The following is a 274,179-nucleotide window of genomic DNA, read 5'->3' as shown; positions in this document are numbered from 1 at the left end:
AGTGTTTATGCCAATACATTAAAATATTGTTAATTTTAATGTTAAAATCTATACTTAATATTATAAAGCTGAAGAGTTTTTTTTGTTAGTTTGATTGAACGCGCTAATCTCAGAAACTACTGGTCCGATTTGAAAAATTCTTTCAGTGTTAGATAGCCCATTAATCGAGGAAGGCTATAGGCTTTTTATCTCCGTGTTCCTACGGGAACGGGAACCACGCGGGTGATACCGCGCGGCGTCTACTAGTATTGCATAAAATAAACGATTTTGGTAAGATTAGTATTTGATACATAAATACGTGTTATCATTGAGTTTGTTATGTGGGCGATGTGAATTGCGAACCGGACCACGCCTTTTCGGGAAGTCGGTGACCTTTTAAATAATTACAACTTTAGTCACATTTTATTACTACTTATTTATTATTTACGTTATAAATCGTTTTTAACACGTATAATATAATTGGCAAAAACGCTATTTGGCTTCTATTTTTTACAGCCATAAATTTGTTCAAGATACAATGTTTAAATACAATTATTACTATTAGGTAGGTTATTGTTTTGCCATTATCAGCCTATTAAAACGACCCACTTTACGGCTATCCTCCCTCCTTGTAGGACAGTGGATATGCAGCTTAGACCCACCACGCTCCACTGCGGGTTAGGATTATGGTGATTATACCACTACCACCATATGCAATAATTTAATTTAATTACTCCACCCACTACAGAGCTATAAGCCGTGATAGCCCAGCAGATATGACCTCTGTCTCCGATTCTGGAGGGTGTGAGTTCGAATTCGGTCCGGGGCATGCACCTCCAGCTTTTCAGTTGTGTGCATTTTAAGAAATTAAATATCACGTGTCTCAAACGGTGACGGAAAACATCGTGAGGAAACCTGCAGACCTACCTGAGAATTTACTTATTCACTGCGTGTTTGAAGTCTGCCAATCCGCTTTAGGCCAGCGTGGTGGTCTATTGGCCTAACCCCTCACATTCTGAGAGGAGAGTGAAGCTCAGCAGTAAGCCGAAAATGGGTTGATAACTACACAGTTAATAATAGTAAACTTCTTTGGGATCACCGTGTTTTTGTTTATGTATCCTGTTTTTATACTGTCCCAAATAAAGCTTTAAAATCTTTTTAGGCGCCGTAAATGATTTTTTGTTTCTCAAGGAAAGTCCAAAAAATTGGTTTAATTACATTGTTTTTTCGTTACGTTTTCGTTTACATTATTTTGTCGTATGCAGTTGTGTTATTGTAAAGTTCAATGAAGCGATCACAGAGCATGTTTCTCGATGTTCAATTAGGCTTACCTGATGACCGTCATTACTGTCATAATTGGTATATTATATTCGAGCATTACGTGTTTAGAACAAGAAAGCAATGATTATGCATGGTAGTTACAATCTATTACGTATATTAACAGAAAAAAAGGTAAATACTTGATGATTGTTCAGGTTTTATAGCCTATGCGTGAATTGTTCATTACGATTATGTGATTGAACCAGTGTGATGTGGAAAATTTGTACACAAATCAATTATTGCTTATTACGGTTAATGAACTTTCAGCCCGGAGAAGAAGAAGAAGAAGAAGATATACTTTATTGCACACAAAAATACAATAATAATTCAATATATTCAAAATTAATAATTTACACTTAGCATGCAAAGGCGGCCTTATTGCTATAAGTAATCTCTAGCCCGGACCCCGGTGACATGGAGTTGAAGGCGTTTCTTCCCTGTGCCTGTAAGAGCATGCTACGATCCCATTCATTATCTGGAAGTGATCATTACACATAAACACACACAGTTAAATATACCTTTTTACACTAAGCCTGCCAGCATTAGAGCAGTATAATAAAAACAGGCTGGATAATAAGCCAAGCTTGGCAACTTCATTCGTAACACTACCGATGGTCCGCGCGGGCTGGCGGCCTGTAGCGATGAATGAAATACCCACGACTGATGTTCCCCGCACGCAAGATTTCACACCCGCGCAGTCTTTCCCCCCGTCGCCCGCATATCATGGGAGTGTCATCAACGAACTTGCCAGACTAAAGTTACAAACATTATTAGACAATTTTAACCGACTTCAGAAAAGGTTTCTTCCATTTCAATGAGATCTAACATCCTTAAAAATTGAGGCTGAATTTTTCTTCAGTTTGAATACGTAGGTATGTAAAGTAATTTGAATATATTTGATTAATGATTATGTATTATTCTTCCATCCAGGTGTTATAATATTTGCATAATGTGATTGTATATTTAATTTGAAATAAAATCTTTATCTGACTATCACTTTTATTCTACTAGCCGACGCTCCGCGGTTTCACCCGCGTAACTCTCGTTCCCGTGAGAATACGAGGATAAAATATAGCTTATGAATCTCACAAATAACGTGGCTTTCTTGAGGTAACAGAAATCATTTTCAAAATCGGTTCAGTAGATCCATCTCTACAATACCATAAACTTTACCTCTTTTGTGTATTTCGACATGACGCTAAATGTAGTCCATAGTTAGATCAAGTAACTGAGATATTTTTCCAAAGCCATAAAATATAAACCGCTTTTGCTAATCGACAATTTACAAGTAGGGTGACCATTTAAACGAATTTAGTTTGGTTCCTAATATGTTTATTTTCTAGTCTCTTAGGCTGCCAGTCCACCTAAGCGGAGCGATGCAGCGGAGTCGAGAAACGGAGAAATATTAAACGATAGGATTGCACAAATTTTCCGATCCTCTTAAGTAGACAGGGACTAGCGAGCTAGTTTAAAAATTCACATAAAACCGGTAAGCGGAGCGAGGTAACGGAGCGGGGAATCACGTCTGCAACTCGGCTCCGCATAACTTTATCACTTCCTTCCGCAGCCTCGCTCCTCTCCGGTGTACAAACACAGTACGCAACTTCGCTCCGCATTATTCCGCTTCTCACTCGCTCCGCTGACAGTAGACAGGCAGCCTTAGTCTTAGACACAGAGTGCAATACGTAACCTCTTTGGTCTTAGCTCATGGGATAACCCCTGCAGTACAGTATCTGGCCCGTTCCTGAATAAGCTAATATTATTTAGACACCTTGTTTGTATAGTCCACAGATGTGCAAGTATTTTAACATATCTATCAATTTGTAAGGGTGTCCTGTTTTAGTTTTGTTTCTAGATACCGAACCTTGTAGACGTAGGTACTCGTAATTGAAGTAAGTGTTATGAAATCTGCGATAATATTCATGTAGAGCGGCGCCTACGCCTTATTTGTATGCAACTGGGCTGCGGAGTGCCGAGTGCGGAGTGCGGAGTGCGGAGTCAACCGCCAGGAAGCTTGTCCTCCCACCGGTTGTATTTTGCGAATCTTAACATCCTAATTATAGGGTAGGTACTTATACTAAGTGTATATATGCAGTACCTAGTTGCATTGATTGAGTTGTTCCTCTTTGTTTTACAGACCTTGTTTACCTACTAGATGTCGCTCTTCCAATCATAGTGTTAGATTTTTAATTAAGTAATAATAATTATAAGTACATTAAATAACATAAAAAAACACATTTATTTATCTATACTATGCACAAAAATTAAGGGAGCAGAAAAAAAATCCAAATTTTTGGGGGATTTTCAACAGGCTGTAACTTATACAAAAATGGTCGTACAGCAAAAAAATAAAAAGCAAATTGTAGTTCTAAGTGTTTAATTTTTAGATCTGAGTTTAAAATTTTTTTTTTGAAAATATTTTTCGAGTAATCATAAGAAAACCACCGAAAAAAAAATTTTCGAAATTTTTTTTCAATCATTACATGAATTTGAAAAAGCATCCAAAAAAGGGCTTTTTGTCGTTTTTTGGAAAATCAAGCGCCCAATCAAAAATATTGCGGAAACCACTGACGTTAAGTGTGCCTTTTACTGTTCAATATACCCACAAAAACCCTACAAAGTTTCAATTCAATCCAGCCAACCGTTTTTTTTTCCCACTTGATCGAATTTTTAAAAAATTAAAGGAGCAAGAATTTCGCTCTGAAAATGTCATAATTTTTTTTTTTTTTCTTTAATTTTTCAAGTCACTAAGAATTGAGAGAAAAATTAAAAAAAAAAAAAAATTTTTTCATTTTTGATAAAATTATGACATTTTCAGAGCGAAATTCTTAATTTTCGTAATCAAAGACAAAATGATCTTTTTCCATTCAAACATCGATATCTCAGCGAGAAATGCTCGTATCGAGATTTAAAAAAAACGAAATTAAATCTGAATAAACAAGCTATCCGGTCCATATGGAGGTTGAGTCGAAAAAATTTTTTCCACGTCCGTAAATTAAAAAAAAAAAACCCAAAAAAATTTCGAAAATTTTTTTTCGGTGGTTTTCTTAAGATTACACGAAAAATATTTTTTAAAAAAAATTTTCAAACTCAGATCCAAAAACTAAACACTTAGAGCTACAATTTGCTTTTTATTTTTTTGCTGTACGACCATTTTTGTATAAGTTACAGCCTGTTGAAAATCCCCCAAAAATTTGGATTTTTTTTCTGCTCCCTTAATTTTTGTGCATAGTATATGATGCTCAATAATGATTATATGTTTTGGTTCTGAGGTAATTTTTGGAGTTTGTTGTCTGTGAAAAAGAAAAATGACATGATGAAATAATTTATTAACTAATTGTATAACCTTATATTAAGTAGAGATATGTATTTGGGAGAGAGCAATAAGACATTTGGAAAACAGTTTAATTAATTGAAGTTGTTATTTTATACTGTTTACAATAGTTGATAACTTTTGGAGATATCTCAGGTATAACACAAAGCTATTTTCCTGCTTCATTGAAGCAATAAATATACATATATAAACAAAATTTAAGTTTCTGTGAATTCATAATAACCGTGTTCTCTCATGTGGCTAGTAGGCTGATATTTAGATACGTTTTGGAGAAAAAAGTTGGAATGTGCACACTTTAAAAATGTTTTCTTGTATTGAAAATTCATCACCTCATCTACACTTTTACCAGCAACTTTGTAACTACAAAAATTAGACACAAGTATTATACCAATTTATAAACCTCGATAAATATACAAGTTTTTAAAATAATAGTACACTTCTGCTTCATACATAATTTTTACAGGTATTTTTTATTTATTTTAATGCAAGAAAACTAATTATTGCATTCAAAGCTTCTTCTATAAAACAAATAAAACATTATTTATAAAAGTGTTATAGTACATTTGTAATTTAATCCGCAATGTATAACAAAAATCAGATCTTCAAAATTTTAATTACAACAGCTACAGCACTGAAAAAACTGATTCAAGAAAGAAAAATTTGATAAATCCCAAAAAAAAAATATAACTTGGTCACCCTAGTGATTTTTGGAAAACTATTCAAATTAGTTTTAGATACGTAGGTGGTAGTAGGTATCTACCATTTGCGTATTGTCCATTAATTGCGGGACACCCTGTATAAATATTTTATAGTACCTAGAAAACGGATTTCTTCTTTGCTGAGCTCGAGTCTCCTCTCAGAATGAGAGGGGTTTGGCCAATAGTCCACCACGCTGGCCCAATGCGACTTGGCAGACTTCACACATGCAGAGAATCAAGAAAATTCTCTGGTATGCAGGTTTCCTCACGATGTTTTCCTTCACCGATTAAGACACGTGATATTTAATTTCTTAAAATGCACACAACTGAAAAGTTGGAGGTGCATGCCCCGGATCGGATTCGAACCCACACCCTCCGGAATCGGATGCAGAGGTTATATCCACTAGGCTATCACGGCTCCATTAGCTCTGCGAAATGCAAACGAATTTCACATTAAAATTGGAAGCTGAGAATACAATATATAAACACAAAATTTGCAAGGCATGTTTAGAATATTAATGAATAAAAACGACATAAAGTACGAAACCTGTATTAGAAACCAGCAGAACAAGTTTGGGAGTTCGGTTGAAAAGGGAATTTTAGGCGATGATCATATCATTATACCACCACGGTTTAACGTCTCCTCGAGTTTAGCTGAGATTTTTATTATAGTTGCAGTTTTGCTTAATACGTTTTAAGTGGCGTTATGAGATTTTTTTTTATTGTTTAACTAGCGGACGCCCGTGTATTCGTCTGCGTGGAATTTAGTTTTTCACAAATTAAATTAAAATATCACGTGTCTCAATCGGTGAAGCAAAACATCGTCAGGAAACCTGCATACGAATTATCTTAATTCTCTGCGTGTGTGAAGTCTGCCAATCCGCATTGGGCCAGCGTGGTGGACTATTGGCCTAACCCCTCTCATTCTGAGAGGAGACTCGAGCTCAGCAGTGAGCCGAATATGGGTTGATGACGACGACGACGTACTTATCTTAGAAATGCTTTTTTTTAAAACTAAATAGTACTCTTTGAATTTCTGGAATACGACAATGAAAATAAACACTGTGTGTTAAATACGAGTAGCATAGATGAATGCAATGCAAGGCTGAAATATTAATTATTTATAGAGCCTGTTAATGGTATCGTTGCGTCCACGCGCGTTGATCCTCGAGCCCCCCCTCCCCGCTCTAGCGCGCGCAGGTTTCTGCGCTTGTCATGTCGTATCGCTCTGTCGAACGCGCGTCTACGATCGATCACTCGCCGTCATTTTCCGAATCGATTTATCGACTTTTCTGAATGAAAAGTCGTTGTGAAGTGTTCGAATAACATCCCCGAGTGTTTGTGTGCCGTGTTGAAATAAATGTAAACAGTTACATTGTTTTTTTTACTTAGTTTTGTAAAACTGCTCCACGTTTCAGTGGCTGTTTTGTAAACAAGTGTAAATTATCTCATTCATTCAGCTTGCACGTGTTTGTGTTTTATTATCAATAGGTATGTGTTTTAATGCTTGTTTTATATCAATAGTTTTAACGATTTCGATCTATTATATTATTCCTCTCATATTTATTCATTATACATTTCGGTAAGCATTGATTATTAATTTTGTCATTAATATAAATATCAACAGGCGTTATGTTGCTAAATGTATGAATAAATTAGAAATGTTTTATTATAATTTGATAATATCTAGCAGTTTTCTTGCGCAAATTCTAAAGCGGCGAATTTTGATTATCGGTTGATAAATTAATTAAGCCGTCCTCAATATGTGAGTGATATATTAATTAGTCTACACTAATTATGTTACCACAAAAATGTAGGTGAGTATGTCGAAATACCACGCCACTTAATTACTATACCTATAGAATATGATCTCTCTGATGATGATGAGAAAATCCATCATGCATTAATCAAGAGACACACCTGAAATAGGATTAAAGTCAATAATAAGACTTATATCTGATTACTGAATCTGAATATTCGTATTTTTTATGCATTATAGGTTTGCACTTGACTACAATTAAGCCTGACGGAAAGGATTAATGCGGTCTAAGTTGGAGCGCGTACCAGAAGATGCCTATTCACTCTTGCTTTGAAGGTGGTGCATTATTTACACCACTTTGTATATTAAAACAAAGTGGTGTAAATGACGTTACTGCTCCGTAGTTGCACGATTTATTACATTCCCACCCTAGAATAGTCCAGTGCCCACCCTAGGATACTGGGCTACCGATTTAAAATTCTATGATGAACGCCGAAATACTAATAATTTTACAGAAAATATCATTTTAAATATCAGATAATAACAATTACAACTTATAATAAAGAAAAACCTATATGTAATCGATATTTTGAAAAAATATATTAATGATCCTTTTCTGATACCCACCTTTCTGATAGATACAAAGAACAAATACTAAATAAGTCGAGCTGTTTCAGTGTTCTGTGTCTACAAATATTGATGCTAACGAAATTTTTATATTGAGTGTCGAATCAATATAAAAATTTCGACTGTTTAGTGATATGTAGGCCCACCTCAGGCCCAAGAAATAATCCTAGATACGCCAATGGCCTCAATCGCTCAACGGTAATGGAGACGGACTCATCACCGATAGGTCGTGTTTCGATCCCCACCTCTTGGACTATTATCGTACTCGTACCCACTTCTACTACAGTATTTTCCGAGTAGTTGGTCGTATTCAAAAGAATGGCAAATAAATAAAAATTAAAAGGAAGAAACATCTATAGATTAAATTCGGAGGAATAATTTGAAATAGATAAGGCTAATCCTACTAATATATTTAATCCCGATATTGCCATGGAAATAGAATCCACGTGGATACGTGTAGCTAAGCGGGTATTTTGCCTCGTAAAAACCAGGTAACCTAACCTTTCCCCTTAAAATAAAAAATGCCATCTTACACAGAATCGTCTTATGAGTCAAGCTCAGAATTATCTATATTTATAATAAAACTGTAACAGGTCAATCTCTGTACATTGAAGATTTTTTGAAACTTTTGTTGGAGGGCATTATGCAATCGATACTGGAGCCAAAAATATTTTTTTTCGATTTTTTGTCTATCTGTCTGTCCGTATTTTTTGTTAGCCAGGCATTACGCTGAAACTACTGAATGAATTCAAATGAAAATTGGTCACAGTCTGAGACCACAATATGAAGAAGGTTATAAGGATACTTTTTATTGCGAAAATAAAATAAAAGGGGTTAAAAATTTTGTATGGAAAGTTATTTTAAGAGTTACAGTATTAAAATTTTGTATCATCAATAAAACCATTCAAGAATTTTTAAAATACAACCCCTAAAATGGTAAAATAGGGGTTGTAAATTTTCATTGATTTCCACGCAGTAACGGGATCCGGTAGTTGTAAAATAAAAATGTACCTTTAAGAGATACATGTCCTTTTAAGGCCTTTTCCGTTACATTAGTCAAGATTAGAAATGACATAATATGCGAAGTACGGACGCGATACCAACTGTGAAGTATGCAAATACGCTGTGTGGTTGTTTATTCATTGACGTAAGACTTAGTTCGAATTTAAACTAACAACAGTACTTTATGTAGTAACTAAATATATCCCGCGGCTTCACCCGCGTGTTATTCTGCAATTTTCGAGACTAAAAGTAGCGGAAAAGTTTACAAACCAAGTCATGAATAAATATTTTGTTCGTGGGCCCAGGAACTATGACGTTTAAAGCTTCTGCTAGTAATAAACACTATAGACTAGTTGACACTTTTTTAAAGGGTCTTTTAATATTTATTAGCGTTCTACTAAATTGAAAAAAAAAAATTTTTTTTGGGACATAAATACATAAAAATTTTAATTTTTAAATATTTTTTTGACAATACTAATAAATAAATAATTAGTTTGTCGTTTATTCCTTGAGGTAACATCGTGATGTTACAAAATTGAGGTTTTTGACGTTTGGAAAAAAAATATTTAATACATAATTTTTTAACAGACCCTTATTCAGTACATGGAATTAATATTGGTTATTTTAATTTTAATATGAGTCAGCTACGAACTTCAACATTCATTCAAAAATTAATTTATTTTCTTGTTAAGTAGTGGTAGAGCAGAAAAGCTGTAGAAAATAAACGTAGCAAGTTATAACTTTTTTTTACAGTTAGTGACGTCTATAATAACTTTTTTGTACTCATGTCGCTCATAATTTTTAGGGCAATTATAATTATAATGTCGCTCATAATTTTTAGGGCAATTATAATCCGTACCGTTTATATTGCGGTTAACCATAATAGTTGTTTGGACTAATTTAAAAAAACACTTACAGAAAAAATCACAGAAAACAATTAACATTTTTTATGAGGCTATTGAAGCTACCCTGAGGTCATTCGTGAATTAGGAAATTAAGACTCAGACGCCTACAGTTTGGGTGCGTGGAATTCTTCTATCATTTTTCTCTCATAAGATCGTAACGGAAAAAAAACATATTTTGCTCCAAACTAGTACTAAACTGCAAAAAAACCGTTCAGCATTTTCGAAGTTTTCCAGGCAATTGAGTTGCGCCAGAGTAGAGTTTTTAAACTGTGAAGATGTCAAAATATTCAAAATTTTGTACGCGATTGTAATGGCGTCAAAGTGTTGCTATGGTTACACGTGTGGCACCTCTTATCGTACGTCACTAACACTCGATTTTGAAAATTAATTTACCACTAGAACTAGTTAAATGTAAGTGTCATAGGCTATATTTTATCCCGGTATTCTAATGGCAACGGGACTACGTGAGTAAAACCGCGGGACTTCGGCTATTATTAAATACATTAAAAGGCTTTCCATATTTCAGAGAGATTATAACATAAAAGATCCACCGATCTCCTTTTAAAAAGAGGGTGCACAATCAGCGAATAAAAAACGTCCACACTCAATGATGTGAATGCCAAACACAACTTCTTGGCACTCATTTCATGTAGTCGCATTTGCAATTTCAACCTTAAAATCAATTCACAATGTTGAATTTGCTCTGAATATTTGGGATTTTATTGATTATTGGACTATATTTAAAGGCCTTGAAGCATAATTTCCATTACCAATAATTCTAAAACTGTCAAAGCAAAATTGACCAGTTTTTAAGTGAAATTTTCTACATGATTGTGCGTCCTTTTATTATAAGAGGTCAATGAAAAGATCCTATAAAATAATGCATTTATATGGTGCATGTGAGTTCCACAAAAAATCTATCAATTTCGAGTTGCTACAGCAATCAACAAGAATAATACACCATGAATTGTTTACTCACTAAATTATAGAGTTAAAAAAATCTATAAATGACAGTTTGTCAGACTCAGTCCTTACCGCTCCGATGGCCGGCACAAAAAACCCGACAAGAACTATGATGCAGAGGCGTTATTATATTAGATTGTAAAATAATGACAGCTGTTGTTTGTCATTGTTGCGCCCACGCATCGGGGTGATTGGTTTCAAGTTTAATGTTATTGTTTGTTGCGCATATTCATCTGGATCATTGATCTCTATATATTAGTCCCTTCCACCATCTTTAATGTTTCAGTTTGTCTATACTAATATTATAAAGCGGAAGATTTTGTTTGATTGAACGCGCTAATCTCAGGAACTACTGGTCCGATTTGAAAAATTCTTGCAGTATTAGATAGCCCATTTATTATTATAGAGGAAGGCTATAGGCTATATATTATCCCAGTTCCTGCGGGAACGCGAACTACGCGGGTGAAACCACGCGGCGACAGCTAGTTTAATAATAAAATGAAATTATTATTAATAAAATTACAGCTTCATTGTTTTGTAGAATAAAAATATTGTAATTTTTAGTTTAGTTTTATATCACATTTATAATTACTAAAAACTTTTCCATCTTCTTCCCCAGAGAAAAAAATATTCAAGTTAAAATATGTCTTTCTACATTTATTTTTATTTATTTATTTTTATTATTTATAATAACTTTATTGCACAAAAAATAAAATGACAAAAGAACACATAAATTTTTAGGCAAAAGGCGACCTTATCACTAATAGGGATGATGACAGTTTTTTAAATTGTATATAAATTAAGAGTATACTAATAGCAAAGCAATTTAATAAAAGTAACAGGGTATCTGCGATCATTACTTTCGGAGCTACAGGGATTTAAAAGGTCAGATTTCCGGCGCTGCCACGGATCCCTGAAAAACGCTCCATACAAAATGGTACGCTTTAATGACGTCGTAGGTCATAATGATCGTTACATTTGTATGGGCGTTCAAACAAAATTACTAATATCTTTGTTATTTGTGCGTTTATGTTTATAGTTAATTTTATTGTAAAATGTCACATTTAATGTAAGGAAGCTAAAACTGTATAAATTTTCATCTAATTACGATAAAAAAAATTTAATACATTTTGAAATTTTATAATCTTGTTTATTTTGCAAATATCCAGACAATCTTTGCTTTTTATGTATAAATTAGTTAGCATTGCCCTTATTTACCCGAATGTATCATAAGAAACAATATATTCAAACCTAGTCATCATCCCCATTGTGATCTCTTCCAGGCAACCTAAACATAAATAATCTAAATATCCTGTGAGACGGGACATTGCGATACAATAAATAATAAGTACTATTCACTAAATTATATAACTAATATAATAAATAAATAAAAACACTATAAATAAATATTTCAATATTAGAATATATACTAATGGTTTATCTACTTATTAAATAAGTGCGATCCGTGTTTAGTATTTTTTATGTCTCTAAATAGTGATCAATCTTTTTCTTTGTCTTGTAGGACGTATGTACTTAAATGATATAATAAATCATGTTCCAACATTGTTTAATTTTTTGCCGTTTTGTAGGCAATTAAAGTAGGCTGTAATGAAAAACCTTATATTGTTTCCATAAGTAGATACAAATTGGACGACATAGATACTATTCGTAGTTATTTTTTTTTTTGAACATTGAACAAGTAATACATGTTTTTGATTAAAAGAAATATACATATTTAAATTTTTCGTGTCGTGGTGTTTGCTACCAAACTCCGAAATGGCTTGACCGATTTTTATGAAATTTTGAGAATCGGCCAAAATCTATTTTTTCATACCCATGCACATGAACATCCACGCACACACAAAATTTTGTACGTAATTATGTGATTTTTTAACTAATAATTTGTGTCTTGGCGGATGAGCGGGGCACCCAGTAACACAGGTTTCCACCTAGTACAGCCCTTTCAACTTGTATGTAATACTTTGGTCAATGAATGAATGAATAAACGATTTTTCTTTTTTTTTATTTATTTATTTCTCTTTACTTGAATTACTCGTATGTTATTTGTAACTAGTAAGGAGTTTTATTATAAAATGTTTTAATACTTAAGGTCATACTGGTTGACCGTCGAGAACCTTGTCTCGTTTTTGTTACCTCACTAGTCAAGCGAGAATCACAACCATTTTTTGGTAAATGAAGTAGTTTAATGTTTATTGTAACTTTTTATATATATATTTCTTTTAGTTCCTTCTCGATTCGTAGTATTTAAATGTGACCGAACAGTATAGTGAAACAAGTAAGATTTGCGAGGGCTTAATCCGATTTTATTAGATTTGAATGTGTAAACAAACGAATATCATCTATTTTATTCCCCCAAATATCTATACTAATATTATAACGCTGAAGAGTTTTTTTGTTTATTTGTTTGATTGAACGCGCTTATCTCAGGAACTTATGGTTTGATAAAAAAAATTCTTTCAGTGTTAGATAGCTCATTTCCCAGGAAAGTTATAGGCTATATTTTATCCCCGTATTCCTACGGGAACGGGAACCACGCGGGTGAAACCGCGCGACGTCATTGATTATAAAATGGCTCCGATTCCGGAGGGTGTGAGTTCGAATCCGGTCCGGTCCACCTTTAACTTTTCAGTTGTGTGCATTAACAAATTAAATATCACGTATCTCAAACGGTGAACATCGTGAGGAAACCTGCTTTAGAGAATTTTCTTAGTTCTGCGTGTGTGAAGTCTGCCAATCCGCATTGGGCCGGCCTAACCCCTCTCATTCTGAGAGGAGGCTCGAGCTCAGCAGTGAGCCGAAAATGGGTTGATAACGAACATAATTGAAAACAAATTCAATTCATAACGCGTTGACGTCAAAACTTCTTAAACAATCTTATTCAGGTAGCCCATTAATATTTATGTCACGAGGGCTTTACACGAATCCAACACGTACAATGTACCTACATACGTATACGAGGTCACATGTTGACCCTACGAATGGTCTCGTATTTTGCGAAAACGGCCTCAGTCCTCACGTCGCATGGAATTCGGAAGCAATGCTGTCATTGAAGACTTACATGGAGTTGGTTATTTATGGTATTAACAACATAGTCGTCTCATTTATCTTAATTATTTCTTTAGTTTCATTGAAACTGCAACCTTTGTAAAAACCTTAATTAGTTATTTTAGAATTCTAACTACTACTACTACTACTTTGAGTGTTTCGTATAGTATTGAAATAGATAAACGGTAAAATAAAAAGTGCGAGTCGGACGCCAACCGAGGGTTCCGTACGTAGGATACGTATACGCATTAGAAACAGTTTAGGAATCAAATTGCTCATTTTTTGCAGAGCTATTTCCGAACACACACACACACACACACTTTAGACCCCTGTTCTTTTGAAATGTAATTAAATTTACGAGAGAGAGATTTTTGTTGTACGAGTAGATACTAGTAGTCTTTATCGATGTTACTTACCAACAAATTTCATATTTCTAGGTCAATAGGAAATAACCTTTGATTCCCTTGAAACTGTCAAAATATACGTTTTTGCTAAATTAACGGTCGTATCTTTTTTTACATAATCTTTTAAGGTAAGGTTTATTTTTTCACAACTTTGTGAGAAATTTTAATTCGATACTTCAACCCATTCTGACAGGGAGACGGACAACAATATCTTATAAGGGTTCCGTCTTTTGGACTTTGGATTTGGATCTTGGACCCACAATTTCTTGATGCTCAGTTGTACAAGTATACCTACCTATAGTTCATGTTTTTTAATCTCATCGTCAATATCAGCCCAGCCCAGTTGTAACGGCCCAATACATACAGGCTTTCCTACTTATAAGGAGAGAGGGTTCTGAGATTACTTATAGATTACTAGCGGACGCCCGCGTGGAAATTTAGTTTTTTACAAATCCCTCGGGAACCATGGATTTTTCCGGAATAAAAAATAGCCAGGCTATAATAAATCTTAATACCAAATTTCAGCTAATTGGATTCAGTAGTCGAGGCGTGAAAGAGTAACAAACATTCATATCATTAAAATCATCAGTTTTCGCAAATCTCGGGAAACCATGGATTTTTTCGGGATAAAAAGTAAATCCAGAGTAAAATCTATTTCCATTCCAAATTTACGCCAAATCGCTTCAGTAGTAGCGGCGTTAAAGAGTAACAAACAACCAAACAAACATACATCAAAACATCCATACAAACATTCGCGTTTATGATATTAGTAGGATAGACCCACCACGTTGCAATGCGGGTTGGCCGTCTTAGGGTGATAATATTAAATTCATTAACGATCTCTATTACATCTTAATGATAGTGACTAGGACCGACAGGGCAGAGGGTTTTTTTTATTCTTTACAAGTTAGCCCTTGACTACAATCTCACCTGTTGGTAAGTGATGATGTAATCTAAGATAGAAGCGGGCTAACTTGTTAGGAGGAGTATGAAAATCCACACCCCTTTAGGTTTCTACACAGCAGTGTACCTGAACTCTAAATCGCTTTGCGGTACGTCTTTGTCGGTAGGGTGGTAACTAGCCACGGCAGAAGCCTCCCACCAGCCAGACCTGGACCTATTAAGAAAACCTCAATCGGCCCAACCGGGGATCGAACCGAGGATCTCCGTCTTGTAAATCCATCGCGCATACCACTGTGCTATGGAGGCCGACAAGCACACCATGGGTGACACCACCAACTTACCAACTCAAGGTTGATTTCAACAAAAAAAAATCTTAGAAGATAGAAAAACTCAGTATCTCATATAGCCTGATCCTGGATTCGAATGGAGGAATGAGGGATGTTGAAGGGATGTCCAATGAAGGAGTTCGTTTTTTAGTCTGATAGTTGTCAAATGTAAATGAGATCTAGACAGACTCATGTGTCCAGTAGGCGGACTTGTTCGCAATGACTCAGTAGCAGGCGTATCTTTAACTTACGCCAACACATAAATCATATTTCTGTAAGGCAATGATGTTAAATACTGTTAGATGTGTTACTAGGCCATGAAAAATGAGGCGCTCAAAAGAGGAAATTTCCACATCTCAACGTTAGTTGTGGTCAACAACGAACGTTATTTAAACAAATAATACCTAAATATCGTCTACAATGTCGAGTTGTGTGTTTAGGAAGTGTAAAAACTATTTATACGTAAATAAATAATGGAATTAATGACAAAATTGTCCATGTGTGCGCTCAGTTTTGTATCCTATTATATTCGGATCACTTTATGCAGTGATTTTGTAGGGACGTAACCGATCTATAGTATAAAATTATCATTGATGTTAGGTACATTTTTTGCAGACTTTATTTTGAGCCCAGATATGAGACGTTCAAAGATTGACATGACAATAATAAATTTATTATTGGTACCTGAAACAAAAAAATATATTTACATGTTAAGTTTATAAAGAGTATGATTTAGAAAGGACTCTAGCACGAGCACGAGCCTCTTCGCAGGATGAAAGGAGTTAGGCTTATAGTCCACACACTTAGAGAATGAAGAAAATTCTCAGGCACCAAAGGTTACGAAGGTAATTTACGAAGAGGAAAATTTGGCCTGTCAAATGTCTTCTTCTATCATAATATGTCTTACAAGTAACGTACTTTCGTTATTTATTGAGTAAGTTCAGTTAAAAAAATTAATTTTGAATGAACTTTAACCCGGAAATAATGAAAATAGTCTGAGCAATACAAGTCACCTTAACCTAAGCCGTGAATTGGGCATGACGAATCCGTATGACGAATATTTGATTAACTGTAGTCATAAACTCCACTGTTCATTATTTAGCTGGCTTTTGAGGTTCTGAGTTCGAATCGGGATGTAAAAAAAAAAATTGGTCTAGGTTTGGCTGGAGACTTCGGCCGTGGCTAGTTACCACCCTACCGGCAATTTAGCGTTCCGGTACGATGTCGTGTAGAATGTCGTTAGTCAAGGGCTAGCTTCTAAAGAATTAAAAAATATATATTTAATTTTTATTTCTTTCAAAAAATTCTTAGTAGTAATTAAACCCGGAGTTAATTAAGTTAATTGAGATGGTGTTGTTACACCCCTTTGCATGAAAGAGCAAACCTTGTGCCCCATTTGGGATAACTTTCTATTCATCATTATCAACCCATATTCGGCTCATTGCCGAGCTCGAGTCTCCTCTCAGAATGAGAGGGTTTAGGCCAATAGTCCACCACGCTGGCCCAATGCGGATTGGCAGATTTCACACACGCAGAGAATTATGAAAATTCTTTGGTATGCAGGTTTCCTCACGATGTTTTTCCATCACCGTTTGAGACACGTGATATTTAATTTCATAAAATGCACACAACTGAAAAGTTGGAGGTGCATGCCCCGGACCGGATTCGAACCACACCCTCCGTAATCGTAAGCAGAGGTCATATCCACTAGGCTATCACGGCTCAACTCTCTATTATAAGCCTTTAATAGAGTAAATAACACTATATGCTTATGATTACCTCATGGTATAGTTATCGGTATCGTCATCAACCCATATTCGGCTCACTGCTGAGCTCGAGTCTCCTCTCAGAATGAGAGGTGTTAGGCCAATAGTCCACCACGCTGGCCCAGTGCGGATTGGCAGACTTCACACACGCAGAGAATTAAGATAATTCTTTGGTATGCAGGTTTCCTCACGATGTTTTCCATCACCGTTTGAGACACGTGATATTTAATTTCTTAAAATGCACACAACTGAAAAGTTGGAGGTACATGCCCCGGACCGGATTCGAACCACACCCTCCAAAATCACGGCTCAACTCTCTATTAAAAGCCTATAGAATCAATAACACTCTATGCTTATGAATTATGATTACCTCATGGTAGGTATAGTTATCGGTATATCAAGGCACATTTAGTTCTTAGTGATGAACTTCTTAAGAAACAGTACATCATGGGTGTTTCAAAGGTCATTGTTGAATTGGTGACGTCACTATACAAATGAGGAAAATAAGTCACCCGTGCGAAACATGGCTCTTGACCGACTTGTAAGGACATAGGTTAGTGGCATCAAGCGCATAAATAAATGACAGTTAAGGACGTGTGAATTAGATAAGCCGTCAGTGTTCTTGGGACGTTTCCTGCATCATTTGTCTCCTTGGTTGTGTACATTGCAGCGGCGAAGAGTACATATAAGCCGATTCCCGCTGGGTGACCATTTACAATTCCATGCTTATTCATTATTGTAAGGCCAATAGTCCACCACGCTGGCCCATTGCGGATTGGCAGACTTCACACACGCGGAGAATTAAAAAATTCTCTGGTATGCAGGTTTCCTCACGATGTTTTTCTTCACCGATTGAAACACGTGATATTTAATATCTTAAAATGCACACAACTGAAAAGTTGGAAGTGCATGCTCCGGATCGGATTCGAACTCACACCCTCCGGAATCGCAGGCAGAGGTCATATCCACTGGGCTATCACGGCTCGTATAAGGCCCTAACTAAGTATTTACGTAATAAGATTCTACATACGTATACTAATTGTATTACTAAAGAAGTAAAGTTTTTCTCACGAAGAATAAGACCACATTAACTTGACCTCCGTGTAAATATCGACCTTCCAACTTGTTATTAAAAGCAAGACCATAGAGTAATGTTTAGAGATCTTTTGTACCTGGTTGAGTGATAAAAATAGACGCATGAATAGATACGACACGACTAACAACTTGTCAAAATGTTTACGTAATATTATGTTGTAATTGATGTGGGATGTTGAGCTTGGTTTTGAGTTTTTTTTTTAATTTGTAGTGACGTTTTGCACTAGCGTCTCCGTAAGCGACCGTAGGTTGTAAATGCAGTGTAGAAAGACCATGTATTGCGTATGCACTTTGTTAACTTAGCCAAAGAATACATAATTATATGTACAAGTTACCGATTGTTTTGTTATTTACCCGCCATAAACAAATAGTCGCGTAGTGGTTAGTATAACCAGGACCTAAATATGAACGTTTAAACTTATAATATAAATACTATATGTAATAAGTATTATATTTTAGTAAGATGACATAAAATTTGTCTTCAACGATCAGTCAAGATAACATTAGGGGTACTGTATTTACTGCATATTGCAATAACATAAACTGATCGTATTATTAGGTATAGTATTTCCTTATTTGATTTGATCAATCCATAATCGACTCACTGCAGAGCTCGAGTCTCCTCTCAGAATGAGAGGGGCTAGGCCACCACGCTGGCCCAATGCGGATCGGCAGACCTCACATACGCAGAGAATTACGAAAATTCTTTAGTATGCAGGTTTCCTCACGATGTTTTTCCTTCATCGTTAGAGACACGTGATATTTAATTTCTTAAAATGCACACAACTGAAAAGTTGGAGGTGCATGCCCCGGACCTTATTCGAACCCACACCCTCCGGAATCGAAGGCAGAGGTCGTATCCACTGGGCTATCACGGCAACATTTCATTATAGGTACATGAAAAACACATTTTATGTTTTCATAATATGGCTTAAAACCTGTATGTTATGTGCCGAACTACTGCTAAGTGCTAGATACGTATGTACTAGCTACTAGAATCAGTAGATACGTAATCAAATAAATTCATAATGCTTGGTTAAGTAAATAATTATGATTTCACATGTAGGCTACTTATATTTATTCTCTAAGAATAAGAGGTCAATAGCATAATCTAATGTATGTTATATCATAACTATTTACTTATAATATTACCAATGGAATTTTGGCTGAGGTAAACATTTTCAGATTTTACGCAATATATTTGATATACTCTGTTTTGCTATTTTAGATAAAAAGGAGGCCTGCACGGCTATTCTCTCACGTTGATTTGTATAACTCACAAGTGCAAGTTTCGAATTCACCGCTATCTTTCTCATTCTATAGTATTGTGTTAAACAGAGAGAGAGAGAGATGAATTCGAAATTCGCACTTGCGAGTTATAAAAATATCATTACAGAATAGACTAGCTGTAATGGAATATTATGATGTTTCCATATTTCGGAAAGTGCAATGTTGGATGACGCATTTACACGTTACCTGAGGTACATCGTTGACCGACGATTCGTTTTGATGCCTGAACTTGTACCCTGTACTATTCGTGAGATATTTTTGTATATACAAATATGAATATACAAAAATATCTCACGAATATGCAACGTTATTCGGTGTCGAGCTCGAAGAACACCGAATATATTTGTAGCTATTCTCATTGTTTTCCAATTTTTATTGAATTTATTTACCGTGGAATAAGATCATTGGCCTGTACAAAATACAAACTTTTTTTGCTAACGGATTAGCTAATAGTTACAGATTTCATTTATAAAAATCTATATTTCCAGTACCACGCACTCTGACCGCTCTAAATGTTGTCGGATTTTTCTCACTGTGACATTTTTGCAGATAATTGGGCCAAATTGTGCAGGGATATCTTGCAATTTTGCGATAGGATGTAATTTAAATATATATTTTTTCATTTTATAATTATTGTAATTGTTATTTTAGTTAAGATAGTCAATAAGCTATTTCTGTACATGTCATTCGTTTTTTGTTTAATTTTTCTTATTTTTGTCTATTTTTACTGTGGTGTTTTGTTCTTTTTAATTTTTATGTACATTTTTAATTAGTGTAATTGGATTTGTCCCTACTAATTAATAATAAATAAATAAATAAAATAAATATTTATTAGCTAATCCGTCAAACGTTGTTGCCATTCACCCCTTGTCATTTAGGACCAGGGGTATGAAAAATAGATATTGGCCGATACTCAGACCTACCCGATATCAACAAATGATCATTGCCCGATATGCACACAAAATTTCATAACAATCGATCCAGCCCTTTCGGAGTATTATGGTAACAAACACCACGAGAATTTTATATATTAGACTAGCGGGACTTCGTCCGCGTGGAATTCAGTTTTTCACAAATCTCGCGGGAACCAAAGATTTTTCAGGGATGAAAAGTAGCCAATGTATTTATTCAAAGTAAAATCTATTTTCATTCCAAATTTCGGTAAAATTGATCAAATTCTTATCTTAGCGGATGCCTACGTCATAACGATTACCAGCATGCCAAATTTGAGCCCGATCCGTCTAGTGGTTTGGGCTGTGCTATGATAGATCACTAGGTCAGTCTTTTGAGTTTTATATATTTAAATATATTTATTTATATATCTTACTTCTGCAATCTTTTTACGGTTTTCTTTGTCTGTACAAGACAAGCTGTTTGAAAGGGAAATCAATCGGATAGAAAATTTATATTTGAGCTAGTTGTTAACCCTACATTTTATTAGCTTTATTAGCAAGTAACTACTTGTATGTAATGATAAAAACAGTAATAAAGGCTTATTTTATTTATTTATTTATTTTATTTATACAGGGTGATTCGGTCTTTAGTGCGGATATTTTTTTTCGTGGTTCTGTATCATTAATAGAATATAAATCTACAAACAGTTCGATACATTTTATGTAATTTTTTTTTTAAATTTATGTCTCTAAAATAACAAAATAATGTACATATTATTACTAAACAAGATATATTCAGCTTAAAAGTGATCTGGTGACGTTCTTTAGGTATCAAACGAAAATAAAATAAACGCACAATAGGGTGACCCTAAAATTCTGTTCAAAAGTAAATAACTTTAGCTAACGATAATTTTGTTATTTTTGAGTTAAAAAAAAAAAGAAAAAATACGTGATCATTAAATTTTGTTTATGTACAAAATATAAAAATATCCGCACTAAAAAAAATTTCTTCCTGTATATCACATATTTGTAAATATTCTTCTTTAAAAAAGGTAAAAGTAGATTTTAAATGTTAATTGTTGGAACCTGTAAACTTTTTGTTTAAAACACTCTTACGATGGAAACAAAATTTTTGTTTTTGAATTTTAAAAGCTAATTTTATGTTTTCATTAGAAAAGTCGTTGAACGATTAAAAATATTATACTTATAGGTATTAGGTATATACACTATCATATATTATAAACAATTTTACTCCATTTCAAATATCATTTTGTTCTTACACGCTCATATGAAAATTATCTTGTCCTCATGTTATTATCGTCATCACTCTTGTACTGTGGACATTGTCATGTCAGTCACAATGTCTCCTTTATGTATATTAAGATATATTTGCCTTAATAAAGTCTATAAATATTGATTCCGCCACCCCCATTGTGCGGTCGAAGCCTCATGAATTATTAATGCAACCAAAATCTGATATGGACGAGTTTGGCAAGATTTCGTAAACAGATTGAGCACTTACAAGTTGGGATAGCATACGTAATTATGGGCGTGTATTACGATTTATCGTCAAATGGACGATTGCACTTTGCACGACACATTCTCAGAAGTATTAAGTGCCTTGGGATGGCGTGGACACTTCTTCTTCTTCGGCCTCGCCTTTTCCCGTTTATACGGGGTCGGCTTTCCCAATCATGTGGCGCCATTTTGTACGCTCCTTTGCGTCATCGTCTGTCATGCCCTTATCTTTTGTTGGTGGTCTTCCCTTCCCCCGCTTCTTAGTATCCATGGAAAGGCACTTTTTTACGACATGGTCATCTGGTCTTCGCATCACATGACCGTACCATCTCAGCCTAGACTCTTTTGCTTTTTATTAAAAAGTGTCCTATGTTAATTTTTAGGATGCCATAGATAGATAGATTGGATAAGTGCTCTGTGTCAATAATGCCCACCTGCCAACACAACGTTTTAGCTGGTGGGAGGCTTCGGCCGTGGCTAGTTATCACCCTACCGACAAAGATGTACCGCCAAGCGATTTAGCGTTCCGGTACGATGTCGTGTGGAAACCGAAAGTAGTGTGAATTTTCATCCTTCTCCTAACAAGTTAGCTCGCTACCATCTTAGATTACATCATCACTTACCATCAGGTGAGATTGTACTTTTTTAACTTCCGTTAAAAAACTCTCGTGCGAATGACGAATTACTTTACCACTTGTTTCGCACAGTGATTTAGAAAGCTTTTACCTTTGCTTTAAAATTTAAGGAAATAAAATAAGTAGGTCAGCATAACAAGGTTCTATTGGATGCAAGAAAGTGTGCGTATGGCAAGTTTCCTTTCTAGTAAGCGTGGAGGCCGCCTTGACTCATCGCTTCCGAGCGTTTTTCTTATATGGCAACACACAACACCTGTTATATTTTGTGGCAGTGGCAGTTGCTTGAGTTGAATTCGTTTAATTATTTATTGACAACAGACTCATGACGGTTTTTGTACTGAAATTCACAGCTATATGTCCATCGGCAAATTGCAGCTGGGATATTTCCCAACTCAGTGGCAGAAGTGATAGCCTAAACCTGCTGCCGTATGCGTGACAGAAAAGGAAGACAGAGTGGTGTCAAACGCGTTACGCGTTACGTTACGAAGCAGTTTACCCTTCCATAGGAAGTTATCACTTTAATAAATAATCAGTATTGAGCTTTAAGTGACAATTCATTACAGTGGCTTAAAAAAATATTGCTACATAGTAATGTTTTTATGGCAGCGTTATGTACTTAGTATTTCCACGGACGAATTTTATTCAAGGCTCATACTCATAAATATGTAGCTACCAAGTACAATATAATGTCGTGGGTAAATGGTAAAGAGTACTTTTGGCACGTTGTTTAAATTTTTTTGTTTAAAACGATCAAGCCACAATATGATTTGACAAAACTCACGATAACACAAATCAGAGAGATCTTGTTTTTGGTTGGAAATTGGAGTTGGTCCCATGGACTGTTGTAGACTAACAAAGGAACAATTTAGAGGCAATATTGACAACGTTAAAACAAATATCTACTAACTAATATTCTATTTTTAACAAAAATCACTCACCACAAAAATATTTCAACGATGCCAAGTTCAAATTTGTCCATAATACAAAACACTGTTCATACCTCACAAAGAGTAGAGTAACGTAAACAAGTAATTTGTCTTTAGTCATAAATTATAATTATTAGCTATTACTGCTAAAGCCAACTCGCTTTATTACTTAGAAGAACATGCATCATACTAGTGGGACGAGGAAGCGGCGACATAGCGTTGATGTCAAAGTTCAGCTTTTACCTGTAGTTCTTATGACGACACGGTAACAGTTTGTTGTGTACAAGCAAGAAAGATTTTACCGACCTTTCTGGTATAGTTGGTAGTGCTGTAGATCTCCAAGAGGTTCTCGGTTTGATTCCCGATTGGGGTCAGCTTAGGATTTTGAAATTTCTAAATTGGCTAAAGTCTGTCGGTGAGCTTAGGCCACGGCTTGTTACCATGCCGTCCGGCATGGTAACTGATAATTCAGTAAAAGAAAGAAACATGTTTTCTAGATATTAAGCTACTTACTTAAGCTACTTAAGGTAAAGATTTGTCTATGTTATGAATCACTCATTTGAATTCCTATTTCAAAAAAACACTAACCATAGCACACAAATAAAGCGATTAAGCCTAGCGCTTTCGAAAAAAAAATAACTATTCTTATTCGATGTTAGTCTTTCCTCTTACATAATCGCTAACAATGATCTTAAATAATGTTAGATGTGTTATTATTACTAGGTCATGAAAAATTAAGCGCTCAAAAGAGGAAATTTCCACTTTCAAAGTTAGTTGTGGCACAAAAAACATATGGTTCTGGTCAACAACGAACGTTATTTAAACAAATAATACCTAAATATCGTCTACAAAGTCGAGTTGTGTGTGTGTGCATTCGCGAACTCAGTTTTGTAGCCTTAATTGGATCACTTTTTGCGGTGATTTTGTAGGGACGTAACCTTTCATAAAATTAACATTGACCGCTAAGAGATCTAAGCATATTTAGATAGATTCGTGCTAGTTACACTATAGGTATCTTTAAACTTATTTTTGATACTAACTTGTCGTTTGTTCCTTCTTGAATGAAATTTAGTTAAGATTCAAAGAAAAACTTTTATTTATTGTTAATGGTGTTGCGACAAAGAACGTTGTTATAACACAATTTTATTTACCGCAATAAAAACTCAAAGAGACAGAGAGAGCTGCACAGAAAAGGAATCACCTGAATTTGGTGATACACACCCAATAACAAAACCATCAAAACGTATATAAAGGTGGCATTTATATATCTTCGATCGATTGTTACCAAAAATGTTTATACATCCACCTACGCGTCGCTACTTGGTAGGTACTATAAAGATGTTAGCTTACGGTTGCTTAATATTCTAATCATTATATTTTGACGCATTCACTGCCAATGATGTGTTGGCGTGTTAAGAATTTATTAAAATCTTCTTTCTGACGCATCATTTTAATTGGCAGCTTTGTTTGCTATCTTGTGATATACGTAAGTAGAATTACAAATATAAATCTGATTTTACTTTATTTATATAGAATTTAGAACTAGCGGACGCCCGCCACTTCATTCGCCCTTAGACCTCTTTAATCCTTAGACATCTTTAATACAGTAGTATCGCTGTAAAAATGGAGTAACTTTTCCCGTTTTCCCAATATTTCCTTGCTCTGCTCCTATTGATCGTAGCATGATTAAAAGTAGGTATACTATAACCTGTCCAGCAGTATGAAGAATAATCGTACCAAGTTTCGTTACTTCGTACTAATCATATACAAGTACAGGGTTATTAAAAAACGAAAAGGTTTTTGTGCAACACATTACTTTTTATCCCGGGTAGAATCCACGGTTCCCGAGCGATTTGTGAAAAATTGAATTGTGGCAGACGAAGTCGCGGCCATCTGCAAGTCTACGCTTCTATACTAATATTATAAAGAAGAACGATTTGATTGATAGTTTGTATATTTAAATAGGCTCTGAACCTACTGAACCGATTAAAAAAATACTGTTGGAATGCTACACTATTCCCGAGTGCTATTTATATCCTACAGCATTTCCTAGTGTAACTAAGCTTACAAAAACGATTTTTACGAAAAAGATTAAACTTTAATAGATTAAAGATTTTTTTTCACAATATCTTTATTATAGGCGCAACTACGAGTACTGTAATGTAAAATTTAAAAAGTTTATTTCAAGTAGGCTACATATTTTGTTTTGTATTGTCTTAATACGTATCCCCAACTTTGTCGTAAGAATATTATCGCCATAGCTCTGTTGTGTCACAGCGTGTTATTCGTAAGGCTTTGAGTAAATACGCGTATGTACATGTTTACACAGTAGTTACAGCCACGACTGAGGACAAGGTCGCCGGATTGTACATCACACGACGCGAAATCTGTTTACATTTCACCGTTTAAGTAGGTTTGTTCAACTTACGTACTTTTGTTTTAGATGTTAGGATGGTTATGCTAGTACAGGGCCGGCTCCTCCATACGGCGAACGGAGCAGTCGCTCCAGGCGCCAAATCCTAGAGAGCGCCTAAATGATAATCCTATATCAGACGTACTACCTATAACAACCGTAGACGGTACTGCGCCTGATTTTCAATTGGTCACCCCAGAGTATGGCCGAGATCTTTGCTTTGCATTCTTACTTTATACTCATAATGGGGATGATGACTAGGTTTGAATTTATTGATTTTTATGATACATTCGGATAAATAGGGTCAATGTTAACTAATTTATACATAAAAAGCAAAGATTGTCTGGATATTTGCAAAATAAATGAGATTATAAAATTTCAAAATCTATTAAAAATATTTTATCGTAATTAGATGAAAATTCATACAGTTTTAGCTTCCTTACATTAAATGTGACATTTTTTAATATTTGAACTATAAGCATAAACGCACAAATAACAAAGATATTAGTAATTTTGTTTGAACGCGCATACAAATCTAACGATCATTACATTGCCTATGACGTCATTAGTTCAAGCCATTTTGTATGGGGCGTTTTTCAGGGATCCGCGGCAGCGCCGCAAATCTGACTCTTTAAATCCCTGTAGCTCCGAAAGTAATGATCGCAGATACCCTGTTCCTTTTACAAAATTGCTTTACTATTAGTATACTCTTAATTTATATACAATTTAAAAAACTGTCATCATCCCTATTTGGTATAGGTATCTACATATTATTAGGATCAAACAGGAGAGGCGCCATAATTGGATCTCGCTCCATTTTAAAATTTACTTCGGGCCGGCGCTGTGCTAGTAGAATGGTTATATTGATGTAATCATTCTACTAGCTTAATCAACCTAACATCTAAAATAGACTAACTATAAAAAATATCAGCTGTTTAAATCCTGTGGGGGGTGAAAGTCGGAAAGAATAACCGAATGTCTGCAAAAATACTTATGTGGGGTACGTTTACAGTCTCAAATGAAATTGCACTGACAGAGAATATTGATGGCTTGATCGAGAGTGTTTTTTTCTTTACAAGTTAGCCCTTGACTACAATCTCACCTGATGGTAAGTGATGATGCAATCTAAGATAGAAGCGGGCTAACTTGTTAGGAGGAGGATGAAAATCCATACCCCTTTCGGTTTCTACACGACATCGTAATTAATAATTTTATGATATTCGGAGGTTTTTCAAAATTTTCAATTTTATGTTATTAATTCTTAATATTATCTTTTGCAGGTAGCCAGTGATGCGCTGAAATGCCTAGCACAGCAGTCTTTCAGGACACGAAGTCCTTGACCCCAACTGGTCCTAACTCATATGAAGAGGCATTGGCTACGGTATGTTTAGTTTTTTACTATTTTTTTACTTTTTGTTTAAGATCAATAAATCTAAAATGTATATTGTTAATTTATTCATAATATACTCCGAGTTTTGAAGTGTTTCCGCGAAGTTTAATTTGTTTGATAGAAAAATCGTAGACGGTTTAAAACATCAATATTTTATCTTGATAGTTTTTATAGTACGTATATTAGAAGGGTACTTTATAAATGCGGATATCGTTAAAATATAATACAAAAAATTTATTAGACTAAAGTCAAAATACAATTTTCGGACTTTCAAGACTAAAGCCTCGGGTACACCAATACGTTATCCTTTGCGTTTACCAATTGCGTTTGCTTTTGCGTTAATAGTGCGTTGCATTTAACAAATTCTGGGAAAAATAAAAGTATTTTCAGAAGTGACAAATAAATGTCCTGGATTTATTGACACATAATTTATAAAGAGAAAATGTGTTATAAATAACCTACTTTATTATAGTGGTGGGTACATACGTAGATAAAAAAAAATACCCACTGAATCAGTAGTATTAAGTATTTATACTAGGAACAAGAATTACGAAGAAGTACTAGAAGCACGAAGAAGAAGTACTGTCTCAAACGGTGAAGGAAAACATCGTGAGGAAATCTGCATACCAGAGAATTATCTTTATTCTCGCGTGTGTGAAGTCTGCCAATTGGGCCAGCGTGGTGGATTATTGGCCTAACCCCTCTCATTCTGAGAGGAGACTCGAGCTCAGCAGTGAGCCGAATATGGGTTGATTACGACGACTAGAAGTACTTATTGGTTATGTATTATGTAACCACAAAGTAGCAAGGTCACATTGCCAATATACGACCTCAATGGTCAGTGTCGATTAAGAACTACAGGATGCGCCGCACAGAAGCCCACTGAACCATAAAATGATCTCGTGCCAAATATAATGTCTATGGGCGGTGAGCAGATTAATCCAATTTAAGTGGAGCGAATTTGCACAAAACCATTTATTGTGTTATTAAAAAACAACTCAATCTACAAATCAAGTAGGTGAATTATATATACGAGTACGAGTGAATCAAATGAAATTTTTATTCACTCGTATAACAGTGTGTTTCAGTCTCAGACCAATTATAGAAGGACCTGTATCGCACTCGTAGTCATGAACAAAATTGTCTGTCATTTTCTGAGGAAAACGAGCTTAGATTTTGAATATATCTTACACTAAACTAGTAGTTTTTGCCCGTTTTTTACACAATTAAATTACACAAAAAGGTATTTTTACGGAGCTCTTTAACCGACGAACAAGATTACAACTATATAATGATTTATTTATTTTGCTATCATCCGCGAAAATTCGGCGAACCCATGCGACAACGTCACCCAGGTCCGACAAAATACTCTCTACGTACGTTTCACCCCGAAACCGGAGCATCCTCAGGAGATGTTGACTCTACAACGTGCAATTGCAAAGTTCTTTGCAATTGCACATTCTTTCTTTTCGGGGTGAAACGTACGTAGAGAGTATTTTGTCGGACCTGGGTGACGTTGTCGCATGGGTTCGCCGAATTTTCGCGGATGATAGCAAAATAAATAAATCATTATATAATCATGATGAACTTCCGCAAAGTAACGCCTGCTTCTATCCAATATTTAAAAGATTACAACTATTTAACATCGATTCTATAGAGACAGTTTTCATAATCGCATTAGATCGTTGATCATATACTTTGACAGAAAAGTAACGAGGCAGGTCCTATACAGTAATTGGTCTGAGGTTTCAGTAGGTACACTGTTTATTTCAGCATACTGAAACACACTGATATACAGTTAATTTTCTTGGCTGAGTTTGTTGTGGGCTCTTCTCGGACCAAAGTGCGTATGGAACCCACGTTACTTTAATTTTAGTTTTCGACTATTATTACCACCATTAGATTAAATAAATTATGACTTGACCTGACTTTTCAAAAGTGCTTGTAAACTAAGTCTAGATGAATTAAATTAATTTTGAATTTGAATTTTTCAGTAGGCTTAAGTTTACAAGCAAGTGTCACAATTTGTTTAGAAAATGTACCAGGGGTTTAGAAGACAGGTTCTAATATGAAGAAGTAATACGAATTTTGTTTTACACGTAAACCAATTGAATCACCTAAGAAGGCTTTTTAAAAACATCAGTAATTTTTTTTAAGGATATATTTTAAACTAGCAGATGCCCGCGATGTCCGCCTAGAATTGAGTTTTTTACAAATCCCTCGGGCACCATGGATTTTTCCGGGATGAAAAGTCTATGTGTTAATCCAGAGTTGAATCTACTTCTATTCCAAATTTAAGCCAAATCGCTGCAGTAGCCGCAAACGAAGACACACACAAACAGAAACACACACACACAAACTTTCGCCTTTATAATATTAGTGTGAAGTGTGATAATTAGGCGAAAACTTCATCTCAGAGGTACCTATAGTACAGTCATAAAGACTGTATTTCCATGCATTCGTTCATTGAATTTTACTGCCCATATTTTTTTCATATCGGGTGAAAAAATTATTCTTGTGTAGTAAACTCCAAAAAGTGAATTCTTTAAACATATAAAAAAAACAATTTCTAATTTAGCACTATTTAGCACGCGAACACAGACGATACTCGCAAGTAATAAATTTTATAATTTACGAAAGATTTCCGTTATTAGCAATAGTCGTGGGATTTTTATTAAAAATTGCGTAACACAAAATAATAGCCACTCGCACAAGTGTGTAAACAACTTTTACGTCCGTTTACAGTAAACTTTGTAATAGAGCACCAAAGATTATAAAATTATGACACTCTGTTCACTATAATATGATTTGACACAATTACCTCTTTCCCTCAATAGACTATGAAAGAGTTATTTAATTTGAACGTCGACTGTTTGTTTTAACATTATTATGTTAGTCATGACATTATCATGATTGTTATTGATTTGTAAAAAATTGTAAAGATCAACACCATAAAGTTGCACTTAAAAGTAGCTGACACTTTAAATTTAATTTAGATGTTGTTCGATTTCTTTTTCATTTCTTTTCTTTCCTCCTCTTTGCATCGTATTCCCACGGGAACGGGAACCACGCGGCTTCAGCTAGTTATATAAGAAAGAAGTCGCGACAACTGCTTGATTAGAATGCATTCGATGATCTCTATGGTGCAGTTGGTAGTACTGTGTTTCACACCTGGGTTTGATTCCCAGCACACACGTCTCTTTAGGATTTAATATTTTTTAAATTGGCTCAGGCATGGTTTGGTGGTAGTCTTCGGTCGGTAGTTACCAACCTACCGGCAAATACGTACCTTCAGAGGCAAGGATAGAATAAATTTAGACCTCTTCCAAATTAACCTACGTCCATCTTAGACTTATCACTTAATATCAGGTGAGTTCGCAGTCAAGGGTTAACTTGTTATAGAATGAAAAAAATATATATTAGCCAAACCGGCCAAAACTTACGGCCTCTTACGTAATGAGAAAATTCTATAAAATGAAAATTTTAAATCGTCTTAATAACGTTAAAAATGTCGAGGAAAGTAGTACAATGGTCAAATTTTTCAACAGTTCCCGAGGCTGCCTTCCGCGGATCAAAAGTAAGCGAACAGATTGCCCCATTGTGTGAATGGAAAATGTCCATAACAAGGCAAACGGACGTGTACGAGTACTACAATCCAACTGCATACAATAGCTAGTAGTTTGGTGCAGTTCTCAGCTTCTAGCGCCCGGCCTCGCGGTTTATTATAAAATAAACAGTTTACATAAAACCTTATTTGCGTTTACGTGTGACATACGTGCTAGTGTGATCCTCTCTATAAGTGTTTGTGTGGAAATCAAAAGTGATAAAGTATTTGTTCATGCCAATAAAATTAGCTTTACATACACTAACGATCATAATATTTGCTTTACGGTTATTTATTAATAGAGAAACAAGTGTTTGCGTGTTTGAAATAAATCTAGTATAAACGGCCTTGATAACTATGTACTGTTATCGTTATGAAGTACATATTCAGGTTTTATGTTACAGTATTCTCACGATACGTCTACGTTTCTAATCGTTATCAGTCACGAAATTAGTCAACCGCGCATAATACATTTGTTAAATTCAATTGAACGACAATAATTATGAATGGGTTGTGCATTGTTTGCTTACATTATAATACATATACATATTTTTACATGAACTTTACATATATATACGTTAAATAAAATATTTAAATAATAATAGTTCATAATAGTTAGGTAAATAGAAGTATTTATTCGCATTCTATTACCTTCTTAGTTTATATTTGTTATATCATAGTAACGCTTAAATATCAGTTGGTACACCAAGAACGATGATATACCTATATATCCAATGATGTTAAGTACTGTTAGATGTGTTACTAGGTCATGAAAAATGAGGCGCCCAAAGGAGGAAATTTCCACATCTCAATGTTAGTTGTGGTCAACAACGAACGTTATTTAAACAAATAATACCGTAATATCGTCTACAATGTCGAGTTTGTGTGTTCAGGGAGTGTAAAAACTATATATCACACTAATATTATGAAAGCGAAAGGTGTGTAAGTGTGTAAGTATGTTTGTTCCTCTTTTACGCTGCGACTACTGAAGCGATTTGGCTGAAATTTGGAATGGAAATAGATTTTACTCTGGATTAACACATAGGTTACTTTTCATCCCGGAAAATCCATGGTTCCCGCGGGATTTGTAAAAAACGGAATTTCACGCGGACGAAGTCGCGGGCGTCCGCTAGTATATAAATAAATAATGGAATTAAAGACAAAAATGTGCATGTCTGCACTCAGTTTTGTAGCCTATTATTCGGATCACTTTTTGCGGTGATTTTGTAGGGATGTAACCGATCTATAGTATATAATTATCATTGTATCTACCCGTATTTCGACAACTATTGATTAGGTATGCCTTTTCTCCATATAGCTGAGTAACCTACATTCTCGTTTAGTTGTGGTACCTACTTTTAAACAATAACAACTGATAACAATTCCTTAGCACACATTTCTAATATTTATGTCACAAAAGGAATCTTTTGTAAATAGGTATCTACAGAAGCTTCGTCTAGCAGCTTAAAGTTTATTTAATTTAGCATTTAGAGGATTTATGGTCTCCTTCTCTTATTACTTTAATTATTACTTAATCATTATAAATAATATGAGATTTTTAGCTTAGCTGAGGTATGATTTTTTAAGTCATAAGTTTAGGATGTCCGTTGAAATTAAAAAAAAATACTATTTCCTACAGTGTATGGAATGTAACAAGCTTCTATTGAAACGTCATAATAAGCAAAAATTGCTCAACAATATTGCAGTGTAAAGTCAATAAAAACATATTAATTGATTGTCTCTGATGAAATCCCTATCAATACAATTCGTTAAGGTGTAACTTCGCATTGATCTCACGTAAGTATCTGCATTAGGCAATTCCATTCACAATAACAACCAGTCAACTGCCTACACGCACAGGGTTACCAAATACAAAAACACAAAATAGTCATAATAAATAACAAATAGTTATTTATTAATAACAAACAAGAAGTTGTTATCACACATTTAATTATTGTAAAAAAATGCAAAGTGCAAAGATCGTAGGATTAAATTTAGTCATTACGTAACTGTCTTCAATAATTATTTTCTCAATAATTAGCGGACGCCCGTACTTCGTCCGCGTGGCATTAAGTTTTTCACAAATCCCGCGGGAACCATGGATTTTTCCATTCCAAACTTCATCCAAATCACTTCAGTAGCCGCAGAGCAAAGGAGGACTAAACATACACACAAACTTTCACCTCTATAATATTAGTATGATGTGATTAGTCGACGCCTTGTGGATTTACCCGCGTAGTTCCCGTTCCCGTGATAATACGGGGAAAAAATATAGCCTATGACACTCACAAATAACGTGAAACTTTCAAAATCGGTTTAGTAGATTACTCCCTTAAAATACCACAAGCTGTACTTCTTTGTAATATTAATATTAATTATCACTCAAATAAACTATTACACTTAGAACCCATTGTAATATATAATATAATTATAATATGTCGCGGCTTCCAGTATCGCATTCTATCTCTTTTAACATTAATAATTTATCTATACTAATATTAAAAAGCTGAAGAGTTTGTTTGTTTGTTTATTTGATCGCGCTAATCTAAGGAACTACTGGTTCGATATGAAAAATTCTTTCAGTGTTAGATAGCCTACTTATCGAGGAAGGCTATATGCTCGTATTCCTATCCCTAGCTATCCCGGTATTCCTACGGGAACGGGAACCATATGGGTGAAACCGGGCGACGTCAGTTAGTTTACTTAATAGTTTTAATTTTCATGTAGTTACAATTTACAATATACTAAACGTCAAGTCAATTTAAAGTTAAGTATACAAAACGCAATATTATAAATTAGCGATATTGCAAATAGTACGTTTATTTGTCATATTTTATTTTTATTACTTTGTTACATCTATACATCTATAAAACGTGTATTATATGACGCTGGTCGACACTTGACATTTAAGTTTACATCAAGGCAAAACTTCCACACGCTTTGAATTACCCTGCAATTAGGGTAAATCGCTATAGCACAATGACTATTTAAGAATTAACTTCATGTCCACAATCTATGGTAGAAAACAGTACCTACATACCGTGTTTCCATTGTTTTTCACTGGCAATGTTTTTATTTTATTCTTTACAAGTTAGCCCTTGACTACAATCTCACCTGATGGTAAGTTATGATGCAATTTATGATGGAAGCGGGCGAATTTGTTAAGAGGAGGATGAAAATACAGCGTTTCTGGGGTTACAAATAGTAGTTTTTTTTTTATTGTACCTGAAGGTATAAAGAAGTAGATTTTAAAATGCTGTAGGTACCTTCTTACTATTTACTATCATATGCTTTTCTTTCAAATATTTTGTTTTTGTAAAAAAAAAAATATTTAATTCGCAAATTTTGGTTCAATCGGCTTACTGAGCACTTAAGTACGAGTCTTCTCTCAGACTAATCACTCAGAAAGACATAGGGTTAGACTAATAGTCGACGACGGTGGCCTGACACAAGGTTAGATTAATAGTTCACCACGCTGGCCCAATGTGGATTGGCAGACTTATGAATTTAAAAAATTCTTAGGTATGCCGGTTTCTTCACGATGTTTTCCATCACCGTTTGAGACATGAGATAGTTAATTTCTTTAAATGCACACAACTGAAAAGTTGGAGGTACATCCCCCTGACTGGATTGGAACCTACGCTCTCAGAATCGAAGGCAGAGTTCGTATCCACTGGGCTATCACGGCCGATTATAACCATTTACTGGGTAAGATAGCTCTAATAAAAAAAAAAACTTCCGGACCAACGGATTATCCATAATAGGTTGCGGAAGTTAGATGGTAATCGTAATCGCTCAGTCCTAAATCTGATAACCTGTCAAATGTGGCTTAGAATAATAAGGAGACCCTGCTTTTTAACATTGTACAAGGAAGTCGCTACTCTTGATAAAGGCTATGTACCAAAAATGGAACGTTACTAAATAGGTATCATGATTTAAGCTAATAAGGTTAATACAACTCATTTATTTCAAGGTAAGCTGTTAATTTCGTTTTCGACATGATATATACAAATAAATAAAAAAAAAATATATATCATAAACTAATATAATAAAAAATAAATTATATAAGTACTTTAATCTTAATATATAAATGCGAAAGATCACATCACGAAATCCCGAAAAACCACTTGACGTACAAAGATAAAATTTGGCAGGGAGGTAGTTTATAGTTAGCAAGTATCCGCTAAAAACGGATTTTGCGATAGGTCCGGATTTAAGAGGTTTAAATGCCCTCGCAAGTTTGTGTGAAATACCTTCATTTTTTATGCTACAAACTTGAGATTTGTCATTGAGGTGGTTTATAGCTGGTAAACTTTAGACAAATATATTTATGGGAATAAGGGTCCAAAATTGAAATAATATACCAATTGTAAGTACAGGTACTGCACGAAATTAATATTGTGTAATGTGTGATATTATATTACTTTTAATATATTTGATATGAGTCATCTAGCCTCTTCAATTATTAAAATTAAAATATTTATTAATGATCAGAAACTGGTATTTTACACATCTGACCAAAAATGTTTTGTAGGAATGTTTTGCGTAGGCACTATACGCGTTTCGATATTACGTTAGATTAAAAAATATCGCGCTTTACGAGTTACAATGCAAACGAACTCTAACAATATTTTAAGAATAGCCCGTTCACCTTGTTACTCCGTGGGAGCGCCGTTTTATGTAAATTCCACAATCTGCGTTAACTACCGCATTTCTAAATTGTGCTCATACGTTTAGCGCGTTACTTGCTTCTTTTAAAAGCTTTCTTTAATGGCCCTTATCAAAAATACCTAGACACTTCCACGTAATGTCTATGTATGTATGTCTGTTATTTATTACATAACAAACAATAAAAAACATATCAATATTATATACGCGTTCGAATGTATGGATGTTTGTTACTCTTTAACGTCGCGACTACTGAACCGATTTAGATGAAATTTGGAATGGAGATAGACTTTAACACACAGACTTTTTCAACCGAAAGAATTACGAGCTGCGAAGTCGCGGGCTTTCGTTTTATTAACATTTTATTAGATATTAAGTTAATTTATATTAATGGGATTACGCTACACTAAAAAGGGTGTTTTAGTCATTTACTTCCAGAAAAAGATCGACCTTTTTTAGCGAAAAACAATACTTCTTGTAATTATGGAAACACACAAGATTCTGTTGGTAAGGTTTGACTGTGGTGGCTACTTAGTATCCTACTGGAAAATACTAATTAGTTGTCAATCGTATAATAAGATTCCGCATAGAAACCAAACAGTGTGCATGGTATTTAACTAAAGTAAGTAAGTACCTACCTATAGTTTAAGGACTATGCACATTATGCTGCATTATCACTAAACATCACATGAAATCGCCGCCACCGTCTGGCTATAACTTTTTACCTAGCTACAATCGATAAAAAATTGAAGTTTTAATGGGCAGTTTGTCAATGCATAAAGCTTGACTAAAATCTAGAAGGTCCTAGCCCGTTTTACAATTGTGATGCGTAGGTACGCACATGGATCTCTCCTAAAAATAGAAAGGGCAATATTAGCCATGCTATAAAATTAGTTAGGTACATATTAAGTTAATATCACCTTTTAAATACTTTGACATAACAAAATGTATTAAAATTTGAATTAGATATGAAAGTTGAGAAGCATTTTCATTCGAGTCAATGTCTTTGTTTTGTCCAAGGTCGTTATTCGATACTGACATGCATCTCAATTATTTATTTTCAAAATATTTTCGATAACATGTAACACGAGCTCGTAATGTAATCGATCCGATTTAACTTTATAAAAACTGCCACTCAATCAAATATTAAATAATTTAAGTTTTTTAAACATAATACATCGTATCGAAATTCGCGTCTGCAGTATCTGAAAATTTTAAAATATAAAGTTTCACTTCTAAGGGTAGGTACTATTTACCTACTTATCAATTTTTCTATTGTAGATACTACTACATACATTACTACTAGTGTGTTAAGAGGAGAAACTCAATGTGGGTAGACGAAAGAAGATCTAGGGAATTTAGTTCTAAACAATATGTAAATTGGCGCGAGGAAAAGAGAAACCCTTGATGTTATTTGTGAGCTGTTCTCAGACCAAAGTGCGTATGAAATGCGGCTTTAATTTCAAGTTTGAGACTTTATTTATCACCATGAAGGTAGCATTCCTATCTTGGCAATCGCGACCTTTTTTTTTTTTTTTTTTTTCTCGCGGGGGAAATCTCTTTCTGAGATAAGAGGCAATCGCGACCTACGACCGCTACAGGGTCGCACGACCCACTGCCACCCAATTGATATGGAGCAGTAAACAAAAGTGGTCGCGCGATGCGGTCTCGTGCTTTGTCTAGTGCTCCGTATAAATTTATACTAAGCAGCTGTGGGTCGCGCGGTCGCAGGACGCGAGGCTACCTTAACTTATTTGTTTGAAATATTCTTAGTTAGTCAACCAACACTGCGCTTTCCGGTGCGGGGTCGCCATTCCAGCACCTTGGGACCCAAACCGTCCATCAGCCTTTCGAACTATGTGGCCTGCCCATTGCCACTTGACTCGCTGAGCTATGTCAGTGACTTGGTTCGTCTGCGGATATCCTCATTTCTGATTCGATCACGCAGAGAAACTCCAAGCATAGCTCTCTCCATCGCCCGCTGAGTGTCTTTTAAGCTTTCTAATAAGGCCCATAGCCTTAGCAGACTTGGTCGCTAACTATAACATTTTCGGTTATTATAGTGGTTGTTAATGAATTTAGTCTAACATTAACACCTTAACGTAGTCTATAGCCTTCCTCAATAAATTGGCTGTCTAACACTGAAAGAATTTTTCAAATCGGACCAGTAGTTCCTGAGATTACCGCGTTCAAGAAAATAAATAAACAAACTCTTTAGAATATTAGAATAGATTTTTATTTGATTGTTTGTTTGTCTGCATTGAATAGCCTTCGAAACTACTGAACTGATTTAAAAAATTCTTTCACTGTTGGGAAGCTAGACTATCCTCGGGTTTTATAGGCTATATTTTATCTCCGTTTTCCTACGGGAAGGGGAACTACGAGGTTTAACCCGCGTAGCTATAGAAAGGGAGATCTGCCACTGCAGTGCACCGTTCTGCTAAGCACATAATGATAATGACATCACTGTAACTTATAACTGTGGTTCACTGTAAGTGAACGCAGTCAGGCGATGATCCTGATTGCAGTTATTTTTATTATGATCATTCATCGCATAAATTCCGCAGCCACGCGTTGCCTTGAAGGTGAGATCGCTTTTCAAGTGATTCACAGATAACATGGAGTTGAAATCAATCATGCGCGGCTATCAAAATATAAATATTTTCATTATCAGCCCAGTCCGCTAGTACGCTCATAAAGGTGATTAGACATTTAAGAAGGTTTCCGTTTTTGTCGTAAGTAAATTGTATAGGTTTTTAGAAACCTACAATTTTCTTGTTCAACGTAAAAGCTCTTTCTTTATTGTGCCAATGAAAATAGTAATAAATTATGAGTCATAGATATAAATAAAATAGAATATAAATTGAAGGCTAACTGGCTGAACACGCCAGGGCTGACGGTGTCATCAAAACAATCGAAATGAATAACAAATAAGCATAATATTAGCATCGCTTTACATAAAATATGGTAACCAATACACAGTTTATCTGAATACAAGTAAATAATTTATGTATGAGAAAATCTATGAAGTATTTTAGGTATCAACCAGTAATGCGACTGCAAAACCGGGTGTAAGTTATACGTCGATAGTAGATAGATAGTAAACATTTATTTAAAATAAAAAAAAGCTCTAAATTAACCGTTTCCAAAACCGGATCAATCATGATTTTACCCACTGATTTATACTCGCTCTAGGTGATGCTTGGTTATTCAATAGAAGTTTTTTTAAATTGGAAAAAATCCATTAAGAAACTTATGCTAAAATTATCCTAATAGAGACGACCATGAGAGAGAGAGGAGAGCTATTCAGAGATACCTCGTCAACATCATTACCATTTTCTTTACTTGTAATCTGTAGGACTCTTTTTATAGAAGAGGTAATTTTACCACCACGCTTTTCCAATACTGTACTGTAATAGGTAATTTTTGTGACAGTCAAGTACCCCTCCCCCTCTAACAGCTATACATTTGTTTATGGATAATTAAAAAAATTCATAAATGTGGGATAGTTACCTACCTATACATATAATGAAATTACAAGGAAAACTATAACAGTTAAGTAGCTATTACCATTTAAAAAGTATAAATTAAAAATCGTAAGGCACAGGTCACGCCTCATATTTTAGTCTAAGAGCCCATGAACAACTCATGATCCTACCATAGGTAAGTAAGGTAACCAATTATAGAGTTTGGACCGTGGTGACTTTGGACGTTAGAAGGTTTCAAGAATCCAGATCCTCAACCGTCTAAGTATATGTTTTATACTTATATGAGAAATTATTCGTAGACCCCCATTCGTCTGACACCTAGCTTCATGGCCACCCTTCGCTAGAAATCCTTCCAAAGTTTTATCTTAAATGGTGTTTTTCGAAGGGTTGACTCGAAGCTAATTCACTGGCGACTGGGGATGTAATTTCTAATATGAAAATACACAAAGACTACACTTTAAACTTAGACGGTTGAGGATCTGCATCCTTGGAACCTGCTAACTTCTAAAGCCACCACGGTCCAAAGTCCATAGAAGGCATATCCATACTTACCTATGGTGTGAGCATGAGCTGACAAACTTTCAGCTTCTATAAAGTTACAAAGGTCTGTCTGTCGCCTTCACCGATGTATGGCCAATACGTCTTCTCTGGATGAGCTTTGTCAGAAAGCGCTAAGCTAATTATAGTTATCAGTTAATACCGGCTATATCATTCGATAACAGAGAGATAAGGAACACTGTTAAACCGCGTAGTGACTTTGCGGTCATTCTCATTTGATGTGCTCTTCCTGAATAATGTCCGCTCTCAGGGTGAGTTGATATAATTAATTTAACCTCGACATTGACAATCACGTAATGTAAGTAAGCCTGTTTCATTACTCACAGGCTTCCTTCTATTCCATTTTTCACTGATTGTGGTAATTAGCCGTGGTGAAATAATTTTTTGCACTGGCAGAGATCGCATATTAAATAATGCTTCCATTTGTATATTTTTACTATCTGATTGATGTTTTTTTGTATATTGCGTGTTCTTACATATACATTACTTACTAATTTAATATATTATAATTAAGTATATATTGCTTACTTTGCGGCTAGATAGTGATGTGTGTATTATTTAAGAGCGCGTCCCGCCGCGCAGTAATGTCACGCACATATTTCTGGGACGTCTTCACTAGTCCCGCAGCAGGACTGTTTGGACACGCCTTAAATATTTGTTAATTTATCATGGTCTGGTTATCAAGCAATATTCACAAGTATTTGACATATTCCTTAGTGGTCACTGTAGCAAACTAACTATCAGCTGCAGTCTTTGCCTTTAACTGAAAAACGCCTCCGTTTTTTCAACTACCAATGCTATGGGCTGTTTCTTCTGCAGCCAAAGCAGTGTATTCAAGAGTATACCTACTCTACTTACGATTCTACGGCCCATTGAAGGGTCGCTCTTCTAGAGGCGATTATTTTCTGTTTAATATTAGTTGGTATATATAATCTTGCATTTTATACACTGACGTACAGTGTATAAAATGCAAGATATTCAAATCTAGAGGAGGTAGAGCAATAAATACATTTGACGGCTAAACATTCTAGACTTAGGTACTGATACTTCTAACCAATAAATGTATACTGCCATATTGCGTATAAACGTATGCTATGTTTGAACGCAGGTCCACATAAAATATGTTAGCTATGCATAATAATCAATTAAATAAACGATAACATAGTACATAATAAATTAAAAATTCAAATTCCGTATGGATATTTCCTCGATTAATATCTACCTACATAAATACCTCCACGCGTCTCGTACGTATAGTTTGCAGTATGTAGGTGGAATCCATACAAAAACTGGTAGGTGTTTAAAGTGTCCTAACTTACTAATAAATGCGTATATGTTTACTATCGGACGCCCGCGAATTCGTCCGCATTTTGACCCCCTTAGTCCGGCCCTGTCGCAAAATCTGTTTTTAGCGGACGTTTACTATCTATAAACTCCCTGCCAAATTTCATCTTTGTAGGTCAAGCGGTTTTCGTGATATGACCTTTCGAATTTATATATTAAGAAAGATGAAGATATGTTGTTTTTGACGGCCTCCGTGGCGCAGTGGTATGCGCGGTGGATTTACAAAACGGAGGTCCTGGCTTCGATCCCCGGCTGGGCAGATTGAGATTTTCTTAATTTGTTCAGGTCTGGCTGGTTTGAGGCTTCGGCCGTGGCTAGTTACCACACTACCGGCAAAGACGTACCGCCAAGCGATTTAGCGTTCCGGTACGATGCAGTGTAGAAACCGAAAGGGGTGTGGATTTTCATCTTCCTCCTAACAAGTTAGTCCGCTGCCATCTTAGACTGCATCATCACTTACCATCAGGTGAGATTGTAGTCAAGGGCTAACTTGTAAAGAATAAAATATATATATATATATATATATATGTATCTTACTTTTCACGCTATAATTATTTAACTTATCACCAATTATATCGTCAATACGTTAAGATTACCTTTTTTTCATAAATAAGTGTTAAGGAATAACTTTTGTGACAGTCTATGAGTACAAAATTGATTGATAAAATCTACACTAATGTGGAAAAAACTTAATGTTTGAAATATCCATACTATAAGTAGGAAATAAAATCAGTCTGTCTGTTATCTTTTTACGTTCACGGCTAATCCGCTGGATCAATTGTAATGAACTGTAGTATAGAGATAAATAGAGCTTTGGAGAAAATGTTTAGTTATATTTTTTGTTGCAAAAATATAAATATAGTTAAGGGTATTAAAGTAGGGGTTCAAAGATTGTTTAAAAATCTATCTAATCTCGAGAAAACATCACAACGTATATTGTACGAAATAATGGCGTAAGTTACGTTGTTCAAAAATATTTTCAAAGACTTTCTGCTCCAGAATCTCAATAATATGTACGTTTTAATGAGTGCAAAATATTTGTGCCGCTTGCCGGATTCCGGCATTTCCGTTGCGGTTCCTAAGGAGAGTACACATTTACCGTGAAGACAACTGCGGAATATGAGCATAAAATACAATATTAAAACCAAAATTAAGCGCTTAAGTATAGTCTTAATATGGAAATAAAAACATCTGAATAATTATGTTTTTTAATTCTCAGAGTTAAGTTTTATCTTCCCAAAATATTACATAAAAAACCCTTTAGTGTAGAGACAGCTTAGTATAAACAAAAAAAATCTGTGTACATTGTCTGTTTGGTTAAAATATTTTTGAGCGTATTTTGCTATATGTTAAGCACAAGCCGTTTGTCGGATTTCAAAATATTTATTTGAAATTAGATTTGTCTCACTTGTGCAAGTGTCATATACATTATTATTTTCCAATAACTTTTACGCTTTCTTTGTAAATTGCGTGCAAATAAACAAGTGAATAACCTAATGTTGATGTAAATGTCTTTGAACATTTAACACACCAGATAAATGCGCTGTCGACTTTTAAGGAACGATTCTTTGTTTCTTTGAATGACATCAAATCAAGACAGACTTTACATTAGGTGTAAACGCTCCTTTATAGTCCGTACCACATTCCTTAGATTTGTCATGTATATTTTGTTATAGCTATTACGTAAATAAAGTCGTTAACTAATCTATTATATCACTTCGTCATCCGTGCGGCGTCCTTGCGGTAAGGGTCAGGTGGCGAATGGCCGGTCGATGGACCACTTTACAATACTCTCGCTTTTGTATATGTGTTTAGTACAGGTGGGTCAAATAGTCTTATGCAACGAAGTAAGTAAGTTTGTTTTGTTCAGGTTTATATTGATTAATTTAAATGATCTTTTTATCCGATGGGATGGGTAGGTTCCGTTACCGAAACCTAAATACGAGTAGGATGAACTTGGTTTTTTCATAATTTTTTCTGTAGTTCATTTTAGAGATGCCGGTTTTATTAAAATTGCTTCATCAAAAATTTTAAAACAATAAAAAGGTTTTTGTATTTGATGCGTCTTTATTTTTAAGCTCACTATCAACCCCTATTCGGCTCACTGCTCGAATCTCCTCTCAGAATGAGAGGGGTTAGGCCAATAGTTCACCACGCTGGCCCAATGCGGATTGGCAGTTCACATTCACACACACAGAGAATTAAGAAATTCTCTGGTATGCAAGTTTCCTCACGATGTTTTCCTTCACCGTTTGAGACACGTGACATTTATTTTCTTAAAATTCACACAACTGAAAAGTTGGAGGTGCATGCCCTTCCGGAATCGGAAAACTAGGTAAACTTGTGACTATAGATAGATTGTGATAGATTTTTTCCCATGTTTGATCTCAACGAAACCCTAAGTTACTAGTACTATTATCTATTCTGTGTACATGTATTCTGTAGCCTAGGTATTATTAAATGGCTTCAAGCATTTTTCTAAAAACCGCACGAAAATCCATACCTATTTAATAGACGAAATTTTTTTTATATTTAGTTTTTGTTGAAGCCATCTATAAGATAAATATTATTTTTTTTATCCATAGGTAACACATAGTACACTTTTCGTTTTGGTTTTAATATTTCGGTAACCTTTATTGCCAAAGTCAAGGTTCACACATAAATTAGTTTCTTGTGTCTATAATTTTTGCAATCTTGCCCCTTATTTGGCTTGACCTTTCTAAACAAGTGCTTATAAATGAGTTTATTGCAACACGAATCTTTGCATTTGAAAATATTGTACCTACTGATTTACAAATTTATTTGTATTGTTTGTTTAATGAATGATTTGCAATCCACATCATTAATTATAAACTTTTTTTTTTATTCTTCTATAATAGTAGCCAATTTCCCCTTCTACCTTCCCAAAATCCCCCCCCCCCCCACCAATTTTCCCCCATATACCTTCAAAATAGGCGAAAGGAGTGAAGTCAGAAGCCAGGCCTGAAGTCGAAATGTATCCTTCCGACCCTTACCTTTTGACCCTAGACTTAATTCATGAGGTATGTAACTATCGAGATTTTTCACCTTCCCAATTTGTTTCTTCCGTTTCTTCCCGTAGCCTGTAGCTAACTCGGACGTGGTTTGCATTGGATCCGCTTCCACAATAGTCTTCAATCCTTCGTCTCCAGACAAACCCGAGACCAGCCTCTTAAGCTGAGCGCTTAATACTTTAAAAAGGGTAATTTAAAAGTTCATCATGAAGGTCCCTTTTTAAGCTTGTAAATTAATAAGTTAAGTATTATTATTTAGAGGCAATATTGGATTATTTATTTGTTTATTTGCAGTGAATAGGCTCCGAAACTACTGAACCGATTTGAAAAATTCTTTTGCTGTTGTGTAGCTGCGCTATCTCCGTATCTACAGGCTAAATTTCATCCCCCTATTCCTACGGGAACGGGAACTACACGGGTGAAACCGCGTGGTGTCTGCTAGTAAATTATAAAAAAAATAATGAATAAAGTAGATATAAACCTTTGAATATTGTTTTTGTAATACATAATAATATTTTTTTAGCCTATAGCGCCTCAATTCATGCGTTATTTTATTCTAATTGAGAATGCCTTGATTTTTTTCTCAAGGCCTAATTCTCGCACACGCTTACTCATAAAACTAACTTGTCGATATGTAGGTGTTTTCTGTTGTGAAAGATAAAGCTCATATTACCATACATTTTTTTAGGGAATTATGGTAGAATATAATTACTGATGTCAAGCGAGGAAATAAAGAATGGGTTACTTTTTGTAGATTAAGGTTTAAATTGAAGCAAAAAGGTTGAGAAACCCTGGTCAATAACATGATAACTTTGATAAACTTGCATTGTATTCAACAGGACGATTAAAACTAGTGACCATTCGTATTACTACCATCGGAGCCTTAAGATACGCTTAAATAGTATGTCAAAAATAACCTTTAAGCTATACATCATAAATGCCGTTATATTCTGAAATACACTGCTAACTTAAGGCGAGTGACCATCAAAGGTGTGCGGTTTTGCTAAGCGATGAGGAACGAAACTATATCGTGTTTAATTCCTCAAAATGTAACTATTGTATCGAAGGTGGCAGGGGGAATAAATAACACAAGTACCACTGTAAGCTAAGTTAACTAACCGTTACGTTTATTTAACTATCAGCATTAAATTATTTATTTACTTTCCTTTTCTTTTGAACAATAGATTATGACAGTGTTAGACCAAACAGACTGGCGCCATCAGTTTTCTATTTCCTAGTCAAGAAATCGATGCAAAAGTTAAATTGAATAAAAATTGTTAAAAACTCGTTGAACAATTTAAATGACGGCAAAAGTTATGGTTTCAACCAAAATTAGGTATTTTCATTACTTCGTAGTATAGTACTCGATGTTACTACATACATACTCGTTAGATTCTTGATGATCTAAACTTTAAAAAATAAATAACTCTTAAAAATATCTTTCTCTAAAAATAAGCTAAAATGGAGCAAGGATTATCTACTGATATTCGCAGCATAGCAACGCAGTGCAAGTATAATGGAAACTATCTTTATGCGTGTGAGGTGAACTGTATCTATTACCTTTTACAACCATCGTACCCTTAAGGTATACACAAAATAGTCCATGCTAAATTATACCGTATTCCGTATGAATAAGTTACATAATCGTTTCAAAATTAACACCGTTTATGCGCGTGCGGTGGACCTAATTTAATCTCTTGGCTAAAACTCATTGTTTCAAAGTCATGCCTCCGATATTGATTCCAATATTGGCCGTAAGCGATGCGGGGTTGAAGGCTCTTTGTTACTATAAAGTACAGGTTAATTATTCACATTTATTATTGCACATGGAATGGCGACCCTGCACTAGTAAGCGTAGTGTTGGTCGACCCCCCACCAGGTGGACTGACGACAGCAAGCGAGTCGCAGGGATACGCTGGATGCAGGTGGCTCAGTATCGTAATCTTTTGAAGTTCCTACAAAGGCTTAAGTCCTGCAGTGGACGTCTATCGGCTGATATGATGATGATGATGATTATTGCACAATGTACAAGCCTCAATAGCTTCATGTTTAAGGGACTCAAGGCCGTAAGGTCCTGGATTTAATGCCCACCTGTTGGAAAATTGTTGCTTATATAGCGTATAGCGAACGTACTGAGAATTTTTGGGTTTTAGTTCCAGGTGTACCAACTATGAATTTTGTATTTCGATTTATGATTTCGTTTGTATGGTGACAAACTATCTGTCACATCAAAGACATATTATATTAACTCGTTGAAATCTAAAGCAGGCAGAAATTGTTGGCTAAAATCAAATCAGCAAAGCCAAAAAATGAGCGTAGTATATGCAATTATTCGATTAAAACGGTTTGAAGAATGCATATTCTAACAAAAAACCGGATGCAATGATTGTGCAGCGAGGATGAGGTTAATTTGATCCAGTAACGAATCTAATACGTATTAAACTTAGCTTTTTCCTGCAACTTCATCCATGTGGATTTATTTATATTAAGATAGAAACCCATCTATTATCTATCTTTCTTATTAATATGCAACACATCATAATATACGGCTAACTTATTTTCTTGCACCATTTTATTTCAAAGCCCTCACATAAAGCCTAGATGGCCAAATTTTCCTGGAAAGATAATTTCCACGAAAATTTCATTCATTACTTATGAGTAATATTTGAACAAATAAACGGTCAATTTTAAAAAAGGAATATTTTGAAATTGGTTGGTTTTGTAGGTAGCTAAATGTACCTATTACATACGTTCTTTTTTAAAACTTATACTATAGCTATTTCTGAACATCTTCGGCGTTCCTAAGATTTCGCTACACGCATTTCTCAGAGAGCCGTGATAGCCCAGTAGATACGACCTCTGCCTCCGATTCCGAAGGGTGTGGGTTCGAATCCGGTTTGGGGCATGCACCTCCAACTTTTGAGTTGTGTGCCTTTTAAGAAATTAAATATCACGTGTCTCAAACCAGAGAAATTTCATAATTCTTTGCGTGTGTGAAGTCTGCCAATCCGCATTGGGCCACCGTGGTGGACTATTGGCCTAACCTCTCTCATTCTGAGTGGAGACTCGTGCTTAGCAGTGAGCCGAATATGGGTTGATAATGATGATGATGATGGTGATTTCTCAGATAAGCAATTGTAGGTAAGATCAGCTTTGTATAGTTCTTTATGTATTTTAAGTGTTTTATTTAGTATGAATTTTAGAGCCTGAATTAATGAAGTGACTCACAATGTTCTCAATTTCATGCGTTACATTGTTTACGAGTACTTTTAGTAGCACAAGGGCGCTTCAGTTTTAGGACAACAACGTATGCAATACTTTGGTCTTTTAGTTTCGAAGAATATTGCTTACTTACCTCCTTCACTACATCCCTTTGTTGGTCTTGGCCTCGTGTTTCTCCATTCAGTTTTGTTCTTCAATTCTTTGTCCCATATTGATAACTAGCCGCGTGGTTCCCGTTCCCGTCGAAGTACGGCGATAATATATAGCCTATAGCCTTCCTCGATAAATGGGCTATCTAACACTGAAAGAATTTTTTAAATCGGACCAGTAGTCACTGAGATTAGCGCGTTTAAACAAACAAACTCTTCAGCTTTATAATATTAAGTATAGATTTCCGTTGTAAGCCTTCTACCACACATCTAAGATACTAATATTACAAAGTTTGTGGTGTTGTAGGGTTGTCGTAGGGGGTAATATCTTGATCTACTAAACTGATTTTGAAAATTCATTTTCCACCAGATCGCTATATTTTATCATGACCATGAGTCTAGCCCTGTTTCACCTTTTTCTCGTCATTCGCGATAAAATATAATTTTGCAGCGAGGTTAATTTGATCCAGTAATGAATCTAATACGTATTAAACTTTAGCTTTTGTTTGCCATTTTAGAATTTAGAATTTAAACTATCGTGAGTGTTATTCATATTAATTGATTATGAAACACGGCTAAAACTCACGTGATATTACGTCGGAGTATGCCCGACTAGTTTCGAACTCATACGGGGCCCTTAGTCATGAGCTGGTTCTTGCATCGCGGCACGATCCAAACTGCGAAGCGGCTGCGCGACGCGCTGCTGCACGCATTGCGCGCGCGGAGAGGGGTTGAGTGGTGGGGAGTGAAGGTTCCGTTACACTCTCCGACGGTTCATTAGTGTCATCTTCATTAGACTCGTCTTCTTGTAAGCAAACCGAACTAATGCTATCTTGTTCCAAGTTTGTTGTATGTGACAATGAAAGAAATAGCGGTTTCCACGCTGTGGGCAGCAACCATCCATGATCTCGATTAAAATTCGGGTGACGACTAATTTCTATCGCTTCACGTATCTTACGAGGTACTAGAAACTTTTCCCTTGACAATACAGAAGCCTTATCAAAACGGATATAATGAGTCGTACCCGAAGCTAGAACATGCTCGGCTATTGCTGAACCGTCCGTGTCCACATTCTTCATGCTCCGTATGTGTTCTTTTACTCTTGTGGTGATGTTACGGCGAGTCTCACCGATGTATGATCTACCACAGTCACACGGAATCTTGTACACCCCGGGCACGTTCACGTTCACGTTTTGTTTGCCACTTCGTAAATGTAAGTTTCTTTTATATTAAGTAGAAGTTTTTTATTTTTTATTTTTTACAACTTAGCCCTTGACTACAATCTCACCTTTTGGAAAGTGATGATGCAATCTAAGATGGAAACGGGCTTGTTAGGAGGAGAATGAAAATCCACACTCCTTCCGGTTTCTACACGGCATCGTACCGGACGCTAAATCGCTTTTAAAAGACGTCTTTGCCGGTAGGGTGGTAACTAGCCACGGCCGAAACCTCCCACCAGCCAGGCCTGTCACCAATTAAGAAAACAATCGGACCAGCCGGGGATGGAACCCAGGACCTTTGTCTTGAAAATTGCGCCACGGAGGCCGTCAAAAGTCATGGCGGACTTACATGGATACTTCTCTGGAAGATATCTATGATCTGTCACAAAATTACCTATTTACTACTACTAAAAGGATTGTAACGGTGAAGGAAAACATCGTGAGGAAACCTGCATACCAGAGAATTTCTTAATTCTCTGCGTGTATGAAGTCTGCCAATCCGCATTGGGCCAGCGTGGTGGACTATTGGCCTAACCCCTCTCATTCTGAGAGGAGACTCGAGCTCAGCAGTGAGCCGTATATGGATTGATAACGAGAAAAGGATTGTATAGTTGCTCGTAATATTTGTATCTTTGATATGAACCGTGACCCAATTGGTGGTAACAATGCGTATTGACACGGTGCATCGCTATTAACAATCGCGATGCGTCGGCCTCGGCGTTTCACTGCAAGGGCGGGGCGTAGGCACATACGTGGCTCCAAGTTTTGGAGGAGAAAATCAAAATCACAACGGCCTCCGTGGCGCAGTGGCTTGCGTGGTGGATTTGCAAGACAGAGGTCCTGGGTGCGATCCCCAGCTGGGAATTGGACTTGGTCCAAGTCTGGCTGGTGACTAGTTACCACCCTACCGGCAAAGACGTACCGCCAAACGATTTATCTATCCAGTATGATCTCATGTCATAAATGAGATCTGCAGAAGAACCGAAGTCACCGACATAATTCAACGAATTGCGAAGCTGAAGTGGCAATGGGCGGGGCATAGTTCGAAGAGCTGATGGACGTTGGGGTTCCAAAGTGTTGGAATGGCGACCCCGCACTAGTAAGCGCAGTGTCGTCGACCCCCCACCAGGTGGACTGATGACATCAAGCGAGTCGCAGGGATTCGCTGGATGCAGGCTCAGTATCGTAATGTTTGGAAGTCCCTCCAAAAACCTATGTCCTGCAGTGGATGTCCATCGGCTGATATGATGATGATGATGATGATGATGATGGTGATGATGATGATGTTGATGATGTCGTGTAGAAACCGAAACGGGGTTTGGATTTTCAATCTCCTCCGAACAAGTTAGCCTGCTTCCATCTTAGATTGCATCATCATTTACCATCAGTTGGGATTACAGTCAAGGGCTAACTTGTAGATAATAAAAAACAAATCTCTTCTAGTAGGTTTAGTTTACAAGCTCTACAGAAACGTTACCTTTAACTATTTGTAAAGACAACACCGGTTTCAGTACACTGCTGTGCTGCCATTGTGTGCCCCTCTATCCTTATATGAACTACAAACTACGAAGAAATAATTAAAAAAAAGTAAATTTTCTGTGATTTAACCGTTAATCGGTCAGCTCTGGTGCCCTCTTAGACGGGATGCCCTAAGCAGCTTCTTAATGGACTGATTCGGATGTTTGATCTGAATGACACTATGAATATATTCAAAATAACTTTCCTACTGTGAAAAACTCAACAATATGTTCATAATCTTCCGTTAGTGTATTTAGGACATAGAAATACACAAACTAAAAATAAAATTTCTATATTTTTTCATTTTAAAATACTTTTTTCTTTGCAATACACTTCAAGAAGGAACTTACGAAAACTATTTTCTTTGCAATACACTTCAAGAAGGAACTTCGGAAAACTTTGATCCTAAAATAAGGCTGAACTCCTGGCTAGCGTTTTTCTGTTCTGTAGGCGAACCAACCTACATACCTAAAAGGATAATCAATACACAGTTGTAAAGTAAGAGTAACTAAACAAATATTTCTTAAGAAACAGACCGATAGTCAAACGGATATATAAGTCTGGCTTTCGACCAGCTTAAATCCTTATTAATCATTGAACTGTCAAAATGACGGCGCTTTGTTTAATATGAGGCGAGGTGTCCGTCCAATACGGTCGTGCGCTCCCACCGGAAGCAGGCACTACGTGGCATACTCATCACGAACTGTGGTCAGGGCTGGCAGGTGTAGAAAATAATCTTCTTTTCTATTTCTTTCTCTCTCTCTCTCTCTCTCTCTAATTCTCGAGATAGAAAATAATTAATTTCTTCTCGTTACGTTTGGCCCGCACACATTACACTTTCTTTGAGGCTAGATCGCTTTGTGTGTATTGTACAAATATGTATATGTATAGAAATCAGCACCCTGTTACTTCCTATTCGGAATATTTCAAAACGAACCGATAATCAGATTATCATATTTAATTTGCAGTATCTTTGTGTATATGTGTACCTAGTTAATACGTAATTGTTTTTCGAGAATCATAGAATATTGCTAATGGTTTTTATTACCAATTGGTTCTATACGCTCAGAATAACTTTTAAAAGTGGATTTAAAAGCTTTAGAGTAGCTTTCAGTAGACCCATTAGGTGTTGCATCTTTTATTTTTATTAGATACAGTGCAAATCAGTGCAATTACAACAAAAAATACATAGATCTACGTGCGGTTACGCGTATATTCTAAAAGCGTTTTTCGACAGCAAAGTTATTTGAGGCGAACTCTATCTAAATCAGCGCGTCGGATTCTAATCACATTCATTAATTATTATTATTAAAGCGATAAAAGAAATAAAACACGAATCTGAACAAATCTAGTACCTACCGTAGAAAGTACTACTATAAATATTAAATGGAAAAGTCACATTTGACAACCCTGCGTACGTTACATTGCCAAAAGAAAATTATAATCCACGTGCCCAGTTTAATTGTATTGCAGTTTACCTTTAGTTCGCTCAGTCAATAATAATCGGTTATACGAGAACACGCGCGAACCATTATTGTTAGTTAGCGTGCTAATTTGCTAAGAAACAAGAGTTTAATTTTATGTTAGTTATGTATTTACATACCTTTAAGTAAGTCATAACGAGTAAGAACTTAATAGGTTACTGTATAAGGAATATTTTTTATTTTTATAGCGTTTTAGTTATTTATGTTATTTTGTGATAAAATGTGCTTAAATAGACATTACCGGACAGTGATCAGTGCATTAATTAATTAACTTGCATCTAAGTTTTTATGTATTTAAATGGTGACAGTTTTTACGTTAAGCGAGCATGGCGCCATCAAGCGACGGCCGCGTATACTTTTACAGTACACGTCCAAATCGCCGGAGCGTGCCGACTCCAGCTTTAATAGCTTCGGCTATTCGGTAAGAGATGGCGCTGATTAAATTTACAGTCCAGGATATTTTGTTAATTACTATTTATTTTGTTAATACAAAACATTACTTTTTTATTATTTAAAAGCCCGCATGGTTTAGTAGTTAATTTATCTATTTTTTAATAATTAAAAGTCTACTTTCCAAGTATCTTAAATTATTTTTTTTGTCCACAGGCTGAACCGGGGGAAACGATAGCTACAACCAAAGAAGGTAAATGTGTATCCTTTAATTAAAATTAAAGTCCTTGTGGAACAACGTAATTTTTTATTAATGACAATTCAGCAGAGTAATTCACTATCTTTGACTTATTTGACATACCTATACGAAATTGAGATTATATGTAACAATAAATGTCATCCGGTGCCTAATGACGACCCTTTGTGGATAGCATACTTATGACATTTCTTAGTTGATTTGATCTTCATTTTACTGGGTTGTTATTAAAAACTAAATTAGTGAATAGGCCAGCTGGTCAAAGTGTAATATGTGATATTCATGTTGGACCTTTTTCTTCCAAGCCATCTCCCAGATTTCGGTGCGTAACAAAATATCATGTCCCTGAAAAATGAATGACAGTGTTACCACTTAGTTTTAAATATTATATAGATTAAGAAAGACTTTATCTATTCTATATAAAACTATACCTTACCTTAATATTATAAAAAAGGTAATGTGTGAGAGGTTGTAGAGGGTAATTTCTGGATCTACTAAACCGATTTGGAAAATTCTTTTTCCACTTTAAAGCCACTTTATTTGTGACTGTCATATGCTATATTTTATACCCATATTCTCATGGGAACGGGGACTACGCGAGTGATATTATAAAATAAAAAAAGTATTTTTAAAGTAAACTTAACGTATTTTTTATAAGAATAGTCTTACATAGACGGTAGTTTTAAAATAATTTTTGATTGTTACTATTTGCAGAGGAATGGGTGACGCGCAAGACGAGCGAAGTGACCACCACACGTCAGATCGCCACACACGTCAAGCGCGAGTTGGTGCTGGAAGACGGACGTATCCTCACAGACTCCGGCCCAAAGATATCTACATCCGTCAATGAGGATACACACACCACAAACTTTCAACAAACGGAGGTGTGTTTTATTACTTTATTAAAGCCATACTCGATGTGCACTGTTTATCAACAAACACTAAGAGACAGAACAGAGAACATTTTAAAACACAATTAAGAGACGAATATCTTAGCATTCCATGGATTCACCGTGCGGGTGCCGGGTCCATCGCGTGGTAGAGAGAAAAACTCCGAACAGAGTCCTGAACTTGTGACTACAGGATGTAGGGTTAAGGATTTCCTTGACGAATCAACACTCCCTTTCTCTGCTCGTATTGTTCTCCCTGTCTAGCCAAATTTGGTAAGATCCTATTAGAGCATTGGATACTCGTTCTAATATAGAACTAGCTGCACTTCTAGAGAGGCCAAGGTTAAGCAAGTTATAGAGAGATTTTGCTGGTAACCCTCTCGCACCTACTTCTATGGCGTACAGACTAACTACATAGCCATTTTTAGTTAGAATTACAATTTAAATAAATTCGCGAAGTTATAACCTCCCCCATATTTAGAGGTCCTTTTAGAATTTTGGATTAATTGTTTATGTTATGATAAAATTTAATGCAAGTTATAGATAAAAAATAATAGGCTACTTAATTGTTAAAAAGCTGTAATTTTTCTATTCTTATTTTGATCATTTTGAATTTAGTTAACAAAAGTTTAATAACTTTATGACATTTTTATTTTATAGCACAGAGTACCTGAAGATCAGAAAGGGGAGATTGAGGCAGGAAAGGGCGCAGTTTACATAGAAGGTAAGCAAAACCTTCAAACAATATACAAAAAGGGTGCAAGAAACTGTAGCTTTGTGCAAAATAATTATGCAGGATTAATATTCGTTAAAATTTAAAAATAATATTTTATAGGGATAACTCTATCAATAACTGTAGATCACGTAATTATCTACTGTAATTGCCCTTTTACTTATCAAAACATAGTATCTTCACTCCTAAACTTTGGAACGTTGATAGATTTCTACGATATGACATATTAGAATCCTCTGATTTTCAGTTGCGCGTAAAGGCGGATTTATATTTGGCTGACGTGGCTGACTTTCGAATTTTGTAACATATGTCATAGCATTTTCTCGTAGTACTTAACATTTTGAAATTTAATTGTGACTTGTTATAGAATTGCAAGATGCTCCAGATGGCACGGTCGCTCCAGCAGGCGCCAAGGTCCTCGTGTCATCGTGTGTGGTCGCGAACCCTGACGGGAAGGTCCGAGAGAGTCACGAGCGACGCGTCCTGACCAGGAATGTGACAGACAGAGTCCGGGAGACAGAGGAGAGGATACATCGAGGCGATACGACGCATGATGTGAGTACATTTTACACTAACGTTGTAAGCGTAAGGCTAATAGTCGATTTGTGTTTAGATTTTAGAATGATCTCATGCACTTCAGGTATCTCTGACATGTGGAGTGAAGCAATTAAATATAAATTACTATAACATACAAAAATATCGAATAAAGGAACGAATATTGTATTTTGTTCTATATGCGTTAATCTATACTTGGCCATGGCCAGCTTGCCGGACTGTATAGGTAGAGTAATGCTTTTCATACTGAGAAGGAATTCGCACTACCCCTGTAAAAAAGACGTAACTACACTTGCGTCAAAAATGTTTTATTACGTAAATAAAGCGAGCATAATGGTTTACACCTTCTGTCAAAATATCGTGAAGCTATCGACAAAAATGAAGGAGTAAATGCAAAAATACTAAAATTTTACGACTTTAGAAAACATAAAATTCCAGCTTAAAATAGAGGTATGTATATTTACATTTATTCGCTTTACAATTATACCGTTCTTAAAGTCATAATTATGTTTACGTAAATTTTAAAAGAAGATTTACAAGAAAATGTTTAACGCAAATAAACTTAAATACTTGTTCCTATAATTTACAATCTTCGACTATTGTGTAATTCTAATTACTTATTTCTTCTACGAAAAATTTAGCTGATAGTTTATGTGTGATTATTGTTACATACTTTCCACCCGGCAAAACTTCACAATGCGTAAAGTGTAGTTTCAGTTATTTCTTTATTACACGAAACATTTCATATCTTATTTTGGGTAATTTTGAATATATGCTTTTTGTAAGAAAAAAATTAAGAATGTTTTCGTGTAATTAAAATTAAGTAAAAAATAAACTATTTTTAGTGTCGTATGTAGAAAAAAATACTTATTCGATGTATTGCATCTAACAATACAAGGCACGCAACGTACCTACACCACTTGCGGCTCGCTCTCGCTCGTCGGTTAGTTTAGTCGTGCGCTAGCGCTGCTTTGGGTTGCACGTAATCAGAGTGCTTCGATCGCAAATATTATTATTACGACGACCTACGTAATAAATTATAACGTATATACTGTACTAGCAAAGATGGAGGAAGATAATCCTACAAACAAACGACGTCGACTCTGCGCGTTGATAAAAAATCCACGAGTTAGGCGTATGCTTAACATGGAATTGAATGATGTTCAAGACCCCAGTAAGTTATTATTATTGTTTTGTATATTATTGTAAAATTATTACCTTTTTATTATACGTTTTTAATATTAGTTTGATTGTTTTGTTTATAAGGTTAACTACACAAGCAGAGACTTAAAAGTAAGTTAGCTTGGCTGCTGTGTGATACATCTGCTATGTTTGCAATACTTGTTTTACTAAGTCATTAACATTTTAACATGATGTGCACTTACTAATATTGTTTCTCAAACTACTTATTCCTCTTTTTTTAATCTCTTGCGCTTACCTATTTCTTAACACAGAAGAATAAGGGTTAATACTTGCCTACGTAAAGTTTTTTTTTTAATTATGTGCATTGCCGTTAGCTTATCGTATTTACCACGAGACCTGTCACACTGCTGCGGCGCAGCTCCAGTGCGGCTTTTATCGGCGGTTATCCATTCAAAAAACCGCGACACACCGGAGCTGCACCGCAGCAGTGTGACATCTCAGCTAAGGTAATATAATTATTAACTTAAAATATATTTAAATACTTGTTAAAAGGTGGTTAAGGTGGTTGACTGTTAAAGTGGATTTGTCTTTAAATGTGTTATATAATGCAACTACTAAAAGCATGAAATCGATTACTTTGCTATGTAAATCGTGTAAATTAATGAATGTTCTAACTTTCTTTATCCATTTTTTGCTCATTTGCAATAATTTGGGTGTATTGCCTTTAAAGTAATAATAAGTCTAGTCTAATGTTTCACTGTCTTAAAGTAAGTGTCCATTATTATTGGTGTCAACTGTTAGTAAGTAAGTCATAAGTTTGGTCTTTGTAACTTGACGTTAAATGAGATTAGATTACTTGATGCTTACTTGGAGATTGGGAAAAAAGGCTTTATGTTTATGCTGGCTTATAAATTGTTAATAAAATATTGCAATTACAAGGTCCTACTCGTAAAACAACAAGCAGAGAAAAAGATGAAAGGGGAATGCCATCTTGCTCACGTAAAAACGAGGCTGTTTCGTCAAAAGGTTCGTGTTAATGGATATTTATTTTGTATATAAAAATGTATTTGAAATAAAAGGTAAAATTTAAATTATTTTACTTTGTAAATAAAATTATTTCGTATTATTACAGCTCCTAAGGATGATGGAAAACGTATAAAAATTTTAAGCGATCTTTATTTGCCAGCCGCCTACAGTCAACAGGCGTCATTTGCAGATACAGGTGACGATTACTCAGTTATATATTTTCAAGATAAACGTTTATTGGATACAGATATTTTAGGGTCACAGTTGACTATCCTGAATTAATTACTTTATTTTTTCACAGATTTTACAGCATCACGTACATACAATAACATTAATTATACGCAGTCTACAAATAAAAATACTTCCCATAAATGTGACGTTGATATAATAATTTCTGAATGGAATGTAGAGGATGGTGTTAATCAAGATGTCTCAAAAAACTTAAATAACAGTTACGAAGAATTAGAGGAGCCATTTTCACCAAATGTTTCAGAGTATATTCCTGAAACTGATTCATTCGATTCTGATGAAAATATATCTGCTGAAAATGCACATAAAAGACGCAGGAAACGTAAGAAGCCAAATTTTCAATATACTCAAAATATTGAAAGTAATATGTGGTCAAATATTTGCACTAAAAGCGATGTTGACGTGATATTAAAGCCTCCAATAGGTGAAGATCCTGAAGCAAGTAGTCCAAAATCATCTGTTGATGTCATTATGTCTACACCACACTCATCACGTCTTGCTATTACAAAGATAACTACCCCTGATTCATTCAAAGAGATTTTAAGAACTGTACAATGTCAACCTAAAGAAAATAAACTGAATGAGTATACAGCTGTTGTAGATGAATCGAAAGAAAATCAGATTATTTGTTTGACCTCCAAGCAAAATAGATATTACTTTCGGAAAAAAGACACCACATATTATGAGAAATTTCATTTTGTAGCGTCAACTTCTACAATATACAATAGTTGCCACATGAATGTTGATCATATTGAAAATGATAATAGTATGTTTGATGTCACTGAAAGGAGCCTTTACTGCGAAAACATTAAACCTTTGAATCAAAATCTTCCAATACCGTCGTCATCGAATTCCAATGAGGATTCAGCACAATCGACACATATTAACTTTATCGCATCACAGTTCACGGTGTATCTTAATGATGAAAATATTTTTGAAAACAATGAAACAGCATTAACAAAAAGTCACAGTCGTAAAAGAGTTAGAGATGAAAGTTCGTGGCAAGTAAACAAAAATAAACTATTGAAAAATTCTGGAAAACGTTACCATTCTAAATCTGCTAAAAAAGAAATAGAACGAAAGATAATGGGTGATCCATGTACATGTAAAAAAAAGTGCACTGAAAAAATTGATCAATCAGAAAGAAAACTTGTATTTGAAAGCTACTGGCAGTTAGCTAATCATGAGCGTCAGTGGGATTATATTTTAAAATACGTTAAAGGGAAACCAACACGTGTTGCTCTAGTAGGCTCGAACAGACCTCGATCGCAGACAGTGGTCTATACGTTGCCAAAAAGTAATGGACATGATACAGTTACTGTTTGCAAAAAGATGTTTTTACAAACACTAAATATCAGCGACAAGACTGTATACACAGCTCTTGATAAGCAAGAAATCCAGAAAGTTGTCGATCTGCGAGGTCAACATACTAATAGACCAATCAAAACAAGCGAAAGTACAACCAAAAGTGTTATTGATCATATTAATATGTTTCCACGTAAAGAATCGCATTATCTCCGTAAACAAACGCAAAGAGAATTTCTAGATGAAAAGCTCAATTGCGCTAAAATGCATCGTTTATACTTAGAGTGGATTAAGAATAACCCAGATTATGAAAATGTTACTCCAGCATCCGAGAGATGGTACTATAATATATTTACTACAAAATTTAATATTGGCTTCTTCCAGCCAAAAAAAGATTTGTGCGAAACTTGCAGCTTATACGACCAGGCTGATTCTGAACAAACTGAACAGTTGAAAGAAGAATATGAAAAGCACATCAAAAATAAGGAGCTTATAAGAAAAATTAAAAACCAAGAAAAAGAAGAATTAGATCCTAAAGAAAACACTGTGGCTTGTTTTGATTTGGAAAAAGTATTATACTTACCGCAATCAGAGGTTGGAGTTTTCCATTATAAACGCAAATACCCAGTGTATAATTTCACAGTATATAACATATTGACAAAAAGTGGTCATTGTTATGTTTGGCATGCCCAAATAGCAAAAAGAGGTGCCAATGAAATAGCCAGCTGTCTATGGTGTTATCTACAAAGTGAAGCTGCGAAAGGAATCAAAGTAATTTCTTTTTATTCGGATAACTGCACTGGACAAAATCGTAATCGGTTTGTTTTTGCACTGTATATTCACGCATCTAAAGAATTGGGTATAAAAATTACGCACAGATTTTTACAGAAAGGTCATACTCAAAATGAGGGTGACTCGATGCACTCCTGCATAGAAAAAAGCAAAAAAAATCACGTACTCTATATTCCAGAAGAAATATATGCAATCATTCGAAATGCAAAAGTACAAGGGGAAAAATACAATGTCAAAGAAATGACTCAAGACATTTTTTTCGATTTCAAAAAGCTTGTAGCCAACAATAAAAACTGGGAAAAAGATAACTTCGGAAATAAAGTGAGTTGGAGTAAAGTTAAAGAGATTTCGGCAGATCCTCAATGTCCGGGGAAATTGCAAATAAAATATGCATTCGATGATGAGACACCAATAATTGTAGACACAAATAGAAGCGGAAGAGTCATGAGAAAAAAAAGAGCTGCATGCAGCGAGCCTTTTGAAACACATCAGGCATTAGTGCAATTATACGATGCGCCGCTACCGATACCTGAAAAATTATACAAAGACTTGATGAGTCTATGTAAATATAATTATATACCTCCACACTACCAGACGTTTTATAAGAGTTTAAGTACTCAATCTGCTGCCACCGAGTCCGATTCCGAAATTGAGGATAATGAAGGTTAATAAAAATATCACTATTCATACTAATAATATGAACATTTCTTGATTAAGCTGATTATGGATGCTATAAACATTTCTTTAAAAATAATAAAAACTTAATAATAACCCTGTCTGTTTTCATTTCCTCTAAATAAATTTTGTCCCTATATTTATAGTTTTGACTTAAATACACGCACATAATAGACTATTTACTGTAAGAAGTTGGTATTACATGATACAAATTGAATATTCAGTTACTTTCCGTATTATAAAAGCTATTTTTTTAAATACACTAACTATTCTAAAATAAATAGCTCCCTGGAAATACGTAACTCAATGTACAAAAAAGGATTTTCCGTTAAATAACAACGTGATTTTACTTACAACTCTAGATTATAATTAAAAATAGGAGAGTATAAAGCCGTAAGTAGAGATAAATTAGTTCATATATTTCAAAACACATAACAAAAAAGCAGTAATTGTAGTTACTCCTGCAAATATTATTTATGTTTTGTGGAGTACCGATGTAACCGTATTTTTTTAGAATATCTCGAAGTACATCAAGCCGTTCCTAAATTAAATAACACGCGTAGTTGAAGCCAACTGTGACTTACGATTTTCTCTTTGAAACTTTTTTCTAGAACTCATAAAAAAAATATAGGACAGTTTTTTTAAGCTCCTGAAAAGTTGGTGAAAATCACTTACTTCCTTTTTCCAGGAATAGTGCGAATTCGTGTTGTGATGAGTTAATGCGGAAAAGAATAACGTGACTCCCTAGAACATTTTTGCCAGTTTGATGACTGGCCAAATTTTTCATTTTAGCCAGCCACATAAAATAAATAAACGACTAAATCTTACGTAAATTTTGGCGTTATATTTTCCATTAATTTAGACCACATCAGTCCCACTAAAACAGTTAAATATAAAATAAAAAAATAATCTAAAAGACAACACTTATCGCGTATTGAATCTATTATACATCACACTCTTTACTTCACACCTGTATGTATTTTAGTTCGGTAAAGTTTAAAGTGTTCATAGGTGCCAGTACTTAAAATGTTTTATGGTAATAGAAACGCTGAGAAATAAAAAAAGTATGAAGGTAAGTACTTCGTCTCGTTAGAACAAGTTATTCCATTAAAATCGCTACTATATCACATAAAAATATTTGCCGTCAAAGTTGATGCAATTTACGAAGGTCCTGCATCCGATGACGAGAGTTGTTTGGCGCAGACATAATACTGTCTTAAATATATGTATAGCTGATACTCTATTGTCGGAAGAAAGTTTGTCTTTGATTGTATAGACAGGCGCGTTTGTCTATGTCTAGACGTTTGTGCTGTGAAAAGAAATATTACTAGTTTTATTTTCGTCCTTCAGTCGTGTTCCTCAACCATGATTTTCATTCTTATTGTGTCACGCCATTCCGTTCTATCTTCGGCCACCCGGAGAGCGTTGTAGACTGTGGAGTCGAGTGTGGTGCGGATCTGATCAGACCAACGTATCGGGCTGCGGTTCTGCAGCCTTTTTCTTTCCACTTTGCCAGTGACCATCAGTTTCTCGAGATTATCTTTATTTCTCTATTATTAGATTAGTTTTATTTTAGGCGATTTTAAACTTGCATTATCTCACTTTTAATGGAGTATATATGAACTAGGCACAATGAATCACAATCCCAAGGTTTAACTTTCTTAACTTTGCCACTTATAAAGGTCTATATGATATATGACAAGTGTCCCCTACGATCCTGACGACACAATTTCAAATTAAAAAATTTTGAATCTGGTCTGGCGTGACTTGAATTACGTTCAAGTTATTCCTGTAATTAGTAATTGGGTTCTTTAACTTTTAAATTGTTACTTATTGCATGGTAAGTATTAAATAAAATAGGTGTTTTAAAAGTATGGGACAGTGCATAACTTGGAACTAAACTGCCACAATTCTATTACAAAGCTCACTTTTTTAGTTTAGGACTCGAGCTTTAATAGCTCCTGTTATGCAAATATTTTTTATCTTGGATAGGTAGGCTTGCGCTTAACTACTATCATGCCTGAATAATTTGAATATAATCTACAATACATTTATAATATAATCTACCATCCATGCATCACAACGCTTACAGAGTACTTAAAGTATTGTCTATTGTCTGCGCAGTCCGTTATCTCGCGAGAAGACATGTTGATAGGGTGTCAGGGATCGATTCCATTCAGAGCACGCAGTATCTTGTACCACTAATGGAGCCCTGGGAACTGAATTGTGGACTTGACACAACTTGTCCAGGATCCTGGCTATTTAGCGATAAGGCGTTTTGCCTATTGACAGATTTAATGTGTGACGGAAAACCATTAGGAATCACCGTCGTAAATTGCGAGCAATGAACGTTATTTTTAGGATCCCGTACCTTAAAAAAGAAAAAACGGAACCTTATAATGGTTCCGTTCCTCATAATGGTTCGAGAGCCTGCGGTATATGTATTCGGAAGCTTCGGTCGTGGCTAGTTACCACCCTACTGGCAAACACGTATATAAAGTAGCAGGTTTCAAGGGGTCTAATATATGACGACGCATCTCGTAAAGAGAAATAGACAAATGCCAACCAATAGCAGCGCAACCAGAAATATTGTATCTCTTTCGTTGAGTTAGAACAAAAATATGGGACTTGGACCACTCTGCCGCCATTGTTTGATATTTTGACTATTTATTCACGAAATATGTCGTGGAACGCATGATGGGCATACAGATCCTTAAATAAAAGTATAAAACGTATTTTTTTATGTTTTCTGTGGGATATCATGAATTATGTCTCCATTCTTAGACCCTTATAATATTCGATTCTACCAAGTTGTCCAAGTCATCGAGCTGGTCCCAGAACCTTTGATTTAAGGGATCCCCTCAGAACGTATTAACACTCATCTCCCCTGCCCGAAATGTTCTCCACACTAAACAATTTATAATCAATAATAATTACTCGTGCAACACTTCACCACACACAGTCAATTATAGGTCTTACCGGTAATAAAAACTATACCTATAACCATATTTCGATGTTTTATTCACTGCCTACATCCGTAACCGACCTGCAGACTTAACGTTATATTTGATCGTCTGTGGCAGGTATTAGGTATTTGTGGGTATGTAGTAACTAGTTAAGATCCTTATGATATTTAGCAGGTCGTGCAACAAAGTTCCTAACACATATCGGAGGTCATCTGAAGTTTTGAAGGCAAACTTGTTGTTATCATAAAGGCGACTGCATACCGGACCCCCTGTACCTGTTAGTACAAACAATGAACGATTTTATCTCAGTAATATGAATTTAGTGGTACTCGTATCATGATTTAAATGTAGCTCATTTAAATAATATAAAGCTATACTTATATTCTAAAGCAGAGAGTTTTCTTTGTTGGTTTAAATGCGTTAATGGCTGGAACTTCCAGTAGGATTGTAAAAAATATTTTTGTGGGGAAGGGATGAAGGGGAAGGAAAGGAGACATCTGAGTATATGTTATTCAAAATCTAAAACACATGTGAATTTTATGGTGAATTATTCTAGGTAAAATCTTTACAGTAGGGATTTCAGAATCTATTGATAAAGACCAAAATAACCGTTACCATAATACATTTTTTTTACAAGGAACCTTACCTTACTTTATTCGCCGATAGACGTCCACTGCTGGACATAGGCCTCTTGCATGGACCTCCAAGCACAACGTTTTCGAGTCCTCCAGCGGCTCCCTTCAACGCGCTTGATATCCTCGGTCCACCTAGTGGGCGGTCGACCAACACTGCGCTTTCCGTTGCGGGGTCGTCATTCCAGCACCTTGGGACCCAACGTCCATCGGCTCTTCGAGCTATGTGGCCTGCCCATTGCCACTACAGCTTCGCGACTCGCTGAGCTAAGTCAGTGACTTTGGTTTGTCTACGGATCTTCTAATTCTTGATTCAATTGATACAAGGAACATGACTAAAAAAATATGAATGTACGAGTGTAAAGTAAAAATAATTGGTGTAACTATTACAGAAAAATAAAATGAATCAAGAAAATAACACCATTTCATTTTTGTAGAATAATAAATAAATAAACAATACGCTGGTATCTTTAAATTCGCTTGTTATATATTCATTGTATATAGCTAAGAACAATTTAAATCACGTCACCATTAAAAAAAGCTCATCATAATCCATTACTTGTTAGCTACGAGGCTTACACGTTAAAATATCGGAGGCGAAAATATACACGTACAAAGAAAGTAAGTCTTCGTTTTAAGAACCTTTTTTAATTGAATTTACTATACAAACGGATTTGCGCCAAGTAATTGATCTAGTATCGAATGAACATGAAGATTTATTTGCAAAATAACGAATCTGATTAAACGTCGAACACGGAGTTATTTTTTTAAGTTACAGCTTTAATATACATAAATATCTCCGGTTTAAATCTAAAAAGGCGTTTTAATTTGTAAGTGCCTGGCGCCGCTTTGACCGGGATTTTTATTTAAAAAGATCACATATTACTACTGTTTCGTATGAGTATAGAATACAGTTGGTATATTCTGTATATAATAAAAATCCAATTTTTTTTGGTTATGATTTTCAATATCATATACTGATTTATTTTTTGTGTAATAAATAAAAAACAGATCAGACTTTATGACTAAATGTTTTTGCGGCAAATAAACTAACCTAACCTAACAAAAAAAAAAATACCTAATAGTTTTAGGAATAGGAGTCGAAGTCCGAGCGAAAGCTTGGTTATTTATGATTATTATTTTAATTTTAAAAATGATTACAGAAAAGTTTGGTTTAGAGGTGTACCTACCCAATGTTGATGTTTTACTCATATTCAGAAGTGATCTAAAAATATTAAAAGAAAAATTTTATGAAATTTAGAAATAAAAATCCTTGAATTTGATTAAAACGCTACTATCTACTGGATTGTGAATCAAAATTTTGTAGAGACTCAAAAGAACATACAATGTTTCATTTAAACCGTCCTGCATTTCTAAAGCAATAGGTACGGTATATATTCGATTTTTTTTTTAAATTTTATTCTTACTGTTAAATATAAGAAAAGAAGATTAAGCAGAACGATCGAGTTGCAGTACATGGGACATTAAACATAAATGATATGATCGAGTTGCAATGGTAAGGGACACGTATAAAATGGAGCAGCGTTTATTCAGATGAGCGTCCACATAAATCGATGGGATTTTGAAATTATAATTTGCACGGAGATAGATCGCCGCGGGCGCCGCACCCACGCCAACTTATGCACTTCACTGCTGCATTTCACTTTGCAGTGCTGCTTTCGACCTTATGACCAGAACCTTTTTTTTTATTATTGACAAGTTAGCAATTGACCACAATCTCACCTGATGGTAAGTGATGATGCAGTCTAAGATGAAAGCGGGCTAACTTGTTAGGAGGAGGATGAAAACCCACACTCCTTTCGGTTTCTACACGACATCGTACCGGAACGCTAAATCGCTTGGCGGTACGTCAAAACTAACCTTTATCAAAACCTTTATAATAAACTACTAGCTGACACTCTCGACTTAAACCGCGTAAAGGAGACAGACCATTTTGTAACGGGTGTTATAAGTTTGACGTGTCTGTGTCTGTCAGTTTGTCTGTGGCATCATAACTCTTGAACGGATGAAACGATTTAATTTTTTTATTTAATAAAGGTGACTTATGCGCGAGTGTTGACATGTTTGATGAAAATCGGTTCAGTCGTTTAAAAGTGGGGAAGATAAACCGAATGTCTGCAAATATACTCGAATGGGGTTTCAAATGAAAACGCACTGAAAGAGACTTGTTCGAGAGTGTGATTAGTAATTTAATGACATTCGGAGGTTTTACAAAATTTTCGATTTTATATAATATGATCTGATATAGTAGGTAACAGCCTTCTAAGCGTTATTCACGTTGGTTCATTTTACACGTATTTTTTTTCACGGACTTGTAGTCTATACATTACTCGTATAAAATGCACAATTTCAATTTTATAAAAATATCTATACTGATATTATATAGAGCAAACATTTGATTTTTTGTTTATTTGCAACTTAGTTTTGCGGCGTCTGCTACTTAGTAATAATATACATATATTACTATTACTTACAATTTATTTAGATACACATTTACCACAACAAAGCATACAAAATTAATAATTTTCGAATAACAGTATCAAATATTAGAGTAGGAACGCTAAAAGCTATTCTGTTTGCCTTTACATTACAATCGCGCAATCACCGTTGTTCTATGTGTGGATTATTACTTATTGTCAGAGCTAAAGACCTGCTTTTGTTTACAGAACATTTTGATTATCATCTAAGAGATAAAACGAAATCAACTTCTCAGAACTTATTTTCGATTCCGTAACAATAATGCAATAACTGATTAATTTTATCGTGAAAAAAAGCTAAAAAGTTTGTTTGTATAAAAATTAATCTTTTTACAGAACAGTCTATGTATCAAGGAAGGCTAGATATAACAAATAGTCGTTATGTACCACTAATAGGAGCGGAGCAACAGTAAAAAATGTGACAAAAAAGAGCAAACTGCGTGCGCTGCGTAAACGGTTGAAGTTGCGCAAAATCCTTGTCAGATATACCTCTTTGTCCCGCATATTCATAAACATAGATTAAGATTTAAACGTAGTAACTAAATTATTTAGACACGCGCACGAGGAGGGTTTCGTCATTGGCATATCTAGGATTGTTTCTAGGGTAAGCCTGGCCCCCGACATCAAATCTATTATTTTTTTTTTATTCTTTACAAGTTAGCCCTTGACTACAATCTCACCTGATGGTAAGTGATGATGTCACTTACCATTTACTCCTTTCAGTTTCTACACGACATCGTGTAGAAACCGAAAGGAGTGTGGATTTTCATCCTTCTCCTAACAAGTTAGCCCGTTTCCATCTAAGACTACATCTTCACTTACCATCAGGTGAAATGTAGACAAGGGCTACCTGTAAAGAATAAAAAAAAAATAGTACGAAGCGTTTTGGCTCTTCGATCATGATTCGCTACGAAGTCATGGAGTGCCCTTCTAGCTTCCGTTTTCCCACATGGAAGGTTTGATCGTGTATGTTTTGAATAGTCTCTGGAACTAGGTACTAAATCGATTTGAATAATTCTTTCACTGTTGGCAAGCTACACTATCCCCAAGTGATGTATTTTATCCTGTATTACGGGAACTGGAACCACGCGGGCGCCGTGCGGCGTGTGCTAGTATTTAATAATTTGACTCCGGTCATCCGCCATTTAAAGATTATGCAAATAATCTGGCGCAGTGGTATGCGCGGTGGATTTAATGACGGAGGTCCTGGGTTCGATCCCCGGTTGGGCCGATTGAGGTTTTCTTAATTGGTCCAGGTCTAGCTGTTGAAAGGCTTCGGCCGTGGCTAGTTACCATCCTACCGACAAAGACGTACCGCCAAGCGATTTAGTGTTCCGGTACGATGTCGTGTAGAAACCGAAAGGAGTGTGGATTTTCATCCTCCTCCTAACAAATTAGCCCGTTTCCATCTTAGACTGCATGATCACTTACCATCAAGTGAGATTGTAGTCAAGGGCTAACTTGTAAAGAATAAAAAAAAAAAAAATCAAATCATTGAACACCAATAACAATATCATTTTTGATTCTTAAACAGCTATTTATAGTTAAGTAGGTTCTTATTAAATGTAACCGCAGTAAGTAGAACTTTACATGAATTGAATGGGGTTACGTAACAGTCGTGTCTTGTCGGTATTTAGTTATTACGTATGCAACGTAACTTTGTTACGGGTCAATTGGATTTCAATATGTTAACTGTATGTTGCGAAAATTATGTTGCTGTTTTCAATATTACAAACTGATTAGAACATTGTTTTAAAAAATTAACCCTCCCGCTGCGGGACATTTGAGTGCCCAAGCAATTGGTGGTCAGGACTCCAGAGTGAGGGACCTCCTCACAATACGCGCTGTCTCAAGAATAACTGCCTTCTGTATCTGATTCTTGATCTCACAGTTAAGCGAAAGCTTCTTAAGGTGTTGGTCGAAGCTTTTCCATAGTACAATTATTATTGTATTAGTTTAATGCGTCGTCACTTGTAATCAAGCAAGATAATTATTCGTGAAATAAAGAAAAAATGATGTCTAAAAAAAGGTTTCTAATGGAAAATGCGATCCTTTTAGCAAAAAAAATCAATTGTGAATGAGTTTACAATAATTTCGCTATCGACATCAGATCACAGAACGAATACGTTTATCTATATGCGCGAAAGTAAAAAAAACATTGAATAGTAATAAGCACCGATTTGCTAGGCAATTGGAAATAGCATTAAGCTAAATCGTTTTATAGTCTATACAGGCGTGAATTCACGAGTAAAAAAACGGCTTAAAATATAATTTACTCGACAGGCAGAGGTAAACGTTCTGCCCCCCTAGCCAAGTGGCATGTCGATTCTCTTTCTACGATCGCTAACGCTTCGAAAACTAGAAAAATGTGTGGGAATAACAGATCTTGATCACGTGACCTGTCGATAACAAAATATGTCATTCCCATACTTTCCCTTGACATATTTAAAAAATCCGTTAAGACATATTATCTTAGTCACTAGTGACATTTTTTATTTTATTAGAATATTTATCATACGACATAATGATATATTATATATATATTAGTTTATTTTATGATATTTATAATTATTATATAATTTGTGTATTATGGTTTATGTCTTAGTGTGTAGTTATTTGTATGTATGTATAATATACATTATTATTACGTACACATCACCTACAGTTGTCTTAATAAGTTCCTAAGCCTAAGGTTGCCTGGAAGAGATCACTACTAAGCGATAAGGCCGCCTTTTGTATTCTACTTTTTCTTATGTCTCTGTTTTGTTTATTTTCTTTTATTTATTGTGGTGTACAAATTAACAGTATTAAAAAAATAAATAAAATAAATATTTTTAGTTTTCGATGCGTTAGCGATCGTAGAAAGAGAATCGACGTGCCACTTGGCTAGGCGTGCTGGACTCTCATTTATTTCACTTTATGTTAACGATATGCTTAGCACCATCCGTTCTCAAATTATCTTTATAACATAAAATTGGAACTGACTTCAAAGGCGTATTTCAGTTATTTTGATTTTAACACAAATTCACCGAAAAATTCTTATAAAAATGTAATGGGACCAATCTGGAAATAATCTCTTTCAAACAACAAAATTAGTTAGTAAATGACGAAGTTATGAGGTAACGAGGTAACACACATTAAAAAAAACACACGCCGAATTAAGAACCTCCTCCTTTTTTTGAAGTCGGTTGAAAGTTAAAAAATATGTTTCTTGAAATAATAGAAAGAAAATATTTTTGAAATAATAAGATGAGTTGAGATACTTGTGTATTATATCGGCAAATATGGATTAATGTAATGACAATAATAACGAACATTCTTTTTTGAAGTCGGACAAAGAAATGGTTTTCATGTAGTGACGGATAAGCTAAGAGCAGACATTATTTAATAGACGTAAGAACTAAAATACAATAATAAAAGAATTTATACTAGGACAGAGTCGTTGTTTGTTATTAAATAAAATTATTGTAAATCACCCACAGAAAACAGATGGTTTTCATAACATGCTTTTACCTAAACAGACTGTTAAAAATTATGCAAAGAGACTATGTAAAAAAACTAGTCAGAATTTTGTCCATATATACGAGTGCCTATAAGAGGGTAATGTCATTTCCAACGATTATAATGCTGGATGAGCATGAGCATCGTCCGGTACAATAATTTAAGAGTTCTAGATAAAATCTACAAGGCACGCTGTACAAGAATCCCTGTGATCAAGCCAGATTCAATTCAAGATACGTGGAACAAGGTGATGTTAGGAAAAATTATCCGCTCGTCCATGTTCTTTGGCAAACTGTTTAAATAGATAACGTTGGGTACATTGATGTAATAAAAAGTCCAGATACCGTCTCCTGAATTAAAAAGTGACGTACTCCAATCCAGATCGCCTAAACGTACACGCCGACACGCACACAGATGCATGAATAATTTCCTATATTTGGAAATACACTTCACACTCACACCTGAAAACCTCCGTGGCGCAGTAGTATGCGCGGAGGATTTACAAGATGGTGGAGGGTTCGATCCCCAGTTGGGCCGGTTGAGGTTTTCTTAATTTGTCCAGATCTGGTGTGTGAAAGGTTTCGGCCGTGGCAAGTTACCAACTGGCAAAGTACGAGTAGTGCTGCCAAGCGATTTAGCGTTCCGGTATGATGTCGTGTAAAAACCGACTCCCTTCCCACTCTTAACAAGTTAGCCCCCTTTCATCTTATATTGCATCAACACTTACCATCAGGTGAGATTGTAGTCAAGGGCTAACTTGTAAAGATTAAAAAAACATCAGATACTCGGCGCCATAATGGTGCTTCAGTTGTTTGACAGCGAGATACCGTCTGACTATTTTATGTCTATGGTTGCGTATAAATATTCATAACATATGAAATACTGAGTACGTGCAGCTTTATGGGAGTTAAGATTGATTTTATTGTAACCTATTAGCATAAATGCAGTCGGAGGTGTTTCGCGGACATTTACAAAGATTTGTGGACATAATAAAGTTTGCACACTTTCTACAATGCTGCATATTTAGTAGATAACTAGCCGACGCTTCGCGGTTTCACCTGCGTAGTTCCTGTGAGAATATGGGTACAAAATATAGCCTATGACACTCACAAATAACGTGGCTTTCGATTGGTATAGGAATTTTTAAAAGATCTAGAATTTTTTGATCTATTGTAACTTTACGTGTTTATAATATTTGTATGATTAGATGATAATAATAATATGTTAAGATCCGAGCAGCTGATACCAATTTTTTCAAATAGAACTTGATACAACTGATAATAAAATACTAAACCAGAACAAAGGCAATGTGTTGACACTATGTCATAACTACTCAGAGGCACAATTATCCGCCTACTTCAATATACTCGCGTCATATTAAAGAGCGCGGATAATTGTGCCTCTCAGTATATAACTTTTGACTTTATATAAGATTGATTTTGTTGCAACATAAAATAGGTTGAATGAGGTGTTTTGCTGACAGCTACAATGATTAAAGATAGCAATTAATATTATGAAATTTATGCTCTCGTTAGAGGTGTGTATGTTTTATAACAATAACTTAAGATTTAAACGATTCACATAGCATTTATCTTTCTTAGTGTAACGATCTTAACGATTACTACAGGACCAGCTGGTCCTGTAGTGTAGCTTTATAGGCCTGACCAATTCACTAATTTGGTCGTTACTAACGACTTATTAAAATAAATATTAAATTAACTGAGAAATGTCAATACCTACTGTATGATATCCACGAAGGGTTGTCAGTGGGCACCGTATGACATTTGTTACATAGAATCTCATTTTCGTATATGTCAACTAACATACGTTAAAGCTAGTGAATGCAGGCCTTTCTCCATATAGGAGTAAACCGAGATACTTAATATTCCTACAGTACTTCAAAGTCCGACCCATGACTCGAACGCAGGACCTCCTGATACGAAGTCATGGGCTAATCATTTCATCAAAGCGGCATTTGTCATGATATTGTTAAAAGGAAAATTATAGTTAAGTATTGTAGAGAGATAAATTAAATTAGAAAATTTGTTATGCATTCACAAAATGAGTATGACACAGAACATTCAGTTTTGCATTGACCGTTAACTTGCCTGTAAAATATTAAATGCCAATACGTTTGAAATGATATAATGTATTATTTGCAATACACAAAGGTTGATATATGTTAGTGTCCTCTGCGACCACTGTATGTAAATGGGATATTGAATTTAGTGACATCTAACCTTTGAATCGATTGTATCATCCTGACGTATGGCCAGTTATCTAATACGTAAGTTGAATACTCGAGCCTGAGTAATAAACAATATTTTATTAATAATTAACGTACTTATTTATTTTTCTTCATTATTAGTCATTAAACATTTCTATTACATGATTAAAACACAGCTAAGGCCGGATTTATATTTGTCTGACGTGTTGTGTCGTGACGCATCAGAACAGAATCGGTATCATACTTTTTATATGGCACCATTTACACTTATGTGTTGTGACATGTCGTGATAGCTTCTGATGTGCCCTTAGACCATTTAAATAAAAGGACCTGCCTCGCTAACCGTTACCCCACTGGCAAAGATCAAAAATCTATGATCTAACGCGTTTATAAAACCCGTTGTTATAGAATCGATGTTTCATTGTTGTAATCGTTTTCGTCGTGTAAAGAGCTCTCTAAAAATGCCGGTTTGTGTAGTTAAATGGCATTAAAAACGGCCAAAAACTTGTAGTTTAATAAAAGATGGAGTAACGTTTCATTTGAAAGTATTTAAACCTTAATTTTATCAAATCAAATTTCTAATAAAAATAATTTATAAAAAGAATCGATTCTTTTGACGAAACAGCCAAACATCGATCAGTAATCGAATATTCTATGTATTTAATCTGTGGATAGTCTAAGCAATGTGTTTGTTAGTATGTGTAAAAATTACGCATGTGTGAATTGCGAGTCAAATTTATAGTTGTGTGTAGTGTATGGACATAGAATATTTTTAATAGTGTTAAATATTTTCGATGTGTGAGTTTACCTCGTCCCCCGCAAAAAACGACAGACAATTTTGTCACGTCACGACACGATACGTCAGACAAATATAAATCCGGCTTTAAATTCACGTGACATAACGCCGGAGTATGGCGGACTAGTTTTGAATTGAAAAACTCACGTCGCGTTGCATGAACCAGCTCAACAGATAGGGTTCCGTATGGGTTCAAATCGTGATCGAATCAAAAATGAGATCCGCAGAAGAACCAAAGTCACCGATATAGCTCAACGAGTTGCGAAGCTGAAGTGGCAATGGGCGGGGCATATAGTTCGAAGGGCCAAAGGACGTCGGGGCCCCAAGGTGCTTGCCCATCAGGTGGACTGACGGCCTCAAGCGAGTCACCAGGATTCACTGTATACAAGCGGCTCAGGATCTTGATGTTTGGAAGTCCCTATAAAAGGCCTATGTCCTGCAGTAGACGTCCATCGACTGATACGATATGATGATAGGTTCGATGTAGTAGGCCATAAAACGTGGTCCCGTCGATGCCCCAAACCGTATTCGAACCTTCACCCTCTGAATCGAAGTCTGAGATCAACTGGGCTATCATGGCTTTCTCTTTTTCTCCAATACTTTTTATTAAAAAAAAAAAAAATTCTTATATTTTTATTTGCGCTCCCAACTAACCTGGCCTAAGCTAGGAGGCTAGAACTTAGTGCAACAATATCTCAGCGGTTGGGGAATGAACCCTAGACCTCCGATTTGAGTCCGATTTGATTAACCGTGAACTTATTCAGGGTTAGGCTTTCCTAATAAGATAGTATGAGCGAGTATATGTCTAAGTACTACTTATTAGAGAGTTCATTAAACTCCGTGTGATTCTGTAAGTTTATGGAATTATTAAAACCGGTTGTAATTAACACGACGGTGTTTTAGCGCTAGGAGAAATCTTCCTCAAATCGTTAAAAGATTATGTAGACGGTTTTTACTAATGTTGTAACATAAAATATTATGAATCATTTTACTACTCTCAAGTTAACGGCGTAATTATGGATTTAAGTTTTAATGTTGAAGATATAATCCGTATATATTTTATAAATATTATATCTTTCTAAATGAGCAATTCTCGTATTCAGTTTTATGTATATTTTGAGATTTTAGTTACTTAATCAGACGCTACGCGGTTTCACCCGCGTGGTTCCCGTTCTCAAAGATACTCAGCGGGCGATGGAGCGAGCTATCCTTGGGGTTTCTCTGCGTGATCGAATTAGAAAGAGGAGATCTGCAGAAGAAATAAAGTCACTGATATAGCTCAGTGAGTCGCGAAGCTAAAGTGGCAATGAGCAGGCCACATAGTTCGAAGAGCTGATGGACGTTGGGGTCCCAAGGTACTGGAATGGCGACCACGCAACGGAAAGCGCAGTGTTGATCGATTAAGTGGACTGAGGACATCAAGCGGGTTGCAAGGAGCCGCTGGATGCTCACGGCTCGAGACCGTTTTCTTTGGAAGTCCATGCAAGAGGCCTGTGTCCAGCAGTGGACGTCCAACGGCTGTTAATGATGATGATGATGATGATGATGATGAAAATAAGGCATATGGCACCCTATAGTGTCGCTTCCCAGAAGTGACAGAATTTTTCAAATCAGTTCAGTATCAAAGAAAAACAAACAATGAAAATCTTCCCTCTTTATAATATTAGTATAGATATAAGCAACTATTTAAATAAACATCTTACGAAGCCTTAATAATCATACGATTAAAGGGAATTTGTCTACTTTGAAATTCCCCTAAAACTTTCCCTGGAAAAGGATGAAACGTCGTCTTGGACTCTTGTTGTATCCAATCTTAGCAAAAGCGTTTCAATTAGAGGGGAAAGAACAATGTTCATTTAAAAAAACAAATACCTCATCACGCAACGTGGTGTGTATAAGCTTTATATAATTTTACTATAAGAGGAAGCCTGTCCTTTGCTGTCATTACATTAATTAGGCTAGACGATACCTAGTAGATATAATATTGTTAAAAAAACGACATTTTTTGTCCCCTTTGAGTAATTACTGTGTTCTTTGAGTAATAGACTAAAAGCCTGTGATGATCAGAACTTCGTAATTTCATAACAGATGGAAATTTGTCAACCAAACTCTTACCATACTAAAGTACGGTAGGCAGTTATATGTATAATTCGGAATGTGGTGGTTTCGAGGGCTAGTAGGTAGGTAAGTAGCCATATGGCACGTCGATTCTCTTTCTACAAACGCTAACGCTTCGAAAACTAAAAAAATGTATGGGATTGACCTTTCTATAACGAATGTCACTTCCATACATTTTTTTTAATTTGGAAGTGTTTGCGATCGTAGAAAGAGAATCGACGTACCATATGGCTACAGGCCCAGTTACTCAATTGTCCAAGTATAGATCGTATTTTTGGAGTGATAACTTCATAAGGGAAGGTAAAACGCTTCGTACTGTAACGCGTTACGGCGCCACTCCGTCTCCCTTTCTCTACGCATACGGCAGCAGGTTTAAGTTATGCCTTATGTCGGGCGTATCGAGACGCACCCGCTTTTTTATATATTCCACAGGTTAAAAGCAGATATTACGTCCGTGGTCGTAGCTCATTAGAGCCACCCGGGACCCGACCCGCACCGCCTCGTCACTAGGCGTCCACTTGTAGTCGACAGGTGGACCACGGGTGGACACCGCGTTGTCACCAGTGCAAGTGTGTTCAGTGATGTCAAGTTTTACAATCCGTGAATTAGCCCTCATAGCTGTCAGAGCGTTGCCAGCTTGCGGTTCACGCTAGTCAAGCATGTCAACAGCGAGCTATCATCGAGTGGTCCATTCGCACTCCGCACGGGGACACCTTGCGAGCGAGGCGATCCGGTGATGGTATGAAGTTGATGTAGTGAGCGCATGTCCATACAAATCCATACGAAGAATACTAACCACTCGAGGCGAGGCGGTGCGGATCGGATTCCGGGTGGCTCTAATGAGCTACGACCTTTAGTTTCTAGTTGAGTTGAGTAGAGTTGGATTTTTGACAGAGTGTTTTGCAGGGCTACAATTACGGTCCTATTATAGTTTCAAAGTTGCTTATTTACCTAAGGAACATGGGCTTACATTAGTCTTTTATAAAAACACAAAAGTCTGGCTACCGCAGGCCCTTATTCTATAAATACAATGCAACTTTCTTGCACACAGTCAGTTCTCATCAACGCGACGATGGAGGTATTACGTCGATTCAAAACAAACTAAAAAAAACATAATGAATTGCCGATTCGCGTGAGTGAAGCAATCGAGCCCGTATTCAAATGGTCGATGATGAATTCATCTAGAGCTATCTAATAAATAATATCAAATGAAACTTATTTTTCACTAGCGGACGCTCGCGACTTTGTACGCGGGAAAGTCTGTTATCACGAATCCCGCGGGAATCATGTGTATTTTTCGGGATAAAAAGTAGTATGCTGCTCAATAACCTTCTTTATCTTCCAGTCTATTAAAATCGGTTAAGATATTCGTTCATCATCATTATCAAACCACATTTGGCTCACTGCTGAGCACGAGTTTCCTCTCAGAAAGAGAGGGGTTAGGCCTATAGTTCACCACGTTGGCCCAATGCGGATTGGCAGACTTCATACACGTAGAGAATTAAGAAAATTGTCAGTATGCAGGTTTCCTCACGATGTTTTTACTTCACCGTTCGAGACACGTGATATTTAATTTCTTAAAATGCACATAACTGAAAAGTTGGAGGTGCCCCAGACTGGATTCGAACCTAGGCCCTCCGGAATCGGAAGCAAAGGTCATAGCCACTGGGCTATCACGGCTTTAATTAAAAACAAAGTTATTTTGAAATCACAGACAAACTTTAATTTTATTTATATGTATTGATGATTTATCAGTGTTGAGTTATCATTTGAAGGTGTCGCTAGAGAAAGTGTTTTAAAGCGTTGATGTCTATTGTATGTTAAAGTTTAGCGCAAAATATTTACTATCAATTTTTAGTGTATTGCGGATTGTATTAACGAATTCTTATACTCCTTACAATGAGAGAGTGAAAGCTTACAAAATCAAAGGCAATGTTTGCCATTGAGAGATTGCTTTTTGAGTTTAGTGTAATTCCTATTGAGCTATACATTCTATAGAGAATAGAAATCTGTCTGTACTTTGAATAAAATTATAAAAAAAAATAACCGTAGTTTTTGAAATTTATTTTAGTCTATTTTTTGTCTATCTGTGTCTTTGTGGTTTCTACAAATAGTAAGGGATTCTGGACTTACGTTTATACTTTACTAGCTGACGCCGCGCGGTTTTACCCGCGTGGTTTCCGTTCCCGTAGGAGTACAGGGATAATATATAGCCTATAGCCTTCCTCGATAAATCAGCTATCTAACACTGAAAGAGTTTTTCAAATAGGACCAGCAGTACCTGAGATTAGCGCGTTCAATTAAACAAACAAACAAACTCTTCAGCTTTATATATTAGTATAGATTTCATCAAAGTATGATGGAAACAAATAAATAAGTTATTAAAAAAATACAAAATATAACACGAACAGATTCAATGCCACTCGCTAATTCTGGAATAAAAAGAAAATTTTTACATGAAAAAAAAAACCATTTTGAGACAGCTTAAGTACAATCACGCAATTTTATTAAAAATTTACAAATAGCTATAAAAATATTCTTTGAGCTAATTATACAACATAAGCTTTCTCATCGGATTTGATGCGAGGAACAATAACAACAATTATTACATAACTACGCCGATCGATTTCCGGCATTATATGCTTGACTTATACTAGTTAACCTCTGCAATTTCAACTCATCAAAATAATTATCATAACAGATTATTACACGTATTTTTATGTCTCTCATTTATTTATTACTTCTTTTTTTTTAATTTTTAACAATATAAGTATAAAATACAAAACATTATTAAAAATTTATAAAAAAAATTCACCCTCCCGCTGCGGGACATTTGAGTTTACACGTATTATTATTATTACCTTTATTTAAAAAAAAAGAATATTTGCCATATTGTTTTATAATATTCCCATACCCCTCATACTAGTCGGGAATGACTGTGCTAAGAGTGGGTACGACAATAGACCAACGGGGTGGAGATAGACCCACCACCCCTCGGTGATGAGTCCAACGCTCTTACCGTTGAAGTCAAAGTCAAAGTTAAAATTCATTTATTTCAAATAGGCTTAGTTTACAAGCTCTTTTGAAACGTCAGGTAATAATATTAAAGTTAAGATAATGGTGATAATAATCATTCGAATACTTAAAATTAAAGTTACGAGGGTTTCAACCCGCCTGAGCGCGTTGAGTTATTGAAGCTTTAATAGTAGAGATGGTAGAGCTTTGAGTAGATAATGTTAATAATATAATCAAATATTTATGGTACGTGTACATAATATGCACAAAATAGACGAAAAACAATTATTTATGAATACCTTGAAGACATTTCTTAATCAAATCTATACTAATATTATAAAGCTGAAGAGTTTGTTTGTTTGTTTGTTTGATTGAACGCGCTAATCTCTGGAACTACTGGTCTGATTTGAAAAATTCTTTCAGTTTTAGATAGCCCATTTATCGAGGAAGGCTATAGGCTATTTTCCCTGTATTCCTACGGAAACGGGAACCACGCGGGTAAAACCGCGCGGCGTCAGCTAGTGTTTGATAAACATAAAATAAAATAACCAATACACTTATTTATATTTTTGTTTTACATAACAGTGATGTACGTCAACCCATACTAATATTTAAATGCCCAAATAAGTCTGTATGTCTGCCTACCTTTATATGACTAAACTAAAAAATTTGGGTTTTTTGGCGCGACAATATAAATAGAATGTTGTAAAACAGGAATTAAAAGTAAGTTTAAATATGCTGATGTAAAATATAATGTGAGGAAACCTGCATACCTTAGAATTTTCTTAATTCTCTATGTGTGTGAAGTCTGCCAATCCACATTTGGCCAGGGTGGACAGGGGGAGATTCGTGCTCAAAAGTGAGCCGAATATGGGTTGTTAATAATGATGACGATGAAAATATAATGTGTGTCAAGACTTTGGAAATAGCCCCTGTTGGTTATAAAAAGAGATTGATATTTTTCAACATTAACTAGCTATCAAATCTAATGGGAGATAAAAAAAGGGATGAAAGCTCCGCGGACAAAATTGCGAGCGTCCTCTAGTACTATTAAAAAAAAAAAACAAACAATAAACATAAATTGCTTTCGAACACCAATAATCCAAACATTGAACCATAGACACGCTATTATCCTTTTCAAACATTTTGCATAAACGTAGAACCATTGCGTGTTCGGCTAATAATATCGAGTTAATGATACACGAAATTTCGTTGTGAGCAAGCAATTTGCGAGGGAGTCGGACCTTTTTGTGGGCAGAATCGCTGATTACATTATTTACCTATCGTCTGGGCATCTGGAATATTCCAGCTCATTTCGAAATAATTGGTTTATTAAGTTAGGCGTGTGTTGTTAGTAGGTGTGCCTCGGAAAGGTTACATCGACTCTCCGGTATGATTAAGATTGTGAATTCCACTTACAAAAGGGTGTGGTATGCTGTAAGCTCCGATAATGAACAGCGGATAAAGGATTATAGGTAAAGCACAGAAAATATATGTTCTATTGGTTTAAGTAACGTGTCAGTGATTATTTAGCCTAAACATACATTTGCCTTTAAGCGGGATTTTTCGGAGCGGAGCGGAAAATGTTTCCTACATTTGTTGTTACACGGTGATGTTTTACATTATGTAAAAACAAATTTTTTTTGCTTATATAATTCCAATTCGTTTGGTTGGTGGTAAATTAAACTAAATTAGGTATACACAGAAGATATTTTTATATCTTATTTATTTATTTATCCTTTTTTTTTAATTTTTAACAATGTTGATATAATACAAAATAAAAAAAACACTATTAAAAATTTATAAAAAAATAATTGAACCCCCCCGCTGCGGGACATCTGAGTGCCCAAGCAATCGGTGGTCACGTTTCCAGAGTGAGGAACCTCTTCACAATACGCGCCGTCTCAAGAATAACTGCCTTCTGTATCCGACCCTTGATCCAACATTTTAGCGAAAGCTTCTTGAGATGTTGGTCGAAGCTTTTTGCTATAAGACCATTGACTGAAACGACTATCGGAACAATAAAAGTTGACTCAACATTCCACATGGCGGTAATCTCGTGAGCAAGGTCCAAGTATTTTGACACTTTTTCCTTTTCACCTTTAACCAGATTATCGTCATGTGGAACAGTAATATCAACAATTATTGCACGACGCACCGACCGATCGACTAGCACTATAACAGGCCTATTAGCAACAATATATCTGTCAGTGATAATCGTTCGGTCCCAGTAGAGCAAAGCAATGCTATTTTCAAGAACTGTCAACATTATCAATAAGGCCATACTGAAGAGCAAGCTGTTGGTGATTATCTTGGCTACCTGATTATGTCTATGCAAGTATTCGGCGTTAGCAAGGTGAGAACACCCCGACACAATATGCCTGAGGACTCCCCAGGACGATGACACGCTTGACAGATGTCTAGAGTGCCATCACACAGAAGATATTATTATTATAGACATAATCCTACTAATATTATGAACGCGAAAGTTTGTATGAATGTTTGGATGTTTGTTACTCTTTAACGCCGCTACTACTTAAGCGATTTGGCTGAAATTTGTAATGAAAATAGATTTTACTCTGGATTAACACATAGGCCCTTTTTTATCCCGAAAAATTTATGGTTTCCCGAGATTTGCGAAAACTGATGATTTTGATGATATGAATGCTTGTTACACTTTTACGCCTCAACTACTGTACCGAATTAGCTGAAATTTGGTATTAAGATAAATTATAGCCTGGATTAACACATAGACTACTTTTTGTGAAAAACTAAATTCCACGCGGACGGAGTCGCGGACGTCCGCTAGTAAGACTATAACTTGCGCAGAGGAGACGGAGCCGATTTTTTCCAAACATCTTTGTCATTAATCAAAAGCTTTCATTCACGGACACCTCAAGTGAGCTGTGAATCAAGTTCTTAATTAATTACTTAATTGTTTTAAACGGTGCATTAGCTAGTTATATTTTAATACAATGATAAATTCACTGGCTTGCAGTTCCCCGTTTCTCACACCCACGCTTATCGGCAAGTAAAATACGATCTTGCCCGGGCCTAAATCTCTCTGCGATATCTGTCGATTGCTTGATAGATACGCATGATTACTTCGGTTATTTACTGTACACGTAATTGATTCTTTTATGTTTATCTCAACAACTGTATTGTGTCGTTCTTTATTTAAAAGCCTGTTGTTCTTTAATTGAAACAAATGGTTTCTATAAAATACGAAATACACTTTCATTAAATCTTTATGTCAATACATCAATCAATGATTGAATTGAACGTTATGATAATGAACACACAAACAAGTTTTTTTTATTTGTTGACTCTCTATCCGTCTGTCTCTCTGGTCTGTCTGGCCTAATCTGTGGAAAGGCTTAACCGATTGTGCAAAACTTTCACTAGAAGATGAGAAGGAGAAGAAGAAACAAAAGCGGGCGGACGAAGTTGCGGGCGTCCGCTAGTCCTTAATAAAATATTCACTTTTAACGATGTTATAAAGTTTGACGGCCTTCGTGGCGCTGTAAGTTTGACGGCCTACGTGGCGCTGTAAGTTTGACGGCCTTCATGGCGCTGTGGTATGCGCGGTGAATTTATTTTAGGTGAATATTCAACCCTGCAACCCTTTCTGGGTACGATAATAATGATAATAAGATGTACCAACGGCTTAACGTGTTTTTGAGGTCCAACAACCTTCCAAGTGTGGTTTGCTACTGAGATTTTTTTAGAAGATAGACAACTCGAAATATTGCCCGACATAGGACTAAAACCTCATGATACGTATACCCAAATAAAATTCACTGGACAACGAGATACAGAGATATAAATAAAGAAGCTATTAGAGCAAATGGAGGACAAATTATTTGTATTTTTTTAATCTATCATTATCATTCGTAATGCTCATATTTAGTCTAATTGAGTAAACAATTAAGTGTAGCAGACAATATGACAATGGCCGACCCCGATGCGCCGTGGAAACTGTCACGCCGCTTTCCTTTGATGTCGCTCAGCCTTTCTTGTTATTACATCCGCACATTCTGACATATGAATAGTTTGAATTATAGGGAAGTGTATCGCTGAAGGAAGTTAGTTGGGAAACTTCGAAAGAAGTCATTGAAGGGAGCGTAGATTTATTTTATAGGAAGCTAAAAGTGCAGGGCGAATCGCCTCTTGCGAGAACAATGTTGCTTTATCAAGTACAAATCGGCGCTTAACTAAGATCTCGTCGGCCGCATGGCGCAGTGGGTAGTGACCCTGCTTTCTGCATCCACGGTCGTGGGTTCGATTCCCACAACTGGAAAATATTATGTGTGATGAGCATGGGTGTTTTCCAGTGTCTGTGTGTATTTATACATTATATAAGTATTTATATGTAGTATATAAATGTATATGAATATTATAATATCAACTATCTTAGTACCCATAACACAAGCTACTCTGTATGCTTACTTTGGGGCTAGATAGTGATGTGTATTGTTTAATATTTATTTATTATTATTATTTATTTATCTTACCATTAAACAAAAATAACAATACTGTGGTTCAGTGGTGGGAACCGATTGCTCTTCCTACTAACTAATTACTAACAACTTGCCACAACACCTGGTAGACGGAAGCATCAAGCAAGTAAGCTTACACTTAAAGAAAATCTTAAAAAGTTTCTAATACAAAAATGTTAGTACTTCATAGAAGAGTACTTTGCTTACTTGCTTGCTTCAAAACTTTATGTTATTTTATTTTAATTTATATAATTTTACTTTAATTTTAATGGTTAATGGTGAAACATTGTTACCTAATACATAAGAACATCTTTGTATATATTTATAACGTTTCTTGCAAGTAAATGATTCCGATTATTATGATTAGATTAGATGATTCCTTGATTTGAAATATATAATATATTGAAAATAAAGCTTATTCAGGTATCTTATTGATTTTCATTATTTTTCGTGCGTAATTTTTTTAATGGTTTGTTTGAATGATAAAAAATTATATCCGTATTGTATATATAACAATATTGTATTTAATCATTTATGTACAACTTTAATGTTAATAAAATTATTTTAAATTAACTTTTACATTAAAATTTAATTCTTTCCTATCATTAAATTGGTCTATGATTAATTATTTATTATTTACTATTTTTAAAAATATAATTTTTTTTCCGAAAAATTATTCAGTAGGTACATTTCCCGCTACTATCCCATATCTTCTTTAATTGTAACTTTTCCATTTTCGCATTACTCTTATGCGTATGCATGGTATTCCGTTAATCGGTTGAGATATTACGTAATTGTATTTAAGATTGTTAGTATTTTTAGTTTTATCTCGTTATAATATTAATGACAGTCGTTAAAGTTATATTTATTTTATATCATCGTTAAGATAATTGATTGATCAGGTAAAATGAGATGAATGTGATTTTTTCCTGTACATTAACGACAGTGCTAAAACCATTTTCAGAATGTCTTTTATGAAGTTAAATTACGTAAAAGGACGACAGAAATAAAAATTATAATTGTCATTAAATAATGTTTTACGGTTGTTTGTATAGTGCCGCGTGTAGACTGTTCAACAGAAAAGAGCTGTGGAAAATCACACTTTCACACTAGTTCATAGTGTTAGTTTGTTTGCATTGACTATGACTATGAAATTATTAAACCGATTTGAAAAATTCTTTCACTGTTGGGAAGCTACACTATCCCCAAGCGTTATATTTTATCTTGTATTCCTATGGGAACGGGAACCACGCGGGTGAAACGCGGCGATGCTATACCTAAATATTGTACAGGTGCAAGGGTGTGTGTATGTAGATTGTAGATGTATGTTTCTTACTACTTCACGCTGCAACTACTTACCCGATTTGACTGAAATTCAAAATAGAGACATATAATCCCGAAACTAACACATAAGCTATACATTTTACATTTTATCCCGCAATAATTCGTGGTTCCCACGGGATTTTCTACTTCTCTTTGATTTAAGAGTTCCCTCGATATCTCCAGAATCTCATCTTCGGATCCTGACATAATTAAACAGAAAGTTATTTCAGCAGTCCGTCTTAACACACCTATATGAAAAATAAAATAAAACATACCGACTAATTGAGAACATCCTCATTTTTTGAAGTCGATTAAGAAGCAAAACATGGAGGAGCTAAGCTAGATCGCCTAAATATTTAATATTGAAGTGTGATATGTACACGGCATTATAGGAAACATAAATGCGACGCTATCACTGTACTCAGCGGTACTATCTAGATGATTCTGTCAAAATCTTCTCATACCATCTCAAATGATAAAATAACTGTATCCCGAATTCCGCGCCAGGTTGCCGACCTTCACGATTCCATTTCCCACTATGAAATTATGTATAATATAAACTAATTATCAAGAACTCCAGTACATTATCGTGAATCACTCGAGTAAGATGGCGCTAGTGCTTTGTATCACAGCTTCCCAAAAAAATTATAAGGTCAATGACACCGACGCGATTAGATAAGAATTTGAAGCTATTTATTGCAGCTGCAGAAGTGTGCTAGTCAAAAATATACTTTATTTACAATAAATTTAAAGTTTTATATTAATTGAAATTTTTTTATTCGAAGGCTGAAACTAGATTTAAATGATAATCTAATAAGATTCCTTAAAGTAATCATTCTAACCTATGTAGGTGTGCTAAAAATGCTGCCACCATTGCATTGTATTCTGGTTGCCGGTGTATTTATTAATCCCCTACGCAAAATGAGGGGTTTATAAGTTTGACGTGTCTGTCTGTCAGTCTGTCTGTGACACCATAGCTCCCGAACAGATGAAGTGATTTTCATTTAGGTTTTTTTTTGTATGAAAGGTGACTTATGGGCGAGCGTATTGAGCCGCTTAAAAGTTCTGGGAGTTGAAAGTGGGTAACAATAACCTTATGTCTGCAAATATACTTAAGAGGGTCTCAAATTAAAGCGAACTGAAAGAGAATATTGATGACTTGATCAAGAGTGTAATTAATAATTTCATCACCTTCGGGAGTTTTTCTAAATTTTCAATGTTATAAAATTTTATCAAATAGGCTTATGAGCCTTAATACCTACGCCTTAGGTTGATATAAACGGCCGTATCTTTTTAACGTTAACTTAGAAGTCTGACTATTCACTTCTATAAGCTTCTATAAGGACTGTAGACAGTGGCGTGCACTTCATAGATGCATAAATACAATGCATACCCTGAGGATTCATTACGTACCTGTATTGGAGACGGAATTTTCCATTATGTCCATTAGGGTATGCACTATAGGTATACTATAGTGCATACCCTAGTTAATAACCTTGTGCACGCCACTGACCTGAGTATATACAGTGTGTAGTTTTTAATTTCAACTCGATAGATCATTAGCCCTCATTCGCACGAGAGTTTTTTTAACGGACGTGAAAAAAGCATTCAAACACAACAAATGCATTCCCAAGTATATTCACACAACAGGGTTCCTAAAACACGACGCTTTTTTTTCGAGCAGTGTTGTATTTTCAATTTTGGGCGTTGGAAACGGACATCTATTTAACTTCATACCATATTTGAATGCTTATTTAACGTCCATTAAAAAACTCTCGTGCGAATGACGGTTTACGCGCTGAAGCTAGTCCACGCGTTCCTGAGATAAAGGGTCTTAGCTTAAGCGCTTTATATTCTGTGGTATAGATAGACAGTTAGTCAAACAGGAAGCCTGTCAACAAAGTGATCCTATCATCATTATTAACCCATATTCGGCTCACTGCTGAGCTCGAATCTCTTCTCAGAATGAGAGGGGTTAGGCCAATAGTACACCACGCTGGCCCAATGCGGATCGGCAGACTTCACATACGCAGAGAATTAAAAAATTCTCTGGTGTGCAGGTTTCCTCACGATGTTTTCCTTCACCCTTTGAGACACGTGATATTTATTTTTTAAAATTGCACACAATTGAAAAGTTGGTGCAAGCCCCGGACCGGATTCGAACCCACATCACATCGGAGGCAGATGTCATATCCACTGGCCTATCACGGCTCTATTATGGTACGGAACTCTAAAAATAGAAGCGCAAGAACAATTCACTTAATTCACATATTGAGGTAGAAAAGAAAGAAAAAGTCGCCTATTATTCCGGATTCGCACTGTTCCGCAGTGTTTGCCTAGTACAGAGCTGGTCCGGTGCCGTGGGAGTGCTTGATACCGTTTAATTAATGCTTACAATAAGAAACTGAAGCACACGCATTCAATTTTACCGACGCGTAAAGGTTAAGTTGAAGTGAATCGCTTCTAATATTACACTTATATTTAAAACAATGTAAGCTCTCACTTCTATAGTTCCGAGAGAATAATTTATTTAGAAATGATTGTAAACTTGCCTCTTTCTACAAACGCTAACGCTTCGAAAATTTAAAAATGTATGAGATAGACATTCGCTATCGAATATAATATCGGTCACGCGATCAAGTTATCAATTGGATCTGTCCATTTTGTTAGTTTTTGAAGCGTTACCGTTTACGTCAATATCTCCAATAATAAAATGAAATTTAGATTCGATTACCTAAAATAAAGCTTAAATACAAAAGGACTCAGATAAACGGAAAGTGGGTATGAAAGTAGACGGTTAATTTCAATGGCGTCACTGACGTTATTGACGTTTGAAGGAGATCGACTTTTCTATATTATAGAAATTTTAAATATATTTTGATAATGCGCACAGATTTTAATGTTTGTGCTTATACTACTAGTATGAAACTCAAGGCTAAAAACCTTAATGAATTGAAAATTATATTCAAATCAAGATTCTGTAGTTTTCAAATGAAATAAAGAAGAAAAAGAAAGAAAGAAAAAACATTTATTGATATATTATAAAACTCGAGACCGTTTTGTTTGGAAGTCCATGCAAGCGGCGTGCTGATAATGATGATGATGAAATAAATGCTGTTTGAACACACAGATAAAAATTTTAATAACACAGGTATTAATAAAAATATATAAGATATACTTTTATTTTTTATTAATTAGGAAATAATAATTACAGAAACTCTTAAAGTTTACAGAATCCGTTACGCACTTGGCCTTTATTATGTTATAAATAAAATGTAGCATGGTTGCTAAACAGCGTTATAATGAAAAGCTCTTCTGTGTCTTGTATTCTGCGATCACGATAAGCTTAAAAAGTACACACGGTTTCTTAGTAAAACTGAGACAACAAATTCGCAGCCTTAATTATAAAATATCGTTGAAAAATAAATGTATAAAAAACGGCAAAGAGGAACGTAGACGCATATGCCAATGGTCTGTCGAGATAGCGTTTATATTTAGAAAAAGCACTTTATTTAATTCACCGCCGGGCTTAAGGTACCAGATAAAAGTTCCAGATGAAATACTCCAACAAGCACTAAAGTAACGTAAGTCACAGATCCAGATATTTGTACTACAGTTCTTTTCAATGTAGGGTGGTGAGGGTGGCAGTTCGTTTCACTCTTGTAAGTTTCACTTAAGACTCACGATTATACGTACGTACGTATTAAACGTCCAGGCGTTTGCACCGTACCAATGTTATCTGAAAAACACTATAAATAATGAATGAATGAAATGAAATGAAATGAAATATACTTTATTGTACACCAAAAATAATAATAACAGAGAAGAAATTAACTTAAAAACTAATGTACAATTGGCGGCCTTATCGCTAATGAGCGATCTCTTCCAGACAACCAATCGAAAAAAGAGAAAATAAATACAAGTAATAATGCATAAAGACGGGTGTACACATAAAAAGAGAAGTAGAAGATATATTACACTTAGATAATAATATATTAAATCAAAATCAATATATATATATATATATATATATATATATATATATATATAAACACATACGAATATACATACATACCTATCAACAATTACATATATTCCTACATAAATAAGGATACATACAAATAAATATATATATAACATAAGCATACATACGAAAATTTTACTTAAATAATTTAGATGTAAAAAGTAAGAAACAAGACAACATCAAAAATTTTTTAAACATGAACATATAAATAAAATCATTTAAACGAAAATAAATACGGAATGATAAAAAGGTCAAGGAGGAAAGAAGTGCATATTTACCAGTTGTTTGAAAGAAGCTAGAGATTGCGCACGCCGAGCCTCGAGAGGTAAGGTATTCCAGACTCGAGCAGCTTTTACAGAGAATGATTTAGAATAATAGGAAGTATTATGGGAAGGAATTTTTAGAATGAAATTATCCTCAGATCGAAGTGAGCGACAATGAGAATCACTGAGAAAGTTAAATCGCTCCTTTAGATATGGGGGAGTAGTAGGGTTAAAAAGGACGTTATATAAAATAAAAAGAATGTGAGTATTCCTGCGAAGGCGAATTGAAGGCCACTTGAGTTTATCGCGAAATTCGGAAATATGATCATATTTGCGAAGTCCAAATATGAATCTTATACAAATGTTCTGAATGCGCTCAAGCTTATCAAGCAGTTCCTCACTCAAATTAAGATAACACGTGTCAGCATAATCGAGAATTGGTAATAGGAGTGATTGTGCAAGCGCAATTTTAGTAGATACTGGAAGGAAATTTCTTAATCTTCGAAGTGACCCTATAGATGCAAACACCTTCCTAATGACCTCAATATTGACCATAATAAAGTTGTCTTTGCCATTTTGTGCGAGAAAATATTTGTTCAAAGATAATCGTAATTTATTAATTTTAAATGCAAAAGGTGCTTTCATATCCGATTGATAGTCCGGTTGATTGATATGTGAAATTAAAGAATGAAATAAAATTCAGCTTTTTACATTACCATAGATTATTTATTAAAAACTTTATTATATAAAACATAGTTAAGTGTAATAGTTGCCCAGATTAGATAGGTGTATAAAATTAGTAAAAAAAACATTTTTATAAAAACAATAACCCGACCGCTTCGAGTACAAGTCTTTATATTTGATAAAGAGATCTTATGAAAAGTACAATAGAAAGTATAAAACCAATGTTTTATACTTACTCTCTATTATTCATTTCATAAAAGTATAAAAATATTTATTAAAAATGTAGTTTTCACAGTTACGTCACTTTTTACAGAATCATAGCAAATTGTGTATCATTTATATTTAAGAATCGTTCACTTTCTGCTATGATTGTATCAATTGCCAGCTCCGCTTGTACAAAGGCGGCGAATAGTAAAAAAAAGTGATAATGTATATTGCTAGAGTGAGATTTAAGAATTTTTACTCTCAAGTTCAACAACTTTAAATTAATACTTAGTCCAAGGTGAATTCAAAATATAATGCAAGAATTATTTTATGAAGTTCTTTTAATACCGTTATCATAAGTTCGAGTAATTTTTTTTAGTTACTTTAAGTTTTCTTTATTTGAAGTTTACAAAAGTAAACGTTTGACGTTTAATTTTATGTACTCCTAACTGCTAAGTAAATTAAATAAATGGATATTAAAATTCAAGCGCAGATATTTTTTTAATAAGTATCTAGGTCCACCGTATTGTCAGTTGATAATAAGTTGGAATTTCTGAGTAATTTCTGTTCCCTAGACAATACGGGGATAAAATATAGCCCTTAGCACTCATAAATAAACAACAACTTTTTGTAATATTAGTATAAATAATAATATAAATACAAAAGTTTGCTACTACTATTTTTTATCCCGGAAAAATCCATGGTTTCTGAGGGATTTGAGAAAAACTAAATTCCACGCAGACGAAGACGCGGGCGTCTGCTAGTATTAGTATAAAAGTATAGAAGGTAACGTTGCTATACTGCTACGAAAAGTTTTAATAAAGTCCGTACCCAACTATAGTAGTATCTATTAAGGTTTTTTGTCCTTGAACTTAACTTTATGCACGCTTTAATCTTTAGTACGTGTAAGCTCCGGCTATAATAAAAATAATTGCTTTTAAAAAAGTACTAAAAGAGCAAATATACAATATCACTTATTTAAAAAAAAATCTTTTTTTGACCGTTATCACAGCTTTAGTCTTACAGGAGATAGTAGTACGAAGTTAAGTTGCAGTCAACGTTGAACCGGCGGAGAGAACGCGCGTCTCACCGCGTGATCGTGTATCAAGCGATTTACTCATATAAAAGAAGTAAAGTAATATATAATACCTACAAAAATACAATGATATGTGAATAGTGAATAATCAGTGCATTATAATTTGTGTGACTTTCATCAATAAACTGAAGGGATCAGACAGGTGAGGGGATTTTAATAAAGATAGCTTTGTTATTACCGCTTAAGTGAATTACGAAAAGTTCAGGAATTCGCATTTTTCTTAGAGCAAAATTTAATATCAAAATTAATGAACAGTTATTTTATATCATATTCGATAGTGTTATGTAATAACCAATTACAATAATTGGCATCCAAAATACAGGAAATCCTTTTTTTAAATCAGTTTCATAATGCTTAATATTTTCGTAAATGCAAAATCGCAGTTTCAATTTCTGTGCTTTTTATAATTTTAAAGTAAGTATTTAGTTATTATTAACGATAATTTTACCGTGGGTTGGATTATAAAATTAAAGTGCATCGTCTCGCTTAATTAGGTATGCATTTTAAGTATCGAAGGATCTGTAATTGGTATTAACTTTGCCTCTGATACCAGTTAATTACTATCGATACAAAGTTCGGTTTGAAAGCGAACCAAGCTCTCAGGAATCTCAAAGCTCGTTTGACCGGCCCAGAGCAGGGCGCCATCTTTACTTGAGCCTTCCAACCTGTTTCAGATCTGCACATTCTAGCCAAAAAACTTGAGCAAACTGTAATTTATGTAATAATATGAAAACCTTATTATTTTAACCAATGATAGATTTTGTCTGGTTTCAAATTTACCTGTAAAATCATCATCATCATTAGGTGCCTTCTTCCAGCTGAAGTTTGGCGGTCATGTGTAGAAAACTCTTCCGGTTTTTTGCAATATTTTTAATCTGTGTGTCTGTTAACTTGGTCCACTCTTTGACATCATCTATCCACTTTCTTCGTTGTCTTTCTTGAGCACGTTTTCCGCGTATCTTACCTTCTAGGATCAATCTAGGAAACTCATAGAGGGATCCCCTTTGCAGATGCCCGAAAAATAAGAAACTCATAGCGGGAGAGGAGGAAAAATGCGATTTTCCTCCTCTTAATGATTGTCATGAGGCTTGGGTTACAATTGGCTTACTAAATTACCTGTAAAATAAAGTTATTTAAATAACTGACAAAATATTGCATTTATAAAAGAATAGCATAGGTAAATATCTTTAGTTAGTGACAGAGTATTTTATATATTTTATCAATAACATGAATCTATTAAGAAATTAATACCTCACGAGTAATTAATGTATTTTAGGAAGATTAAAATAACTACCTTTTAATTACCATTTTATCTAAACTTCTTATATCATTCTCTTTATATTTTTAATGAACACAACATAAATAACGTAATATATATCACAGGTTTATTTTTAATTAATGTTATTTTTGCGTCCAATTTATTTTCTGAGGCTTACACTAATTGTTAAGTTGTGTATCCTTTTCATCAGTAAATGTTTACACCGAAAAAAATCAGATCTGAACGTAGTAGAGAATCAGCTTATATATGCTTTTTTAAATTTCAATCTTCATATTATTATTAATTAAATGCATGCCGGTTTGGGCGTTGTAAAAGCCGGCATATAATTCCGAGATGCTGAATAAAAGTCGAGAGCTCAAGATGTCTGGTCACAAATTACGAGTATTTAATGAAACTGACTTGTTTTAGCAATGGTAAAAAAATTACACGCGAATGGCAACATTGTTATTCTCTTTTCGGTGGAAATGTCATCGCGTGACTCATTTGTTTCTATGGTGAATTAATGTTAGCTTTTTAGGAGTTTTAAGGTGAGGTTAGGTCAGCGGAAGGTCGTTGATTAAAGTGTTAAGTAAATTAGTTTTATAAAACTTGTCGCATTTCAATTAAAATTCAGCTAATTAATTTGGTTTGTTATAATCCAGGGTATATGAGTCTTGTCTTGAGTGTTTGTAGAAAGAACTATTGCCTCGGTGAGATCATAAAACCATTGATACGTATTCTTCTCTGCTGGTCTATTCACTAATTTTGAGTAAATTTAGTGGATATACGCTAAATTTACTCTAACTAGCTATTGTTAGTGATTCTCAAGTCACGTGATTTCGTATTTACTGTTAATGTATTGCTAACTGATCAAAGTTACTAACCAGTGTGTTTGACAATGTGATTTTCGTTGACAATGGGCATTACGGAAAACGAAGCGGTTGTTATTGATTTGATGTTAATTAAATAAGGTGATAGACCAAAGTTAGTGAATAGACCAGCTGGTCATGTCGACATTTTGTAGCAGTGTAAGAGAACTAATAAGAGTAAGTTTTTGCATACTTGTGCATTAAACTATCTTTTGCATAGGTGAGATTAGCCCTCTGAGTCGCAATACAGTCTAAAAACTTTTTTTTATATCACATATTGTTACAAGAATTCTCCAAACTGAAAATCTTAGAAACAAAAAGTTTGTATAAAAGTATTTCAAAAATATGCTATCGTCGTCATCAACCCATATTCGGCTCAATGCTGAGCTCGAGTCTCCTCTCAGAATGAGAGGGGTTAGGCCAATAGTCCACCACGCTGGCCCAATGCGGATTGGCAGACTTCACACACGCAAAGAATTAAGATAATTCTCTGGTATGCAGGTTTCCTCTCGATGTTTTCCTTCACCGATTGCGACACGTGATATTTAATTTCTTAAAATGCACACAACTGGAAAGTTGGACGTGCATGCCCCGGACCGGATTCGAACCATACCTTCCGGAATCGGAGGCAGAGGTCATATCCACTGGGCTATCACGGAAAATATGCTATAATGCACATAATTTATGTTCGCATGTATAAATATAATGCAACAGTAACTGTAGGAAATAGGAAGGTCGATATTAATTATAAGCATATATATCAATCATAGTCGTAGACATAAATAAAATATTATTCATATTATATTACCAACGATTTCTCTATATTGATTTGAAAGCATTTACAGCACGAAGTAGCCATAATTGTTTCGGATTACTTGATGCACAACACTACACATCCTCGTTAATGAACACTTGGTTGCTTCTGAAAGAGAAATCCGGTTGTTTAGGTATTGATATTAGACATAATGAATGTTTAGAACACTATTATTTATTGTTTACTTTAATGTTTAGCCCCGCGTTTTTACCTGCGTAAATTGTATTCCTGTGGAAATATTTAACCAAATTATCTCCGTGACAAATTACATCCAGATTCGTTTAGCCATTGAGCTCTGGGTTTGATTAACAAACATCCATAAAATAATCGTTAAGTTTCTTGAATTCTTTTCAATTATCCGGGCCATTTTCTTATGTTTCTGTTCTGCAAGAACCTTGAAAAAATTTCTTTTTTATTTTCATCTCGCCTTAAAAGCTGCAAACGTCTATAAAAGACAAACAACCTAGTAGTAACGCACAATGAAATACGAAACGCAAACGTGAAAACGCTAATGTGTGCGATGTTTAAAATATCGGATAATTGCTCAGTTTAGTAGCGAGTGACTTGAGTGCGATGACACATTTGATGAATCTACCTTTATCAGGAGCAATATTTTTATTTTCATCTTGTGTTTAATGTGGCAGACCGCGTCCTACCAAACGTCTATAAAAGATGAACGACCTAGCAACGCACAACGCAACATCAAACGCAAACGTGAAAGCGTTAGTGTGCGCGGGGTTCAAAGTATCGGATAATTGCTCAGTTTAGTAGCGAGTGACAGGAGTGCGATGACACATTTGATGAATCTACATTTATCAGGAGCAACTTTTTTATTTTCATCTTGGGTTTAAAGTTGCGGATCTACTAAACGTCTATAAAAGATAAACGACATAGCAACGCACAACGCAACACCAAACGCAAACGTGAAAGCGTTAGTGTGCGCGAGGTTCAAAGTATCGGATAATTGCTCAGTTTAGTAGCGAGTGACAGGAGTGCGATGTTATCACATTTGATGAATCGGCTCCCCTTGCGCGGCGGACTCGCTTATTGATGCGTTGACTTGCGCGTGATTACCTTTCACGCATAAACTACCATACTCACATTATTGATTTGTAATATCTATATCAATCATTGATATAGGTATTAATCAATAATTATTTAAACAAATACCAAGTACTCGTACTCGTATAAATGAAGCAACAGAGTATTTGCCACCACAATTGGCGACAAATTAGTTTAAACTTGATTGGATGGGTTTTTTTTGACAAGCTTAGAAATCTCTATAGTTACTGGCGCTATCATCAGGCTAGCTCCATGGAAGTATACCATGATACCTTAATACCTATTAGTGCTTATTAAAAAAAATTGGTTGCCTGTAAAGTCGGTATACGGGCGAAAGGTTTACGTGACAACGACGACTTTGAGTGGTAAAATAATTTTAATGCGAATATTCATTCGTATAGTAGGAAGAAGGATGAAATAATAGTAACAATTTAAAACATTTATTTATACAAAGAATTATATTTAAAACATTAATTTATACAAAGAATCTCGCACTGAATTTCATATTAACAAAATTTTATTCACTCGCTCTCATTGTGAGCGCATAACGTGAGCGGAGCGTAACGCAGTTTCTTGAAGTGTCACCCGGCAAACCAATTTATAAGACGTTGTCACGTCAATAAAACTGCATACGTGCAGCGTTGTGGGTTTTAGCTCAAAATACCCTCTACTTTATGGAAACAAAACTGGTTTTTTTAGATATTAATATGGCAGATGATCAAATACGACTAGTTAATACAGAAAGCAACCAGACTATTTGAGTATTCTTTTTTAAAAAAGTAAATGAATTGTATCATTAAAACAACAAATCTGTCAATTGTACGTGAAAAGGGTAATAGTTGCACATTAATAAAAAGTGTTTCCGGTTTCTTTTTAAAAATAACAAGTTGTGACATGTAAAGGACAAATACAGTAAGTATGTAAAAATACGTGTAATTATCGTATTACATAAAACAAGAAATCTGTGAGTATTGACGCCAGAATGACATGAATGGACAATTCGACTGTAATAACTGTCGATGTGGAACCACGCGTGGCTCTTAAGTAAATATTCACATTTATCTTTCTAAAGTTACACTAACAAAATGTTGTTACTTAAATAAAAGTTTTCATAGAAAATTAGCTCCTTGTGTATAATTATAATAACACATGCATCTTGCGTTTCCTCTCCTTGAAATTCCATTATATCCTTAAAAATCCTATAATGCAACCTTTAATAATAACACTTCAGTGCTCATCAACTTGAGGCATAGGCGATCCCTTCGGTGGCTTTCAATTCAATATTATATTATATATTTATAGCTCAACGGTAAGAGCGGTTGGACTCATCACCGAGGGGTGGTGGTTCGATCTCCGCCCCGTTGGTCTATTGTCGTACCCACTCCTAGCACAGTCTTTCCCGACTAGTTGGAGGGGAATGGGAATATTGGTCATAATATTATAAAAACCTGTACCCTGCTTACTTACTCGTAAATGTATTTTCATAAGCATTCCTACTACAATATCTACTCGTACTATATCTATACTATCAATATCTACTGCCCGTGATATTTATATAATAATATTAAAATAATACAATAGGGAATTCTATCTAAGTTATCTTAATAACTATACAAATCATGCCCACGTGGAATGGTGGCAAGAATACTGGCTGTATTTTTTATCCATCACGCAAAAAATGAGCCACCAGAACACACCACTTTTGTAACCAGAAATTAAATAATAATAATATAATTTAACTTATACCAAGTTAAATTATAATTTTGTTTAATTTAATTTCACCGCGGCTAGTTGCCTCGACTGGTGACAGAAGGGCTGGCTCATTTTTTGCGCAAAGGATCAGCCTGGCTGTCCAGCGCGGAAATGCAGCCAGTATTCTTGCCACCATTCCACGTGGGCATGATTTGTATAGTTATTAGGATAAGTTAGCTTAAGTTCCATATTGTATTCTTTACCAAGTTATATTAAAATAATATAATTGGTGCATAACATGATTGTAACAACCGTTGAAGCGGAACGTCACCTTGCGATAGATACTAGTACAACGCACGGTCACCTTTCACCCGCTCTTGTCAAAACTCAACGCAAATAGAAAATGCGACGTGATAATGACCGGTGATGTAGCATGGCTGACATTGCGCAACACGACAAAATGTAATCGTTTTAGAGCCTGTGGGAGCTAGACTTTCGCCCGTTCATAAAGGCAGAAGAAGGGGAATGCCCATCGGCCCATACAACTTCGAACCCAGGTATACCCCCGTATAAAAGTATATGGATAACACAATATGATGTACAAATAAGGATCTGGTAAATAATTGGCTTGGTAAAAGTATGTTTCTTGAAGAAAAATATTTCTTTTTTATCACTCTTCAAAATGCAAAATTTTAGGGCAAAATGTTCGTCAGTGTACCAAAGCGGCGAAGTAACATTTGAAGCTGTATTATTTTTTCTATAACCAACAACCGAGCATAAGTCTTCAATAAACAAATCAATTGTAAACTTGGCTCTATGGTCAACAATGTTAGCTTGTCCCCGTTGTGCACAAATTAAAGATGAATTTAAAATGTCGTAAAACGTTGTAGCAGCGTTGTTATTTTTAGATATATGTAAATTGAAGGGTGCTTAGGATATCCCTGGGCCAGGGGTGTGGGCATTCTCCTTTATTAGGTCATGCTCTATCTTTGGTAGGAACTGTAGTGATAGCGATCCTCATTTAGATTTGAAGGTGTTTTTCGAAAAGGTTCCTTCCGTGTGGCGACTAGGGACATGATCTTCTTATTCTGAAGAGAGAAAATGAAGGTTTCCACCTTGGGAACTCTCACCTCCGAATACCACCACCATATAATATATTATTTTACCTCAAGGGAACAGACAATTAATATTGCGGGATAACACGGAAACGGTTTAAAAGAAACAAAATACAAAAGGCGACTTTATTGCTTCATAGAGTTTTCTTTCAGGCAACCTAAGGAACAAAGACAAAATGCAGGTGGTGTAAATGAAATCCAAACCATGTTTCATACATCATAGTTGGTTGCCTAGGTATGGCATGAACTGACAAACTTTCAACGTTTATAGTGACGAAGATCTGACCATTCAAGCTCTGGTTCTTTAATGTATTATCCGCTTGTAACACTTCACTTCACACGAATTCACCTGCTACCGATTTTACGGAGTCGATTCCATTTCGGGGTACTAAGTAATCTACAATGAGGCGATTAGAGTTTAATAGCTATACCTTTTTTGCTGTGTTTAATGCGATTTTTTGCGTCTAGCCGTTGCTTCGTTGAAATTATGTCTCATATAAATTGGTTTTTTGGAAACTTTCATAGTTACGAAATAATTCAGAAACACTCTTATTACGATTTTTATTTTTAGGACACTTTTCGTATAAATTTGGTAATTTCAATTGCATATCTATGATTCAATGTAAATTTAAATTCGTTTGTTGTTTAAGTGACAGGAACACAGATATAAGAAGTAACGATTTTTACATAATCAACCACTTTGAGAAGTGAAATTAGCAATTGTGACGAAGTTTTTGAAATTAATGTACTAATGTTTTACATCTTTGGAATGCCTATCAAATGAACGTGTCTCTAAGATAGACGTACAACTTTGCCTAGTACATTTTGTGACCGTTAAAATACATACAAAAAAACGTTAAACATAAAAATAATAAATGGAAAATACTCACTTTGTAAAAGTAAAACTCAAGTTTCATTAGCTAAAACAACTATTTAAAAATAATTACCAAAAATCAACGCTTAAGTGATTTTTCAGCACATCCAACTTGCACTGAAGGTAGAGATTTTTGTATTTTGTACAAAAAAACAATATAACTTAAAAACTGTAAAAGAAATTCGGCTAACATAATTATATTGCTATATTTCAGTAGGCCTTGATGTCAGCTATCACCCTGTAGTGTATGCCGTAAATTTTACGGGACATACTGTATATTAAATAGACCACACAAACAACACAATGCTGACACAGTAGTGTGACAGTGTGAGTTTTTATTTTTTAGTTAAAAAATATTACTTATGCAGTTCGGCTCCTATAAGTGGACTCGTCAACACCTTGAATTTATGGGAAATACCAATTTTGAAAACATCCTGTATAGTGTACTGAGCGACAGATATAAATAAGTACGGTAGCAGTACTTTCACGGACTCTAGCTAAAAAGGATCAACTAAGTTTAATTCTAATTTAATTTCCTACTCAGGAATTCCTGAGCATTAATATTATGATGTGTGGTTTCACGTCTAACAGGATGTGAATGGACATTATACTGAACAAGAATTGTCACCGAGTGAGTGTCTGACTACAAATGACATCTGTGCGTCCGACATCAATTCAAATATTATTATTATTCAAATTGAGCTTTGAAATATTATTTTATCTATGTAGACGTATACGTGCAGATATGGTATAATATCTACTCGTTAATTTGTAATTATTGTCTTTTTTTAAAAACTTTAAAATTGGTAATTTGTTGAGAGTATTAAAATTCATCTTTTTATCATATCCAATATAACAACTAACGTACGTAACAATGGTAATTTGTACATTACTAGCGGACGCTCGCGACTTCGTTCGTTCACAAATCCCGCGGGAACCATGGATTTTTCCGGAATAAAAAGTAACCAAATTTCAGCCAAATCACCTTCGTAGCCGTAGCGCAAAATGAGTAACAAACATACTCACTTACAAAGAAACTTTTGCCTTTATAATGAATGAATGAAATGAAAAAAAATGAATGAAAATATACTTTATTGTACACCACACAGAAACATACGATACAGAAAAATAATGGAAAGAAAGAAAATGCATAATAGGCGGCCTTATCGCTAAAAAGCGATCTCTTCCAGGCAACCTAACGAAGAAACTAATAATAAAAATTATAAAGATATAGGCTAGGGTGTACAGAAGTAATATATAAAAGAAAATAACGCATAAAAAAGAAAATAGTTAAATATGTAACAAAATACTAAGAAATATCAATATACATAATATACAATACGATACATATACCATATAATACATATTGTATATTTACAATATTTATACATACGTATACGAGTATATATATAAATAATAAATATAAATGTATAAACATGTATAAAAATATATATAAACATGTCATAAACACAACAAACCATGACGATAGTTATATAAAAAAAAAAAAATATATACAAAATTTACGGTGGAAAGTAATGTTTAGCAATGAGCCCCTTGAATATCGGTAAAGATTTCGCACGTCTGATATCAGGAGGATATAATATTAGTAGCTAGGCGTGGGTATGATTAAATCTGGCATTTTATACGTGAATATATTGAGTTTCTACTTTATTTAATTTTTTTTTTAATTAAAAATTTATTATGATTGATCATAAAGTTTCACGAGTTATCTTAAATCAAAAAACATTTTTATACGAATTACATAATTTTTACTTAATTTTTTACTTAACTTTAATATTTACTTATATCGAACGCCTGTGTTTTGATTTTAAACAAATAAATATGAAAGAAATGATAATAAAATAAAGATAAAAGAAATTAACCACATGATAATTAATTCTGAATAGTTTTTTTAGCAATTAGTTCTGAATAGAGTTATTCAAATGGTCACAATGAAAACGCAAGATAAATACCTTAGACGGCCTTGAGTGGCCGTGGTCATCGACCAGAGAAAGGAGTGCGGCCTAGCCGATGTTATGTAAATCTTTAACTGATATTAATTTATAAGCTTTGTCATACGTAGATAGATATGGCGAAATTCATGAAAGTGACTTTCGTAATGCGATTGATCACAGTAGTATAACTATTTATATCACTACTTGTCACAGTTAAGTAGGTTTTGATTGCTCTAAACTTAAAGGGTTTGAAGTTTAAAGAATTGAGATTTTTGAGGTTCACTGTACAATGATATTTTACTTCATTCATGAATCACCGTAGGTACATCATACTAATAAACACGAAAATGAGATGAGTGTACAACAATCATGATGAGATTTGGCAACACGATAATGTAATTTAATACAAATATTTATTTATTGCAAATTATACCTACACAACATATTAATTACAATAAATTCAAACTAAAAATTAACCCTATAATAAATTTAAACTTATAACAAATAAAATAATTTAAAATACAAACTTTTTAAACTTTTAATCTGGGTTCCTGTCTGTTCGGAATAAACTCTAGAACAGCTAAATCGATTTTAATGGGACTATCACTGGAAGATAGAGAAGATTATTGAGCATTATATAGGCTTTTTTATCTCGGAAATATATTTTTTTATTTTAAGCAGACGATAGTTGTTAATATGGGTTATTTTGGCTCACGACGGTAAACAATATTTTATTTATATTTTCCAAACATTTTCAGTCGTCAGATATGGTTATACTAATAGTTTCACCTGTTACTATTCCACGTGCCCGTATTCATAGAAGCACGTGAAAGTATGCACTTGGTATCGACGTGGGCGACGAGGACGCCTGTAACAATCACTTATACTATTATAGATTGATACTATTCAATTCTGAAGTCTGCCAATCCGCATTGGGCCAGCGTGGTGGACTATTGGCCTAACCCCTCTCATTCTGAGGAGACTCGAGTTCAGCAGTGAGCCGAATATGGGTTGATGACTATTCAATTTGGTTGTGCAATAAATTACTTAAACTTATCAGTATCAATGTTTAGTTCGAAAACTCAATAATACGTTTTGTGTATAAGTAGGTACAAGTAGAGACTAATACAATCATCATCATCATATCGTAGAAGTGACGTCCACTGCCGGACATGGGCCTTTTTTAGGGACTTCCAAACATCACGATTCTGAGCCGCCTGCAACCAGCGAATCCGTGCGACTCACTTGATGTCGTCAGTCAAGTATGGTGGGGGTTGACCTACACTGTGCTTTATAGTGCGGGCTCGCCGTTCCATCATTTTGAAATCCCAATGTCCATCGGCTCATCGAACTATGTGTCCTGCTCATTGGTACTTCAGCTTTGCGATTCGCTGAGCTATGTCAGTGACTTTGGTTCGTCTGCGGATCTCCTCATTTCTGATTCGATCACGTAAATTAGCTCAAAGCATAACTCACTCCATGGCCCGCTGAGTGACTTTAAGCATTTTGATAAGGCCCATAGTCAGCGACCAAGTCCCGGATCCGCAGATCATCACTGGCACGCAATGTTTGAAGACATTCGTCTTTAGGTACATTAAACATTCATACTATGACCTAAATGTTACCTAAAGTTGCAATAGCATATTAATTCGGCTGAAGACAAATTTGAATACAAGGTGTTGTACAAGTTCACATCCCGTGAATCGGATCTTATTCATGTGTCAATTACACATTAGTTCACCTGTCATTGGCCCACGTGCTTGGATTGTCACTAATATGTCCGCACGTGAAAGTATGCAGATCATATCAGCGCAGAAGGCGTGCATGATGCTAGATTAGGTGCTTGGACTGGTACCGCTCGTTATGTAATGAGTTCGCTGAATTGTTGATCGGTTGATAAGTTTTGGTTGTTTGAATTTTGAGCGTGTCATTCAAGAGATTGTCATGGTTACGAGGACAACCTTTGTTTCTAAAATTGAGGGTAGTATCAGCTCTTCATGGTTTTTGTCAAAGAATATGTCAAATGTTAGAAAGGTTTAAAAAACTGATGCTTAATATTAGTCAACTTACTAGAAAATATTAAACTAAAAGCCTTTTTCATGTAGTTTGGGTAGGGTCAAAAAAAAATTTTTTTTCATTTCTTACTCAAACAAAATTATGTCAAAATTAAGGAATTTGTCATATTTTATATTGTAATGTCGATTTTTCTAATAAATGTAGCAAATTGGTACTTAATTACGTTATCATCCTATTTTAAGGGCTAAGTCTCTTTCTTTATAGAAAAGGGGATATGGAGCTTTACCCATTACACTGTTCCGTTGCAGGTTGGCGGGCGTACTACCAAGACTTAATTATTACAAAGTGGGATGCGTACAACAACAATGTTATGCAATAACCCAGTTCGGCAAATAGAAACACTTCGTTGTTTTCTTGTTCCAAACATTTGCTAATTGGAATATGAACATACTGAAGAACGGTCCAAGTGAAAGTCGATTGCGTAAACGATTTTGAGTTCGAACTAATCACACGTAAAGTAACTGGTCATTTATATTAAAAGTTATTAACTATTTATTGAACGCTCATAGAAAATGAATGTGAAATATAAATGTTGATGGGTTTTAATAACAGCCGTCCGTGGATGTAATCAAAATAAACGTTTTCTTATCATGGCGATCGTTTGCACGCAATTTGAATACATGATTGGTTTTTTATTTTTATTCAGTTTAATGAGTGAAAATTAACTCAATTTACTTATCTGCTCGTATTGTGTTGCGGTTTTTTTTCTTTAGATATACCAACCACAATTAACAATAACAGTAGAAAACATTAATGAACAAAAAATGGGAAAAATGCTTTACTGCTTGGTGCAAAAACTGCCATCTATATGTAATCTAAATCATGTTTGGGTAAAATTCTGGAACCCTTAAATCTAAAAGTAAAAAACACAAAAGTGGATATCTTAGACGAGTAGATAGATCTCTTTGTAATAGAGCTCGTCTGAGAAAACCGTAATTCTGCCAAATTATTATCAGGTGGTAAGCAGAAGAAGAAAAGAGGAAAGGTTTAAAATACTAAGTTTAGCCCGTTTTTTTTTTAAATATTAAAATGAAACAAGTAGGTTCTGGTGTTTGTAGTACACAGTATGCTTAATAAAGTAATAAAAACCAGTATATTCGGTGCGTAGAGCCGCCAAACCCATGTTATTGACCCGTAATCAACTGTAAAGTTAACTGTAGTCAAACATTTAATTTGTACATCTTTGTGTTCCGCACACGTATCATATTAAGAAATGGACACATTTAATTGGCCGATATTACAACTAGCGGTATTTTGGTGTGAAAATCAACAAAGTTACCTACTTGTCACTATATATTAAGGCTCACTCACACTGATACGTTTACGCTCAATGAACATACGATAAAGATAGATAAATCGCTTGAGCTAGAAATCAAGCGATTTACGCTTGTGTTTGCTTGCGTCCTGTTTTCTATTAATCACAGGTTTGATACTTCAACTAGTTAAAAAATACTGTATTAGGATACGACAATAGTCAGGCAGGAATCGAACCATGACCTTTTGGTGATGAGTCTGGCCCTTTAACGTTGACCTATTCTCGTCGATTTTGTCTACAAACGCCAATGCTTTGAACACTAACAAGATACACGAAACTTAATCATAGTGGATTTCATTCCAATACATTTTTTCGAAGCGTTAGCGTTTGTAGAAAGAGAATCGTAGTGCCACATAGCTATAGGCCCTGATTATTATTAATGTTTTTTAAATTGATTTAAATGTTACACATATCGGTGTGACCAAGGCTTTAAGTAAATTTTAGAATCGACAAAACGGAAACTATTAATTACCCATTTATGGGTTTGATAGTAATTTAAATGATTAATAAGTTTATTTTTCCTTCATGTATTTTTATTATTATTTAATTATGGCCATTTTTATATTATACTGTGTATAACTCGACACAGAAATTATCACTATACAGATAATACAGGGTATAATAAAGAGAAGTTATAAGTTATACACTAATTTACAGATAAAATAACTGATTTTTAATAATTTAGTTTTTTAAAATAAAGATAATTTAATATTTTTCAAATTAAATTCAACTTCAACATCATTATCCTTTGGTACATTCATTTGGAAAATTAAAATGATACAATATTTTTATATTTAATGCGCTGTCAGTCAAGCATATGTTATGAAACAACAAACATCCATACAACCGAACATAGAACTTCCCCCTTTTTTGGAATCGGTTAAAAAGAAATAAAACTTGTACGCCAAGTAAATTAACAAAATATTAAGCTATGTAATTCAAACTAATTATATTTTAATTTTATAAAAAATATATAAAATAATATTTATTTTAAAAGCAATATTTGACAGCCCTGTGAAAGGTTGTATGCACATCACCCGCTGGCTAGTGAAGCAATGAGGAAGCGACGAGTTGTCGCGCCCGCCGGGATTGCCGCGCGGAATTGCCTCGCTTGTGCGGCCTTTGCGGTTCAGGGCTGTCACTAATGAAAATTATTTTAAATCCGACTTTTTAAATTAATATCAACCATGTATTTTAAATATGACCAATGTTTCCTCTTTTATGTCCAAGGATACCAATAGCTTGAATAGGAGTGGATGCGAACTCTCTAGACCTCTAGGATTTCAGTTTAGAGTTGGGGCATGTCAGGCCTAATATTATTTTGGTTTCCTTTTTAAAATATTGGGTATATTTGTTAATGAATCATATTTCACTATCAACATTTTGTATATTCCAAAATACATATAATATGGATAGTAAAACCATGTAGGAATTTCAATGGTACACGTTTATAAATAGAACAGTAAAATTTAACTTAAAAGTTGTGACTAAATTTATTGTGTCTTAATAAACTTGTTTTGAAGTCGGTTACACTTCAAAAAAGGATGAACTGTATTCGACTCGTATGTATGGATGGATGTTTGTTTAGGGACTGTTGTATGTTGTAATACAAATTACATTAAGTAAACTGATTGAAGTGGAATTTCATTAAACTCATACTTTTCATGGGAAGGTAGGTAGGGCGATCAATATAATTGTGCGGACATAATATGTGCTTCCTCGAAAAACAATATAATCCTTAATAGTTTTTTGATTGAATTATTATAAACATCCAACCCAAAATCCATCTGCTCATAGTCTTTTTGACTGATTGCACGATAGGACATGAAACAAAAAAAAAATAAAACTTTGTGACACAATGTTAAAATATTTTTTGTCATTAGAGGCAACCCTGTCGTTACGAGCTATATCACGAGCTCAAGCGAACTGTACGCTGTAGGTGTACTCAATGGCCTTGCGAGTATGTGCCATCCGACCTTTGTTTATGGGCTTGGCTGATTTCGGTTTAATTGGGCTTATCACCCTTCTATTACCGCGAAATTTATGGTATCTCAAACGCATCAAATGGTAAAAGCAGTGGGATTTCTAACGACACAACCTGTTGGTTACTAGATGCCTAACATATTTTGTTTCACTGTGCTTTATATAAAACATTGCTTTTAATTGTCTTTGCAAATTGTCCACTTTGTACCTGCACTTTTTTGGTTTGGTTTAATATCAATTTATTTCAAGTAGGTAGTTTAGTAGCACTTCACAAAACAAAATATGTGTTTGAAATGAAAATTAATAAAGTAATTTACTACCCGCTAATGATTTATTTGCTTTGTTTTGTTTGTTATTTAGTTTTTTTACCAGTGTTGTTTTTTGACCAGTGCACAGTAAAACCAACTGTGATTTATTCACTATGGTTAGGCTTATTTTCAATATGTATTTTGTAGAATAATGAATAAATGAAATTTTAAATAATTATACATAAAATAAAAATAATTTTTGTCTGACTTTGAACTGAACTTGTAAATTATTATGATCGAATTGTAATTACTGAAAACAACTAAATTAATCGTTGAATTATTTTTATTTATTTATTAAAATCATGCAATGACAAAAATAAACCACATGACTCACATAACAAAACATTTAAGAGCATCTAACAGTAGCAAGAAGTGAAAACGCTAGAACCTCAGATCGTCGACCCTAGCCCATTCAAGCTAAATCATTCGGCCAAGTGAAGCCTCTTACGTGCATTCAATTCTTGTGATTATATACCATCGGCGTTGTTTATTGGCCCCAGTCCATTGGTACAATTTTCTCAGAAGAATTGCTGCTAAATTAATGTTCTAACTACTAACTAGCGAGGTTTTGCCTGTAAGAAAATGTTTAATACACTTAGTACTTATAAGTAAGCTTTTATTTATATTTGTCCTTTCTTGGAAACTACTTTCATTTTCACGACCGTTTGAACTCTATTTTGCGTATTTACGATGATAATATAATTTACTTTACCATTTTAATTTATAATTATTTTCATTAACAACTGATACTAAAAGAAAAATAATTTTACATTATCACTCGAAACCCGACGACCTACATACGTTGTGGGTCTACGCTCGATATCTTATCTCATAAAAGGAGGGCTAATTGGTCTCGTAGTCAAAATAGGCTGATGATAATGATGATGATGATGATGATGATGATGATTATGATGATGATGATACGATGATGATGATGATGATAAACACACAAAATGCTAGTAATCAGAGAATTCGCTGTTACTTACTAATATTATAAAATTATATTAAACTAACAGACGCCCGCGGTTTCACCCGCGCAGTGCCCATTCCCATGGGAATATGGAGATAAAATATAGCCTATGATACAAACAAATAACCTGACATTCTATTAGTAAATATAGAGATTACCTCTAAAACCTCACAAACTTTATCTCTTTATAATATTAGGATAGTTACGTATTAACATTGCATCAACATGTAGGAAATTATGTACCATATGAGTATTGAAATTAAATTATAAAAACTGTACAAATATTACATTAACTTGGCATATGAAAACTGATCAAAATTAAACGGATATTAATGTAACTCAGTGTAATATTATTTCCCATGTATGCGTTTATACAGGAAATGCAATTATGAAAACGGTTATTCGAATTTCAAAGTGAAGGTTTTAATCCTATAGCGTAGTTTGCATGTTAATAATTTGCTTTCTATATTACTGTATGGTTATTTATTGAAAGCTTCATGTAGAAAGTGTGAAGAATATATAGACAAATAAGTGAAACACCATAACTTACAGAATGTCTGCGACTTGTCTATGTAAAGTAAAAGGTCAAACAATCGACTGTTGCGTAAATCTTCTTGTTAATTGATGTATTCATTCACTATTGCGTTTATTTGCGTGTATGAAACAAGATTTTCCTTTGATTTTTTCTTTTTCTAGTTGAACTTGCCTTGTTATATATAAGGAATTTTCGGGTGCATAAGCCTTATAGCCATAGTGATCTACATTTTCTATACCACAAAGGCAGTGCCGGATTAGGGAAACTTTATGATTAAAAATAATTAATTAATAAATTGTACAGTATCAATCAACGTGAATTTAAAACGCGAGGGTTTTTAAATTACTTCTTCGGTGGTCTCTTCTCACAAAATATATTAGTTTTAAGATTTTATTTATGTGTTTATTTATAATTTATTAATTTTGTTGAGTTATTTTAAATTAATTTAATAATCTTACTACGTAATTATCAACGTGACCACGTGACGTATGTATGTGACTTGATAGCTTAGTGGATATGACCTCTGCCTTTGATTCGGAGAACGTAGGTTCGACTCTAGTCCGGGGCACGTACCTCTAACTTTTTATGTGCGTTTTACGAAATAGAAATATTACGTGTCTCAAACGGTGAAGGAAAAACATTATGAGGAAACCTGAGAATTTTCTCAATTATCTACGTATCAGACTGCCAATCTGAATTTGGCCAGCGTGGTGGACTAATCCCTCTTATTCTAAGAGGAGACTCGTGCTCGACAGTAAGCCGAATATGGGTTGTTAATTATGATGATAATTATTGTATTAATGATAATGAATACAACATTAATACATTAGTGTAACATAATAATTACACTAGCGTAATTAGGAACGAAAGGGAGCGAGGCGCGTGCGTTCACTCTATGGAAAATTGCTCATTTGCGACGAGATGCGTTGTGCCGATCTTTGATGTTGGCGCGCTGTTTAGTGTTTACACGCCTCGGTTACCATGTAATCTGACACTTACACGGGAATTCATTTGCTTAATGAGCGTGCTCTGTTTGTATTTTTCTGGTATTTGTAAAACGAAAACATTACGGAAAAAAGTCAAGTTGCAGACGAATTACGAGTAAGTCAGCAAAAATTGCCAACCGACCTTGCTCAGTTCGTAGTGTTGTTTTTTCAACACAGAGTTCTTGGGCTCGATACCCAGCTCAGTAATGCTGACATGCGGATAGCGAGATAATGGCTTCAATGGTAAATTGCTCAAACATGACGAAATGCGATGCGTTACGCGATCATAAACTATTAGTACGAAATTTACACGCTTCAGTTAATCTGTAATCTTCATTCATCATGGGAATTAAAGACTACTAATTTTTTTATGACTTTAAGTAAATAGAGATTTTTTTTGTACCATAATTGCAAATAGATACGACACTGCGTGATCTTTACTGACGATCGATCTTGTAAAACGCAACTGAAATGGTGCGTGCAAAAACGCAAATAATTGAGATCTAGAGACGCAATGGCAAACAACAAATGTTTTGAGAAACAAAAACACTGATACAACTGTAAGTTTTTAGTAGTCTTATTAAATGTACAATTATATATATAAATAAAATTAAGAATGACAATCAAACCGAACTCTAAAAACATAAATAAGTAATACATAACACGACAACAATAATTATAATTAAATTCTTCAATCACATAGTAATTGGAATTCCAACATGTAGATGATTTTAAAGAAACACATGAAGGTATTCTTCCATAAAAATGGGACGCAAGTAAAAAGTTATCCGTAAGAGAAACTAATTCTAGACAAGCAAAGTCTAGTCATGATGTAATCAATACTAATCTATCAAGTGGTTTAATGTCATTGTAAGATCCGTCAATTCATGAGAATGTCATGAATCGAGCCATCGATATTCCTCACGTGTTATGTACGCTTGCATTCCCATGTCGCGAAGGTGCTCTCGAGGTTGCTAACCTCCATTGTGCACCTATCTAATGCGATGTCGCATAATTAGCCGGTGTACGGTAACATTGGCCGCGGTTGTCTCCGTGTAAACTGCATGTCATTTAGTTTTTGTGCGAAATATAGCTTTTCTACGATAGTTAGGCAAGTTTCAAGATTACAGATAGATAGACCACTCTAAATTTTTTCGAAACGCCTGTGATAGCGCCATCTAGTAGCTAGCTACGGTATTTTTAGTATAGTACCCATTATGTTATAAAAATAATAATGCATATTTTTTGTAAAGGAGAGAGATTTTTTATTTTGTAATAGTTGAAGAAAAAATTGAAAAAAAAAAAAAAAAAGAGACGAAAAGTATTCCATTGTTACCCCGGGGCTCGAACTCAGGATTATTAGATGGTACCTTTGTTATGCATCACTAGGCCAAATGATTATGTGGAACTTCGTAGAAATTAATGTACACTTACTGTTTTTCTTTAATAATCCCTTTGCTTTAGAAATACAAACACATTCTTCCTATTACGCGTCAAAATTAAAAGGATAAATAATTCTTTTTTTTTCGGTATTTTTCCGTACTTAAACCTCTAAAAACATTATAATACAAATACACACCATATGTAATTGAATTACCTATCCTGGAATCTTAAATCTAGGACGTAGATGGCGCTGCTTCATAAAGATTTCACGTTCTTCTAAGTTCCCATGGCAGTTGTTTAACTCTGTCGTTGTATGGTATGGTAAGAAACGCTAAATAATAGACCAAGATTATAAAGACTCTTAACATAGACAGCAGACTGTGTAGGCTAAGCTATTTTTAAATAATTTATTTGCAAATAAGTTAGGTACCCAAAAGGCTTCCTTGGACTGAATTCCTGTTAACAAGGTACGGATTACTTTGTCAGCTATGTTATTAAAAATATTCATTGTGTCTAAATACTCAGACGCAAGTCCCGAATATAAGTACAAGTCCTTAAAAATTATGAACGAGGACGTCACGTAAAGAGTGATCAAAAAATTATCACATTATCTCAAATACCGATTCAAAAATATCATAATTGTAATGATGTAAAAGTCTTTGTATCTAAACTTATACAGTCAAAACCCCCTGAAGATGCTACGGGTTTGCGACTAAACGTAGATGATTTCTGTCAAATCTGGTCGATGGTGCTCTTTTGATTCGTCGGGTTTTCCGAGGGTAATAGTAAAATAAATCAATTGGTCGCTATTTATAATGAACTTCCGCAAAGTGACGTCTGCTTCTATTCAATGGATAATACTTAAATATCCGGTTCATAGATGTTGTTGATAATATCTGCACTACAAGTGTAATATATGCAAGCATTTGTGTCGGAAGGAAAGAATTAGAAACACGCGCGATTTCCTTGTGAACGTTCTTATTAATTAGATCATTCATATTTGCATACACTTTCTACGTATGTAAACTTCTAAATAGATGATCGCTTCTCCTATATTTACTAGTCAGTAATATAATTCGTCTAAGACTTTGAAACAAAGGTCTCCCTATTTTTTCTCCAGTTATAGTTAGTTTTTTTTTAAGAATATTTGCTATATCTTTTAAATATCTTCCTCCGTCCCTCCCTCCACCTGTATTAGGAGTTGGTACGCCAATAGTCAAGTGGGACGGGGATCGAATCACCACCCCAGTGATGAGTCAGGCCGCTTTACCATTGAGCTAGCTATTGAGGCTTTAAAATTAAACTACCAGTACGAGGAAATACAGGGATGAATAATGCCTATGCTACATAAATAAATAAATAAATAAATATACTTAAACAATACACATCACTATTTAGCCCCAAAGTAAGCATACAGAGTAGCTTGTGTTATGGGTGCTAAGATAGTTGATATTATAATATTCATATACATTTATATACTACATATAAATACTTATATAATGTATAAATACACACAGACACTGGAAAACACCCATGCTCATCACACAAATATTTTCCAGTTGTGGGAATCGAACCCACGGCCGTGGATGCAGAAAGCAGGGTCACTACCCACTGCGCCACGCGGCCGTCAAATACATGTTGTTAATATAGGTTTCCATTGATGGAAATTAAAATCCTATAGTCAATTTGAAAAAGATTCACACGACATTCATGGAACTCGATAAATATAACGCACTGAATATAAATCAATAGGATGCAATAAAGACGAGTGTAGTATGTTAGTAGTTCGATGTAACAAAGCTTTTATTGTTAGTAATCTTTCGCCATATAAAAAGGAATTGAATAAATTTGACGCTATAAAATGCCTATACTATTGCTCATTGAGTTATTGTTACTCGTATAATCACTTTACGAGAAACTATACTTTATGCGAAACGATACCGTCCAAATGTTATGAGAGTACTCGTATTCATTCTAAATTATTTTAAAACAAGTAATAATTTTCACACTATAATTTAGTTTATATTTTCTAGTAACAAGTAAAGTATTACAAACGCGAAAGTTTGTATGGATGTTTAGATGTTTGTTACTCTTTAACGCCGCTACTACTGAAGCGATTTGGCTGAAATTTGAAATGGAAATAGATTTTACTCTGGATCTTTAATACAAAAAAAACAAACTAAATTGAAATCGATTCATCCGTACGAGAGCTGTGATGCCACAGATAGACAGATACGTCAAACTTATAACACACCTCTTTTTGCGTCGGGGGTTAATAATATATATATACATATATTATAAATACAGTAGTCTAAACTTATTCTTGGCTACATCTAGGCCATATTTCACTTGCTACAGTCAGTGTTAGCATATTTTACCAGTTAATCTGAGATTAGTGTGTTTGACAGTGTAAATAAAAGAAACCTTATTACCAAAAATGAGTTCTACTTTCTAAATATTCCGCGATTAAGTAGCACATAAGATTACCGGTTTAAAATTGTCTAAAGTTTTTTTTAACACCTACTTTTTTTAAAAAAAGTGTTCAAATATAAATCCTTTATAATACAGCGAAAGGATTTCACTAAATGTAAAATTAAATAAGAGGAGTAACTATTGTCACTTCATTATTAACTTAGCCGGTATAACAAGGAAATGTTTTGAATATTGAATAGAAGAAGTTTTTACTTTCCAGAAGTTCATTCTTCATAGTCAATAGTGATTTATTTTTCTATGCATCAAGAGATACTGATGAATCCAAGCGGTGACAACATATAGACTCTCTTTTTGATTCAGAGACATATGATATTTATGTAATTTATGTATTGTAGTATTAGTATGTTTATTGAACTATAAACAGTTGTTCTAGAATTTGGGAATGATATCATAGTTACAAATTACTCGCCCTAAATATCTTACGCCTTTTATAGAACACAAAATATCACCCACATTGAAATTTAATTATAAAACGTTATTATGCGAAACTGCATTTAATAACGGGCTTCAATAACGCACGGTTCAGTTAACGGTACCTTTAACGCAATTGTGCTTCCTTCAATACAGTTAAGTTGTCTGCATACGCATTATCTATTCAGAAACTCACAGCTTATCTATTGTTCATTGATTTCTATTTCACACTAGTTTAGTTTTAGGTTCAAATGGGAGTCCTAACTGTTAGATTTGAAAACGATTGTAGTAAAAAAGGTATTTGTTTTAATGTTTGTTTGTTCTCTTTTAGCGGTCTTTTTTTCATTTCTGAAGATCATAGTCCTGGCAAGATCTCCATCTTGAACGGGTCCACGTTTTCCTTTGGCTGATTTTGGTAGCCACCTTTCGCTTCGATGTTCAACGGCTCCTCGGCCTCTCCTGCAGGGCTATTCTGTAATAATGTTATGTACAACTCGCAAGTGCGAGTTTAGAATTTTCCACTATCTCTCTCTGTCTTAAATGATACTATAGAAAGAGGAAAATAGAGGTGCATTCGAAACTCATACTTGCGAGTTATACAAAACATCGTTACAGAATACCACTCCTGAGCAATGTTGCTTGTAAGCTTATAAATTGTAATTATCAACTTTTCCAAGCTGCAGCGCCCTTCCCGCATAATGCGCTTAAAATAAATCAGTATTCATTGTTAACATGAGCCTAAAGCCAGAAGAGTTCTTTGGAACTCCACAATCTTCTTACTTCCTCCATTCCACACAGAACAGCAAGATCTTGTTTACGGTACTAATTCTACGTGTCTAATACAGGCACCAAAGAATTTGCACACATTGCATACGTATCTACATCGAAAGTGCATTTAATAACGTCAGCGATTCCTGTCACCTATATAACATCTTCATGACAAAGACATAAAATTACCCCGGTAAGAATGTCCCAGTTTAGTGGATAGCCCCATCAATACTTTCCATCTGTCATGATTGTTAATCAAGTTCTGTTCACCATAAAAACACCTATTTATCTTTATTGCATCTAAGAAACAATGACACTCGTATATAGCAGCTGGTCCAACGTTTTGTACCTGATAAAGATAGTGTTTAAGGATTCAAGACGCGTCGGAAGCCGTATATTTTCTTCGAATACAACCTGTTTATGTACCCGCATGTATCGTGTATTGCGAATTGATGTGTGATACGTTGAACGGAAAAATTTACTGTCTGAATATTGATGTTCTAGCAAACCGTGGACTACTACTACTACTACTTGCGTAGTTCTTGTGGATATAACTTAATCCGTTTAAACAGGGTTGGTTGCGGCGGTAGACCATAATCCAAAAGACCACGTCTTTTGGACTTTCACATGACTGTAACATACTCAGGCGGTTATTTAGTTTCTGGTTTCTTTTGTCAGGTTGGGTGTTATTTATCAGGTTTTTGAAAAAAATATTTGTTATTTACTAAAAATTATGAAGTTCTGTAAAGTACAAAAATATCATTACGCCTAATTCTTGTTGGCATAGGCGGAGACCACATTCTTACGCTTGCTACGGACTTCCTTCTTCCATTCTCAGCAATCCTTTCATGTATAAAACGTAACCTAAATCAACGAACTTGTTTTCATTCACCTTGGCCTTATAAATTTCCACCTTTGCCCGTTCGTTAGTCTCCTTTTATTCATCTTCAGTTTGCTCACCACCTAAGAATGATTTTCTCGATTTTAGTCACTACATCTTCTTTTATACCACAACGTTCTCATATTCATTATCAACCCATATTCGACTACTGAGCTCGAGTCTCCTCTCAGAATGAGAGGGGTTAGGTCAAAAGTCCACCACGCTGGCCCAATGCGGATTGGCAGACTTCACACACGCAAAGAATTATGAAAATTCTCAGGTATGCAGGTTTCCTCACGATGTTTTTCTTCAACGTTTGAGACACGTGATATTTATTATTACGAGTACACTATTTCTTACTCATTCCGTGATATTCCATTAGTAACCCTCAATTCAGTTCTGTTAAGTAACACCTGCTAATTGAATGTTATCGCTAAATTGATCAAATCCGAAAATAACATAATTTATCTAAAGTAATATTTTTAGTAATATAACTAAGAATGTGAAAATTTTTAAACAATAGGAACTTTTGCTAGTAAATTACTATGACTGTGCGTAAAATAATAGAAAGCTCGTAAATGTCGTGTGGTAACTCAAAATTCACACTTGCGTTACTTGAATTTATGTCCATGATAAATAAGAATATTAGTGGGTGAAAATATCTTTAAAGAATTGGTATTTAAGAAACTACGTGCTTACGGGTAAGAAAAATACACTTTTAAATTATTTAAATGAACCATCAATTAAGCGTTGAATAAGGATATAAGATGTCGGTTATAGTTTCCATTTGTTTCCATTGGGTCATGATGTCGATTGCCTAGAGCTTCATTTGAAATGTAAACTGGGTTATATTTTTAATAGTTATAATAAATTATATATTTCCTAGCTGCATTTTATTCTTTTGTAATTAAATAATTCATTGAAAGGTCAGTAGCACGAATCGTTAGCGATACAATTTTTGGAATACAAAAACGTAAACGTGTGACATTGTTTGATACATGTCGGCATTTAGGCTAACGTTTTCATATTCAGTGTCGCTCTCTTTGATCACGATTCAGCAAAAATGGTCATGAATGTAGCAGTAAATTATTGCGAAGAAATATTAAACAGGTAGTACCTATTATCCAATGTTGACATTATAGGTATTTGTTTTTTTTTATTCTTTACAAGTTAGCCCTTGACCACAATCACACCTGATGGTAAGTGATGATGCAGTATAAGATGGAAGCGGGCTAACTTGTTAGGAGGAGGATGAAAATCCATACCCCTTTTCGGTTTCTACACGACATCGTACCGGAACGCTAAATCGCTTGGCGGTACGTCTTTGTCGGTAGGGTGGTAACTAGCCACGGCCGAAGCCTCCCACCAGCTAGACCTGGACCAATTAAGAAAAACACAATCGACCCAGCCGGGGATCGAACCCAGGACCTCCGTTATGTAAATCCACCGCGCATACCACTGCGCCACGGAGGCTGTCAGCAAAGGTAGTACCTATTATCCAGTGTTAACATTATAGATATTTGTAAGAAGACAAGCGATAGTAACTCTTGAAAACAATAATTTCATTAATAATTGTATTCATAACTAACTTGGGGGCTCAGTTCGAAGAGCCAACGGACGTTGGATTTACCTCCCACTAGCTAGACCGACTGCATGCGGGTTACAGAGAACCGCTGGATTCAAGTGGCTTAAGATCGTAGGGTTTTAAAGTCCGTGCAAGAAGCTTAATTCCAGCAGTGGATGTCCATCATCACCATCATCGTAATCCAGCAGGTAAATTATGACATTGATGATGATGATGATGATGAAATGAACACTCAGATTTGTATTAGTTTTACAAAAATTTGGTCCATTTAGCTAATTTGCTTTAATAGGTTGCTTCTTTACTTGAGTAGTTAGTCTTTACCGTAGCTTTGTAGATTTTACCTGTATTTCCCTGTTTTCTATTATAATATGAAGTTTACTATCGACTTTATTAGATTAGGTACTTGCAGTTGTAGGGCTACTATTAGAGCTTTCTCTAGAGTAAGCAAAAACACAGGTATCAATCTCCTTCTTAATATTATAAAAGCAGCCACAGACGAGTTTGTCTCATGACTAATGTTCATGGCTTCAAACACAGACTAAACGAAGGAAATGGACGGAGCCCTCAAAAACTAAACATCGCCTCATAACATGCCGAAGGAAAGCATTAATAAGTATCAAGTAGTCAATTATTGCAATAGTAATGAGATAAACCGACTTTTTACGGACGGTATCTTCTCGAGTAATTGTGTTTTATAACAAATATGTCGCTATGAGTTAAACAAATATTTTATTTATTTCACATTCGTGTCTACTTGTGTCATGTCGTCAAATCTACTTTTCATTTTAAAAAGCACTCATATGAAAAAGAGGATTTAAAAAAATACAGTCATTTGTTTTTCATCTGCATATCTACAGTTGATTTTTAATAACACTAGGGTAGTTAGTTATAAACGCTTAATTTTTAATAAAGAAATATTTTTAAAAAGTGAATGACATTAATTCGTTACGTATTAGATAAAAAGAAGCATTAAAAATAATAACTACTTGTAAAAAAATACATTTATTACGGCAGCGAATTTTCTGTTTACCTTTTCCAATAGTCTGTGTCTACAATAACTTTCGCGGGCATAACTGACGACTGGTCTACCTTGCCCGATCGAGTAATTTCTACTTGACTTATTGGGCTTGGATGATATCCCAGCATTTTCTTTCCTGTGAAACTTAACTAGGTTACCGAGTTTGATTTCTCTCGATGAAATTACACGTTTTGAGTGACTAACATCTTGTACAGGGAGCGGAACTAATGTTGTTACTATTGATTCAAGTTTTGCTAATCTTTCTTTAATTCTATTTAAATGGATATGTAAGTATTACGAGAAAAGTTTACAGACTCAACTATTGACTACTGTACTTATCGTATATACCGTACATATTAATCATCATCATCATCATCATCATCACCTGAGAAATTTCTTAATTCTCTGCATGTGGACTTTTGGCCTAACCCCTCTCAGGCCTAGTTCGGACTACTTTAGTATTTAGTCGAGTACGAAGAATTTTTGGATTTACCACCCAAAACTCGTTCGTACTCGACTAAAATACTAAAGTAATTCGAAATAGGCCTTATTCTGAGAGAAGACTTGTGCTCAAAGTGAGCTGAATATGGGTTGTAATGGTAATGATGAGCCATTTATTTCCATTTGAGTCCTGTATGTACTGAGAACAATAGTTATTTTAAAATAATGAATCTTTCAAGTTTGAAGGAGATAATAAATTTCCTAAACGCCGTAATGATTTCCGTATTGGCTTACAAGTATGAATAATATTAATCAATAGCCAAGATGACAATATCAATACATTACTCGACAATATTATACAATTATTTCAAAGTTCAAATGGCCATCTTACCTAATAAGAATAGGGTTTCTTACCAAGATAAGCGTTATTTACGGCTATCGGAAGTGTCTTCAAACGTTAGAAATATAATAGAGGTGAAAATAGTCTAAAGTCTAAACTATAGCCCGGCTGTGTTAAGTCTTGTATGCTTTTCAAGATCCGCTATCGAATTTCAACTTCGTCCCGCGTCGCTATTGCGAAAGTATCTTTATCTACTATAATGTTGTGAGTTATTTGCTAAAGTTCCCTCTATGCCAATTTTTAGTACTTATTATAGATAACTAGCGGTCGCCTGCGACTTCGTCCGCGTGGAATTTAGTTTATAATATTAGTAGGATTTTCTACTACATCTCTTAACGATGAAGATTCGAAGCGGCTCTGCTTTCTTCTGCACACAAGACAAGATATCAACTGTTAGTTAAAAATTTAATGATACAATTTTTTTTATTAAATTATTTATAATTTAAAATACGAGATAATAGCGTTAAACTGATTTGTTTACATATTTGATAATTAATAACTTGCGACGCATATATCGGTACGATGTATGCGATATATATGCGATATATATACGATATATATCGATACCATATCGGTACGATATTTTATGAGACTTTTGAGAAAACTTTAAAGACACCAAGACGAAGGTGTCTACGAGTTTAAAACTTATTATTTTTCATTTTGAGGTTAACTTATTTTCCTTATTTTGATTGGCTAAGTCGCTCGGGTTGCGTTGCATTTGATTATTTAAGTGGCCTAAAAAATCTAAAATATTTTATGAATTGATGGAATGAAAAGTCTTGCGTATGATGATAGCGTAATCTATGCATGACTCATCACTTGCATAATATTATAAGTTCAAAATCATTATAGTAACATTCTATAAACAATCAATCAATTTGTTTCCGTATGAAGAATCAATAAATAGAAATTCCTCTTAACTTTTGTTTGACTACTATATTTTTTTTATATGACATACTCTTAAAAAGAGATTTTGATATAGTATCCAAAATGAATCCAATGATCCGGTGACCTAAAACTGATTATTAAGGAACTTAATTGTGCTTATTTGGCCCTAAATAAAATTAGTAAAGTGTCAATTAGTTATATACCAAATACAATAAATTAAATACTTTACAGATTCACAAAATATTCTACATTCAATAATTCTTAACCCTCACATAAATAAATATGAATAACGCAATATTGTATCGGTTTACATTTAAAAATTTCATATATCTTCATAGTTGTATGCAGAATCTGTAGGACTATCTAATCGTATGTGTCAAACATTTTATATACAACGAATCTGTTATAGTATCTGTATAAAATCTTTGGCACATAGCTTTAGGATTTATTGTTCTCAATCGTCAATGAGAAAGGGCGTAAGGAATGGATTTCCCAAGGCCGAAATGCAGGTTGGCTAGTTTGTGTACTCAACCACAGTTGCAATAAAATATTGCCTAATATTATTCCCAGGTATTTCGTGCCGGCATTATTAAGCAATATTAATATTAATATTAGGTATACCAGTTTCAACTACCAAATACTGATACTTGTACTTACCTATGATTGAACGATGCAGATGTTTTAGGATACCGTACAAAATATTATAATAAATATCACTCATAATAATTTTAACGATGACAAATCTTTTATTGATTGTTTTAGTTTTGTAAGACATAATAATCAAATTGAAATGTTGTAGAAGCATAATTATATAATGATTTATTTATTTTGTTATATTTGCAATTGCACGTTGTAAAGTTAACATCTCCGGAGGATGCTCCGGTTTCGGGGTGAAACGTACGTAGAGAGTATTTTGTCGGACCTGGGTGACGTTGTCGCATGGGTTCGTCGGCTTTTCGCCGATGATAGAAAAATATATAAATCATTTTATAAACGTATTTATGTAAATGTGTGTAGTAAGCAAATGAGATACATAATTCGGTAATAGTTCTAGACTGAATGCTTACAGTAAGAAAAGAGATAAAGAATAATGTTTAGGAAAGCTATTTTTTATAATACTTTTATAGAACAGTCTAAACTAAGAAGAAAACTTTTACAATTTAAATCTTGATTTAATGCTCATTAAAACTAGAAACATGATTTCACTTATGATTGAAAACCAGTTATTACAAATAAATAATCTAAAAATACTTTTATATTCCCGATCGATAAACAAGTAACATGGTTCGAATAGCTGATGGATTTTGGGGCTCCAAGGTAAATGGCGACCCCGCACCGAAAACTGCAATTTTAGTCGACCCCTTACTAGGCGGATCATCGGGGATCATGGAACCGCTGATGCTGTCGACTCAAGAGCGTGATGTTTGGAAATCTTTGTAAGAGATGTCCAACAGCAGATAATGATGATGATGATGAAACAAAAAAATATGTAGATTGGAAATATAATATTTTGCGGTGTAGACTAGAGTATTTTTTACTTAAAGTTAGAAGTTTGGTTTGTTTTTAGAGCTTTATGGGAATGTAGGGTTACTACTAAGAAATATATGATCATGAATATATTAAAAAAACTTGATAAGAAATATGTAAAAAAATATATTAAACGTGAATTTTAAAATACGGATCAAGTAACAAACGTAACAAATAAATCCGAAATTTACCATCTTATTACTATCGTAACAAAAGTGTAAAATTAAAAAAAAAATACCGAATGTTTCTACAATTCTTGGTACAACTTGTTTTATTACTTTTCAGTTTTTATATTTTTGCAGTCAGGCTTTTTTTAGGGTAATGCATAATGTTGGTTGAATTTTTTTGTTAAAAAGATTTTATTAAACGTACGGAACATAGAATTCTTAAGTTAGTCTCATACTTGACGATTTGAACTGAAACAGGTAGTGGAAAGGTCAGACAGCTGGCCTCTCAAGGCTGGTATACAATTGTTGTGCGGCTAATACTCTCCCTTGATCCGTTACAAACTACGTATCTGTCTATCTAGATGTAATATCATTATTATTTGCTTTATTACTCGTATAAGTTCAAGGTAGTGTAAACAAAGGTTTTTAAAGGCATAATTTTAATAGCAATAGATTTTTTCTTTCACACACTTAGAGAAAGACTTATTTTTCAGTAGCCTTTTTGTTTTTACAGGACAGTTAACTTCCAAAAAGACAATAATAGCTTCATATAAGATGCTGACGATATTAAATGGGGTTAATTAAATGACATGACATCCATAAATATTTCTTTTTTGATTCAGAGTGTCCATTTTGTTGATACGTCAATAGGTTAGGCCAATTCACTAAATTTGACGTATATTAGTGAACATACACAAAATTTGCCAACTAGCTATTGTTAGTAATTCTAAAGTCACGCAATTTGGGATTCATTATTTATTTGATGCTAACTGATCAAAATTGATTAGAAAATAATGTCATCCGGTGCCTACTGAGAACCTTTCGTAGATATCATAGTGTAGCTAGATGACATCTCTTCGCGATCGGCAAAGCTCCTAGCGAAAAATGCTTTTATTGCGAAGAGGAAGATATTCCGAGGCACGCTATCTTTGGATGATCCGCCAGTAGATACCTGAGGCTACTCGCACAAGGAACGAGTAGTAATATAGATTCTAAAAGCTGAATTACACGTATGATGTGTAGTGAGCAAGATTGGCAAATACATAGGTAAATGCTCAGAGGACAGAAGAGAGAGAAAAAGAGGAAAAATAGTAAAGAGAAAATACGTAGAGTTGGCATGATGAAATGCATCGTGGTGCTGACTTCGGAATCAGGAGGAGGTCGTTTAGTCCGTGCGAATCGGACACACCCTGCCCAAATTGGCAAAAGTCCAGAAGTTATTGATTTCATTTAAATTATATTAGGTAATTAACTTACGTCAAAGTTAGTGAATTTACAGGCAGATTTCTTTTGCATTTTTCAAAAAACTTGATTCCGCCTTTTTTAACACAACTCGGCTGTGAATTTGTTTTAAACTCAGCATTTAGTCACCGAAAGTTCTTTCATATTATGTTTTTTTTTTAATTGTATAAATTTTTAAACACCTATCATCAGGAGGAAAAAGCTTGAATTTACTTTACACTGGTGTTCACTATGTGTACTGCAAGCCGTAGGTCTACTACTTTTTAAACTTGCTTTGTTAGCAAGCAACATCATCATCATCAACAGCATCACGAGCATCATATTGTCGAATGAATGAATTTCAGTCTGTTTGCGTTATGTAATTAAAAAAAATACATTCAGAAAAGCTTGTTTCCGAAACAAATTAAAGGATTGTTTTAAGTATCCTGTTAAAGACCATATTTTTTTTTCTTAAAATTGCGAAAGGGGTTTTAAAATACCTGGATACCAAAGCCTGGTTTTAGAGCTATAACATTAACTTGTTAAGAGTACAACATAAACCTGTTGCACAGTGTAACTATGAAGGACGGTCGTTGTGCCGAAGGGAGATTGTTCACGTGCAGGTTATGTTCCAATAATCAGCTTAGCCAATATTACGAGTACCTACCATATATCATATTATTTCTTAGTAAACTGCTATCACGGTAATGAAAAACGTCTTCGCCGGCGAAGACGAGGTCCCCGATATCTAACGTCACCCGGACGTGGGTTTTCTAACTCACGATCTTGGGGGCGTCCGGACTGATTCACTCAGGTCACGGTTACCTCCTCCAGAATGGCCTTCTAAGCCGAGGTCCGAGTCTCATAGGAGACGCCCTTAGAGAGCCGTTCCGTCCTCTATCTTTCTTTCAGCCTTCGGGTCACATCAGGCGATGCTTCTGCGCTCGCCCAACCCCCCCGGTGACGCCGTAGTGGTTCCGCAGGGAGCTATCGGCACCTACTCAGACAGAAAAAAAAAAAAAAGGTAATGTAAAGTTATTTCTGGGTATGTTTGTTAGCTACAACTTTACGCTTCATCTACTGAATAGATTTTCGCCAAATTCGGAATGAAGATAATCCATGGTTTCCGCAGGATTGCAAAAATTTCGCGGCCATTAGAGTAACAGCTCGAGACCGTGGCGACTTTGAGAGTACATGCAAGAGGCCTATGTCCATCGGCTATTATAATCTACGGTCTCGAACCGCCAGCATCTAGCGGCTCCCTGCAACCCGCTTGATGTCCTAGGTCCACCCAAAGGGGGGTCGCCATTCTCGGGACCCCAACGTCCATCGGATCTTCGAACTATGTGGCCTGCCCATTGGCACTTCAGCTTTGCGACTCGATGAGCTATGTCTGTGTCTTTCTCGGATCTCCTCATTTCTGATTCGATCACGCAAAGAAGCTCCAAGCATTACTTGCTCTATTGCTCGCTGAGTGACTTTGAGAATACAGCTATAGAATACAGCCTATGACATTCACGAATAACGTGGATATCTAATTGTAAAAAAAAATTCATAATCTGCTCAGCAGATCCAGAGGATCCCCCTACAAAACCATAAACTTTACCTCATATATAAACATGAAATGAAATTTGAAATAAAATGAAATGAAATTTATTGTTAAAATAAGTCCTTTTACAATGGTGCTGAGGACCCTGATTTAAGTTTGAATAAACCTGTATCTCAGGATCGCTCTTCCTGCTTATAATAAAAATTATTTTAACAACATTATTTTATTATTAAACATTAAGTTACAGTTTCACATAATACTCGCACTCGTACCAGTTCAAAGTGTGCAATAGAAAATCGTACGTGCCATAAGTTAACTACGATTACAATTAATAGGTTCGAGGCTATGGGATATTGCAAAATTAGCCTTAACAAATGGCTCCCCGTTTCGCAGTACACCATTAAGGAAGAGAGGTATTAATGAGACGTTCGTTTATCTAACGACTGGTCTACGACCCACGCAGGAGATAGCATTCGGAATTTCATTCATGGCCAGAGAATACCGGTAAATGTGCTACAAGGTGTGTAAGGTATTGCGTGCATATAATTGTGCAATTTAAAATGAGTCCCTCAGAATTAATACGAGACTTCGGAAAGCGTAGTTTTGATTATTTACGAGTTTAGTTTTTATATACCTTTTATGCACTGTAGTCCAGTCAATCTGTCGGAATTTCGACTGTTTTGATAGTCACAGCATAAAGGCTAATTTTTTTTCGCTTAAAAATTATGTTACTAAACTTCGCTATAAGTGTGCCAGTTGTACCTGATGCCATTAATTTTGAAAATCTCAAAAAACTTCAAAACCAAAAAATGCAGAAGATGCACATTTTACCTCATTGGCTCAAAGCTGTACAAGAAGAAATGAAATTTTTCTACTTTTTCGCCTTTAAAGTGTTTTATTTTGGCTTTTTATGAATAAAGTTTGTTTTACTGGTTTCCTGTAGCTTTGCTTACCGAAGGGAGTGTGGATTTTCATCCTCCTCCTAACAAGATAGCCCGCTTCCATCTTAGACTGCATCACTTACCAGGTGAGATTGTAGTCAACTGCTAACTTGTAAAGAATAAAAAAAAAAGCATAGACTGTGTAAACGTAGTATATTTTAGTAAAAATAATTATAATCTTGTATGGTATAAGTGATTATTCAAATAGCAATGTTTACGTGGGTAGCGTGCACATTACAATTGATGTGACCTCTGCTATCTAATGGATCACACTGTCGCAGCTTCACGGGCTTTCTAGACATCTGCCGAGATGAAACACTAGATAAAATTTTCCTGGGAATTCAGCAATTATTCTGTGTCTAACTTTTCGTCTTGCCGTATAAATAATCTCGTAAAGACTTGCTCGGCAAGTTTGTCTAATAACGTTTGACTTGTTTAGCATATTGCATGTTTTAAAAACTTCCGATGCGAAGTATCTACCATTCATTTTTGAAATGTCGTGATAACAAGTTCTCGTTTTAACTAAGGCATGATTTCTCTCTATTAATTCGATAGAACTGTCAATATTGGTAAAGGGTTAACTTTTTGTTGAGTTTGAGTTTGTGAATTAATTGGCAGAGTTTAATGACTCTATAATAGGATTTATGCTTATTTTTATACAGTTTTTAATCTTCCCGAAAGACGTTCGAAAAATCACTAAAATTCATTTGTTATAGCAACAAGCAAGTTAATAATTAAAGTCAATCAATAAAGTCAATATACATTTATTTTAATTATGCTTAGTTTACAAGCACTTTCGTAACGTCAGGCAATAAATATAACATAATGGTGATAATAATTAGTCGAAAACTTAAAATTATAGTTACGAGGGTCTCGGTCCGAGAACATCACACAGCAAAGTCAGTCAGGTTTTTTCCTTTTTCATTTCTGTTTAACACTATATTAGATGAACACCCGTTGACCGTCGTTAAATCTTATGAGCATGTAATTACTCTACTTCACCCTTCAGACCGGAACAGCAATACTGCTGACATGAATTTGAAGAAGAAGAAGAAGAAGAAATACTTTATTGCACACAAAAATACAATTATAAATTCAAATTCAAAATTCAAAATTAATTTATGAACACACTTGAAGTGCTTTTAAAAGGCTTTGACTATTTGTAAAGATTCTACCACCGGTTCGCAAGGCGGGTTCCGCTGAGAAGAACCGGCAAGAAACTCAACAGTTGCTCTTTTTAAAAAAAAAACATACAGTATTAGAATTATTAAATGATTATGAAACACGGCTAAAACTCACGTGATATAAGGTCGGAGTGTGCCCGACTAGTTTCGAACACGTACGGGGCCCTTAGTCATGAGCTGGTTCTTGCATCGCGGCACGATCCAAACCGATCATAATCATTTAATATGAATAACACTCACGATAGTTTAAATTCTAAAAAAGTATTATAATTTACAATTGATAACAACATTACAATTGGTATAGTTTTACTTCCTGTGTGAAGGTGGAAGCTAAACCAAAGGCCTCCAAGCACCTCTATCATTATGGAACTCATCAATGTTGTAGTTGTAGTAGATAACCTCAATTTAAATGCAAGGAATAATGTAAAAGTCACTCGAAAGTTTCCTCTAAAATCCTCTAAAATGACAATGCGTTTATACATTTATTGCAGTCTATCTGTAAGTACGTTGACGTATGTAACGTAATACCTAGACGGCTTTAAACTTTTGTCAGTAAAAGTAAAAGCAACGTTAAATAAACGTATATAAACAACGTTATTTTATACTATAGCTATGTTATCACCGCAAAAAGGGATTCGAGTTTAGCTACTTCACGAATTAAGCCGTCGTAGAATTCTATTCTACGACGGCTTAATTCGTGAAGTCTGTAGATATAATTTTATTTTTCATTTTATTTTTATATAATAAATTAAGGTTAGGCTAGTTACGAGTAATTCGAAAGAGCCGTGATAGCCCAGTGGATATGAACTCTGCCTCCGATTCCGGAGGGTGTGGGTTTGAATCCGGTCCGGGGTATGCACCTCCAACTTTTCAGTTGTGTGCATTTTAAGAAATTAAATATCACGTGTCTCAATCGGTGAAGGAAAACATCGTGAGGAAACCTGCACACCAGAGAATTTCTTAATTCTCTGCGTGTGTAAAGTCTGCCAATCCGCATTGGGCCAGCGTGGTGGACTATTGGCCTAACTCATCTCTCTCCTGAGCTGAGTTAGGCCGATAGTCAAGCTGCAGTGAGCCGAATATGGGTTGATAACGACGAGTAATTCAGTTAAATATTATTGTATTTAGTTATTGTAAATAATTGTAAAAAAAGTATTAAATGCCTATATCTAGTTAAAAAAACCCTATTACATAATAATAAAAATTTTAATAAAAAAAATACAACCGACTTCAAAACCTAAAAATGTACCCACTAAACTAAAAAGCGAAAAATAACATCATAATATGTTCTACCTGCTGATCAGTATGAAGGCGGTGCTAAGCCGGTGATGTATTAATTCAAGCCATGTGAGCATATCTTATAGTTTTAGATTTTGCAGACAGTGTTGTTTCATGTGGTCCTGTCAGAAATGGCTTAAATTAAGACAACACCGGCTAAGCACCGACTTCATACTGATCAGCAGGTAGAACATATTATGATGTTATTTTTCGCTTTTTAGTTTAGTGGGTACATTTTTAGGTTTTGAAGTCGGTTGTATTTTTTTTATTAAAATTTTTATTATTTTTCAATTTTTAGTGTAAAATTTCATCTCAAACGAATACATCAGACCCCTAATGACAGTCACAATCCATCTTGGTACAAAATTCTCAGCAATACAAATTAATCAAGCCCAAGCACAAGGTAGCTACCGTAAACCGTTAAGGGGTTCCCTTAATTGACCTTGGTCTTCATCATCAGACCCCTAATAACAGACACAACTCATCTAGGTAGAAAGTTCTCAGAAATACGAATTAATCAAGGCCAAACACAAGGTAGTTACAGTAAACTGTTAAGGAGTTCCCTTAATTGTCCTTGGTCTTCATCACCAAACCCCTAAATGACAGTCACAACCTATCTATGTGGAAAGTTCTCATTAATACAAATTAATCAAGCCCAAACACAAGGTAACTGCTGTAAATCGCCAAGGAGTTCCCTCGTCTGTTTTATGACTCCATCATCACATCGATTTTAAACCTTCATAATTTTGTATTTCTTAAAGGTACTAAATGGAAAAGTATACGAACACACTAGACACCCATATAATTTTCGAAAGATCCCCTCAATTTCTCCAGGATTCCACCATCAGATCTTGTCATGATGGCAATGGGACCAAATGGGGGCTATACCGTTTGAAACAAAAAAAGAATTTTTGAAATCGGTCCAGGCGTCTTTGAGTAATCGGTGTACATACATAAAAAAAAAAAAAAAAAAAATACCGACCGAATTGAGAACCTCCTCCTTTTTGAAGTCGGTTAAAAAATAACCTACACAAATAAAGTTAAAATTATATTTATGTAAATATAGTTTTTACACTTTATGATTACACAACTCGACGTTGTAGACAATATTTACCTATCATATTTTGTTTAAATTACTTTCGTTGTTTACTATGCGTTGTTCAGTCTATATAAATACTCTATATATTAAGACAATTAGCCACCTCTTTTAGTTAGTTTTTTAGTTTTAGTGACATGTCTAATAGTAACAAATCATTGCGTACTACGATTTAAATTAAAATGAAAAAAAAATACGTTGCAAGGTTTGATACCCATGACATATTAAATGCCTTCTTAAAAAATGTTTTCGATTCCTCGTTATTAGATTGGTATTGATTTCGCTAGTACATTAAATGTCTGTCAATTTGTCTGTTACATTGTATTAATCTTTGGTCACGCTACAGTTGAGAATCGAAATATTATTACATTGTGAGATTGAACTTTAAAGAGTCACCGTTATTGGAATTTAGTCATTATACGTGCTATGGATTTACGAAATGAAAAAAAAAACTATTAAAGTTATAAACGTACTTTGTTCTCTGATAGAGATTACACAATCTACTCTTTACTCTACATAATTAGCAGGTGCCCCTGTAACTTCATTTTTTTTAATAATAAGCTTTACGGCTCTAGGTTCTAGCCATTTTGAGCCCCCTGTAACTTTATTGTTTACTATCCCACAGGAACTCTTGAATCTGTATATATTTCATACTATACCTTTGCGCAAAATGTTATCTAAATTCATCCAGTAGTTTTAACATGATCTGAACATCTAAATCTGAATTCTAAACATACCTAAGCTTTCACATTATTGATTACATAAATATTAAGGGTTTATTTATTGCAAATTGTAAAATACATTTAAACATATATGCAACCGCTGCACAAAGCTATAAGATGCTCGGTTGGGGAGAACACGAAAATCCACTTAGTAGATGCTTTTGACAAACACCACTTACTAGCTTGATAAAGCTACTGTGGAATATGGTGGAATAGGGACCCGCTCGTGCGAAATGTGTCGCCTTGTAGCATGAACTTATTTAATTAAGTTACGTAGTTTGATACAAATTGTTTTGTTACTTAATAGATGAAAACTTATAAATATATGAGGACATTACAGTCTCCATAATATACAGGGTGCTCGGGAGTATTTCCCATAACTTCAAGGTGCTGACGACTCCACTTATAGGAGCCGAACTGCGTAAGTAATGTTTTTTAAACTAAAAAATAAAAACTTTTTTAGTTTTCATACACAGTAATTCAAATAATACCGACTATCCATGTAACACACGCCTTTATCTATCCTTGCTTTTTAAAATACGTATAAAATGGCTAAGTCATAATTATAAGAATGCGTTTATGGGACACATTTTAATATTTATTTACAAAAGAAATATTATTTACCCCGAAAATATTAATTTTACAACACATGTTCCTTAGATATTTTTAATTAATTATTATTTAAAGAATATAACCGTAGAATTAAGGGAAATACTCCCCAGCACCCTGTATAACAAGCACAGTTGAGTATTAATATACAAATCATAGGATTCAAAGTAGATGAGGACATCTCAGGCTTCATACATAAAACAAGCATAGTAGATTATAGACCTATGTAGGTACATGTTATTCAAACCATGAGATTAATTTAAATATGTAAAGACATTCTTAGATAGTTGCAAACATAATCTGAGATAGTTATATTTAATAACCTTTAAGGTTTGTTGTCATTGTGCTAAACCATAAACTATGCAATAATACTGAACAATAAACACAGAATTATGACTGAATCAGTTTGAATTGGGTAATATTTTGCACGTCTAGTTATCTCTCGCAATCCTTATGAATAAGAAAATTATTATTGAAATAATATCCTATTCTGTGCCTCGGATACAAATTAGTGTTGTTACCGTAGAATATATTACTGCGTAATATCGAAGTATGCCGCCAGTTTCGATAAGTTTCACCTGAAGCAAACATGGATTCGAAGAATGCTCTGAATTTCAGTTTAAAGTATTTATTTCTCCAAAAAGAACGTACTGTTCACTTAACTTAGAGTTAACATATCGTTTTTTTTTGCAGACAGCATACATTATTGTAACAAAATTTTGATTACATTGTTTTTTCAATATTTTGTCCAAGTTTGTGAAGATTTAATCGATTTCTTGAATGCTTTCATGTTTTTCAACTCCTTAATGGAGTTTCGTCGTCATCAACCCATATTCGGCTCACTGCTGAGCTCGAGTCTCCTCTTAGAATGAGAGGGGTTAGGCCAATAGTCCACCACGCTGGCCCAATGCGGATTGGCAGACTTCACACACGCAGAGAATGAAGATAATTCTCTGGTATGCAGGTTTCCTCACGATGTTTTCCTTCACCGATTGAGACACGTGATATTTAATTTCTTAAAATGCACACAACTGAAAAGTTGGAGGTGCATGCCCGGGACCGGATTCGAACCCACACCCTCCGGAATCGGAGGCAGAGGTCATATCCACTAGGCTATCACTGCTATCCACTAGGCTATCACTGCTAATTAATGTTTAAGTAATGGAGTTTGGCAGATTGTTATATCACTGACCACCCTCACATAATATGTTTTTATTTCCATTTATTGATCCTATCTACGTGTAATATTTATAAGTATTATACATTAGAAACTGTAGACGATATATGTATTCGTCTACAATTCCTAGGCCTAGGACATATGGTAGTAGGTCCAATTTCGAGAAAGAGGTGAACCGCTGAATCTAACTCGTCTGGGCCGCATTCGCATACGGTAAAACTTCGCGATATCTTTTCTTAAAGGAATTTCGACCGAAATCGGTTCAGTAGTTTCGGTGCTACGGTAGAACATACATAGATATATACATATATAGACTGCCAAAATCATTACTTTTCGTTTGGATTCGCCGTAGTCGGGTAGAAAGAAACTGTGGTAACTAATGTTACTTTATAACTTACCATAAGTCGAAAAACATATATTTAAGCTTGAACATCACTAGTCATTACCTCCATGAGTACTTTTCAAAGTATTCCATATAACTCTACAAAATACGACATTAGGTATTTTAGTGATTTTGATCAAATATTCATCAGAACTACAGTTGCTTTTGGTCGTGAAGAATTCGGTAAAAAATGCGCGTGCAGTCTGCCAACCGGTTCAACGGCTTACTGTGACATTACTTTTACTTCTCTAAAAAGATAATATGTTATTAATTAATAACGTCAATAAATAAATATCGATATGAGAGAGTATACCGCCTGATATGTTAAAAATACTCGTTTCAATTTTATATTTAGAAATTCGTTTGTATTTAGAATGGACCTTAGCCATGTGGCACGTCGATTCTCTTTCTATAAACGCTAACGAGTCGTAAAAAATTATATAGGAATGACATTCACTGAAAAGTGAGTTGTGTGCATTTTAAGAAATTAAATATCACGAGTCTCAATCGGTGAAGGAAAACATCGTGAGAAAACCTGCATACCAGAGAATTATTTTAATTCTCTCCGTGTGTGTCTGCCAATCCGCATTGGGCCAGCGTGGTGGACTATTGCCCTAACCCCTGTCATTCTGAGAGGAGACTCGAGCTCAGTAGTGAGCCGAATATGGGTTGATGACGACGACATTCACTACCGACAGGTCACGTGATCAAGTTGTCGATCGGATCTGTCATTCCCATTTTGTTAGATTTCGAAGCGTTAACGTTCGTAGAAAGAGAGTCGCCTATTTTAACTGCTTATTTATAGGGCAAGATGGGTTATGAAATTGAGAACCACCACGCATTTCCAACGCAGGTTGGCAGGCTTAGGGTTATTAACAAGGGTTAATAATTTTACGAATACTATCAAAATATGTAACTACTAATAATTTTTGGTGGCCTCCGTGGTGCAGTGATATGCGCGGATTTATAAGACGGAGGTCCTTGGTTCGATCTCCGGCTGGGCCGATTGTGGTTTTCTAAATAGTTCTGACTGGTGGGAGGAGTACCGCCAAGCGATTTAGAGTTCCGGTACGATGTCGTGTAGAAACCGAAAGGGGTGAGAATTTCATCCTACTCCTAACGAGTTAGCGCGCTTCCTTCATAGATTGCATCATCACTTACCATCAGGTGAGATTGTAGTCAAGGGCTAACACGTAAAAACTAAAAAAAAAAAATCACCGGGACCGATGGGCTAACATGCTCTCCGAAACAAGGGGTTGTAATTATAAGCCTTTTATATTTAAAGTGCGCTAGTTATGCCTTTTCAATTAAATATATTAAAAAGATAAATATAAAATAGAAGACATATATCACAATGTAACCTTTTTCTGTACTAATACCTAAAAAATCGTGCAGTTGTGCCCTTTAAGCTTATACTATCTCTGTTAACTTTGTTGCTAAAATATACCAAAAATCAGGCAGATAGGCCTTTTTTCCTGATTCCAAATATGTATATAACTCAATTTCGTAAAAAATGTTAGTTGTGCCCTTTAAGCTCATGCTATCTCTGTTAACTTTGTTGCTAAAAATACACCAAAAATTAGACAGATAGGCCTTTTATTCCTGATTCCAATTATGTTTATAACTCAATTTCGTAAAAAATGTTAGTTGTGCCCTTCTTAATTAAGACGGCAGAACACCAACTTCCCAACCCCGGGTAGAATCAAGTTATTTAATTGAGCGTGTAAATTGATAAGTAACCTTATTCTACGCTTTAATTAAAACACACAATACCCGTGAACGCATTTTGTTAGCATTGTTATAAAACAATTTGTCATAAAGTTTCACTTGACCTGGTGTACACCATGAACTTTCTAAATCACACAATGACAGGAAATTCGCTAAATATATTAACCATGAACTACCCAAATATAAAAAAAAAAAACCAAATTACGTATTACTGGTACCAGCTAAAAACAGGGTTCCCAACTTAGGGGTTTTCCCCCCAGATTTTGAGGGCAAATAAGTGAAATGGGATATTTTAGGGGTCTGAAATTTTTAGGGGTATTTTCAAGGATTTTTTGACTATTTAATATTTTTAAATTGATGATAATTTTAATATTTCTTTCTTGGCCAAGCGACTCATAACGACATATATCACAATTTTTTTTCCACAACCACTCCGAGGCAACTGGCGGCAATTTTCATCGAATATAAAAAAAATGGAAAAATTATTACTTGTCAACATGTATTATTTAAAAAAATCTGAATCTTCAGATAAAGACGTAGTATTTTGTCTGTACCCATTAAATATAGACTTTTGAAACATATGACAGCATATTATTTCTAAATTATTATGAATTTATATTTTTTAGGGGGACAACTCAATGATTAAGGTGATTTTAGGGGTTTTTGACACAAACAAAATATTTATCCCCAAGATAAATATTTTGGAGAGTTGGTAACACTGGCTAAAAAGTTCATTATATTATTATTATCATTAAGAATGGAAAGAGTCCTAACCTTATATTTTTTGTCCAGTTGTAATATGTAAGCACATGATAAATCTATACTACAGCCTTCCTTGATGAGTACTGTTTACCAACAAAGAAATTAGAAATGAAGGTAGGAAAATATATGTCATTTCATAACTTATTTATTTTAAATTCTGTATGGATCGTTTATAAAATCTTATATAAAATATATTAACCATATCTAATTATTAGGTGTGAAATGACTAGTGATTTATACCCTCATTTTTAGTTTGTTTGTTGGTAAACAGTACCTACTTATCAAGAAAGGCTGTAGTATAGTTATAATATTTTAAAGGTCAATGATAATTTTATACTAAAGATCGGTTATGTCCCTTCAAAATCACCACAAAAAGTGATCCGAATAATAATGTATAACACTGAGCACACAGATGCACTATATATACATTATATGTTTATGTATATATAGTTTTTACACTTCCTGAACACACAACTCGACTTTGTAAACGATATTTAGGTATTATTTGTATAAATAACGTTCGTTGTTGACCACAACTAACATTGAGTTGGCTATAAATTTCCTCGTTTGAGCGCCTCATTTTTCATGCGCAAGTAACACATCTAGCAGTATTTAATATCATTGGGTAGAGTGGGTAGGGATATAGTGTAAGGTTCTAAAAACTAATTTTCGTCACATTTTATTGATGCTCCGCTCTTATTGATATTGGCCTATGACGCTCACAGATAACGCAGCTTTCTATAGATAAAATATTTTTAAAATCAGTTCGGTATACAAGCGTACAAACACACAAACTGTACCACTTAATGATATTAATAATTATAATAAATGATTAACCATACAAGTTGATTCCATCGAAAAAATCATTAATTCCGCTGGGAAGCAATTACAGTTGTACAGCTCATAATATTACATCATGATGTCTTGCCGCGAATTTGATATAATGATTCCACACTCAGGCAAACACTCCCGTTATATTACTTCCACAGAATAAAGAATGATCCAGAATGAGTCTTTACTAGCAACGTGGTAAAGCCCATAAATTGCATTTCAAAATTTAACGCTAACAACAATTACAAAAATAATATAATAAAATAAGAAAGGGGTGTGGGTTGTATTCCTACTCCTAACAAGTTAGCCCGCTACCATCTTAGATTACATCATCACTTACCATCAGGTGAGATTGTGGTCAAGGGCTAACTTGTAAAGAATAAAAAAAAAATAATAATCAATAATTACCAATAAAAAATACTCTATCTTATTTCTTTAGTTTTGTGAACAGTTTTAATAAAAATATTTAAAAACACAAGACACCATTATTCTTGAATAATATTGAAAATTACTGCCCCCCTAGCCAAGTGGCACGTCGATTCTCTTTCTACGATCGCTAACGCTTCGAAAACTAGAAAAATGTATGGGAATGACTGATCGTGATCACGTGACCTGTCGATAGATAATGTCAGTCCCATACATCTTTCTAGTTAACGAAGCGTTAGCGATCGTAGAAAGAGAATCGACGTGCCACTTGGCTAGGGGCGCTAATACAACGCTTCGTGTCGTACTAACTCGAGAAAGTGTTCGTTTTTGAATTTAGTATTTGAAACGGCTAACGACGACATCATCCTCGTGCGGTCTATCTGCCTATTATTTTTTAATCTGTGATTACTTTACATACATTTTACATAATATAACAACTAATTAATATACGTTTCTTTGATTCCGTAGTTTTTGTTTTAAAATTTCGAGCAGGAACAGAACATTCATTAAAATGATCTTGAATGCCAAGGTCTGTTTTAATGGGCAAAGGTTAAAAATGCACCAAAAGCTTTGTCTTAAAGGTTGATCTACAAGTTAAAACCTGACTAGCGAAAACAAAGTTTTCTTGAGAAGTATTCCAATATAAAACTTTTAAACCGATTTAGCAATCAAAATGTATATTTGTTTAGTTTTTTTGTAATAATTGGTTTGAATTTAGCTCAGTTTACCAAAATAAACGATTCATGAATTTATTAAACTAAAAGTAAATGTCGTCCCACCTTCTTGTATATTTTGTCTAGGTCTAATAATAAAAGCATTGTAAAAAATAACCTATAAACTATTGGATAGAAGCAGGCGTTACTTTGCGGAAGTTCATCATGATTATATAATGATTTTTTTATTTTGCTATCATCCGCGAAAATTCGGCGAACCCATGCGACAACGTCACCCAGGTCCGACAAAATACTCTCTACGTACGTTTCACCCCGAAACCGGAGCATCCTCAGGAGATGTTGACTCTACAACGTGAAATTGCAAAGTGTCGTTTTCGACCTTTGCTTCGTCTTTTATGTAGAGTCAACATCTCCTGAGGATGCTCCGGTTTCGGGGTGAAACGTACGTAGAGAGTATTTTGTCGGACCTGGGTGACGTTGTCGCATGGGTTCGCCGAATTTTCGCGGATGATAGCAAAATAAAAAAATCATTATATAACCTATAAACTATTAAGTACTCTAATTTTTACCGTTTCTTAAATTCAATTGATACAATTATTTCCCTCAATAATAACAATAGAGGTTATTTAAATTTAATGACGATCAAATTGTGAGTTAACTATTGTAGTATTGTACTTTCTGAAGCTAAGAAAGGTTCAAGAGCATTTCGAAATGTAACTGTACCGTCAAATTACCACCCAAGATGGATTGACGCCCTAATACTGATGCAGATAGTAATCACTAACTGTTTTTGTCTCGGCCATCTGATCGACCCATTATTAATTATCAATTTGGATTCTAAAAGTAATGTAAATATGGTTCTAATAATCGATTTAACGGATATCAAACTAAGATACATAAATAGGCGTTGATATGCGCTTGTGCTGGGATGTTCCAGACCTACGCTTTGTATGCGTAATTTAACACAGGTGACTAAGGGTGCTTTTCCAATAGAGATGTGCTACGCGATGTTGCTATGCGTTTGATATCTACCAATCATATTCATTGGTGCACAACTGCACATAGTTTAACACTGGTGGAAACGGATTCAACAAAGATATGTTTTTATATGGAAGGATGCGTGCTATGGGTGCTTGCTATGGATGAGTGCTATGGATGTTTCACTGCTATCGATACATCGAGTAGGTAGTCGTAGCTCGAGCTACTCGTATGCATCTTCTTCGCGCAGCTACATAGCTTACGTACATATGTTTTCTGTGGTATTGGCTTCATATCCTCGCAGCACAGCTGCATAGCACGTCTCTGGTAGAAAAGCACCCTAATGCGTTTAAGTTTTTAACTTTAAAATACATATATATTAAAGTATAAAAAACATTACTCAAAAAAATGTTTATAAAATTTTTGTTGCGGATAATCTCTAAAACGATTAACCGAATGGGAATTACTCGTATTGCATTATATTATCCTATTGATTTGTTGATTACGTGGCCTATCGAGTAGACATACATATTTTAGATTTAGAAGCGTTAGTGTTTGTAGAAAGAGAATTGATGTGTAACTTGGCTACAAGCCTTTTTTAGTTTTAGGAGCGTCAGCGTTTGTAGAAAAAGAGCTAATGTTTACTCGTAACTTGGCTACAAGCCCTGTTCCCAAGAAACATGTACAAACGGTAAACAAAAACGTAAATCTAATTCCACAAAGCAAGCTAAGACTGCCGCGCCTTTTGCAAGAATTTCGTAACTAAAACGGCGAATGCTCTGGCGAATATCACAACTTCTGGCACGTTCCAGATCCAACATTAACAGCACAATCACGAACTCTACCCACGAGGCACTCCATCATAGATAAGCTGCGTTCAGTATGTGAGGTAGAGGACGTTCCTGGAACCGTTAAGTTGGACTTAATCACAAGATTGATTCACGTTAGCTTTGTACAGAATAAATGATAAACAGATAAAATATATCTGTTGTAATTTAATTTAAGTTTATAAATTAAATATTTTAAACAAAATAATCGTTCCTAATTTTAGATATTATTTTATTTTCAAGTAAACAAAATATTTCACAATAAAGTATTCCTATAGTTAGATAACTAGATGTTGTATTTAACACAAAGTAATCCAAGAAAACTATTGCAATGTTTAAGGTTATAGTTTCATCATTTTATTTGCTTCTGAATTATATGTGTATTTAAGCGCTTAATAATTTAGCGCAAGAGCGAACATGTGGACTGGATAAATTTCATCAGGTAAATTGTTTTGTTTTATACTTTTCATTACACGAAGGTTTGCTTTATCGAAGACCTGTTCCATTAATTTAATAGGACGTGTCACAGATGAGTCATCTTCGTCATATTCTAAATTATCTGATGAAGTTGTGTTCTCTTTTATCACAATAACCCCGTTTACCGCTAACGCTTCACTGCATCTCTTTAAAAAGGCGATTAAATCGTAATCATTTAAATATCCAAGTACCCACTGGCACCAAATGACATCATACTCCTTTAGCGGCACAAAGTCCTGTAGCCCAACATGGTACAGTGAACCTAATTTAGCATTGTTAGCACCGATATAGTTTTTTGCTGTGTTAATGAACTTTTCGTCTTGTTCCACTAAATCTACCTTCTGGAAATAAGGCATTAGAAGGTTTTTGCTCACTCTTCCGATACCCGCACCACAGTCCAAGGCCAAGTTAGTACTCGGCGGATTGTCTGACGATAGTATGTTGTTTAGAAAGAGTTTCGATCCATCGATGTCAACGGCCGAAATATGACCGTAGCCGCCGAGTACTCCGTCTATTGTTGCCGGTACATTAGCCCAGTAATTCGCGGCGTTCTTGTAAAATCTATTGTCTGTCATCGTTAATGTATTATAGACATTTTGATTTATGTCACTTTGACAGATGTTTCGTTCTTAATTGATATTACGTTTTATTCCTTAATTTAGTTGTAATAAGATAATGAGGTTATACATTATAAATGCCATTAATATCGTATACAGTTCAATCTGTTTTATTACTTTCTAGCCATACATTAATGCAACATTCCAAGCGGACGAGTTTCTGCGGACCCAAAGATCTGACCTTTAGTGGGAAGATACATAGAAACTAGGTACTTGTTTAGAATATAAATTAATGTTACGATAAACGAGTTAACTAGCTGATTACAGAAAAATCAAGACCTCATTTTAATCTCGTTCTCCTTTAATTATTCGGAAATCTGTGTTAATAGGGAACCACAAAATTCAAACCATGGGTTGAATACATAACCCCTCAGTGTTGAGTCCAGGACCTTTACTGTAAACCTACTAACGCTTCGATGAGTTACTTAATAAATTAAATTAAAGTGTAATTCTATAGAAAAGGAGAGCAGAAATCGGATAAGTTATGTTCTATAAACCTTTTAAGAAAACAAAACATTGAGTTGCCCATTGTCGTACAAACTATCCTGTAGTTCTTCTAGTTTCATCTCCTAGTTTTTTAGAATGAGCCTCTAAATAATTGAATACAATAAAAACTATGAGCGGCGGCTAGTCATATTGGTAAGAAAGAAAGAAGAATACGATTATTCATTTAAATGATAATATTGTTTCATTGTTTCAGGCTCTGATAACAGCAGTGAACGAGACGAAGGAGGAAGACATCCGCGATGCTCTGAAGACGCAGACGCAGCAGCAGCTGGTGCCGCGCGGGCCCACACTCGTGAAGGACACGGTCGCGTACAACACCACCGTCACTACTGATGACACGGTACGTGAGCTAGATCATTCATACTCTGAAGACGCAGACGCAGCAGCAGCTGGTGCCGCGCGGGCCCACACTCGTGAAGGACACGGTCGCGTACAACACCACCGTCACTACTGATGACACGGTACGTGAACTAGATCATTCATAGTATCTAATAGTAGATGGAACAGATGACCCATTGTCGCCTATAACAGTGCATGGTCAATCCATTTTGAAAAGTCTTTGTATATAGTGGTAAAATGACTAACCATGAACTAGACTTATTATTTTTTATAAAATAATTTCCTTATTTTTAGGAGGAGCTACGAGCCTTACGGCCGGATGGCACTATCGTAACAGAGACGCGTCACACTAAAGAGCAAGAACAACTCTGTGACGAGGAATTGTCCAAGGACGAGGTGTGTATTAGTTAAATTAACGTATCCGTTACCATCCTTTGGGATTCTCTCTGTAGTAGAGTAACCTATACTAATACCGCTGCACCGATTTAGATGAATATTGATGCCATATATGGTATATGGGATATTGGAGAGGAACATGAGCCTCCTATAACACTGGAAAAATTCACGGTCCCGGCGGGATTTGTGAAAAACAGAACTTCACGCACACTGGTTCGCGAAAGTTCTTTAACAATTATCTAATTGAATTTTGGTTAAATCTGATTTGCTGCATTCGGTTGATATAATCTTACCGGTAAAGATGTAACATGAAGCGGCATATAGTTAAAACATGAAAAGGTACTGTTTATTTGTGAGAGATTGTAGTAAAGGGCTAACTTGTAAGTAATAAAAAAAAAACTTACCAGGGTTGAATATTAAACTATGCACATAACGAACTAGCGCGCTTATTGGCGTGCTATCATCTAAGACACAATCACTTGAATTTTTTAAATAAAAAAATCTTACAATACAACATGTATTGTAAGATACAACAGTGCACATCAAGAAAGGCTGTATATACAGCCTTTCTTGATGTGCACTGTTTACCAACAAACAAATTAGGGTATAAATCACTAGTCATTTCACACCTAATAATAATTATAATTAACTTATTCTTAAATTAATAAAAAAAAAGTTTGCTTAATAAGCTTAGAACAATTAGATATGGTTAATATATTTTATATAAGATTCATTTCTAATTTCTTTATTGGTAAACAGTACTATTCAAGAAAGACATAGTATAGAAGGTGTCATGTTATTGGCCGTGATAGCCCAGTGGATATGACCTCTGCCTCCGATTCCGGAGGGTGTGGGTGCAAATCCGGTCCGGGGCATGCACCTCCAACTTTTCAGTTGTGTGCATTTTAAGAAATTAAATATCACGTGTCTCAATCGGTGAAGGAAAACATCGTGAGGAAACCTGCATACCAGACAATTATTTTAATTCTCTGCGTGTGTGAAGTCTGCCAATCCGCATTGGGCCTCTCATTCTGAGAGGAGACTCGAGCTCAGCAGTAAGCCGAATATGGGTTGGATTAGTAGTAGTATTGGAGAATCATATTTAATATGAAGTTTAACATTAGTTTAATTTACAGGCCAAGTCAATAGCAAGCGACGTAAGTCTGGTAGAGGAAACTGGTGGCACAGAACGAAGAAAACGGGTGGATCTAGAAAAGTCCACCGACCTCATGGCGGGAGGTTTGCGAGTTGCAACACAAGTACACTCAAGAACTAGAACTGAAGAAGGTAACAATTTATTTTTAAAATGTATAACATATTTCAATTTCTGTATACCTAACTATTAATAAAAAAATATTGTTTCAGTTGAAAAAGAAGGACGGCCAAATATGGATGACGATTGGGAGAGCTTATCTGTGAGAATGCGACGACAGCGACGCCAGCGACAAATTGGTATGTTTCTAGATTGAAGCTTTGGCTATCCGACGCTAGATGGCGTCAGTAGCAGAGTTAGCCACGTAGTATGAAAATATTCGGAAAGATGGCGTTTATGTCAATGTATTCGATAGCAGTTGGTTAAGTTTTATTAATTCCAGTACATTTTTTTTATCATTTTCAGCGGAATTTAATTTTTATTTCTTAGATTTTTTAAATAAATATTTTTTGTCCTGTGCCCGACAACGTGGAGGCATAGATACTAGATTCAAATGCCTAATAATTACGAGTACCTATGATAGCACCCTATTCTTTAGAATTTAGACTATAATTAAGTGTACATGGTCAATAAGCATGGCAGTAATACCTAAATAAAAAAAATAAAAAATATTAGCCTTTGAATACATAAATTTAATCTTATTTAGTAATTTATTATTTGAACTAAATTATTAGATTGTTAAAAATATTATTTTTATTATACCTACAGTTTGTCTTAATAATAATAATAATAATAATTTTGACATAGGTAAACTACCATGGATTTAAACTCAACAGCGCTCCTTTTTGTGCTATTTTATTTAATTATTATTATTTGTCTGTGATGTAAGTATAATATGTTAAATACATAGATTCGCTAAGATGCGCCCTACCTTGGCACAGATATCTCAAGTTAATTATTCTTTAAAACAATTTAATCATTTAAACTAACATTTTAACGACATCCTGCGAAGTATGCGGTGTATGGTAATATATTATGGTCTTCTATGTAACTTGGTTGAGTTTATGGGCATGGCGACCTTTCCGCATAGTTTTTTTTTTCTATAAATATACTCACCAAGTAATCTAAACGGACACGTATAAATAAAATGAATTAAGTTATAATTTTCACTATTATACGAACAATTAGAAATCATTATGGCTATTTAGTAAGTGTTGGCTAAATAAGAAAATGTTCAGTTATTTACTGAACATTTTCATTATAGTTACAGGTGTCATGAGAATGTGGGGTTAAAATATAGCCCATACACTCACAAATAACGTAGCTTTGTATTGGCTAAAGTATTTTTTGAAATCGGTTGAATATACTATTCAGAGATAACCCGCTACAAACTTTTCCTCTGTATAATATTAGTAATATATATTTTTTTTATTCTTTACAAGTTAGCCCTTCCCTACAATCTCACCTGATGGTAGGTAAGTGATGATGCAGTCTAAGATGGAAGCAGGCTAACTTGTTAGGAGGAGGATGAAATCTACACCCCTTTTCGGTTTCTACACGACATCGTACCGGGACGCTAAATCCCTTGGCGGTACGTCTTTGCCGGTAGGGTGGTAACTAGCCACGGCCGAAGCCAGCCAGCCAGACCTGGAGCAATTAAGAAAATCTCAATCGGCCCAGCCGAGGATCGAACCCAGGACCTCCGTCTTGTAAATCCACCGCGATTACCACTGCGCCACGGAGGTCGTCAAAAATATATATCAAAAATATTATTTGAGATATATAGAAATATATAGGTATATCAAAAATATTATTTGTTTAACCCCTCTCATTCTGAGAGGAAACTCGAGCTCAGCAGTGAGCCGATTATAGGTTGATATTGATATGATGATGATGAACATTTCTTTTGTAAATAGATCTTAAAATGTGTCCATTATAGGCATCTTTAGAATAATGACGTAGCGAAACTTATTCATTGATAAATATCACGAAGTAGCTAACTAGTGAAGTGTGGAGTGCCAGTTGCAACTAAATTAACCTAATAGTTAAGTACGTACTGGCATCATCATCTAAACTCGTCATTGTATTAAAAAATATTTCTTTTCATTTCACCTCAAGGCGTGTTACATGGATTGTCGGAATTATATGATTTACTTTGCATAAAAACATAGAAAGTATTTTTTAGTTAAAAAAAATAGTTATCGGCTGCTATAAGTGGACTCGTCAACACCTTGAAGTTATGGGAAAAACTCCCGAGCACCCTGTATAAGTACGTGTATTGTTCTTATTTTACACGAGACCGAGATACTAATTAAACCGAGTTATTGTCAATCGTCGGAAGGTTGCTGGTCTCTCGGTATTTTACAGAATGTATTTCGGAGAGTGTGCACAGGAGTTATTTGAGCTCGTATCACCATCACCTTTTTAACATCGCACTGCAAGACACCGGGTCTGTTTCCATCCTATGTCGAAGCGATTTGCTTCTTCGTTTCTTATTCGCATGGCAATGGCATCGCATTATTCGTATGGAACTCTCTCCTGAAGTCAGTGTTTCCTAATTCTTACAACCTGGGCATCTTTAAGAAGAGAGTGAATAGGCATCTTCTAGGCAAGCGTGTCCCACCAGGCGAGATCGTGGTCAAGCACGAGATAATTAAAAAAAATATATCTAATCGTTTGTCTAGATTAAAGCTCAAAGCAAGCATTACAAATATAGAGTGGAATCCGACACCAGCCCACTACAGCTAACTCAGTATAACCATAAACAGTAACTCGTCGCGAATGTGTTCGCATAAATTTGTTTAATATTATAATCATTTTATTTGCACGACTATTATCGGGTTTCTACTTCATTGGTCTCGTGGTTAGCCTGTGGCTTCGGACCACGAGGACTTCGATTTGATTCCTGGGTCAGGCTATAAAGTATAGTATTTTCTATCGTCCAAGAAATTTCCAGTAAAAATTGCTAGTCCAAACTTGGTGGTGTTTCGTTAATCCGGTACCGGTCATTATCAGTAACATCTGATGAGTTGTAAACCCGACAATCCGAATTTCAGCAGTGTGGTGGGTCTAAGAATCATATTCCCTCTCTTTTAAGGAAAGGCCTGGTTCTGTAGTGGGCTTTACAAAATGATAATGGTGATTATTGTGTTTCATAAATAATACTAAACTACGCTGCACCGCTGGTCCAGTGGATAGCTTAAGTAGCGGCCTTTGATCGCTAGGTCCTGGGTTTCCAGTTTGTGGTATGCTATAAAAATTTTTAAAGAGTTAACGATTGAATCCCGTGAATATTTTTTTTTTATTTATTTAATTATATAATAATTACAATGAAACAATAAAAGGTGCAGACATAAACTTGTTAAAGAACTTAAAAATAATGAAAAAAAAAAGAAAAAATCGAATGTCACAATCAAAAATACACATAAAACATAAAACGTAGTGTACGTTTAACTTAATATAACAATAATTAGAAACAAAAACAAAAAGGTGGATATGAAGTGAATATAGCTGACATCTAAATGATACTTGTATATACCGTATTTGTCCATATTATTGACAAATGTAGGATCAGGTTGCCCCCTTGTGGAAATGCTATCAATGCCAGGGTTCGAATGAACCTGCAGTCCTGCATCCAGCGAATCCCTGCCACTCGTGTGATGTCATCAGTCCACATGGTGGGGGGTTGACGCTTTGTAGTGCGGGGTCGTCATTCCAGCTTCTTGGGACCTCAACGTCTGACGGCTCTCAACTACATAATCCGCCCATTGCCACTTCAGCTTTGCGACTCTTGACTCTTGTTGATCTATGCCAGTGATTTTCGTTCTTCTGCGGATATCCTTATTTCTGATTCGACCACGCAGAGATACTCTTAGTTCGTTCCATCGCCCGCTGACTCTGTTATACCTACCTGTTGTAACCACAGAATAAAAAATGAAATCCCATAAAAAAAAAAACTATATATATGCGAATGTCACGCGTCTCCTTGACATTTACATATACAAACTTTTTTCATAAATTGTATTTAAAGATATAATTTTCGTAATTTTTGTTAGTGTTGTATACACTAACAAAAATTACGAGAATTATATCATAATACCTATATAAATAATACTTTTGTGAACAGTTTGTAAAATATTTAATAACATAAGACGCCAATTGTGTTGAATAATATTGATAATGACTGATGCAACGCTTTGAGTCGTACTGACTCGAGAATGTTTGAATATTTGTATTCGGAATGACTGCATCATTGCTGTGTTCCGTGCGCTCTATCTGCGTATTATTCTTTAATCTGTGTTTGTAACAATCTAAAACCTGATTTATAGTTCCGATAGTCACATATTATTAAAAATGATTTTTTACATAACTAATGGCGTTGTAAATAAGGGCCATGTATAGAAACCGTGTGTACAAATAAATATGCATAATGTGACGGACATGCAAGTAATTATGCATTGTCCATAATGGTTGTCTGTTTAATGTGGCGTTACACATTTTAACCTTGGCGGACAATGCTGGGTTATGTACAAAAACAATAATGATTGATTAGTAGTTTTACAAACCACTATATTTTACCAGATTGACAAAAAATAGACCCTCATGATAATGTACGTGTTCGAAACAATGATTATTTTTATACTATAGATATGTTATAGTATGCGCATTATCATCTGAGTCGTCCGGTCATAAAAGTCAAAAAAGATAGGAATGTGCAGCGCGCCTACCTGCGCACCCTAATTATCGATAAACGGCTACCTGCGCACGTGCTAATGATGAGTCAATAATGATTTGGACGATTCTGATTGGTCGGTTTCTAATGTAATTGCATTGCGTATTTTTTTTGCTATAAATGTGTTTACTGCAATTAAATAAATACATTCATGTGTTACTCGTTGCGCACTATGGATACTAATATATAATAAATTTGGCAGAAGACGAAGATTCTGATGATGAAGACTCAGATGAAGATTAATTTTATTTAGTTAATAATTATATAATATGAAATATGTATTATATTAAATCAAATATTGTTAATTTTTTTAATTTTGTGAACAAGATACGATAATAAACTTTACTTATCGATAATATGTCTTTCATTGTTACACCCTTCACTAGACGGCTCCATAAGACCCATAAGTGCAAGCGAGATAGATATAGAGAAATGATTTATGGCCCTAAGACTCAGTTGTTAATGCTATTAGTATAGTGCCTACAAAATCACCGCACACCCACACATGCACAATTTTTTGTTTACTTCATCATCATCATCATATCAGCCGATGGACGTCCACTGCAGGACATAGGCCTTTTGTAGGGACTTCCAAACATCACGATACTGAGCTACCTGCATCCAGCGAATCCCTGCGACTCGCTTGATGTCGTCAGTCTACCTGGTGGGGGGTCGGCCAACACTGCGCTTACTAGTGCGGGGTCGCCTTTCCAGCACTTTGGGACCCCAACGTGCATCGGCTCTTCGAATTATGTGCCCCGTCCATTGCCACTTCAGCGTCGCAACTCGTTGAGCTATGTCGGTGACTTTGGTTCTTCTGCGGATCTCCTCATTTCTGATTCGATCACGCAGAGATACTCCTAACATAGCTCGTTCCATTGCCCGCTGTGTGACTCTGAGCCTTCTTCTTTTGTTTACTTACATTATATATTTATGAATATATGGTTTTACATTTCCTAAACACAACTCGACATTGTAGACACTATTTAGGTAGGTATTATGTCAAAATTAAAAATTCATTTATTTCAAGTAGGCTCAGTTTACAAGCACTTTTGAAACGTCAGTTGACTATTTGTAAATAATTATTCTACCACCGGTTCGGATGGCAGGTTCTGCTGAGAAGAACCGGCAAGAAATTCAACAGTTGCTCTTTTTAAAAAAAAATCATACATGTCCCCTTCAAAGTTCCAAGGCTGGTTTTAGAGTCACGCCGACAAGACGCTGACCGTCGCCGCTGACAGACGAAATGCTAGGGAGCGTTTCAGAATAACGCGTAGCTATCAGCGCGTGCGGTGGTCGGCGCGCTACGCGCTGAGCTGTCAGCGCCGACGTTCAGCGTCCGGTCAGCGTGACTCTAAAACCAGCCTAAGAACTTTAAAGGGGAACAATTTCGTCATAAATCATCATCATTAATTTCATTATAAGCCCATATTCGGCTCACTGCTGAGCACGAGTCTCCTCTCAGATTGAGAGGGGTTTGGCCAATAGTTCACCGCGCTGGCCCAATGCAATGCAGATATGCAAGTTTCCTCACGATGTTTTTCCTTCACCGTTTGAGACATGTGATATTTAATTTCTTAACTTAAAAGCTGAAGGTGCTCGCCCCGGATCGGATTCGAACCTCCGGAATCAGTGACTTTAAAAAATATCACTTACCTTGTATTTCAAACAAAAAGTTCAAAAAAGTTTAATTCAGAATTTCGTGGGTTCATAACAAACTTTTGTCCATGGCAATAGGCTAATCAAAGTTTTTCGTTTATCCCCGAAAAGCGTTATGCAAGCAGCTTATGAAACAAGTTTTCTAATGGGCTTAAAGTTAACAAGTGGTCAAACTGTGTCCGTCAGTCACCTTATATGGCAACACTGAGCCTACGCCGAGGCTGAGGTCACTTAGCCATGCCCAATTAGCCAACTTTGTGGCAAAATTCATCTTGGTTTGAGAACTAGACGTGTTTGGTGTTCTCTCTGTTAATTCTTGAGCTTTAACCTTATATATTATCACTTTCTTTAAATTAACAAAACGGTAATAATTAAGTAAAACGTAAAAATTATTATTAAAAAAGGGTGTTGTGTGTTTTTTTTTTAATTTATACTATAAGTGTGGTGGTAGCTTATCGTTAAAGTGATAAGTAGAAATTAAATTGTTTGGTTGTCCGTGATTAAAGGTACGTAGAAAGTATTTATTTTAAGTTATTCGGTAGCTATGTGTTGTACTAAAAATATTTCTTTCTATTCTTAAATTTTTTTTTTTTTATGTTTTTAGACGCTACAATTGGTATATACAAAAGCCATATTCGATGTGTACTGTTTACCAACAAACAAATTAGAAATTGAGGTTAAAATGCTACGTCATTTCATAACTTAATTATTTTGAATAATGTATCGTTTTTTTAATAACATGTTATTCAAAATACATATATTAATAAAATCTAATTGTTCTAAACTAATTAATAAAATTTATATTCATCAATTTAAGAACAATTACGAAGATAGGTTTATTTCTCTTTCTTTCTCTCGAAACATTAAAAAAATATTTTCTCTGTATTTCTAAAATCTTACTTCTTTCAAACTATTTCAATAATATTTTCATAAATAGGTACGTATAATATGATAGGTAGTTACATAATGTAACATATTCGAGTTATTTGTAGGCTCGGTTTAACTCACACAAGTTAGACAGGTACCATATTATTCATATCCGCTCATTTTCCTATGCACTTGGAAATACCCCTCAGGTAAAACATGCACTAAATAAAACCATGCCATTAGCTTTTTGTGTCAGATGCTCTGATATACATACCTACCTATACATATACGAGTATATACATTTTAAACCATCTCTGTATTAGTTATTGCTTTCTGATGAAACTGAGCCACATTGGTTGGATGGTTACAAAGTTTATTTGAAACTTAAACATTTTTGTCTTTTATAAATATCCTAGCAGACCCCCGCAGCTTTACCCGCGTTCCATTTCCCGTGGGAATATGGGAATACGCTATGTCATCATCATCAGCCGATGAACGTCGACTGCTGACACAGGCCTCTTGGACTTGGACTTCCAAAACACACTGTCTCGAACCGCCAACAACCAGCGGCTCCCTGCAACCCGGTTGATGTCCTCGATCCACCTAGTGGCAATGAACAATCCACGTAGTTGGATTGTTCATTGCCACTTCAGTTTCGCGACGCGCTAAACTATATCAGTGACTTTGGTTCGGCTGTAGATCTGCTCATTTCTGATTCGATCACGCAGAAAAATTCCAACTCGCTCCATCGCCGACAATGACTTTGGGCCTTCCGCCTACGTTCCTAGCTGATGATCTGATGATGTAGCTTTCATTAATGAAAAAAAAGTAGCTTAGTGTTACCTACCAGAGCCTATTCGCTACAAACGAACAATCTATCATATTTATAATATTATTAATTTAATTATACAGACACATATTTAAATGAATAGCCAACGGTAGATACGTAAAGATTGTTAATTGCATTTTATGCAAAAAATATCATGCAATTTATAGTTTTAACCAAGATAAACACGACAATAATTCTGCTTCGAATCCGTGTGGCCTGTGAAACAGGTTAACTATTATGTATATGCGGCTGTAAACGGAAATAAGAGGACATTAAATGTTGATTTACCATAATTTTAATTACTTTTTGCGTAATTGATACACATCAAACGACTTCGATGATGCATGTACTGGGTCAACCATCTGATGAAATTTTCTCGATCTATTAATCTTGTTAAGCATTAATATTGCATAAAGAGGAAACCGTTTTGAAGACATTGTAATTGATTTTGTGTAATATACAAAAATAAAAATTACATTTTTTATGGACGATCTTATTTGTGGTTAATATAAAGAGGAACACTTAAAACATTTGACAGAGAGTTTATGTTTCAAGATTATAATTCAAAAAGGATCGACGAAATTTTCACATTTGCTTGGGTGTTTTGACCCAGCGTTGTATCGTGTTCTAGGATTTTTTTTATTTTGCCGCATATACGTAAAGATCGCAAATTTGTTACCAAATATTTTAAATTAAGAACATCTGTCGGGTGATCTTATAACCGTAAGAACATAACCCTACTAAAATTATAAACGCGAAAGTTTGTATGGATGTTTCGCAACTATACTGAATCTATGTAGCTGACATTTGTAATGGAAATAGATTTTACTCTGGATATTTATACATATAGGCTACTTTTTATCCCGGAAAAATCCATGGTTCCCGAGGGATTTGTAAAAAACTGGATTTCACGCAGACAAAGTATTTTATAATAAGAGACAGGTAAAACTTCGCATTAGAATAAGTATAGGACACAAGGAAAAGTATGACATCAATACTAATATTATAAAGAGGTAAAGTTTGTAAGTTTGTAAGTTTGTCACATTTTTTAAATGGGGTAATCTTCGGAACTACTGGTCCGATTTCAAAAAATCTTTCACCAGTAGATTGCTACATTATCGGGGAGTGCTATAGGCTATATTTTATATTGGTATCATATATATTAGCCGAGTTATCACAGTTTTTGTCATACAGGTCGGACTGAAAATCCTCTTAAACAGACTTATTCGCATGCGCTGCCTTAACTATTGTGTAAAATTGAAATTAATGTATGGAGGCTTTATGTATCTTTAAAAGTTTTACAAAAAAGTCCGCGACACCATATATCTATCTTCTATATATTAGCAGATATAGTACCTTTTGTATTTTAAAAATTATTAATTTTATATACTTAGGTTTACGTCATTATTTATACAACTAAACTTTAATCCTTATTAAAATAAATTATTTAATAATCACAAGAATATTATGGAGATAAGATTTGCCCTTTACAGTATGTTAATTACTTAAATAGTTTCGGAGATAATACAAAATTTCTAAAAGACGCAGAAATTCCGCTATATGACGCCCGGCGCTTTCATTTACGTAGTTCCCGTTCCCGTGTGAATATGGGTATCAAACATAGCCTATGACACTCGCAAATAACTTAAGTTTCTATTGGTAAAACAGTTTTCCAAATCGGTCCAGTAGATCCAGAGATTACCTCCTACAACCACACGAACTTTACCTCTTTATATTATTAGCATAGAAGTCTCTATTTCTCTTGGTCATACCACCACTCTCGAAGGACTGGACCGATTTTGCTTAGGGTAGGAGTAAGATAGAGAAGTTACAGGGTAGGGTAGGGTACGGGTAGGGAAGCGTAGGGGTAGAGTAGGGGTAGGGTAGGTTTAGGGCCGGGTTTAGGGTAGTGGTAGGGTAGGGGTAGAGGTAGGGTAGGATAGGGAAGTGGTAGGGTAGGGGTAGGATAGGCGTGAGATAGGGGTACGGGTGGGATAGGGGTAGGAAAGGGATAGGGTACGGGGAGGGTAGGGGTAGGATGGGGGTAGGGGTAGGGTGGGGGTAGGGTGTAGGTAAGGTAGTGGTAGGTTTGGGGTAGGGTAGGGGTAGGGTGGGGGTAGGTTAGGGTAGGGTAGGGGTAGGGTAGGGTAGGGGTAGGGTAGATGTAGGGCTTGGGTAGGGTAGGGTTGGGGTAGTGGTAGGGTAGGGTAGGGGTAGTAGTAAAGTTGGCATCGAAATTTACGCGGACGAAGTCGCGGGCGTCCGCTAGTTTTATATATAGTAGGTAATTCATACTTATTATGAGAGACGAATATTTTAGCATTTCAGTTTTGATGGAATTTGTATCGAAAGAAATTTTAATTACAGAAATTTTAAATGTTCCTAGTTATTAATTATAATTACCTAAATATCCAAAAAATCTGTTTAAATAAATAATATTTATTATTTATAAGGCAACATCTAGATGGGTTACTAATAAACATTAAACTCAGAAATAAAATATTCATTCGACTACATATAATTTAATTGCAATTATGTATTTCAAAAAATCAATTGTTATTATATGAATAATGATCTAATTTCGAGAGCTGTTTGGATATAAAGTAAATCTTATGTTCTTAGATACCCATGCTTATTGATTTACACGCAGGCAATTATTTATTTGGCTAGGTGATTACTTAGTTGATCATATTTATGAAATTTATGATTTTTTTCCTTATTAACATTAAATTTTTTGTTTTCCTTATGTATTCTTTAAAATGCATGGTGACCTAGAAATTGGTTGTATGAATTACCGCACCGTCTTGCGGCAGGTTGAGTTAAATATCTCGTTGTTTGCATCCCGCGTTGACCTTCAGCCGGTTTGCCAAACTTATTGACTTAAGGTTACGCCATACCATGTGAGGATACGAGGTGCGGCTTCACTCCGCAATGGGCAGTGGAGCGGCGCGCGCGTGCACGTCTCCCGCTCCGTACTAACGCGTTGCTTCTTTACAGATCACGAAAAGGAGTACGCGAAACGACCGATCAACTTTGACATCGAAGAGGAAACGCGTAAAAAGGAAACGTCCAAGTGGCTGGAGAATCACTTCGGCAGCGAATCACGCTCTTCCCACGACTCCATCGCCGAAGAAATTGGACGACGCCCCGAGCCGGGATATTACGCTAAGCCGAAAGCAGACGACGAAGGATATTACGGCAAACCCAACTCGACAGTTCCACCGCCTCCCGTCTACGGAGATAGAGTGCTGCGCAAGACAAAGTCGTCGACATCCGACGAGCGACCCGTTGTGTCTGGAAACAGAACGGGAGGTTATTTTAAGGGTGTGGCAGATTGGTCGCAGCGTCGAGCCAGTAAGCCGAGGATGCCAGAGCCGCGAAGTTCGTCTCCATCGCCGCCGGTAGCACGCTCCCCGTACACCAGTAACGACCGCCTAAATGACTCGTCGCATAAACATGCATACAAACGAGATTCACCACAAGGGAGGTCGTCGCCGATCGGTCGACGTAACCCGCCTTCGCGAGACGATTCCGCCTACGTATCGTCGTCGACGATGCACAGCCCGCCACGTGGGTCACCATTTAGGCCATTAGAAACAGACAGGTCGTTCCGTGAGCCGTCAATCGAAGATGACTATCGACCTCCGAAAGCCCCTGAAAGGAAACGTCATTCTAAAAAAATTGTCTCTGAAGATCACCGGTACGACAGCGGCTACAGAAGCTCATCGCGGAATGATAATTCGGGACGTTCTAGAGACAGTCGCGACGAAGGTGCCGTCGAGCCACCCCCCGATTATTCTCCCCCGAGAGATCGAAGAGGGAGCGCGGACAGAGATAGGACTCCGCCGCGTCGCCGCGACAGAGACGAAAGGAAACAGAATCAAAAAACGCGCTTCGCTGACAACGGCAGGCGGCCCTCACCCGCGCGGAAGTCGGTCGGCTCGGCGATTGGCAACTCGTTCAGGAAGCTAATGGGGAAGATCCGCTCCGCGTCAGCCGAGCGGAAGGTCCGCCAGCGCACCTCTCGGACGCCGTCGCCGGAGCACTCCTCGCGCACATACAAGCAGTACGGAGGAGAACTCGCGCCCCCCTCCGCCCCCCCGCACCGGTACTACCTCGGCGAGGACCCTTTTGCGCCCAGCATCTACGGCCGTGAACACAAGTACGAGGGCAGTCCGAGACGAGCCGCTGCTGGTGACAGCCGCGAGCACCGTGACAGGTGAGCACTCCATCATAACCCTTTATAAACGTTGCGTCGTAAATGAAAACGATCGTAAAATCTTACATGGACATAATAGCTTGCTGCTACAACCTATTGTTTAACGAAACGATAAATAACCTTTTTTTTTAAATAGTGTTAACGAGCATTCAATTTTTATGCCCACCTGTTTATTATCCTTAGACCTTAAATAGAATGCTGTCCTACAGAGATCCATGCCACCTCCTACACTGAGAGATACTATGCATAAAATTTAATTAATGCTTCTTGTTTTGATATTATCATACAATTATAGGCTCAATGGTTTATCGTGGTTACATAATTATTTTTTACGTCGTATTAAGATTTTGTGCGTAGTAAAAAGGATAATTAAAATTATATTGTTGAATGTAACTTTTGTTCAACGTGGAGGCAAAATTGTGTTAGATGTTGAATTATTGATAGAAACTATTGCCTTGAATCATGAACTAACTATAATTGTTTCACTCAACTCCATGGCCTCAAGAACCTGTATTGCATTAATTATATTATTATTAGAACTGCACGCGAGTATAAAATATCTATGGAAAAGTAAAACTCAGTCCTTAAACATCTTGTTTAGCAACACAACCTATACCTACCGACCAACATACTCGTTTTTAGATTCGAATAAGTCAAAAAAGTAAAAGTATCTAATTTTGAAAATTTCTACTGTAGGGGACTCAATGTTTACCTAATCTTGTAGCGAAATATTTATCTAGATTTTCATACTTAGACGTAGCGTACTGACCAGTGGCGCAGCTAGTTACAAGGGCCCTGGCGTGAATAAAAAATATACATCGGTTTCGGTTTTTAAACATATTTATTCCTCCAAAAAAATCACTATCTAAACAGTAAACTAAAATAATTTCGCGTTATACAATGACTAGCGTATATCTATAGATTTTATATGATTTACTCACGTAAAGGACATCAATATGAGTGGTACTAAAATCAAATAAAATTGAACCACTTTATAGTTTATTGACATTAGCTTACTTACTTCTGATATAGCATTGATTTATTAACTATCACTAAAAAAAAAATTTTAACTTGAATTCACAATTTTTCGAGAGTTCAGTTCTCTGGTAAGGATTCGAGGGCCCCAGTGCTTATAGGCCCCGGGGCACAAGCCCCTTGGTAGCTACGCTACTGTGTCTGACTTATCTAGATATCTCATTTAAATGTTTGTTATAATATCTTTGTAGAGCCGTGATAGCCCAGATAGCCAGATAGGTTAGCGTGATATGACCTCTGCCTCCGATTTTGGAGGGTGTGGGTTCGAATCCGGTCCGGGGCAATGCACCTCCAACTTTTCAGTTGTGTGCATTTTTTAAGAAATTAAATATCACGTGTCTCAATCGGTGAAGGAAAACATCGTGAGGAAACCTGCATACCAGAGAATTATCTTAATTCTTTTTTTTATTTTAATTGGGCCAGCGTCGTGGACTATTGGCCTAACCCCTCTCATTCTGAGAGCAGACTCGAGCTCAGCAGTGAGCCGAATATGGGTTGATGACGACGATAATATCTTTGTCAATTTATTGTATACGTTTTTACTAGGTCCGTAACGGGGATTAGCAAAATCTTTACCTATTAATTTACCGTACAAAAGAATACGAGCTAGATAACCGGAGTCATACGTGCAACATTATACCAATAAGTTTTTTTTTAATTTTCGACGTTTAAATTTAATACTAGAAATAAATAAATAAAATACCTACTTTGGACTTTAATATTCATTCGACTGTCGACATTATAAACAAAGCGATTTTAGAGGAGAGAGATATATCTATTTTCACAACTTTTTCAAATAAAATTCATTATTAACTTATATTAAAATAACATGAATAAGATATTAATTCTTCTTCGGTAAAATAATATGACATGCTCATGCATTAAAAACTTATAATTATAAATTTTGAGTTAAATTATAATTTTGCTGAATTTAATGAGAAGTCTTATGACTCAGTCGCATTTATATTATAAAAGCGAAAGTTTGTTTGTGTGAATGTTTGTTACTCCTTTACACCTCAATTAAACTGCACCGATTGGAATGAAATTTACACTGATTTAACACATAGGCTAGTTATTAAAAACAAGTCATTTTATCACGGAAAAATCCATGGTACCCGCGGAAACTGCATTTTATTAACTACTATGTTGATATCAGTCAAACGGTTAACGAGGCTTGTATTTATACATACTCTCAAATAATCTTTGGTAGGCAAAAAGTTACAAATATTTATTAGGTATCTATTTTGGAAGGCGCGGAATTTGTAGAAAACTGCATTGCATCAGCTATTTTGATAGTAGGCTGTTTACAGTGCCAAAGCATCAGACGTAGTAATAAGATATACAATACACTATACATACATAGATTTATTTACATATACCCTGTTTGGTGGTAAAAAATGACAAATATCTACTTTGGAAGGCTTTATAATGTAGAGGCGGAAGATGAAACTGGTAAATATTGTAAAGATAAATGTTCTACCTTGCGGTTGCATTCTTATACTATTGTACCTACCTACGTGTCTATTACAATTTATAATTAGGTACGACTAAGATGTGGTTTGCAAGAATAATAAACGATTTAGACCTGTGTTGAGTTACTTCCGACTTCTAGGAATTGTTTAGTCCTATATTTTTAACTAGAGGCCCGAGACTCCGTCCGCCTTTCGTCATCAACCCATATTCGGCTCACTGCTGAGCTCGAGTCTCCTCCCAGAATGAGAGGGGTTAGGCCAATAGTCCACCACGCTGGCCCAATGCGAATTGGCAGACTTCACACACGCAGAGAATGAAGATAATTCTCTGGTATGCAGGTTTCCTCACGATGTTTTCCTTCACCGATTGAGACACGTGATATTTAATTTCTTAAAATGCACACAACTGAAAAGTTGGAGGTGCATGCCCCGGACCGGATTCGAACCCACACCCTCCGGAATCGGAGGCAGAGGTCATATCCACTGGACTATCACTGCTCTAGACCTGTTTAATTAGGCGTCCGCCTTTGGACCTGTTTAGTTAGGGCCTGTCGCAAAATCAGTTCATATAGGACGTCTACTAACTATAAATTACTTCCCTGCCAAATTTCATCTTTCTACATCAAGCGTTTTTGAGATTCCGTGCCGAGTGAACACGTGACCTTTCGCGTTTATTTATTTAGATGATAAAAATGAGCTCAACAATAAAAACTCAAACCTAGAGAATTGTGTACCTAATGCGAAAAAGTACGCTTTGCTTTTGTATTATATCAGTCCAGATTTTTAATTGTCGAAATTTAAAAAAAAACGTATTTTTTTTGTATTTCCTACGATATACCATTGGTATTCCTGGCCTATTTTGGCCTTGATGAGTTCTTTTTACCAACAAACAAATTAAAAATGAGGGTATAAATCACTAGTCATTTCACACCTAATAATAATTATAATTAATTTGTTCTTTTATTAATGAAAATAAGTTTGACAAATAAGCTTAGAACAATTAGATATGGTTAATATATTTTATTTAACATTTAATATGCAAATCACACATAATTAAAAATAAATAAGTTATGAAATGACATGCGTTTTCTACCTTCATTTCTAATTTCTTTGTTGATAAACAGTAAACAGTTTCTCAACAACAAAGGCTCTAGTACCTACTTATTTGTAAAACAATAGTTTTTTAAAGACATCAACGAAACCGTTATGTAATCAGACCGTTAATGTAAATACGCTTAAGAATATTTACTATGTGTAATACGTAGTAGAATCTTTAGAAATAGCAAAAACTAACACATGTTTACTATGTAAATTTTATTTTATCTAAACAAGAAAAAGATTCTTTTAGCTAGTTTTTTAAAACTAGTTCGCTTATATTGAAAGTTTTAAGCAACATACATAGTAATTAATCTAATGCGAGTAGCAATGATAATTTTATACAATAGATTGGTTACGTCCCTACAAAATTATTGCAAAAAGTGATACGAATAGTAAACTACAAAACTTAGCGCACGCATGCACAATTTTGTGTTTAATTCCATTATTTATTTATATAAATATAGTTTTTGCACTTCCTAAACACACAACTCTACATTGTAGACGATATTTAGGTATTATTTGTTTAAATAACGTTCGTTGTTGACCACAACTAACATTAAGATGTGGAAATTTTCTCTTTTGAGCGCCTTATTTTTCTTGACCTAATAACATATCTAACAGTATTTAACATCATTCCCGAGTAGTGATAAAGAGGTCATTCCTTACTAATCTATAGGAAAATTGTAGGTGGATATAGGTTTTCTATAAGTAATTCGGTTTAAAATTTAAATACAATGTTTAAGTGGGTAGAAAAAATTCACAAAAGCTTGGGCGACATTCCTATAATCAGGTTGAAAAGTCATTAAACAGAAAACAATTGCCTTTATATCAATCAAAACTACGCGTCAGTTGTGCCGACCGACTCAATACTTTCCGGCATATCTTGCCATTTAATTCTGTCGGTGTCCATGGGCTTTGCCTAGTATGGATAAATAAGTGGTCGACAAAACAGCCCTTATTTAGCTCACACACTCTGAGTCACCGGTGTATGCCGGGTGAAACAGTCTTGAATATGAACTATTTGTTCTCGTAATGACAAAGTGTGAGTCATTGCAAGAAAATTCTTCCAACAGGTGTAGGTTTTGTTTCGGTGTCGTATGTCGTATAATGTAAATTAGTTTAACATAAGTATCATTGCGCATTGTAATTCATACGTTTTCCTGATTGTTTTTGTCTTCTCGCTGTGGCTTTTGTATAATTGACTGGCAAAAAAATATGTCATTTGTTAAACGCTGGCATTCAGAAACTACGTAATTCATCACATGAGACATCTCGGTAATGATATATAATTGGATGTCCAGTGTGTATAACTTAAGCTGTAACCCAGAAAAATAGCCTGAATTGCGCTGGCATCTACATACATGTAAACAAAGTGCGATCGTTAGACGTGTGGGTTGAGGTTCCCCATTGAATCCAATTACGTTCTAAAACATAAGATTACATGTTTTTATGATACAAGGAGGCACAATGGATAAACGTGGGCTGTCTTTGATCACGATGTAGTGATAAAATTCTAACTGTTTTTTTTGTCTCTGTTACAGGGGCCAGTTCTCGAGCACTCTCGGCAGGTTCAGTCACTCCACGAGTAGACTAAATCCGGGCGAAGCAGACGAAGACTACTCGCGAAGCGCGCAGACTCTGCCGCGCAAATTACACGACCGCAAAGAGAAGACCACCGAAAAGCCAAGCTCCAGTAAGTACTGGCAACGGCTCACAAACAACAAGCGGTCTACTAGTGCCATAAATATATCGAATAACGTATCAACACCGCCAGAGGGGAAGATAAACGGGTATCCGCCTGGCCCTGCGAAGCCAGCGCGGATCTACAAGGGTCTCAACAGGAGCAAGAGTTTTGCTATGGGAGCACCGGAACAAGAGACACATCCACGTTACGTCACTGGCATGAGCAGAAATTATTCCACCATGTACAAATCAAATCCACACCTGAGTAAACTGGACGAAACCCCAGAACAATTAAAGAGTCCGGGTATAGTGTCAATCATCAATAGAAGCCAACGAGATTTAGCTGATGCGGTTTCACGAGAAACTGAACGTCGTCGTGACGGCCTATTTGGTGCGCGATACGGTAAAACAACGCCCGTGAACAACGGACATACAAACGGATATAATAAATCTTACGATGAAACAGACAAGAAGAAGATATTCCTCAAGGGGCTACGCGAGAGGGCTCCAGACCTATATCAGACATTACATGCGGATGACGATTCAGACGGTAGCAGATTATCATCCCGATACAACACGCCGTCGCCTCATTATAAAGAACGGATATCTGAGGAACGTAAAATACCATTGTACAAAACCGAATCCCTGAATAGAGAATCGAGTCCGTTCGTGACGCGCTTAGAAACGAGAATAAAAGCACCAGTGAATCGACGAGAGAGTAACAGCAGTGACAATTACTCTGAAACATACAGATACACAACGCGTTCAGCCAATCCTGAACGGCCTACTGTCACAGATACTGTAGAAACTGTTAGTAAAAAAGTGATCCCATCTAGAGACGGGCGGTCCAAGGAAATAATACAATCCAGAGAGGTGAATTCGGTGACAAAGAGTCGCGGTTACAACGAACCTCTCACGAGTACAAAGTACTATGAGAATGGCATTCGTAGTCCCCTCGGATATGAATCTAAAAATGGGGCAGCGCCATTGTATGCCGAACGAAGGAGAAGTAATTACAAATTATCTGAAAAACTGAGAGATTATTGAAAACTGAACGCGACTTGATTATTATTGCCATATTTTCATTTAACATGTTAGTGTCACACAGACTGAAAAGTTAAAATTTAATCACACGTTAAGTTAGTTTATCATTAACTGCATTCGTTAACATTTCATTGTTAATTTAATGTTAGTTGCTTCATGTAAAAAGTCATATAGCTTTACTAATTTTATTTCGATATTATTAATTAATAAGTGATCTAATTCCGTCCAGTAAAGAATTTCTAAACGATTATACCCTCTATTGTAATAACGTTTTCTATTGATGTATGATTTTATAATTTTGATAACATTGGATATGATAAGAAGAATTAAAATTATGAATTTTAATAATTGTACCCCAAAAAATAAAATGTGTTAATACGCAACGTTGCTGAAGTTTTATTTTATAAATTTTAATTTAATATGCGAGCAAACCTCGTGCTTGTATACTTAAACTCGCTTAGTTCCCATACCAATCTTTGGGTCCACTGAACCAATTTTATAAATTATTTTATAACACATTTGCTCGTGAAGTATCTCGCACATTACGCTCATGTGCTGTAATATAACTTAAAACGTTAATCGTCTGTCTAAAAATGAACAGTACTTTTTTTAAGACTTATGAATAAAATTAACTTTGTGAGATAAAATTTAATGAAAAGCCATTTTATTGTAAAAATGACAAGCGTATCAAAATGTCATCATAAGGAAAACTCGTTTTCAGAAAGTGTGTTCAAAGCGTGTTTCCTCGCAAATGTGTTATAAAACGTCTTATGACATACATGCGCTTTGATAATTACAGCCTCTGCTTTCTTACTGTAACTCTCGCCTTTGGCCATTCGCCTCAGCTGTAATTTTCAACTTACAACAAACACGAAATTCCTAAATCCGCTTGACGTAGAAATATGAAATTCAGCAGGGAAATGATTCATAGTTAGTAGACATCCGCTAAGAACGGATTTTGAGACAGGGCCGGATTAAGGAGATCTTAGACCGCTATTACTGGATATGACCGGCCACCAGTTTGATAACCTACGAAAGTTAAGTCGATTTTGTACATGTAAATCTAAATAATCGGGTCCTAGATGATCGAAAATTTAATAGATCTTTTTGTCATACAAAAATCAGGAAAACTATATGATGGGCGTTAGTGGATACTATTATACTATTATAGTAGAAAAAAAATACTGATGGTCATCAATCAATATTTTAAGTAAGTATGTACTTGAATAATGTAATTATTATTACTTCTCAATTCTCATTTTCTTACAAAAAATAATTGTGCTTGAAAATACCATTGCAATAATAATAATTATGTAGACAAGTTCATGCTCGCATCAGCATTGAAATCTATTTGTTCAAGTGTTTTTGAACTGTTTGCTAGCGAACGTTATTTTAAGTTCAGGTTAAAATTTAATCACACTTTACTTACTTACTTTTGTTCTAAAGCATACATTAACATTTCAATGATAAAATTATTTTAAGCGATATTGTAGAACGTAGGATTATCAAAAGTTAAACAATTATTTAGTAATTAGTATATCTTCTTCTTTTCTTTTCGCTGCGCTCTTATCTATATCTATACTTATAGTAAAGTTGGTCGAATTCTATACTTTTATTCGCAATTTCAGATTTTACTTATACCATTTGTAACACCAAACGTTACCGTGGCATAGAGTACTACTAGCGCCATCTAAAGTTTATACTTATAATACGAATTCTGAACATTTTATACATTCTGTATAATGAAGATATTTTAAATTTTTTCTTGGGGGGGCATTATAAAATCAATACTGAAGTTAAAAATATTTTTTTTTAAATTTTTGTCTGTCTGTCTGTCTGAAATGACGTCATGCGTCTTTCCCACGCTCTAGGGTTGCCAACTTTTTTACAAGAAATAAAGTATATCTCGCTCTTTCTTTTAAAAAAATGCAACCATTCCTTCAGTATTTTCTGACGTTGTCACTATCGTCAGTAAACCGACTATACAGACAACCGAGTTTTTTTTAATAGAAATCGTTCATATTTTGCAATAGGGGTTAAGTCGCGGGCGTCTGCTAGTAATATTAATATACCTAAGATTAGCACCTATCGGAATTTTACGGTACTATTTCAGATGATTGTTGAAATACTACGTAACGGTGGACTGCAGATAACGTTTGTTACGTAGTTACGTTACTTATAAATAGATGGCGCTTTGTTTGGCCAAATAATTTTAGCGTAACGAAAACATTGTGCAAAAAACCAGACTCATGAGAACATGTGATTTTAAATAAAATATTTTTTTTATTTTAAAATGAAATAAATTAAAATTCTTACTCCCTCGTTATTTCTATATCGATCGTTTATACCGCCACGTTTTCTTTAGAAAAAAAAAAAATATATAGCTAATCAAATCTTTCCACAAAAAATTTTAATAAAAAAAATACAACCGACTTCAAAACCAAAAAACGTAACCAGTAAACTAAAAAGCGAGAAATAACATCATAATATGTTCTACCTGCTGATCAGTATGAAGGCGGTGCTAAGCCGGTGATGTATTAATTCAAGCCATTTAGATTTTGCAGACAGTGTTGTTTCATGTGGTCCTGTCAGAAATGGCTTAAATCAAGACAACACCGGCTAAGCACCGCCTTCATACTGATCAGCAGGTAGAACATATTATGATGTTATTTCTCGCTTTTTAGTTTACTGGTTACGTTTTTTGGTTTTGAAGTCGGTTGTATTTTTTTTATTAAAATTTTTATTATTTTTCCATTTTTAGTGTAAAATTTCGTCTCAAACGAACACATCAGACCCCTAATGACAGTCACAACCCATCTTGGTACAAAATTCTCAGCAATACAAATTAATCAAGCCCAAGCACAAGGTAGCTACCGTACACCGTTAAGGGGTTCCCTTAATTGACCTTGGTCTCCATCATCAGACCCCTAATGACAGTCACAACCCATCTTGGTACAAAGTTCTCAGCAATAGAAAGAAAGAAAGAAAGAAAGAAAGAAAGAAAGAAAAGTTTATTTAGAATACACATCATACAAAGAAAAGAGAGAAAAAAAAAAAAAACAATAAATTAAAATACATTGCAACTTGCATGATGTGATCCTAAAAGGGTCACCACTCAGCATATTGCAGTGTCCGTGGGGACACCGCGCTGATCTTCCGTGGAGCCATTAAGGTGACGTTTGGACGGTATCGAGACGTGCGGAGCGCCTCTAACAAACATCGACAAATATTAAAAGAAGACAGATACGTAAATTAAATACAAAAATATTACTAGTAGAAACAAGTGGTAAAAATAAGCCAATACGAATTAATCAAGGCCAAACACAAGGTAGTTACTGTAAACTGTTAAGGAGTTCCCTTAATTGTCCTTGGTCTTCATCACCAAACCCCTAAATGATAGTCACAACCTATTTATGTGGAAAGTTCTCATTAATACAAATAAATCAAGCCCAAACACAAGGTAACTGCTATAAATCGCCGAGGACATCCCTCGTCTGTTTTATGGCTCCATCATCAGATCGATTTTAAACCTTCATGAAATTGTAGTGCTTAAAAGTACTAAATGGAAAAGTTGACGAACACTTTAGACACCCATATAATTTTCGAAAGTTCCCCTCAATTTCTCCAGGATTCCATCATCAGATCTTGACATGATGGCAATGGGACCAAATGGGGACTATACCGTTTCAAACAAAAAAAGAATTTTTGAAATCGGTCCAGGCGTCTTTGAGTAATCGGTGTACATACATAAAAAAAAAAAAAAAAAATACCGACCGAATTGAGAACCTCCTCCTTTTTGAAGTCGGTTAAAAACAAGCGCGAGTTTGGGATTTACTTACAGTTCGCGCGGCGAGAGTTTGGCTTTGACCTTCGGATGGAGGGGATTACTGCGCATGGGTACTGTCACGCACACAATACTTTTCCTTTTTTATGTACCAGGTTGGATATTTGAGTGGGTCAAAATTCATGTATAGTGATAATAATGCTAGAAAATAATACGAAGTAGATAAACTTCTTCATTTATTAAAACTATTGATAGTTATTTTACATATTTAAAATGTTTATACAGAGACAGCAATGAAAATTCTAAATAATTGTTTTTAATAAAATTATTTATTCCAAGATACATGTAAAATTGGTACATAAGAACAAAAGAAAACTTAAAATAATTATTAAATACAGTGTGTCCCTGGATAATCTGCAACACCAAAAGGGGGTGAAACTACACCAAAATGTAATTTAAAAAAGTTAACATTAAAAAAAAGTCTTAGCAGCAGTACTATTCAGATTCTGAATCAGTTAACGGTTTAACGCCTTCTATGAATTACCGCATGGGTCATTGGTGCTGCCGACGTTGCACGAAATTGTGCAACGTCTTTTGCTTGTTGAGGGTCCGGGTTCAGGGCTTCCTCGGTCGCAGTTGTCATCATCATCATCTTCATAACCATCATCAGAATCATCGTCTTCGGAACTATCATCGGCGCGAATTATAAATTGCTCGGTAAGTAAATCAACTACATAGTCACTCTTGGCGTACTCTTCTTCTATATCTTTTACCTTCTTACATATTTTTTCCCATTCCTGGGCACCCATTAAGGATACTTTTTCTTTGATAAGTTTGGTACATTCTTGTAAATTCCATTTAACATTTTTGCTAGCTACATATTGTTTAATAGTAGCCCATGCCATTTCTATGGGGTTGAGGTCTGGATGGTAAGGCGGTAATCTCAATATGCTATGGTTTGCTTCTGCTAAAATTTGATCTATTGAAAAAGTTTTAAATCTTTCTTTATTAGCTTTTATCATGTTGTACAATTGTGGCTTGAGCATTGTTGAATCATATTGTATGCCTTTATTAGTTAGCCAATTTTGCATATCGGCTTTTTTGGTATTGGAGGACGGTGCTAAATCCCATTGTTTATTGTGGTATGAGGCGTTGTCGACAACCACTACAGAATTGGGTGGTAGGTTGGGAATTAATTGTGTCCTAAGCCATTTTTCATAATTCTCGTAATTCATGTTGTCGTGATAGTCCCCTGTTTTGGTGCCGGCTTTAAAAGTTAATAAAGCATTTGGTATAAACCCAGCTTCAGATCCTGCGTGGACTATCACAACTCGTTGTCCTTTAGAAATGGGTTTTTTTAGTCCTTCCGTAGGGCAATCGCTCCAGGCTTTGGTTGTTGAGTGCGATGAATCTACGTAGGATTCATCTGTGTAAACAATGGGTCTTCCTTCTTGTCGATATTTTTTTATTTTTCTTAAATATTCAATGCGTTGTAATCGGATATTCGATGTTTCTATTAGTAATTTACGGTTGTTTTCTGTTTTTTTCCAGCGAAATCCTAACTCCTTTACAATTACACGAAGACTTGTTTCTGACCCTTTAAAGTTTATATCTTCCTCAAGTTTCTTTTTTAGTTTCCCAATGGTGGGAAGTTCATTATTCGTCTTGTGAAAATTGTGTAAACATCTTTTTATAACACCTTGGTCAAAATTATCAATATTGGTAACTGGTTTAGCTCTGGGACGTTTTTTTCCAGGTGTTCTGAAAGTAATTAGCAAATCGGAACTCTTGGCTTGATTTGCGATATTTTTTACAGTGCCAATTGAAGTCTTAGTGGCCTCCGATGTCCGTTTTTGAATCTGAGCTAATTTACTGACTACTCTATTTAATTTAGAAACAGTTTCCGTTTTCATTACCTGCAAAGTCTCTATAGTTTGGTTATTTTCCGACTGACTGAGTAAAGAAGCAACTTCCTCAATCTTACTTCGAATTTGCTTCAATGAATCGATACATTCGTCAGCTTCTTTCTTTAAAAAGCAATTCACGTCATATATCATTTTCCGTGCTTGCCTTTTTAAAACAATGTTTTTTTTACGCATTTTTAAATCACTTTTTAATATTTAACAAAAAAACTTAAACAAACAAACTCAACAAATAATAACAATCGACAACAATTAACGAAAATAGCAATTCATTTGTGAACGTGATTGTACAACAGGAGTGCGCGGTACGTCGTTTCGGTGCGAGAGGCAGGTAACGACTGGAGCGCCAATCAGAGCACCGCGCACCCGCCCCGCACCCCGCTAATGCCCGTTGATACCCAATTTCTGATTTCTGCGCAATAACGGTCAAAGCCAAACTCTCGCCGCGCGAACAGTACTTACTTTTTGTTCTAAAGCATACATTATACATACTTACATACGTTCTCGTAGTTAGGTATTTACCAGTGGTAGAATAATCACCAAAAATCGTCTTTTTGTGTTTGCTAGTAACATAAAATTGAAAATTTAAAAAAGGTCTGAAATAATTAGTAATTAAACTCTCGATCAAATCATCAATAGGTATTTCTTTTAGTGCGCATTAATTTGAGACCCACTCGAGTATATTTGCAGACATTCGGTTATTACTTTTACCCTTCACAACTTTTAAACGGCTCAACCGATTTTCATCAAACACGTCGATGGACACTCGTAATTAAGTCACCTTTAATAAAAAAAAAACTAAATTGAAATTTTATCTTTATCCGTTCGGGAGCTATGGTGCCGCAGACAGACAGAACTCGTCGTCATCAACCCATATTCGGCTCACTGCTGAGCTCGAGTCTCCTCTCAGAATGAGAGGGGTTAGGCCAATAGTCCACCACGCTGGCCCAATGCGGATTGGCAGTCTTCACACACGCAGAGAATTAATATAATTCTCTGGTATGCAGGTTTCCTCACGATGTTTTCCTTCACCGATTGAGACACGTGATAATTAATTTCTTAAAATGCACACAACTGAAAAGTTGGAGATGCATGTCCCGGACCGGATTCGAACCCACACCCTCCGGAATCGGAGGCAGAGGTCATATCCACTGGGCTATCACGGCTCACTGGGCTATCAGACAGAACTAATAATAGACAAACACGTAAATCATAAAACACCCCTCTTTTTGCGTGGGGGGTTAAAAAATAACAACAATCTGGTAAGCAGTTTATTTTAAAAATTAAATGAATCTTCCAAGAAGGAAGTTTCCATACGACCGTGAACAGGTTGTGGTTTTTAAGGTTCCACAATGAAATATGAGTCTCCGTTAAGTAGGTACATAGATTCATGAAGTTCGTCCATGCTTATATTAGGTACTTGGTGTACATAATATGACGTGTTTCTATTCAGGAATAGACAGACACCTAAATCATAAAATAACCACTCTTTTTGCGTCGGGGGTTAAAAAATAACAACAATCTGGTAAGCAGTTTATTATGATTACTATTTATTAGCGACCAAGTATTATTACTTGGTCGCTAACTATGGGCCTCATAAGAAGGCTCAGAGTCACACAGCGGGCGATGGAACGAGCTATGTTAGGAGTATCTCTGCGTGATCGAATCAGAAATGAGGAGATCCGCAGAAGAACCAAAGTCACCGACATAGCTCAACGAGTTGCGAAGCTGAAGTGGCAATGGGCGGGGCACATAGTGCGAAGAGCCGATGGACGTTGGGGTCCCAAAGTGCTGGAATGGCAACCCCGCACTAGTAAGCGCAGTGTTGGCCGACCCCCCACCAGGTGGACTGACGACATCAAGCGAGTCGTAGGGATTCGCTGGATGCAGGTGGCTCAGTATCGTGATGTTTGGAAGTCCCTACAAAAGGCCTATGTTCTGCAGTGGACGTCCATCGGCTGATATGATGATGATGATGATGATGACTATTTATTATTCCGCACGCCAGGTATTCAGAACTATTATTTTAATAAAAAGCACGGTTAACTTTATGATGGCCTCCGTGGCGCAAAGGTATGCGCGGTGGATTTACAAAACGGAGGTTTATAATAATACTATGGGTTCGATCCCCGGCTGGACAGATTGAGATTCTCTTAATTGGTCCAGGTCTGGCTGATGGGAGGCTTCGGCCGTGGCTAGTTATCACCCTACCGACAAAGACGTACCGCCAAGCGGTTTAGTGTACCGGTACGATGCCGTGTAGAAACCGGAAGGGGTGTGGATTTTCATCCTCCTCCTAACAAGTTAGTCCGCTTCCATCTTAGACTGCATCATCTCTTACCATCAGGTGAGATTGTAGTCAAGGGCTAACTTGTATGTGAAAAAAAATGAAGATCAAAGCAAATTTGATAAACTCCAAGTCATACTTCATCAAGTTCAGCTTAATTTACATGACTTTTATATATTTATAATGACAAGAGGATACTTTATCAGACTATGTTTATAAAATACACCAAAATCGCTTACGTAATGAGCAATTAAAACGCAATAATAAATGATAATGAGTAATTAATGAATCGGATATAACAATTTTATTAATACAATAAAATTATTAGTGACAGAGAATTTACAAATAAAGTTACACATAATAAATATTATGAATTATATAATATTAAGAATGGCGACCCCGCACTAGAAAGCGCAGTGTTGGTCGACCCCCCACCAGGTGGACTGACGACATCAAGCGAGTCGCAGGGATTCGCTGGATGCTGGCGGCTCAGGATCGTAATGTTTGGAAGTCCCTACAAAAGGGTTATGTCCTGCCATAGACGTCCATCGGCTGATATGATGATGATGATATAGTATTAATAATAACAATTAATAATGACACTCGTAATAGACCATGATTATTCGTAAACGCCTTGCTAAGAGAATTCAGAGCTGACATGAGATTTTTTAATTGTTTTTATCTAATGAAGCCATAATCGTGACATAAGTAAAATGTCAATCTATAAGTACTAATAATATAAAGCTGAAGAGTTTGTTTGTTCGTTTGGTTAAACGCGCTAATCTCAGGAACATGGCCATTTATCGAGGAAGGTTAAAGGCTATATATTATCCCCATATTCCTACGGGAACGGGAACCACGCGGGTGCAACCCTTTGACATAACCCTTTTGTACGGACTTTTATACATCACGATCCTAAGCCGCCTGCATCCAGCGAATTCCTGCGACTCGCTTGATGTCGTTGTAAAATCTTAAACTGAAAGAATTTTTCAAATCGGACCAGTAGTTCCTAAGATTAGCGCGTCCAATCAAACAAACAAACAAACTCTTTAGCTCTATAATATTAGTATAGATAGATATTTTATTTTAACATTTTTTTTTTGTTTTTCACATGTGCATCTTCGTTAGAGAGATAAGAAACCGCAGCTTATGTCGTTGGTAAACAATCGCTATCTTTGTAGTAGTAGTAAGTTGGTAAACTTAGTACTAGTAGTTGCAGTAGTATTAAGAGTGTGCAATATGTAATTTGGTGGTTACAAATGGTTTTAGATCTCAGATTCTGGAAAAGTTAGGAGCCTGATATTTGGGTAAATAATATTTCAAAGTGTTAGCTTCGTTATGACTATACAAAATACACAATTTGTAAAACTTTTCTCGATAGTTTATTTTTTTGAAAAATAATCTTTCAATCTCAGGAAAAGCAAACTTATTTTCTTAAATTTTCTATATTTTGGTTTTCGTTATGTTGTTTAATTTTAATTATTAATTTACTTGCAATTAGGTAAAAATGGTTTTGGCGCTCACGTCATAAAATTTGTGTCGCGCGTCAATCGCTCCGTGCTTTTCACTCACGTGAAACTTGAAAGTCATAATTCGGCGTCTCGTTTGCGCTTCGAATTTTATCCATATCGTACCGACGTGCTGCGCGCTCTTAATAGTAGTGACTAAATATAGCAGAAGCATAAAAATTAGGAATAATAAAAAATATCTTAACATTTAGAAGTTAATCCATTAAGAATGTAAAAAACTGAACAAAACACGTTTACAAAATTAGTTATCCAGTCTAAATTTAGTCAATCAAGTTTAATATTAAGTCTTTTCTCCAGTGCGCTGCTATTGTTTAGTTACTAAGCTGTATATCGCTTACATACTCATTAAGGTGCCTATATTATATTTTATACTAGTATTTAAAGTATTAACGTCTTTCTAATAAGATATCACATCACACTAATATTATAAAGGCGAAAGTTTGTGTGTAAGTGTGTAAGTATGTTTGTTCCTCTTTTAAGCTGCTACTGAAGCGATTTGTCTGAAATTTGGAATGGAAATAGATTTTACTCTGGATTAAAACATAGGCTACTTTTCATCCCGGAAAAATCCAAGGTTCCCGCTGGATTTATGAAAAACTGAATCCCACGCGGACGAAGTCGCGGGCGTCTGCTAGTAAGATATATAAATTAAAATAACAAATCCACCATGTGCTTACGGCAGGGTATTAAAAACTTTCATATTATTTTTAACAAGCAATTCTAACTGCTCGTAAATAAAAAATCTAACTGCTCGTAGCTCATAAGGTGCTCAACCTCAACATGGTTTCCCAGAAGAGTGAAGCCATCTTTAGAAATATAGTAAAGGGGATTGTCCATCCCCGGACCTCGCCTACCCTAACCATCCAACAATTTACTTATATAAAAAAAAATTCGTAATATATGATAATCAAGTATAATCAAATAAACGTTTAACGACATTTAAAATATTCATAGAAATCAATTATTTACTATCGTAAAAGTGTATATTATCGCTTGAACATTGATGTTATATTTACAATGAACTAGAACTAGCAGGCGGTTAATCATATAACGTCGTTATATCTATCAAAAGGAGGCGGAGGCCGGTAGAAACTACACACATTTAACGTTTGCTATAGCGCTCTATTCGTAGCATTGACTTCCTGTTACGACAAAATGGTGAGCGAAATATTTACATCAATATTAGGTTGTGCTACCAAATATGCTGTGTAATATCGCGTGCTAATTAAAAAAAACATCGCTTAAAAGAAAACAGTGAGAGTGCAAGCAGATAAAGTTGTTAGTAGCGTTTTGTTCATAGTGTTCTTATTTATTTCAGTTAAGACTCAACACACTATTTTTAACATTTCTTATACACTATATTGAGACAGCCGATATTTTGTATGTAACACCATTTACTTCGACGTCTCATAATATGCTACTTGCACCGATCGGTTTGGAGTTGGCTCGAAGAGGACACAATGTCACGGTTATAACATCTCATAGAGAAAAGGAACCGCCTCCAAATTACAATCAAGTGATGGTCGACGATATAAAAATTTGGGAAGTAATGAGTGAGTAAAATATATTTTTATAAACTACTCGTAACTATCGAATTAAAAAATGTAAATTTATCAAACTACCTTAAACGTCTGCAACAATAAATGAGGCTTAGGCGATATCAATAGTTGTTAAATGCATTATGTGTTAAAACCAAAATTTCGTTTAAAATTTTAGCAAATTGAAAGATTAATTTTGTGAGACTGGAAATTAAAACCAGTTCTAATGAAACAGTAGTAAATATAACTGCCTCTTTAATCCTTATCTTTAGCCTATGTGGCTTCAAATGATGATCAAAATATGAAGGTTTGAAGTACTGAGTTTTTCTTTCTAGTTTCTAATTTATTTTATTTCTCCATGATTGATGTATTTCAGGTGGTGGAAGGCCAAACGTTTTTACTATGACTGATATATCAGCAGAGGAATTTCACCACATAGTTTTTTGGGAAGCAGGCTTAGCTTTTACAGAAGTAGTCTTAAATTCTACGGAAGTCAAAAAGTTTTTGGACAAAGAAAACCATTTTGATTTAGTAATTAGCGAACAATTCTTCCAAGAAGCTCTGTATGTGTTGGCCTACAAGTATAATACACCTTTGGCATTGGTTACGACTTTTGGAAATTGTATGCGGCACAATATAGCTGTAGGAAATCCTTTACAACTCGCTACCGTTATACCTGAGTTTCTAGATCTGGAAGATCCTAGTAGCTTTTGGGGAAGATTGAGAAACTTATATTTCACGATATATGAATACATTAATTGGAGGTTTGTATATCTTAGAAAACAGGAGCAGCTGGTGCAAACATATTTGCCTGACTTGCCAAAGAACAGGCCAAGTTTATATGAGCTACAGCAGAATTGTTCTTTGATGCTGATAAACAGTCACTTCAGTTTTGATGTTCCCGCTGCTTACTTACCAAACATTGTGGAGATTGGAGGGGTCCATCTTTCGCGTATAAATTCAAGTCTACCAAAGGTGAGCACCTTACTTTTATTGAAAAAAGAAAACAAGTTTATTAAGTGTTATTTCAAAGTATTGCGAGGGTAATTTGGACGAAGTCGCGGGTTTCTGCTGTACTTAATCCTACTATTATACGTATATACTCATAAATATGCTATACCCTCTTCTTACACCCCATCTCCGTGGAATATCAGGATAAAAGTTAAATAACCCTAAGTACTACGAGTATTCGTGGCTATAATAATTATGTCATTGTGCCGAAATTGATCCAGATCTGTTTAGCCGTTTTAGTAGTATAATTAATCAAAGTTTGATTTATAATACATACCTACTTATAAATGGTGTAACTACCCCGAATTTAATTTTATGTGCCTATATGTATATTATCTAATATTTATATTATCTACAACTAGTGCAAATATTCAAATTGTTGATTAGCGTAATTGTGTCCTTGATTTTGTAATCATCGAATGACTTCATCAGATTCATGTTTTAGATTAAGTGTACCTATTCTAATTTTGATAATTTTATCTTTAAAACTTATCTATATTGTACGAGCGTGGATCACATCACATCCACGTGGATTTTTCATTTATTTTAGAAAAAAAAATCCTATTGTTTCCAATCCTAATAAAACACAATGGTATTTTCATCACCATCATCATCATTATCAAATCATATTCAGCACACTGCTGAGCCCGAGTCTTCTCTCAGAATGAGAGGGGTTAGGCCAATAATCCACCACGCTGGCCCAATTCAGATCGGCAGATGTCACGCACGCAGAGAATTAAGAAAATTCTCAGGTATGCAGGTTTCGAACCTACTCCCGAATCGGAGGAAGAGGCCAATTGATACCAATACACATATATCTACTGTGTATTAGTATTAATTTTAAAATGATTATGTTGTTCAAGGTTCAACTTGTACAAGTACAATTTACAAGTACTTACATAACAGTATCGTGTCCAGTTAACATCTATAATAAAATAGGATTTTCGTGTTTTTCTCTTTTATCACCACAATTAAATTTTGTGTTACAAATATTCATAACATTCACAAAGTACACTTGATTTATACTTTTTATCATCTTTACTAAAGCTAAAGAGTTTGTTTGTTTAAACGCGCTAATCTCAGGAACTACTGGTTAGATTTGAAAAATTCTTTCAATGTTCATCATCATCATCATCATCATCATATCAGCCGATGGACGTCCACTGCAGGACATAGGCCTTTTGTAGGGACTTCCAAACATCACGATATTGAGCCACCTGCATCCAGCGAATCCCTGCGACTCGCTTGATGTTGTCAGTCCACCTGGTGGGGGGTCGGCTAACACTGCGCTTACAAGTGCGGGGTCGTCATTCCAGCACTTTGGGACCCCAACGTCCATCGGCTCTTCGAACTATGTGCCCCGCCCATTGCCACTTCAGCTTCGCAACTCGTTGAGCTATGTTGGTGACTTTGGTTCTTCTGCGGATCTCCTCATTTCTGATTCGATCACGCAGAGATACTCCTAACATTGCTCGTTCCATCGCCCGCTGTGTGACTCTGAGCCTTCTTATGAGGCCCATAGTTAGCGACCAAGTCTCGGAACCATAGGTCATCACTGGCAACACGCACTGTTCGAAGACTTTTGTCTTCAAGCACTGAGGAATTTTGGACGAAAAGATGTCGCGAAGTTTCCCGAATGCAGCCTAGCCGAGTTGGATTCGACGGTTCATCTCTTTCTCGAAATTGGACCTACCTAACTGGACCATATGTCCTATGTATATGTATTCGTCTACAATTTTGCGTGCAGCTTTCTCAACTATAACTGGGTGGAGCGATACATGAGCATTACACATTATTTTTGTTTTGGCCATGTTCATTTTCAGGTCCACCTGTTGATGTTCAATGTTAGATAGCCCATTTATCGAGAAAGGCTATAAGCTATATATTATCCCCGTATTCCTTCGGATACAGGAAACACGCGGGTGAAACTGCGCAGCGTCAGCTTGTTGTAAAATAAATTATACGAGATTTTCTCAAATTGTATCTGTTACAGAACTTACAGAAAATTATGGATGATTCAGTTGACGGAGTTGTGTATATGAACTTTGGCTCCAATGTCAGAAGCTCAGAACTGCCGGCGGAAAAGAAGAAAGCATTTCTAAATGTGTTTAGGAAAATAAAACAGACAGTAATATGGAAATGGGAAGAAGACATACTAGAAGACAAACCTAAGAATTTAGTAACACAAAAGTGGTTACCACAGAAAGAGATTCTTGGTGAGTAGTGACTATAGGAGATTATTTTTTGGAACTCCATTTTATCTAAATTTAAAATCCATTGACTTTTTCAGTTGAGCTATTCGCAGATTTGGTTGCTTTTAAATATTGAAAACCCGTTTGACATTATTAAAACTTTGTCGCAGAAGATAAAATATTTGTTTTCACATTACTCGGTGAAATATCCACGAGAAACAGACTGTTAACTTTATTTAACAAATAATATTTCACAACACTGAGTTATCGAATAAAAAAGAAATATTATATAATTTATAGTTCCCTTGGGAGTATACGTATATATTTGTCTACAAAACTCACAAATTAAACTCACATAATTATTAATTTCTAATGGTAGAATATTTTTTTAAATCTGTAGTAGTATCCAGAGATTAAACCCTAAAAATTCAGAATTTTTATTAAATAATTTATAGTTTCCGTGAGAATACAAGGGTATTGTATACGAAACTCACAAATAACGTGACTTTCTAAATGTAGAACAATTTTTAAAAACTGTAGTAGGATCCAGAGATTACACCGTAAAAATCAGAAATTTTACCTCTTTTTAACCGAGTTCAATAAAGGCGGAGGTTCTCAATTCGAAGCGTAACTTCGTCATTCATTAAGCAATTATGAAAAATTGTTCAATAATAAATATTTACCTAAGTTTTACGAAAATTTGATTAATAATTTTAATTTAAAATCAAAATAACTGAAATATGTGAACATAACCAATTTGACAAAGCTGGAAGGTAGTAGATACTTCGTAATAATTTCGAACCTTTAATTTAGTTTCACTTGTCCGTTGTCTGTGAATATTAATGTAAATTTGACACATTTCCTGGTTTCTGATTGAGCTGAAATAATTTTTTTAATTAAACCAGCTCAATTTTTAAGGTGTAAGTTTTATTTTTGGAGGATTCATAACAGTAAAGCTATGTTAGGAGTTAGGATACACTAAACATAGAAAAATAAATCTTTAAAAAAAATTTACCGACTTTAAAGATGTATTTTATTTTTCTGTGTTTATTAATATTAGAGTAATATTTATATCTACTTAAACATCTGTATTTTTTTTAATTTATTTTCAGCTCATCCTAACGTCAAAGTATTTATATCACATGGAGGTCTAATTGGAACACAAGAAGCAATATTTAACGGAGTACCGCTTATCGGTGTACCAATATATGCAGATCAGTATAATAATTTGCTACTAGCCCAACAAGCAGGCTTTGGGCGTGTACTGAAATATCATGACATCAATGAAGAAACTTTCGAAAACGTTCTTACTGATGTTATTAACAATAAAAAATACATAGAAGCGGCGAAAGAAGTTTCGCGGAGATTCAAAGACAGACCTATGACAGCTTTGGACACCGCCATGTTTTGGTTGGAGTACGTCATAAGAAACAAAGGAGCTGAGTATATGAAGAATCCAGCAATTAACATGAGTTGGGTAGCATATACAATGTTGGATGTATATGCTTTCATAATAATATTATTAGTATCAGCGTTACTTATCACTCTAAAAGTATTTAGTATTTTGCAAAACATTTTTGCAGTGTATAACACTCATGATATAAAAGTAAAAAAAAAGTCTTAAATGAATTTTAAAATTTAATTTTAAATATTATTTTTCATCCATGTTATATAAATTCAATGTCAATGTTATATATAGCTTATTGAGTGATAATTATATCAATAAATATCAAGAAAATAATTTATTGATATAATTATTATCAGTTACATAAAGAATGACCTACGGATAGATAATATAAAAATTGTATTTTTTTTATTTTTGTCTCCTCAGCATTTCATCAGTATATTTTTATCAACCACCTATTTAGGTGGTTGATAAAAATATACTACGGTTTAATAAAGTAACTACTCTGCTTAAAGTTCAAAGTTTTTATTAATTTTTTTTTTTAATTTTTACCACTTTATAGAGAGCCGTGATAGCCCAGTGGATATGACCTCTGCCTCCGATTCCGGAGGGTGTGGGTTCGAATCCGGTCCGGGGCATGCACCTCCAACTTTTCAGTTGTGTGCATTTTAAGAAATTAAATATCACGTGTCTCAATCGGTGAAGGAAAACATCGTGAGGAAACCTGCATACCAGAGAATTATCTTAATTCTCTGCGTGTGTGAAGTCTGCCAATCCGCATTGGGCCAGCGTGGTAGACTATTGGCCTAACCCCTCTCATTCTGAGAGGAGACTCGAGCTCAGCAGTGAGCCGAATATGGGTTGATGACGACGACGACCACTTTATAGACGTAATTATTGGACACCTTTTTACGGAAAACGGAATTAGTATGCAATTTTCAATTTCCAATTACGTTTTTTAAGTTGGAAGACTATTAGGTACTCTTTAAATAGCAATTGCTTAATAGCCGTTATAGTTTTCTTTGTAATTTCATTATACACATCCTAATTTCCTGAATTTTTTCATGTATTTATAAACAACCCCTCACATAAAGACCCCTTACAACTTTCAAAGACCTATCCAACGATACCCTATACAAGTAATTACACTTTACATGTAGGGAAGGTACCCTAAAAAAAATTTTTCAACATTTTATTTTCCGATTTTGTTCACATTTTTAATATGCTAATAATAATTCATGCTAATTTTTAGCTTTCTAGTAGTAAAAGTCTCTGCGCTATACCGCGGACGGACAGACATACGTGACGAAACTATAAGGGCTCCTTGTAGACTACGGAACCCTAAAAAGCTTGGAAATGAAATGTAAAAAAATAAAAGCATGACTGGCTACCTATTTTACAATACTATTTAACAATAAGTACCTATTGTTAAATAGTAATACCTATTTAACAATAGGTATTACTATTTAACAATAGGTACTTATATAAGTACCAATTGTTAAATAGTGATAAACTTAACAAAAAACTGTAGTAATAATATTTTTACCTGACGTTTTGAACGTGCTTGAATTTTGATTTGATTTTAATTGACGGCGTTGCCTTAAAATACTCCTTTAATTTTTTGTAGTATCAGCGAAACCTTCCTTGAATACTCGTGCCATGCGTTGTATGAAAAATATTGTACTATTTTTGGTCCACTTTTGATGTCGCCAAATTGAAGAAGAAGAAGAAGAAATACTTTATTGCACACAAAAATACAATTATAAATTAAAACAATAAAAAGATAAATTAAACTTACCATGCAAAGGCGGCCTTATTACTAAAAGTAATCTCTACCAGGCAACCCCTGACGAGAGAACTTGCGAAGAAAGAGTAGGAAGGTGCAATACATTATATGTAATTATATATATATAAATAATTAAATAAATATAATATAATATATACGTAAATATAATATTAAAATTTACATATGTATTACATAATATATACTACATAAATAATAAATAACAATAAAATAAATACCTCTAAAGAAAAATAAAATTTTAATTCATTGACAAATAATGTCGTTTCAAACGAAACTTAAAAATGGCAAGTGAATTACTGGCACGGACAAAAGACAAAACACAAGAATTCAATTTATAATGATGATTTAAACGATGACGATGATAATATTTAAATATCTAATAGGGATGATGACAGTTTTTTAAATTGTATATAAATTAAGAGTACACTAATAGTAAAGCAATTTTGTAAAAGGAACAGGGTATCTGCGATCATTACTTTCGGAGCTACAGGGATTTAAAGAGTCAGATTTGCGGCGCTGCCGCGGATCCCTGAAAAACGCCCCATACAAAATGGCTCGAAAAAATTACGTCATAGGCAATGTAATGATCGTTAGATTTGTATGCGCGTTCAAACAAAATTACTAATATCTTTGTTATTTGTGCGTTTATCTTTATAGTTCATATATTAAAAATTGTCACATTTAATGTAAGGAAGCTAAAACTGTATGAATTTTCATCTAATTACGATAAAAAAATTTTAATAGTTTTTGAAATTTTATAATTTGATTTATTTTGCAAATATCCAGACAATATTTGCTTTTTATGTATAAATTAGTTAACATTGATCCTATTTACCCGAATTTATCATAAAAATCAATATATTCAAACCTAGTCATCATCCCCATTATACCTAATTGCGTTGAATTGAGATCCTATTGAAGTTTTTCTTACAACACTAACGCGTGTTTTTGCCGCTAATAAAGGTCAAGTAGTACTTGACCTTTATTAGCGGCAATTTTTTTTTGGTAAATAGGAAACGCAAAAGCCGTGATAGCCCAGTGGATATGACCTCTGCCTGCGATTCGGATGGCGTAGGTTCGAATCCGGTCCGGGCATGTACCTTCAACTTTTCAGTTATGTGCATTTTTGAAAATTAAATTGGTATCACGTGTCTCAAACGGCGAAAGAATAGCATCACGTAGTTAGATGAAAATTCATACTTTATTATCTTCCTTAGCCGTCAATCGCCCAAGATTTTTTTTAACAGACGTTAAAAAGCGTTCAAATAAAAAAAATGCATTCCCATGTATATTTTTACTCGACAGTGTTTTTAAAACACGACGCTATTTTATCGAGCCGTGTAGCATTTAAAATTTGAGCGTTGGAAATAGACCATGAATTAAATTAAGAACGTATTAAATAAAAGCATCAACATTGGGTCATCACTTAACTCTTGTGCGAATGAGGACTACACTCTTTAATCTGACAACACTCAGTGATACATTTTTCTTTTTGAAGTATCTATATTAATAATTTCGTGAAGGGGTACGGTATAGACATGAAAAAACAAAGATTTCGAATCGACAACATAATAAATCCGCGAAACTCGAGTCGATTATTTTTTTTTATTTAAGTATTAAATATACTTTGAGTATTTTGTTAAATTCTAATAGCGCTGACACACAAATTGCAGTTTCCATAATATTACACGACAAAAAATATTACAACAATTATACATAGATCTATAGAAACAGTTTTTATAAACGCGTTACACCGTTGATTCTAGATTTTTGACTGAGGGGTAACGTCTAGCGAGGCGAGTCGAGTTGGTCTGAGGTATTTAACGTTCCGTTTCATACTAGCACATACATACGCCTCGCCACTCATGACTCAACACGTGACGCCATACGTTTTAAAAACTAAGTGTGCGTTTCAAAGAACTGTGGCTGTGTAAAAAGAAACTTCTTTCTGTAACCATTGATTGATAGCCAGGGATGACCTACGGATCCGAGACTTGGTCGCTGACTATGGGCCTTATTAGAAAGCTCAAAGTCACAGCGGGCGCTGGAGCGAGCTATGCTTGGAGTTTCTGTGCGTGATCGAATCAGGAATGTCACTGACATAGCTCAGCAAGTCGCGAAGCTGAGGTGGCAATGGCAAAAAGAGTCGATGGACGTTGGGCTTCAAAGGTGCTGGAATGGCTACCCCGCACCGGAAAGCGCATTGTTGGTTGACCCCCCACTAGGTGAACTGAGGATATCAAGCGGGTTGCAGGGAGCCGCCGGATGCTGGCGGCTCGAGACCGTTGTGCTTGGAGGTCAATGCAAGAGGCCTATGTCCAGCAGTGGACGTCTGTTGGTTGATATTGATCAGGTAAGCTAAAGGTAAGGATAAACCAGGAAACCTTTATTTAAAGCCACGGATATACTCGTCTACGTTCTGTGGTTCACCAACAACAACTTAAATTCTGCGTCTGCAGTTTATAGTCTTGTCACGCACGTTCCTTGTGTTAGACGCGCAATTATAATTATTATTTCTAGCGGTAGACGCATCTCATCGAACGGATTTTAATATTCTTTGTATACAAGTACGTCCACTGACTCGCATCGTACGGATCGCATCAAACGGATTTTATCTAAAAAAATCCGTAAAATAAAAAATCCGTTTGATACAATACGTCCGATACGTACGAACCCTTGAGATCATTGGACGCCTAACATAGTACGATATTTATATATGCTGTGCATATTTAAATTTAATTGATAATATTCCAAGGCAAATGCAATATATGTAACTTCAATATCTCAACGGTTAAAAGGTCGGACTCAATTCGAGAGGTTTCAGTTTGATTTACCTACTTCCGTTTGAATGCTAATTTAAATTTGCCTGCCCTAAAATGCCCTCATTTTAGGGCAGGCAAATTGACCAGATGACCTATTCACTAGTTTTAGTAACTTTAGTACCTTTTAGTAGTAATTAGCTATTGTTAATGATTTGTGATTGTTAGTGATTTTGTATTCACTATTAATTTATTAATTTATATTAGTTGTGTGCATTTTAAGAAATTAAATATCACGTGTCTCAAACGGTGAAGGAAAACATCGTGAGGAAACCTGCATACTAGAGAATTTTCTTAATTCTCTGAGTATGTGAAGTCTGCAAATACACATTGGGCCAGCGTGGTGGACTATTGGCCTAACCCCTCTCATTCTGAAAAGAGACTCGAGCTCAGCAGTGAGCCGAATATGGGTTGATAACGAACGATTAATTTATTAATCTATACATATAAAAATGAATCAATATATACCTTGGTCACGCCATCACGCGTGAACGGTTGGACCGATTTCACAATTTGTCAGGAGAAAGAAACAAACACATTTGATTGTTTGTTTGGCTTCAAAAAGTTTAACAAACAACCAAACTAAAAAAAGTTAATAAAAAAATACAACCGATTCCAAAATCACAAAAATATTTCTACTAAACTAAAAAGTGAAAAACAATGTGCTACCTTCTGATCAGTACGAAGGCGGTACTAAACCGGTGTCGTGTTAATTTAAGCAGCTTCTGAAAGAACTACATGAAAGAACACTCTGAACAACATAAATCTTTATAATATTCTTCCATGGCTTGAATTAATACATCACCAGGTTAGCATCGCCTCCAAAGTTATCAGCAGGTAGAACATAGTATGATATTATTTTTCGCTTTTTAGTTTAGTTGGTACGTTTTATGCTTTTGAAGTCGATTGAATTTTTTTTATTTATCCCTGTATTCTCACGGGAATAGGAACTATGAGTGTGAAACCGCGAGGCTCTGCCAGTGTTATATAAACAAGTTATTTTTGAGTGTGAAATGAAATGCAGGAGTGAAAGTTGAAGTGTTTGGTAGGCAGCGTATATCAATTTGTATTCAGGTATTCTCATGAATACAAATTGATTAAGCCCGATCACAGGGTAGCTACTGTAAACCATTGAGGAGTTCCTTTACTTATCCTTCGTCTTCATCATCAGACGCCTAATAACAGTTACAACTCATCTCAGAGGAAAGCCCTCATCAATAGAAATTAATCAAACCCAAACACAAGGTAACTGCACCTGTAAACCATTGAAGAGTCTGTTAAACGCTATAGTTGCCCTTACGATTTTTGAAAGTTCCTTTCGATTTTTCTAGGGTCCCAACATCATATGACCATGGGACGACCTCAGGAGTATACCCTTTCAAACAAAAAAAAAAGAGTTATTCAAATCGGTCCAAATTTCAGTCGGTCGGTTTTCGAAATGACGTTATTCATCAGGAATTGAAAACGTCTAGAAAATAATTCAAAAAATGTTTCTTGCTCATGAACAAAGACTTCACCATCACGTAAACATCGAGGCAATTCAGCTACTCGACGTTACGAATACAGTGAGAAGACTTTAACGGATCAAAACATTTGAGTTAGTGTTTAGTGACTAGTGATAGTGTAGTGTTATGTGCTAAGTAGAAGATCACGTGAACAAAGTGACCTAAAGACGTAATAGTTAGTAAAAGACTAAGATTAAGTTAATGGACATTATCTTAGTATAATAATAATATATTATAAGTTTAGGTTAAAGTTAAATCACTAATTAGTCATAAGTAGGTTAGATCGTAATTTTATGAAGTACCAAATTGGTATTTTACAACAGAGAAAAAAAAGAAAATCGGTCTAGACGTCTTCGAGTAATCGCGTAACAACATACAAAAAAAAGAACATGGTCCCGAATTGAGAAGGTCCTCCTGTTTTGAAGTCGGCTAAAATAGCCCATTTTACTTTATGATAATAAACTTTGGGATTTTTTTTTCGAATCGGTCAATTAGTTTTTGAGTTTATTCGTTACACACAAAAATACAAATCTTTTCTTTTTTATTATTAGTGTAGATAAGATAACTTATTTAATTTTTAGTATTATATAATTTCTTTACATAACATATAATATAATACAAAAATCACAAATCAAAGAGTTTATATGTAGTTCACATTAAGAGTGTGCAATATGTAATTTGGTGGTAACAAATGGTTCTGGATCTCAGATTCTGGAAAAGTTAGGAGCTTGATATTTGGGTAAATGATATTTCAAAGTGTTAGCTTCGTTATGACTATACAAAATATACGATTTGTAAAACTTTTCTCCATAGTTTATTTTTTTGAAAAATACATGTTTTGCTCACATTTTGCTTTCAATCTCAGGAAAAGCAAACTTATTTTCTTGAATTTTTGTTTTGTATAAAAAATTAGATATATATCTTGAACATGGCCATTTTGTTTTTCGTTATGTTGTTTAATTTACTTGCAATTAGGTAAAAATGGTTTTGGCGCTCACGTCATAAAATTTGCGTCGCGCGTCAATCGCTCCGTGCTTTTCACTCACGTGAAAGTCATAATTCGGCGTCTCATTTGCGCTTCGAATTTTATCCATATCGTACCGACGCGCTGCGCGCTCTTAATGCATCGCTTTAGTGAATATTAAGAACGCTAGTCTTGGCCGATCAAGGGGAATCGCAATGTCATACGATTAGAATTTTAGAGACTTCTTTGATCACTGCCTGTCCACTACTTCATTTGTCAGTCAGCTGTAGGAACTACCGCATGCATTTTTAATGTTTGTTTTTACCATTATGGATTCATTGAACATATCGTAATGTCACCGAATATATATAGTACAAATACATTACAACGTATTTAAATGTTATCGTGCTGTTTTATATTTGACGAGAATGTTGTTTCATAACATAAATGTGGTAAGTTTTTTCTAATTTATTTATTGTTATTTTTGAGTACCGTTATTTTTACTTCATTAACTACTACAACTACATAATTAAGTTATAAATCACTTAAGTTTACGTGAATTTTCAAACTAGTGCAAGTCAATTAATTTAGTGTTTAAGTTAGATAGGTAAGTAGGTATATTTAGAGTGGCATGGTATACTTTTGTTGATAAATCTAAAAAAGTGAATTTATTTTATTCAAATACAATTTTTCGTAAGTTTGTTAAATTTTAATAATGTAGGTGCGTGTAAAGATAAAATGGCACTTATGACATTATTATTTTATAATATGTGAGTTTTATTTGAATGCCATAAATGTAATGTTTTCGATATATTTTGTGATTTTTTTGTGAATTTGTGAATTTTTATTTACAGAAAACGGTAAATTATTGTAATAATTATAGTTAATACAGTATTTACGAGCTGTGATAGCCTAGTGGATATGACCTCTGCCTCCGATTCCGGAGGGGTGTGGGTTCCAATCCGGTCGGGGGCAAGCACCTCCAACTTTTTCAGTTGTGCGCATTTTAAGAAATTAAATATCACGTGTCTCAAAACGGTGAAGGAAGGAAGGAAACCTGCATACCAGAGAATTTTCATAATTCTCTGCGTGTGTGTAGGCCAGCGTAGTGGACTATTGGCCTAACCCCTCTCATTCTGAGAGGAGACTCGAGCTCAGCAGTGAACCGAATACGGGTTGATAATGAAGATGATGATGATGACAGTATTTACAAAGAATATTTTTATTATAGGTATGTTGTAAGACTTTCACACAACGGTACTAATACTGTAACGGTATTATACCGATATTTATAGTTTATAATCGTTGGTTTTAAACATTGACCTCTTATAATGAAATGACGCACAATCATCTAGATATTTTACTTAAAAAATGGCCCGTTTTGCTTTGACAGTTTTAGCATTGGCAAAGAAAATTATACCTAAAAGCCTTTAAATGTAGTCAAATATTCAATAAAATCCCAAATTCAGAGCAAATTCAATCTTGAGGATTGAGTTTAAAGTTGAATTTGCAAATGCGACTACATGAATTTAGTGCCAAGAAGTTGTGTTTGGCACTAATTGAGTGGAGACGTTTTTTGGTCGCTAATTGTGCATCCACTTTTAATAGGAGATCGATGGTTTCAGATGAACTTTGATCTTAACGCACTACAGCTGTTTTTAGTTTTTACTATAATACTAATGCTATCAATGATAATAAATACTGTTAGATGTGTTACTAGTGCATGAAAAATTAACCGCTCAAAAGAGGAAATTTACACACAACTCAATGTTAGTTGTGGTCAACAACGAATGTTATTTAAACAAATAATACCTTAATGTCGTCTACAATGTCGAGTTATGTGCTCGATATATAGGATATATATAAAAACGATATATAGGATACGACATATATACATAATGGATTAAAAGACAAAATTGTGTGCTCTCAGTGTTGTAGCCTATTTATTATTCGAATCACTTTTTACGGTGATTTTGTAGGCACGTAATCGATCTATAGTACAAAATTATTATAGAATGCTATAAGGAGCTAAAGTTTGTGATAATCTCTGGATCTACTGAAATGATTTTTAAAGTTCTTTTACCAGTAGAATGCCACGTTATTTGTGAGTGTCATAGGCTCCAGGCACATTAATTTATCCCCGTATTCTTACGGGAACGGGAACTACGCGGGTGTAACCACGGGGCATCGGCTAGTTTTTAATAATTTTGAATTTCGATAAAATTGATCATGTGTCGACAAAACACGACAGATAGACTTATTGGATGATGACTGTTTAGTATACCAAGTCTCGTAGATCTAGATATTTGCATATTATTGACTCATAATGGATGTTCATTTAAGTATATATTATTATCTCTTAACAATTTATTTTCAAGGTCAAATCGACACTGTGGACAAAAGAATATAATTATACGTATGTCTAGCTATATAATTTAAAAAATAACTAGGTAATCCACTGACTGACAGCCATGGAAATTTACTTCCTTTAGCACAGTTAATTTGCAATAAAGAACAAATTTTCTTGTAAATATACTTTGATGTGATTTTATGTAACATATCAGACTACTGATATGTTACATAAAATCACATCACATAACACTAATATAATAAACGTGAAAGTTTGTGTGTGTCTAAGTGTATAAGTATGTTTGTTCCTCTTTTACGCTGCGGCTACGGAAGGGATTTGGCTGAAATTTGGAATAGAAATAGATTTTACTCTGAATTAACACATAGGCTACTTTTCATCTCGGAAAAATCCATGGATCCCGCGGGATTTGTGAAATACTTTCAGTAGTCAGTCGCGTCAGCTAGTATTGTATAAACTTATTTTTGAAGAAGTAAAAGTTCTTCGCGGACAAGATGCGGGATCTACTAATTAGAATATGTATTTGTAACCGTAAATGTATGAAACTTCATCATCATCATTACAACCCATAATCGACTCAGTTTTGAGCACGGGTCTCCTCTCAGAATGAGACGGGTTAGGCCTTAGTCCACCACGCTGGCCAAATGCGGATTTGCAGACTTCACACATGTAGAGGATTAAGAAAATTCTCAGGTATTTAGGTTTCCTCACCATGCTTTTCCTTCACCGTTTGACACGTGATATTTAATTTCTTTAAATGCGCATGACTGGAAAGTTGGAGACGCATGCCCCGGACCGGATTCGAACCTATGCCCTCCTAATCGAAGACAGAAGTCATATCCACTAGGCTATCACGTCAATGACTCAAATGAATCTTAGGAATTGTATATAATTTCAAATGGAATTCTAGAAATTGTATACAATGACGGATTACAAACATTTCCGACATATTATGTCGCAGCCATTGGGATGAAATGGCAAGCTAAAATACACCGCCTAGGACGTTCGTTAAACCACGGCATACAATGAAAATATGTGCAGGCTGAGAGTGAATTGTACTAGAATCGCACAACGTTTAACAACTTGGCTTATAGAAATTCAGCCCTTTGAAGATGACATGCCAGAGCTAAGGCAGCTAAGGTGACCAGGAGTTCCACTCAAACCCGAGACAGCTTTGTGATATTACTGGATAGTTCATTATCAGCCACTAGACGTCTACTGCTGGACATAGGCCTCTTGCATGGACTTCCATGCAAAACGGTTTCGAGTCGCCAGCATCCAGGGGCTTCCTGCAATCCACTTAATGTCCTCGGTCCGCCTAGTGGGGGGTCGACCAACTACGCTTTCCAGTCGCCATTCCACCATCTTGGGTCCCCAACGTCCATCGGCTCTTCGAACTATGTGGCTTGTCCATTGCCACTTCAGCTTCGCAACTGCGTCCTCATTTCTGATTCGATCACGCACAGAAACTCCAAGCATAGCTCGTTCCATCGCCCGCTGAGTGACTTTGAGCCTTCTAATAAGGCCCATAGTTATCGACCAAGTCTCGAATCCGTAGGTCATCACTGGCATCACTGGCATTGTTAGTAATACAAGTATTTTCAGGTGTATTACTGGATAGTAATACACCTCAAAATAGGATATTATTTGAGATTTGGTTAGGGTAACCATGATGAATAGGCGTCTTATTAGCTGGCCAGCCTGGCTGGCTGCAACGTATCAAATACAAACTTTTAGTTTATTCAAAAACCCTTTCCTATTGCAGGTGGCAGCAGTGCTGTCGGCGTTGTTATTATTAGCAGGTTATACGGAATCTGCGAACATTTTACACGTTATACCTTTTTCAGCAATGTCTCATTACATATTTCTAAGACATATTGGATTGGAATTGGCTCAAAGAGGTCATAATGTGACCGTAATCACGACACACACAGAGAAAAATCCACCGTCCAATTATTACCAAGTCCAAGTGCAAAAAAAACAAATTTGGGAACTGATAGGTATGTCAAATTCAAAATTACATTCATACAGTTAATTTTGTTATGTACATATCGATTGCGATTTGAAGTACAATTAATATAATCATTAATCAGCCTACTACAGGACCTACTGTAAGAACGGAGGTCTAAGCTCTATAGACCCTCCTATAAAGAGGGCTAAGAGCTTAGACCTGCCACATAACTATAACATATATCATAGTGTCCAGGACTGACAGCATATCATGCTCTCCGAGGCACGAACGTATCACAATATCACTATCTTCCCAATTTCAAAAACTCAGTGAACAGTTATTATGTATATAAATTGCTACAGTTTATTTCTTTTAAAAATTTGCCCTTACAACAAATGTAATAATAACCAGTCATATCTACTTAGTTACTAGTCTATAAGAGCAGTGATAACGCTATGATTATGTTATCATTATACTCACGTACAAAAGTTTATCAATGCACTTATTGTATTTAAAGTGTGACATATTTATTTTTAGGGGGCGAGAGACCAAATATTTTTGATATGGCTGAGTTATCTTCTGAGGAATTTCATCATAAAGTAGTTTGGCCGGGTGGACTCGCCTTTACGGAGCTGACATTAAATTCATCTGACGTTCAAGAATTCTTAAAGAAAGACAATACGTTTGACTTAGTTATATGTGAACAGTTTGTCCAGGAAGCTTTGTACACGCTCGCATCTAAATACAATGCTCCTTTGGTAATAATATCAACGTTTGGAAACTGTATGAGACATAATATCATGACACGGAATCCTCTCCAATTGGCCACAGTTCTGGCAGAATATTTGAAATTAAATAATCCTGGCAATTTTTGGGGACGCCTGAGGAACCTGTATTTTACCGTCTACGAATACCTTTGGTGGAGATATTGGTATCTTGAGAAGCAAGAGGACCTCGTTAAAAAGTATTTGCCAGATTTGATCGGTAAAACCCCAAGTTTGTATGAAATGCAGAAAAATGCTTCTTTAATGCTAATAAATAGTCACTTCAGTTTCGATACTCCTACTGCATATTTACCAAATATAGTTGAAATCGGTGGAATGCATGTCAGAAAGAGTAATAAAAGCCTACCAGATGTAAGATTTTCATTTGTTTTATCATTATCTATAGGTATTAAAAATTGCAGGGGGTAATTTCTGGATCTACTGAAACAATTTTGCTATTAGAAACCACGTTATTTGTGGCATAGGCTACATTATGTCCCCATAATCTCAAGGGAACGGGAACTACGCGGGTCAAATCGCGGGGTGTCCGTTAGTGTTCTATAACTTAATAGTTAGCCTGCTTATTTTTTGCATACCTGTATCACCTATTAGCAGACGCTCATTACAAATACCATAGCTATTTATTTATTGGTAAAAAAATGTTCACAGTCGGTTTAGAAAATCTAGAGATTACCCCTTACAAACTCACAAACTACTTTAAATTTGTATCCTAAATTAACCAGTAAAGTGGTGGTATACTACATCTTTCTTACTTTCCCAGTGGATATGACCTCAGCCTCCGATTCCGGGGGTGTGGGTTCGAATCCGGTCCGGGTCATGCACCTCCAACTTTTCAGTTGTGTGCATTTTAAGAAATTAAATATCACGTGTCTCAATCGGTGAAGGAAAACATCGTGAGGAAACCTGCATACCAGAGAATTATCTTAATTCTCTGCGTGTGTGAAGTCTGCCAATCCGCATTAGGCCAGCGTGGTGGACTATTGGCCTAACCCCTCTCATTCTGAGAGGAGACTCGAGCTCAGCAGTGAGCCGAATATGGGTTGATGACGACGATACTACTTCTTTATATTGAAATTTTTAAATCACTCTTTAATTTAAATAATTTTCAGGATTTACAAAAGCTTTTGGACGAATCGAAACATGGAGTGGTATACATGAGTTTTGGTTCCAATATCAGAAGTGCAGAATTGCCAGAGCATAAAAAGAAAGCATTTTTAAACGTTTTCAAGGAACTTAAGCAGACTGTTTTGTGGAAGTGGGAGGAGGATGTATTGGAAGGAAAACCAAAGAATTTGTTTACGGGTAAATGGTTACCACAACAAGAAATTATTGGTGAGTCATCAACTTATAAACTACTAGCGGACGCTCGCGACTTTGTCCGCCTTTAGATTTCCTTCCGGCCCTGTCACAAAATCCGTTCCAACCGGACGTTAGTCTTACTTCCATCTTTGTACATCAAGCGGTTATCGATTAAGATTAACATTATTTTTTATTAAACATGCATTTATTTATTTTGATTTTGAAAATATAAGGAATATTTTTATGATTTTTGAAAATTAAAAGTTATTCTATTGAAAGCATACATTTAAGGTTGCATTTGTCAGAAGATGTAATTTAAGTTTTTTAGATATCAAGGAGGAGTTATAGTAAAATTAAACTAAAGTTTGTGAGATTTCTAACCTTGTCACACGGCTGCCATCTTGGAAAAATATTTTTATGGCTTATCTGACAAGTTATATATTATATATTTTATATATTTTTTGTGAAATCACAAAAAAAATATCTGCAACAACTGCTACTTAGTCAAGTAATTTTTAGTTGCAGACCTAAAGCTAACAATAACATGTTCTAAGCAAAAATCGATAAAATTTTGAGATTTTTTTATTCGTAATTAATAAATCATTCTAAGCCCGAAAGTGACATTCTGAGTAAGTATGTTTGTTTACATGAAATGTAAAAAAAAAACTTTTTATGTTCCAGCACATCCGAATATCAAGCTCTTTATAACTCACGGAGGCTTAATAGGTATGCAAGAGGCAATATATAATGGAGTACCTATTGTAGGTGTACCAATATTCAGCGATCAATACAATAACGTACTCCTTGCTGAAGAAGTGGGTGTCGGAAAATTACTGCACTATAACGATTTCAATGAAGATACGTTAAACAAAACTATTAACGAAATACTGAACAATGACTCGTACTTGAAAACAGCAAGAGAAGTACAAAAAAGATGGAACGATAGACCGATGAGTCCCTTAGACACAACGATATTTTGGTTAGAATATGTAATAAGAAACAAAGGTGCTGAATATATGAAGAACCCAGCAAGAAATATGAATTGGTTTGAGTATACTATGTTGGACGTTTATGCATTTATACTACTTATCATAGTAGCTGTTTTAGCCTTTTTTTTGAAACTAATACTAATTGTCAGGGCTATTGTATATGGTAATCAGACTAATAAAATGACAAAAAGAAAAAAGAGGTTGTGAAATATAAGAACATTTAGATTATACTAGTTTACCATTATTTTACGGAATAGGGATGATAAATAGGTTTGAATATATTGATTTTTATGAAACATTCGGGTAAATAAGGTCAATGTTAACTAATTTATACATAAAAAGCAAAGATTGACTGGATATTTACAAAACAAATAAGATTATCAAATTTCAATATCTATCAAAAATCTTTTATCGTAATTAGATGAAAATTCATAGTTTTATTTAAATCCCTGTAGCTAAAAAATTAATGATCGCAGATATCCTGTTACTCTTACAAAATTGCTTTACTATTAGCATACTCTTGATTTATATATAATTCAAAAAACTGTGATCATCCCTATTGCAATTTTTTAAATTCCTGTTATATTTTACCTTTATATTCCTGTTATATTTCCTTACAGGAACTATAAGCGTTTTATAGTTTTTGTACGTCATTTCATTTTTGTACGTCAAGCGGATTCGATATTTCGTGATGACCTTTTGCTTTTATATATTTAGATATAGATGTAGATTAAGTTTATAAAATAAATATGTAATTATTTATAATGATGATATATTATTAAGCCTATATAACTTGGTGAAAATATAACATTCTATTGATAAAAGAATTTTCAAAATCGTTCAGTAGATCCAGATCCTCTCTATAATATTAGTAAAGACCAGCCGAACCGCGGTTTCATCTTCGTAGTTCTCGGTCATATGGGAATAAGGTATAAAATATGGCCTATGATCATCAGGAATAATGTAGGATTCTACTTAATGGTGAAAGCAATTTTTCAAATCAGTCCAGTAGTGTCAGAGCCTACTTATTGCAAACAAAAAAACAAACAAATCTTTCCTCTTTATATAGACATACTCGTAAATAAGTTACAACATAACAACAGTGTAGTATTCTTCGATAACGATGCATTTTGTAGATATTGGCGAATTCAGTTGTAAAATCTTATCTTAAAATTGTAAAAGATTTATCATGAAATGTTCGTAAGAGATTGTATCACTTTTATTATTAGAGATAACCTTGTACATATTTATTTAAAACTAGCGCACGCCCGCGACCTCGTCCGCCCTTAGACCCTTTAATCCAACCCTTACAGTAGTATCTCCCGTTTTCCCAACATTTCCCTTCACTGCTCTGCTCCTATTGATCGTAGCGTGATGAAAAGTATACTTTAACCTGCCCAGGAATATGAGGAATAATTGTACCAAGTTTCGTTAAAATCCGTCGAGTAGTTTTTGTTTTACGATAACGAACATTCAGACAGACAGACAGACAAAAATTTTACTGATTGCACTTTTGGCATCAGTATCGATCACTAATCACCCCCTGGTAGTTATTTTGGAAATATATTTCATGTACACAATTAACCTCTCTACAGATTTATTATACTTATATTTTATATGTATAAATAAAAATAATATTTTTACACCAAACTCAAGCTTCCCTTCAATTTTAGTCTATTGTTGTAACAAATCGATGTTATTGTTTTCGAATTTCCTCGCAACACGGTTTATTGTTTGAATTTGGCTGGAACAAATTTTGACATTAAATTACAAAGTTGAAAGTAATGGGTTCAATTGAAATTTGTTTTAACATTAATTATGCTGGCAGTTAAAACTTCTTTGCCACTCGAAATTAGTGTCGAGACGTGTAACGAGGAAAACTCATTTAAAGTATTTAAAACAACTTTAATTTAATAACGTTAGAATAACTTTTCGAATAGTAGGTATATATTATGTTAACCCATTAATGTCCTAAATGAAACATATCGTATTTTTTTAAAATTTGTGTTTTATTGAATTAGTATAGTTTTTGCAGACTCAGGAGTGGATTACAAAAATAAGAAAACTAATGTCGAACAAAGGTTATGATTCACAACATTTGTCAGGACTACTTTATTAACAAATTAAACCAAAATAAGACCCTAGAATGGCTGAGAATGACCTTGAGTGAAGTCACGCACTTGTAAACGTTGTGTGTAGGGTTAAGGACGTCCTTTATGGTTAACCAACACTCCCCTTTTCCACTGAAATCAATCCCCGCCTATCCCACGTCACCATAAAGAATTAAACAACAAGAAATGTGGATGGCTTCAACGCCACGAGTACACTGAAGCCGACCGACGGGCGCCTTATATCGCAAGTCGTTCCCGCCAACCGATCGTTACCCCTCTCAAACTCCCCACTCTTTACGAAAATAAGTCGCGCCACCTGACGGTCATATCTGTCTCAGACTACTATTTCCTACAATAGACTAATTAAGACATATAAAAAGAAAAACAAATCAACAAATGTTAACGCTTTGAAAACAAAAAAAAATGTTTAGGAATGACAGATCCGATCGATAACTTGATCACGTAATTTGTCGATAACAAACATTCCCATACACTTTATAATTTTCGAAGCGTTTGCGATTGTAGAAAGTGAATCGACGAGCCACATGGCTATATAGACGCAGTAGAGAGCCTAATGCTTGCTTATATAATTAATGAGGCATCTCAGTATATTTTAGGTACTTAAACAATTTATCAACATCGTTATCAGCCTATTTTATCGGACCAGACTTCCCTCTCAGTAAGAGAGTCTTAAGACTAAAGATTTTTACATAATTAGAATTATATCTAATTAGCGAACGCCCGCGACTTCGTCCACGTGAAACCCTACCCTAAATCCTATGTCCACCTCCTGGGTTCCAAGCTACCTTTACACCAATTTTTAGCCAAATGAGTCCAGCCGTTCTTGTGTTTTAAAAACCAACACGGCTTTCTTTTATATACAAGGTGTCCCCGTAAATAGTGCAACATACTTTGCAGGGTGATACTGATAGCTTACATCAAGGATTAATGATAAATAGTGCCAGGTTTGAAATATTCAGGTATATCACGAACAAGCTAAATGTAAGGTTATTTATTTTATTCATTATTCTACAAAAAACATATTTAAATTAAGCCTAACCATAGTACAACACAAACCACACTTGGTTTTACTGTGCACTGGTTATTATTACATACTCGTAATACGATATTTAAGAAAAAGAGAATAAAAACAAAGAACAATCATAAGCGGGTAGTTAAATAAATATCATAATTATTATAGTGTGAGTGAACCGCTGCTGCGACGCTACACAGGCTGTCCCAAAAAGTATTCCTTTCTTTTCCGCTTATGACGTTCGTAAATATATTCGTATCTTTCAAAAAAATTTAATAAAAAAAATTCAACCGACTTCCAACAAAAAAATAACTTTAACTAAAAAGCAAAAAATAACATCCTACCTATGTGCTACCTTCTGATCAGTTTGAAGGCGGTGCCAAGCCAGTGATGTTTTAATTAAATACGTTTAAACTACAAAATTTCTGTGGTTATTCCAGAAACAGCTTCAATTAAAACACGACACTGGCTTGGCACCGCCTTCAAACTGATCAGAAGGTAGCACATAGGTAGGATGTTATTTTTTGCTTTTTAGTTAAAGTTATTTTTTTGTTGGAAGTCGGTTGAATTTTTTTTATTAAAATTTTAATTTTTTTATTTTTAGTGTTAGCATACCCACTGCGTGTGTACAGTCACAACCTATCTAAGTGGAAAGTTCTTATCAATACAAAATTATCAAGTCCAAACACAAGGTAGCTACTGTGAGCCGTCGAGGAGTTCTCTTCACTGTTGCTTCGTCTTCATCACCAGACCCTTAATACAGTCGCAATCCATCTAGGTGGAAAGTTCTCATCAATACAAATTCATCAAGTCCAAACACAAGGTAGCTACTGTGAACCGTCGAGGAGTTCTCTTCACTGTCCCTCGTCTTCATCACCAGACCCTTAATACAGTCACAATCCTTCTAGGTGGAAAGTTCTCATCAATACAAATTTATCAAGTCCAAACACAAGGTAGCTACTGTGAACCGTCGAGGAGTTCTCTTCACTGTCCCTCGTCTACATCATTAGACCCTTAATACAGTCACAATCCATCTAGGTGGTAAGTTCTCATCAATACAAATTTATCAAGTCCAAACACAAGATAGCTACTGTGAACCGTCGAGGAGTTCTCTTCACTGTCCCTCGTCTTCATCACCAGACCCTTAATACAGTGACAACCCATATACGTGGAAAGTACTCATCAATACAAATTAAATTAAAAGGTGACTGCTGTAAATCCTTGACGAGTTCCATCGTCTGTGTTTCGGCTCCATCATCAGACCAACTCCAAACCTTCATAAAGTTGTAGTGGTTTAAAATACCTTATGGAAACACTAATAAACGTACTAGCCGTCTCTACAACTTTCGAAAGTTCCCCTCAATTTCTCCAGTATGCCATCATCAGATCCTGACATAAAAAAAAATTTTAATAAAAAAAATTCAACCGACTTCCAACTCAAAAATTAACCTAAACTAAAAAGCAAAAAATAACATCTTACCTATGTGCTACCTTCTGATCAGTTTGAAGGCGGTGCCAAGCCAGTGATGTTTTAATTTAAGCCGTTTAAATTACAAAATTTCTGTGGTTCTTTCAGAAACGGCTTTAATTAAAACATTACACTAGATTGGCACCGCCTTCAAACTGATCAGAAGGTAGCACATAGGTAAGATGTTATTTTTTGCTTTTTAGTTTAGGTTAATTTTTGAGTTGGAAGTCGGTTGAATTTTTTTTATTAAAATTTTTATTTTTTAATTTTTAGTGTTAGTACACCTACTGAGTGTGAACAAAAATTAATAATCAATTAGTTGAAACGTTATTTTTTTATAATAAGTATCTAAGTCCTACAATCCCAATTTTAAAAATACTACCTTAACTCATATACAAAATTTTACTCCCCCTTTATCTACACGTAATATGAATATTCAGAAAAACGTGAAAGGTGACTATCCTCCGTCTTCATCACCAGACCCCCTATGCAGTCACAATCCATATGGTTGGATAGTTCTCATCAATATAAAATTAAATCAAGTGCAAACACAAGGTAGCTACTGTGAACCGTCGAGGAGTTCCCTTAACTCTCCTTCATCTTCGTCACCAGACCCCCTAATACAGTCACAACCTATCCAGGTGGAAAGTTCTCATCAATACAAATAAATCAAGTCAAAACACAAGGTAGCTACTGTGAACCGTCGAGGAGTTCCCTTAACTATCCTTCGTCTTCATCACCAGACCCCTAATACAGTCACAACCCATCTAGGTGGAAAGTTCTCATCAATACAAATTTATCAAGTCCAAACACAAGGTAGCTACTGTGAACCGTTGAGGAGTTCTCTTAACTGTCCTTCGTCTTCATCATCAGACCCTCAATACAGTCACAACTCATCTAGGTGGAAAGTTCTCATCAATACAAATAAATCAAGCCCAAACAAAAGGTACCTGCTGTAAATCGTTGACGAGTTCCATCGTCTGTGTTTTGGCTCCATCATCAGACCAACTTCAAACCTTCATGAAATTGTAGTGGTTTAAAATACCTTATGGAAACACTAACAAACGTACTAGCCGTCGCTACAATTTTTGAAAGTTCCCCTCGATTTCTCCAGGATTCCATCATCAGATCCTGACATGAAAAAAATGGGACCACCCTGGAATCAAACCCTTCAAAACAAAAAAAGAATTTTCAAAATCGGTCCACAAATGACGGAATTATCGCTGGACATACATAAAAAAAAAACAAAAAAAAAAAAAACATACATACAGTCGAACGTAGAACCTCCTCCTTTTTGGAAGTCGGTTAAAAATGGGACCACCCTGGAAGTAAACCCTACAAAACAAAAAAAGAATTTTCAAAATCGGTCCATAATTGACGGAATTATTGCTGGACATACATAAAAAAAAAAAAAACATACATACAGCCGAACGTAGAACCTCCTCCTTTTTGGAAGTCGGTTAAAAAGATTTTTGACTGTATCCGGAAAATCGTTTAGGATTGTTGGAACAATATATTCCAGGCTTCTGTCGTTTAAGAATTAAAAAAATAAAACCTTTTGAAAATAGTGAAAAATATATTTAGCATGAAGATTACGAGTATGTCGCATTGCGCCTAGCTAGTTACGAGTATATTCCTATCCAACAACAGCCCCGGTATTAACTTACGTGTAGTACTTAGTATTATCCAGTATTTCAGGGTTCTCAAACTACACGACTATTCCATTTATGCTGCGAAGGAATTCACTGTGATGTTCTAATTTCAAAACGTCAGTTCAACTTGTGATTTTGTAATATGCTCTTAGCTGAGTTTACGTTTTATTTAGATTAATATTTAATTTCTGAGAAGTCGCTGCATTTGGCGCTAATGGAAGTATACATAAACTTTATACCCCTTATTATTTTCATCTATTAATATAAACGCCAAAGTTTGTATGGATGTTTGTTACTCTTTAACACAGCAACTACTTTACCGATTTGGCTAAAATTTAAAATTGATAATAGATAATACCCAAAGATTAACACATAGGCTTCGTGCCGATAATCCATGGTTTTCTAAGATTGTTATTTTTTAAGAATGCGTTAACTGCGAGATTTGCGTAAAACTGATTGTGTTTACGGCATGGCTGTTATTTGGAAGAAAAATGTGGAAACCATAAATTTACGTAGACGAATTCGCGGGTATTAGCTAGTAATAAAGAGGTAAAGTTTGTGGTATCTGGATCAATTGAACCTTTTTTTTATTTTGAAATCTATTTTACCAACAGAACGCCACGCCAGTATCATACGCTATTTTTATCCCCTTATGCCCATGGGAATGTGAACTACACGGGTGAAACCGCAAAGGCGTCTGCTAGTGTATACCAATATTATAAAGAGGTAACTACCTCTTTATAATATTAGTATAGTAGTAGTAGTCTATACTAATATTATAAAGAGGTTTATAATATTAGTATAGACTAGTTGTTGTATTGTAGGAGTAATCTCTAGATTTACTAAACTGCCCATCTATCTATCTATGCCTTCTGTGGGATTTTTGAAAAACATAATTTACTAACGTGAACGAGGTCGCTACCAATCCGCTAGTGTTATAATTATCACTCCCTTGTAACAATACCTTTAGTTTATTTTGAGTCAGAATAGTTGTGTTAAGCCGTTGAACAACGTGGTGTCTAACCCCTCTCATTGTGAGAGGAGAATCGTGCTCAACAGTGAACCGAATATGGGCTGTTGATGATGAAACATTGTAAAATGTATTATTACTTACTAGTACCGCTAGCTGCTTCGACCAGTTTGTGTATTGATGAAAAGTTATTAGAAATATAAAATCAATTTAAAAATTTTGGGTCAATGAAGTATATATAATAAATCATTCCGTCCTCACTCAGGTTTCTGATTTCAAATAATATCAAAAAACAAACTGAACAAAAAATCATCAAAATCGGAGCTGTTTCTGAGCAGGTCGAGGAAATATGCTCTATTGATTCCACTATTAGTAAACAATAGTATTAATTGTAAAGTTTAAGAGAAAAAGCGACATCTTGTAATGACTCCTCACAACTAACAAACCTGATAGTTGTATAAAATGGCATAGATGGCGTTACACCACAAAGGTAAATTGATTATTATTTCTGTAAACCAATGATTGGTAATTTGGTATTAAATATTTAGATTTACATTTAAATTAAAAGTAAAAGAAAATTACATATTATTTCTAATCGTTAAATGGTAGGTAGGTATTTATTCTCATTACTTATGAGTTAGTGCAGGTTTTTTACATAAAAATATGATGTACATGTCTACATTATTTTTGCCTGCTAGCCAGTCCAGTCATTGACTTCTCCAAGCGTTTCTAGTTGAAACTTTTCAAGGCCATACATGAGTAGTTATTTTAATTTATACCACAGTCTGTGGTGTGACCGGCAGCGACGGGGCCTCCGGCCTTCGGCCTTGGGGCCTTGCCTCGTGTTATCTGATTCCAAAAGTAGACTGTATTCAAAAGTACAGACTACAGAGTGCGTTCGATGAACACGATATTAAGAGTAATAGATACTAATTGTATTATTTGAAGTAAAAAAGTGTGTCTTATTTCATAATATCATGAAATTTAAATAAAAATATAGCACCAAAATATACCAGACAAAAAGCAACCAAAAATGTATGTACAACTTTTGAAAATGGTAAGTTGATTTGTTTTACGTATTTTTAGAACAGTTTAAACGTTGTTAGAGATCAATCAAGGCCTAAAATTTAAATAATTCAAGAAATACCTAGTGTAAAATATTTGTAAGGTACCTTACGAGTAATAATATTTTTAATAGCCTAAATAATCTAACCTAACCTAACGCAATTATAGTCATTTCAATAATATTTTTCTACCCGGTATTGGTAATAAAACAAGTAGGTATTGATTTAATTAATTACCTAGCATAAAAAGTAGCTTTTTATGTTTACATAATTGTATGATTGTTATTAGTAGTAATTTTTAATTCAGTATTTTTGGAAATAAAAGGAGTAAATAGTTTTAATTTTCTTTAATAAGTAAAAAATACATTTGAGATAACAGAACCTTCTTAACACACGATGCAGTCATGTCATGTCTATTACAGGGGTCAGACTGACACCCGATTGATCCTACTTGTTTTGTTAAGCGAACGTACGGATCCCTTAAAAAATGAAAATCAAACTTTCTAATCAGGCAAACTAAAAAATAACTTTAAACTTTGGTATAGAGTACACCTACCTACCTACTCGTATGAGTACCTATATGAATTACAAGCTTTTTGAGAAACTTTCGTATGTAAATTACTTTTAGAGAAAAATATGCATATATTTACAACGTGTAATATTTGAAGTAAATAGGTAGTGTACCTAATTAGAATTTAAATCTTCAAGATTAATTTATTCGTGACAATCATTAATTTATACGTTATTTCGTTGACACAGGTTAAATGAGTCATTTCTAGAATTTATACTTTACGTAATAGGATCAGTAGAAGTTGAACCCATCACGCTCCCATCAATGTCGTTTATTGGACTGTAACTAGGTAGGTATTTAGATAATAATCAGCGGTTATCTATTTGCGTCAATTACCTATAATAAGTATATCAGAGTAATAGTCAATAATATTATTTACAAATATACTAGGTTCAATTCGTCACGTATCAAAAGGGTGATATTTAAATATTGTTATTTATGTACTCAGCCATATTGTACATTATAAATACCTTATTACCTCTTATATACACAAGAGACGTGTATTTATGAGGTTATACTACGTTTTATATTATTACTGTTATATATTATATTTAGGAAGTTATACGATTAATCATTCTGATATCTAAATATATTTAAATTAATAATTTTTGTACATAAAATACTTCGAAATCTCCGAAACAGCTTGAGAAATTAGGATCTACGAGTAGTGGAGTATTTTGAAAAGGTTTTTTGGCGTCACAGAAGAAAACAAAAGCACGTTTTTCAAAAACGCTATCATATACGCTACATGAAGATGTAAAGTAAGGTTTGAAAAGTAAAACGAGCATATTAATATCTAAATTATGTACAGCATGGCGATGCAAGTAAATAAACGTGTAATTTATTAAAAAACAATAAAAAAAAACCGAACACCGCTCAGTCGCCCAGATGTTGATAATTTACTATATCAACGGAAAATTTAGTAGTATAAGTATATTATCGCCTTATCTCAATTTATAGTAATTTTAATCAAAATACAGGTAGATACAACTTTTATATACATACTCGTACTTTTTTACATTTTAAATTTGCTTCATTTGTTACAGATTGGGTTCACACTTTTGATGCTATTCTCTTTAACGCCAAATTTTGCTGAATCTGCAAATATTTTGTACATAATACCTTTCCCATCTATGTCTCATTATATATATTTAAGGTCGATTGGATTAGAATTAGCTAAAAGAGGGCACAATGTGACAGTCATAACGACACATTTAGAACAAAATCCACTGCCTAACTATCATCAAGTACAAGTGGTTAAAAGTAATTTCTGGGAATTAATTGGTAAGTAAAATTTTCTTAAGTCCGTCTATAAGAGTAACTGTCTCAGTCTAACACTGTTTTTCTTTTGTAGGTGGAGAAAAACCGAATGTCTTTGATATGGCAGATATATCTGCTGAAGAATTTCATAAAAAAATACATTGGCCAGGCAGCATAGGTCTAATAAATGTAGTATTGTCCTCACCTGAAGTAAAAGAGTTCTTAAAGAAAGACAATACTTTTGATTTAGTAATTTGCGAACAATTTTTTCTAGAAGCTTTGCATGCATTGTCGGCAAAATACAATGCTCCGTTGGCAATTATATCCACATTTGGGAACTGCATGAAGCATAATTTTGCGACGGGTAATCCGCTTCAGTTAGCTACAGTTACAGCGGAATATCTAGATGTACATAATCCCACAAGTTTTTGGGGCAGATTAAGGAACTTTTACTTCACCGTCTATGATTATTTTTGGTGGAAATATTGGTATCTTGGCAAACAAGAAGAGCTCGTTAAAAAGTATTTCCCAGAGTTGGGCGATAATACCCCAAGCCTTTATGAATTGCAAAGGGATGCTGCGTTAATGTTGATCAATAGTCACTTCAGCTACGATACTCCTTCTGCGCTGTTACCAAATATTGTAGAAATTGGCGGAGTTCATCTTACTTCCAATAATGCAAGTCTACCAGAAGTAAGATATAATTTTATCTGATTTACACATTAATTTTCAGTATACATTCAATTAAACTGGAATGATCTAATTTAGTATGTTAAAGTAATAATAGCAATTCTATTTCGTATCACATACCGTGGTAAAATGATCAAGATAATAAAAAGTCTGTACTTTTAGGTAAAATATAATATTGTCAGTATTTATACGAATACAATTAATATTTATTCATTTTTTTTAGGATTTGCAAAAGCTATTAGATGATTCGAAAGACGGAGTAGTATTCGTAAGCTTTGGATCTAATGTTAGAAGTTCTGAATTACCAAAACAGAAAAAGGATGCTTTTTTAAACGTATTTAGAGGCCTAAAACAGACTGTTTTGTGGAAATGGGAGGAAGATAATTTAGAAGGAAAACCAGATAATTTGGTCATACGCAAATGGCTACCTCAAAAAGATATTCTTGGTAAGTATTTTAATTTACCACAGTTCCAATTTTTTTAGGATAAATTTTCTTCATAGCCATCAAGACCAAATCCTAAAATGTAGGAAATCTTTGTTATTAATAGTAGATGGAGCAAGCAACCGAAAGGGGTGTGGATTTTATCCTCCTCCTAATAATGTAAGTCCGATTCCATCATAGATTGCATCATCACTTACCATCAAGTGAGATTGTAGTCAAGGGCTAACTTGTAAAAAAAAATGCCCACCTAATGCTAAATAAATAAAAAGCTATCACTAAGGACTCACAGACGTACTACGCCTTGTGCTAGCACTCGTCAATAACGCAGACTCAGAATACAGAAAAAATGTGCCTGAGGCCTAAATGTTAAGCCTGTTGTGCCTGCAGCTACGCTGACAACCAATAACCTAAAAACAAAATATATATATGTAGAATATTATTTGACCTAAATTAATAAGATTAAAACCATTAAACTTTATTATTTTTATATTTTAGAAAACAGGTACTATAGGAAATCGAAAAAGACCTAAAAAATAAATCCACTAATAGACTCGTTTGGTTCAGTTTTGCAATTTCATTAGTTATTACTTTACACTCGTAAAAGATGATTCTTATTTACAGCAAAATCAAAAGTAGATACTACAAAGGAGATAATAAGAAATTCTACTCCTAAGTTGGTGAATTTAATTCTAATAAATTATTGTTAATGTTTTGCAGCGCATCCTAATATCAAAGTATTTATTGGACACGGAGGTTTAATAGGCTTGCAAGAAACAATATTTAATGGAGTCCCTGTAGTCGGTATTCCTATATATGGCGATCAATACAACAATTTGCTTCTAATTGAAGAAGCTGGTGCCGGGAAACTTTTGAAATATCACAAAATAAATGAAGAAACTTTATATAAAACACTTAATGATATCTTAAACGATGATTCTTATATGAAAAGTGCTAAAGATATGCAACGAAGATGGAAAGACAGGCCAATGAGTCCAATGGATACGGCTATGTTTTGGTTAGAATATGTAATTAGAAACAAAGGTGCTGAATACATGAAGAATCCTGCGAGAAATATGAGTTGGTTTGCGTATACCATGGTGGATGTATATGCATTTATTTTAGTTATATTCATAACAGTAATAGGGAGTTTTGTTAAATTATTAATCACAGTCAAAAAATATTTATCTAAACCTCAGAAAAAGGTATCCACCAAGAAAAAACGGGCATGATTATCTAATGAAATTAATATATTTTTATGATGAGTTCATATAAATAAAATATGTATGTACAAAAAATTTAAAAAGCATGCAGAAAATAATACTATTGCTTTCTTCTCTTGTCAAATATTTATCAAAATAATAAAAATAACGCAAAAATAACCTCTGTCTATTATAGTTAATTATTTGTATTAATAATGACCTATATTAATAAGTAAGAGATCCGGCATTAGAAATATTTATACTAAACTCTTATGTGTTATTTATTAGCAAGAGTTGCAGATTATTAAAAACCTGTGTTTAAACAGGTTTTTAGTGTTATTTATATATCTTCATCAGTTATTTATCTGTCTAATATGTCAAATGAAAGCTTATTTTATGCTTCATTTTGGTTTCCTAGAGTTTGTACAAAAATGTGTTAAGCCGCAATTTTACTAGTCAACATATTTGCAATGTGTCACTGTTAATATTGTATACCTCATTATCATTTATTAGTGATAAGAAATATATCTTTTATTTCTTATCATTAATAAATAACAAATAAGGGTATATATTTCTAATGTTGGATCTTAGATCATATTATCATTTCGTTCGTTTTCCCAGCTCTAAATATATTCTAAGATTATTAAAAAAACGCCCATTATTACGTTGCTCTACGCGCATTGTAGATTCTGCAACTGAACGTCAACTCCTATGCCAATTTTGAAAATGGTGGTTTTTGGTTGGCCGTATTTTAAATTCCTATGCTATGTTAGTTTTTCTTTTAATTTCATTATAATTATAATATACTTAACAACATCTGTAACGTTTTTCGCGTATCGGTGTTACATTTTTACAAAATATGGCATAATAGATTCACAAATACGTTATGAAATAACATTCATAGAAATACAAAATGACTTCGTGATTTATATCCATGACATCATCGAGCTCTAAAAATGTTATTTACCTGAGAATCGTCCAAGTTTCGGACAAGAAAAATGGTCGCTAGGTTTGTATTAGCATATGAATAGAAAAATCACTTTTCTATTAAGGATACGACATCATGGAAGTGTGAAAGGGTGGAGCAGGTACGTTTTAACCCTAGGGTAATCGCGCACCTAAAATTAACGAGAGTGGTCGCATGGATTACATTATGTAGTCCATTTTCAAAGTAAAATAAAAATAATATTCTAATGTAATTTTTTTATACTTTGTGATATCATATAATTAATATAGCTTAATTTACTATATAAAAACAACGTTATGGGTTACGAAAATTATTATTGTAACGATCCGTAACCGATTTAACCGTAGTTACGATTTCTTTTCGAGTCGATATGTGTGCTGTAACCTTTAGTCAATCTCTGGCAGTTAAGTGCCTCCACCTCGTTATCTAAACTCAAAGTCAAAAGTAGAATTACTGACTATGAGTGCAATCGATGCACACGCTATATAAAGTGTTCGATTGGCGGTAAAACATATTGAATTATATTAATTATTATGCTATTTAATAAAAATATATATATTTCATTTAAGCAAAAATGTATATACAACATTTTAAAATGGTAAGTTATTTTTTTTATTTTATTCAATCAAAACCAAAAGTTTAAATAATGGGACATTTATTAAAAATATTTTGCAGGTAAAATATTATATTAAATACCTTTATCCAAACGCATTACCTAAACCTAAGCCTACGAGCATAACAAATTCGCAATGATCTATAAAATTCAAATAGTTTTTACAATAAACTCAATAGCTTTGTTACATTAGTATATACATAAGAATATTTTCATTTTTAACCGACTTCCAAAAAGGAGGAGGTTCTACGTTCAACTGTATGTTTTTTTTTTTTTTTTAATGTATTGTTAGCTGTGATTGATTATCATCGTCATCATTTTAAACGCATATTCGGCTCACTGTTGAGCTTGAGTATTCTCTCATAATGAGAGGGGTTAGGCCAATAGTCCACCACGCTGACCTAATGCGAATTGGCAGAATTCGGAGAATTAAATTTGGCAATAAAATAATATTAATATATTATTAATAAAATATAATAATATTTTATTAAAATTGACAATATTGGCTGGGTGTAGGGTGTTAATGATTTTTAAACTCAGATGCTAATGATAATTACCGGGTACGATGGCTTAACGTGCTCTCTGAAACACACCACTAAATTACCAACTTTGGGTTTAGAATTCAAACTGAAAATTCCTTAGAAGAAAGGAAAACTCAGTATCTTATAGCCATACCCAGGATTCGAACCCAACATCGTGATCCGAAACCAAAGAGGCTAATCACTTGACTGACGAGGTAGAGTAACTTAGTACGATGAGGGAGAGCCTAAAAGTAAAATTAATATCTCGTACCTAATATATGAATAGGAGCTGATGTTGGATGCTGGCGGCTCGAGACCTTTGTGCTTAGAGGTCCATGCAAGAGGCCAATGTCCTCCAGTGAACGTACATCGGCTGATAATGATGATGATTATATGAAGGTTACGTAAAGTTTGACTTTGACGGTGACTTTGCTGTTATTTCTCCTAGTATTCATCTGGGGTAGATCACTCTACTAACAATAACAATTAAATAATTGTATTACTCGTACTTATAGGTTTGCGGTCGTCTCTTATCAATAGCGGTAGGGTGGTAATTGTACATACATTACTACATTGTTATTTAAGTAGACACTCATGCATACTTAGCATACCTACTCAAGAAAATGTGTGTTTATAAAGCTAAAATAATATTGTCCTGATATTAGATAAATTTATCAACCTACCTTTAAGTATTAACGGAAAGTTTAGTAGATTTAATAGGTAGGTACTCGCCTTTTGCCGGCCCATCGACATTTTTATTTCCAAATATTGTTCAATGTACCGACACTCGACTTCAATTTCATTATTTTGATTTGCTTCGTTATTTACAGATTGGGTTTACGCTTTTAATGATATTTTCTTTGATGCCAAAATATAGTAAATCTGCAAATATTTTGTATGTAATACCTTTTCCATCTATGTCACACTATATAGCTTTAAGGCCAATTGGATTAGAATTAGCTCAAAGAGGACATAATGTGACTGTTATAACGACGCACTTAGAACATATTCCATTGCCTAACTATCATCAGGTACAAGTGGTAAAAAAAAGATTCTGGGAACTAATTGGTAAGTAAAATTTTCCCGACTAGGTTATAAAGAGTTGTCTCAGAATAACAGTGTTTATCTTTTATAGGTGGCGAAGCACCAAATATTTTTGATTTGACATCTTTATCTGCTGAAGAATTTCATAAAAAAATACATTGGCCAGGCAGCATAGGTCTAATAAATGTAGTATTGTCCTCTCCTGAAGTAAAAGAGTTTTTAAAGAAGGACAACACCTTTGATTTAGTTATTTGTGAACAATTTTTTCTAGAAGCTTTGCTTGCATTGTCAGTAAAATATAATGCACCCTTAGCAATTATATCCACATTTGGGAACTGCATGAAGCATAATTTAGCGACGGGTAATCCGCTTCAGTTAGCTACAGTTACAGCAGAATATCTAGATGTACATAATCCCAGAAGTTTTTGGGGCAGATTAAGGAACTTTTACTTCACTGCCTATGATTATTTTTGGTGGAAATATTGGTACCTTGGCAAGCAAGAAGAGCTCGTTAAAAAGTATTTCCCAGAGTTGGGCGATAATACTCCAAGCTTATATGAATTGCAAAGGGATGCTGCGTTAATGTTGATCAATAGTCACTTCAGCTACGATACTCCTTCTGCGCTGTTACCAAATATTGTAGATATTGGCGGAGTTCATCTTACTTCTTATAATGCAAGCCTACCAAATGTAAGATATAAATTTATATCATGTAAAATAAGCATGTATGGCCAGTATTTATTTAAATTAAAACAACCTAATCTTATTATTTTAGTTTAAATGAATTATTTTTGTTAAAGTTATAACAGTAATAACTCTATTTCATAGCATATTATAACAATAAAATGAATGAGATAATAAAAATTTGTCAAAAAGTAAATACTTTTTATTTCTCATTCGTTTTATTAATAAATAACAACGACCGTATAAATAATAACTAAAAAATAAAGTGAAATTTGTTAGTATTTATTCCAACATAGGTAAAAATATTAGATTATTTTTAGGATTTGCAAAAGCTATTAGATGATTCAAAAGAAGGTGTAGTTTTTGTAAGCTTTGGATCAAATGTTAGAAGTTCTGAATTACCACCACAGAAAAAGAATGCATTTTTAAATGTATTCAAGCGCCTGAAACAGACTGTTTTATGGAAATGGGAAGAAGATGATTTAGAAGGAAAACCAGATAATTTGGTTATACGCAAATGGTTACCCCAAAAAGATATTCTTGGTAAGTATTTAATTTTCCTAATGACCAATCTTCAAATTGGATCAAATCAAACCAAAAAATTAAAATATAGGAAATGGTTTCCACCGGATTAAATAATAAAAAATAGTTTGATGATGACCTGAATATACAGAAGTGGTGAAAAATCCAAGTAGGTACTTACTTAGATTTTATTTAAACAACATATTATTATTTTTTGCAGCTCATCCCAACATCAAAGTATTTATTGGACACGGAGGTCTAATAGGGTTGCAAGAAACAATATTTAATGGAGTCCCTGTAGTCGGTATACCTATATATGGCGATCAATACAACAATTTGCTTCTAATTGAAGAAGCTGGTGCCGGCAAACTTTTAGAATATCACAAAATAAATGAAGACACTTTATATGAAACTCTTAACGATATCTTAAACGATGATTCTTATATGAAAAGCGCTAAAAATTTACAACGAAGATGGAAAGATAGGCCAATGAGTCCAATAGATACAGCAATGTTCTGGTTAGAATATGTAATTCGTAATAAAGGTGCTGAATACATGAAGAATCCTGCAAGAAATATGAATTGGTTTGCGTATACCATGGTGGATGTATATGCATTTATTTTTGTTATAATCATAACAGTAATAGGATGTTTTGTTAAAATATTAATGACAGTCGCAAAATATTTATCTAAACCTCAGAAAAAGGTATCTAGAAAGAAAAAACGGGCATAATTTTTGTCAGCAAGCTGATTAATATTGACGATCATGGTTTAAACAAATGTACAAAAGAAATAAAAGCATGCAGAAACCTATACTATTTGTTTCTCATTCTTGGTCACTCCTGCTTGTTGGAAAGTCACCTAAATTTACAATGTTGTTGGCAACTCCTTAAATTTTAATTCCCACCTAGATACTATGACATTTTACCTTTTTCGGTATATACCGATACCTACTTACATCTGTAGAATAATTTATCGGAATTTTAAAATTAATAGTCTCTGAGCTAAGCCGTGGATGGACAGATGGACAGACCAACCTAAAAAAATGGAGATTTGAAAAAACATTTTACAGTTTGTTGTTCGGCCGAAACCTGCATTACTGAAATAAATTCTGCAAACTATGTAGATTTGTTCTTTTTTAATTAAATTGCTAATAGGTCATTCACCTTTTATTTATATTTGCAATTGCTTGCAATATATTTTAATTTGCAAAATAACGCCCTTTTTAACCGACTTCCAAAAAGGAGGAGGTTCTACGTTCGGCTGTATGTATGTTTTTTTATGTATGTTTTTTAAGAAAAATTACCTTATATTCATATTTCTAAGTTTCAATTTTAATACAACATAATAGCAACAGATATTGTAATCGATCGATTATTCTAATATTAAATTATTATATTCTATGCTTAAATTGTTAAAAAAAATTACAATAAAAGATTCACAAATATGTTATGAAATAACATTCATAGAATACAAAATGACTTCGTGATTTGAATCAGACTAAGTATGACATCATCCAGCTTTAAAATCCAACTAAGCCTGAGATAGAAATGTCCAAGTTTCGGACAAGAAAAATGGTCGCAGAATAAAGTGTATGCTAATCCAGTATTAGCATATGAGTAGAAGAATCACTGATCCATTAAAGTGTGTCGTATCTTTGAAGTGTGAAAGGGTGGAGCAGGTAGGTATTAAGGGCAGTTTAACTAGTAGCTAAGGTGCCATTAAGGTCTAAGACCTCGCCGTTCTCAGGCATCGTTTGTCATGCAAATAGAGAGTGAATAATTTATAGAAGACTCAGCCTCTAGTATAATGATCTTCGAAGCCGAATATCCTTTGGTAAGTGTCTGAGTATAATAATAGGAGATAGTTGCATAATTTATATTGACTCTTGTCGATTTTACAAAGGTCAACTAGGAAATAACGTGGTTAATTTTTATTTCATTAGGGTCTATATATCCTAGAAGGGAGAATTGCCCATTTGTGGGCCTTTAAAATAGGTAGGATCATGATAATGATAAAAATAATTCATCTTTCTTATATAAATAAAGTCTACGAGTCAAATAACAAATAGACAAACGAAGCATACAATTTTCACTGCCCGAATATTGATAGCAAAATCCTTCTACCAACACAAACAGGAGTTAAATTTTTGATCGCATATACAGTTAAAATTCCATAACAGCAAAATGCCCTTCATTTGGAAAACCAAATATAAGCTCAAAGTAGATCTAAAGCTATTTAAAGTACGAAAATCGGTATAGCAGTTTCGCATATTACAAGTAATTAGTGTTAAGGGTTTATATAAAAAAAAAACTATCTGTGTGTCAAATTGTATGCAAGTCGGTTCATTTGGTCGATTGTGAAATAGAAATCCAAACGCACCATGTTAAAATTTTCGAATGATTTTAGTTATAAACGCGGCTTAACATACATTTTTGAGAATAAAGGATTGTGCATCCGTAAAAATGGGGATTCGTATGTGCAAAACTGAGAGATGTTAGTCACGGATTACACGTTCCACAAAAAAGTCCAACATATGCTTACGAGGACAATGAGAATGCGCTGTCATAACGCCACCGGGTTTTGCTTTGGACATAAATAAGGGGACCCTGTCCACGGCTGCACGATGTCCGGCTCAATTTTTTTGCTGTATTTTGCTTTGTACCGTGGTTTTTGGTACAGAATTTCCCTCCGTTTATTCTGTTTTAACTGGCACTGGAATTAATCACTTTGTAGGCCAAAATGCAGCTGGTCAAATCTTTTATTATAGTGTCGTAGGCAGGTAGGTTACGTATTCAAAAATAAATTATAATTTTATTTGTATATTAACTAGATAATTATAAATGTTATTTAAACGGGTACATACCACGATAAAACGACGAGATTTTAAATAACATTCATAATGAACAACCACGAAATAAGTTTAAAATCATTAGATAATTATAATTACAAAAAAAAAGAAAAATGATTATAGAGTTTTCACAAATATATATGACAAGCTGACGCCCCGGAGTTTCACCCACGTAGTTCCCGTTCCCGTAAGAACTTACACTAATATTATAAAGCTAAAGAGTTTGTTTGTTTGTTTGTTTGTTTAATCTCAGGAACTACTGATCCGATTTGAAAAATTCTTTCCAACCAAACCAACCAAAAAGAATATTATATCTTGTGTGGTATGTTACAACAACGTCATTTTACATAGTAATGATAATGATGAGTTAAGGGTAAGGTTTAGATTTTGGTTGGTTTTTTTTTTCAGGAAGTACCAGACTAAGTGGGATTGTGGATTTCATTTTACTAATTTGTGCTTTCACACATGAGGGGCCTCTGTAATTCGAGGGCCCCTTAACGGCGGTAGCTACGCCCCTGGTGTCTGGTAGAGAATGTAATAGCTATAAAACGATTTTCTTAGTGACAATGCTCACTACCGAGTATAAATAAAAAAAATATTATTGGCACAAAAAACGAGGAAAAACAAAGATCTAAGCATAGAAAATGGTTCAACATAAAGATTTTATATCGTCGTGGGTTTGCACCTTATTTATAAGTTCGTTGTTCAGTGTTGTTCCAGATTTAATTTTACTTACTTTTGTTTTGAACCGTAGTTTCATACATGGCAGGAATAAATCAAGGTATATAAATACAAGATAAAGTCGTGCTGTTTATTCTTTTCTTTGTTCTCGTTTCTTGTACGAACGCAATTAAATTGAGGTTAAAGTTAAATCAGTTTTAAGGTTCACTTTGTTTACCGCTACTTAAGGATAACCGCAACTTCAGGTACCTGTCTGGATAATATATTTTATAATTGTGTGCTTGAGAGAAAGAAGATAATAAATAAATTAAGCTCTGATCATAGTGGTCAAATAATTACTATCTTAAATAATAAAACCAATAGCAATCAATGGGTAAAGTGTAGGCCAATAACTGAAAGTAAATTAAAGCGATTCAAAAACACAATTATTTCTAAAATTCCAAGTCTTGCATTTGAAAATAATCATCCAGACATGCTCTTTGGTACACTTTTCAAGACAATAGACAGAGAGTTTAGTAAAATTTTTAACTTTAAACGCATCAATGCTAGCCAAAAATTAAAGTTTAGCGAATGGGCTACTGTAGGCATTTACAAAAGTAGAGACAAACTGTACGAGTTGTACGAGGAAAAACAATATACTCAAACGCGAACTTATTTAGATTATGTAAAAAGTTACTCAAAAATTTTCAAACGTGTTTGTATTCTTGCGAAATCGTTACACATCAAACAGAAAATAATTGAGTCTGAGAACAAGATACAAACCACCTGGAATATAATTAATAGAGAATCAGGAAAAATCAAACCGCGGGATATCAGTTTTGAATTAATTGTCAATGACAAAAAGGTAAACACTGATATCGAGGTTGTTAATGCCTTTGAAGATTTTTTCCAGAATGTTCCTATCTTGTTAACTGATTCACTAGATTCGTCTGCTACGGAAGCCCAGAGACTATTAAGAGGCAATGTTAAAGAGTGCAACGTTCTTTTTGAATTTCACCACATAACTGTATCAGACATTAAAAAATCTTTCAATTTGTTAAAATTAAAAAGAACCGGAGATCTGTGGGGCATGTCAGTGAAAGTAATATCTAATATAATTGATGTCATTGCTCCCCACTTAGCCATTATTTTTAATGAATGTGTGGACTTAGGTATTTTTCCGAACCTAATGAAGCATGGCAAATTGATACCACTTTTTAAATCAGGAGACAAGTCAGATCTTAATAATTATAGACCGATTACAATATTGCCAACACTTAGCAAGGTCTTTGAAAAAATCATATTAAATCAACTTTTATGTCATTTTAATTTAAATAACTTGTTTCATCCTGAACAGTATGGTTTTACAAAAGGTCGCAATACAACTGATGCAGGGGCTAAACTTTTAAAACATATTTATGAAGCATGGGAAGGTTCTAAGAATGCTATTGGTGTGTTCTGTGATCTGTCCAAGGCGTTCGATTGTGTTGACCATAACACCCTTCTACTCAAGTTAAACTATGGCATCAAAAGTGTTGCACTCGATCTCATTGCCTCTTATCTCAGTGATAGAACACAAAAGGTATGCATAAATGATATAAAGTCGCACGGTTCCACTACCATAATGGGCGTCCCACAGGGTTCAATTCTGGGTCCTTTTCTATTTTTAGTGTACATAAACGATTTACCATACCATGTCAGCGGCATATGTGAGATTGTACTGTTTGCTGATGACACATCCTTAATTTTTAAGTCCGACAGAAATAAAGATAACTCTGACGACGTAAACCGTGCCATATCGCATGTGTCGCATTGGTTCACTGCAAATAATCTACTTTTGAATGCCAAGAAAACTAAATGTATTGAGTTTTCATTGCCAAATGTTAAAAAATTAGATAAGTCTATAATGATCGATGGTGAAACACTGGAAATGGAGAGTTCCACAGTTTTCCTGGGAGTGACCTTGGATTGTAAACTTCAGTGGGGTGCTCATATAGAAAAACTGTCTGGTAAACTTAGCTCAGCGGCATTTGCCGTGAGAAAAATAAGACAGTTTACTGATGTTGATACAGCTAGGCTTGTTTATTTTGCGTACTTTCACAGCGTAATGTCTTACGGTATTTTATTGTGGGGCAAGGCTGCCGATATACAATCTATATTTGTACTTCAAAAAAGAGCAATTCGAGCAATATATCAATTAAAATCACGCGAGTCCCTTCGTCAAAAGTTTAAAGAAATAGGTATACTAACAGTAGCCTGTCAATATATATATAACAGTATAGTATATGTAAGACAAAATATTAATTTGTACAAACGAAAAGGAGATTTAAACCCACGTCTTACTAGACACGGGCATAAGTTAGTTATTTCTGCATATCGTCTCCAAAGAGTAAAAAAATCTTTTGTAGGTTTGGGTGTACTCTTCTATAATAAGATCCCCAAGACTGTGATGGACCTGCCAATGAATAGCTTTAAGCAATGTGTTAAAAAACATTTACTTAGTCGAGGGTACTACAACATTGATGAGTTCCTTAATGATAAAGATGCTTGGAGGCCGTTGGATCAGCTTCCACCTTCACACAGAAAGTAAAACTATAAGAAATGTAAACAGTACTTGTTATTAATTGTAAATTATAATACTGTATGACTTTTTCAAAAGAGCAACTGTTGAGTTTCTTGCCGGTATCTTCTCAGCAGAACCTGCCTTCCGAACCGGTGATAGAATCTTTACAAATAGTCAACTGACGTGTCAAAAGTGCTTGTAAACTGAGCCTACTTGAAATAAATGATTTTTGATTTTGATTTTGATTTTGATTTTACCACTTCATCTATAACTTTCCAATACTCCATACACCACTTTCCAACCATTCATTCATAATATGTTATGGGTCTTATTTTTTCTCATGTTAAAGTTTGAAATAAAATGTGTGAGATTTAATTGAATTGTGGACATTGTTCATTTTCATAAATAAGAATTAGGTATTATCTACCTATATGGATGTTTTTTTTAGATTGATATACACTTGGGTAATTTTCAGTGGCGTGTACAAGGCCTTTAACTGTGGTAGGCATTAGATATATAGGTAGGTACGTAAAATTGTACAAAATGGAAAACTTTTTCTTCAATACAGGTTCATAATGAGATCTTAAAGTAAGCAGTGCATTATTGCATCTATGAAGTGCACTTCACTGTTAATTCAAAAGAATTAACAATTAAATCAGTATCAGCGGCGAAGAGTCCATACAGGCTGAATCCCGTCGGGTTACCTTTTAAAAATCCATTCATACATATTCATTATCGTAATGAATATATGTATGGATATGAGAAACCGGAGTTTGTGTTTAGCGGTTAGAATTTCCTATTCTTTGGGACGTCTTACCTTAGTCAACATTCCATTCTTCGCCACTGCTCAATATTATATTATATCCTACTTCAAACTTTTACCTACTTGACATTTTTATATACTTAATAATTAGAACGAGTTGCGAAGCTGAAGTGGCAATGGGCGGGGCACATAGTGCGAAGAGCCGATGGACGTTGGGGTCCCAAAGTGCTGGAATGGCGACCCCGCACTGGTAAGCGTAGTGTTGGCCGACCCCCCACCAGGTGGACTGACGACATCTAGCGAGTCGCAGGGATTCGCTGGATGCAGGTGGCTCAGTATCGTGATGTTTGGAAGTCCCTACAAAAGGCCTATGTCCTGCAGTGGACGTCCATCGGCTGATATGATGATGATGATGATGAATAATTAGAGATAGTACAAGTAGTATTATTAATACCGTACGTTTTAGGATTTAAAGCTATTCCACGCATAGCACAATATTTTAACTGCGGAATTGCCATATAAAAAATGCTACGAGTTTTTTAGTATCTAGTCTTGAGGTATTATTACATTAACACACGTTAACACTTTAACGTGTTACTTACTGATTTGTTAGAGTAACATTAGTTATTTTGTGATATGTTAACTGCCTCGTTAGACTACTTACTAACCGGATTGTTGAAGAGGTCATCAGGAACTGGTGAAATATATTCATTTTCTAAAATTTATGAAGCTACATAATATTACAATACGAAAGATTAGAAGAAGGGAATTGATATCAAAAAATAATTAGGTGTTATCTTACATTGAATTTTTAGTAGTATAAAAGGATAATCATAAATTAAAATAAATTCAAAAATGAAAAAAAAACTGTAAATGATTATGTAATATTTATTATTTTTCTCATTTTTGAATTTATTTTATTTTATGATTATCCTTTTACTACTAAAAATATAATTTAAGACTAAGATACAATTTTATATTAACATTAAAAAAGTACATATAAAAAAATACAATTTAAACAATTCTTAGACATAAATCTGGTATAAAATAAGTGGCGGTGGTAGGTAAGTATACCAGGTATTTTATACCTTACCTTCATAGGTACGCCGTTACATAGATATTATATCATAGTAATTAAATAATATCCCATTATAAATAATATCAAAGTGCGATAAGCCTTGTTACATTTTATCAACGAGAATACTAGCTAGATAAGATAATAAGTAATGTTACTCGAAAATCTTCCGCCTTTTACTTTGGCGTTAGCAAACTAAATTACATACAGGTGGCTCGTAATATTCTCCCATACATCTGGAATGTATGATATATAAATTTGGACACGTGCGTAGCGTGTTAAGTTAGCCACAGTTCACTACGTGAAACGTGAACATAGCTACAGGATTGAGGACAGAGGATAGTGAGATCAATACAATGTTGTCACTAGGTCACTTGTGAGGTTATAATTTGTATGGAAATATTTTGTTATCAAGTTAAATGAACGTGAATTGTCAATTGTGACGTTATTTGTTTTTTTAATAATACAGCTTTCGTATAATATTATATCAACGCAGAGTTAGTACAGAGATAGTGCAACGTAAACAAGATAAATTGGTGTTCATGCGAACAATAAACTAAATTAGTTCAGTATTTTGTGATAATGGCTGTGAATATAACTAGATTCTCTAAACTGTGGCCCGTTGTGTGTAATGTTAATAATTTCAGAACATTGTCGACGACATGCTCATACGGCGCAAAAGTAAGTTTTAACTGGGAAGACCCTTTGAATTTAGATCGTCAATTACATGACGACGAAAAGGCAGTTCGGGACTCATTGAGAGCTTATTGTAAAGAGAAACTTATGCCGAGAGTAATAGAAGCAAATAGAAACGAAGTGTTCGATCGGGCAATTTACAAAGAAATGGGCGAGTTAGGGATTCTCGGATGTACTATTAAGGGCTACGACTGCGCGGGTGTATCATCCGTTACTTACGGACTCATTACAAGGGAATTGGATGGAGTAGATTCCTCGTATAGATCAGCTATGAGCGTTCAGAGCAGTTTAGCGATGGGAGCAATTTACATGCACGGCAGCGAGGAACAAAAGCAAAAGTACTTACCGAAAATGGCTAAAGGAGATTTAGTTGGTTGCTTTGGTTTGACCGAACCTGACTTCGGTAGCGATGCTGGGGCGTTGGTAACGAGGGCAAAACATGATTCAAAGTCAAAAACCTATACTCTTAGTGGATCAAAAACATGGATAACCAATTCGCCTATCGCTGATATACTTATAATCTGGGCCAAAACAGAGGACGATAAAGTAAGAGGTTTTATAGTTGACCGATCCCAAGTTAAAAAGGGACTGGACACGCCCCGAATCAATGGTAAATTTTCTTTGAGAGCTTCGGCAACGGGCATGATATTGCTCGACGAAGTAGTTATACCGGAGGAGAATTTATTGCCTGGCGCAGTAGGTATGAAGGGGCCTTTCGGATGTCTCAATAATGCGCGATACGGGATCGCTTGGGGCGTTCTCGGTTCGGCTGAAACATGTTTGCGGATAGCTCGTGAGTACACATTAGATAGGAAACAATTTGGGAGACCGCTCGCTTCAAACCAGCTGATACAAAAGAAATTGGCCGACATGATTACAGAAATAAGCCTCGGTTTCCAAGCTTGCCTACACGTAGGACGTCTTAAAGATGAGGGTCTAGTAGCTCCTGAAATGATTTCTCTTTTGAAAAGAAATAACTGTGGAAAGTCCTTGGAAATTGCGAGAGTTGCACGAGACATGCTCGGTGGTAATGGTGTTTCTGACGAATACCACGTTATAAGGCACGTTATGAACTTGGAGGCGGTTAATACTTATGAAGGCACACACGACGTTCACGCTTTAATATTGGGTAGAGCGATAACTGGCATTCAAGCATTTTTCTAAATTATTTTGTATTTTATATTATATTAATTATATTTTTGTAAATTATTACACACTGAGCCCCGGTTATACACGCACAGATACCATTCTTGTGGGATTATCAGTATGAAAATTACCTTGTGTTTTATTAAAAAAAAACAAAATCCATCTCTGTGCTAAATTTCAAAATGTTAATTTAAGTATTTATTTGTTCATAGATTACTGTCAATTGAAACATCGCTACCGAATTTTAAAGACTATGTATGATATTGTATGTTTAATCATTAAACTTTAAAGACTGTATAATAATGTGCAGTAGATGTGGCCGTGACTTATGACCGAGATGTCAAAAGTTTGATTCCCAGCACGGTTTAATTTAAGAATTAATCCGTACTTAGCCGTTCATGTAGGTAGGAACGGTTTGGCCTCTTGAAATCTGCTGCTTTCAAAGCCACCATAGTTCGGTAGAAGCATAGACTGACAAACTTTTAATTTTCATAAAATGTGGTATGTCTGGCTTTTCAGGCTCATAACCCATAATAACATTAATGCAATACTTTGTACCTGCATAATTGAATAACATATGTAGACGTAAAGTGTGGATGCAATTTAAAATTATGTTACGCGGTAGTTTGTATTAATGTTGCCTGTTGACATATGTCCAGAAAAACTTGTGTTCACACTGAAAACGAGATTCAATACTCAGTCACAGAAAACATGTTTTTTGATTTGATTCAGTTACAACCTTGTTATTAAGTTTTATCCAATGACCATTTTAGTACCTACTTAAATGCAAACTCACCTTGTAATTGGGCAGTGCCACGGTATACCTGTACATTTTACGAGCCAATTTAGAATATATTTATCATGTATATATATTTTTATCATGTATAATGTTAATTATATGTATAACGGTTACAATGCACGTAACTGTTTCGCAGAGGTGATAAATGTATTATTCTGTTGTAAAATTATTTTTCATTATTATTAAATTATAATTATTTATAATAAAGTACGCATTGTTTTCTTTTAATTTTGAACATTAAGAATTTACTTTAGTCTTACTCATATTTATAATTATACTTTAGTAAATTAAGAGCAATCTGTGTTATATCAGAACCTGAATGTGTTATCAGAATTAGTTGTTGCAGTTAGATCATTATAATCTCTTAAACTCAAAAACTGCTAGGCCAATTTAATTTGTTTCTTTTTGGTTCATTTGCAGGCATTCTTGAAATTAAAAAAAAAAATCGGAAACCCAAAAAGAGCATTATGCATAAGAACATTTATAAGGTGGTGCAAAATTCACATTCACTAGTGTCTTCAAATTTACTAGAATAGCTTCAATAAAAAAAAATCATTGGAGGCGCCGGGTATCGATCCCGGTACCTCTCGCATGCTAAGCGAGCGCTCTACCATCTGAGCTACGCCCCCTGTTACAATTCGATCGAAAATGTTTTCATGTTATGGCTGCTCTCTCGAAATATTGCAAAATGTTTTAATGTTTTAATTAATTAAATTAAATATTTATTAATAAAATATATGCTCCAAAAAATATGATCAACTGCAGTTTATACGTAAATAATGCTCGTATTATTCATATCATATTATGGATTCCTCAGTTTAGATAGCTAAATAATTAATTAATGAAACACGTCATGTTTAAATTATTCGTCTATTAATTATACGAATAATGAATGAATTCCAGCATTTATTTTTAGTAATGCTAATTTCCTAAAATTTCTATTGAATATTTTGATATAACAATCGAGGTAGGTTTGATGCAATTTTTTTTATCATAATTTGGTATTCGATTTGCTATGAAGACTTTTGTGATGGGTAATTGTATTTCAAATACGTACGTATAATATTTACGAGGGTCTTAAACAAGGAAAATGTTCCCTTAATACAAAACGTGTTCCCTTTAAACGCCATCATAAAATACTTATGTAATAACGTTTACTTGGAGCATTATTCTTTGGAGACAAGAATGACTATTTTGGAGATAATAAGGGGAAATCGTTTTTCTCCCGGAACACAATTTTGGTTGATAGCTGTATTTTTCCACACCGGGCTCTGAGATGCGCCGCGATATCACTACCTCGGAATATTTATTTTAATGAAACGACGAGAGAATAAGAAATAAGTACACAGTTATTTCACTTGGGGTATGTATAAGAGAAATAAACGGTTAATGTTCTTTTTTTGCCGAGTACCTACATTTGGACGGCCTCCGTGGCGCAGTGGTATGCGCGGTGGATTTATTAGATGAAGGTCTTGGGTTCGATCGATCCCCGGCTGGGCAGATTGAGATTTTCTTAATTTGTCCAGGTCTGGCTGGTGGGAGGCTTCTCAGCCGTGGCTAGTTACCACCCTACCGGCAAAGACGTACGTAAGCGATTTAGCGTTCCGGTACGATGCCTTGTAGAATGCGAAAGGGGTGTGGATTTTCATCCTCCTCCTAACAAGTTAGCCCGCTTCCATCTTAGACTGCATCATCACTTACCATCAGGTGAGATTGTAGTCAAGGGCTAACTTGTAAAGAACTTTGCGACTTTTGCACCTACCTGCAACTAGCGCCTGTAGTATGTCAGTTATTTTTTTCAATTTGTTTTCGAAATTAGGGTAAACTACTAAAAGCCGACTTTAAGTGAGTTGACTTCATTCCCAATTTATTTTAATAAGCTTTCAGTTTAAAATTATCAAAATTATGCCTTTTAATTTCCTATCAAAAGAATTTAAAATAAACTTGGTTTTTAACATTTTGCATTCGTTAAAAGGTTTAAATTTTGATTTGCCTACTTTGAATAATAGATACCTTTAATAATAATTAGATAAGTATATTGTTTTTATACGGTATTATAATAATGTTTACTAACTGCTTTTTAATTTTATTCAATAGTATAGTAGACACCCGCTATTTTTTCGCGTGCATTCCTACACTGCCCTAAGTATCCTATGTCTGTCTCCTGGTTCTAAGCTACCTCTTCACCAATTTTCAGCCAAATCAGTCCAGTCGTTCTTAAGTTATAAGTAGTGTAACTCACATGACTTTCTTTTATATAAATACTTTCAACTACCTCTACCCTGCACCTACCCTACCCCTACACTACCCCTACCTTACCCCTACCCTACCCCTATCCTACCCCTACCCTACCCCTACCCTACCCCTACCTACCCCTACCCTACCCTACGCCTACCCAACCCCTACCCTACGCCTACCTTACCCTTACCATACCCCTACCCTAACCTTACCCTACCCCTACCCTACGTTGAAATTTTTCCTGAATTTTCTTTGCTATAAAGCATATACGGAGCCCGAGACCTTTTCAACGAATGCAAAACCGTGGAAATCAGTTCGTGCGTTCCGGAGTTATAGCGTCAGGAAGGAAACCCGACTTTTTTTTATAAAAAGTATCCTATGTCCTTCTCCTGGCTCTAAACTACCTCCCTACCAATTTTCAGCTAAATTGGTTCAGTCGTTCTTGAGTAATAAGTGGAGTAACTAACACGACTTTCTTTTATATATATAGATAAAGATATAGATTTGTATGTTTAGTCAAAAGTTATATCCACGCTATTTACACGCTAATATATTATCCTACTTTACCCTCATAAGCATAGTAGTGTGATAACAAACAGTTTTGTCGCGAATCACCTAATGAAGCATCATTTTATGTGCGCGACTACCACCCTTACTGTTTACTAGCTGAATAATAAGCTTATGCTATTCATGGGAATAGTCATTGTTATTTTGGGGAGTGAAAAAATGAACTCGAATAAACAGAAAGAAAATGTAGAACCTAGCTTTTTGTGACAATGACTTATTGGTATTACCATCCATGCTTATTTCTTCTGCTATTATTTTTCTCTCATTTATTTATTTACGTTTTTTTTTAATATTTAACAATATTAATAAAATATAATATGAAAATCAACCTTTTTTTTATTCTTTACAAGTTAGCCCTTGACTACAATCTCACCTGATGTTAAGTGATGATGCAGTCTAAGATGGAAGCGGGCTAACTCGTTAGGAGGAGGATAAAAATCCACACTCCTTTCGGTTTCTACACAGCATCGTACCGGAACGCTAAATCGCTTGGCGGTACGTCTTTGCCGATAGGGTGGTAACTAGCCACGGCCGAAGCCTCCCACCAGCCAGACCTGGATAAATTAAGAAAATCTCAATCTGCCCAGCCGGGGATCGAACCCAGGACCTCCGTTTTGTAAATCCACCGCGCATACCACTGCGCCACGGAGGCCGTCAAACCTCCCCCGCTGCGGGATATTTGAGTGCCCAAGCAACGGTGGTCAGGGCTACAGAGTGAGGAACCTCTTCACAATACGCGCCGTCTCAAAAATCAATGCCTTCTGTATCCGACTCTTAATAAAGCAGTTAAGCGAAAGCTTCTTAAGAAGTTAGTCGAAGCTTTTCGCTATAAGACCATTGACTCAAACTATCGGAACATATTATTAAAGATCAAAAGAAGCAGGGTACATGTTTAATCCGTTAATTAACTGCTATGCTATATAAAACCTAAAATCTAACTATTAAAATGAAATATAATTTTTCCTATTTCCAGTTCAAATGGCATCCAGTGAATTGAAAGCAAAATCTAGTCGATATATCGCAGTGCTGAAATATTTGCACTCTCATTAGCCAGTCTGTATTGACAACGGCTGACATTCGCGAGAGCAATTCGAGCGCAGCATTTTACTAATTAAATACGCGTCAACGTACCGTGTACTACCAGTACTGCACAATTATTGTAATCCATTGTATTGATAATTTAATAGCTTAACTGCCTCATTGGTCCCGTGGTTAGCTGGTTCAGGACAATGAGGTCCAGAGTTCGAATCCCGGGTCAGGCCAACAAAAACAAAATAGGTTATTGTGATTTTTCTTACAAGGAAAATCTTAATAGAGGCCTGGAGTTGGGAAGTTGGCGGTGTTAGTACACCCCCGTGACTCGGAGAGCACGTAAAGCCGTCGGTCCTGCGCCTGATCTCTCACCGGTCGTGTCGGTCCCGTCGGATTTCGAGAGAGAGGGAAGAGAGAGTGCACCTATGTTTGCGCATACACTTGTGCACTATAATATCTCCTGCGTACAAGGTTAATCTCACCATGAGATTAGCCGCCGTGACCGAAAAGTCGGTCGGGAGCATATTATTATTATTATTATGATTTACAGCGATATTCAGTGTTTTTACCCTACTGCTGATACTAGGTTGCGTTGTTCTATGTATTTGCGTGTTTTTGTATATTACTGTAAGTTGTAAGCCCTTTTACGGATTTAACACTATCTGGACCCTTTTTCTTAATTGGTCCAGGTCTGGCTGGTGGGAGGCTTCGGCCGTGGCTAGTTACCACTCTACCGACAAAGACGTACCGCCAAGCGATTTAGCGTTCCGGTATGATGTCGTGAAGAAACCGAAAAGGCGTGTGGATTTTCATTCTCCTCCTAACAAATTAGCCCGTTACCATCTTAGACTGCATCATCACTTCCCATCAGGTGACATTGTAGTCAAGGGCTAACTTGGAAAGAATAAAAAAAAAGATAAACCCTTGAAACCTCTCAAAGGCACTAAAGTCCATTGTAACAGCAGCAAGCAACCCCTATAACATGCATTTCTATGCACTCACAAATAACTTGTCTTTTTAGTGGTACGACTCGGAATCGGTCATACAATACCACAAACCTTACACCTCTTTGTAATAATTAGCTTAGATTACTAACACAAGTATGATGAAAACTTATATAGGTATATTACATTGCTATAAGATTAACGTCTGCAAAGGAATGTTAAATGAAAAACTGAAGCTTCCCAAAGACTTTTAAATAGCTAAAGCTGCTTAAACGAATTCCCTTCGAAACTAAACTAAATGCAAATTCCGTAAAAAATGCAGCCTTTCCGCTCGATATTATAAACGTTGTAACCTGAATAAAAGGCGCCTGAATAAGTTTAAAAAGGTGTATTAAAATCGACAAGACAGAATAATTTTCAGAGCTAAACGAGCAATTATCCAGTGCCTTTTTACCTCGACCACTCAACTCTTTTATCTCGGACTCTACAACGGGCGAAGACATAGTTTTAATTGGAGTCCTTTACTACAGCGCTAACAATCTTTTCATTAAAAATTCAACTTCTGACGTTTAAGGAACACTTTATAAAGAACTTAGAATTATTATTCAAAGGCTCTATTAATTGTTTTCAACTAACTACAGCGTCTAGTTTAAAACGTAGTTTTAGCTAGAAAATAAAAAGATGTTTCTTGTATGCCAAAACAATTTTAGTGGGTATAACAATTACGTATTTAAGTTATCGTACTGAAAATATCAAAACCATCAGCGAAAAGCCTTCCTGTTTCCCATAATGCACTTCAGTTGTTTGTCGGGTACATTCTCTAATGTTGTCCATTTTCGTCTCGGAGATAGGCCTTTTGTAGGGACTTCCATATATCACGATCCTGAGCCACCTGCATCCAGCGAATCCCTTCGACTCGCTTAATGTCGTCAGTGGTGGGAGGTTGATCACTGCGTTTTCTAGTATGAGGTCGCCATTCCAGCACCTTGGAACCCCGACGTCCATCAGCTTTTCGTACTATGTGCCCCGCCCATTGTCACTTCAGCTGCGCGACTCGTTGAGCTTTTTATTACGGTGATTCTGGTACTTTTGCGGATCTCCTCATTTCTGATTCAATAACGCAGAGATACTCCGAGCACAGGTCGTTCCATGCGTGACTCTGAGCTTTCTCAAAGCAATGAGAGGGCTCATGAAATAGATGATGAATATAAATAAAAATGTTTAACGTACTTAATGAGTTTTACTGAAAATATAAATTTTTAGTCGAAGTTGCAACACCGACGCCATTCGGTAGTCATAATAGGCTTAATACCAATCAGTAACATCCACTTGTTTTCGTATGATGATCATTAATTTTAATTCGCGTAACGAGTGTTATTCAGCTTACAAATGAAATTATGATTTTGCGATAACTGCGAACCAATTTGTCACCGGAACTAGTTGGGTGTAATCAGTATTGGGTATAATGTATATCTATTAGACGTAGGTATTTTAGGCTAGCTATGCTGTGTCGCTTCTGTCGTATTTATGTTGAAAATGATAAAATTTTCTTTATCATTTTCTTACCTTTATAGTTTTTTGGGAAAAAAATATCATAAACTGATGCTTACGCTTTAAAAAAATTAAATGAAAAATTTCTAAATGAAGTTTATAATCATCGGTTGTTTTTTTGTAGAAATAGCAAAACTAATCTAAAATAAATGTAAAATACGCCTGTTTTCATTAAATAGCTATTTTTCTTCAAAGTTGCGTCAAAATTGTTTTAATAGTGTTTGACTTGATAAACAGACTTTAATTAATTTAATGCCACGAACTTTTTCATTTACACTACATATATATTGAAATATTAATAAGGTTTTACAAATTTTTTATTGAGTTAACTCAATAAAAAATTTGTAAAACCTTATTACGTACGTACGACTTGCAAAAAAATCTCAAGGGGATAAAAAATAATAACTGGGTTGGTTAATAGATTCATTTTATTCTTAGTCTTAATTTATTTAAATTTAATTTATGTGAAAATTGCATTGTGTACTTTGTAGAATAGCAAAGTATTTTATTGGGTTGGTATATTGACGAGAAACTTTGGTCATTGGTGATCTCCGCATGAAAATTAATGAAGATTCACGGAAATATAAACGGCGAACTACTAAAACAGTTCGATTACAATCACAAACAATTAAAGTCCATCCAATCAGATAGAAGTAACGTCGAATCAGAATTCAAGTAGCTGGATCCAAGGACGATAGCCAATAACTTGGAATATATTAAGAGTCGTTTGAATTGAGACCCAACAGCCATTTCTAGTTAATTAGGTGGACTCTCAGACCAATTATAGAAGGATCTGTATCGCACTCATAGTCACGAACAAAATTGTCTGTCATTTTCTGAGGAAAACGAGCTTAGATTTGGTATATATCTTGTACTAAACTAGAAACTTTTATCCGATTTTTACACAATTCAATTACACAAAAAGGTATTTTACGGAGCTCGTTTACCGATGAACACGATTACAACTATTTAACACCGATTATATAGAGACAGTTTTTATAATCGCATTAGATCGTTGATCATATACTTTGACAGAAAAGTAACATCTAGCGAGACAGGTCCTATACAATAATTGGTCTGAGGGTGGACTCAATCATCTAAAAGCATTTAAAGTTCCATCCACGTGGATTGTCAAAATTCAAAAGAGCAGCCAAAGTCAAGTTAGAATTGGGTCACTAAGTATTAATTGCTTTTCGTAGCTCATTGTAACTCACATTTGGTGGATGCAAATGACTTCATACTGAAATGTTCCACTTTTCTAACTGGAGTGGGTAAAGTTAGACAAAACAGAGCCGCATAAAACAGTCTGCCCGCTTTGTCGTACAGAGTATTGTTTAACTTATGGGCTTGCTTGTATGGAACAGTTATGTAATACTCACATTAATAAATCGTTTTTACACGAGCCTCGTTTAAACATTCGTTTAAACATAATCAACCGTTTAAATAAGTTTAAATAAGTTAAGTCAGCAGTACAGTTAAGTCCATATTTCCTGTTCACCACAGCCCATATGCCGGTTAAGGACGTAAATCGGGCGTTTATCTTAACCGAGCGTGCATACCCCGGTTAAGACGTCTTTGACAGATATATTTGCAGGCTATGTTTTTGTAACGCTCGCAGGTTTCGCGAGTTTACTCTCTCAACTACCAAAATGGAAAGGACCCGTATAATTATAAAGGATTTTATTTTTCATTTCGGAAGTAATTCATTTTCTCTCATAAATAAATCACTTCCTAGCTTTGAGGTTTTATGCCACGGGATGCTGCCAGCTTCGATTTCCAAACAAAAAAATATAACAAAATGCCAAATAATTGTCAATTTGACATGGTAAGTAAATCGGTGTTGCCAATAGGTACGTATTTTTCTAAATCCCTACAAATCGAAGCGGAAACTCCCCAAATTGGGTAAAGAACATATCTCAAAACATCCCCTCCATTTGGGGAATTCCTCGCAAGTTGGCAATGCTGTTATAGATAATAAATAAATTGTTCATAAGTCGTTCACTCGTCGTTCTCCATCGCACGGTTTACAAACCAGAGTCAAAAAGTCAGGAAAAAACGCTCTTTATTTAAACAACGTTCAACATTTGACGGGCTGGTTCAGTAAACGCCGTTTAAATGAAATTCGGTGAACTCGGGTCTTGTGTCTGTCGACTAGGGACATGATTTCTAATACTAGGAAATAAAAAAAAATACGCTTTATACTTGGACTTTAGATCTTCAGGACCAATGCTAATTATATTTAGCTAGCGGACGCTTGCGACTTGTCCGCGACTTTAATTTGGATTAATATTATTGGCCACTTTTTAACCCGGAAAAATTCATGGTTCCCGCGAGATTTGTGTGGTAGTCAATAGCGGATGTCCGCGACTTCGTCAATAGTCCAGTATACAAAATATACAAAAAGCCAAATAACTACCATGATTGCCTGCTTTATGGCAGACGTCCACAGATCCGAGTCGTATGTACCTATCGGACGCATCGCAACAAACGGATTTCAGTATTCTTTGATCGCATCGAACGGATTCTACCGTAAAATTAAAAATCCGTTTACCAATAGAAAATATTGGTAAAATTCTTTTATCAATAGGTAAAATTTTCAAAATCGGTTCAGTAGATACAGCTATTAGCCCTACAGTAGCAGAAACTTTACTTTTTATAATATTAGCTTGTGTATGTATAAATTAATAGTCACAACTCACAAATCATCTCATTGATAATATGTAGAATAAATAACGGCGTGTTTAATGAGGTATTTATTTTTTTTACATTCGTTATTTCCCGTGAGAAAGATCATAAAATACGTAGGGTATCAAGTGTTTCAAGAGCGACTAAAGTCCTGTGACTTGTATAATTTAATTTTATTTGAGGGGCGGAGGGTTGATTATAAATGTAATTTATGTGAGGGCTGACGATGGGTCCTGCTTGTTATTCGCAGAGCGTGCAATTTATCGACTGCTCTCAGACGAGCGGTGACATGTTTGTCCGTTTAACATTTTCGGCAGTACGCTTCAGTAAACACTGGCTGTACCCAGTACCCACATTATGCATTAGGTAAATGGATAACCCCTGCTACTGGAATAGTTTGTTTTGCTATCATTCTGTAGAGCAGCGTAGGAATATTCCGGGTTACGCATTTCTACCCATAACTCTGACGGTTTCTACGCGGCATAGTACTGGAACGATAGACCGCGGTACATGATAAATATATCAATTACATAAACAAGGAACTAAAGGTAATCACAGTAACTGTACAGAGGTTCTAAAAATAACGGTCGCGTGGCGCATTCACCCTGCTTTCTGACCGAATCAGAAATGAGGAGATCCGCAGACGAAACAAAGTCACTAACACAGTTCAGCGAGTCGCGAAGCTGAAGTGGTAATTGGCAGGCCACATAGTTCGAAGAGCCGATGGACGTTGGGGTCCCAAGGTGCTGGAATTGCGAATCCACACCGAAAAGCACCGGTCGACCTACCACTAGGTGGACCAAGGACATCAAGCAGGTTGCAGGGAGCTGATGGATGCGGGCGGCTAAAAACCGTTGTATTTGGAAGTCCATGCAACAGGCCTATGTCCAAGTATGAGCGTTCCTCTGCTGATAATGACCATGCAACATAAAAAAAACTCTTGACTAGAAAATGTAATAAAGAAAATAGAAGAAAATACTTTATTGCTTGTGTGCAATAAAGTATTTTCTTCTATTTTCTTATTACTATAAGTAATCTCTACCAGGCAACCTCTGACGAGAGAACTTGCGAAGAAAGAGCGGAAAGGTGCAATACATTATATGTAATTATATATATAAATAATGAAATAAATATATATACGTAAATATAATATTAAATATACATATGTATTACATAATATATTATAAGTAAAAAAATTTAATAAAAAAAATACAACCGACTTCAAAACCTAAAAACGTACCCACTAAACTAAAAAGCGAAAAATAACATCATAATATGTTCTACCTGCTGATCAGTATGAAGGCGGTGCTAAGCCTTTTTGAAGTCGGTTAAAAAAACACAATATATATATATATAATATATACTACATAAATAACAATAAAATAAATACCTAAAAAAATAAATTTTAATTCAACGACAAATAATGTCGTTTCAACCGAAAGTTAAAAATGGCATGTGAATTACTGGCACGGTAAATAGGTACCAAGTGTAAAAAATGTAGGCATTCTAATAAAGACAGAGACAGAGAGAATATTACCAATCCAGCTAACGCCATAAATACTGTTATTTGTACCTATACAAGTAGGTGCTGGTGGTGTGTGGACACATCTGGTCTGGCTCAATCAATCAGTTTGTAATCAAGGGAGAGCTCAGAATATCATAATGGTTTTGAACATTACGCAAATGCGTTTCCGAGTACAGGCCTAAAGGTTATAATATACGCCTACACGATAGGGCTACATATTTTTTTATCGCAGTGTAATAGATTCATCCGTAAAATGGGGTGATGTAATAAAACTATAATAGGGCTACATAAAAAAAATAATTTTTCCACTGGCAGAACGTGAAGCGTTGACAGAGGAATTAGACGTAGACAGAGAAATGAAAAACAAAATGATTGGCGTTCCGTTGTTAACAATGTGCCTGCTAGAATGATAACCCCGCACGCTAGCCTATTTACTTAATAGTAATTGTCGACATAATTTATTTACTATTCTTGAATAGCCTATTTACTAATTTGGTCCTTATAGTAGGGGAGCCCGGGATGCTAAATTTGTAGTTACTCGAGCGTCATTGAGACCGATTACATTTGGTAGATTAAATTATAGGAAGAATAAATGGTTATTTACTTTTTTTGGTGGAAAAAAAAACTACAGACTTTAAAAACAATTTTTATTACTTTGGCTTACTGAAATTGTAAGAAAATTTTAGCGATTAATTAGGAGATTATTTCCTTAAAAATAAGTAAAAAATTAATCGCACTCGTACCTCGAGCACTAAACTATAAGGGTTTAATTCTGTAACTTGAAACCCTCCTATTCTATTACGTTACGCTCAAATCGTCAGATTTTCGAAATGTGCAGCTATCAACTCACCTACCTTATCTTAATCTGACGTACTGGTTGAGTATTTATAAAGTTAGTTTTTTTTTTGGTTGCCCTAAACGTACCCACCAATATTAAGGGCTCATACTCGGTGGAGGTAATCGACAAAGTGTAAGGTATAGTCCCTTATGTTTATCTGCCGCGCTCGAGTAACTGCAAAAATCCCCTCTTCGGCTCCTCTACTATTATTAACAACCTATTACAACAAATCATCTGAGAAATGACATCTACTTACGGTGGTAATATCCACGAAGGGTTGTCAGTAGACACCGGATGATATTTGTTACATATAATCTCAAAGTTAGTAAATGCAGAAAGTGCAGTGTTGATCGACCTCTAAATAGGTGGACAGAAAAAATTAAGCGAGTTACAAGGGGGCCATTGGATCCCGACGACTTGAGACCGTGGAAGGCCATACAAGAGGCTTATGTCCAGCAGTGGGTGTCTATCAACTGATTATGATGAAATGATGAATGATGATAAATCACTGATCAGCGACTTGGTTAAAAAATATCAAACGTAAATACATTGTCTAGCATTTCAAATATAGATAGGCCATCACATAGTACGTTTAACCAATACTGATTATGTCGTAAAACAGACCATAGGACAAATTAGTACGCTGTAGTGGACTCATAAATTCATAATACCATTTCATGCCGAGTAATTCTTGTTATTCGGCCTAAAATTTACTAACATTAAAGCAAAATTTGTTGCACACTACCACTGAACTGAATAACGTTGTACGTAATAACAAATATTGTCAGTCGTTACGCTGTTATAGTTGCGTTAAAAGTTACACATATTATGTTATGGTAACCATGTACAGAGCTGTGATAGCCCAGTGGATATGACCTCTGCTTCCGATTCCGGAGGGTGTGGGTTCGAATCCGGTCCGGGGCATGCACCTCCAACTTTTCAGTTGTGTGCATTTTAAGAAATTAAATATCACGAGTCTCCATCGGTGAAGGAAAACATCGTGAGGAAACCTGCATACCAGAGAATTATCATAATTCTCTGCGTGTGTGAAGTCTGCCAATCCGCATTGGGCTAGCGTGGTGGACTATTGGCCTAATCCCTCTCATCCTGAGAGGAGCTCGAGCCCAGCAGTGAGCCGAATATGGGTTGATGACGACGAACCATGTACAATAGCATGGGATAGTGGTCGTTCGTCTAATAGTGTTTATCTATGGATCGTGGGGTTCTGGGTTATCAAAAAATTTTAGTAACAGAGTTGTAAAAGTAGTACCTACACCTAATAACATCAGTACACGAGTCTTTAAAATTGTCTTTTCAATGTGGTCTTCAAAATTGTTACGTAAGTAATTATGCACAATTAGGTGTCCAATTTTTTTTAAATTGAGAACTTAATGTTGACTCATATAGGGTTCCGCACAAAATAGCTTTACCTCGATTACTGATACGAATATGTTAAATTTTGAGCCCCTTGAGAGTCATCATCAACCCATATTCGGCTCACTACTGAGCTCGATTCTCCTCTCAGAATGAGAGGGGACTCCCCCTTGTATTAAAATGATTTGCGGCATGAAAGCAGTGTCTTTTTTTATGTTACCTAAATTAAATTAAAGAAAGTTTTTTTCACAACTTCAAGGGACTAGACCTGAATCGGGTTTAATTTCAATTCGACACCTCCACGATAAGCAGACAGACGTACAAAAAAGTGATCATAAAAGGGTTTATTTTTGATCGAGGTACAGAACCCTAAAAGTACAAATTCATTTTATTTTTCTTTTATTAACATATCCAAAATACTTTTAACGTAAAATTCAATACCTTGTTAAAAATGGGGTCACTTGAAAGTGTTAAAAACAGATAAATTCGACTGCTTGTATATTACTTAACCGATATTATCGAATGCTTAGACTCCGACTCGCCACCCGTGCTACTGGCTATTCGCCAAAGCAATGTTTTCAAACTTTTTCAACTATGCAGCCGTTGGTAATACTTGGCTGCAAAAACTTTTAACTGATGCTATCTACCACAGCAAAAACTTTTCAGCAAAGTAAGTAGATAATTTCAACTTGCTTATGTTACATGTGCGTTATTCGTGTTGAAATTTTCGCAGTTCATCAATCCTACTAATATTATTATTATTATTTTAAGGAATTAAATATCACGTGTCTCAAACGGTGAAGGAAAACATCGTGAGGAAACCTGCATACCTGAATATTTTCTTAATTCTCTGCGTGTGTGAAGTCTGCCAATCCGCATTGGGCCAGCGTGGTGGACTATTGGCCCAACCCCTCTCATTCTGAGAGGAGACTCGAGCTCAGCAGTGAGCCGAATATGGGTTGATAACGACTAATATTAAACGCACGAAAGTTTGTATGGATGTGTCTTTGGATGTTACTCTTTAACGCCGCAACTACTGGACCGATTTGACAAAATAGATTTTACTCTGGATTAACATAGGCTACTTTTCATCCCGGAAAAATCCATGTCTCCCACGGGATTCGTAAAAAACTGAATGCCACGCGGACGAAGTCGCGGGCATCCGCGTAATATAGGTACATCGTTGTTGATAGTTTATTTTACAGTAACAACTAGCAGACGCCCACGAATTCATCAGCGTGAAGTTCACTTTAAACACAAATCCCGCGGGAGTTATTCCCAATCCGAGGAATTCCGGAATATAGAGTATCCATGTATGTTGTTCAAGAACTTCTTTTACCTTTTAGTCAAAGTCCCATTACAATTGGTCCAGCCATTCCACAGATTAGCCCCGACAAACAGACAGAAGCCTCTGTCCTCTGTTTCATCCGATTTGTTTGTTTTTTTTTTCGCAATAATTTTGAAAACCTTGGTTTATCTTTTACTATCGTTGTTATGTGCTCTTGAAAACACGGTTATTTTGAAATTACAAACAGACATTTTGATTTAATCACACTTCACACTAATATTATAAAGGCGAAAGTTTGTGTGTAAGTATGTTTGTTCCTCTTTTACGCTGCGGCTACTGAAGCGATTTGGCGGAAATTTGGAAGGGAAATAGATCTTGCTCTGGATTGACACATTGACACTTTTCATCCCGGAAAAATCCATGGTTCCCGCGGGATTTGTGAAAAACTGAATTCCACGCGGACGAAGTCGCGGGCGTCCGCTAGTATTGTATGTTTTGATGTATTGAATTTTACAAGAATTTTCTAAGAGATTGTTTTTTGGAATCGAATCTCAGAAATCTTACTAATGAGTTAGTATAATTGTTATACTACACTGCTAGTCGTTTTTGGCAACCATATCTATTATTAGGAATTAGTAGATAATTTTAAAAATTTTGGACGCAATATCCATGCTTTTGGCAAAGTACCAACCCTAAAAAAACTTTTTCGTGTATGCAAATGTTCGGTGCTTATCCGTAAAAGTAGAGAAAACACTCAACTAACATTATTATGTAGAAAATGTATGGGCACTCGGCTAGATGCTAGCTAGATATTAAAATCAACGACTTCTGTAATATACAGCAAAATATACTTTAGGAAATAGAAATAATTTCTAGAAATATGCATCTGCTTGTGCATCGTTCGAAATTGCTTATGACGACCTCCGTGGCGCAGTGGTATGTGCGGTGGATTTACAAGACGGAGGTCCTGGCTTCGATTCCCGGCTGGGCCGATTGAGGTTTACTTAATTGGTCCAGGTCTGGCTGGTGGAAGGCTTCGGCTGTGGCTAGTTACCACCCAACCGATAGAGACGTACCGCCAAGTGATGTAGCGTTCCGGTACGATGTCGTGTAGAAACCGTAAGGGGCGTGGATTTTCATCCCCCTGACAAGTTAGCCCGCTTCCATCTTAGATTAAGATCTTTTGATGGTAAGTGATATTACATCATCACTTACCATCAAAAAAAAAAATGGCAGAAATACTCACTGCAATTATTTTTAGATTGCTTACTTTAACTAAACTAAGTTTTAATTTTCCAATAGCAAAGGTATCGTTTGACTTAAGTAGCAATACAGTTTGATAAAAGCATTCATTAAAATCAAAATCTACGCATTTCAATGTGCAATTGTATCTGGAACTTACAATAACTTCTGATGACAGAAGGGCTGGCTCATTTTTTTGAGCAAAGGATCAATCAACCTGGCTGTCCAGCGCGGAAATGCAGTCAGTATTCTTGCCACCATTCCACGTGGGCATGATTTGTATGATTATTAGGATAAGTTAGCTTAAGTTCCTTATTGTATTGTTTCTCAATAAAAAAAAAGCTTGCAATGGGAAAATGAAAAACATTTTTCCATTGCGAGTTCTCGTTTGACTTATTATATCGAAAGCCTACGATAACCAGAAATACCTCATTTTATGAGCGCTGGAAGTTTGTCGTCGCGATATATCAAAACATTGACAGATATTAAAAACCAGACAAGTGTGAGTTAGTTTCACGGAGGGTTCCGTTAGTAGAATCATTTTAAATAGCTTCAATTTGAAATTTCGACCGAAATTTTGAAATGTTAAAATTCAGTTTGAATTTTCATTGAAAAAACTCATTTAAGATAGAAAATGTTGAAAAATCCAAAAAAAAATTTGGATTTTTTCCCTAGGGTTTTTGGAAAACTGTTATATACCATTTGTATTTTATTCATTAATTACGGGACACCGTATATTTATGTATATATTTACACTAACTAAACACACAGCTCGACATTGTAGACAATATTTAGGTATTATGTTTAAATAACTTTCATTGTTTAACAAGCGACTACATGAAATTAAGCCAATTAAATTTGCACATTTGTCCGCCTCAGTTTCGATGTGCTAGTACCCTATCTTTAGTGTAAAATATCATTGGTCTTAACCAATACCGTTGTGTTTCCTATGTCAACGGAAGCGATTTTGAATAGCTTCGCAAAGCTTTACATGTATTCGGGTCAATACATTCGATTCGGAATTATTTATTAAACTACAAAGGCGGCCGTAACAATTGCTTCGTAAGTTCAAGCTTTCAGTTGGCTGCCGATCGGCACAATGAATGAATTTGGTCGATGTTTATAGAATACTAGCTGACGCCGCGCGGTTTCAGCCGCGTGGTTCCCTTTCCCGTAGGAATACGGGGATAATATATAGCATATAGCCTTCCTCGATAAATGGGCTATCTAACACTGAAAGAATTTTTCAAATCGAACCAGTAGTTCCTGAGTTTTGCGCGTTCAATCAAACAAACAAACAAACAAACTCTTCAGCTTTATAATATTAGTATAGATAAGTATCAACGAATAGGCTAGTTGACACTTTTTTAAAATGGTCTTAAATACTTCATTATTGTTCTATTAGATTAAAAAAAATCACATTTTTTTGAGACGATTACATGAAAATTTTAGTTTTTAAATATTATGTTTTTGACAACACGAACCAAAACGCCTCTCGGCCAATATTTCAATTGTTTCGAAAATTTGAAAAAATACATGATTTTTAAATTAAGATTAATTTATAGGATAGGATTATCATCCTACTCCTCACAAGTTAGCTCGCTTCCATCTTAGATTGCATCATCACTAACCATCAGGTGAGATTGCAGTCAAGGGCTAACTTGTAAAGAATAAAAAAAAAATGTCTGGCTATCGCAGGATATCGCACCTTAGCCAATTATGCATAGGACGCAAATTACATCAAATAATACGTGTAATTTGACTTTGTGTGGTTGATTTTATAATGTACAAATTTACCAAAAATGCAACAGAGAATCTTTCCCGAATATCACAGTGAAGCAGTCGACGGATGTTGCGATTATAAATATGGTAATTATTAACATTAAGCAAGCGTCCCGCTGTGTACGGAACCCAGGAGGTCGGGAGAATGGACCATTTTCTGTAAATGTATGAACTTTAAACAACGATTACGCCCGGATTTATGGTAATTGGTATTGTTAATCTTAATGAAATTAATGTTCTTTATTTATTTATTTTTATTTATTTTGGCAAAAACAGTCATTACAAAACAATATTACTAATTATAAGAAAATACAATCAAAATAGACAATACATTGCCGAAAAAGTACTTATAAATATAAAAAAAAGTTTGAACATCGGAAATAGTGAGTAGGTACAGAAGTTATAATCGAAGTATTATTATTGATATTTTTTAAAACATGCTTTTTTAATTACATCTAAAGAACTAAAACTTAGGTCTAAATGAGAAAATTCAACATTATATAATCTCATAGCTCGAGAAACGCAACAGTTGCGTGTATATTTTTTATAAAAGTAGGGAGGTGAAGTTCTACAGTGGATGAGTGATGAAGTTTTTTTTATGATAGTGAACGCCTGTGACTGCGTTTGCTCTTAATCAAGTTTTGTATCTCGGATAAAATGTAGCATAAATGTTAATTCTGCGTATAATCTCCGTTCCAAATTTCATCCAAATCAGTTAGTGTTATTAATAAAGCATGAATTTGACCAAAAGTTACTTTAAACAGGCTGGGCTAGTTGACACCTTTTTAGATGGTCTTAAATTGATTGTTTTACTAGATTGACAAAAAATATCATATATTTTTGAGAAGTGATTACATCAATTTTTTTTTTTAAATATTTATTTGATAATATGAGCCAAAACGTTTCAACTGTTTCATGACGTCACGTTAACTAATGCTTTACTAAACGGAATGATTGACAAAAATATTAGTTTAATTAGTTTGACGTTTAGTACATCAAGTAACATTGTGACGTCACAACGTGGATGATTGCATTTTTGACGTCTGGAAAATTTAAAAAAAATACATGATTGTTAAATTAAGTTTTCTAAGAAATCCTTAACTTTTATTAATTGATATCGATACATTTCGGTCCCTTATTTCATGTGCCTACTATACGAAATTAATATTGTTTATATTAAATTTGATATAACTCAACTACCCTATTAAAGGGCTACCTAAATTTTAATTGGTATCAATTTTACCATGCAACACAATGTATCGGAAGCTACGCTATCACCACAATATACAGGATGTTCGGGAGTTCTTCCCATAACTTCAAAGTGTTGACGAGTCCACTTAAGTATAGGCGCCGGACTGCATAACTAATATTTTTTTAACTAAAACATAAAAACTTTGTATGTTTTCATACAAAGTAATTAAAATAATTCAGCCTATCCATGCCCTTATCTATCATTGCATTTTAAAATACGTAAAACTTGACTACGTCATTAATATAAGGATGTGTTTAGGGGACACATTTTAAGATATATTTACAAAACAAATATGTTTTACCCCGAAAACATTAATTTTAGAACACATGTTCCTTGAACGTCTTAAATTTATTTTTCGGTAAAGAATATAACTCCAGAGTTATGGGAAACACTCCCGAGCACCCTGTATAAATATCTATAATAATAACAATCAACTATTGCAATAGCCGTAACACAAAATGTGCTCTAACGGGATAATTTTGGTTATTTTATCCCGCCCGGCTTTGTTAATTATGCAAAGCAAATTATGCTCTCATACTGGGGCGACACGATTTGCCAACTGAACACTATTCAATATTCATTGCAATAAAATTATTGCACGAATTAATAGGGCTCATTGACTGGGTACCTACGCGTTGAGTGTTCTGTCCTCATTTTGCCAATACAAGATATAATTAATTTTATTCTTACTATTGTAAGTAGTATATTATCTATACTTATAATAAATCTGTAGAGAGGTCAACTCTGTACAAGAAATATATTTCCAAAATAACTATTATGGGGTGATTAGTGATCGATGCTGATACCAAAAATGAAATCAATAATATTTGGCTGTCTGTCTGTATGTTCGTTATAGAAACAAAAAGTACTCAACGGATTTTAAAGAAACTTGAAGAGCAGGTTATAGTATACTTTTCGTCACGCTATCGATCAATAGGAGCAGAGCAGTGAAGGGAAATGTTGAGAAAACCTTTAAAAGCATTCATTGTTGTACTGTATCTAGATACGAGAAACCGGAGTTTGTGTCACACTATATGAATTTCCTTTTCTTTGGGACCTTCACTTTCGTCACTGGTAAGTAGGTACCCACTTTAAATTTGCAAAAGTAGTAGGTAATATTTTCTGCAAATTCGACGTAATTTGTGCCTTAATTTACAGCCCTATTAGTGCATTGAAACGGAATCATGCAATTACTATAAAGGATTCGTTTTTGCCATTTCACTAAAGTGAAGTGAAAATAATTTAATTTCAACAGGACAAGGCTTAGTGCTTAACTAAGTAATTGCTTGTAAAATCAAGTTGCATTTGTATTGAGTTCGTTAGCTTTAAGATCGATGTACCTACTTTTTCATTATTTATTTTTATAAGATAAAATGGGTACCTATAGGCTATAATTAATAAAATATATTATAGACCCATATTGGTATGATAATGCGGATTTTTTATAGATCCATATTAAAGAAATATCATCCACACCATCTAGAAATTTGTCATATCTCGAAATCTCGAAGGGATTATGCGGCGTTTTCAATGAAAACTCCGTTGTGTTTGGAAGTCCATGAGCAAAAAGCTTTAGCAGACTCAGAAGTGTTTACAAAAATAAGAAAACTAATGTCGAACAAAGGTAAGGTCACAACATTTGTCAGGACAACTAAATTAACAAATGAAACTGTAACCAAAATAAGACCCTAGAATGGCAGAGAATGACTTGAGTGAAGTCACGCACTTGTGAACGTTGTGTGTAGGGTTAAAGGCACCTTTGACTGTTAACAAACACTCCCCTTTTCCACTCAAGTCACTCTCCCCGACTATCCCAAGTAACCCGTAAAGAATTACACAACAAGAGATGTGGACAGCTCGAACGCCACGAGCACACTGAACTGAAGCCGTACGTACGATGGGCGCCTTATATCGCTAGTCGTTGCAACGCGGCGATAACAGAAGCAGTGGACGTCCTAACACTGTTAAGATGATGTATATTTTTTTTATTCTTTACAAGTTAGCCCTTAACTACAATTTCACCTGATGGTAAGTGATGATGCAATCTAAGATGGAAGCGGGCTAACTTGTTAGGAGTAGGATGGAATCCACACTGCTTTCGGTTTCTACACGACATCGTATCGGAACGCTAAATCGCTTGGCGGTACGTCTTTGTCGGTAGGGTGATAACTAGCCAAGGCCGAAGCCTCCCACCAGCCAGAGCTGGCCCAACTAAGAAAACCTCAATCGGCCCAGCGGGGAATCGAACCCAGGACCTTCCACTGTGTCACGGAGGCCGTCAAAATTATGGTGTGATAATGTGGATGAATCCACATTTCCAATCAAATAATCCTAGATGTTTTCTAGGATTTTATCAGAGGGTATCAGCTGCTTGTTCCGTCAACTATTAGGTACCCTACCTACTTACTTTCATTGTAAGTAGGTAGGGTACATAATAGTTGACGAATAGCTATTTAGTCACATGTTAGATATTGTAATAAAATCTGTAAATTATTATAAAAATCTGGCTAAATAGAAATAGATATCGCACTCTATATTGGCAGTTCCGAGATACCAGAAAATTCACATCGATCGCTCTTCAAAGGCTTTTAATATTCAAGAACCTAATGAAGGAAGGTGGGAGCAAAACAAAGGCGCGATACAGACGGCGCGGCGGTGTAATAGTTGTCAAGCACAAAGGCTTTAATTAATATAGACGGCATTGTGCAAGAACTTTATTAATGCAAATTATTAAATATTCAATAAAATTTCCCGTTTCTGTTTTCTTTAGAGGCGTGAAAAGCTATATTATAAGCTAGCGGACGACTGCAACTCCGTTTGAGTGAAACATTTATGTTGTTTGTCACAAACAGTTGGAAATTAGTTTTAGATATTCGTAATTAGGTGGTGTAGCTACTATTTGCATTGTTTCCATTAATTACGGGACTCCCTGTATAAAAGAAACTAGCTGACGCCGCGCGGTTTCACCCGCGTGGTTCCCGTTCCCGTAGGAATATGGGGATAATATATATCCTATAGCCTTCCTCGATAAATGGGCTATCTAACAGTGAAAGAATTTTTCAAATCGGACCAGTAGTTCCTGAGCTAAGCGCGTTCAATCAAACAAACAAACTCTTCAGCTTTATTATATTAGTATAGATAAATATATTTTTTTTAGTTGAAAGTAATAGTTAGATGCTATCTATAATAATATGAAGTTGAGTTGAGCCAAATCATGAAATAGTCGGCGATAAAGTAGAATAAAATAAAAATAGAATTTTATTTTCGGTTGCAAGGTACTACTTCTTTGAAATAAGTTTTCGTTTCCATGCCAGAATCTGTGCTATTGTTATCAGCATAAAGTTTGCTACTATGCCAGCGTTCACCGGTTTTGTTGCTGCGCCATTAGTCATTGCTATGAAACCGCAAATGTTTTAAAAGAATATCATCATAAATATTAAATTAAAGCGCCATTCAAAAGAATTTCTAAAGGAATTTCCGTCTCATAAATGTATTCAGCAGCCTCTATGCCAAGTGCGAGGTTTTTTTTTTCTTTTCATTGTTTTACACACTAGAATTCACGATTTTAGATCATTTCAAAGATAATCGGGTACTCACAATGATAAAATTTACTTAGGTTCTTAGCCTAATTAGATCCAGAGAAAAAATCTATTTCCATTCCAAATTTCAGCCCGATCGGTTCAATAGTTGCGGCGTTAAAGAGTAACAAACATCCAAACAAATATCCATACAAACTTTCGCGTTTATAATATAAATAGCATAGATAAAATATTCACATAACTTTAATCTCTTATCATCTTAAGATTTGTTTTTACATATGTTTAAAAGCCATAGATAAATTATTCTTTTTGTAGGAAAAAAACGAGGAAAACAGAACCAAAACACGCCTGGTCTAGGCAATTATTTTTCCGGTTTTCCTTTATGGTGTAGAGACGTGGACTATTCACACCAGAGAAAGACAAAGAATTGATGCGTTCGAGAAGTGGTGTTGGAGGCGAATGTATACGTTGACTGCCAAACGTACGTATCAATTCTATCACAGCTTCAAATTAAAACACGACTCTCAACCATCTGTCTACAGCGCATCCTCAGTTATTTTGGACATATCACACGCCGTGTGAACGACAACTTGGAAAAAAATATTGTGGTGGGAAGTGTGGAAGGCAAACGGCCACGAGGTAGATCTCCAACACGATGGTCGGATCTTCTCAAGGAAACAGGAGCCCGCACCTTTTACAGTGCCGTCCAAATGGCCAGCGACCGAACTCGATGGAGGAGCATTATATACCAAAAGATAACTCGCCAAGGTGGTCACGATCCTCAGTCATGAGGGACCGACTAGAGAGAGAAATTATTAAACGAGAAAAAGTATGTAAGTAGATTAGAGTACTTTTCAGAATTAACGAATAAAATGTTTATACCTAATGGTCATTCAGAGGGCCAGTGTAACGTAATTTGTAACGGTTAATTAATTAAACGAGCGTATGTTACCCAAAGCCATGCAACCATATGGCAATGAATAACAAATCCGGCACCCCTAAAAATCTTTTGAAACTCGATGTGAGCAATCCTCTGAGTGCGCCGGGTTTCCCATAAATAACGTTTAGTGCGCTGAGGAGAGGTGCTCAAATTGCTTTCACGTGATATATCCCGCAGTGCAAGTACGTTTAGGCGTATTGAATTTTTAAGCGAAGATGCCCCAGTATTCTCGATGCGGGCTTTCGAGGAGGCACGTGAAATGCTTCTTTTATGTTAAGAAAGGCTGCCGAGTACGTTAACGTGTTTGAGATCTCCTGGTTAAACCAGAATACTACAGCCGAAATAAACATTCACTCACTGAAAGTTTTTATGAACGTCAGGGACATTATTATTATTTAAAATTTTATTTATTATTATTATATTAATAATAAATAAAATATATTATTATTATATTAAAATTGTGTAAATATATCCTAATTCCTATCTCATGTGTCAACAAATGTAAAAATAAATGTATGCAAGACCAAAGCTAGCAATAATTGGATTTTGTAGCAAATTGTGGGCCTAGGGAGTTTTCAATATTATTATACTGTTACTATCGCGTTAACGTAAGCTCGAATTTATAAGGAATTGTAACAGTTGTGCAGTAGTGTCACTAGATGGCGCTGTTTCAATTCCTTAGAAATTCGCGTTAACGTTAACGCGATAGTAACAGTATCAAACTGCCACTAGGCCCTCTGACTAAATACTTTGAACGAAAATTGGACATCAGACTCTTACAATTCTTTAGAAAAAATATATAACTCGTGTGCATTAACCTGACACCTGGCTACTAATGAAATAAAGCCAAACAAATACAGTACAAACATTATTCGATAGAGGCTATCCCCAAAGGGCTCTAGTTGTGTACTACGCCGCCTACATACCTAGGTAGTAATATGGAGTCATTGGAAATGGTATACATGTTATGTATCTATATAAACGACCATATCGTAATAAAAAAACATATCTTTCATATAACAAACATAAGAGCGGCTTTCTTTGCGAACAAAAATTAATAAATACTCAGTATAATTTTTTTTTTACTTTATACAGTCCTTTTGAATATATAAAACGAAAATGCAAGCAGAGTTATGAAAATCATGACGCATAAAACTTCGTGAAAAATGAGCAACCGAGATTTTAATATTCCTGCGGGCTTTTAGTTTAAAAACAAAGATTTTTCATTATCCTAGGTCGGGTGAAAATAAAATCCTCTTTCACAGCTGCTGGTACCATAGATATTGCAGTGTTATTTTCTTCAAAACACGTAGCAACGCACGGCCTGCGATGGGGACACCAATAAAGATTGCTTTTGTATTATTATAAACTAGGCGACGACCGTGACTTCGTCCACGTGACGTTTAGTTTTTTACAAATCCTGCGGGAATCATGAACTTTTACCGGAATAATAGGATAAAAAGTAGCCAATATCTTGATTCTAGTGAAATGCCAGTATAATCGGTTCAACAGGCTCAAAGATTCATTAAAAATTATTTGTCCGGGCTAATCTTTAAGCCGTGATAGCCCAGTGGATATGACCTCTGCCTCCGATTCCGGAGGGTGTGGGCTCGAATCCGGGGCATGCAACACCAACTTTTCAGTTGTGTGCATTTTAAGAAATTAAATATCACATGTCTCACACGGTAAAGGAAAAACATCGTGAGGAAACCTGCATACCAGAGAATTTTCTTCATTCTCTGCGTGTGTGAAGTCTGCCAATCCACATTGGGCCAGCGTGGTGGACTATTGGCCTAACCCCTCTCATTCTTAGAGGAGACTTGAGCTCAGCAGTGATTAAGTCAGTGATTAAGTGCTCAAGTCTCCTCTAAGAATGAGAGGGGTTAGGCCAATAGTCCACCACGCTGGCCCAATGTGGATTGGCAGACTTCACACACGCAGAGAATGAAGAAAATTCTCTGGTATGCAGGTTTCCTCACGATGTTTTTCCTTTATCGTGTGAGACATGTGATATTTAATTTCTTAAAATGCACACAACTGAAAAGTTGGTGTTGCATGCCCCGAATTCGAGCCCACACCCTCCGGAATCGGAGGCAGAGGTCATATCCACTGGGCTATCACGGCTTAAAGATTAGCCCGGACAAATAATTTTTAAAAAGCTTATTTGTGTTTAGAATCGTGTAAATTACTTTAAGCATATGAGAAAAACAGAGTCACAGACATACGTTTAAATTGTCTTTATATGTATTTATGTGGATGCCCGCGGCTATTACCATGTGATTTCTTTGCATTAAGGGCCTCTCCTTTTCCTTTATCTTCTTGTCTCAGTACAATAAAACCAATGATTATGTCGTTCACGATTTTTGTCAGATCAGATAAAAAATTTACAAAAGACTTATTTTGTAAATTTTTATCTGATCACATTTTTATATGAGTAATGAAATAAATGAAAAAAAAAAATGAGTACATTTTTAGGGTTTCATAGTCCACAAGGGACCCTTATAATTTTGCCATCCGTTCTGTCTGTCTGCGGCTTAGCGCAGATATTATTACTACTAGTAAATAAAGTGAAACTGTTTTACGTAGCCACCAATTTTTTCGTCCTTCTATCGCACTGATTCCCAAAGTGGTCCAGGTGGACTCCCAGGGGTCTACGGAAGACTCGGCGGGGGTCTACGTTGATGTGACTTAAAAATGGGGGTTCACGATACGTAACCAAGAAAATTTATCTGGTTTCATACCAAAGTTTTCTAAATCAATTAATTAACTAAGTAAGTAATTAATTCTAACAATTTCTTTTAAAAAAAATTATCTTGTGGTGGCTGTTGATTTAGCTAATCACATTTTTGTCGAGTTTTGGATAGAAATTCAGCAGGAACCAGTTAACCAGTTAAATTTGAAAATGGTCTATGAGAAAAAAAAGTTTGAGAACCTCCATCTATTGCATAATACAATTCGCATGTCGCATTTCGAATAACAGGGTAAACTGAAAGGCGCAAGGCATAGCAGCCAAGACTAAAATGTCGGCGCCCATAGTTTCACTGGTTTCATAAAACCACATACATATTTTTCTTGTATATTTATATTCTGTAATATATTTACAAAAAGCACGTCTCATCACAATACCTCCACGCGTTATATTGTGTTTACAAATATTGTTTATCTCAATCTTGGAAATGGATCCGCAGGGTATTGTTTGTTATTCACGCTTCTGGAAGCGTTCGTGTGAACGGGTTTACGGATGCAGTGAAGTGATTTATCAATTGTAACGTGTTTTTAGAGTTCCGTAACTCAAAAGGAAAAAAACGGAATCCTTTTAGGATCACTTTGTCCGTCCGTGTGACAGTCAAGACTTTTTCTCAGAGTTGTGTGCAGTATCAAGTTTAAATCAATAAACATAAATTAAAATTAAAATAAACATGAATAAAGTTTAAATCTACATAGGTACGCAGTTTTACAGTCTCACGAAGGTGTGAAAAAAAAATAACTTTTAAGTTAACATAAAAAATATACGGCCGTTTATCCCGCAAAAACCGTGTATTTCGACACTGTCAGGGGTATCAGAATTTATATGGCGCTTTTCGTTGGTCTAGAATTATGGCATGCATTGCTAGGTATAATCTGAAATATATCAATTTGTAGTAAAATCATAAAAAATATATTAATTAATTTTTTAAATAAAGTGTACTCGCCCTCTGAGGTTTCCGTACAAGTTTTCTTGATTAGATGAAAAACCTATAAGTATTGTACGAAACCTCAGTGGGCGAGTACAACTCGCACTTGTCCGTTTTTATATACCGAGTTATGCACGTTGGTATCGCTTGTTGGCATTAGTGTCATGAAATTTTTACCTGAAGTAAATTTAAAATAATTAATTAGTTATGCTGCGGTTGTTCCAGTAGTTAGCTTATGTAGTACTGTTTTATGAGGTCCTGGGTTCGTGACCTCTAAACTAAACATTGGATAGAAGCAGGCGTTACTTTGCGGAAGTTCATCATGCAATTGCAATTGCAAAGTTTTGTTGCACGTTGCACAAATTGCACGTTGTAGAGTCAACACCGGTAAACGATTTGCAAATAATTATTAGTCCTTTAAAGATTCAGTAAAGGACTATTAGGGCTTCAATTTAATTAACTTAACATAAATAGGTGAAATCTGTTGAATAGCCGCTCAGGATTCGCACGATTTTGATATTGATAATATTACAAAATACTTTTATTACTAATGTCTGTAGAATAAGAAGTCTCAAAGGAAATTCGTATTTGATTAGAGTGATATAAAGAAAATTATGTCATACCAAATTATTGATAAAAAGTTCCTATTAATCGAGAGTTCCCTGAAGGGAGAGTAGCAACTCTTGAAAGGCGAGCGGTTTTTCAAGTAGAAAATGTAAATGTTTCGCCGAAGTCTCCAGTGACAGGTATAATTTAATTTCATTTGAGGGGCGTCAAGTTAATTATAAATTTAATTTATGTGAGAGCTGAAGTTAGGTGGGTCCTTGTTTGTTATTCGTGGAGCTTGAAATACAGTAACCAGTTTTTGACGAACACAGAAAGACTGTTAGAACAGTTTTAATTACATTTAGCAATGCTAAAAGTAAAAAAAAACCATCCATCCCGTTGCAGAACTTTTGAGTGCCCAAGTAACTGGCGTTTTAAAATGTTTTCCTCACACATACACGCTATCAAAAATTATTGCTTTCTGTATCCGACCTTTAATCCAATAGTCAGGCAAAAGGTGTAGGTCAAAACTTTTCGCTTTAAATCCATTGACTGACACCGCTATCAAAACATTTTTTTTTTATTTTATTATTTACAAGTTAGCCCTTGAATACAATCGCACCTGATGATGCAATCTAAGATGGAAGCGAACTAACTTGTTAGGAGGAGGATGAAATTCCACACCCCTTTCGGTTTCTACACGACATCGTACCGGAACGCTAAATTGCTTGGCAGTTCCTTTTCTTCTATTATCAATACTTATTATAATTATAATCGGCTTGTTATAGTATAAATGACTTGCTAATGTACATAGCTAAAACCTGTCGCAGAGGTCGATGTTCGATGACTAATTAGTTTAGCGGCTTATAAGTCAAAACAAATAAACAATAGTAGATACAAGTAACTTTCACGTGTATATCTTAATTATAAGTACGAAGTATAATATGCCTACGCCTGCATCGTTTAAAGTTCCATGTATAGTAGGTTTTCAAAAATCCTCTCCTCCATAACGTGAGCAATCCACTGAATGTAGAAAGCTTACCATAAATAACGTTTAGTGCTTGGAGGAGAGGTGCTCAAATTGCTTCCACGTGATATATCCGGTATTCGGTAGTCCAAGTACGTTTAGCCATATTGAATTTTTAAGCAAAAGAAGCTTTGGATACACGCCCGGTGTAGGGTTTAAGGAGCGTAGTAAAGTGTCTGGCTGAATCGAGAAAGGTCGGGTAGTAACATGTAATTCCAACGGCGACGACATCGCTGGCACATCGGTGGGATTTATTGACAGGCAGCAATAGGCCCTATTCCCGAAGGTCAGTTAAGAAAATGTGCTGTCTAAAATTGTACGGCATTGCTCAGTTGACTTCTATCGAGGGGCGTACAATTTTCTTTCTTGATCGGCCTTTCTGGATGAAAATATTAAGACGACTTTTCTAACACAATTGGTACTTAATGCTGTGTGTTTTCTACAGAGATTTCCCGGTTTCGACATCCAGCTCGGGTCAAGTCTGATCTGGGCAGGCTTAGATTGTAACTAATTAGACTTAATAAATATACTTCTTAAAAAACTTAAAAACTTAAATAGTCCGCAAGTACTGTTCAGACGGACTGTTTCGATTTTTTTGGTGAGAAGTATGTATAGAAAGACTTCTAGAACTTTCAAGTTAGCCGCTTCCATTGTATCCTACAGTAAAAAAAATGTATAGTGTGCAGTCAAAATCATCTACTTTTTAAGAAACTTGATTGTATCACTATTGAAAAAGAGAAACCAACGAGACAGTCAGCTTATGAAACATCGGATTTATTAATTTCTTATTATTTAAAAAAAAATACAATATACATATTACATTGTTTCCCCACCAAGAGACGCAAGCCTTCGTTTTAAATAGGTTCATAAAACAAAAGTGTGGAGTTTGTACAATTTGCAAATTGTGCACACTCTTGTTTTATGAACCACTTGCTTAGAAAGAAACACCACAAACATTAGGAGTTAAATTCGATTCAAAAAATCGTTTATTATTTCGAATTATTATTTACCAACGGAGCGTATAGTAAGCGAGACATTAAAACGAGAAGGTAAGCTTTTGGGAAATGACTTTCATATCGCTTTTGGCTTAGTTAATCAATTTCAGCTCAGGTGGCTCTGCTGGTTACATTGTTTTAATTAATGTTTTGCACTAGAATTGTAATATCTCGTCTATTCCAGGTATTGTACGTGAGTTAGTTAAATTTGGTTTACTGTCGGAATAGGGATCTAGGGAACATTCAAAACAGTATTAGAGACGAGACAACATTGTATTGTAGCATTAAGTAGTAGCACTACTTTGCTCACATCCATTTTTCGTATTCGTATTCGTTATCAACCCATATTCGGCTCACTGCTGAGCTCGAGTCTCCTCTCTGAATGAAAGGGGTTAGGCTTTAGTCCACCATGCTGGCCCAATGCGGATTGGCAGACATCACACAAGCAGAGAATTAAGAAAATTCTTAGGTATGCAGGTTTCCTCATGATGTTTTCCTCCACCGTTTGAGACACGTGATATTTAATTTCTTAAAATGCACACAACAGAAAAGTTAGAGGATGTCCCGGACTGGATTCGAACCCACTCCCTCCGTAATTGGAGGCAGATGTCATATCCACTGGGCTGTCAAGGATCTTAAATCCATTAAGTACATTTAAAAATTGATTTCTTTTAATATTTGCGTTGCCACTTGATTTGAGAGTTTTCAAATAGATGTAGGTAATCGGAAATTTATCCTTGCATTAAAAAAAATAGTTATTTATTGTATGTCGGCAAATAATTATTATCGAAAACAAAAACGTATCTCTAAAACTTTTTCATATTTCTAAAGTTTCCTACTTATTATTTCTTAATAATTGAATTATATTATTTATCTTTCTAACCGCGCAATCTAAATTCGTTTATTTCAAGTAAGCTTAAGCATACAATCACTTTTGAATCTTCTTTTGAGACTATAAATATAGTTCGAAAAGCCATGAGAAGAGTCGGCAAAACTCAACAGTAACTCTTTTAAAATCATCATTCTTTACAATATTTATTATTAATTGATTCTATTTCTTGTGTGAAGATGAAAACAGCTTCCATTGCTTTCAGGTATTTTGCTCATTAATAAACTACTAACAAAATTGTCAAATAATCAGCTTTGCTGAGTAATATATTGCATTGAATTGCTCAACCAAATTTTGCTACTATTCTAAAATACTGAAAGCCTCTAATAGGATGGTAGGTTAATACTGCCCTATTATGCATCGAAACGGAGCTCTGCTATGCGGCTTCGCAAATTTACTTCTATTCGTACGTCGGGATGTCGTTGATCGTTTGACATTGCACTATGGAACGAATGCCTGCGTTAGCCAGAAATGCTTCATTTTATGGAGGCTTGTTCATACCAAAGGTAAATAGTAAATTCCAATTATGGACTTTGGTCTACAATGGCTTTGAAAGGTTTAGCTTTTTAGTTTCCAGATCCTCAATTCCCACCAGCCAAAAAGTTTTATACTTTTTGGCTGGCGGGAGGCTTCGCCCGTGGCTACTATCCTACCGGCAAAGACTTACCGCCTTAATTGATAATTAATTTCTTAAAATGCACACAACTGAAAAGTTGGAGATGCATGCCCCGGGCCGGATTCGAACCCACATCTTCCGACTAGGGACATGATTTCTCGTTTTATGCTGAGATAAATATAAAATATGCGCAAATACGCATTATACTTGGACAGTTAAAAATAAAAAAAAAAAATGTTGCTGGCCTTAAAACCTGCTACATACTTTCCAAAACTACCATAACCCAAACTCCATAATTGGGTACCGCACTGACCTTATGGTAGAAGCATAGACAAACGCTTTTTTTCTGTATTCATAAAACGAGGTAAGTCTGGCTATTACAGACTCGCAGTCCGTAATGTCGACGCAAATCCCGTTTAGCACAGCGCTTTGTTGCGTGTAATGTAGGTAAATAACAGAACATAACCGCTTATATAACTAATGGATTATCTATTTGTGTTTGGCATAAACATATTCTATTACAGGGATAAGTGGATTGTAGCTTAGTGCATTCTATTGTAGCGGCTTAATGCAGCAATGATCCTAATGTAATAGTAAGTGATGCTTGCAGACGATTTGCACTGTATAGTCTATATTTGGTGGTTCATTTAGGTTGTTGGTTCTTGAACAATGATTAGGGTCATGGTAGGAGCCATGGATCAATATCGTTACAGGTAAAAAAAAAGAAAAAATTAAAAAAAAAAACAATTTTAATTAAAAATGTGTGTCAGCTCCGACGCACGAATGGAGTTTACTCTTTCAGTGTGCCTAGTGGGAGTTTTCAATATTTTTCTCTATTTTTGAAAAATCGATTCTTAAGGAGTAAACTCCAAAAACAATAAATAAATGAGAAAATAATTATTTATATATACTTACAAACAACTGCTTTTAATAACAGTCTTTGACCGTCTTGGAAGAAATGGATACAAACAAAACCAAAATCTCATATCTTTAAAAGTAAAATTCATTACAATATTAATTTACTGCTTCTGGCTGCTACATTTTAGCATATTTTCACACTTCAAGTTACGTTATTTAAATTCTTTTCATTTAGTAAAAGATATCATGTTATATGCAAAGTTATATTAAAAAAAACGCATTATTTATTTTTGTAAGCCCGAAAATCTCGACAAGAGCAAACTTGTTCATTGTTTCCCCTCCCCGTTTTGACCTTTCCTTATTTAGATTAATAATTTAGCAGGAAAATAAGACTGAAATATTTAGGATAGCAGCTGTGACAAGGTTTTTCAATTTTGCCCGACCTAGGATAATGAGAAATCTTTGTTTAAAGCTCTCTGTCATGCCCCGTAGCTCATTTTTCACGAAATTTTACGCGTCATGATTTTCATAACGGAGCTTCCGTTTGAGATTTTAAAATATTAAAGGGTTACTTGAAACATATTTTATGAGCTTAACTTATACTAGTGCAGGCTGGTTACCTTTTTTTCGCTTTGGTACAAATTTCGTTAATTGGATCCACTTATAAAAATATAAGCAACACGTTTTAAAATTGTAAATCTAGCCTCAATTTTATGAAACTGTCGATTTAATTTATATTTACTGTTTTTAAGATAACATCATCATCATCATTACTAACCCATATTCGACTCACTGCTGAGCTCGAGTCTCTCAGAATAAGAGGGTTTAGAAAAACAGTCCACCACGCTGGCCCAATGCGGATTGGCAGACTTCATACACGCAGAGAATTAAGAAAATTCTCTGGTATGCAGGTTTCCTCACGATGTTTCTCCTTCACCGTTTGAGACACGTGATATTTAATATCTTAAAAGTTGTAGGTACATGCCCCGGACCGGATTCGAACCCACACCCTCCTAAATCGGAGACAGAGGTCATGTCCACTCTGCCACAAGATATCTACTGAATATTGCACGAACAACAACAAAACAACAAGTACAAAAACAGAAATCGATCCAGATTTTCAAACTCAGTCCACGATCATATTATTCAGCTATTAATTTATACCTAGACATCTACGAAACTAGCCTTTAAAAGCGTCCTAAATACCTCACATTCATTGAAACACTAGCTAATTTGCTTAAAAATTCAATAAAGCTGAACATACATGCACCGCGTGATATAGTGTGAGCATTTTGAACGCTCCTCCTCTAAACAATAAAGTTTATTTATTATCTGCCCCGACTTGAATAGCATTGCATAAAATTTGTTTGAAAATTTTAGAACCATCAATACATTCTTCTATATATGAACTTAAATAGTTAGTGTAGGAACTTCATTATATCAAGGTACTCAAGTACTGATGGTGCAGATCGAGAGTGCAGTGCACTAATGCACATCTATAATAATCGTCATCAACCCATATTCGGCTCACTGCTGAGCTCGAGTCTCCTCTCAGAATGAGAGGGGTTAAGCCAATAGTCCACCACGCTGGCCCAATGCAGATTGGCAGACTTCACACACGCAGAGAATTAAGATAATTCTCTGGTATGCAGGTTACCTCACCGATTGAGACACGTGATATCTAATTTCTTAAAAAGCACACAACTGAAACGTTGGAGGTGCATGCCCCGGACCGGATTCGAACCTACACCCTCCGGAATCGGAGGCAGAGGTCATATCCACTGGGCTATCACGATCTATAATAATATTATTATTTTATAAAATAATATAATAATCGTTGTAGCCCAAACTGAAGTGGCGGGACATAGCGACGTGGCGCAGACGTGTTCTGGAGTGGAGACCGTACCAGCAAACGCAGTGTAGGACGCCCTCCAGTTAGATGGTCCGAGGACATCATGGTAGTGGGAAGTGGCTGGATGAGGAAGGCGGAGGATCGTGTGTGGTGGCGCGCTCTCGGAAAAGCATACGTCCAGCAGTGGACGAATCCAGGGTGTTGATGAATAATGTCATAACAAAACATTAATATAAAAAACTTATTGTTAAACTAATAGATACCTAAGAAATAGATAATAGTAAAAAGTAATAACGTGTAGCAAAAACAAAATCCAGTAAAATTTCGATTTTTCGTCGTTCAATTACTATTTATTTTAATTAAACAATTTAATAGAATATATTTTATGTACTTATAGATAGAAGGTATATAGGGGAAGGAGAGGTATAATGATCCCCTTAAGGGAAAAATTCAACTGTGGCTAAAGTGTAAGGCAAAATCGCAAGATTTCTATTGTTGAAGGTAGTGAATTTACTTTACTTTGTAACTGCTTACTTATTTTTTATTATTTAATTAGTATTTTTTTGTATTAGAGTTTCTTGCAAAAGTTAGGTAAAGGATCATTTTATACACACCTATATATAAAATGATCCCTGGGGTAGGGATAAAATAATCCCAGGGATCATTTTATACCTCAAGTTGATAAATATCAACGAAATAAAACAGCTGTTTAATTTAGTCATAATTATGTATTGTGCATAACAATTTCAGTATGTAAGCAAGTTACACAAAACTTTTGCAGTCTTCTAGTTTCATTAGAGATCTTCTTTTTGTAATTATCTTTAAAAAGGTTAAAACAATCAACAAAGTCAAGCAATAAGTTAACTAATAAACCCAGTCAAGCAATAAGTAAACAAATAAACTTTTCTTCTGAATAAAAAAAAACAAATAGGCTTATTTCTATCAAAGGTTTTTTTATCAATGTCATAAATCAATAGAAAAATCAACTCTTTATTAAAAAATAATTATTTTATTCGTCAAGAATTTAGAAATAGACCTATAGCCTTAATTTGTTTTTCACATTATAAAATTGATTACTAGAATGGCAAATATCGCAAGTAAAGTCGCCTTCATCGTCACTATCTATTCCCGCACAAGCTTCATGTCCCCATTTAAGACACACAACACACCTAATCCACCCTTCGCCTTTGTTGTCTTTGGAGTAGCTTTCAGTACAGAAGAGGCATTCGGTATCACTTTCCTCTTCTGAAGAATCTGATCTATTTTGCTTTTTTTTCCCTTTCCGCTTCTTTTTCCTTTCCTGACTCCTTTTCCTTTCCCACCTTTCACACATTTAAATTTATCGTTCTGTTTGTTGGTTACCGTTTTTTTAATTTTTTTTTGTTCTATAGCTGTTTTCTTTTTGACTTCCTCTTCAAGGTATTTTTTATAGAGTGTGCTGCTTTTTAACGGAGCTTACAGCTATTTTATTTTTTCCTTTGGCTCTTCTTTTTAATGCCATCACAGGGACCTTAAAGTAAGGCATCCCATCTCTAATGCCTTGACGGCATCTAATGCCTTTTGCATTTGTTCTTCAGGTCAATTTTGGCGATTAGTTTTGCGGATATAAATTCTCGGCATGATCTGTAAAAACAAAAAATACTAATGGGGTAAAATGATTCCAGGGATCATTTTAAACACGCAGAAAGGGATCATTTCGCCCCAAACATTGAATTCCAAAATATCGATCAAAACATTAACCTTCAAATGCCGCGTACGACGATCAAATATTTTAAATATTAGCTAACTGCTATTAATACCCGTAAATAAAACAACATTTCAATAAATACGAACACGTAAAAAGTAATGAAAGTCCAAAAACAGGCTTACCTTAGATCAGAGCCACACTTTTTAATTATTTTTTGATAAAATCACGCCAAGCGCTTGCACCGCCATGACACTTGGGGAGACAACTGGCAGAGGCTTGGGAAACATGTTTCATGCTCATTTGGATAGATGGCACTAGTTATCTTTGATTTAAGGAGGGGGATCATTTGACCTCCAGGGATCGTATTACCTCACCTTCCCCTAGTATTATTTTAAAAGAAGTTATAAGCCAAGTAGACTTTAACCTTATTTTTTTTTGTAACTTAATTTTCACCTATTTCTCTATATTATCTGCGATGCTCTATTTTACAATTACCTAATTTATTATTGAAATATCATTAAAAGTAAATAAATCATTTAAATAAAACAAATAGCGGACAAGATAATAATAATCAGCACAAAAGAAATCTGCAAATAAAAGGGCAGACTTTTTCTTTGATTTGTCCTTCTGTTCGTGTAAATGAAGCGCCATTTGTAGATTACTATCTCGCCTCGAGATAATGGCGTCTCGTCCTTGGTACCAGCTCATTTTCATTTTTCATAGATTAATTAAAAATATTCTTTGGATTTTTCACCTTTGAGCTTTTTGCTCTCCCTGTTACTCGGTAACTTTCCACCTGGATATGTAATGATTAGGTGACTTGGTTTATGACTTGTGTTATATATTACACTAGCGGGCGCCCGCGACTTCGTCCGCGTGGAATTTAGTTTTTCACAAATCCCTCGGGAACCACAGATTTTTTCGAGATAAAAAGTAGCCTATGTGTTAATCTAGGCTATGTTATATATCTCAATACCAAATTTCAGCTAATTCGGTTCAGCAGTCGAGGCGTGAAAGAGTAACAAACATTCATATTATCCAAATCATCAGTTTTCGCAAATCTCAGAAAACTATGGATTTTTTCGGGATAAAAAGTAGTCTATGTGTTAATCCAGAGTAAAATCCATCCATTCCAAATTTCAGCCAAATCACTTCAGTAGTAGCGGCGTGAAAGAGTAACAAACATCCAAACATACATCCAGACAACCATACAAACTTTAGTGTTTATAATATTAGTAGGAAGTATGTATACTTGTTCTGATTTGAGGTCTAAAAGTAAAGATAGTGTAAGTCTGTTTGATATAAACGTATTTTTTTTAATCATATATTCAGATAGTATCGTTTGTTCAAAAAAAAAAAACAGTTTTCTGGAGCGACGACCATACAGACCTAAAACCTAAAAGCAAAACCTTATCTAGAATATAATACAACTTATTCGCTAACAGGGTTTAGTTAAAGTTGTTACATAGTTTAAAAACATAAATTCGTCAAAGTGGCTGGAAGTTTATAATCACTCCATAGTTACAGAGTTTGGCATGTGCATAATGTATAAACTAAATATTTGGAACAAGTTCTGACAAGGCACGCCTTTGGCGACCGCCCATGGCAAACTTCCCTTGCAAAGAATCTACCTCGTAGTTCGCAGTGCCGGGGTCAGACTTAAAGTTCACAATGACACCGGGGAGACTGATAATTCACAGGCTAATGTCAAAGTTGGGGCATGTTTGAAATTTTTACCCTTAGCCGAAGTTACTTTGTTAGTGTTGGACGAATTTTTAATTCAAAGTAAAAATTTTGTAGGTGTTTTTATCAATAGCAAGTCAACTGCGAATTTACTCGAAGCGTAGATTAATAGGACAATAATTTTTAGTCATGAATTCTCAAGATAAATTTTAGTTATTTGGGTTTTTAATAAATATTAATCTCAAAAGGGTTTATGAAATCCTGAATGTGAATTTCCAATTGTGTTAAATGAGTACAAAAATAATTGGCTTACTTCAAATACTTGAAGAATAACTGACAGACTGTTAATTATTTTTCACCGACTTCCAAAAAGGAGGAGGTTCTACGTTCGGCTGTATGTATGTTTTTTTTATGTATGTCCAGCGATAATTTTGTCATTTATGGACCGATTTTGAAAATTCTTTTTTTTTTTGAAGGGTTTGATTCCAGGGTGGTCTGGTCCTATTTTTTTTTAGTGCAATAAACAAATTTTGAGAGATGAACATTTTTATTTATTTCATTTTTATTTATGGTGTGTATTTCTTATAATTATTTTATTTATTCTAATTTTAAATTTAATTCTTAGTTTTAATTTATTTTAATAAATATGTTGTGTTATTTCAATCCTGTTAACCTTTGTATTTGCATGAATTCGATCGATTTGCTCTCCATACCTCAAGTGTATGTCGGTATGTAATATAACAAATAACCCAGACACGACCTCAAGTCATCCATCTTATATATTTATCATGGGATCTTTTATTTTTTCAAATTTATTAAACATTACCTTTGCACGATCGATTTTCTCTCTATATTACAAGGGTAGTCTCTTAATATAACAAATAACTTACCCAAGCATGTCCTCGAGTCATCCATCATACCTATGTAGGTAATTGTCTCGAAATCCATATTTCAAACCTATTAAAATTAAAGATTAACTTTGTATTTGCAGTATACGATGTAATTTCTCTTTACGAGTATACCAGTATCACAATTGGAATCACAATTTTACAAAAATAACGTATCCTCGTATGGCCTCGAGTTATCCATTTCGGAATCTTTTGTTTTTTCAAAACTATTAAGCATTGCCTTGTATTTGCACGAACACCGTCGATTCTCTATAGCACAAGTGTAGTGTCTCATAATATAACAAATAACATACACAAGCATGCCCTCGAGTCATCTCACGTACTTGTCTCGAGTGTGGACAAACACCTAGTGGCCCGGGGCATTTGTCAACTTCATGTACAAGGCACTGCTCCTGCATTACGAGCCAATTTGGACCTTTCGAGGCAACAAGCTCTATTACAGTGGACAAATAACATGTGTTGCCAACACACGCCAGTTACATAAATTTGAACTCGCTGATGCCTGTGAAGGGATATTGTACATTTTGTTACCTTGACAATAATGTCTAATGTTAAATGTTTTGACATTATTAAACTTTAAATGTTTGGATTTTTATTTTATGTATTGTCCTTGCGATCATATTCCAATCGACTAGCCATCTAGTGCATTGATTGATACTCGTTTTAGAGCGATGTCATTATCAATATTAGTCTTTTAATGGTCCTATGTAGGGCAAACAGATACATTCTCATTCGAGAGGTGGTTTATAGCTTACACCCACTGTGATGTTACAGTGCGAGTTGAGTTATTTAATATAGTTACAGAGTCAAATGTATGACTGTGTAACTATAAAATATATAAATAGTCATCCCGAATCAACTTTTTGTGCTCTTCGAGACATGGGTGTGTTACATGAATTCGTAGCTCATAGACGCGCTGTTCTTGAAAGGCAAAAAAGAAAAACCCAATATTTCATAGCCAATCCCAGGATTTCGCGACCCGTAGATGATGATGATGAGATGATGATGATGATGATGATGAGATGATGATGATGATGATGAGATGACTACTGAACAACCGAGGCAGTGAAAGTTATCTGTCATTAAATGAGAAATTTTGATAGCATAAGTGCAAACTCATGTGTATTCTCTTTTTCGAGGTACGCCAGATACGCCTGATTTTTCCCCGGTTGTACCTTCACAACCGGGGAAAAATCAGGCGTAGAACTGACGTCTTTACGTGCTCTTCAGGGCCTGAAGTGTAAGTAAAAACACCATCAACTTTTAAATTCCTGCTACTGAGAATTTCTCACGCTCGCTTGTAAGATCTTTTTACGAATAATAAGGTATGGATTTAGGGTTCTAAAGATAAAAACACCTCAGCGAAATAAATAAATAAAAAATAACGTCTCCTCTCAAAAATCCTTATCGCATTTTGTCCTTTATCGCGGCAAAGACAAATCAAGAAGCATTTCGGGATTACCCAAGGAACGTAAGATTTTATCGAACCGCGCGGCGTACAGAAGTTTTTTCCCAAAGACATCTAAAAACCGGCAATCGTTCCACAAAAGAAACTTGGCTTAAACTTTTACTTCCCGAAGCTTTAATAGCAGCTATTATTTTTGCACAGATAAAAAAAAATGTTTCTATATACAGTGCGGGTTTTCCTTTATGATTCTTGGCTCCTTTATGTAAGTTGGTAAATAGTTTTGCTTACTTTATACTTTTATTTTACTGCAGCACTGCAATGCGAAGAAAGTTCAACCATTCTTAGAATTTCGTTTTAGGAAAGTAAAGTATGTATTTATGGTTCTTATAAATATTGTTTGTTCTAGATATCATTCTCAGTATTTCTTCCGTCTGTACAGTGAATATGACTTCTGCCCTTGTTTCGGTGAGTGTAGGTACGTATCCGGTACAGGGCATGCACGCAACTTTCGCCCTAGACTGCGGACACACTTGAAGTTAAGTGACGATGCAATTTAAGAAGCAGGCATAAATGGAAGAGGTACCTACATGTTTTGACGGTTTCCACGCGTCATCGTACCGGAACGCTAAATCGCTTGATGACGATCTTTGTCGACAGCTAGCAAATGCCTATAAATTGGCTCAGGTTTGGCAAATGCTTGCCAAGTATGTCGCCCAGTAGAATCCGTCGGAGAAATGGGTAAAATAAATTTTCATACCCTTAAAGTTAGCACACTACCATTTAAGCCTGCATTGACCGTAGTCAAGGGCTAATATTTGTCGTTAACTAAAAAAAAGAAAAAGCTTCTTAAAACAGATATACCTACATAAAAAAAAATATGTCATCTTAATGTACTATACCTCAAGGCATTTAAATGGTTCAAAGTAAAGTAAAGCTTTGAGATTTATCGTATTTATATTCCTACAATTTTCCGGTCAGTGGGTTCGGTGGGAACGTCAGGGGACACATTACGGGGATGTCGTAGATTTACTTCAAACTTGACGTATACTCCGGGGAGGGATCACAAAATGGCGCTCATTGTCATACCCAGGTAAATAAAGTCATATAAATTTTCTTTAACTCTAAAGCTCTACTACAATTTCAGGTAGACGAATTCAAAATGGCGGATCTCTGATGTATTCTTACTCGTAAGTACGGTTGTTAAACCGAATCCCTACGCTTACAAACTAGTACGAGTACAATTGTATACTATAGTACTAGTAGATTTTTAAACTACCCCGTTGGTGCAGTAAACTTTGTATCAAAAGGTTTTGGGTTCGAGTTCGAGTTTGGATTACAAACGAAATTGTAATTTTTTAAAGAAATGTCTTAATCAGCTTAATGGTAGAATATACCAGAGTCTCCTCTCAGAATGAGAGGGATTAGGCCAATATATTCCACCACGCTGGCCCAATGCGGAATTGGCAGACTTCACACACACATACACACACACACACGCAGAGAATTAAGAAAACTCTCTGGTACGCAGGTTTCTTAAAATACACATACAATTATACAATACATACATTCGAAAACACTCCTTCAGCGCAGTCGGGTAAAAAACTCATAACATTAAAGTCTGATTGAAACTTCAATTCAAGTGTATAAAACCTGTCCAGTTAAAAAAGCAGCTTTTATTTTCAATTTAGAAAATAACGATGTTCTCTCAAGCAAATAACACCCCTTCACGTAGAAGTGATCGAAGATAGGGTGAACATCCCTCGTTACGGGAAAGACGTGCCGCCCACAACGTCCTTTAAATCTAAATATATATAAAAACTTTTAGCACATACGAAAATATATCCATATATAAAAGAAAGTCAAGGTTGTAGGATAATGAATTATGAAAAAAAAGTACCCAGATTTTTCACACAGCTAATAAAACTCATCATTATTATAAATACTTTAAAATTGCTGGAGTTCTACTTAAACAAGAAGTAGAACTATCCAGCAATTTTCAATGTCTTATAGACAAAACGAACGAAATATAGAAAGATATATATCAGTCTTGTAGCAAAATAGAATATTTATATAACACTCTTTCATAGCAAACTTAACAAAACATTCATTCTCTTAGAAATACAATTAAAATTACTCAAAGAACATGACACGGGAACAGTATCAAATTACCAAGTAGGTCACGGGTGTAGAAAAACTCAATTAAAACTTAGCCGATATACGGACCTACATACATGAAGTATAATCTCATCAGCTCACCATTATGTGGCTCAGCTTTTTTCCCTTTATTAATTAGTTTGGTAGTTGGAATTTAACATCGTTTAACTTTTTCTATTTTAGTTGGAATTGTACTATTTAGAATTCCATGCTAGATTGAATTTTGCATTATATATTTTCAATGTTCGGTCTTGTTTGATGGCTTAACACTTTCGCTGCTGCACTGATTTTTCTGTACTTTCCTAAATTCATACTAAAACTTTATGTAGTTCGGTACGAGGTCAATCAACCTCGTAACTCTTGAACACGCTAGACGTACAAGGTCAATTGACCTCGTACCGCAGCGAAGGTGTTAAGGTGATAATCAGCGGGTCAGAAGGCGTAGGTAACGGATCGCATTGAACGGATTTTATCTACCGTAAAATTAAGAATCCGTTTGATGCGATGCGTCTGATACGTACGATGCTCATCTGTGGTCACCTATAATTAACGTGTTCTCAAGTATGATGCCACTAACTTATCAACTCCATTTCAAATTTTTTATAAGAAAGCCCCTTTGCAAAGACCCAAATCCAAGAACTCATCATTGACAATCCATATTCAGCTTACTTGTTTTACCTTCAGCGTGGGTGACACGTGATATTTAATTTTTAAAATGCACATAACTGAGAAGTTTGAGGTGCATGCCCGGACCTGTTTCAAACCTCATCATTATATCAGCCGATGGACGTCCACTGCAGGACATAGGTCTTTCGTAGGGAAGTTTCAAACCTACGCCTTCTAAATTGAATCATATACCAGTGGATATAAACCCTGCCTTCGTTAATGTTAGTTTTAACTTAAGAATATGAGGTCTGATAGTCCAGTGGTTATCAGACCTAATGCGCATAAGTTAAAACTACTGAATTAACAAGCAGAATAACATACCCACGTATCATCGTTATCAACCCATATTTAGCTCACTGCTGAGCTCGAGTCTCCTCTCAGAATGAGAGGGGTTAGGTCTTAGTCCACCACGCTGGCCCAATGCAGATTGGCAAACTTCACACACGCAAAAAATTAAGAAAATTCTCTGGTATGCAGGTTTCGTCACGATGTTTTCCTTCACCGTTTGAGACATGTGATATTTAATTTCTTAAAATGCACACAACTGAAAAGTTGGAGGTACATGACACGGATCGGATTCGAACCCATACCCTCCAGAATCGGAGGCGAAGGTCACATCCACTGGGCTATCACGGCTTCACCCACGTATACATCTACACTTTTTGAAACTTAGTTGCTCAATACTTTAATATGAACTTCAATGAACTTCGTTCTTATGTGATAAAATTAATCTTTGCAAAGTTATAATATAATTAATCATTTTCATTTTAATGGCTAACTTTCACGAGAGCACGAATTACGAGTCTCGTGAACTCGCTCGCAACATCTCAGACTCAATATTTCTCAATTAAGAAATAATCGTTGAGAGTAAATTTATTGTATTACTTGTTTATAATATAAGGTTGCCCCTCCATTGAAAGATAACAGAGAAGAGTATGTTGCTAACATGCCATTATAGTACATTATAATATAAGTGCGGTAAGTTGAAAATTACTGCCGAGGCGATATTGCAGCTCGAGCCAAAGGCGAGAGCTATAGTAAGGAAGCAGAGGGTGTAATTATCAAAGCGCACGTATGACATACGATGTTTTATAGCACATTTGCGAGGAAACACACTTTAAACACACTTTCTGAAAATTAATTTGCATCTTTGTCTGTTTTCCATAAGATGATATTTTGATACGCTTGTATTTTTGCACAAATAACGAAGTGCGCACACCAGCGTTTGTTTTTTTTTTAGAAAAATACACTAAAAACAGCCAGTATTACTAATAAAGAAAATTAATATTTTTGTGTTCCTGATATAAATAAAGAAAAAAAGCGCGGGAACGTTTGAACTAAGTGGGCGCATCTTTTTAAATAATTTTCTGATAAATTGTTTTAAAGTATTTATTAGACCAAATTTTAAGTTTCGGGAGCCCCTTATCATGGGGGGCTCCAGGTTTAAGAGAAAAAAAGAGGCTTCGCCTTCTCCAAGTGGCGGTTCAAGTGACTGTGAAATGGAGCAGGAAAATTTTACTCCCTTCAAATCCAGCAATTATATACGTAAATACTTCGAAAATACACGCAACAATGAATATATTGTATTTTTAACCAGCAATAATCCCGAAAAACCCATAGGAGAAAAAGAAAAACTAAATATTTCGTCTGGAATCAGACAGTATTGTGTTAACGGTGTGAAATATCTAAAAACAATAAATAAATTTAAAGTAGGTATAGTATTTGATATTGCAAATAATGCCAATGTATTTATACAAAATGAAAAATTCCACAAACATCTGAACTTAAATCCTAGTATACCGGCATCTGCTACCGAGGTCACAGGTGTACTAAGGGGAGTTCCTCTTACACTTTCTAATAAGGAAATATTTAATTTACTAGCTAGTACATGCAACATAATTCAAGTAAGAAGATTAATGTCAAGAGTTAAGTCATCAGAACAATATACATTTCAGCCTACAGGGACGGTAGCAATCACTTTTGCGGCCACCCAGCTACCAGATTACGTTCATTTGGATTCTTGGAGGCACGAGGTAAGTCCTTATATACCTCCTGTTAAGCAATGCCTTAAATGTCTAAGATTTGACCATATTGCAAAGTATTGTAAAAATGCAGTAAAATGCAGTATTTGCACAGAAAATCACAATTTCAAGGACTGTACTATCGATAAAACCAATGCTAAATGTAGCAATTGTGGAGGCAACCACATAGCAGTCTCGGCAGAGTGTCCCATTAAAAAGAATAAAATTAACGAAAATAAAATAAAGGCGAGAGCTGTTAAGTACTCAGATTTACTCAATGAAAAGTCATTTCCACCCTTACATAATGATCCAAATAAGCAATTACAAAATGCTTTCAAGTCTGACACCTTTTTAAATTTATTAGTAGAATCAATCATTAAAATCATAGCAACAAAAACAGATAATAATCCAATTAGTACAAATAATATAAAAAACATTCTCCTTGAAACATTCAGTAAAAAGCCATCTTCCAAAAAATAATGGATTATATTAACATAGTTCAGTGGAATGCTCAGAGTTTGCTATGTAATCAACATATTTTAACACAATTTTTATATGAACATGACATTCACATTGCCTTAATATGTGAAACATGGCTTAAGCCAGAAAAAAAATTGAATATCAGGGGCTACAATATTGAAAGAAAAGATATAGGCAGCAAACATAATGGTGTCGCAATCATTATACACAAAAGTATATCATACACAAATATAAACACTTATTGTGACAATGATCATCAAAATATATGCATAGGAATTAAGATTTATGATAAAGAAATAAGTATTATTAGTTTTTATAGCCCACCTTGTGCTAATTTTAACAGAAGTATTTTAGATTCATTAATTAAAAATATTCCAAAGCCTCTCATACTTGGTGGCGATTTTAATGCTAATCACACAGTTTGGGGAAGTTATGATATTAACAGTAGAGGTAGAAATCTTCTTGAGGTCATTGATGATAACAATTTAGTCTTATTAAATAACGGGGAGCTGACAACTATTGGCTCGCTATCTTGGCGCCCTAATGTTTTAGATATATCTCTTGTTTCTCCATCTCTTGCTTTGAATTGTAATTGGTCTGTTCATGATGACCCTCTTGGATCATATCATTTGCCTGTAATTTTAAATGTACTAGTACGACAGAATGATATTGAAGATATAAGAGGAGGTCACAATTTACCAAAATTCCCCAACTATAAAACTATAAATTGGGATATTTTTAATAAAGAAATGCAAGACATGATTTCAGGTTTTATTTTGGATGAAAATTCGCCATTGGATACATATATGAAATTTATTAACTTAATTCATAAAGTTGTGCAAAAATCTACCCCAAAAAAAAAAATACATATAAAATACCCAAATAGTTTAAAAAAAAAGTTGTGTCTTCCATGGTGGAATAACAAATGTACCAACGCTGTTCAAAACTGTAAGCAGGCATACATACAATTTAAACATGATCCAACACAAGAAAATTACTTAAGTTTTAAAAAATTACAAGCTTTAAAAAAACTAACTTTAAAGAGGGAAAGAGAAGCTAGTTGGCATGAGTTATGTCAATCTTTTAATCGCACCACTCCTTTAACAACAATTTGGACATTTATGAAAAAATTTAATAAAACATATTCTTATAAAAAAAAATTTAACAACAATGACAGAGAGTGGGTTTTAAATTTTTTAAATAAATATACTCCTGACTATGTAAATATAAATAGATTAAACTTTGTTGACAATTCTATTAATCCTACCAACAGCTTTCTCTTAAACCCATTCACAGTTACAGAGTTAAAAACAGCAATACATTACAGAAGAGACACAGCATTTGGTTTAGATGGTATTCCATATATTTTATTAAAAAAATTGGATGATAATGTATTGAGAATCTTGTGTCAAATTTTTAATAACTTATGGACAAACAATCTCATTCCTGAAGATTGGAAAGTTGACTGTTTGATACCAATATTAAAACCTCACAAAAAAGAATTTCACGAAGACTCTTACCGTCCAATAACTTTAACGTCTTGTGTTGGTAAAATATTTGAACAGCTTTTAAAACAACGTCTTGAATACTACATCGAAACAAACTCTATCTTGCCTGAAAACCAATTTGGTTTTAGAAAAGGAAAATCTGCTCAAGAAAGTATCAGCTTATTACAACTTGATATTCAGAAATCAATAGCCCAAAAAAAACTTATGGTCTCTGTATTTCTTGATATAGAGGGAGCATTTAATAATGTAAATTTGGAAATACTGTGTAATGAACTTTCCAGCATTGGATTACCTAAAAAATTGATTAATTGGATATTTAGCTTCTTGTATGAGAGGAAAGTATTTGTTAAATGGAATAACAGTTTGTATGGTCCTCAATATTCTTCTAAAGGCGTATGCCAAGGAGGAATATTGAGTCCTTTGTTATTTATACTTTACATACATAGAATAAATGTAAATTTAGATCCTTACATCAACAATCTACAGTTTGCAGATGACTTAGTAATTTATTCAACTGGAAATTCCATAGACCAAATAACAAACAGAATCAATCTGAGTTTACTGAAATTGCAAAAATATTTTAACTACTTAGATATAAATATCAATTCAGAAAAATCCAAAGTAGTTACTTTTGGAAAAAGAACCCTCCCTTTAGCACACATTTATTACAATAATACTTGCATAATGGCAGCATTGGAAGTGAAGTTCCTGGGTATATTACTAACTAGTAATATGTCATGGAACAAATATGTTGATTGCATAGTAGTCAAGGCTTCTAGAGCTTTGAACATTTTGAAATCACTGACCAAAACATATTGGGGAGCTGATCCTAAAATTTTACTTTTACTTTATAAGTCATTAATCCGTAGTCACTTTGAATATGGTTATTTATGTTATGCTTTCAATAAAAACTTATTAAAAAAGCTTGAAGTCATTCAAAATTCAAGTTTACGCCTTATTACAGGAGCCTTCAAAACAACTCCAATTAATATTTTGCAAATAGAATGCAATATTCCTCCTCTATGTGCTAGATTTAATTATTTGAAAAATAAATTTTTGTTAAAAATATACTCATTAAAATCCAATAATTTGTTAAAGAATCTTAAAAGGGCCGAATCAATAATATTGAACACAAATTCCTCATTCTTGCTCCATGGTTTATCTGAGTATTTACAGTTCCTCGAAACCTTTAATATTCACAGAACAGAAACTAACTGGCCATGCTTTGATGGAACTTATGATTCCAAATTTTTTAATATTAATATAGAAATAGATAGTTCTGTTACTTCAAGAGAGACATTCTATGATAAGATTTCAAATTGGCCAAATCACAGAATTATATATACAGATGCATCAAAGAATGATAACAATACATCAATAGCAATTTATGATAGCAAGTCAAAGATAGGCTCTGGTGAGCAAATTGATCACAGTACAAGCATTTTTTCAGCTGAAGCACTTGCAATTCTGTCAGCATTACAATACATTGGAAATCATAAAGACTACACTTCATATTGGACGATTGCAAGCGATAGTATGAGTGTTCTTAAGGCTCTAGTCAGTTGCAGGCTTTATGCTAAAAGTAATTATATATTATATGAAATTAGGAATAAAATTCATCAGCTTTATTTAAATGGAATTGGTATAATTTTGGTTTGGGTTCCTGGACACACAGGAGTGAGAGGCAATGAAAATGCTGATTTCTTAGCAAAAACCATATCAAATTACAACATACAAAACTGTCAAACTAACAAAAGTTGCGCTGCCGTCCCATATACAGATATTCATAACAATTTAAAAAATAGATTTGTAAATGAATGGCAAGAGATAAGGAACTCCCCTGAACATGTAAATAAAGGATTGTGGTATAACTTCAAAGATAATATAAATAAAAAGCCGTGGTTTTGTAAAGATACAATTTATAAGAACAGAAAATACTATACAATAATTTGCAGGTTAAGATTTGGACATTGCCGCATTAATTCACACTTATATCGATTAAAATTAATTGACTCATCATCATGTAACTTCTGCAATTGCAATGAATCTCAGACACTAGATCACATATTCTTTTCTTGTGCATCATTCGGCATACAGCGCCTAATGCTGATTGATCACTTAATCAGTATTTACAAAAAGATAGAAGACTTGCCGCGCTCATTGCAAGATTTGTTAAAAAATCCTCTAAATTATAAATACTTATATCACTTTATTATTAACACAGTTCAAGAAATTTGAATTTAATTTTGATCACGGATTTACGATTTACTATTTAGACTTTGACATTGACATCACGGAAATACCTACCAAATATGAGAAAATAATGGGCCAATCCCAAAGATACAATACATCACAGATAAGACACTAAATAAAAATATGACATTACAAGATTGGATTGGACCAATTGGAAATTTTATACTTATTAATACAATCAGATGAATCTTCAAAGATTAATATTTATAGAAGAAAATCTATAAGATAACATACGATAGACAAGGCTATGCCTAATAAAATACAAACTCAAGAAAGAACTTCATTGACGTCTGAACAGGCTGTATGGTCAACGATCTTTGCCTGTCCCAAAGTTGGGGACAAATAAAAAAAAAAAAATGATATAAATAAATAGTTGACATTTATTGTCAACTTTCTTAAAATTAAGGAATTGAATGTCTTTATATTATATTATATCTCACAAAGATAATTATTTATTCATAAAATGTTGAGCACTTTTCTGACATATAATTCATTGCCAAGATTTAAAAAAGTACCGTTCATGATTAGAGGGATGCTAAAGATTTTATATTACATTACGGCACACGTGCCGTTATGTAATATTTACTTTACATTACGGCACATATGCGTAATGAGATACATTACGCTATTGAAATTGGTGAAATAAGCGATACTTTACGGGCAAATGTGTTTTAAAAGTTATTAACCTATCTTATTGTAATGGTAGTGTTACACAAAGTAAAAAAATATCCCTGTATAGCTTTGCTACCTCACTACACTTCGTACGCGTGAACATGTGATTCCTTTATAACTAAAAAACTCTTTCTTTATAAACTAAGGTATCATACCTATATTTTGGTTTTGATGTATTATGGGACTCAAAAGTGATTACAAATATAAGAAAACTAATGTAGAACAAAGGTTATGATTCACAACACTTGTCAGGACAACTTAATTAACAAATCAAACTGTAACCAAAATAAGACCCTAGAATGGCAGAGAATGACCTTGAGTGAAGTCACGTACTTGCGAACGATGTATGTAGGGTTAAAGGATCCTTTGACTGTATACAAACACTCCCCTTTTCCACTCAAGTCACTCTCCCCGCCTATCCCAAGTAACCCATAAAGAAGTACACAACAAAAGATGTGGACGGCTCGAACGCCACGAGCACACTGAAGCCAACACGAGATCGAGCGACGTCATATCCGTCACAGACTACTATTTCCAACACTAAACGGCGATAACAGATGATTTAAAAACATGTTTTCAAATGGCACTTCGGGTTAACCATCATAAAAGATGATGGGAATAATAATGAGATTAAATTTTGGAAAATAGATAGATAAATTCCTTTGACAAATGAAATTAAAATATAAAAAGTAATAAACATGTTAAAATACAAATATGCACAAAGGCGGTCTTATCTCGATCTCTTCCAGTCAACCCACATTTTAAGAATTAGAACTACTTGCTCAGCACTATAACTTTCTGGTTATGCCAATTATGCAAACCCAATTATGCATAATTTCATGGCGCTAATTCAATGAAAAAAAGTGTAGTCTTTGCGTTCATACTCGTAAGTCAGTCAGGCAGTTATTTCGCATTACTTCTTCATCATCATCATCATCATCAGCCGTCGTCCACTGGAGATCTCCATCGGCTCCAATCACAACGGTCTCGAGCCGTCAGCATTACTTACTTATTATATTTATTTATCCATTTCGAAGATCCTTATTTTAAAATTATTGAAAGGTATTAGAAGTAGTACCATACTAGTTTTAACACCTTCTTTGCGTATGAATAAATAAGTGTTATCCTCTTCGAAATGATGGCTTAGTGATGCATAGAGGAGATACGTACAAAGAAATCTGAAATATTTATTTATATAGAAAATCTAAAGCTCTATTCACATTGACGCAAAATATCATAAGCAACACGACGTATCTTTCTTTACTTGTTATAGTAAATTGAACTCTTTCCCAATTTATTAAAGCATAAATTCATGTAACTAAACGAAAAAAAGCGTCTGCCAGCGTTCCAGTTGAACCAATACCCGAGTTATCCTGTGCACAAATTATTACTTTAACTAAAGGAGATAAAGTTCAATATAACATAAAAAACATGTCCACGAAACTTCGCTTCTCTGTGCCTATAGCCTAATGTACGTCTGTTCATAAAATATTGAAACACCTTAGACAGCGAGATTCGTCTGTCACCGGAATATTAAAAATTTCATATACGGAACGCAGAGTAATATGATTTATACAGTGTATATTGTCAAAAAATATCTTGTAACCAGCTTTTTATGTATCATAAATACTAGGGGGTTAATACTCATGATATTTTGATTGTAACTTTATGGAGAATTTACGAGATTTTGGGAATCAAGCGTCTTAATTCCGTGCTTCGGAGAGCACGCTAAGTAGTTTGTCCCGAGCATGATCTATTCACCATCATCATCATCATCATCATGTCAGCCGATGGACGTCCACTGCAGGACATAGGCCTTTTGTAAGGACTTCTAAACATCACGATACTGAGCCATCTGCATCCAGCGAATACCTGCGACTCACTTGATGTCGTCAGTCCACCAGGTGGGGAGTCGACCTGCCGGAGATTCTTAACACCCCTTTCCCCGCCGTTACCGTAACCGCTGCTAGATCCAGGAATAGCGGGGCTGCCGGGGACTAGGGGCTATGTTATATTTGTTCGGTTCATATAAAGTTTTGCCCGATACTGACCACGCTGGGCATGCGGGTTGGTCAGCGCAGTGCATTACTCGCGCCGATGTCGCTGCTGCCCGACACTGGCCTGAGGCACTTCATAATCTAGCCTGTGGGGAAGGATATACCGCCATTCGTCGGTCGCGAGAGCCTCGTCGGTCCATCTGCAGGGTGCACCACGAGCAGGTGAGATTGGCAGTTGCGGAGACTGAATGGTACCAGCCTCCCCCTTACACCACCTCTATTTATGATCTATTCATTAATTGAGAATCAACCGTTAACATCTAGGTTGAGAACGCAGACGCACACATTGATTGCGACGCACACACCACGATTAAAAATCGCGAAACGACCCGCAGTTGATGGATGTCAAAGTAGCAGTGTGTGTTGTTGCTCTGATAATAAGAATTAGAAAAAGAATACGTCTCTAACGAAGGGTTGCTATGAAGCCAAGTGTCTGGCGAATGGGGATATCATTTCTCATATTATGCCGATAAAAATGTAAAAAAATTATACTTTATACTTAGGTGGTTAAGGGTCTGGATCCTTGAAACCTGTTATCTCCTAAAGCCACTACGGTCCAAACTCCACAGTTAGTTACGGTACTTATCTATGCTTTTATAATATGACGAAGGTCTGGCTGTCGCTGGCTCTCCGTCTATCTATACCTACTAATATTATAAAGCTGTTATAATATAATTCTTAAAGTGTTAGATAGCCCATTTATCGAGGAAGGCTTTAGGCTATGTATTATCCCCTCATTCCTACGGGAACGGAAACCACGCGGGTAAAACCGCGCGGCGTCAAACCGCTTATAGGACCACATCTCCCTTCTAATAGGAGGGGTATTATAGAACTTAAACCCACCACGCTCAAATAATCTTAAACAAACACTATATCAAAGATAAAAGTGAAACAATAAACTAATGATAAAATTATATAGATAGTTAAAAAATAATAAGTGTGAACTCACCAAAATAATTTTTAAGCACATTTTACCTGTTTAATAAATTTATTATTTATCGGTTGATCCATAAAATTCAATATGGCTCCTACATTAAAGCGTTTAAGCGCCCGTAAAAATCCCCGCACAGATTTATAGCATTTCGTATTACGGGAATTAATTTCCAGAATTCAAATTTACAAAAAAACAGTCGATGTTAAGTACAAATTTATTACAAAACAAATTCGGCCGATTTAAAAATGTTTAAGATTAATTTGTGTCCCATAAATATAAAAACCGTGATAGCCCAGTGGATATGACCTCTGCCTCCGATTCCGGAGGGTGTGGATTCGAATCCGGTCCGGGGCATGCACATCCAACTTTTCAGTTGTGTGCATTTAAAAAAATTAAATATCACGTGTCTCAAACGGTGAAGGAAAACATCGTGAGGAAACCTACACACCAGAGAATTTCTTAATTCTCTGCGTGTGTGAACTATTGGGCCAGAGTGGTGGACTATTGGCCTAACCCCTCTCATTTTGAGAGGAGACTCGAGCTCAGCAGTGAGCCGTATATGGGTTGATAACGACGAAATATCATAACGTATTTTTTAATATTAAAAACGCGAGAGTTTGTATGGATGTTAAAGTAACAAACAAACAAACAAACAATGTTTGTTACCCTTTAACGCCGCAACTACTGAACCGATTTGGCTGAGATTTTAATCGAAGATAGATAATACCCTGAATTAACACAGAGGCATTATGTAAGATTTGTTTGCTACGAATAGGCTTCGAAACTACTCGATCGATTTGGAATATTCTTTCACCAATGAAAAGCTAAAAACATTATACGCGAGTTACACAGGTTATATTTTATATTATGGGAATGGGAACTACGCAGGTGAAAGCACGATTTTAGCCATAAATGTATTTCAATTACAATATTATGTTACATAGATAGATACTACCACGATACCTTAATACCTTAATTATACCTACTTATTTATTAACCGTGCCTGATTCTCAGATCACTTGACTGTAAAAGTTTAAATTGCATTTTCTCTTGGTAATTTGATATAATCATTAAAACTACAGAAATAATAGAGCATCCAGTAATTGTACCTACTTCTACATTAATAGACGTTATTAAAAGTTGTTTAGTAAAACCAGTCTATTTTCAACTGAATGTTAAGAGCCTTTCATTAGTTAAAAATTTTTTGTTTGAAATTTTTAATTGCTTTGTTTATTGCGATATCTAAAATGTTTTTTTTTTATTCTTTACAAGTTAGCCCTTGAGTACAATCTCACCTGATGGTAAGTGTGCAATCTAAGCTGGAAGCGGGCTAACTTGTTAGGAGGAGGATGAAAGTCCACACCCCTTTCGGTTTCTACACGACATCGTACTGGAACGTTAAATCGCTTAGCGGTACGTCTTTGTCGGTAGGGTGGTAACTAGCCACGGCCGAAGCCTCCCACCAGCCAACCAAATGTTATATTAAGCTATTTAAACAATCTTATAAATAACTATTAAAAGATATTGGTATACGAGCTCGTAGTTACGAGTTTTTACATACTTAAATATGTGTTAACGCCAAAATGTGGCCTTATTGATAGTACGGTCGAGGCCTATATTATGCTAGTGTGGACTTTACCTTACTACAAATTTATTATCTGTAAATATTTGTTTTATGTAACTATTCTATATTGTCAATGACAAGCCTGTATATATAGTGAAAATTAAATTATAACGCTCCGCTGCAAAAATTCAAAATAGTCGTTTTTCTTCTCACCTTTTGTGATCCTGCAAATATTAAAAGAGATCCTGTAGTCAGGATCTCATTGTGTAGATTTCCATAATTTACAATATGTATTGTTTTGTTCTGTTTACAAAAGTTATTTTCTTATTTTGAATTATAATTAACATCATCATCATCAACATGATTGATAACATTTTGTTATCATAATATATAAGTGTACAATTATTGAAAATGATCTTATCAATAGAAAGCTACATATTTACCAGATAACATAGGCTGTACGTAAGAACCGTGATAGCACAGTGGATATGATATCTGCCTCCAATTTCGGAGGGTGTGGGTTCGAATCCGGTCCGGAGCATGCACCCACTTTTTAGTTGTGTGCATTTTAAGAAATTAAATAACTTGCATAATCGAGAATTTTCATAATTCTTTGCGTATGTGAAGTCTGACAATCCCTATTGGCCCAACCCCTCTCAGTCTGAGAGGAGACTCGAGCTCAGCAGTGAGTTGAATATGGGTTGATAAAGATAATAGGCTGACCTTTATCCCTATATACGGAAACAAGAACTACGCGGGTGAAACCACAGGCAGCTTCTAAGTACTTGATAAATATATAAAACATAATTTTATTATCTTTTTTTTTTATTCTTTACAAGTTAGCCCTTGACTACAATCTCACCTTATGGTAAGTGATGATGCATTCTAAGATGGAAGCGGGCTAACTTGTTAGGAGGAGGATGAAAATCCACACCCCTTTTGGTTTCTACACGGCATCGTACCGGAACGCTAAATCGCTTGGCGGTACGTCTTTGCCGGTAGGGTGGTAACTAGCCACGGCCGAATTCTCCCACCAGCCAGACCTGGACAAATTAAGAATATATCAATCTGCCCAGCCGGGGATCGAACCCAGGACCTCCGTCTTGTAAATCCACCGCGCATACCACTGCGCCACGGAGGCCGTCAAAATTTTATTAATTAAAAGAGTTGATTATGCTCTACCAAGTGATAAGTTTAAAAATTACAACGTGAATAAAAACCCTTCGATATGCGACATATTATTAAAGAAAGACTTGTTTTAATCTTGTTTCTTTTAAGACTAGTTACCGCAAAGTATTTTAGTAGTCAAGTTTTCCCGCTTATATCTTTTATACTCTTTCTAAAGTCGACATTATAAGGCGCTGTATTAACTGTTAGCTCTCCTCCAACTTTTTTACTCGTTATTCGAGATTTAATTAAATTTCAAAGCTACTCTTTAGGGCTTACATACATTGTATAAATTTTTAAATATTTTTTTTTTTAAGTTTTTCTTTTATATAATTTAAAGTATTAATTTAAGCTCGAGGATTCAGCTTCTTGTCCAAATTATAAATGCTTTTTCATTCTGCTATTGAATCGGTGGTTTGACCTTTACAATAAGATGGACTGGACTTTTCAAAATGGCTTGTAAGGTAAGTACGAGTAAGCATAAATAAACTTATTCTAAAATGCCGGGTGAAAGGTGTTAAAGCTAAAAAAAAATAATAATTTATACATTCTTAATCTCACCATGAATAGGCTACCGTGGCCGAGAAAAAAAATCATCGGGAACATATTTTTTTTTTTCTATAGATGCCGTGTTCCAACGTGTCTGGCAAACGCTTGTTTGTTCATCTAACCTATCTAACTACATCCAAAGCCAGAGTAGGTGGACTTTTCGGCATAGACATTTATGTATTTTTTTTTAATTTTTAACAATGTTACAAAGACAAAACAATATTAAAAATTAAAAAAAAAAATCAACTTTTCCGCTGCTGGACATTTCAATGCCTAAGCAACCGGTGGTCAGGGCTCCAGAGTGAGGCAACTCCTCAAAATGCGAGTACGCGCCGTCTCAAGAATCACTGCCTTCTGTAGCCGACTCTTGATCCACCAGTTAAGCGAAAGATTCTTAAGGTCGAAGCTTTTAATATAAATATTATTAATACTTCTAATCTTTCAATGCATGAGATGAGCAAGTTAGATTACTATTTCATTATGAACTAGTGAATTCGGTTTGTTTAAAAGTGTAAAAGGATACCGCGAAAATTACACAGAACTCAGTCCATTAATTTATAAATATTTATAAGAAATTGCACTGACAGCACATATAAACAAAAAATAGAAACTGCTTCGGGAGTTGGAATGTTGCAACATAATACATATTATTATCACTTGAGGTAAAAAAAAATCAGATTTAGTTTTTATACGATTTTAATAAAACAGATGTTTTTCAATAAAATCGTAAGATAATCAATTTAATATTAAAAAGAGATTAACCTACGCTTGTAACGGTATAATACTCGTAGTACCTGTAATAGGAAATATTTGATACTTTCAATGTATGTAAGCCAAAAAATATATTTTTGTAACTGCAACGTGAATACCCAATCATTTTGTATATATTACTCCAGAACTTTTTAATGAAGGGGGCTCAACCGATAAAATCCTGCAAAGCCAGAACAGAACTACGAGACTGGAATAATGTTCGAGAGAGAAAAGTTTACGCTTTGAACCCTAGTGCGGGTAAGTGTTTTGCATTTTGTGCCGCGTACCCCGCATACCAATGGGTAAAAGGATTGATATTTGCACAAACTTGGCAAAAATCTAGGTACTTAGTTTTAGAGCTACTTAGTCTTTTAGCTCTATACGATATATATTCTACAAGAATATAAAGCATACATCGCTTTGGGAGATATACTATGGAACATTTGACATATAATCATCATCGGTAAATTGAAATCAAAGAGATCTTACGTATACTCTTTGTAAGGCAGAAACAGAATATATAATAGCAAATCGAAGATGTCTTTAATCATTGGTACATACATACAAACATCCTCAAAAAAGCGGGGGACCTAAGAGTAGACCAATGCGTGCGTGACCAATAGACAAATAGTCTAAAAAAATGTAATAACAATTATTATCATGACGGGAAGCGACGGCTAAAGTGATTAAAAGTTAAATAAAGTTAAATATTTATAGGTAATTTTCGAAAGGCTGTAACGAAACTAAGTGTTAATATGATTTCTAATGTTGTCATCATCATCATGAATATCAACCCATATTTGGTTCACTGGTGAGCTCGAGTCTTCTTACAGAATGAGAGGGGATAGGTCAAATAGTCCACCACGCTGGCATAATGCGGATTGGCAGAGTACACACACGCAGAAAATTAAGGAAATTATCAGGTGTGCCGGTTTCCTCCCAATGTTTTTCCTTCACCGTTCGCCAAAAAAAAATACCTATTATAAAGTTCACTTTATACATGACCGGTTAAGGGTCTAGACCTTAGTACCTTTCCCTTCCAAAGCCACCAAACTACAAGTAGGAGCATGATGGACTGATAAACTTCCAGATTTTATAAAATCAGGAGGAGTCTGGCCTCTGTCTAAATATATTCATCATCATCATCATGTCAGCCGATGGTCGTCAACTGCAGGACAAAGGCTTTTTGTAGGGACTTCCAAACGTCACGATACTGGGTCAACTGCATCAAGCGAATATCTGCGACTTGCTTAATTTCGTCAGTCTTCCTGGCGAGGGTCGAACAACACTGCGCTTTCTAGTGCGGGGTCGCCATTCCAGCATCTTGGGACCCCAACGGCCATCGGCTCTTCGAACTATGTGCCCCACCCATTGCCACTTCAGCTTCGCGACACGTTGAGCTATGTCGGTGACTTTAGTTCTTCTGCGGATCTCCTCATTTCAGATTCGATCACGCAGAGATTTATTTTATTTATTTATAGCATTCATGTACTTATACTATTTATACTAAAACACACAGGTAGTTTTAATGTTAATAGTAAGGTTACATAAGGACCTGTCAGGGCGTTGCTAATGCTTATTAATATAACTTCTATTCACACAATATGCAGGTAACATTTAAATTAGTGTAGCAGAAATCTTGGTCAGTATCGGGCAATTCTCTGTATATGGTCCAACAAAATATAACACATTACTTATTATTCTTATTCTTATTTTCTTATTCATTTAAAGTTTTGTTCTGTAAATAGCAAAATTTTATTTATGGTTTATTATAATAAAAATTGTAATAAATATATGTTAAATTTAGGTTGAAATTTTTATTGTAAATTTTCACATCAAATATAATTATGTTATAAGAATAAATTATTGAAATTAATATTTTAATTGTAAAAATCTTGCATACTGTAATTAGTTGAATGTATAGGTGACTCAATAATTTTAAGACATGTACCACATTCTAGCAAATAAATGATTTGATTTGATTTGATTTATTAGTTGCAAAAACTCGTCTCTTCATCTCGAGGAACAAAAAATAGTTATTTAAACATTAATTATTATTTTCAAAAATGTATTTATATTTAATGAAGAAAAAGCTTTACACCAAAAATGTTACCGTAGCTACACAACCTGGTATCCATTTTGCATATCATAGTAGTTCGCTACGTGCTTGTTAACTTAAACTTTAAGTCATGTGAAACCCGGGCAACACATGTTTGTGTATATGACGCGTTACGTGTCGTATTAGTTTCACTCCAAGTTAATCCGAATATAGCGGGTTTTTTGTGGTTTATTCCACCGTACCAAACATTTTTCTTTGTCATGCTACTTGTGTGTGACCAACGTTTGTTTTTCAACTATTCTAACACTAGTAAATGCTCTGTGGTTTCACTCGCCTAGTTCTTGTTCCGGTGTGATTCTGGGGATAAAATGGCTGGCCTATGTTGCTCGTTGATAATGTATTTTCATGCTTAAATGCTTAACGAACAAACAACAATATGACCTGTGCCTCCGATTCTGGAGGGTGTGTGGGAGCATGCACCTTCAACTTTTCAGTTGTGTGCATTTTTAGAAATTAAATATCACGTGCATCAAACGGTGAAGGAAAAACATCGTGAGGAAACCTGCATACTAGAGAATTTTCCTAATTCTTTGCGTGTCTGAAGTATTCTAATCCACATTGGGCCAGCGTGGTGGACTATTGGCCTAACCCCTCTCATTCTGAGAGGAGACTCGAGCTCAGCAGTGAGCCGAATATGGGTTGCTAATGATGATCATGATGATGAAAATAGGTACTTATAGGGTGTATTATTATAAAGTTGACGAGTTTATTTGTATGTTTATTTAAACGCGCTTATCTCTCGAATTTTTTAACGGCCTCCGTGGCGCCGTGGTTTGCGCGTTGGATTTACAAGATGGAGGTCCTGGGTTCAATTCCTGGCTGGGCCGATTGAGGTTTTCTTAATTGGTCCAGGTTTGGCTGGTGGGAGGCTTCGAACGTGGATAGTTACCACCCTACGAAAAAAGACGTACCGCCAAATGATTTAGCGTTTCGGTACGATGCCGTGTAGAAGCCGAAAGGTGTGTGGATTTTCATCCTCCTTCTAACAAGTTAGCCCGCTTCCATCTTAGATTGCATCATCACTTACCATCAGGTGAGATTGTAGTCAAGGGCTAACTTGCAAAGAATATATATATATAGATTGTATGTAAATTTTATAATCGGCAAGTAGAGTTTCCACCACTAATGTGACGCTATTGAAAGACCTCATTAAATTAGTATTAAAGAATCAATAATAAAATTTCT

At 35.0% G+C, this 274,179-nt stretch overlaps 9 protein-coding genes and 1 non-coding gene across 10 annotated transcripts; 7 read left to right on the top strand and 3 right to left on the bottom strand.

Moving 5' to 3' along the window:
- Window positions 1–51,705: 51,705 nt before the first annotated feature.
- On the top strand, window positions 51,706–158,027 carry LOC112047350 (uncharacterized). The gene is made up of 12 exons (XM_052885490.1): window positions 51,706–51,920; window positions 52,106–52,142; window positions 52,860–53,029; window positions 53,696–53,759; window positions 54,136–54,323; window positions 137,312–137,389; window positions 137,505–137,579; window positions 137,752–137,853; window positions 138,990–139,140; window positions 139,219–139,305; window positions 150,091–151,312; window positions 156,459–158,027. The coding sequence occupies exons 1-12, from the start codon at window positions 51,798–51,800 to the stop codon at window positions 157,645–157,647; spliced, it is 3,486 nt and encodes a 1,161-aa protein (XP_052741450.1). The 5' UTR covers window positions 51,706–51,797; the 3' UTR covers window positions 157,648–158,027.
- LOC128198734 (uncharacterized) lies at window positions 54,937–59,593 on the top strand. Its single transcript, XM_052885482.1, has 3 exons — window positions 54,937–56,492; window positions 56,599–56,688; window positions 56,794–59,593. The coding sequence occupies exons 1-3, from the start codon at window positions 56,450–56,452 to the stop codon at window positions 59,505–59,507; spliced, it is 2,847 nt and encodes a 948-aa protein (XP_052741442.1). The 5' UTR covers window positions 54,937–56,449; the 3' UTR covers window positions 59,508–59,593.
- LOC112047352 (N-terminal Xaa-Pro-Lys N-methyltransferase 1-like) lies at window positions 134,223–137,253 on the bottom strand. Its single transcript, XM_052885488.1, has one exon. The coding sequence runs from the start codon at window positions 136,567–136,569 to the stop codon at window positions 135,910–135,912; it is 660 nt and encodes a 219-aa protein (XP_052741448.1). The 5' UTR covers window positions 136,570–137,253; the 3' UTR covers window positions 134,223–135,909.
- Window positions 158,028–161,961: 3,934 nt separating the features above from the next.
- LOC128198751 (uncharacterized) lies at window positions 161,962–163,485 on the bottom strand. The gene has a single exon (XM_052885537.1). The coding sequence runs from the start codon at window positions 163,483–163,485 to the stop codon at window positions 161,962–161,964; it is 1,524 nt and encodes a 507-aa protein (XP_052741497.1).
- Window positions 163,486–168,176: 4,691 nt separating this feature from the next.
- On the top strand, window positions 168,177–173,747 carry LOC112047345 (UDP-glycosyltransferase UGT5). Its single transcript, XM_024084440.2, has 5 exons — window positions 168,177–168,324; window positions 168,485–168,719; window positions 169,081–169,679; window positions 171,709–171,931; window positions 173,020–173,747. Exons 1-5 carry the CDS (start codon window positions 168,322–168,324, stop codon window positions 173,529–173,531), a joined length of 1,572 nt encoding a protein of 523 aa, XP_023940208.2. The 5' UTR covers window positions 168,177–168,321; the 3' UTR covers window positions 173,532–173,747.
- A 6,597-nt stretch (window positions 173,748–180,344) lies between these two features.
- Window positions 180,345–189,123, top strand: LOC112047348 (UDP-glycosyltransferase UGT5). Its single transcript, XM_024084444.2, has 5 exons — window positions 180,345–180,856; window positions 184,538–184,772; window positions 185,261–185,859; window positions 186,618–186,840; window positions 187,489–189,123. Exons 1-5 carry the CDS (start codon window positions 180,833–180,835, stop codon window positions 188,001–188,003), a joined length of 1,596 nt encoding a protein of 531 aa, XP_023940212.2. The 5' UTR covers window positions 180,345–180,832; the 3' UTR covers window positions 188,004–189,123.
- Window positions 189,124–195,810: 6,687 nt separating this feature from the next.
- On the top strand, window positions 195,811–200,437 carry LOC112047346 (UDP-glycosyltransferase UGT5). The gene is made up of 5 exons (XM_024084441.2): window positions 195,811–196,087; window positions 197,712–197,949; window positions 198,020–198,618; window positions 198,839–199,061; window positions 199,776–200,437. The coding sequence occupies exons 1-5, from the start codon at window positions 196,064–196,066 to the stop codon at window positions 200,285–200,287; spliced, it is 1,596 nt and encodes a 531-aa protein (XP_023940209.2). The 5' UTR covers window positions 195,811–196,063; the 3' UTR covers window positions 200,288–200,437.
- A 148-nt stretch (window positions 200,438–200,585) lies between these two features.
- On the top strand, window positions 200,586–205,637 carry LOC112047347 (UDP-glycosyltransferase UGT5-like). The gene is made up of 5 exons (XM_052885413.1): window positions 200,586–201,822; window positions 203,189–203,426; window positions 203,494–204,092; window positions 204,407–204,629; window positions 204,829–205,637. The coding sequence occupies exons 1-5, from the start codon at window positions 201,799–201,801 to the stop codon at window positions 205,338–205,340; spliced, it is 1,596 nt and encodes a 531-aa protein (XP_052741373.1). The 5' UTR covers window positions 200,586–201,798; the 3' UTR covers window positions 205,341–205,637.
- Window positions 205,638–212,846: 7,209 nt separating this feature from the next.
- On the top strand, window positions 212,847–215,370 carry LOC112047344 (glutaryl-CoA dehydrogenase, mitochondrial). Its single transcript, XM_024084439.2, has one exon. The coding sequence runs from the start codon at window positions 213,102–213,104 to the stop codon at window positions 214,377–214,379; it is 1,278 nt and encodes a 425-aa protein (XP_023940207.1). The 5' UTR covers window positions 212,847–213,101; the 3' UTR covers window positions 214,380–215,370.
- A 346-nt stretch (window positions 215,371–215,716) lies between these two features.
- On the bottom strand, window positions 215,717–215,789 carry Trnaa-agc (transfer RNA alanine (anticodon AGC)). Its single transcript has one exon. It is a non-coding gene; the product is annotated as a tRNA-Ala (tRNA).
- Between the last annotated feature and the right edge of the window lie 58,390 nt (window positions 215,790–274,179).

This window comes from Bicyclus anynana, chromosome 14 (assembly GCF_947172395.1).
Source record: "Bicyclus anynana chromosome 14, ilBicAnyn1.1, whole genome shotgun sequence".
NCBI classification, from domain to species: domain Eukaryota; kingdom Metazoa; phylum Arthropoda; class Insecta; order Lepidoptera; family Nymphalidae; genus Bicyclus; species Bicyclus anynana.
Note: the sequence above shows the minus strand (reverse complement) of the source record. Positions and strands in the feature narration are given on the sequence as shown.

What these genes read in the sequence shown, in the direction of transcription:
- LOC112047350 (XM_052885490.1), top strand. Translation starts at nt 51,798, where the DNA reads ATGGTGACAGTTTTTACGTTAAGCGAGCATGGCGCCATCAAGCGACGG. An exon ending in CCGTCACTACTGATGACACG is followed by an intron (nt 137,580 to 137,751) that starts GTACGTGAACTA and finishes CCTTATTTTTAG; the next exon opens with GAGGAGCTACGAGCCTTACG. An exon ending in AGCCGCGAGCACCGTGACAG is followed by an intron (nt 151,313 to 156,458) that starts GTGAGCACTCCA and finishes TCTCTGTTACAG; the next exon opens with GGGCCAGTTCTCGAGCACTC.
- LOC128198734 (XM_052885482.1), top strand. Translation starts at nt 56,450, where the DNA reads ATGCCATCTTGCTCACGTAAAAACGAGGCTGTTTCGTCAAAAG. An exon ending in CGAGGCTGTTTCGTCAAAAG is followed by an intron (nt 56,493 to 56,598) that starts GTTCGTGTTAAT and finishes GTATTATTACAG; the next exon opens with CTCCTAAGGATGATGGAAAA. An exon ending in GGCGTCATTTGCAGATACAG is followed by an intron (nt 56,689 to 56,793) that starts GTGACGATTACT and finishes ATTTTTTCACAG; the next exon opens with ATTTTACAGCATCACGTACA.
- LOC112047347 (XM_052885413.1), top strand. Translation starts at nt 201,799, where the DNA reads ATGTATATACAACATTTTAAAATG. An exon ending in ATATACAACATTTTAAAATG is followed by an intron (nt 201,823 to 203,188) that starts GTAAGTTATTTT and finishes CGTTATTTACAG; the next exon opens with ATTGGGTTTACGCTTTTAAT. An exon ending in ACCCCAAAAAGATATTCTTG is followed by an intron (nt 204,630 to 204,828) that starts GTAAGTATTTAA and finishes TATTTTTTGCAG; the next exon opens with CTCATCCCAACATCAAAGTA.
- LOC128198751 (XM_052885537.1), bottom strand. Translation starts at nt 163,485, where the DNA reads ATGATATATGACGTGAATTGCTTTTTAAAGAAAGAAGCTGACGAATGT.
- LOC112047352 (XM_052885488.1), bottom strand. Translation starts at nt 136,569, where the DNA reads ATGACAGACAATAGATTTTACAAGAACGCCGCGAATTACTGGGCTAAT.
- LOC112047348 (XM_024084444.2), top strand. Translation starts at nt 180,833, where the DNA reads ATGTTGTTTCATAACATAAATGTG. An exon ending in TGTTTCATAACATAAATGTG is followed by an intron (nt 180,857 to 184,537) that starts GTAAGTTTTTTC and finishes TTCCTATTGCAG; the next exon opens with GTGGCAGCAGTGCTGTCGGC. An exon ending in GTAATAAAAGCCTACCAGAT is followed by an intron (nt 185,860 to 186,617) that starts GTAAGATTTTCA and finishes AATAATTTTCAG; the next exon opens with GATTTACAAAAGCTTTTGGA.
- LOC112047346 (XM_024084441.2), top strand. Translation starts at nt 196,064, where the DNA reads ATGTATGTACAACTTTTGAAAATG. An exon ending in ATAATGCAAGTCTACCAGAA is followed by an intron (nt 198,619 to 198,838) that starts GTAAGATATAAT and finishes CATTTTTTTTAG; the next exon opens with GATTTGCAAAAGCTATTAGA. An exon ending in ACCTCAAAAAGATATTCTTG is followed by an intron (nt 199,062 to 199,775) that starts GTAAGTATTTTA and finishes AATGTTTTGCAG; the next exon opens with CGCATCCTAATATCAAAGTA.
- LOC112047345 (XM_024084440.2), top strand. An exon ending in AAAAATTTGGGAAGTAATGA is followed by an intron (nt 168,720 to 169,080) that starts GTGAGTAAAATA and finishes GATGTATTTCAG; the next exon opens with GTGGTGGAAGGCCAAACGTT. An exon ending in ACCACAGAAAGAGATTCTTG is followed by an intron (nt 171,932 to 173,019) that starts GTGAGTAGTGAC and finishes ATTTATTTTCAG; the next exon opens with CTCATCCTAACGTCAAAGTA.
- LOC112047344 (XM_024084439.2), top strand. Translation starts at nt 213,102, where the DNA reads ATGGCTGTGAATATAACTAGATTCTCTAAACTGTGGCCCGTTGTGTGT.